The 288,358-nt window shown below is 40.4% G+C and overlaps 15 protein-coding genes and 2 non-coding genes across 25 annotated transcripts; 5 read left to right on the top strand and 12 right to left on the bottom strand.

Moving 5' to 3' along the window:
• Nucleotides 1-17,018: 17,018 nt before the first annotated feature.
• tgfb5 (transforming growth factor, beta 5) lies at nt 17,019-25,691 on the bottom strand. The gene is made up of 7 exons (XM_058650551.1): nt 24,291-25,691; nt 21,950-22,113; nt 21,417-21,549; nt 21,209-21,319; nt 19,311-19,491; nt 18,798-18,951; nt 17,019-17,533 (listed from the first exon to the last, which is right to left on the bottom strand). The coding sequence occupies exons 1-7, from the start codon at nt 24,652-24,654 to the stop codon at nt 17,375-17,377; spliced, it is 1,266 nt and encodes a 421-aa protein (XP_058506534.1). The 5' UTR covers nt 24,655-25,691; the 3' UTR covers nt 17,019-17,374.
• Nucleotides 25,692-27,914: 2,223 nt separating this feature from the next.
• Nucleotides 27,915-30,659, bottom strand: trmt112 (tRNA methyltransferase activator subunit 11-2). Its single transcript, XM_058650091.1, has 4 exons — nt 30,453-30,659; nt 29,945-30,046; nt 29,457-29,549; nt 27,915-28,342 (listed from the first exon to the last, which is right to left on the bottom strand). Exons 1-4 carry the CDS (start codon nt 30,525-30,527, stop codon nt 28,241-28,243), a joined length of 372 nt encoding a protein of 123 aa, XP_058506074.1. The 5' UTR covers nt 30,528-30,659; the 3' UTR covers nt 27,915-28,240.
• A 1,463-nt stretch (nt 30,660-32,122) lies between these two features.
• atg2a (autophagy related 2A) lies at nt 32,123-54,659 on the bottom strand. The gene is made up of 42 exons (XM_058649464.1): nt 54,116-54,659; nt 52,141-52,303; nt 51,304-51,453; nt 50,935-51,037; nt 49,589-49,748; nt 48,871-49,140; nt 48,679-48,778; nt 47,953-48,117; nt 47,541-47,647; nt 47,359-47,437; nt 46,986-47,235; nt 46,227-46,368; nt 45,845-45,943; nt 45,306-45,458; nt 44,675-44,948; nt 44,054-44,126; nt 43,725-43,899; nt 43,480-43,622; nt 43,244-43,365; nt 42,910-43,067; nt 42,595-42,727; nt 42,296-42,480; nt 42,119-42,199; nt 41,267-41,373; nt 41,088-41,180; nt 40,893-40,963; nt 39,654-39,730; nt 39,059-39,229; nt 38,670-38,796; nt 38,099-38,322; nt 37,245-37,474; nt 36,990-37,125; nt 36,484-36,711; nt 36,275-36,376; nt 36,017-36,101; nt 35,710-35,863; nt 35,510-35,579; nt 35,317-35,399; nt 35,120-35,241; nt 34,852-35,006; nt 34,532-34,690; nt 32,123-34,397 (listed from the first exon to the last, which is right to left on the bottom strand). The coding sequence occupies exons 1-42, from the start codon at nt 54,284-54,286 to the stop codon at nt 34,161-34,163; spliced, it is 6,087 nt and encodes a 2,028-aa protein (XP_058505447.1). The 5' UTR covers nt 54,287-54,659; the 3' UTR covers nt 32,123-34,160.
• Nucleotides 54,660-55,332: 673 nt separating this feature from the next.
• Nucleotides 55,333-65,938, bottom strand: nxf1a (nuclear RNA export factor 1a). 2 transcript variants are annotated; one of them, XM_058650250.1, is made up of 22 exons: nt 65,854-65,938; nt 64,715-64,774; nt 63,539-63,749; nt 62,974-63,136; nt 62,801-62,884; nt 62,598-62,702; nt 62,277-62,357; nt 62,023-62,092; nt 61,739-61,827; nt 61,540-61,647; nt 61,338-61,447; nt 58,961-58,997; nt 58,702-58,770; nt 58,473-58,528; nt 57,626-57,733; nt 57,192-57,250; nt 56,742-56,857; nt 56,598-56,640; nt 56,428-56,506; nt 55,939-56,121; nt 55,797-55,857; nt 55,333-55,708 (listed from the first exon to the last, which is right to left on the bottom strand). In XM_058650250.1, exons 1-22 carry the CDS (start codon nt 65,921-65,923, stop codon nt 55,670-55,672), a joined length of 2,001 nt encoding a protein of 666 aa, XP_058506233.1. In that variant the 5' UTR covers nt 65,924-65,938; the 3' UTR covers nt 55,333-55,669. The 2 variants fall into 2 exon arrangements, with proteins under 2 accessions (XP_058506233.1, XP_058506234.1); XM_058650251.1 differs by lacking the exons at nt 64,715-64,774; nt 65,854-65,938 and adding an exon at nt 64,842-65,088.
• An 858-nt stretch (nt 65,939-66,796) lies between these two features.
• LOC131473060 (inositol-trisphosphate 3-kinase B-like) lies at nt 66,797-69,597 on the bottom strand. The gene is made up of 6 exons (XM_058650578.1): nt 69,593-69,597; nt 68,891-69,184; nt 67,997-68,201; nt 67,791-67,892; nt 67,210-67,281; nt 66,797-67,091 (listed from the first exon to the last, which is right to left on the bottom strand). Exons 1-6 carry the CDS (start codon nt 69,595-69,597, stop codon nt 66,837-66,839), a joined length of 933 nt encoding a protein of 310 aa, XP_058506561.1. The 3' UTR covers nt 66,797-66,836.
• Nucleotides 69,598-72,710: 3,113 nt separating this feature from the next.
• On the bottom strand, nt 72,711-79,562 carry LOC131472307 (seipin-like). Of its 3 annotated transcripts, none has more exons than XM_058649335.1 (11): nt 79,298-79,562; nt 78,051-78,140; nt 77,266-77,551; nt 77,067-77,145; nt 75,926-76,069; nt 75,760-75,795; nt 74,296-74,430; nt 74,102-74,199; nt 73,677-73,800; nt 73,437-73,512; nt 72,711-73,327 (listed from the first exon to the last, which is right to left on the bottom strand). In XM_058649335.1, exons 3-11 carry the CDS (start codon nt 77,496-77,498, stop codon nt 73,173-73,175), a joined length of 1,080 nt encoding a protein of 359 aa, XP_058505318.1. In that variant the 5' UTR covers nt 77,499-77,551; nt 78,051-78,140; nt 79,298-79,562; the 3' UTR covers nt 72,711-73,172. The 3 variants fall into 3 exon arrangements, with proteins under 3 accessions (XP_058505318.1, XP_058505317.1, XP_058505316.1); XM_058649334.1 differs by having other exon boundaries at nt 77,266-77,535; XM_058649333.1 differs by lacking the exon at nt 79,298-79,562 and having other exon boundaries at nt 78,051-78,283.
• rnaseh2c (ribonuclease H2, subunit C) lies at nt 79,357-81,202 on the top strand. The gene is made up of 5 exons (XM_058649337.1): nt 79,357-79,387; nt 79,491-79,645; nt 79,732-79,844; nt 80,441-80,560; nt 81,071-81,202. The coding sequence occupies exons 2-5, from the start codon at nt 79,492-79,494 to the stop codon at nt 81,092-81,094; spliced, it is 411 nt and encodes a 136-aa protein (XP_058505320.1). The 5' UTR covers nt 79,357-79,387; nt 79,491; the 3' UTR covers nt 81,095-81,202.
• Nucleotides 81,203-81,252: 50 nt separating this feature from the next.
• zbtb3 (zinc finger and BTB domain containing 3) lies at nt 81,253-87,103 on the bottom strand. Of its 2 annotated transcripts, none has more exons than XM_058649332.1 (3): nt 86,709-87,103; nt 85,004-85,815; nt 81,253-84,328 (listed from the first exon to the last, which is right to left on the bottom strand). In XM_058649332.1, exons 2-3 carry the CDS (start codon nt 85,813-85,815, stop codon nt 83,242-83,244), a joined length of 1,899 nt encoding a protein of 632 aa, XP_058505315.1. In that variant the 5' UTR covers nt 86,709-87,103; the 3' UTR covers nt 81,253-83,241. The 2 variants fall into 2 exon arrangements, with proteins under 2 accessions (XP_058505315.1, XP_058505313.1); XM_058649330.1 differs by having other exon boundaries at nt 81,253-84,331; nt 86,709-87,101.
• A 12-nt stretch (nt 87,104-87,115) lies between these two features.
• trpt1 (tRNA phosphotransferase 1) lies at nt 87,116-92,303 on the top strand. Its single transcript, XM_058649336.1, has 7 exons — nt 87,116-87,392; nt 89,043-89,124; nt 90,104-90,273; nt 90,853-91,030; nt 91,253-91,309; nt 91,412-91,522; nt 91,622-92,303. The coding sequence occupies exons 1-7, from the start codon at nt 87,327-87,329 to the stop codon at nt 91,642-91,644; spliced, it is 687 nt and encodes a 228-aa protein (XP_058505319.1). The 5' UTR covers nt 87,116-87,326; the 3' UTR covers nt 91,645-92,303.
• Nucleotides 91,869-105,167, bottom strand: fermt3b (FERM domain containing kindlin 3b). Its single transcript, XM_058649329.1, has 15 exons — nt 104,977-105,167; nt 102,758-102,882; nt 99,617-99,850; nt 97,977-98,090; nt 97,151-97,319; nt 96,102-96,204; nt 95,861-95,968; nt 95,572-95,706; nt 95,195-95,241; nt 94,993-95,117; nt 94,688-94,794; nt 94,351-94,572; nt 93,978-94,102; nt 93,217-93,358; nt 91,869-93,026 (listed from the first exon to the last, which is right to left on the bottom strand). The coding sequence occupies exons 2-15, from the start codon at nt 102,879-102,881 to the stop codon at nt 92,847-92,849; spliced, it is 1,935 nt and encodes a 644-aa protein (XP_058505312.1). The 5' UTR covers nt 102,882; nt 104,977-105,167; the 3' UTR covers nt 91,869-92,846.
• Nucleotides 100,963-101,034, top strand: trnaw-cca (transfer RNA tryptophan (anticodon CCA)). Its single transcript has one exon. It is a non-coding gene; the product is annotated as a tRNA-Trp (tRNA).
• On the top strand, nt 102,266-102,337 carry trnaw-cca (transfer RNA tryptophan (anticodon CCA)). Its single transcript has one exon. It is a non-coding gene; the product is annotated as a tRNA-Trp (tRNA).
• Nucleotides 105,168-107,247: 2,080 nt separating the features above from the next.
• Nucleotides 107,248-218,588, top strand: macrod1 (mono-ADP ribosylhydrolase 1). Of its 3 annotated transcripts, XR_009242077.1 has the most exons (12): nt 107,248-107,805; nt 109,476-109,574; nt 109,969-110,076; nt 171,564-171,593; nt 184,414-184,530; nt 202,794-202,915; nt 204,645-204,675; nt 207,463-207,536; nt 211,371-211,452; nt 214,839-214,868; nt 217,496-217,588; nt 218,101-218,588. XR_009242077.1 is itself a non-coding variant. In XM_058649237.1 (11 exons), exons 1-10 carry the CDS (start codon nt 107,388-107,390, stop codon nt 214,841-214,843), a joined length of 1,086 nt encoding a protein of 361 aa, XP_058505220.1. In that variant the 5' UTR covers nt 107,248-107,387; the 3' UTR covers nt 214,844-214,868; nt 218,101-218,588. The 3 variants fall into 3 exon arrangements, 2 of the variants coding, with proteins under 2 accessions (XP_058505220.1, XP_058505219.1); XM_058649237.1 differs by lacking the exon at nt 217,496-217,588; XM_058649236.1 differs by lacking the exons at nt 214,839-214,868; nt 217,496-217,588.
• flrt1b (fibronectin leucine rich transmembrane protein 1b) lies at nt 130,312-164,500 on the bottom strand. Of its 3 annotated transcripts, none has more exons than XM_058649234.1 (3): nt 164,374-164,500; nt 138,122-139,203; nt 130,312-135,572 (listed from the first exon to the last, which is right to left on the bottom strand). In XM_058649234.1, exon 3 carries the CDS (start codon nt 135,551-135,553, stop codon nt 133,349-133,351), a length of 2,205 nt encoding a protein of 734 aa, XP_058505217.1. In that variant the 5' UTR covers nt 135,554-135,572; nt 138,122-139,203; nt 164,374-164,500; the 3' UTR covers nt 130,312-133,348. The 3 variants fall into 3 exon arrangements, with proteins under 3 accessions (XP_058505217.1, XP_058505216.1, XP_058505218.1); XM_058649233.1 differs by lacking the exon at nt 164,374-164,500 and adding an exon at nt 159,643-160,072; XM_058649235.1 differs by lacking the exon at nt 164,374-164,500 and adding an exon at nt 149,692-150,004.
• A 13,433-nt stretch (nt 218,589-232,021) lies between the features above and the next one.
• On the bottom strand, nt 232,022-270,946 carry ccdc88b (coiled-coil domain containing 88B). The gene is made up of 28 exons (XM_058650600.1): nt 270,733-270,946; nt 269,520-269,662; nt 267,486-267,594; nt 263,319-263,388; nt 263,102-263,160; nt 262,381-262,464; nt 261,492-261,632; nt 259,602-259,747; nt 259,072-259,153; nt 258,216-258,374; nt 255,569-255,715; nt 254,979-255,171; nt 254,621-254,757; nt 254,241-254,309; nt 252,967-253,659; nt 252,156-252,335; nt 249,366-249,706; nt 249,043-249,202; nt 247,804-248,202; nt 246,436-246,597; nt 245,140-245,417; nt 244,837-244,980; nt 243,441-243,627; nt 241,367-241,512; nt 237,515-237,622; nt 235,686-235,837; nt 233,749-234,081; nt 232,022-232,643 (listed from the first exon to the last, which is right to left on the bottom strand). Exons 1-28 carry the CDS (start codon nt 270,790-270,792, stop codon nt 232,606-232,608), a joined length of 4,920 nt encoding a protein of 1,639 aa, XP_058506583.1. The 5' UTR covers nt 270,793-270,946; the 3' UTR covers nt 232,022-232,605.
• Nucleotides 270,947-272,142: 1,196 nt separating this feature from the next.
• Nucleotides 272,143-277,825, bottom strand: rom1b (retinal outer segment membrane protein 1b). The gene is made up of 5 exons (XM_058649998.1): nt 277,066-277,825; nt 275,334-275,576; nt 274,739-274,926; nt 273,990-274,236; nt 272,143-272,916 (listed from the first exon to the last, which is right to left on the bottom strand). The coding sequence occupies exons 1-5, from the start codon at nt 277,210-277,212 to the stop codon at nt 272,704-272,706; spliced, it is 1,038 nt and encodes a 345-aa protein (XP_058505981.1). The 5' UTR covers nt 277,213-277,825; the 3' UTR covers nt 272,143-272,703.
• Nucleotides 277,826-278,909: 1,084 nt separating this feature from the next.
• On the bottom strand, nt 278,910-287,790 carry si:ch211-276i12.4 (uncharacterized). Its single transcript, XM_058649043.1, has 7 exons — nt 286,333-287,790; nt 284,405-286,025; nt 282,906-282,934; nt 282,628-282,756; nt 281,939-282,005; nt 281,722-281,829; nt 278,910-280,636 (listed from the first exon to the last, which is right to left on the bottom strand). The coding sequence occupies exons 1-7, from the start codon at nt 286,464-286,466 to the stop codon at nt 279,995-279,997; spliced, it is 2,730 nt and encodes a 909-aa protein (XP_058505026.1). The 5' UTR covers nt 286,467-287,790; the 3' UTR covers nt 278,910-279,994.
• Between the last annotated feature and the right edge of the window lie 568 nt (nt 287,791-288,358).

Below are 288,358 nucleotides of genomic sequence, written 5' to 3'. Positions count from 1 at the left end.
TTGTCACAATTTGGACGACATACTTTAGTATGACTTTTTGGTCAAATTTTGGACGACATACTATACAATGACTTTTTATCAAATTTTGGACGACACACTATACAATGACTTTTTTGTCACAATTTGGACGACATACTTTTTTGTCAAATTTGGAACGACTTACTAACCTATGACTTTTTTGTCAATTTTTAGACGACATACTAAAGTATGACTTTTTTGTCACAATTTGGACGACATACTTTTTTGTCAAATTTTGAACGACTTACTAACCTATGACTTTTTTGTCAATTTTTAGACGACATACTAAAGTATGACTTTTTTGTCAAATTCTGAACGACATACTAACCTATGACTTTTTTATCAAATTTTGGACGACATACTAACCTATGACTTTTTTGTCAATTTTTGGACGACATACTAAAGTATGACTTTGTTGTCAAATTTTTGACGACACACTTTAGTATGACTTTATGGTCAAATTTTGGACGACATACTACAAATGTGACTTTTTTGTCGAATTATGGACGACATACTAACCTATGACTTTTTTGTCAATTTTTGGACGACATACTAAAGTATGACTTTTTTGTTAAATTTTGGACAACACTTTAGTATGACTTTATGGTCAAATTTTGAACGACATACAAAAAATATGACTTTTTTGTCGAATTTTGGACGACATACTATAGTATGACTTTTTTGTCAAATTTTGGACAACATACTAAAGTATGACTTTTTTGTCGAATTTGGACAACATACCATAGTCTGACTTTTTTGTCAATTTTTGGACGACATACTGAAGTATGACTTTTTGTCAAATTCTGAATGACATACTGACCTGACTTTTTTATCAAATTTTGAACGACATACTATACTATGACCTTTTTGTCAAATTTTGGACGACATGCTAACCTATGACTTTTTTATCAAATTTTGGACGACATACTATACAATGACTTTTTATCAAATTTTGGACGACATACTAACCTATGACTTTTTTGTCAAATTCTGAACGACATACTTTAGTATGACTTTTTTATCAAATTTTGGACGACACACTTTACAATGACTTTTTTGTCACAATTTGGACGACATACTTTTTTGTCAAATTTGGAACGACTTACTAATCTATGACTTTTTTGTCAAATTTTGGACAACACTTTAGTATGACTTATGGTCAAATTTTGAATGACATACTAACCTATGACTTTTTTATCAAATTTTGGACGACATACTAAAGTATGACTTTGTTGTCAAATTTTGGACGACATACTTTAGTATGACTTTTTTGTCAAATTTGGAAAGACTTACTGACTTTTTTGTCAATTTTTGGACGACATACTAAAGTATGACTTTTCTGTCAAATTTTGAACGACATACTAACCTATGACTTTTTTGTCAATTTTTGGACGACATACTAATATTGACTTTTTTGTCAAATTTTGAACGACATACTAACCGATGACTTTTTTGTCAATTTTTGGACGACATGCTAAAGTATGACTTTTTTTTGTCACAATTTAGACGACATACTAAATGTATGACTTTTTTTTTTAACAACATACTAACCTATGACTTTTATGACTTTTTTGTCAATTTTTGGACGACATACTAAAGTATGACTTTTTTGTCAAATTTTGAACGACATACTAACCTATGACTTTTTTGTCAAATTTTGAACGACATACTAAAGTATGACTTTTTTGTCAAATTTTGAACGACAATACTATAGTATGGCTTTTTGGTCAAATTTCGAACGACATACTAACCTATGACTTTTTTGTCACAATTTAGACGACATACTTTAGTATGACTTTTTTGTCAAATTTTGGACGACATACTTTAGTATGACTTTTTGGTCAAATTTTGGACGACATACTAACCTATGACTTTTTTGTCAAATTTTGAACGACATACTATAGTATGGCTTTTTGGTCAAATTTCGAACGACATACTAACCTATGACTTTTTTATCAAATTTTGGACGACACACTATACAATGACTTTTTTGTCACAATTTGGACGACATACTTTTTTGTCAAATTTGGAACGACTTACTAACCTATGACTTTTTTGACAATTTTTAGACGACATACTAAAGTATGACTTTTTTGTCAATTTTTGGACGACATACTAAAGTATGACTTTGTTGTCAAATTTTTGACAACACACTTTAGTATGACTTTATGGTCAAATTTTGGACGACATACTACAATGTGACTTTTTTGTCGAATTTTGGACGACATACTAACCTATGACTTTTTTGTCAATTTTTGGACGACATACTAAAGTATGACTTTTCTGTCAAATTTTGAACGACACACTTTACAATGACTTTTTTGTCACAATTTGGACGACATACTTTAGTATGACTTTTTGGTCAAATTTTGGACGACATACTATACAATGACTTTTTATCAAATTTTGGACGACATACTAACCTATGACTTTTTTGTCAAATTCTGAACGACATACTAACCTATGACTTTTTTATCAAATTTTGGACAGCACACTATACAATGACTTTTTTGTCACAATTTGGACGACATACTTTTTTGTCAAATTTGGAACGACTTACTAACCTATGACTTTTTGTCAATTTTTAGACGACATACTAAAGTATGACTTTTTTGTCACAATTTGGACGACATACTTTTTTGTCAAATTTGGAACGACTTACTAACCTATGACTTTTTTGTCAATTTTTAGACGACATACTAAAGTATGACTTTTTTGTCAAATTCTGAACGACATACTAACCTATGACTTTTTTATCAAATTTTGGACGACACACTATACAATGACTTTTTTGTCACAATTTGGACGACATACTTTTTTGTCAAATTTGGAACGACTTACTAACCTATGACTTTTTTGACAATTTTTAGACGACATACTAAAGTATGACTTTTTTGTCACAATTTGGACGACATACTTTTTTGTCAAATTTGGAACGACTTACTAACCTATGACTTTTTTGTCAATTTTTAGACGACATACTAAAGTATGACTTTTTTGTCAATTTTTGGACGACATACTAAAGTATGACTTTGTTGTCAAATTTTTGACGACACACTTTAGTATGACTTTATGGTCAAATTTTGGACGACATACTACAATGTGACTTTTTTGTCGAATTTTGGACGACATACTAACCTATGACTTTTTTGTCAATTTTTGGACGACATACTAAAGTATGACTTTTCTGTCAAATTTTGAACGACATACTAACCTATGACTTTTTTGTCAATTTTTGGACGACATACTAAAGTATGACTTTTTTATCAAATTTTGGACGACACACTTTACAATGACTTTTTTGTCACAATTTGGACGACATACTTTAGTATGACTTTTTGGTCAAATTTTGGACGACATACTATACAATGACTTTTTTGTCACAATTTGGACGACATACTTTTTTGTCAAATTTGGAACGACTTACTAACCTATGACTTTTTTGTCAATTTTTAGACGACATACTAAAGTATGACTTTTTTGTCACAATTTGGACGACATACTTTTTTGTCAAATTTTGAACGACTTACTAACCTATGACTTTTTTGTCAATTTTTAGACGACATACTAAAGTATGACTTTTTTGTCAAATTCTGAACGACATACTAACCTATGACTTTTTTATCAAATTTTGGACGACATACTAACCTATGACTTTTTTGTCAATTTTTGGACGACATACTAAAGTATGACTTTGTTGTCAAATTTTTGACGACACACTTTAGTATGACTTTATGGTCAAATTTTGGACGACATACTTTAGTATGACTTTTTGGTCAAATTTTGGACGACATACTAACCTATGACTTTTTTGTCAATTTTTGGACGACATACTAAAGTATGACTTTTTTATCAAATTTTGGACGACACACTTTACAATGACTTTTTTGTCACAATTTGGACGACATACTTTAGTATGACTTTTTGGTCAAATTTTGGACGACATACTATACAATGACTTTTTATCAAATTTTGGACGACACACTATACAATGACTTTTTTGTCACAATTTGGACGACATACTTTTTTGTCAAATTTGGAACGACTTACTAACCTATGACTTTTTTGTCAATTTTTAGACGACATACTAAAGTATGACTTTTTTGTCACAATTTGGACGACATACTTTTTTGTCAAATTTTGAACGACTTACTAACCTATGACTTTTTTGTCAATTTTTAGACGACATACTAAAGTATGACTTTTTTGTCAAATTCTGAACGACATACTAACCTATGACTTTTTTATCAAATTTTGGACGACATACTAACCTATGACTTTTTTGTCAATTTTTGGACGACATACTAAAGTATGACTTTGTTGTCAAATTTTTGACGACACACTTTAGTATGACTTTATGGTCAAATTTTGGACGACATACTACAAATGTGACTTTTTTGTCGAATTATGGACGACATACTATAGTATGACTTTTTTGTCAATTTTTGGACGACATACTAAAGTATGACTTTTTTGTTAAATTTTGGACAACACTTTAGTATGACTTTATGGTCAAATTTTGAACGACATACTAAAAATATGACTTTTTTGTCGAATTTTGGACGACATACTATAGTATGACTTTTTTGTCAAATTTTGGACAACATACTAAAGTATGACTTTTTGTCGAATTTGGACAACATACCATAGTCTGACTTTTTTGTCAATTTTTGGACGACATACTGAAGTATGACTTTTTGTCAAATTCTGAATGACATACTGACCTGACTTTTTTATCAAATTTTGAACGACATACTATACTATGACCTTTTTGTCAAATTTTGGACGACATGCTAACCTATGACTTTTTTATCAAATTTTGGACGACATACTATACAATGACTTTTTATCAAATTTTGGACGACATACTAACCTATGACTTTTTTGTCAAATTCTGAACGACATACTTTAGTATGACTTTTTTATCAAATTTTGGACGACACACTTTACAATGACTTTTTTGTCACAATTTGGACGACATACTTTTTTGTCAAATTTGGAACGACTTACTAATCTATGACTTTTTTGTCAAATTTTGGACAACACTTTAGTATGACTTATGGTCAAATTTTGAATGACATACTAACCTATGACTTTTTTATCAAATTTTGGACGACATACTAACCTATGACTTTTTTGTCAATTTTTGGACGACATACTAAAGTATGACTTTTTTGTCAAATTTGGAAAGACTTACTAACTTATGACTTCTTTGTCAATTTTTGGACGATATACTAAAGTATGACTTTTCTGTCAAATTTTGAACGACATACTAACCTATGACTTTTTTGTCAATTTTTTGACGACATACTAAAGTATGACTTTTTTGTCAAATTTTGGACGACACACTTTACAATGACTTTTTTGTCACAATTTGGACGACATACTTTTTTGTCAAATTTGGAACGACTTACTTATCTATGACTTTTTTGTCCATTTTTAGACGACATACTAAAGTATGACTTTTTTGTCAAATTCTGAACGACATACTAACCTATGACTTTTTTATCAAATTTTGGACGACATACTAACGTATGACTTTTTTGTCAATTTTTGGACGACATACTAAAGTATGACTTTTTTGTCAAATTTTTGACGACAAACTTTAGGATGACTTTTTTGTCAAATTTGGAAAGACTTACTAACTTATGACTTTTTGGACAAATTTTGGACGACATACTATACAATGACTTTTTTATCAAATTTTGGACGACACACTTTACAATGACTTTTTTGTCACAATTTGGACGACATACTTTTTTGTCAAATTTGGAACGACTTACTAACCTATGACTTTTTTGTCAATTTTTAGACGACATACTAAAGTATGACTTTTTTATCAAATTTTGGACGACATACTAACCTATGACTTTTTTGTCAATTTTTGGACGACATACTAAAGTATGACTTTGTTGTCAAATTTTGGACGACATACTTTAGTATGACTTTTTTGTCAAATTTGGAAAGACTTACTAACTGACTTTTTTGTCAATTTTTGGACGACATACTAACCTATGACTTTTTTGTCAAATTTTGAACGACATACTAACCGATGACTTTTTTGTCAATTTTTGGACGACATGCTAAAGTATGACTTTTTTTGTCACAATTTAGACGACATACTAAATGTATGACTTTTTTTTTTTAACAACATACTAACCTATGACTTTTATGACTTTTTTGTCAATTTTTGGACGACATACTAAAGTATGACTTTTTTGTCAAATTTTGAACGACATACTAACCTATGACTTTTTTGTCAAATTTTAAACGACAAACTAAAGTATGACTTTTTTGTCAAATTTTGAACGACAATACTATAGTATGGCTTTTTGGTCAAATTTCGAACGACATACTAACCTATGACTTTTTTGTCACAATTTAGACGACATACTTTAGTATGTCTTTTTTGTCAAATTTTGGACGACATACTTTAGTATGACTTTTTGGTCAAATTTTGGACGACATACTAACCTATGACTTTTTTGTCAAATTTTGAACGACATACTATAGTATGGCTTTTTGGTCAAATTTCGAACGACATACTAACCTATGACTTTTTTATCAAATTTTGGACGACACACTATACAATGACTTTTTTGTCACAATTTGGACGACATACTTTTTTGTCAAATTTGGAACGACTTACTAACCTATGACTTTTTTGTCAATTTTTAGACGACATACTAAAGTATGACTTTTTTATCAAATTTTGGACGACATACTAACCTATGACTTTTTTGTCAATTTTTGGACGACATACTAAAGTATGACTTTGTTGTCAAATTTTGGACGACATACTTTAGTATGACTTTTTTGTCAAATTTGGAAAGACTTACTAACTGACTTTTTTGTCAATTTTTGGACGACATACTTTAGTATGACTTTTTGGTCAAATTTTGGACGACATACTATACAATGACTTTTTATCAAATTTTGGATGACATACTATACAATGACTTTTTATCAAATTTTGGACGACATACTAACCTATGACTTTTTTGTCAATTTTTGGACGACATACTAGTGTATGACTTTTTTGTCAAATTTTGGACAACATACTAAAGTATGACTTTTTTGTCGAATTTGGACAACACTTTAGTATGACTTTATGGTCAAATTTTTAACGACATACTAAAAATATGACTTTTTTGTCGAATTTTGGACGACATACTAAAAATATGACTTTTTTGTCGAATTTTGGACGACATACTAACCTATGACTTTTTTGTCAAATTTTGGACAACATACTAAAGTATGACTTTTTTGTCGAATTTGGACGACATACTATACAATGACTTTTTTTTTATCAAATTTTTGGACGACATACTAACCTATGACTTTTTTGTCAATTTTTGGACGACATACTAAAGTATGACTTTTTTGTCAAATTTTGGACGACACACTTTAGTATGACTTTATGGTCAAATTTTGGACGACATACTAAAAATATGACTTTGTTGTCAAATTTTGGACGACATACTTTAGTATGACTTTTTTGTCAAATTTGGAAAGACTTACTAACTGACTTTTTTGTCAATTTTTGGACGACATACTTTAGTATGACTTTTTTGTCAATTTTTGGACGACATACTAAAGTATGACTTTTTTGTCAAATTTTGGACGACACACTTTAGTATGACTTTATGGTCAAATTTTGGACGACATACTAAAAATATGACTTTTGTCGAATTTTGGACGACATACTATAGTATGACTTTTTGGTCAAATTTTTGACGACATACTAAAGTATGACTTTTTTGTCAAATTTTGAACGACATACTAACCTATGACTTTTTTGTCAAATTTTGAACGACTTACTATGACTCTTTTGTCAAATTTTGGACGACATACTGAAGTATGACTTTTTGTCAAATTCTGAATGACATACTAACCTATGACTTTTTTATCAAATTTTGGACGACATACTAAAGTATGACTTTTTTTTCAAATGTGTAACGACATACTAACCTATGACTTTTTTGTCAAATTTGGAACGACTTACTAACCTATGACTTTTTTGTCAATTTTTAGACGACATACTAAAGTATGACTTTTTTTTCAAATGTGTAACGACATACTAACCTATGACTTTTTTGTCAAATTTTGAACGACATACTAAAGTATGACTTTTTTGTCGAATTTTGGACGACATACTATAGTCTTGACTTTTTTGTCAATTTTTGGACGACATACTGAAGTATGACTTTTTATGTCAAATTCTGAACGACATACTAACCTATGACTTTTTTATCAAATTTTGGACGACACACTATACAATGACTTTTTGTCACAATTTGGACGACATACTTTTTTGTCAAATTTGGAACGACTTACTAACCTATGACTTTTTTGTCAATTTTTAGACGACATACTAAAGTATGACTTTTTTGTCAATTTTTGGACGACATAATAAAGTATGACTTTGTTGTCAAATTTTTGACGACACACTTTAGTATGACTTTATGGTCAAATTTTGGACGACATACTACAATGTGACTTTTTTGTCGAATTTTGGACGACATACTAACCTATGACTTTTTTGTCAATTTTTGGACGACATACTAAAGTATGACTTTTCTGTCAAATTTTGAACGACATACTAACCTATGACTTTTTTGTCAATTTTTGGACGACATACTAAAGTATGACTTTTTTTTCAAATGTGTAACGACATACTAACGTATGACTTTTTTGTCAAATTTTGAACGACATACTAAAGTATGACTTTTTTGTCGAATTTTGGACGACATACTATAGTCTTGACTTTTTTGTCAATTTTTGGACGACATACTGAAGTATGACTTTTTTGTCAAATTCTGAACGACATACTAACCTATGACTTTTTTATCAAATTTTGGACGACACACTATACAATGACCTTTTTGTCACAATTTGGACGACATACTTTTTTGTCAAATTTGGAACGACTTACTAACCTATGACTTTTTTGTCAATTTTTAGACAACATACTAAAGTATGACTTTTTGGTCAAATTTTGGACGACATACTATACAATGACTTTTTTTTTATCAAATTTTTGGACGACATACTAACCTATGACTTTTTGGTCAATTTTTGGACGACATACTAAAGTATGACTTTTTTGTCAAATTTTGGACGACACACTTTAGTATGACTTTATGGTCAAATTTTGGACGACATACTAAAAATATGACTTTTGTCGAATTTTGGACGACATACTATAGTATGACTTTTTGGTCAAATTTTTGACGACATACTAAAGTATGACTTTTTTGTCAAATTTTGAACGACATACTAACCTATGACTTTTTTGTCAAATTTTGAACGACTTACTATGACTCTTTTGTCAAATTTTGGACGACATACTGAAGTATGACTTTTTGTCAAATTCTGAATGACATACTAACCTATGACTTTTTTATCAAATTTTGGACGACATACTAAAGTATGACTTTTTTTTCAAATGTGTAACGACATACTAACCTATGACTTTTTTGTCAAATTTGGAACGACTTACTAACCTATGACTTTTTTGTCAATTTTTAGACGACATACTAAAGTATGACTTTTTTTTCAAATGTGTAACGACATACTAACCTATGACTTTTTTGTCAAATTTTGAACGACATACTAAAGTATGACTTTTTTGTCGAATTTTGGACGACATACTATAGTCTTGACTTTTTTGTCAATTTTTGGACGACATACTGAAGTATGACTTTTTTGTCAAATTCTGAACGACATACTAACCTATGACTTTTTTATCAAATTTTTGGAAGACATACTAACCTATGACTTTTTTGTCAATTTTTGGACGACATACAAAAGTATGACTTTTTTGTCAATTTTTGGACGACATACTAAAGTATGACTTTTTGGTCAAATTTTTGACGACATACTAAAGTATGACTTTTTTGTCAAATTTTGAACGACATACTAACCTATGACTTTTTTGTCAAATTTTGAACGACTTACTATGACTCTTTTGTCAAATTTTGGACGACATACTGAAGTATGACTTTTTGTCAAATTCTGAATGACATACTAACCTATGACTTTTTTATCAAATTTTGGACGACATACTAAAGTATGACTTTTTTTTCAAATGTGTAACGACATACTGACCTATGACTTTTTTGTCAAATTTGGAACGACTTACTAACCTATAACTTTTTTGTCAATTTTTAGACGACATACTAAAGTATGACTTTTTTTTCAAATGTGTAACGACATACTAACCTATGACTTTTTTGTCAAATTTTGAACGACATACTAAAGTATGACTTTTTTGTCGAATTTTGGACGACATACTATAGTCTTGACTTTTTTGTCAATTTTTGGACGACATACTGAAGTATGACTTTTTTGTCAAATTCTGAACGACATACTAACCTATGACTTTTTTATCAAATTTTGGACGACACACTATACAATGACCTTTTGTCACAATTTGGACGACATACTTTTTTGTCAAATTTGGAACGACTTACTAACCTATGACTTTTTTGTCAATTTTTAGACGACATACTAAAGTATGACTTTTTTGTCAATTTTTGGACGACATACTAAAGTATGACTTTGTTGTCAAATTTTTGACGACACACTTTAGTATGACTTTATGGTCAAATTTTGGACGACATACTACAATGTGACTTTTTTGTCGAATTTTGGACGACATACTAACCTATGACTTTTTTGTCAATTTTTGGACGACATACTAAAGTATGACTTTTCTGTCAAATTTTGAACGACATACTAACCTATGACTTTTTTGTCAATTTTTGGACGACATACTAAAGTATGACTTTTTTTTCAAATGTGGAACGACATACTAACGTATGACTTTTTTGTCGAATTTTGGACGACATACTATAGTCTTGACTTTTTTGTCAATTTTTGGACGACATACTGAAGTATGACTTTTTTGTCAAATTCTGAACGACATACTAACCTATGACTTTTTTATCAAATTTTGGACGACACACTATACAATGACCTTTTTGTCACAATTTGGACGACATACTTTTTTGTCAAATTTGGAACGACTTACTAACCTATGACTTTTTTGTCAATTTTTAGACGACATACTAAAGTATGACTTTTTTGTCAAATTCTGAACGACATACTAACCTATGACTTTTTTTATCAAATTTTGGACGACACACTATAGTATGACTTTTTTTTCGAATTTTGGACGACACACTATACAATGACTTTTTTGTCGAATTTTGGACGACATACTATACTATGACTTTTTTGTCAAATTTTGGACAACATACTAAAGTATGACTTTTTTGTCAATTTTTGGACGACATACTTGAAGTATGACTTTTTGTCAAATTCTGAATGACATACTAACCTATGACTTTTTTATCAAATTTTGGACGACACACTATACAATGACTTTTTTGCCACAATTTGGACATACTTTTTTGTCAAATTTGGAACGACTTACTAACCTATGACTTTTTTGTCAATTTTTTAGACGACATACTAAAGTATGACTTTTTTTTCAAACTTGTAACGACATACTAACCTATGACTTTTTTGTCAAATTTTGAACGACATAGTAAAGTATGACTTTTTTGTCGAATTTTGGACGACATACTTTTTTGTCAAATTTGGAACGACTTACTAACCTATGACTTTTTTGTCAATTTTTAGACGACATGCTAAAGTATGACTTTTTTGTCAATTTATGGACGACATACTATAGTATGACTTTTTGGTCAAATTTTGGACAACATACTATACAATGACTTTTTTATCAAATTTTGGACGACATACTAACCTATGACTTTTTTGTCAATTTTTGGACGACATACTAAAGTATGACTTTTTTTTCAAATTTTGGACGACACACTTTAGTATGACTTTATGGTCAAATTTTGGACGACATACTAAAAATATGACTTTTTTGTCGAATTTTGGACGACATGCTAAAGTATGACTTTTTTGTCAATTTATGGACGACATACTATAGTATGACTTTTTGGTCAAATTTTGGACGACATACTATACAATGACTTTTTTATCAAATTTTGGAGGACATACTAACCTATGACTTTTTTGTCAAATTTTGAACGACATACTAACCTATGACTTTTTTATCAAATTTTGAACGACTTACTATGACTCTTTTGTCAAATTTTGGACGACATACTGAAGTATGACTTTTTGTCAAATTCTGAATGACATACTAACCTATGACTTTTTTATCAAATTTTGGACGACATACTAAAGTATGACTTTTTTTTCAAATGTGTAACGACATACTAACCTATGACTTTTTTGTCAAATTTTGAACGACATACTAAAGTATGACTTTTTTGTCGAATTTTGGACGACATACTATAGTCTTGACTTTTTTGTCAATTTTTGGACGACATACTGAAGTATGACTTTTTTGTCAAATTCTGAACGACATACTAACCTATGACTTTTTTATCAAATTTTGGACGACACACTATACAATGACCTTTTTGTCACAATTTGGACGACATGCTTTTTTGTCAAATTTTGGACGACATACTATATTATGACTTTTTCGTCAAATTTTGGACGACATATTAAAGTATGACATTTTTGTCAAATTTTGGACGACATACTAAACTGTGACATTTTTGTCAAATTTTGGATGACATACTAAACTATGACATTTTGGTGTCTTTTTGGTTGACATACTAAACTATTACATTTTGGAGAACATACTAAACTATGAAAATGTTTTCAAATTTTGGACAACATACTAAACTATGACATTTTTGTCAGATTTTGGACAACATACTAAACTATGACATTTTGGTGTCATTTAGGACATTCAAGTAATAAGTAGGGATTAGTAGTTGTCACTATTGTTGTTGTTGTAAAAAAGTGCTGAGTTCGATTCGAGGTCTGGTATCTTGCATGGTATTGTTGTATATTCACAGATAGTGTTTTCCAGCAAATTATAATTTGCACACTAGAATGTTATAGTATAGTACAACATGAAGAAACAATGTTTAGTAAGTCATGGGAGACATACATACATTGACCCCGGGACATTCTTGCAACAGTATCATAGTTAAGACCTACTAACACTACACCACCAAGCCAGTTTATTATTTTGTCCAAAATTTTACAAAAATGTCATAGTTTAGTATGTCTCCCATAAAGTCACTTAAATGTCATAGTTAGACGACATACTAAACTATGACATTTTTGTAAAATTTTGGTGTGGGGCTTTTCTCAAAACTGTGGGAGGAGTTACGTGCCAAACATGTGGGCGGAAGAGGAATAAGAAACGGAATAAACGCAGTAGAATAACAATAGATGCTTCCGCTGTAATTCATTCTAGTGAAGTACTCTTGAAGGAGAATTCTTGCTCAGATATCTTTCCCTCCCCTTGTCGGTCCACTCCCTGTCCCCACATCATATAATCAGAAAACAAATAAATAATAATAATAATAACTACAGGCCGAGTATTATAGGTACGCTTGAAACAGTGGCGTAAAAGATACTGCAGGTAAATGTTATTAAAGGTGCAGTGACTAAGTTTTCACTGAGAGATAAATTATTTGTATTTATATAGCACTTCTCTAAGTCTTGCCAAGGACACTTCACTTGTTGTGTGTTGTTGGGGGATGCTGAGCAGGTCTTTGAAAAATATAACTGTAAGGAAATTCGAGACACATGTGGCTAGCGTTGTTGCCTCAGAGCAAAAAGGTTGCTGGTTTGTGTCCCAGTCCGGGCCTGTGTGTGTGTGTGTTTGAGTAAATGGTTGTTTGTCTCTATGCTGGCCCTGTGACGCGACTCTCATGTGGAGGACAGCGCGGTAGATGGCGATGAGAAGAAATAACTCAAATGTTTTTTTTAAATTGAATGAACCATCCTCACAAATTACATTATGATTTGCATTTAGTTAGAACCATGGGTGACAAACAGATGGCCTGTGGGCTAGAACTGGCGCACCGGAGGGTCTGATCCGGCCCGCAGAATTAATCTGTGAATCTCATCATGATGTGATATAATATATTTTTAATTTCCAGATACCTGTGAAATATTCTGTCCATTTGTAGATCCACTGTGATCTATAAGTTGTTATGCACTTGTGTGAATGGTAAACTTAGGCATAATATTGCTGAAATTGCACTTATTTTTCAAAAGGAATTTCCTGTTGTTTATCATATTGTTTGTAAAAAGATGCTTCATTAAATGTAAAACAAAGGGAAACATTTGGAGATGTTGTTGTTTATAGGTCATTATGCTATTATTTACTAGTCCAGCCCACTTGAGATCAAATTGTGCTGTCTGTGGCCCCTGAACTAAAATGAGTTTGACAACCCTGAGTTAGAACATGTAATTCATGACAACCCTTCATATTTCAGCTCATAATACCATGGGTTTACTATCTTAAAATCTATAACCAGACTGTCATAGTATATTATACAGTATAGAGCATATATAGTGTGTATAGTAAATGCGTATATTGAGATTGTATTTTCGTATGGGAGAAGTGGAGTATACTGTATGTGTTTTTACTTTGCACCAGTTCTGCAACGTGTTCACTAATTAGTTTTACACAAAACTCGCGAGCATTATCGCGTCTTCACCACGACCATGACACACACCACAGGCACAAACAGATGTAAATCCTCAGTGTGTTTGTTGTCAGTTTTCACCAGTGAAGCCTCGCTGCCAACTGTGACTGCACAAGTACGGTTGCTATAGTGACGGGCCATTTAATGGCTTGGTTTAACCAGATTATAAAACTCGGTCTTCTCCGTGTTCCTCACCCTCCGTGGTTAGTTTGAGTCAAACAGTTGGGGTTTTTATACGCCCAGATTTTCAGAGGCAAAATGGGTGAATGGAATTTTGTTTGCTGCATGTACTGCACTGAAAGGTTTAACGACACATCTTTGCAGAAACATTTTCTGAATAATTAGCTCTGACACTTTTGATGAAACGTCGTTGCGACGAGTCTGTAAAATGTAATTATGATGTTAGTTTTCACTGTTGTGAACATTAAGAAACAAAAGTCAGACGTAAAACCTAAACCTCCACTGAATGTGTTACTATTTGTACGACTTTTATATAACTTGTGTTTATAGGCTGGTGGTGACTTAAATGTTTGAGGTGTCCAGTTATTCCCTTATTTTAACCAGCATTTGCCAGCCAAGCAGAAATAAGTATTTACTCTGACCGTGCAATAAAACCACCTGCTGTGTTAAAGATGCAGCAGACAGGAATGATTTTAGCGTTATTGATTAATAATTCCATTCAAAAGCTGTCAGCATATTCCCCTTTCACTTACTCTGTATCAAGGTTATAATAGTTTTGGATTTCTCATTAGTATCATTTTGACTTTTTGATTAAAATGAGTTTGTTTTAATTAGAGTGGGTTTGCTAGATTTAATTTTTTTGTAAATGCTTAGTTTTGTTTTTATTAGTTTTAATGTTCATTTTCTGTAATATGGAGTATTTGCCAGGTGCTTCATGAACCCAAAGGGATAATGTATGAAATTAATTTACAAAGGCACATTTTCACTACAATTTTATTAAGTTTTCGTTAGTTTTGTAAACACACAATTCAGTTTCAGTTTCATATTTTTTTTCTATTTTTATTTCAGTTAACTAAAATGTTTTTTTCAATTTTAGTTTTCGTTCTTTTGTTAGTTTTCATTACTCTAATAACCTTGCTCTGTATACAGGTCCTCTCTGGTTCTGCATTGACAGAAATGACAAAAACATCCTATGCTGCAAAGAAACCTTAAAAAAAGGGGGAATTCATGCAATAAAACACAACTGCAGAGAGTTTCAGGGATGAAGAACCTGCTGCTGAGACAAGTGCGTCTGTGTGTGATCACCTGATGATGGAGAGCTATACGAGTATTTCAGTGACCTGTGGACGAAACTCAACAGTCAACTGTTTTACACTGATCTTGCTTACTGCAGCTTTAATACATCCATAGCCACACAGGTTTGTGCAGCTATACTTAGGACACAGCACTGATTTCCATTAATTTGGACAGCCTAAACCTTAACACATACAAGTACACACAAGCACACACCCTCTCTCTCTCTCAGCAGAACAACTGTCTAAAGATGTTTATCACTCACACAATTGCAATAAAATAGAGGCAATATGTTCTCTTCTATCACGCATGACCTCACTGGCCACACTCACACACACAGAGACAGACACACAAACACAGTACATATACTGTACACACACACACACAGACACAAACCACTGGCATACCAGAGAGCCTATATTTAAAATGAACCCTGGGGATGTTTTTTATTTTCAGCCTTTAGACATTCTATCACAAGTGGTCAATGTGGATACTTGTGTGTGCGTGTGTGCTTGTGCGTGTGTGTGTGCGTGAGTGAACGAGTGAGGCTAATGGTAAACAAAGGTATGAGAATATCACAGCACGAGAATAGTGAGTGAGTCAACAGCTTTTTTACAATATGATAATGAAGGCACATCCAGAAAATGGGCACGAGTGTGTGATCACGGAATTTCTGAGCCAGGCCCAAACAGTTACAAATTTGCTAAGGCTGCAAAATACCACCTTTCTAAACTTGTAGCTGTTCCAAATGCAGCCCTATCATCCCACGTCTCATTTTCAAAGCCTCTCTTTTCTCTGTCTTTCCTCTCACCACAAATCCCAGAACCTCGAGCAACAGAAAAAGAGAGAGGGAGAGAGAGAGAGGGAGAGAGAGAGAGAGAGAGAAATGATGGAAGCATTTAAATGTAGCGTTTCGTGAGTGGTCGGCTCGGTGTCTGGAAACCTTTCACATCCTGTTTACGCCGGGCAGATTTCAGCCCGGGACCACAGAGAGCTGGCAGGGCCTCTGCCTGGACACAGCTCCTCTCTCTTTTCTATCTGCCTCCCTCCATCCCCCGCCTGAAGATCTCAGTCTGCAAACCTCTCTACGATGCCTCCCTCCAATCAACACTTTCAAACATGAAGCACACACACACGCTGCCCACGGCCGTGAAACACAGCTGAGGTGGAACCAAAAACAAACAAAAAAAACACCCTGTTTTTAATATCCAGGTACAGGTTTAATACAGCTATGTGTCGTACTTACAGTGTCTCATCTCTCAGATGGAAAGTTCCAGAGAACAAAGAAAAATGATGTGACATGTTGTTCATGCCTGAAAAGAAAGGAAGCAAAAATCCTGATATTTGAGTCAAGTAATGTTAAAGAAAAAAAACTAGAAAAAAAAAGAGGCTAAAGGCGATCAAACAGCGAAGATTAATGGACACATCCATCCGTCTGTCCTCGTCTTTTATTCCCTCCCCCCCGAGCAAAGCAGTTTTAGTCCTCTCCTCTCTGCTCAAACCACCTCGTCCTCTGAGGTCGCTTAACCCCCCCAAACTCAACGACACTTGCAGGATTTGACGACCATGTTGGAGAGTTGCTCTACGCGCGGTGTGCGGCCGATGAAGTACATGATGGTGAGAGGCTCCAGGTCCTGAGGAACACAGCAGGGCGAGGCGGAGGCCTCAGGGTTCAGCTTGTTGTACAGGGGCAGGATCTGAGCACGGGGGAGAAATAAAAGTGAAGTGTCACGAGTGGTCATCAAGACTAGACACACTTACCATTTAAACTCTTCATAAATAATGTCAGGATAAGGTAAAATGGACACTCTAAATTGACTGTAGGTGTGAGTGTGAATGGTTGTCTTTATATGTGGCCCTGCGATGGACTGGCGAACGCCTATCACTCTATGTCATCTGAGATTGGCACAGCTCCCCCCCGCGACCCTCCTGTGCGGTAGAAAATGGATGGAAGGATGGATAAATGATGTCTGACAGTGAATGATCTAAAGTTTAATAAAAAAGTTGCACAAACCCTTTAGAACGTCTTTAGAAGAAGACTTGTTTCAGAAAATGAAATGAAATTAAATGAAATGGCGAAACATCTTCAATGTTTTCCCCTATTCCATTTCCCATTCTTTGCAAAACAACCAAAAACTATCAAATCTCAGTGACATGCTTTGATGTGTCCTTGAAGCAAAACCTAAAAGAAAGAAGAAAAAGAGTGGAACCAGATGGAAGCGTCTGTGTGACTGGAGGCCAATAAGCTTGTGTTGTGTAATCCTATATGTTCCACAGCAGGCGTCTGCGAGGTGACAGCCCATTTACGACGGTTGGGTTAACCATGGTGTTTTCACGATGACAAACAATGCACATTAAGCTCATTTAAGGGGCAAAACATCACCCGCATTTTCTGTACATTGAAGTCTGGCTGAGAGTTGATTGCAGTTCGGTTCAAACCACAGTGTTTTACAACAGAGGAGCTGCGTAGATTTGTCTGACGTTCAAGAGTTGTTTTTGTTTGGACTGGAGCTTCTATTTGTAACCGAAGAGACCGTCACTGTTTCCATTCACACTACTGAGTTAAATATCATTTTGAAAACGTGTCTTTGCTTGATATAAGTTCAATGTATTCACATATTATTGTGGTGATATTGTTGTAAAAATATCAACTGCTGCCCAAACATCTGAACATAAATTGTGCATGAATATTAAATCGGTGGGAACATAATGGGATATAATGGAGCACTACAAACTGAAACTATTTCTCATCCACACACAGGGGGACAAATGTGATCTACTCTAAGTTTATTTGATCATCTCATCTATAATTCAACCGTGTTTTTTTCTACAAGCTCCTTTAATAAAACATTATAAAAGTTATAAAGTTTTGAGCCAACAGCATACCCATCTCAGACTGCTTTGTGCTGCTTTTATCACTTTTTAATCTCCAGCCATAATCACATACACATGTCCACTCACCATGTTGTAGTGGTTGTTGGCACTCCAGAGGTAAGGACAGTTGCCAGCACAGAAGTTAGCTTTATAACCTTTGGGCTCATGGATCCACTTCCAGTTGAGGTCACGTCTGAAGTCGATGTAGAGCGAGCGCAGGCAGCAGCCCTGGTCTGAGCCGCTGAGACACAGAGAAACAAACACATTTCAATCCTCAATCCCGCTCTCTTCAAGGTCTGGGGCAAGGGCCCAAAGTTGGGTCATGGGAAAATGACAATTGAAGAACCTGCCATTTTTCCCCTGCAGAGTGAGGTAGTCTAAATAAAAAACTGCATGCCTGTTGGCCTGCAGTCTAAACACAGGGCCAGTGTTGTTGGTTTTGCCACACTATAGTCTGTGTGGCAAATGTGAGCTTCTCTGCCTGGAAGAAATAAAATGAACCCCCCCCCACCCTCAACAGCTAGAGTTCAGAATTATAAAAACTACACTTGTCAGTGCTGTGAGTTCGTCCCACATAACCACACACATGTGTCAGCCTACCGGGTACATGTTGAGGTGTCTGTGGCAGCTGCCCTCTTCTTGCGGTTCTTTTTGGTTGGGTTGTCGACTCGGTCACTGGGCAGCAGGGTGAGGATGAGGTGCGGTGTCTTGCTGCTGAAGTCCGTCTGACCTTTAACCTGACCTGGTTTTCTCATCTGACGAAGATGCTCGTCGTCCACACCTATGAAACGTTGTACAAGAGAACAAATCAATATAAAACGATGTCAGTTTTGTAAGTAACGTTTCCATTTATAGGGAAAAGTGACGATAAAGCACAGCAAATGTGAGTGTGATTGACAACTGGTATCATCCAATAAAAGACCAGCAACCAGGCGATACTAAGTGAAAGTAGTCTTGGTTTTCCCAATGTTACCAATAGGGGGCGACTCTGCTAGTTGCAAAAATGATTCCATCTGGAGGTGTGGTGGAAAATGAACCTACTTGTCTCTTGATTTATAACGCCAGAAAACATTTTTTAATGTTGTGAGTTAATAGATCTCCAGCGTCAAGTTTTCTTCAACAGAACATGATGTTTCATTCATTCATTTTCCACCACATGATCCTCTTTAAGAGTTGGCATATGGGGCGAAAGGCAGGTTACACCCAGGGCCAACACAGAGACAAACCACCTTTCACTCTCAATTCAGAGTCTCAAGTTCACCTAAACCGCCAATCTGCATGTCTTTGGACTTGGGCCACATGGTGATACAACAACGGCAAGCACTGTTGCCTCACAGCAACAAAGTCACAGATTTGGATGCTAGTTAAAGCGACAAACACTTTATCACCTGCACCACCTGTAGGTGAAGGTGTGCAACCAGTAGATTCTCCCTGTGTGTGCGTGGGTTCTCTCTGAGTTCACTCCAGCTTCCTCCCACAGTCCAAAGACCATGATGTCAATTTTGTATAGTATCTTCCCATTTAGAGGAATAAAAGACAGATATATACTGTATACATGAACGATAGTGTGATTGACAGCTAGTATCATCCAATCGGTGCAGGTGACGTCTGTCAACACGACGCCTGCCAAAGTGCCAACCGTGTGAGTTCAGATCCTCGTGGGTGACAACAGAATATATTAAGGTCCACTGCTGATTAATATTATTAATACAATAATACCTCCTTTTTTATAGAGGGTGGAATTATTAGTTCATAAGTTGTATACATATATTTAAAAAAATCACAGGACATAAATGGAAACATATTTGTCTCAGAGGCCCTGAATGTCATTTTGAATGATTACAGCTGCTTTCATGGAGTCTTTCTGCGCTACCTAAGACGTGAAGTGCTACACAAGAGCACAAGCGCTGACTTGTCTCACTGCAGTATCAAAGTTTTTTTTTTATATGTGGAAAAAAACCCAGACTTGGCTCAGCTGAGTGTAACTCCTGAAGAAAGTGCCATAATTTGGGGCCTGAACGAAGAAACACCGACAGTCTGGTATTTAGTCGTATCACAGAATATGGAGGACTAGTTTCTCCTGTCAGTCTTTGAGTGATTCAGAATCACTGGAGGCGTCTGTTTAAGAAGAGTCTGCACTCAATGACCACATTTTGTGACCTGCGGGATAATTGCTGTGCCAATAAATCTCCCCCGAGCACTTTCAGTTCCTCTAACACAGCCACTTACAACCAACCTGCTAAAGCTACATTTCTCATCTTTATGGCCACTGTGGTCTCACTTCACTAATACACCGTAGGGTCAGAAAGTGCAGACGTGTTATCACAACAACTCATCTTACATGTTGACCAACGATCTACAAACAGACTAAGCTATTCCCTAAATATCTGTGATATGATGCAACAGGAGGATAAACTCAGTAAACTCACTTTCCTGGAGCTGGAGGCGTGAAAACCTACCCTGAAGTCTCAGGGAAAACAAAAACAAGTGCAACAAACCTGCAAACAGGGCCTCCAGCTCCTCACTCTTGTTAGGAACGATGTTGTTGGTGGACGGGACAAAGGTGCAGCAGGGACAGTGGACGCCCAGTTTCAGGCCAAGATTGTTCTCTGGGGCAGAAAGAAGAGGATGATCATCATCATGAAGATGAACAGATAAAAGTGACGCTGTGTAGATCACCATGCAGTGTTTGGTGCTGAAGCTGACCTGGATCTGACAACCAGTCCTTAATGGTTTCTGTGACGTCCACAGAGATCCAGGATCCCTTTGCCTTGGGCTGAACGGTGCGTGAGTCAATGTACCGTTGAGTGGAGGTGCTTTCTTCATCAGGCTTCAGCAGCTGACGCAAAAACACAAACAAATAAAAAATAAATAAGACGAGTTTATCTTCCTCCACTTTGACATAACATACCCACGGCATAAATCACAACATCAGCATAAAAAACAATTACATTAACTTAAATATTTTTCTCAAAAAGGTGTAAAATGTCTCTTTCACATCACATTTTAAAATCAACTCAACCGATGAGGATTTTGTATCAAAACAGTCTTGTTGTTGGCCTGATGGCCAGACTCATAAAAGGGCAAAGAAATGCATAGATTTTTTTATTTTATCTGTCATTAAGCAGAAACAAGTGAAGACACAACACTCCTAAGTGATTTTTACAGGCGTGATTTAGTGTCTGCTTCATAACGGATGAAAGAATTTGGTTTAATTGCATGTAAAAAAAAAAAAATACCTGATAGATCTCCACTCTCTGCTCGGAGGCCCGGGCCTGCGGGTTGGGAGCTCTGAAGATCCTGAACTCAGCGATGACCAGGGTGCTGTTGGTCAAGTCCACTCCACTGACATCGAAGTGGACGACTCTGTAGTGGGGGTTGGGTGCTACTGGCTGCACTGCATCTGAGTGGGGGAAAAAAGAAAAGCCCCAAACAGCTTAAAAACAGATGACTAATGCTCCAACAACCTCTCAGGTTTTCTTTGACAATGTTCTATGCATTTTTATAAGTGGTTAAAACAGAGCTGTGGCACTGATGCATTGTCTCAGACATAATGGCTGCTGATGAGCGTCTCCAAACTAAATGACAGGTTTGGGCATCGTAAGTAAATGTGTCTGGTCTTAAGTTTAATATATGTGTAATTAGTGCGTTCACACTGTGAAGCATTACTTTCCACACACAGACAGGATCATTTTTGGTAAGTTACTTTCTCCTCCTCGTTCATTTTCACAAACATCACACTGCTCTTTTATGGGCATAAGTGATGCAGCTTAGTTTGCTCAGGTACAAACAGGCAGTTTTTTCAGTTTATGCACTGTGTGTGTATGGAAATACTGTACAGAACTGACGGGTGCTTCATTATTGACTATAGCCCGCGGTTTTTTGAAACCTTGAGATTCATAATGGCGCTTTTCATTCATACCGTTCTAGCACGACTCTGCTTGTTTTTTTTTTTCCTCTTCTATTACAGATAGTACCTGGTGCTTATTTTGATACCTCCTCAGGTTCCAAGTGAGCTGAGCCGATACTAAGATGTGACGTAAATCAAACCAAACGGTGCTGAACTGTAGATCAGTTAAAAAGATTTAAAATCCTAAAAAAATGCATGTTAATCTCCAAGGAAATGTTTAAAATCTCAATATTTAACAGCGACAACACTGCCGAAATCAGGCGATCGTGAGCCGAATCACAGTTTAGTGACTGTGTCAGACGGAGTCTGTGCTCCGGCCATACAGGAAGTACTGTACTAAACTTTTTATTTAACTGATTCTAATGATTCAGTTACACTGAACACAACTGCTTTGCTTTGAGGAGGTACTTTAGTAAAAGAAGATGAGATGTGTGATGCCAAAATGTGCCAAGCCAAGTCGTGCTAGAACTGTTCATTGGAAAAATGCCATTGGTTACATCTCATGGTGAGACTCCAGATTGTGACCTGTTTCTCTGCTCTGGCCAGTTTATCTTTTTGGGCTGTTGCAGGTACGTTGCACATAAAGCAAAGCCCTTGCCTAAAAAGGGTTGATGTAATCTGCCATTAAACACTAAATGTGACCAACTGGACATTAAAATCCATTTCAGAATGAAATATGTTACTGGATGATAATTTAAAATGTTTTTTAAATTATTTTTTAATAGTCAGCGGTACATGCATGATCCAAAGTTGGATTGAATTATGAGAAACTAGGATGAAGTTCTATACAGAAATGTGTTTATATACATTTATCAACGCCTGCGTCTCCTCCCTTGGAATCATAACGGTAGTACAGTGAAATAGTGTTCGTCATCATGTATTTGAATAGGCTTGTTGACATCAGTACTACTACTGTACATTAGTAAAACGGTGCCATAAAAACATTAAAGCTTCTTAAATGTGAATATTTTCTGGGTGTTATGCTCCTTCTAACAAAGAAATCATTAAACCTAAATATTTTTGTGGACAAAACAATGAACGTCATAATTTCCAGGTTTGAGAAACACTGATCATCATTTTTCAACATTTTATCACTGGGGGGGCCAAGAGTGTATGGGAAGAAAAACATTTTAACATATCAAAAAAATCGAAACATCTTTACATATATTCTTAAATCTAAATAGTCTTCATCGTATGTTATTTGGTTTTATTTTGTAGTTGAAGATTGCACATTTAACGTTTTCAAAACCAAGACTGTTAAACTAGGTTTACTAGTTTGCTGAAATTGCAATGTCTGCTTTTTGTTATTTTTCAATTCACGTTCAGTGTCATCATACTGAATATAGTATGAAAGTGCATATTATTATTGTCCATTTTTGTCATTTTAGTGCCCTCTAATGTTTAAAAATGCAAAGGTTGGCACTGGTTTGAGTAAATAACACAGAAATAATGTAATCAATGCAATTCATAGTATTACATTTGTATCAATAATAGTCAAACACAGGTGACTCCTCAGTGGTGGTAGGGCCCCCCAAATCAAATTCACCTTAGGGACCCATAAAGGCTTGTGCCGGCCCTGTGGGTAACGGCGCGGCCCTGGTTGAGGTTCACTTGGATCGGTTCTAGTTCTCCAAGTGAATCTCGGAACACGCATAGTGACAAAGACTCACTTGTGTCGGTGCGGGGGGGCAGCATGTCGATCCTCTGCACCTCTTTCGCGTAGTAGTCCTCCTCGCTGCTCTCGCGCTCGCACGCGGACTCGGCGAGGCGCGCGCGCTCCTTCAGCAGCTCCCGCGTGCTGTTGTATAGCAGCATGACCTCCGGGGCCACCGGGCTCGACGCCGGGTCGTCGTCATCGTCATCGTCCGGCGGGCTGCGGATGCGCAGTTTGCTGAGGATTTGGCCGCGCACGGCTTCGATGCGCCGGGACTTCTGCGCGTCCAGGTTGATGGACTGACACGTGTTGAGTCCGTCCACCTGCGGCACACCGGAGAACCGGAGCAGCAGCAGCAGCGCGAGGCGGGGTAGCCACATTGTCCGTTGAGGAGACTGCGTGGACGGTCACTTAGATAAACCTCCGAGCCTCAAAGCCAAAGCCGTGTGCGTAAAGTCATTTAAAATTTAAAGCCGAGGCTCCATCACAAAAAAAATACAAATATGAAGAAAAGTCCAACATCCAGATTCGACAGGTTATTTAGGTCAAATCAATTTAGCATCAAAAAGACCAAAGACCAACTTTTTCTAAGGTAATTTTTCACATAATTCACACACGCGCCTGTGACACATTAAGGCGCGCTGTCATGTTTTCTTCACAAACATTTAACTAATACATTTAAAGGGAAATGTGATTAAATCAGTTATTAGGAAAGATCATATGTCATTTCACTGATCCACAGCCCCGGTGCGCGCGCGCGTAAAGGTGGAGATATGTGAGTCTGTCGGATTCTTTGGAGTATGTCTTATCCGTCTCCGTCGTCCATCCTCAGATCATTCAACAGCTTTCAGGAGAACAGAGTGTCCACAGGAGCTCAGCCCATGTCGCAGACCCTGCAGACAAAATCCTGATCTGTTCACTTCATATGAAGCCGCAGGTTTCCTGTTCTTTCACTTCCAAAAAGAGCCATCTGTGCAGCTGAGAACTGGCCCATGGCCGCCTCCAGAAAATGTAGTCACGACCTTTTCAAAAACCCAAAAAGATCCTCCCATCCCCCGATATATAGGTAAACAGAAAGCTGCCTGCACCAAACCTAGAAAAAAAACACAACCTGTTGATTTATATCGGACACCCCATACTGGGCCTGTTAATCCCCCTCATATAAACACATGACGAAAAAGAAAAAAAAAAAGTCAGACGACGTAAAAATACATGACGCAGAACACTACATGAAAGAAATCCTTGTGCTGTGGATTTGAGCACAACTTAAGAGTAATTTGTAAAACTCCAGGTTAAATGAGCTCCAGTGCGATGTCTGCTGAAAACACTGAGACCTGCTGTGTGACGTGACTCCATTATTCAGTAGATCCTGTGTGTGTGTGTGTGTGTGTGAGAGAGAGAGAGAAGCACAGAGCTCCAGACAGAGGGAGTCTGGGAAGGAGGGACTGGATGTAGAGAGTGGAGGAGGAGGAGGAGGAGGTGGTGGTGGTGGTGGGGCCGATTGCCACCAAAGGGAGGGGAGTGTGTGATTATGTAGGCATGAGCCATCTACTTCTCTCTCTCACACACACACACACATTTTTTCTCTTCCCTCCACAAAAATGTCTGCATCACCCGCCTCTGCAGGTAAACGTAGGGTTTAAAGGGTTACTTCTCCATTTCACAAACATATTTCTTCATTGTTTTACAGAGGAAACAATGAGAAGACTCTTCCGTACACTCTCTTATTATGATTAAAGTCAGTTTTAAAGTGATAGTTGAGGTTTTTTGGTTTGGTTGTTTACGGTAACCAACACATTTTAAGAATGTGTTTGCCACTTCATCTTGCCATTAGACAGCCTTTCCTGGAAACTAAAGTTTCTAAACCACCAGAAAAAAACCACTGGGACTAATGGTGTTTTTTTCAGTTTAGAGTTCTAGCACGACTCAGCTCGACTTGGTTTTCTTGCTTTTCCATTTGCGAAACAATGGCGAACTGTAGATTAAAAAGATTTAAAACCCCAATATTTAACAGAGGAGTCTGGCGTATTTAGCGATGGCACTGAGAAGACCTGAAACTAACAGTTGAAACCATTTACTTCTCAGGGAAACGTTCAATTGAGACGTAGGCTGGCCGGTGGAATTGCCCCCCAGTGGCTATTCAGTATTCACTTACTACGTGGTTGGCCAAGCCAGAAAACTACTTTTACTTTATTTATACAGTCTGATGACTGGAGCACAGGAGCTTTTGGTTTACTGGTGCCTTGTTCGGCAAGTTTGTGTTTTTTCAACCGTAAAACAACAGAGCTTTGAGCTTACAGTACTATTTTTATACTATAGCAGCCTCTTCTAATATTCCTGAATATTAGCTGGGGGTGGGAACTGTAACATGTGCAGGGCACCCAGGGCAGCTTGGGTCCCACTCCCATCTGGCTCAATGTAAACATCTACTAGTAGCTCGAGTCCCAAATACAATATGTGGGTGTGTTAGTTCAGACTCGATGTCAGTTCGAATAACATATAGTACCATATAGTAAAAAAACAAGTTGGACTTGCACAATGATTCATTCTTTTCTACACTCATGTAAAGGTAGTGAATACAGTGCCCCCTGTGGTCACATGACAGTTCCTGTGTTCAGAAACCTGAGCCAGTGCAGCTTTTTAAACTAGTCCCTCAGACTGATGTACTATACATCGTTACAGTTCTGCTTATGATGTTTTGCAGACAATGGTAAACTAAACATTGGAGAAATGTGATGCATTAACTATTCACTACAATCTCAAAAGGCAGTTTTGTTCAGGTTGTCTGATTTCCAGCTTAAACTCATTCTTGCTGACAGTTCAAGGTTTATCCTAATTCTATTAAATCTCTTCACACAGAGCCCATCCCTATGTTTCTTTATCCTTTCAAGCTTTCAATGTGGCTCTTTTCTTTCCTCCGCTCCTCTTCGGTCTCATTGTTAATTACAGTTCAGGACTTGGAAAGGACTGTTAATCTGTCAGGGGTGGCTTTTATTGCTGCTCTGCTGCCATCCCATTATACCGTTATTATAGTTGCGGGTGCAGGCCTGTAATTGCTGTAAGTAGAAGGGAAAAGGTAGGAGAGACTCAGGCTGCCTTGAGGCTTCTGGTCAGAGCAAACCCCCTCCTTCATCATCTGCCCTGGCAGGGTTTCTAAAAATGATAACACTGCCTGCAAACAAACAGGCTCCCGTTTAGACTTGATGATGCTCTATCATGTCAAAACAACCAGAAATTATTGGAAAGGCAATTTGTCTTTGTGGACCTCAATTTTTTCTTTAGAAAAAACCCTTGAAAGGGCTAAACACACTGCAGGGTATATGTTGGATTGCAGGGGCCCACCCAGGTGGGGTGGGGTTGTGTGTGTGTGTGTGTTATGCGTGGCTTAAAAGAGGAATAAAAAAAGAAAAAGAAAGACTTCCTTAAAAAACAACTTCTAGCTCGCCTGCTTTTTCTGCCTTTTAACTCACAGCCAAATATAGAGAAGCCACTGCCACGTCATCCAGCTCTCAGCACTTTCCTAAACCCAGAGAGAGGGCGAGCTGGGGTTCAGAAGCTCAGCAGACGCAAGTGGGGTTATACATCTGTGTGTGTCTGTAATATAACTAAATCCATATTTTCCACAAAAACCTAAAAAAGATTTTTTTTGCCTGTGCAAATAAGGACAGTTTTATTGAAAAAAGAAAGAGCCTGAACAGTTACAAAAATAAATACAGATAAAACCACTGGGGGTTACACTCTCAGGGAACTTTTCCATTTGTTACTCTTCAGATGGTTTCCCTTCTATTGGCAGCATCACCCACTTAAGATGTCATCATAACAATGAACCAAACAGTTTTTTTTTTTTCTTCATGGCTCCAACTCAAACCAGAGTCCAACCGCTCTCCTCTCTCTCTGAACACCCACAATCCCATTGGAATGACAGTTAGGGGTGAGGTTGTATAATGAGAATTGTTGTGCTTGTGTTTACACCTCGTCCTCGTTCAGCAGCATGTTGGGGATTCCTTTGGTGATGGGGAACTCTCGTCCAGACTCGGGACACTGCAGACAGCCTTCGATCACCTCCACCTGTCGCACAGTCACAAACGGGCAGAAGGTGTGAGTTCACCATTGTAAAAATACACAACACAATCAAGTACATGAACACCTCTGCTGCTGATGATGATCAGGGACTGAATGGAAAAATTTACTCTAAAGGGCCATTCCGGTATTTTTCGACCTGAGCCCTATGTTTATAAATATGGGCGAGCATGTGAATAGTACTTACAAAAAAGCTTGATAATTGGTCTAGTAGATTGCCTTGGGCGGCAGCCATGGCAGGCAGCAACGGCTGCGGTGTAATATTACTGGGCAACAGTGCCATTCTGAGTTATCGCCATAAAAAGTGCTTGTTTTCGCCAATAAAAAATGGCCCGGATTGTTATTGCAAGAGTCTGGCAACATTATCAAGGGGGTAGGTTTGGTTACCAGATTGGTGGGGCACCGCGCGCTGTGTTGTCAGAACAGCATATCTCTCTCGTCACCTCTGTGACTCGCCGCTATGTTCATGCTCGGCTGTGATGCAGCGAGCATTTCACTGCTCTCCTCTCACTTGGGGGATCTTTGTATGTTTGCCAATATTTTTGGTTATTTCAGTTTCAGAGTACACGTTTTTAGGATGCCTCCATATACATCTATCCATTCATCCCATCAGTGTCTACCACTTCATCCTCACTGTTGCTTCTTTTTTGCCCGCTCTGACATGATGAACATCTAAAATAACGCCATCACTGCCTTGATCTTATAGTCGGTACCTAGCTCAGTGTAGTGTGGTGACCCTAGACTTCAATGGACCTCCTGGCAGCCTGATCTAGCAAAGCTGGTTTTCCTCTAAACAGACAGTCACAATGACTCCAAAGCTGTAAAATTAGGGTAAAAATACTGTGTACAGTAGTTCTGCCTTAAAGCCAATATCGATATTTGCCAATTATATACCGCATCCCTACTACACTATTCCAGTGACCCTAAGGTGACTGATGTGCCAGAAAAAAAGAATCACTGTGCTGAAGAAGGCAGTGGAGGAAAAGACAGATTATTTAGTATGAAGCTGGTCATTAATCAGTGTCAAAAACATCTGCAGTGAGAAAAAAAGGTTTGAAACACCTGTGTTAGAGAGTGTGAACAGGGATGACTGAGCTTTTACCTCCAACAGCACTTTGTGCACTTTCTTCAGGAACTCTTCATTTTTCTCGTAGTCTGCCAGAAGCTCAGCAGGCAAGTCTTGACGATGACCAAGCTGAGGAGAAAAGACACACTTACAAAGTGAAATATTGCAACATCACTGATGAATAACAGCCTCTTAAATGGATGTGACGGGCTGAGATTTTTGAAATTGTTTGGGAAATCTGTGATGGAAAAAGTGCTCAGTGTGATCTGAAAAAAATGAGTAGTGATTACTATTTTTTTTTTTTTGGTGCTGTTCTCACAAACACATTTTAGCTTGGCTTTTGTCCACGACAGAGCCGCTTGATTGATTACTTTTTGATGTAACACATTCAAAACAAAACCGGTGTGTGGTTGTGGTTTATTCAAAGACGTCCCTTAGCAAAGGCTGTTTACACAAGGTAAAGTCTGGATCTGAAAGGGCTCATATTCCATCAGTGCTGGATACATCGGTACAGTCAGACTCACCTCCTCTGCAGCCTTGACCAGAGCGCTCCATTCCACTTTGGGAATCATCCTACTCACAAACTGGGGGTTGAACTCCACCTCATTCACCTTCACCTCAGTTGCCTTCACAAACAAAACAAGATATCAAATGGAGTAAGAATCCTCATAAACATGTGAAGTTCCATAGCCCAGTCTAAAGGTTTGTCCCTCTCCTACCGGGGAAACTACAAGAATAAAAACTAAACAGACAGAGAAAGAGGTGCCTTCATGACACACTCCCCCAATCGTTTGTTTTTGAGCTTTAGATCGTATCCGCTACAAGACTATCAGGAAAACACTAGCATTGATTTGACGAGGCGATTCCCACCCCTAGCAACACAAGCAAAAGATACACACTCCGTCCCCGTATTATCTAACTAGTGTCTCTGGAAGCTTCCAAACTATGTTTCTTTGTAAACTTGAGGCACAGTTAAGTCTCCGGTCTCTTAGCGGTGTTAGCAGAAATGCTAACCAGGTGTGAGCACTTTACCTTGATGAGCAGCGGGTATCCTTTAGTGACTCCCTTCACGTGAGACATCAACATGTTGTGCGTTAGAAGCTTCATGTTAAAACCCGACACGCCGCTACGTTTCGAAGTAGAATACAAATAAACACACGAAGCTCAAGTATCTTCATGCAAATCACGTTATATTTGTAGCACTAACATGTGCACCGGAAGAGCATTTGTTACGTCGCAAAATAGATTCCCCCGACGTTTTAGCCTCCCCCAAGTTGGTTCCTGACATGTCTTTTTTTTTTTTTTTTACTTGTCTCTAATGTACTCTAAAAATACAAACAGTGCCACATTTTATACAATAACAGTCTACCAACAACTGCAAGAACAACAAATATTTATGGCGTACTTTTCTAAACCCATGTTACAACGTGCTTCACATAGAAATTATGAATTAAAGCTAAATATTTAAAACGACAGCCCCACATGATGATATGAATAAAGTAAATAAACAAATAAATAAATAATATAACCGACAAGACAATCAGTATACAGTCTGCCGGAAATAATTTTTTGAAGACTAAAAGTCATATATATACTTTCTACAGCGAACAACAGCAACAGCAATCTGCCGAAGCACCAATCTGAACCAAACTTGCTAGGATTGATGATAGTCCAGCCCAGAAGACGTCAGTATGAAAATATTCAATTTTGAAAACAGCGCCCCCTGGTGACGGCAGACAATATGACATTTGGTATTTGAACTAACAACTCCTACAGCTTTGGGGCGATCACCTTCAAACTCGGTGATTTCACTTTGGACAAGTTGATGAGCTCAAGCTGCTGCTTTTTAAAACGTCGCATGGTGTACGAGATAGGGGGCGCCAAAGTTGGCGCAAATTCAAATTTTTCGCAACGACAACAAAACTCTTATAACTTTGCAATGGAAGGTCCGATCCCAACCAAACTTCCTATGATTGATGATGGGTAGTTGCTGAAGACGACTATGTTGCTGAAAATGGTACATTTTTACAACAACGCCTCCTCGTGGTGGCAGAATATACTACAAAAAACAAAATGTTACAACTTTGCCAATCCTGGTCCGATCTGAACCAAACCTGCTAGGATTAATGATAGTCCGGCCCTGAAGACGTATATGAAAATATTCAATTTCACAAACAGCGCCCCCTCGTAACGGCAGACAGAATTACATTTACACTTCTTGATCGTGCTCTAACAGGGATTGTTGTATTCACTTGAAACGTGATATGTGAGAACTCAGACTCGTCCTGAACATGTCTGTAAAAGATGACCACCCTACAGGAAGTAGAATTCCCGAAACAGTAAAGTAAAGTAAAGTCTAACATTGTCCAATCTGCACGAAACTTGATATGTGAGTCAAGGTAACTTCCCTGTACACGTTTAAAGACACGCCTTTCAACCAACAGGAAGTCGGCCATTTTTCGAGCTCGAACCCGTTCAGAACCGCTTGCGTTACTAGTTAGTTATGTATTTATTAAACTAGAATTTTGGAGGATAATGTTTAGAGATTGTGTTGAGAGATACCATTTAGTCTCCTTCTATTGGAACAATGAAGGGAGAAAATTCAACTTTTACCATTAATGTGTTCATATAACCTCTTTCAGTAACAATTTTTTCTCACTGACAGTGTTAATTAGCAGCAACAGTACCAGCCAAAGGAAGTGTTCAGTTTTTGTACTCAAACTTTTTTTTATTTTTGTATTAATTTTGTATAGTCCTTGTCTTTGTATTATACAGGTCATTCATACAGTTTATAACATTGTAAATAATAATTACACGCAAGTGGTGTAACAAACATCAGCCTGTCACGGTCACAGACATGCATCATGCTCACACATAAACACATACACACGCTCACCCACACGCACAGAGGGACACAAATCCCTTACACTAATTAAATGACAACAAAAAAAAGATTAAAAAAAAGTAAAACCCTCCTTAAAATCACAAAATCCCTTAATTACTCTTCCTCCATTGTCATCTGATTCACATCCTTTCAACTCGCATCTTTAAAATGAGTATGACAATACTTTGCTTATGTTTTCATAAAGTAAAAAAACAAAAAAATGAAGAAACATTAAAAAAAATGCAGGAAGGCATCTAAGGAAGTGGGCAAAGTGATTTTGAGGACAGTAAAAGTTGATTAATTCAGTTCCCAGGCCCTGGTCCTGAACTACTCATGGAAACAGAAGCACAAACGAGCTGTAATGCAGAAGAAAAAGCATCAACTGGCATCTCTTTGTAAGACAACTTAAAGTTCAAGTTGACTTTGTGAAGCTATAAAAGAATGCAATATGCTACAGAAGTTCAGTCCTTCATGTGATCCGGTGTTTCTATTCAGTCCGATGTGTACCAACATGAGCGTGTGTTATATTTTTAAAGAGAGGGTAGAGGATTTAGGAAGGCAACACAAACTCATCAAAAAAGACACTCTGCAAGGCTTATGGCACAAGTAACAGCACTGAGAGAAGTGGGTGCATAGAGCGCTGAACTGCTTACACTGGGGTGTTGTGAAGTTCCTTTAAAACGTTATTTTCAGGACTCTACTATGAGCATCACTGGACAATAAGGCTGGGTTCACACTGTGTCTCGCTTTTAACTGATCAGTGTCCATAGAGTCCCTGTAAGACACGCGTCTCTGGTGTGTCTCATGCTTGAGCCGCACGTTTCCTGGTAAAACTGACACTGAAACATATTTTCTTTCACAGTTTCAATGCCTACATCTTTCGCATATGTCATAAAAACACACTCATGGTTCCCTGACTCAATTTTCCAATACAACTTAATTCTGAAACAGACAGATGCACAGCTTCATACTAAAGTCTGGGTGTTAAGTTGAGAACAGAGGAATATTTAAAAGTATATTTATTGATTTTCAAAGGGGAAATCCTATGTAAAACATAGCAGAAGCTCTGCTGTTGACACACGTGTGTGTGAACAGAGCTGTGCGAGACAAAGCATATCAGTGTGAACTCAGCGTCAGCCCAACACTCATTATCTAAAATATCCTGTCAGCACGCACTGCCCCAAAAAGGTGAACTGATATTAAGGTGGATCTGAGATTTCTGCTCTATGTTCACCTGCTTTTAAAAAGTTCACAAATAAAAGACCAAAACTTCACACAGCTTGGTCGTACGGTTGTTCTTAACACTGCTGCTAAAGTGCTTTTGTGATGTCCTTTGACTATTTTCATTCCATTTTAAGAGAAGAAAACAGTTTAAAGCAACAAAATCATAGGGCATGGAGTGCCCACAATCTTTTATCGTTAGCAAAAATGAAAACCTTGAGAGTGAAAGTTCTTCCCGTCTTAGGACGGACTGCAAATCAGTCAGATGAGCGTGGTGAGATATTTGCACACAACATCTAAGGGCTAGCGTATAACTGAGAGCAACATGAGGGGAGCTCTTGCTGAATGTAGAACAAACAAGTTAAATTTGGTACACCCATGTATGTTGGAGCCACATAAAACACTGTGTGTTAGTAACTGCAGTAGTAATTAGTCTTTGCTTTGTTTTTGCATTGGAGCAAACTCTAACTCTCTTTAGATCATACACACATGCAAACACATTCAAACCCTCGACTCACTCCCTTCACTCAGACTTTCCCCAAATTATAATTTCACTAATCTCTCTCGCACTCACTTATACTCTCTCACACACACATTCATTCATTATCTCTCACACAGACAGAAAAAAGTCATTGTCATTCTTGACCCTCTTCAATACGCCACTTCAGGAAGTCCTCCTTGCGGGCATCTGGTTTGATCTGGTTCCTCATGCCACCGAGCAGATTGGAGGTGGCTTCAGAGGCCACTATCAAGGGTCGTACTACAGTGGGTGGAATCTGCCGCAGGACGCCGCCCACAGCACCAGGCAGACCCTTCTGTTCATGGCCACGGGATGCTACATCACACAGAGTCTGAGCTGTGTCAATCACTCCCTGGAAAAGCAGAGACAATGAGCACCATGCACAGGTTAGATACCTTGTTGACAACCAGGAAGCTTCAAGAGAAATCCCTCTGTGGAAATGTGATTTCTCTGAATACTTAAACTAGGTTTAGTTTGTGAACGCACCTCTCTGACAGTGTCGTAGGCTTTGGCAACACCTTCTCGGAGGTCTGCGGGTTGCGCGGCTCTCCGTGGTCGGCTGGTGGGAGCCCGACCCTCAGTGATTGCAAAGCGATTCAGAGGAGGCGTGGGAGAAAGGATGTCGTACACGGTCTCTGCTGTAGCCTTTAAAAATATCAGACAGAAAACGCAGTTTCACTTGTTTTCCTTTTTTGACTGAAGAGTCTTAGGGTTGAACACAACAAACAAGAATTTCTGCATCTTACATCATTGTTTACTTAGACGCTTAAGAGGCTCTTGTTTGAAAATGCAAATCCTCTAAGTACCTGTATGGCCTGCACCAGTCTGTTACTGAGCTCTAGAGCAGCAGATGCTGTTGAGGTGCCAAAGGACGCTGCCCCCCTCTGGAGACCTCGGATAATGCGTCCATCTTTCCTGTACTGCTCTATGGGCAACCAGAACAGATCCCTCACTCCATGGACTGGAAAGGCACAGAGAGATGGGAAAAGAAGAGATAAATAAATAGATAAAACAAACGAAGAACGTGTCGATGTTGCGGTGACTTTGTGTTTAGAGGAAACAGCGTCAACTCACACAGCTGAACAACAGAGTGCATAGGACCAACGCCTCCCAGAATGCCTGGCAGCTGATTCTTCCTGATGTCAGTAAGCCATTCTGTGACAGCGTACTGTATCACTTTGTCAACACCAAGGAGACTAGGAGGTGCAGAAAAATTAAGTAAGACTTACAAACAATCAAAGTGTGTGTTCAGAGGAGGTATGTGTTTCTACCCGTGTCTGCAGCAGAGCCTCTTTAACTTCAGCTCAGAACAGTTTAACTGAGCCAGGCCAATCAGGATCCCTGCAAACGTTCCCTGTGAAACAAAAAGCAGGACAGAGTGTGTGGAGATACAAATGGCCTGGGACATGATTACCTGATCAAATAAGTTTTTACTCAGGCCAGGTGAGAGATGAACTGCCTTACCTGGTCAATGACAACATGTTTGCCCTGATAGTCCAGCCAGATGGGCACTTCGGAGGTGAAACGAAACTCCCTGGGGGAAAAAAACGATATATTTAATATTGAAAACTAAGTTTTTTAAACGTGTGATTTTGTTGAAGAGGAATATCTTTACGACACAGGTTACATCTTCCATGATGTCTGGTGGATTGGTGTCTGCATACCGGAAGTATATTGGCTGGTCAGAGGAGGAAGTGGAGCCAGCAGAGGAAGAGCTCTGCTCACTGTAGGTAGTTTCCACAGAAGCTGTGAGGTCAGGACCCAAACCAGCAGCTGCCTCCGCCTCTTCAGAAGCCTTCTGGGATTGGTCTGCTTTAACTGAAATGGAGAGAAATACATGTATGTACGTATTTACCACAGTGTATCTTAAAATATGCATGTCCAATCAAATGGTATACATTCTAAAAGTGAGTTTGAGTAATCATTTAAATGTTCTGCAGCCATATAAAAACATCATCTGTCATAGCTCACCTTCAGTTGCAGAGTCCACAGGCAGATAAGGGTTAACAGAGGAAGCCAAATTACTGAAAAAGTCCTTGAGGAAGAAAAGTGCATCCTGGACAGGAGATGGATAAAGAGGGGCTGGTTAGACATAAGAGACTTGTCATAATAAGTTGTGCCAACTCACTGAAAAAGGCTTTAAAGACTCAAAGACTTTATTCCGAGACTCGATGCACAAGATTTCAGACTAGCTGTTAGTTTTTAGTTTCAGGTGCCGTGTGACGTTACCTGGTCAATATTAAGTCGTAGTGGCAGCAAGCTGACCCGAAGGCAGCATTCTGGACCACCGAGGCCAGACTCTGGACACAACTGCAGGGCCTTTACTGTCAGCTATGAAAATAAAATCATTATCACATATTGTCCAATCACATAATCAGTACATTGTCCTTGGGAAGTATTCTATGTACTTCCACATCCCTGTCCCTCTGCTCTCTCACCATGTTGGAGTGGGCTCGGCGGGGCATGCTCTCGCTGGTATAGAGGTAGAGGAATTTATTGATCTGTGAGGAGGCCAGTCGGTCTCTGACTTCCAGCTCTTGGACGATGAACACCTGCCTGGAGATTAGCTGCTCACTGCCGGGACCAACTCCGACCACAGGTGCCACTGACCCCTCACCATCCTGCCCTGCTGCTGGCAGTTGGTAAGACTCATGCTGGAAGGACACCTAAACACCAAAAACAGGAGGAATGGGTAAACAGGCACTGTGAAATGATTAGGGGTTATACCATTATTAGGGTATTGTAAAACTGTAAACCTATTTCATTAGTGTAAACTAATGAGAACAATGTAATGTAGACAAATATTTATTGGTAAAGGAAATTGAATCTGTTGAATGGAGACAAAAGTACAATATTTTCCTCTGAAACAGAAACATTACAAAATAAAATACATGTCCTTACAACTATTACACTATGAATGCCTTTGTTTGTTTTAAAACTGCACCTTGGTGAGCTGGATCTCCATCAGCAGCGTGTGCTGACGACCGCTGCCTCCTGCCCACCGCCAGGAGTTCTGTGGACGAGAGGAAGCAGCAGCGCGAGACGGGGATCCACGGACGCCAGCAGGGACTGAACGACCTCTGTATGAAGGAGAAGAAGCGGCAGAAAAAACTGAACAGTGTATGGAAATTGCTGCACCATTTATTTCGTACTTGTATGAAGATAGAAATAAATTGTTGACCCTGTGTGTGTGTGTTACCTGTTTGTCTGCTGAGTGTGTAAGGACATGGTCTTGCCTCCAAAGTCCTTGCCCCCATACAGATGCCAGACCACAGAGATCTCCCGCAGCACCACTCTGCTCTGGGGCACGGGGAAGCGGCTGGGGGCTCGCAGCAGGTCTGAGCTGCCTCTAGGCCTCGAGAAGTGACTGTCCTTCACCTTGATGGGCCCCTGGGACAGGACCGTCACCACGGGCTCCCCGTCCTTTGACTGTAACAAATGTGTGTGGGGATGTAAAGGGACAAATTACAAAAACAAAAATGATGCTTTGGTGCTACCAAGGATGGGAAGGAGAAAAAACGGAATTAATTTCAAAGCAATCCATTGCAATTACATTGTTCTGAAATCCAAATTGCATAAAAATGTATCCTCCCTTTGACTCTTATATAGCAGATGTAAGAGCACAGAGGGGATTCTGGCTCATTCAACTCTGCATAACCTTTGGTCTCCTTTGCATTAATGGTACTCTACTGTATATAACATGACTTTGTTAACCGACCCTGAACATGATAACTCGGCTGTAGTACAAACGTTGAACCTCAATATCCGTGTTGCTTCGTTATGTGGCATTTTGAAATTCTGATTCTGCTTCCCAGTTTGATACGTGTATGACAGAACTGATGGACATTTTGCATCTGGAGAGACTAAGGGCCAGGTCATACTTTCCACATCCAAAAACCTATTTTTCAGTTAGCTCCGCACAGACCCTACACATATAAATCCGCACACAACTCCAGTTTGATTCTGTGCAGACCATAGGCGCCATCTGCACATGCTCCCCGTAGCACAACCAAGATTAGCAGTGACTAGCAATGAGAGACAGAGGAGACTCACAGGAATGCCCATGCCAGGAGCCTCCAGGATGCAGAAGTCATCGTTGTCTGTGGAGCCATCCGAGCCATCTTCCAACATCATATCTGCTTGAGCCTCTGTTGCTGTGGCAACCAATCCATCCAGTTCAGAGTCCTCCTGCTGCAGGACAGAGGAGTTGTGCTTTGAAGCTTCTCCAGGGAAGAGGTAGACAGAGACAGGTGAGCCTCTTTGCGTGGAGGGTGAACCTGAAAAATCCAAGGGTTCAACATTATGCAGTACAGTGTACAGTGTGTGGTAGACGAGACTAGGGGGCCACATTGTGTAACATGGGACTGATTTATAAAACATCATCATTTATTTAAGTCACTATGGGACTTCACAATGGGAATACATTTCCTATAGTATTTGTAAATATATTATGAAAGATTGTATTACCCGAGTCTCATATTACAAGAGCTAATCTTAAATACAATCTGTTGCTGTTGTCATGTGAATAACTCCACAAGTGAAAGCCCATTCCCTCTCATATTACAAAATATTATTGAATCATAACATTAATTTGAAAAAATGATCACATGTGCAAAAACAATACCTGGATCTAAACTTTCTTCTCTGTGGCTCCTCTCTGTGTCAATTAAGGCATCAGCCAGGTCGTACTGGTTGATCTCAGCGGTTTCAGCTGGAGGGCAGGGCAGCACAAAGGCAGGAGTTTCTGACAGCTGACAACAAAGAATATCATTAACTTTCATTTCATAGCATCTTAATTCAACATTAATTCAGCCTTTTTGTTTATTTGTTTTAATGGTAATGACATGTGTCATCAGTGGAACTAGAACTTGACATGACACGCTGCTCTCAGATAGTTAAAATACGTAGCATGAGTAGCAGTTTATGGAGTAGCACCTTCCAATCACAACATATATTTCTATTATTTATTATATTTAATTCTACAGTGCATATATATATATATATATTGCTTACTGGCAATTTCTGCCCGGCAATCTCAGTGGGCGAGGTGTGTCGTGGCGGTGGGTGGAGGTCACCCTGGGAGATCAGGTACTGCAGCAGATTAATGAGGGCGGCACAGGAATCAGCACAAGAGTGGAGGTGGACCACATTGTTGGAGCAACGGAGCTCAAAGAGGGGCTGAGACTGAAGGAGGGAGAAGAGAGTCACATCATGTACATCATGTACATTATATTGCTTCAATATTTTCTCCTATTGCCATGATCAGATGTTGATAAAATCTGTAAATTATTTATCTAATTAAAGTTTGTGCCCAAAAGTCAAAGTTTACAGTATACGTTTCTTGAGAAACTTATTTTTAACAAATGTCATTAGTCAGTGTGTGAGCCAAAGCTACACAATATACAACAAACATAAATAAGGAAATAAGCCTTACATCTTTTATTTCAGGGAAAGTCCATTGTGGTGAAATAAATATTTATGAACACGGCCAACAAACAGGCCTCTGCTTGTTTGTCGTTTATGAAGGAAAACGGGACCAAATTATAATGTGTTGTCTGTCTGCACTCATGACTGCAGCGTGTAATTGAAGGTTGAAGGTGGCACTCACCAGTTTACCCGTTTCACTGCCTTTCCACGTGGTGATGGCGAGCTCCAGCAGGTCGATGTCCAGGACACACATGTAATCTGTGTGACACAAACACAGTAAAGTAAGACAGCAATCCGTGTGCAAAATATGCATACTTCAATTATCTTATTCACTCGTCACAAAAGTTTTATTTAAGCCAGCTCATCAATTAACAACCAAACACAGCACTAAACCGGAACATCTGCAGATGACGTTTCTACAACTACTCTGCAAGTCCTATGTGCTTAAACTGTGGTACTCATCGCAGCAGTGGTATGCGAGTGCTCTCTGGTGGTACTTGGAGGAATATCAGAAATAGCTGTAATGTATACCAGGGCTGTGTGTGAAGTGGACCGGAAGGATTTTGACCATTTAATAGCGTCTGAATCATATGTGAGGAAGAGGGGGAAGAAAGAGCAGCTGCACTGTCACAACTCTAAGCGGAAGTGGTGTCTTCAGGACGCATAGACAATGCCTCCACACAAAGGCCTCTCTGACCTGGTCTGACATCTTCCTCCTCTCTTTCTTTCTTTGTCTGTCTGTGTGTCTCTCTCCCTCTCTCTCTGTCTACACACATTCACACCAACACATTGACAGCAGAAACATCTGTACAGTTAAGACTCATTAAAAGAATCAGGTTGCTCTCCTGAACAGAGAGTGTGGAGTTGAATCCAAATCAGATCTCATGTGATCACAGGAGATGCATCCAAGACACAATATGATTTAAACGTGTGATATTCTGTGGTGAGATTATTGAATTGAAGTTATTCCTTTTTCATCTTGTGTGTACATGGCATCATCAAGTGATTACCATATTATTATCATAGTTATTAAGATATGGATCTTGTGCACACATGACAATTATCTTAAGTTCATTCTCAACATTCTTGTTTCTCTACCTCTTAGACATGGGGGTTGGCGTAAGAATATTCAATGTTCTTGAATCATGTACAGGGTAAAAAAAAAGAAACAAACACTTTGCAGGACTTTGGAGGCTCCATAGATACCATATCTTTACATCAGAAAGAGAAAGGCGCTGCACTCAACAGTGACTGAGTGAGTGGCAATCACATTGATTGGAAACAGTTAACAATAAATTATCTGATAGGGGAATAATTCTGCCTGTTCAATGTCTATACCCACTTTGAGAGCTCAATGTGTTCCCAGAGAGAGCCAGGAAAGTTAACAGAGCAAAACACAAAATGGCAACATGAGTCTTACCTCTCCTCAAGTCAACGGTGTCAGTCTCACATTTGTCAGAGAGGTAGAGAGCAGAGTCATCCAGGATGAACCTGACCACAAAGCCACAAAAACACTTGAAAACTATGAATCACCACTTCATACTGACAGTGACATTTTAAAACGTTTACTGTGGTGATTATCATTTCGACATGTTATATTTAATAGATTCAATACCTGAGGTGGAAGGTGGCAGTGTCTACAATGATATTACTGGACAGAGAGAAGGACTCTGCTGTGAATAACACTCTCAGTGGCAGATATAGAGGTCTGCAAAACAGAAAGACAGCCTTTAATCAGAGAACGGCATTATTTACATTTAAATTTTAATCTAAATCACTTTATCGTGTATATACCTGTAGTCAACCGCACAGGTAGCAAGGTGTGTGTGGAGAACAGTGATGACAACAGGTGCTGTGTATCCCAGAATGGGTTCATCGATAACATCCAGGAAGTCAACCAGCTGGCAGAAGACATAGTAAATATGATTAACATTGTAAAAAAAATCAACCTAATATAATAAACACAACACCTAAATAACTTAACCGGAAAATAAAATGGAACAAATTGGATTTGGTGCAGACAAGCAGGTGCAGGTCTGTCTGGTTTCACATTTTGTTTTATTTAACAATTCTTCAATGGCTACAGTGTTAATAGCCTGTATTTATTACAAGATTATTTTTTTAAATACTGTGAGGTCCTATGAGGGAAAGCAGTATTTCTTTTCTCCAAACCTGCCATATCTACACGATTGATTGATGACACTTTCCTAATCACTTTCAATCTATAACAAGAATCTGAATGACACAGTTTGTGTAGATTGACGATTTTACTATAACTAGACAATGAATTTTTTAGTTTCATACAACAACTGCAACTTTTAAGCTCAGAATATGAAATGGACAATTTGACCTATTCTGCTATACAACTATGAGAGAAATTGGTGTTTCCTTTTAAATCTTTCTGAATTTCACACAGACTCCACATTTATTTTTTGTATAAATGAGAAATGTCAAAAATGGAGTGACTCTAACCAGTAAGATAGCTAAAAAGGCCTTGGAAATTTAAAAAGACACCTGAAACTATTTAGCAGGTAACACAAAATCTCAGAAAAAACCAAGCACAAAACAGTTAATTGTAAGCAGTATTATTTTGATGCACTGAAGACTCTTCAGTCTGTAACACAACATGTTTTGGCTGCTTCTCACCTGCTCATGCCAGCTCTGACTGCTCTGTGTCATGTAATGTCGCATGGTGGCGCCCTGAAGTCGTAGGGCAACTAGGAACTCCTATAATAGGATGCAAAAACATATATATTACATATATATATTATTTTGTTAAAAACATGAAACCACTTTGAAATCAGGTGCATGTTGACAACAAACCTTGACATTCTTCTGGGCGTCCAGTGTGATTTTGATGGCGGTGGATAACATCTGTAGCTCCCCCTCTCTGCCACTCATGCAGCTCACCCCGGCCTCAGTCTGGTAGATGGTAGGGTCCAAGTGTTTTGGGGGAGTGAAGCTTGGCATTTCCAATCGTTGAGGGATGGGGGTGTCCTTTACTCCCGCTGCAGTGACGTGCAAGGACAAATTGTGCTCAGTGAAGAACGTTTTTCCAACATATTAAATCTACTTAAAAACAAAAGAGGGGAATGAACTGCCAACAACTGGACAATAGAAACCTTTGTGGTAGAGCTCCACTCGTTTGCTCTCCAGACACAAGAAATTGAGATTTGGGTCATTCTGGTGTTGCGCTACACTAAATATCTTCCCTCCTTCTAGGTCGAGTACAATCTCCCCATGACTCTCATCCTCCTGAATCAAGAGAATGCAAAAAAAAAAATATGATACAAATTAAATGGATACAAGTATATGAAATACAATGAACAGGTGTTAATTTTTTGTTTAAAGAAAATAAATGACAGTGTTAAATTAATCTGTTCTTTCACTGAATTCAATCTCATTCTCATACTTTAGTCTGCAGGCATGTGGCTCACCTTCCTGTCTGTTCTAGCCTGAAGGCGTCCTTTGCCAATGATCACAGTGAGGGAGAGGAGGCTGAGGTTATGGTTGAAGCTTGGAGCCGACTGTTGTGTCCTTCCAGATGAGTCATTGGCCATGTAGAAATGTGGCTCATCCTCTTCTGAATCAGAGTCTATGTGAGAAAACACACTTAGCCTATGCCCTTTATTTTAACAAATGGAGCAAAAAAAACAAACAACAACAAAACAAATCTTTTTCAAAATATTATACAAAACCAACAAGATTGACAAAAGATATTGAGACAAGCGAGTAGCTTTAATGTCTAATAGCTGTACAGGTCAAACTCACCCAGTCTGAAAGCTGACTTGCAGAGCTGGAACTCATCATGACGATGGAGATTGTGGTTGGGGCTGTGGCCTGAGGGGGGAGGAGGGGGAGGAGGCTCCCACATCAACAGATCATTGTTGATTCTTTTGGAAAAATAGGTAAGAGAAGAAGATAAAAGCAATAATATAAACTAAATATTTGAGAGAAATCCTGGATAATGTGAACTTGGAGGAAAACAATCGTTCTCAAATAAATACCTGTTGTAGATGCTCTGATAGGCTTGTTTGCTGGGCAGGAGGATGTAAGCCAGTGGCAGGGTGATGTCCACAGCACACTGACACTGAGCAACACTCTGTGCCTGAAACTGACGCATCTCCTCTGGGTCAGCTGGAATCACCATCTAAAACACGTGGGTCAGGAAGAGAGGGGGGAGTGATTTAGGTTTGGAGGCATGACAAGATTGTTGGTAAAAGACGAGTCATTATTGTAAGTGTCAGCACACCTCCTCAGTTTCAAACATGGTGCGGTTGGAAGAGAATGGGGAGCTGGTTTTGTCGTTGATTTCACAGTGACTTTCAAAGAAAGCAGCTCCTAGGTCCCTGATGAGGCCCAGGTTCGTCCCACTCAGACCAGCTGCCGGGCACTGAGCCTCACCTCCACGTACATGTACCACTATCCTGATCACACAAACATGAGGACAAGTTGATTTTACAAGATTAAACGTGTTTGTGGTGAAGTACATAATAACAGTAGTTCCCAGTTAATAATAATAATTGTCAGTTTAGAAGCAGAAAAGAAAACACCTTACAATGTATAATCACCACCACTGACCTTGGTAAAGAGTCGCGGTTCTTCTTCACTCTGATACAGGGGAAAGAGCCGCCCTCCCAGCCCTCATATGACCCTGATGAGACATACAACACCAGTTCTCTCCTCTGCATTTCACATGAAAATGTAAGTCACCAGTATACATTAAGCGCTCTAAAGTTGTGTCAGCGCCAAAGTGAATATGATTGATTGCTCTCCACTCAACAGAATACCAGTAACAGAAAAAAAAGCAAAAAATAGAAAATGTTATCAAACACACACACACACACACACACAGAGAGATACACTGCTGCACAGAGTTGCAGGTAAAGAAAGCAACAAATGCATTAAAAACGTAAGATGGATGTTACCTTATCAATGTCCACAAGTAAAAATTGTGGCCTCCTCTGTCCTGTCTGTTATGGCCAGAGCCCAATATGCTCACTCATGGCAGTCATGAGGCTGCAGAACTTACATTTAGCCTCTTTCATGGTTGTTTTTAATTCTGTTGTAGGAGCTTACTGGTTAAGTCATAGATGACAAGCAACAATAGGCAGTATTCTGTGTTTCTGTCTTTGGCTGCTCTTTTCATGTGTCAGAGTAAGTCAAGAATCTAGAGTGATATATGCGAGTGTGTGTTCCCACCGTGCAGGTCAGTAAAGGAAGCCTCCAGCAGCTGGGTAAGGCAGGGAGCAAGTGGCTGTCCTGGGGTGGTCTGGCCACCCTGGAGGTCCGGGGCCTCCTGATGCTTCAACTCCAGCTCCATCAGCTCCAGGACCAAGATCTCCTGTCGCACTGCTCTCTGAGTAGGAGGTCGACGTGTAGGGAGGGGTCCGAGGTCGGGTATGGGGAAACGAAGCCGCAGGACAGCGTTTGGTGAAAGGAGGGTGAAGGAGGAGTAAAGTTCGGTGCTCTGGGTCTAAGATAAAAGAAAGTTCATATCATTAAAGGGATGCTTTTTTAAACAGATGGGCTGATTAAAGTTGAAGACAGTGGGGGGGAGCTTTTTGAAATTCCCTCTACTAGATTTGTTAATTTTTGTGTTGTATAAATACAATTGATCAGATATAATAGGATAACCTTAACAAATTGCCAACTCAAGTCCATTTGGAGGTCACTTCAGTTTGGTTGTCTTTGTGGGGTTTGATTACAAACACATTTTGTGATTTTTTTTGTGATTTTGTGAACACAGATCACAGATCTTTGTTGGTATTAGAAACATCTAATATTCAACATATTTCTTTGATGGTGGTATAAAATGTCTGTGTGGTTCCACCTGTGAAATTCCAAGTCCTGTCTCTGAGGGACGGTGGCTGAAGGCTTTGCTCAGGTTCTGCAGGCGACTAATGAAGTCCAGGTCCAGCTCAGTACTCAGCTCTGCCAGCTCCACCCTCACCACACTGTCCCGACGCAAGACTCGCTGTTTACCCTGGAGACACAAACATGCATTAATGCATTTTAAAGAACTTCTAAATAATTATTAGCATTATCATTTGAGTAAGGAAAAAAAACTTATTTCTAATGCACCAGTTTGGACAGATTAAATCTAGTATGGACTGTAACTATAGTTCGCATTTTCAGGAACAGGAAAACAGGACGTTCACTTAACAGATTCATGCTCAGCTTAAGTATAAGGGTGTCACCACATCCCTGTTTTGATGATAAACATGACATTAAGAATTAGAATCATGTAACGTCCTTACTATAATTAAGAGAAAATGATAAAGACTGCAACAATGAAATGTATTTCACTATGTAAACTTGAGCATGTGCATGAGTGTGTGTGTGTATGTGTGTGTGTGTGTGTGTGTGTACCCTGCGCAGGTGTTTTTCACTGAGGCTGTAGTGTAGTTGGGCACATGGTCTGGCTGCAGTTCCAATTGAGAACAGGCCAGATTTCTGGAACTGAAGCAACTGGAAAAAGAAACAGAGAGACACATACTTTAAAATCTTCCACATTAGCATTAGCAACAAACTACACCATACATTGCTGTATACAACAAACAACAATTTCATTTGTTTCTTCATCATGACATTTATCATCTCTCCAAGCTGGCAGTCAGGCAAGATGTTCTGGTGCAAAAGAAAAATATAGAGCTATATAACTGTGACAGCAGAAGTTACACCTCACTGTGACTTTATGTGATCACTTATTGCTGCTACTGCAAACAAACAAGTACACATACAGATTTACTACCTCGCTATACTGAGGCTTTCCACCTTCCCAGAGACACTCCAACAGCTCCAGTCTGCTGAAGGACAGGTCAGAGGTCACGGCTCTACTGCGGCGTCTCCCACTTCGCATCTCACAAGCAACCTGCACTGCTGCTCCTGTCAATCTGGGAGAGAATGAAATTGGACACATAACTCACTCTCAGTCAGGAGAACAGTGGTAGAAAGTCCAGTATAGGATACCAGTATTAGGAATGGAATTTACAGAATGTTCAGTGTTACATTTTTCAGATATGTACCACATTCTTAAATACACTAAGTCAGGCATGTCCAAAAACCAGCAAGCGGGCCAATCGTGGCCCTTGGTCAGATTTTGTACGGCCCACGGCTTTGTTTCATCATGTATTACTTATGGCCAGGGGCAGACAGAAAATCGTCACATAGTCACTTGTCGTCCACATGAACTCAGCTGGTAAGGAGTTTCACTTTGAAACCAGATTCTAGGGCTGGCAACCCAGCCATGACAGACAGATACATGCATTCACCTCGTTATATATTATTATTATGATATTTGACTCCAGATGTGAAAGACAGACAGAATTTTTTCATTTGTTCACTCCCACGTCGCTTAGATTTGGTTAAATTTACAATTAGAAATGATGACTGTGACAATGAAAATAAAATGATTATAAAACAATGCATTTGTATGCAACTTTTACTATGGAAATATGTGTTCATGTGAATTACGACAGCAAAGATAAAGGACGTGTCTGTGTTTCTCTACCTGATATGAGAGTGTGGACAGGCCTTGGTAAAGCCAGCTCTCAGATGGTGGAAGTCTCTCTCACTGAACATGCCGTCTTTGAAGAAGGCTAACTCCCGAAAAAACACCTGCGACACCTGAGCCAAGGACGAGCCTCTGTCAAGACTACTGGACGGGTCCTCCTGAAGCAGGGTTAGGGTGAGCCCTCCGAGTGTCAGTCGCAACAAAGAGTCAGGCTTTAGCTGCTCTGCCTGACCGCTGTGTGAACGTCCTGCAGGAAAAAGTGTTCAGATTTATTTCAGTATACGTTGAGAAAATACATCAACAGAAAACAGGGAAATAGGTTTAAGAATTACTATAAATCTGACTGTTTTTTACAGATTGCTGACTTTACCTCTGCTCCGACTGCTGGCCTGTGGTAGATTTGAAAGACAACCTGCTACAGGATATCGTCTGGGACAGTTCATCATGCCCTATCACGAGAAATGACAGTAAAAATTTGATTAATTGTGACTACATTTACAAGTGTTGTTTATAAAATACTAGAGAGAGAGCAGCAGGCTGTGTGAGGCTTACAAGACTGTGTGTGGAGGATTCCATATCACTGTCTGACAGCTCGCTGCCCGAGCGCACAGACGTCACGCTGCTGTTCATCCCAGTCGGACCCATAGAAAAGAACATTTCTGCACGCGCACACACACAGACAGAGACATCATGCAAATTTTTAAAAAAAAACAAAGAAACACTAAAGGAAACAGCATCACATACATATTTCAACAAGACTTTTCAGTATAAGGACATAAAAGCTATCTAACATCCATTAAAAAAACTATTTTGTTTCAAAAGTAAATGGTATTTTTGCTTTTTTCAGCTGTCACTTTGGAAAGAACCTCCTCATAATGTCTGTGTGACATGATTAAAGACAACATGGCCTGTTAATGCATTGTATCTCAGAACATTATGAGTGGATCACTGTTGCTCAGTGTACCTCCATTCTCCAGGCCAGTGACAAAAGGCTCCAGGTCAGGCTCTTCATCCCACTCTCTGTCTCTGGGGCTGGAACCCAGCTGCTTACTGAGGTCTTCCTCAATCAGACGAAGGTCGTCTGAGTCTAACGGGCGGCTGTGGACACCACCACACTTAGATTCTGGCTCTAAGGACAGAGAAATGCATTCGTTTGTGTGTGGCTTAGTGTTCATATGGAAGGATATCTGTGACCTTAATGTCTAGTTACTGAGCCACTGAGGAAACAGCACATGCTTATTCAGGCTTACTGTGTCAGTGTTTGTTCACATAGTCTTTATACCTTTAGAAGTTTCACTTTATATAGTGGTTAAGCTCAAGAGGCACACACAGCTAAGAAAATGTGCATTTATGTGTGTTTCCATCCACTGCTAAATTTGCCCACTTTATTCGACATTTCCACAGTTTTTCTAGTACAGCAAAATGCAGAAGTGTAAGGGATGTTTTAGTCACACGATTTCTTATGTGCAATTTCAGAAATGCACATAAAAACATGGTTATGAAAACCCACCTTATGATATAATCTAAGTTACATATTAAACGTGCTATCATGCATAAGAGAGTCAGGTGATGAATCACAGACTCAGATTTAAACCTTCATTAAAATGTTTGATCTGGATTGACAAATATTTACCTAAAAAAAGGAGCAAATGTATGTATGTATGGTTTACCAAAGTGAGCTCAAGTTTACCAGTGTCTATGCAGAGAGCTGCCAGTAAGTCTGTCAGATGGGTTATTTGATCTGGAGTCAGCAGCATGTGGACACAGCCCACTTTCCCATCCAACTCCAACTGATGAACAGAGAGAGAGAAAAGAAATACATCAATATGAGTTGACAGTGGCATTAACTACAACTTCTCTGTTATAATGTATGAACATGCACCTTTGGTCCAGGCAGCATGTCGTTCTGTTTGATCTTGACTGTGGTCTCAATAAAACCGGAGCAGCTTCCTATGAGCAAAGGCTGAGAGGGAGAACAAGGAGAAGCAGCCAAAGGATTAGTCTCTTTCTTCTTCTCCTCCTCCTCTTCCTCATCATCATCATCATCATCATCATCATCATCATCATCATCCTCTTCTTCTTCTTCTTCTTCTTGCTCCTCATCTCCTTCACTTGCAGTGGCTAAATCTGGATGTTTCTCCTCAGGCAGATCCTGAAAATGAAGTCAAATCTTTTAGGATTTCTGGTTATTGATCACTATTACCGATCACTACTACACTAAGAGTTTAACCATGTACCCGATGAAAGTTAATTAACAGAAACACAAGCATGTAATGAATGTTTCTTGTTTTTCACTTTTGCAGTTGTGACATACTAGTTATACTTTGCATTTGCAGACTTTGTCACATTTAAATTGGCATAAAAGAAAAATTATCTAAAATGATCTTGTTTTGGTCATCTCAAGGTCATCAAGGAGGCTGAGTCCATCACATGTTCACAGAATGCTCCAAATCTAGACCTCGCTGCTTTGGTCATCTCCTTCATACTTCAATGGAGTTTTTTTTCTCAATTTTGTGTCAGTTTACTGTTGTTAAGTGGATGTAAGTAGACTAAACACATGTTAAACATTAAGACAATAAGTGTGAAGGAAAAAGACTAACTGTGGTGTCCATCACATGTACTATGCCAGCGCTGTCATAAAACAGCTGCACAGTGCTCAGCTGGAGGATCTTGTGCAGGAAGGCAGGTGGCTGGTGGATGTCGACAGGCGTAGCAGTCTGGCTCACTGGATCTCGCACAGCCTCATCAAAATACTCCAGCCTGCAGGAACACAGTGCACACAAAAACACACATTATTATAAAGATTTAACTCATCACAGGTGGAGATAAATGGCAAATGTTATGAGCTGAGGAAAACAGGCTGCTTTTGGTCGATGCCAACAAAGAAATTTGTATAAAGGTAATGTTTTTGGGCCAGACTGCTAAACTGTTCACGGAAATGATGCCACTATTTTACGATAAATATAACCCCTCACAATGACATACTGGTTTAATAAAAACTACCGCATAAATATGTTTCATGTAACTCAGATCAGTTGCTCTGCTAAAAATCAAACTGCAGCAACAACAGGACCTCATGGCCACTGATCCCAGCTCAACACAACCATCCTGAGAAGCTTTGTCAATAATGCAGCAAAACAAAGAGTTCAATGGTGTCACAGTAAATTGCCAGAAGGTTTGTTTGTACAGGGCCTAAATCTAAGATATTAAAAATAATTTGATTTGCTAAATGATGCACTGACAGACTTTAAATCAATGGCAACTTATTACATTTTTAATTGCATGCTTTTCCAAGAAAGCTTTTCCAAACCAACTGCCAACAAAATTTGATAATTAACAATTATTCTAGTAAACTGCCTTGCTGTCCACTACAAAAATCTATATTATTTCTGTAATCCATCCATGCCATTCACTAGGGGTGGGTCAAAATATTGATTTGGTGATATAGTGCAATATGAGAATCGATGCCACAGCGAATATGGGTATTTTAATTAAAAGGCGTTGAAAAGTAAACGTCCACTGCACTGATATCAAAACAACAGGCAAGCTGTTCACCTCTGTGGGCTGGAATCAATAGCAACTAACATTCTATTTGTTTTGCAGAGGCCCAAAAACATGACAGTAAAAATGTTCATTTGGGAAATATGCCACAGTACAACAAAAGACATTAGGATGAAAGAATTAGAAATTTTAGTTTAATAGTTTCCCCAGAAAGGCTTTCCAACATAAATTGGACATATAGTATAGTATAGAGTATAGTATATTTAATTGAAAAGGATTTTGACTTATCATTGCCAAACGAAGAGCAAAAATGACCTTCGAAGTTGCATTTATGAACCTCCATGATCCAAAAATAAAAACAATAAATAAAAGTCACAACAATGTAGGAGGTGCAATACAGAAGTTTTTCATGGGAGGAGAAAGCTGTCAAAGTGCTCAAACCTACCGTTTAATGTGCACCTCTAAGGCAACGCCTGTTTCCAGGTCCAGGGGCTGATGCTCGATGCGGACAATAGTGTCCAGAAAGGTGACTTTGATACGACGAAGGACTGCACACACACACACACACACACAGAGGAGACATGCAAAGTTTCTTAAGCACATTCCCACTGATATTATCAAACAAAACCACAAAATTCTTTCTGAAAGTTGACTATCCAAAAGCACCTGAATGTTAGTCTTCATCAGGGTTTGACACTCATATTATGTGTTTGAATTGCTTTAAATAAAAGTATAATAAATCCCCACAAATATTCTCAGCATGTGAATTACTATTGTGGGACAATTTGGTTGTTTACAAACAGCTTTGACTCACCCGTCTCAATGGTTTGTGCAAACATCTCTAGCCCCTCTAGTGGGGCAGGCGGCTCCTCAGATGCCTCTGGCGGGTCTTTCAGGCACTCCTGAGCCAGCTGCATGCTGGAGGTCATGCTGGATGACCAGGTCTGAGAATCCCAACCCCCGCCTGGGTGTAAACAAACACATGGGATTAAGTGATGTCTGTAAGTGAAGGCTGCTGTGTAAACGCTGAACATACAAATTCACATTGATGCATGGGCTGTTCACACAGGGGTTTTAGTGACTAATGAGTGTGACAAATTAAAAAAAACATGTAAACATCAAAACATACAGTACTGTACATAGTAAGGCAGAGACCTTAAATTACAGAAAAAACAGTTCACATGAGCAAGCACTTGGCGTCAATGGACAGATGTGACAGAATCATACTTTTTGGTCCTTTTATTTTTACTGAAATTAAAGAATTGATTTGATCAAATGCGGCAAAAATTAAATCAATGTTATTATTATTATTATAGTTATTATAATAATAATAATAATAATAAAAATAAAAGGTGCTTATTTTGACCGTAGATAAACAAAAGTCTCCACAAATGACAAACAGACTTGTAAGGTGATACTGCCTGGATGCTAAGAGCTCTTTACCTACATTGACATATTGATATTTTTGGGTGCAATGCAATATTTGATACTAACATGAATTTAGGAGCTGTACCGGCTTCAAGAAAAAAAAAAAAGGACAAATCATAATATAATTGTGGACTACACTAATGAAAAAAACCTCACTAAAACCATGGCTGACTGGTGTGAGACTAAACCCCACAAGTACTAGTGTTATATGAAGTGAACTTACTGGTCCGGTACTTTGGTCGACATGTTATCTGAAGACCAGAGATTTCTAAGGTGCAGTGGTCAGTCAGGAGAGCTTGCCAGGGGATGGTGATTGCAATGCTGCTCACAAAGCCATCGACTATCTCCAGAGGAGCTCCCAGGGACTCCAAGAAGTCATTGACCGCCTGGAGTAAACCAGAAACAGAGAGTCAGGAGTGGGGACGAAATGAGAAATGAGAATACCTACTTTCATGTTTGTCTCATACTGTAGCCTAATGGAGTAGAGGGAGTGCAAAACTCAAAGGGTTAGTACATTTTATTTTTATTTAATCTTCATTTCATTACGTAGTCACATTAGGATTAACATCTCTTCTACAAAGGTGACTCAGCCAAGACAGGGTCAGTTAGCAGCAGCATCATACAGACTTATTTACAGGGACATGTATTTCAAATTTCAAGTTGGGATGAATATTTCTCCAGGACAAAGGACTGTCGTACAAAAAGCTTGATTTGCTTTGTTCTGAGAGACAGCACTCTTTTAACTGAAGTCAAACTTGAGACCTGAGATTATATCAGAAGCCTTGAAAGAAAAAAAATGCTGAGGAGGAAAGTCAAATAATTGTATAATCTAAATGTCAAAGTTGAAGCCTCAGTAAAGATATGGATGGCCTTCCCACTAAGCTTTACAAAGAGTAGTGATGTGTCCAATTCCTTTCCATAAACTAAATTAATGTTACCATACATAACGTTAGAAAGGCTAAACAACATGAGACTGTGCTGCATGCTGCTCACATCCCTTTATATTTCTATCACTCTGTAGTAGGTTGTTTTACTTCGCTGTTGTTTCCCTTCTGTCTATGGATTGTTAATGAAAATGTAACCAGCAAGCAACCAAACTAAGTCTGTCTGAACTTCCCCTGCTTAGTTTAAGGAGGACAAACTGAGAGGTTTAACCTTCATGTTGTTGGTGATGTACCTCAGGGCTGAGTGACGGACAAAGTCAAATTTGGACAAGGTAGCCAAAAGACCAGAAAAGTAAACATTTCCGTGAAGCCACAGAGACACAGGACTTGAGTCTGAACAGAAAGCCCAACATGAATTTCACCCTCCTTGTTAGGCTAAGTTGGGTTTTTGTCCAGCCAAACTCTCAGGTATTTGTATTTATCAAGAGACTGAACTTAAAACCCATTTAGAGTGGCACCAGCATGGTGTACTGCCAGTGAAATAACTCTGCACTCTTCAAGCTGTATTAAAAAGTCTTGACAACTTGATGCATCTGGTAAAGAGATCACATTAGTCCGGTCCAACATTAGATTTAACAGTGTACGTCATTGTTCCAGCTTATAGAGACATTTGTACTCCTTATAAGAGTACAGTAAATTAGATTCATATACATTCAAATAGGGTAAATCAGTCATTTCCATGGACTGGGTGAGGAGCCACATATTTGTTTCTCATCATTTAAGTTCAGATTTATGTGTAAATGTCTATAATACTGTGCATACAATTCAATTGTGACTACTTCAGCAATCATATCTCTTGTAATGGCTGGTTTATTATTCAAATACTGTGCATTACTGATATGGCAGCTATCAAAAACGTTAGAGCATCCACATATTTGCTATAGTTGTGTTTGACATCTTTCAAAAGTATGGGAAATAATGTTGTATATGAACTTTTATTGTGCCTCTACAGTTTTTTTTTAATGCATTTTTAATCGTGTTGTGTATTGTGTTAGTAGTTATCTTCACTGGATGGTGACTTAGTAGATACAGATAATGAGAGACAGATAATCTGGTGGGCTGCTGATGCGTTTCCCATGAGTGCATTTCCCCGAAGAAATGCGAGCTCGGCTGAGAGTTGGACGCTGGAGTTTGTTGTTGAACTCAAGTGGAGTTGCGAAACAGTCAAAGGTGCACGAGTCCAACAAAAAACACACAGAGAAAGACAGACTGTTGTTGTGTAGGGGGGAACTCTCCCTCGTCTCTTTGACTCACCCACACATCGAGGTTGATTTCCTTGATAACACCGCTGCCGTTGTACAAGTCCAAGCCCAGCTGGTCCAAGCTCAGTCTCTCCTGTAAAAAGTGACCGAGATAGTGCTGCAGCAGGTACCGACAGGCCCGCTTCTTGATTGAGCCTGACCAGGGGAAGAGCCAGCGAGACATAGGGCCAGAGAGAGCGGGGAGAGGGAGCGAAGAGGTGGCAAAGGAGAACAAATGCGACCGCAGTCCTCTGGCAACTGCATAACAGACTTAACACAAAGTGTGCAAATACAAGGAATGAGCCACGGCTAGCTACAAGGGGCTAAGGAAGGGGTGAACCGTAACTCGTACTTCCCCCCTAGGTTTGACACCAAAAACAAGAAAATACTTTGTGTCAGGACGGACGAGGCTCCCGTGCTACTTGTCGAGACGCTACTCCAATGGTGTGAAGCTGTTTCGGTTCATATTTTCGGTACGTTTGCGTTGATTTGGAGCGACAGGTCCCGCTGGTGCGTATCTCTTGTTTCAGGGTTGTTTATTGTTATCGTACGCCAACTGTGCTGAACGGAGCTGCGTCATGCGTCACCGCGACCAAACGCAAACCCCGGAAACGAGACGACATTCAAGCTGGGCGCCATGTTTGTGAGGTCAAAATTGTTTACACTCAAATATAACTTGGTTATTCATTACCAGTCTCCCCAATCACAGATTTAAGGTCCCTTAAAACTCAATATAACGTCCATGGTCCGTGCCCAGATTATTAAACACACAATTGAAGGTCTGAACACTGCTTTTAAGTAAACCCATAACACTGAAATAAAAATATGTGGTCTAGACTGTGATTAAGATCTAATTATCTCAGTAAATTATTCCTAATTATTAGGATCTTAAAACATGTTTTAATATTCTGTACTGTAGAATATTCTGGTATTCTGTACCAATTATCCATAATGTAAACAAATAAGGGCTAAAAGGTTCATTATAAAATGTCAAACATTTAAGATTTTAACATTTAATGTAGGTTTTTGTATTTCATGACTTGAATTGAGAAACATGTCTCATAAGCTAATATATCAATATTACACCTTTTTATGTATAAATGTCTGCTCAGCTATTGAGAAGACAAATACCCGTACTGATGTAGATCAAATCAAAATGTAGATTTTTTTTTTTATAGCTCCTGAATAAACATTCAAGCTCAATGTCTCCTTACAGATAGTGAAATGTGGCAGTTTTGAAAAAAAAACCTTTTTTTATTATTTAACACAATGCAACAGATTCAGATAAACAGATTTGGCCATTTTGTCCTTATTCCTATGCAAACATGTAGATTTCTGATTCCTATACACACACCATCAAAACTATGGTTGTGATGACAGCCAATGATTGCATCACAACAGCAGTTTTGGTCAAATTGTTGACATTGGGCTGCTAAAACAAAGCAACTAATAGTAAACGTGATCTACCTTATTGTTAATAAAACAAGAGGTCAACAGTAAAGGATAAAACAAAAGGCATAAATAAAATGACTGCAAATTTTATTTCACAGAAGCGTGATTCAACTCTTCATTTGATGAACGCCACATCAGGGATCTGGCCTTCAGTCTGAAAACAGAAACAACATATTAGAACCTTGCTATAAAAAGGACACAACTGAGCATAAATTAAAATAACTACTCTAAGTCATTATTACCTTTAATTGAGTGAAGATTTGCGCAGCTCGGTTGAAATCCCATTCATTATCTTGCAAACATCTGGGACAGAGAGCACATGTTAAGATATTTTAAATTAATTAACTCCATAAATCTTTTCTCACACAAAAAAACAAGACTTACTTTTGGGACCATTCCAGGTTCATGCCAGACTTCTGTGAGAAGGCAGTCAGCATCTCCTGCTGTGGTGCAGTGAGAGTGGGTACAGGGCTAGAAGATGGAGTTGGGGCAGGAGCCACAAAGGCACGGCGGATCTCCTCTGTTGTGGCCATGCGGATGAAAATCTGGTCGTTCACGATGCACAAACTGTCAAAAAGAAAACAAAAAAAAAAACAGAAAAACAAATAAGTGTGAAAGTTTAAGGTAATTCAAACAAGAGTGGACCTTCTACCCTTGGCCCATGTGAATGATAATTGAAAAACTAGGTTCAGAAATATATACTAATTTGAAACCAATCTTAAATAACTACTTCTCAATAAATCCTACAATCAAATGGCCAATTTGGTGTTAAAATACTGACTTACAAAACAGACAATACATAAATGAACTGTTGTTAAAACAAGATGGACAACAAGAAGATAAGAGAGACCAGTGGGAGCTCACTAAACTTACCCAGAACCCCCTGCTGGGACTGTGACAAAAACCCGAGAAAAGGCCATGGTGGAGTCTCGGGATTTACCATCAACAGCAACTGTAAAACAGACATGACCTGGATTAGGAATAAAAATCATACGGGAGTAGATGAGAACCACATTTGTATGTATTATGAGCAAAACACTGACCTTCTTTGAAGACACCACTCACTGTGAATGACAGTAGCGTGTTCTGTAAATAAACCGTTTTCAAGAATTAATACAGAGAAGGATTCACATTGAAGGGAAGAGACCAATGACAAGAGATGGCAAACTGAACAAACATGAACTTACTGTGCAGGTGTTTACATCGATAGTAAAGGAGGCGATGTCATGCTGCGTTTTGGGCAACTCGTTGAGGAAAGCCACCACATTCAGTCGTGTGTGCTTCAGCAATCGAAATCTCATCGCTAAATAAGAGGTGAGATTGAGAGGGAAATCACAAAAAATTATTGACTCTCAAATATTCAAATTCCTTGACAGATCAACAACCTGATGGGTGATTAATGTGGCGATACAACAACGAAAATGAGGCCATCACTAGGTAGTAACTAGGATACAGCATCTGTGGGCAGAGCTAAAAAGCCCCTTTTACTCAAATAGTGCGTTTTTTTCTCTCTCCATATATTAAGCCCAGAAACTGATATTAATTCCATACAGATTATGGAAAATTACATCTGCATTTGGATTCTTTATCATTTCTGTGAGTAAAATCTGTGCAGATCAGATGACGGTTAAACTCACTGGTGTCTTTGATCCTTTTCAGGTTTCGAGTGTCTTTGTGATACTCTCCCAGACTGCTCCTAAACAAACAAGAGAAGAGATCTTTAGAGAGAATATAGGGGACTGTGGCTACATCCTTAGACGTGCAGTTTCATTTCAAAAGATGATTGATCTCCAATAAGATGTTGCATACATTCTTCATGTGTACACTGCGGTTATCAGGAAAGGATATACAGTATTTACAGGAGGTTGCATTAAATAATATGAGCAACATAGAGCAATTTTCCAAAAATACCAACAATCAGATGTAACAGTCACTGGAAGCAGAGTTAGGAAGGCAGTGCATTCACTGCTGGTAGTCAAGTCCCACACACAGAGAGTTGGTGGAGTGAAACGGTGATTCACCTGGTAACCTCGCATTCTGATAATCCTGAAAGCAGCTTTAGTGTTCTCACCTGGAGGGGTTCTGGGTAGAGTAAGGCGTTGTAAGGGATAACGATGCTCCGTCATGGTAAGCATCCAGAAGAGGCTGCCTGTCACCAGAGTCATATATACTGTAGTACCTGGAGAACAGTCACATGTTAGTTTTTCTTGTGTTAACTTCTGTGCCCTTGCAATTATAACTTGCCACCAAACCTTTTTACAAAAACTGTTGTTTTAAGGGTTCGGCATTTTAACTCTGGTTCTCATGTGATCAGCATCAACCTTATCAAATCACAACACAAACTTCAGTGCCTAAGTTGTTTACATTAGCTGCCATTTTGTCCACATCATATACAGTGACCAGACACATTTCACTCATGTTTGCTAATGTGTCTGATCAGAATCCACATCACTGGGACAGGGAATCTTAATAAAAAGGACACCTCATGTGCATTTGATTTGAATGTCTATTCAAAAAAAAGATATGATACAAATGCAAATGTGAACATGATATTTAAAATGACTGCATAATAATCATTTACATTGGTTCCCAAACAAATATTACAAAACTGTTTTTACTGTATTATTACATTAATTATTGTTTTAATTGTTACGTTTTATTTGTTATGCAAATTCAAATAATTACTAACAACTTTCAAAAAAAAGACAGTCTTAAATATTGCTGGCATTTTACTGTTTCAGAGATAAGCACTGATTAGAAGATTTAGCATCGACATCAGGTAAAACACAAATGACACCAAACCCTAGTTGGAAAAGCAGTAGTACTGGTTAATACCAACATTAACAGCACACTTACCCGTCAAAAACAGCAACAACCAAGCAAAAAATAAAATAAAATCAACCAATATAGAAACTCACTGTTGCAAGAAGCCAAGAATGGGAGCCTTGATTTCTTCAGATCCAAAACAGCTGCCCTGGATTGTCAAATGGAAAAATGTTTGTCAAGTAATTAAAGAACACAACATAGTTTAAACTCTTACTTGTGAAATAACCTAACAAAATAAACACACTGGAGAAATTACACACAAAATGTCACATGTACCACAGTAAAAATATTTAATCAATCGAATAGAATAAAACAGGGAACCTTGCAAGGAGGAATTGTGGTTGGTGTTTCTACATCAAATCCAATAGGTGGGGGTAGATCTTGACCATCCTAAAAAAAAAGAAAAAAAGAGCACACTTGTGAAAAAACATACAGGTTATGACTTTTGCAATAATGGCCAGATACATGAAGACGGGACATGAATACAAGGTGTTTTATTATGCACTAAAGCTCAGTGTGGTTCCATCACAAACAGATCATGAAAGAAGGCTCAATAAAATAAATAACTGCATGGACTCACCAGTTTCAGAAGCCGGGGAAACCTCTGCCGCACAGCACTGGTACAGGAAGAAAAACCAAGAGCAAGAAAGTTATCATCACAAAAACAAACACACAAAAATAACATTCAAAACATTGATATCATGGTCAGTCACACCTGCGGGCCCACTTATGTCACTTTGTGCATTTCTGTCACAGTAATTCTAAGCCCTTATGTCATGTACAGGCAACATGAACCCAGTTTCACCTTAACCAGTCTCTCAAGGGATTTATTCCTCTTTGATTTCAAGCAAATTAGCAAATGGTCTATCATACCCACTCTTGTCTTCTGTTAATGCTGTGCTCTCTGACAGTTCGCCCACCCCAAAGTGTACTTACCAGCAAGTATACTTACCGTCTTCCCCAGTTAGGAGCTCTACACAGATATGACAATGGGAAGCAACACAAGCACACTTTTCTAGGGACCACACATATTCAAATATGCAGAAACCCACAATTTACCAAACTGTACTGAAAACCAGCAAACACAACCATTTGTAATTTATGAAATAAAGACTTTATGGACTTTATGAAATAAAGACTTTATGGCTGGGAGAAAGGTGGCTGTCAGTCTCGTGTTATTTTCCCGCCAAGATGTCAGGGAGCAGATGAATCTAGGTCACCACAAAACCAAACAGGGTCTGGGTAAAAGAAATATAAAGTAAAACGCACACAGACAATAGCACAAGTAGTTCAACATTAAAAAGAGATGACAATCACTCATCAGTATGTGAGTGAATCAGCCAGAGGGTGCCAATGAATATCAGCGAAGAAAGACAACCTGGGAACGGAACTCAACAAAAGGCAGAGCTGGCCTCACAGTGAGCTGAACCCAGCAGTCCCACCAGTCATCCTTTAGTTTTCTCTGACTGCACAAGCGGAAATTTTGTCAGTATCTCACAGCCACCATACATTTTAAAACATGACTCTTCACGTGTGTAGTAACTGGACACAATGTTATAACTGGTGGTGTGTCATTTTGTTTGTTGGCGTTGAGTCCCACACCTCAGCTTACAGAAGAAGTGGGATATCATTAAGTGCTCAACTAATTAAATTTTATACTCTTCTACGATGAATTCTTCACACCCATCAGAAATGGCAACTGTGTGTTTCCACTTATTTTGACTTTTCTCAGGCCATTTTCAGTTCAGAGCATACGTCCTTTGGTAGTTAGTTATGGATATATTTCAAACTGTCCACTTCATTTGCTGAACAGAAGAGGCCAGTTGTAGGCCAAAAAGATCCAAGTTAGTGAAAGACTGCCATCTCTCTTTGGCTCATCACTGGTCATTGATAAATGCCGTGTATCACCCTCTACATAAGCCCAACACCTCTTCCCGTAAAGTCCCATCTTCTTAATTTCTTCTGGGATTATTCTTAGTGAGCGAGAGCTCATGGGGACTGAGGCTGAGTAATCGTGACTGTGCCTGCCTTAGGTTGTCCCAAGATTTTGAGGTGGGATCTTACCCGTCATGGGCTATCCAGCCTTCCATACTCGCCTGATACAGGGGGCCGAATGGGCAAAAGTGCTATGAGGGGATGGACATGATTGACTGTTGATTTTCTTTGTTTTATCCAAACATTTGTCGAGACAACTGAATTGCCCTCAGTCCAACAACACACTATTATAAATTACAGTCGAGACTGTTTTAATTCATATTTTTTAAATTGAGATTATGCTTGACACGTGTGACGATAATGTTTAAAATGTGTTCCTTGTTAAGAGCTTTATGTATCAGCAACTGTGTGGTGGCATTTTACAGCAGTTCATGAGAAAACTAACCAGGATGTCAGCAGGAGTGCTTGGTCCAGCATCACTACGGACCATAACTGAGAATGTAGAATGTAGAAGGACACTACACAACAAGGCGAAAAACTGTCAGTGAAAACTGAAAGGAAAACAATGTAAAAGTGCATTGCGATTAGGTCCTCACAGCAAGTTTCCTTAAAGAAAATTTTGTTCAAAAAAAAAAAAAAAAAGGGAAACAATCCCCAACCATGAAGAAAAGTGAAACACAAAATTACCGTTAATTTGAACCAATTGCAAATAAACCGCCCCCTGGCCCATACGCACAACATAGACATTATGAGACACTACATACAGAGAAATACAGGGAGTTAGCAGTGAATGTTAGTTGGCTATTCTTGGTCCCCAAGTTCATCCTTGACTGTCAGGGAAATGCTTATGATTATGCAGGCCTCTTGCACACACACTCAATGGTTTGACTGATCCTTTGCATCACACTGCCACTTATTCTTGCTACACAAGATAGACTCATGGACATCCCTAAAGGAACAGTCACCACTGTCTCCCCTTCACAGAAGCTCATGTCCTCATGCCCCAAAAATCACTGACTGACCTGATGTATAAAGCCTGGTCCTTGAAGTAGCTACACAGTGGGTTCCTGTTTAGCCACAGCTCCACCAGTTTCAGGCCTTTCAACTTGTCCAGCTCTCGGTCTGACTTTAGCTAGAGGGTGCCACAAAGCAAGATGGTGTGAGGGGAAGATTTTTTAAAAATGCCTTGTTATTCATCCCAATCAAATGCAGAGCCGGCCTCACCTCATTGTGGGAGAGGTTAAGAACTTTCAGATTAGGCACCTTTGTGACCAATTCAGCAAGTTCCTCCAGTTTGTGAATGCGGTTGTTGCTCAGGTTTAAGCAGGCCAGCTGGAAAAAAAATCAAATGAACAATGATTCATTTAAACCAACAGCACAACAATAGCCAAGAGTTATGTCACTCTTGTCATATTTATATTACCTCTGGAATGTGTCCTGCAATAACCGATATGACAGCTTCCATGTGAGTCTTCCGATTCAAGGTGACTTCAATTTTTTGGGACACCAGGTCTGTTGTGTAAAATAGCAATCAAAATACGTTACAAAATTAATTAAATTAAATAATTTTCTGTCAGTTAAGTAATAAAATTAAGCTCTGCAAAGTTTAGATTTTTAACTCCAGTATATACGAGCCACCTGTCAATAAGTTAACTTACAACATAGAAAGACTAGTTAAGACAAGAGACGAATGAGGAGTATAATTACCTGGGTCTGTCCGGATGTTGTTTAAGTCAAGCGACTGTTGGGAGGCATCAAAGCGTTTTCCCATGCATTGCTGTGGAAGACAACAACAAACAACATGAGCAACCACATGTGAGTCATATTTATTTGAATGTTACCGATCAACATTTAAATTGAAGTGTTAATCAGAGAGACAATTTTGAAATTGTTGAATTTGAAACCATTGTATTTATGCAATTGTAGTCATCATCGCCATGACAGTGCCAACTCTGACTCACCTTTAGGTGCTCCAAATGTTCAGACTTCAAGTCAGATGCAAGGAAGGCTGGTGGAGCATGTGGGTTGACGTGAACCTCCACCTTAACAGAACAAACATCAGGTAACATGAGAAAAATTAGTTAATAGGATAGTAAAACAGATGTGCTTCAGATGGAGTCTTGATTTATGGTGAATTAATTGTTTTTGAAAAATAGTTTTCCTTGCATTGCTCAGAATCAGTAACCATAAAGAGAGGCATATTTTGGCCCATCCTATACCATTCTGAGTCAGTTAAAGAACTTAACTTGTGGTCTGCATGTCACCCTTATCTGACAACATACCTTGTAACCATCCGAGTCTGTGATCTTGTGAGAACATTTACGTAAAGCAATGGCAGCAGGGGCATCATCCAAATAGAAATGAGCCCTATCGTGGTCAACATGGAACTGGATGGTGGAGAGAGAGGGGGGTGGTTTATTGTTGTTTCTATATCATGACTACAACTTAAAAAACAAGGAATATTGATGAGGGTACTGAACCCTACCTGTACAGGTGTAAAGGTAACTGAACAGATGTTCTGAAGAGCTGTCAGTAACCATTTCTTGTCATATTTCCTTCCATGTGGTATCTGTCAAACACAAATATGACAATGTGATCTCTTTTATCAGGTTAAAAAAAGTAACATGTTATTACAAATGTGACTTTAAATATACACACTGTAACTTTAGACCAGCCCGACTGGTTTTTTCCTCCTCCTCCACTGCCGCCCCCTCCACCTCTGTCTCTGAAGCCACCACCTCCTCTTCCACCTCCTCCTTTTCCCGGACGCCTGTCTCTAAATCGCACATCTCCTTTCCGATGAGGTGGGCGATATGGGTGTCTAAAGAAGACAAAAAGGGGGAAAGTATTGAAGGAATCCACCTGAAAGCTTTAGTTGAGGAACCAGATAATTTTCTGAGGCTAAAAAAAGAGGCACAGAAGTTCCTGGTCTGTGTAATGTTTTTTCTTCCCCCAAATGATCAGGGAATACCTGAAGCTGTGTTTATGGTGTAATTTCTAAATGTATATGAAACTAACAAGCCCTAAGTAAATAGTTTGTACATTTTTGATTCTTCAACTACTAAAAGCACAAAAGATTCCCATTTGGGTTTTTTTTATAATATAATGCAAAGTTGACTTGGAAATCTAGAAACTTAAATCTGCATTTTTTTTTAAAAAAGAAAATAAAGCCATAAATACTATATTCCGGAACACACTGGCTGGGTTATTCAGTCACACTCACGATCTGTACTGGGAGCCATCCTGAGTGTTACTATCACTCATCGTTACATCTCCATCATTGTCGTCAAGCCTGGACCGTGGTCCAGGACCACCAAAGTCACTGGAGTGACCTCCTCGCTGGCGGTCTCTGCGAGTGCGGTCATGCATACCACCTCTGTTATAGCTTCTGCCCTTTCGGTTGCGAAACTGTGGTCCGGTTCTGTCATCGTGCTCTGATAGAAAATTTAAAAATGAATCAGACTGTGATATATATGACATAATTAATGTATTTCATCAAATAGAAAACAAATGGTCCAGCCAAATATACACAATCCTGCCAGTACATGAAAGAGGGGCCCATTCAGATCTGGCATAACATCCAGATCCTGTGAGATCCCATCACAATGGGACGTCTCCTTTGACCAATTGAGACTGGATCTTATGTCCAGACGTACACAAAGATCATATCTATGCAAAGTCAAACTTGATTTTAACGGTACAGGTGTCTCCACTACTGATGTGTTTGAGTTCATCTGTGTCCGTTTGGCCATTAGAAAAAATTAATAATGTGACAAACAGCGTTTATGTTGTGGTGTCGGCTATGAAGAAATCAATTTATGAGCCAGAGAAGTGTAAAAATACGGTGCAACACCTGTGAGTCAGAGTACATCAACTAGGGGTTCTCTTTTACCCTTCTTTCTGGGGGACATATTGAATTGATGCATGCAAAATATCTGACCAAATGTTACCAACCACTTCCAAAGTAGTTTTTGAGACACATGGAGTGTATTTAGTCCTGCGCTTAGCACTGTTTCAGTTAATGTTAATGCCAGGTCTGAGCTGGGCCAAATGTCCCTGTATGATTTTTTATTTTTTTTATTTTTTCAAAAACAAACAAAAAAACCTGTATGATTACAGTGTATAAAATCACATAAATGAAATGGTCTTTTCCTCATTTAACGGGATCTTAATAACTGATCACAATATATGTTTTGTTTTTTTTTAAACATAAAATATCAAAAGTATTTTAGACTTGTTAAGGAACAAAATATGCTACACTACTCTAAATCTGCAGTATTAGATTAGTGCTAAATCTGCAGTAACTGTATTTTTGATACACACACGAGTATTTAACTCGAGTTATTTAAATATAACACCTGTTTTAAATGCACACGTTGCCTCGTACTTATAGCTTTACCTCGTGGGACCATGATATCAGTGCTTCTGACATCTCTTCTCGCCATAAAATCTCCTTGGTCTAAATCAGAACAATAGAAGTAGCAGAACATGTAAGGTTACTGGTGTAGAGTACAGGGAGTTCTTACCGTTGTAGTGATGCCCACCATCCGCCATGTCTCGATTATTGTTGGACAAAACAAAAAAACCCACAAACTTCGGTGGTTAATAATGACGTATACTGTCTGTCTTTCATGCGTCACAAGGCAATTATTCAAATGGAACGCAGAACATAACGTAAAGAACAAATGTTAAAAGACAACAACGATCGCGGTCACAGGGGATGGTCTTTAGCAGTTAGCACGGCTGCTTTCTTTAACTGCGTGTGTTGACCGGAAGAGGAAGTACTACTTTCAGCTTCCGTGTCACAAAATGGCTCCACCATTTGAAAATATACAAACTGAATTAAAGTCTAAGATTATCACATTGTTGACAAAAAATACTGATTATGATGATGATAAAAACATTAAAGGAACAGTGATAACTAATTAAATGTTCATTACTTGTTCACAGATTTGCCTATTCTTTTGATTTAGGTTTAATTAAAAGCTTCCAGTTATACATTTTTGTGGAGTATATGTATTCCAGTGCCAAAACTCCAACAAATAAATGGTAGAATATAGGTCTGCAACTAAAAATAATTTTCATTGTTGATTAATCTGGCAAATGTTTCCTTGATAAATGGATTAGTTATTAATAAAACGTGTTGTGTATTTACCTGCTCCCATAATGACGAAAAAAAATGTTTTGATCCTAAACCAAAACTTTTCACTTTACTGTCATGGACAGGGAAACATAGAACACATTCAAATTTAAGAAGCGCAAACGACACCTTTATTTTATATTATAAAACACTGCTAACAAATCTATATCCAAATACTGCCTCTTACTGGTGACCTCTTCACCAGGTGTTAGTAATCCTCTAATTGCTGGACCCTACACACTGCGCATGCTCGGAATTCACTGTTTTTTTTTAAAGGAATTATGACAACCTGACAAAAGGTAGAGCGACGCCGGTACACGTCAACTGTTCCCCCCTGACGTGTAACTAGATTATGTGGCTGACTTACCTGGAGGCAAAAGCTAGTTACCAAGACTCACCGTCATTCACCTTACGTGTCACCACCAGGTTGCGGAAGCATCTCTGGAACCAAATCCCGCGTCTATCCATCCTGCAACCTCCTGTCAGAACTTTTCTGCGCCGTTTATATAAAACACAACACCGATTTATTTTGGGAGAAAAATATTTAACCGTTTAGCACAGTTTCACCTCAGTCAGGTTAGTGGCCAATTGGGGTGAGATAGCATTAGCCAGTAGTTAGCATTACTTTAGTGGCGGGGCAACACTCACAGATATAATACGACAATAGTTACTGATAAATAACTTGTTTTTATCCGTAGTAAAATATTTAAAGATGAGTGTAATATGTGGAGCTTGGGCACCTGTCTGTTGAGTCGGGTCGGGTGACATCCGTTAGTCTGCGTCACTTTTCGTCAGTAATTGGTATGAAATAGAGCATGGCGCCACCTGTTGGACGGGTTTCAACGAAAAGGAGTGAGTGAAATGCTTGGGTCAGGACTGGAGGATGGAAAATTATTTTACTTTTACAGCAGGGGTGGTCGATATAGCCAAAGAATGATCAACATTAATATTTTTTAAAATACAATAGTAATATCTTGATTTTTAGTATATGAAAAATCTCAGAGCCCCATTTTACAGTGCCTCTTATTCCCTTTTTTTGGTTTTGAAGAGTGATAAATAATAAACCGGAGAAACTACCATTTTCAAGGAATACTGTTTTGATATTATTATTTTTAAAATGATTGGAATTTATGGACTTGTAGAGCTGTTACCCATTTATTGGACTAATACAATTACAAGTTACCTTTCAGATTAGGTGGTTAAAAACCAGACGAGATTGTTTTAAAACCCCTGATCCTTCAAGCTTGTGAAGACAGATTTCCCAAGATCAAGCGCTCTTCTGTTTTTTATTCTAGTAAATGAAACAAAGTTGCTTATAGGTGTGTAACAGCATCCTTTGTGTCCACCTAATCTTGAGTGTCAACCACTGCATCCGTCTGCTTCAAGTAACACTCTTCTCCTCTCTACCACTGTCCTCCTGCTCACAGGAGGCCATACTGATACCCTGACTCAGAGACGTGATGAGGGAACTCAGACCAATCAGGTAGCCATCCTCCCTGCTCCCCTCAGTCCATGGAATGTTGTGTCGGAGTTTGAACGTCTCATACACGGGGGTCGTCTTCCCAAAGTCTATCATCCACACATTCGCCTTGCTGCTGCTGTGGTCGTGGACAAAGAGAAGTGAGCTGCCAATCACCTGATCATGTCAAACATAAAAAAAAAAATGTGAACTGAGTATGATACAAAAATAAAGTGAAAAGCGATAAATTAAAGCAGAAATTTGGGGAAAGAGGAAGATATGTCTGTAAGCCTACCTCATGCGTTCTGAAAAATGGAGAATTCATCAGCGTGTCATTCAGGGCCACTAGTCTGGAGTGATATGCTTTCTGAGAGCAGAGACCAAGGGAAAAGCCTGAAACACTTGTAACTTGCAATTTTACCATAGGGTAAAAAACAAAGGCGATAATGACTGCAAGAAATATCTTAGCTGAAATTATGGCAGTAAAGGAGAAACTCACGATTTCCATTATAAAATTTTGTTTAAAATTTAAAACTGATTTTTATTTGACTTTCTTTTGTTTCTACATGTATAGCATTACATTATTCACCATTGCAGTGCTTTTTTGTACATATAAAGTAAATCATAGCACACCCCTCAGGTGTACCTTTCAGTTTTATATATATATATATCTATCTATATATATATATAGATAGATATATATATGTATGTATATATGTATATATATTTATACATATATATACATACACTCTACCCCTGCATTCACCTGTAATTGTGCATGATTTTATTTCTTTTAATCACTATAGTTTGATTATGGGCACATAAAAACATGAGCACTGTAATATAACTAATATTTCTAGAATAGGCAGAACTGACCAGGATGTCCATCTGGCTCCTGGTGAAGTAGAGCAAAGCCTGTGTGACTTGAGCTAAAGTCCGAGTCTTTCTGAGGTCATGTTGGACACTGCCATCCTCCATCTTTTCTCAAATAGACAGAAACACAACAGACACATGTTTATTGAGTAATGGGCAATTCTGGGTCAAAGGAGTTGTACAGAGACTGTACTGGCTTTCACACTTACCATGATGCCCTCAATCCTGAAGCCTAGTGTGGATGTAGAAGTGGTTGTATCCCTCCACTGGAGGTAGCGCCACTTGGTCACACCACTTTGTGCGTGTTCTTCTTCAGACAGAGCGGCCGGGTCTATTTTCACCATTTTCTGGTACATGTCACTTCGCAGGGTGGCTTTAATCTGAGCTTTGACAAGTTCCTCCTCCTGGTATGTCCTGAGAAGGAAATGCCCACATAGTACATTATTTATAGCTACATGAAATAACCTGTATTTACAATGTTTGTACTTACAGTTTTGTGTTAAAGGAGCCATGTGAGAAACATATCAGGTCACCACCACCACCACTTCCAAACAATTATCAGAAAAGATAATGCTCATTAACATTTAATTTAATAAGATAAATGTTAGTTTTTAATTACATTACTAAATCACTGTCATGTACAAAATAATGGTGCATAAAAGTCTCATTTATAATAGTGATGAAACAGTCTTGAAGTGGAAATTAATTGGTTTTCAATGGACACAACATTTAAGGTAACATGAATGACAGATATTCAAAGTACGTAAAGTAAAACAGAAATATTCCATGACAATTATATAAATCAATCTGCTAATGAGATCATACAAAAAAATAGAAAACTTTAGAAAAGCTGCTAAATGGACCTTGTGTGTTCTTGATTTATTTTTAAATCAATAGTGAATGTATTGAAGGTAACTATTTGACCATTCCAGGTGTACACTCAAATATTAATATAAATAGTATAAGACCAAAACAAAAACGTGCATGTTTATTCAGTAGTAAGCACAATATATCGCAAAGTACAGGTCTCTGTAAACCACACAGCGCTTTTCAATCACACTTGCACTCTTCATCTGTGGAGGAAAAGTTGCTCTCAAACCTACCTGACTCCCATCTTGCAGTCCATGATAACAGGCCTCTTCAGACCCTTCAGCAAGTCCTCCAGACGCATGTAGCGCTGCTCCCCCCTGGTGATGATGCCGTGGTACTGCGGGACAAAGGGTCTCAGCGGATCTCTCATCAGGCAGTCCAAGCACTTTGCCTCCCCTTCACTGTACAATTTCAGCACCTCCCCTCTCTCACTCAGCTGGAAGTTGCCTGGTGACACCAGCGTCAAAGGGACGAAGGATAAAATGAATTCATATATTTCCACATCCTTCTGTGAAACAGCACTGTGACTGCAAAACAAAGAACCCCATAACATGGTGACACATGATCTGAATGGTTTAGATCAAGTATATTTATGTGAAAATGAATGAATTAAAAGGGATAAAACCAATATTTAAGCTACTAACAATAGTGTAGAGAAATACACACAGTGCTAATGTGCTGTGCTTGTATCAAGTATGGGGAGCTAACCCATGTAAGATTTGCTCATCAGTGGTAATGGAAAGCATCAGTAACACAAATAGGCCAGTGATGGTTTGACACATACATGTAGTGTTTGAGTGCTAGTGAGTTTTTTACACATATATGTATATATATATATATACATATATATATATATATACATATATAGAATTCTGGTAGCTGACGTCACACAATTCCACCATGCAACACTCTGAACCAAAACAACACAATTTTGCCCCATGCTTCGCTGGTTGTTTTTATATAAAGTAAAGATGGTGGACAGCTGTTGTGCCCCAGGATGACAAAACAGTTGGGTACAAGCAAACAGCCTTTCCTGCTGAAATGGCAGTGTAAACAAGCTGAGTCACGTAGTGTCTGAAGCTCCGTATGAAGCCACATGCCTTGATGTCCAGCCAGCTGGACCCAGGAACTTTGCCGCTGCAGTGACCAGTGCATCATGGTCAGGAAGGTTTTCCAGGAGCGATACTGAGACACAAAAGCACAACAGATAACTTTAAGTCCTCATGCGAAGCAAATACTGAGTTTTGAACACAACAGAAAAAGGTTTACTGCTGTCCCTGTCGACCACTGGAGTCTGAAGTTGTTAAAGTTCAGGATCTATTATGCATTTGTAGTATGGCGTGCTTCTGGTATACAGGTCTAAAGCTTATCCCAGCATGCAGATTGCATTTTTGAAATGTTAAGAAGTACAGCGATATTTGAGCTATAAATAGAAACAGCCTTGCTTGAGGCTTACACTGCTGTGTTTTTACAGCAACCATAAAGGATGTTTGAAGCAGAAGCTTACTATACAAAGAAAGGTAGACACCTCTCTGGTATGTGAAGGCTTCCGTAGGTCCCTCACAATGTTTGGGAAGGGAAAGGGATGAGCAGAAGCGTCTTCCGTTTGTTACAATCTACAATTTCACCATTAGATGTCACTGGACCCTTAAAGTAAACCTAATAAAACCTATCCCCTCACATCCTGATAATATATGTGAGACTGAGCATACTATGCAAGATTAACACCTTCTAGTGTACCAAACAGGTGTTTCACAGTCCATTCTCCACAGCTATGAGTTTTGTATATTCACAAAACACAGGCATGTAGAGGAACCAAACAGAAGAAGTAGTACACTATGACTGAAAAGAACACGTTTGAAGAAAGGGGCTTTGTTTATCATTATATTTTCAGCTTTAGTGCTGATTTCACACACTGAAAAAAAGAGAATTTGCCTAATCCTCTTCCAACTGTCAGCACCCCTCTACCCTTATATTTCTACCAGCAGCAGACGCTGGACATGCAAATAACATTCAAATCTGTTCTGGTCAAAGTCCTCATTCAATCCAATGCAAATGACCAGGACCATATGTGCAAAGAAGAGGTGTAATGCTAAGACTAAAAAATATCATTGTTTGTTAATCTCAGTCGTTCTCACCTTCCTGAATGTCTCCCTCCTTTTGCCAACATCCTCTCCCTCACTGAAGACCTCATCACTCTCTGCTGAGGAGAAGTTGACCGAGGAGCAGGAGGAGGTGGAGGTGGAAGTGGAGGAGGAGGAGTGTAAAAGCCTGGAGAGGAATGGATGTTTGGATGACTTCTGATGTGTTGTGAAGCCCCCTCTCACTGGCAGCAGCTCCATAGCCTCCTCTTCATCATTCTCCCCCTCCTCCACTGAAACAGGAGATCTCTTGCTCTCTTCGCCTCCCTTTTCCTTCATCTCTGTTTCAAAACTTGAGTTTCTACTTCTCCAGTGTTTCCACTCACTGTTTGTGCCTCCTTCCCTTTCATCATTGCCATCATGGCCCCTTTCTCCATCAGTCTCCTTCACTCCTCGCTTCCCAATCCACCGTCCTTGCTCCAATCTGTCTGTGTTAGCTTCATAGCTCCCACCTAATCTCTCCTTCCTCCTCATCCTCCACTTTGCTCTCCTTTCATCCCTTACACACCTTGTACTCAATGCTGCATCTCCTTTTCTTTCTGTACTTTGGGCAACCTCATTACTGTCTACCATTGTCTCAGCAGGTCTGAGATGCTGCTGGTCGGGGATGCTTGTTCCTGACTCAAGTCCACCTATACACTGACTGTAAGGGGGGAAGCTCTTCGTCCACTGGAGTTTGGGTCTGGATCTCGCTCTGCCACCCCTATGGCTGCTGGAAAGACCTTCACTGGAAGTGACAGGTTGGTGCATGTCCTCCAATAATCCATCAGAAGAGTCGTGAGCCATTGTTTGTTCCTTCTCTTTATCTGTTTCCATTCTGCTCTCATCAGTCACGTCCATCTTTGCGTCCACTGAAGAGGCCCGATGGAGAATCTAGTCCCACAGTCCAACATGTGCTTGTACACGGCAGACAGGAAATGTTGTTGAGAGACAGTTTTGAATACATTTGAGGAAATGTGTTTACAAGTTACTAAACATCCCTCTGACATCAGTGACATCACATACGGATCAATATTTATGAGCTCTCTTAACTAACACGCAAGGTCATGAGTGTAAGTCACCTTACCTCACCTGCTGTGTCCTCGTCATGCTAGTTTTCAGTGATAAAAGCTCTGCCACTGTCCGTCAAATACATCTCTCCCTCTCTCTCTCTCTTGTTCTCTCTGTTGGTGCTATGTTTTGCATGCAGTGACATTTATACATTTCCAAAGCTGTCAGCTGAGCCTCAGTCTGTGTGGACATCCAGGAATGACGCTGGTCTGCATCAGATAGCAACATGGAACTAGGGTTTGCTGTTTTCTGTTTGAACAAATAACCTGAAATATTTGAAACAGTTTGTTTCTGTATTATAGCAGGCAACCAAGATGCATGATTTCAACCAGCATGATCGTCAGTGATAGTAAGACTTCAAAAACAAAACAGCGGAATACTAAATCAGCCACTTAGAATTAAGTATTCACATGCATAAAAATAAAGTAGAAGGCTCATTACAAAGGCATCCTGCTTCTCAGAGCAATAAGACTTTATTGATGAAATTCCTTTTACATTTAAAACTTATTTTGAAAAGGTGTCCCACTTGAAGACAAACACTGTAACAGACCAAATTTAGATCAACAACTTGTCACATAACCGACTCTGCCTCGTTTGATTAGACTCGCAAAGACTGTGCTGACAAGTGATCTTATGAATAAAAAGGTCGATATGAAAATAGGAACTTAAAAATAAAATGTGTGGGTTTTGATTAATGTGCTAATTTATTTCAGGAATATTATTGGTTCTTAAGAGTAAACATCAGGTCAGAGGTATTAAACTTTGTATTGGCAAACCACTTTTATCTCTCATGATTGTTATGACTATTTTAATGTCTTGCTTTTATTCTATGATTTTCTCATAGAATAAGTAGAATATGTATTTCTATGCCCTTGTAAAGCACTTTGAGTTGCCCAGTGTATGAATAGTGCCTTAAAGGTGCAGTGTGTCAGAGTTCATGATATCTAATGGTGAGAGTGCAGATTGTAAGATAGTGAGCACATCAGGGAACTACGGTGGCCTTCAAATACCAGAAAGGATGTAATTATTTTCATTTGCAGAAAAAAAACACCACTTCAAAATACAAAATGCACACTCTAACTGCTTTGCGTGTAGAAACATGGCAATTCAAAAACATAGCCACTATAAAGCAAGGCATTTGCCTAAAGTACATACAGTATACATGACTTATTCTTATTTTCTGCAATAAACCCTCCTAAATGGTATACACACTGGACCTTTAAGCAATGGCAAGGAGCCGATCATAAGATATTTGTATTAAGTGATGAGGTGTCAAGCTCATATATCTGTGTCAAGCTGTTACTGTCTCCATATGTGTGTGTGATTAATGTCCTGGAGCTGCCTCTAATCCGTTTGTTTCAGCCTGACCAAATCTGACTCTGTTCTGCTGCACTGTGCTGTCACCAAAGTGCAAATGGGGCCTCCTCCGGCTCACATTTGTGGGGGTTGTCTGATGGGGACCCACCAGCTCTGCAGGACCTGTCAAAGAATGTGTTTCTGCAGTCAATCACTCGCTTTGTGGCTGAGGCTAAAAGCTCAAATAACTGTAATAATAAAATATCTGTATGTTAGTATAATTTCTTTGTACCCGCAGCAACATTGTCCTCCTGCTGGTTGTTGTCCATGTTGTTTTCCCTCTCTGACACAGGACCGTCTGTCCTGAGCTGTAAACAACAAAGAAAACAAGTACTCAGAGGCAGTGGAGTCATAAATACAACACCGCAGAGGATTTTGGCAATAGTTCACAAAACTAAAAGTCATGAAGTCAGTCTGGAAACTGTGTGTAGTAAGTTCAGTGTTGCCTGCAGTGCCTGTCCCCTTCCCTTGCCTGCTCAGGTTTCACACTCATCTGCAGCCTCATGTAGCTGACAATGAAGAGGACGCTGAGGAAGAGGAAGTTACTGGAGACTCCCACCAGGGCTGATGTGACAGGGAAGTAGAACATCCAGTATCTGTCGAAAGCCGACAGTTTTGTCAGAACATATACATATACATAATAAAAAGACTGTCATAGTTGGTGATGGTAATTCATTTCAGACCATTATCCATGGCAGATGGGAAACAACAAACTCTAGACTCTGACGACTGCTCTTTCAGCTTTAGTGACCCGATTTCAGATCAGGTCAATAATATGAATTTTCCTTATAATGTTTAATCAACAGTGAAATCTAACTGTTAGATCTATAATCAGTCTTTAAGTTTCATGTTAAGAGATCCATGCTATGACTCCACTATATGAAATGAGTGACTCACCTTATGCCAGTGAAATGAGCATGAATGAAGAGCTGAGATGAGTAGATCTGCACCTTGTTGGACAGGATCTCTATGACGGCAGTGGCCGTGGGGTCATACTGAAAGAGAAGGAAAACATATCGTGCTTCAAACTTCAACAAAATACTTGGTCCAAGCACCCACGCACCCACAGAGGAGTACACACACATACTCACAGGGTCATCCATGTAGTCGGAGAAGAGCTCCACCTCAAGCACTTGCTTCTGCTCAATAGCTCCCGTGAGGAAGGCCGGGAGGAACAGCAGCGTTCCCACAGTTCTCAGCAGGCCTGAGCGATATCGAAGCATGCTCTGACCACAACACAACAACACCGTCACCCTGACGAGATATACTAGCACAAATGACTGTGTTCAATCATCTAACGATGACATGGACACAGACGATTTATGTTGAATATGACTTAGCGACTGAGTTGTCAGTTTAATGACTGCTGACATTAATGAGACGAAATAACTGATCATGAGCAGCACTTACTGACAACCCCTAATCATTACAGGGCACCTCGTTTGAAAAGACTAGACATTTACCTCAATCTCACTGTTATCACACATTATGTTTTCAACATTGTTATGAAGAGGCTATACCTCCTTAGAAAAGAGTCTGGTTGGGTGGTCTGGACACTTTGAGGTCAAATTTAAAGCCAATCTGGTGCAGCGAGCAAAATCATTGGGAAAAACACAGATGCAGCGAAGTGACAGGTACATGCCTAGTATCAGAAAGAAAAGTTAACAATAATAAGAATGTAGGCGGCTCAAAATGTGTCACTCTGTTGGTTCAAAGGTTGATTCTCCTCCAGTGGAAGTGTCCCCACTCCCACGAGCTGGACACAGTGGACGCAGGATGTGATGCACCATCTCAGTCTTGAGAAACTGAGACTTACAATGCAAGGCTCCTTGGCCACATTTGCAAAGGTTTTGGCAGCCAGTCAGACAACATCAAAGATAAGCTCCTAACTCCCTCACCTCATCCTTGTTTGAATGTATGTGCAACAGTTAACTGCTTCTGACCCTGAAATTATTAATTTCTATTTTTTTCTTCTTTAATCCCACCTCAAGTATACATTTGATATGTAACTTCGTTCGTGAAGGTCCTTTCTGCACTTTCATTTGGCAGGAATTAAAAGGTCAAATAAATGTACATCACCTGTAGTATGATTCGTTGATTTCATTACCCCAGAATGAGTCTTTCATATTTATATATTTTATATCAGAGACAGGTCAGCTCGAAACGAGGCTGCTATTTTGGACCGCCATGTTTTTACAGTAACTGACAATGGACATAGTCTGTCCGACATACTTACAAGGGAAGGTTGAGAAGGTGATAGATATTCATCTGCAACATTCACCAATAAATGTACATTGTATACACTGTACCTTCAAATAGTATGACTAATTTTGTACATGGTTTGCAATTGAGGTGAAGGATTTAAAATGCTACGGGGTAAAATAAACTGACTCAACAAAAGTTTCTCTCATGATCATGATCAGTCGTCATTTCACACATTCATCTTTTCATTCAGCTGAACACCGTACAGCATTATAACAGGCATAAGCAGCTCTAATCTGGCTTTGACCAGGTTGTGTGATTACAAGGTTATTGTGTGCTAGTGCTGTACTCACAAAGCGAGAGCTGGAGGCAGACAACACTTGTTTCACCTGAGAAACACACAGCAAATGCAACAGTGAGTCGTTGATTGCAGGAACCAGTAACAAAGCTCTATTTGGATTGTGCGTGCGTACACATGAAGCCACACATGGAGCTGAACAAAATGTCAGAGTAACTCACAGAGCGAGCAGAGGACGTGACATGACCTCCATCCTTAGAGAAACAGGTCGCCCTGATCATGAACATCCCCAGCTCCTGATTGGCTGGAGACTCGGGCATCTCCAGCTGCAGAGAGATCTGATAGGCCTGGCCAAATGTCAGCACCTGAATGCACATTTAACAAAACATGACACACTTCAATGAATAGACTTCATGTGTATATCGAAAAAATACATACATGGATCATCAGATGCTGGGTTTTTTTATGATTCAAAAGTAGCCCACAAAACCAGTGGAACAACTGCTTTTAGCTGCTGTGCTTAAAACAGTAACTGCCTGGTCAGCTACATCAGACGTGTAAAAAAAACCTTTATTCAGGAAAAACATTTGGGTGATACAGGATCATTTTATTCATCTCCTTTCTGTAAATTGGAAGTGGGAGGGGCTAAAAAATGACCCCAAAAACTTCTATTAGGTCATCTGGTACCAGGTTTAACGTACATGACCGTGTGTTTATTAGGTTTTGGTGAATTAGCACCAATGGTATTTGAACGAACTTGTCCTAGTCCTTGTCCTAATACTTTTTTTTTTCAAATGTTGTACAATTTATGTTTATTGTCACACAGAGTGTGCGCCATTGAGTTAAGTTTCGTTATGATGTCATAAACAAATGGTATTGTGGGTTAGAGCATCATGGTGGCAGAGGAAGCACTGCGTCTTTTTTTTTACGTCTGCACTTGGTACCTTTGTAATGACAAAATAATTACACTACTTTTGAAGATGTAATCATTTACTTCTTTGTACATCTGCCTTTGAGAGTCAGAGATGTACAGTTTTATTTTATAGTTTTCACGGTGTCCAAAGAGTGCAAAACATGTGATGAACATAAAAGAGAAATAAACTACTGAAGACATCAGTATGAAGCGTGGTCATTGTTGAATCAGTGTAGCTACATCCTCTGTGGGCTGAGTGTGTACCAGACCTCAACTGTAGAGCAGAATGTCACTGTAATTCTAACTGACATGATGTTTGCCAGCTGATACATGTTGGTCTTGAGAAATACATTCTTACTTTAACTTCACACAAAGGCAGCGTACCTCCTTTTTCTCCCTGCATGGTTGTCTGCAGTATCAACATCTAGATTCTGTTTTTAAATACATACATGTTTCCTATTCCTCATCAGAGAGATGTTGGCCAGTGGATAAGAGCACAAAAAGGAGGCTGAAGATTCACAGTCTGTCCTGCACACAGATACGAGAATGACGAAGTGAAAGAAAGAGCAAAACAGGGGGGATAAAACACACAGTCATGACAACAATGTTCTCATGGTGCAGCTGGGACTCAGTACTTCACATACGCACCTGTAGTAATAATGCACCGGTGTTGAAAAAGCCGCCGTGGGCATGTATGAGAAGTAGAAGCTCCCGTATAAAAAGGATGCAAGGCAGAGGAGCAGCACAACGGCAAAGAACACAACAAAGCCCTGAGTCGCTTTCCGACGGGCATTTGACATTGACGTGATGACAACATCTCGCAGCCTGTGGACTGACTGTTGTTCTTCAGCTCCTGAACTCAAGGGACTATTTTGATCCATAATATCTGAGAATCCAAGAGACAATGACGATATGGTCCTGAAACACAGAGGTTCTACATAAACACACACACACAATGTCAAAGCATAAACATAACCTAGAAATGTCACATCACAGGCACATCTTAAGAGGTGATTTACTAGTTAGTTAAGAGTTACATGTGCTGACTGTCGTTTACCTGACCCACATATTGCCTCACAGATACGTACACTGAGTATTGTATGGTCACAAAAACAAACTGTAATGCTGCTGACGCCATGAGCTAGAAAACACAAGTGATAACATTCATGACTGAAAAACGGAAAAACCACTGAATCTAATCTTAGTCAGAAGCAGCTGCATTTTACATCACATGACTGTAAACTGTGTCACTGGCCATCTGACAACTGATACCCTCACTTTACATATCAAATGATGACTAAATCAATATAAGAACGATACTTAAGCATATCACAATACACATAAACACCAAAACAAATCGTGAATCTCTTCAGTACTAGTCCAATACTTGCCTGCGACAGGAACTGTTCTCCTCTGTGTACATGAAGACTCACCTCTGGTTTCAGTTGGCCAAAGCTGAGCTGTTTGGAAATCACTTCTCTTTTTCCTGCAGTGTCTTTCTCCACAGCATGACAGTCTTATTACTGAAATGTTAAGAAATAAAGAAAAAAACAGATCATTTATCAGCTCTTTCAAAGCTGACATTGGACAGAGTTTAGTTCATCCCACATGAAATGTTGCAGCTGACTGAAACAGAGATGCCAGAGTTCCTCTTCTGACCACAGACACAAGGCTGGATGTCTTGTGTTTATACTTTTACAATATTCGCCTGTAGTTGGCAGCAAAATTATACAATGTCCCATTTGAACATTGTGGAGACACCACAAACATGCAGGAGGCGCATCTAAAGGGGCTTTGTGTCCCAAAGGCAAAAGGGACCTGATATTAAAGTTTCTTGTTTAGACTCCCTGAAGCATAAGAATGCATTCTCTTAAAACTGTAGTGTGTAAGTTTTAAATGTAAACAAATGTCTGTCACATTCAAACCAAATTAGTTGACACAATGAGGACTAAGCCGATCAGCTCTGTACGACCCTCTCTGTTATTCTCAGGTTGCACACAGGAAGTGTTGTTGTATATGAAGTCAGATGGAGGCAACAGTGACGTTGTGCTAATAAACGAGGTGGCTGCAAACAGGGAATGAGTGAAAAACCATGTCATTTGGCAGTTTCACTGGATAAACTCAAATATGTTCATCTCTGTTCACAAAGAGTAAACAGGAGGCAGAATAATGAATCACCATACATTACACATTATAAGTGATGGTATAGTAACAATATCTATTCATAAAATGATAAATTGATAAATAAACTACATAAAACTACATTACAAGGTAATTCATTTTGTATTATATTTTATCGGGCAATTAAAATAAATATTTTCAGGGAAAGCTAAACTTCTCAGTAACATTAGCTTTATGTTAGTAAAGTAGTAAAGTAAATGTTAGAATGTTAGTAGTAGCTTTTTTTGGCATTAACAAAAAAACATATAATATAAAATTCATATGGAATTAATCACATTAAAAGGAAAAATGCATCTCAGTTTCTCATGTTCGTTTGTTTGTTTCGGCCTGTCATCACTAACGTATTTCTTCAGGATTCATATTCTTCATATTCTCTATCTAAAGTCAAATAATACTTTTAGTTATGTTGCAGGAAACCAAGGCTACGGGTGAGAAATAATAACACAACACTAGTAAAACTAGTTAAGCATTAGCGGTAAAATAGTCGTAAATCGCTCACCGAAAGGGGGCGTGGTTTCCTTGTCAAACACGAGAAAAACGGCCGGAACGACATCCGGCGTAGAAGAAGAAACACTTCCTGTTACAAAAAGTGAGTGGCGGTAAACACGTACTTGAAAAAGGAATATCTTGGTTCTTATTAGTGGTTATTTGACCCGAAATTTTAAACCCAGAAAACTGTCCTCTGCCTACAGAATGTCCTGCAACGCCAGTGTTATTCGGGTCCATGTGCCACCAGAGGGACAGCTACAGCGGGCTCCTGTCCACCTTCTTCCCTGTGAGATTGAACACAGTGGATCGGCCCAGGTCTCACAATACTTCACTGCGACCACAAAAGACCACAAATTTGGTATAAAACTTTTTTTTTTCTACCATTGTACTTAAGTACATTCGTACAGGAGAGTTTTATCATCTGTTGCATTTCTACCACCACAGAGAAAACAGTGTCATTCAGAGGACGTGAGCTGAAAGGACAGGAGATCAGCTGTCCTCAGGGATACACTGGCCTGGTGCTGAAAGAGACCAACAAGCCCGGCTCTGACCAAGAGGTAAACACATCTACAAGTCATTCAGAATGCAGTTACAACACTCTTAAGTCCTCAAAACACTCGCATGTTCTCCCCATTCATAAAACTTAACACTAGCTTCCTGTCCAACATAGAATAAAATATAAGAGCCTAACATAGCCAGGCACCTCCGAATAGCAGAGGCATTACAGTTTACATTACAAACAGGACTTTGAGGTCCTCTGATCAGGGCTTGTTAGCTGTTATCAGCCTGCAGGGTCAAGACAGAAATGTTGCTTTTGAGGTTGTAGCTTTTGATTTCCTCTTCATTGGGACTTAAGGTTTTATCTAATTCTTTCAGGCCTGACATTATTTAACCGCATCTTTTTTGCTGTGTTTTCCCTTCCCTTTGTGAAGCACATTGTGACGGTATATAAATAAACATGCTATTATTATTGTTGTTGTTGCGAGTGATAAATAAGTAGAAGTTAGAGCAAGAATAGAAAGTGTATCTGCATCGGTAAAACAGTGAATAATAATTTCAAGAAACACTCACTTTCATTTTTCGCTGTAAGCTACAGGGGTTGTGCAGCTGCCCAAACCATTGCATACTACTAAATGTGTGTCTGTCTGTCCAGGACCGAACAGTGAAGGTATCCTCTGTGTTCGATAAGCTGACGTACTGGAACCTGGAGACTCCTCCCAATTCTGATGACATGATTGTGATGGCAATGGATTGGCCAGAGCTTGCTGACGCAGTGAGTTTTTGTTTTCCATCCAATAGTTGCACATTATATTAATATTATATTTAAGCAGCAGCCCAGATTTGAGGACTCCATATTTTACTGAGCACATTTGTAGTTTCTTGTTGTACTTTTTTGTCACAGCCCTGTTAAACTAATGGATAATAATCAGTGAGTCATATCATCGCCTCACATTTATTATGACATTTTTAGATATTGATTTAAGTATCATCCAGCCCTGTTCTCTCACACAAGCATCAGAGCTGTTATTATTACAACCTGAAAACAACTTTGTCTTCCAGTCAGTATATTGGTAACCACATTTTGACTAAGAATTCATTTCTGGCTGTCAGATTTTCTGCAGTAGTACGATCACCTTCTATTTGTTTGTCCGCATTTTAACAAATATTGACAAAAAGTAATGTACCAGAAAAGTATTTCATTAGAAATTCAGTTAAGAGGAAATACAAGGACACAGAGGCATACAGCTTTGTTGTTTGGTGCTGATATTTCTTCTTTTAACAGATCCATGGGCCAGTAGAAGACTGAAGAGACAAAACCACCACGTTAGCAGTGAGGTGTACAGTGTAGTAACATGTGTAATGTTCATATATTTTTATAGTTTATTTTGTAGTGAATTAAAAAGTGTCAAATGACCTCCCTGTGCATGGTGTGATTCACTGAAACATAATATAACCACATTAGTATTTAAAGTCTGAACAGTTTTTAATCCACAAGGTAACATTTAGACTAAAAATACTTGCGACCATGAAACCCTAAACAACCAACCACTCAACTGTCACAAATGAGTTTCCACTTCAAAACTGTCAAGTTACTATAGTAACACCAATACTGATCACATATCATGAGTTCAGCTGCCACCCACACACATGAAATGATGCAGAGGAACAAATTCAGTCATTGAGGAACATTTACAATGGCAGAATGTCCACACATGCCAAAGTGTGTTTAAAGAGAATATGCAGTTATCTATTACAGAGAGAATAAAACAGAATGAGCAAATCCAAACATGAGGTGGCACCAAGAAGTTATTCACTCTTCCCTCACCTCCACTGATGTACCAGAGAGAACACAAACTTATATTCCCACTACTTTTTAAGTGGTGTATTACAAAATGTCGAGGAGAAAAAACACATGGCTGGACATCATAAGGCATGGTGAAAAATAGATGCATGGAACAGCACTCTTCATTCTGGGTGTATCTTTACTGCTACCAGAGTGGGTCATTTTCCAACTGGAAAATTGAGGGTCCGATCCCAATGCCAATTTGTCTCTAGGCAAGGCACTTAACCACAAATTGCTCCTGGTTGTTGTGCTGTGCTGACAGCATGTGAATGGGTGTAATTGGGTGACTGGCAAAACTGTACAGTAAAGTGGGTTGAGTGGTGAGAAAAGTGTTAAATAAATACAGACCATTTATTGACTGAAATTCCTGATGAATTTGCCTTATTTAGGAATTTCCTAATCAAAGACTCAACTGCTGCCATTTTCCTCCTGTGACTAAAACTACTCATGTTTATGCTACTACATCAGGCAATATTTTCTGGCACAGACTCACAATGGAAAAAAGCATTTTACTAAATTACCTGATACACTCAAAAAAGTTACTTGAAATACTTGTGACATACAGAAACTCTTACTATAAGAGTTTCTGTAAGTCACAAGTATTTCCATACACCTCCGGTATCGTCCCACCTGACAGTTTTATTCCCAATCATATTTAAAAATAAAAAGATTAAATATATTTAGGCTGCAAAAACACATCTTAAATTTTACAAAGATTTACAACAGCAGGGGACGCATCAGATTAGTTGTACGGTTCTGTCCAGACCATGGTCATATGTTATAAAGGTGAGTTGTATGAATTAAGGCTCATGTTTACTTTCACTCTGCTGGTGTTTTTGTGATTATGAAATGTCCTCATTTGAATAAGCAGCCAAAGTGTCTGCAGGGTGTTTGCAAATGTGATATTATCTGACATGAATAAACTGAGCAGGATGGATACGTGCCGAGAATGGCCGTTTGTCTCCATGTGGCCCTGCGATGGACTGGCAAAGTGTCCAGGGTGTACCCTGTCAATCACCCTATATCAGCTGGGATTGGCACTAGCAGCCCTGCGACCCTCATGTGGAGGATAAAGCGTGAGACAATGGATGGATTTATTGATGATTTGTTGGTGGTTGTGAGACAGCACTGCTTGTGGCAATTGTGCAAATGTCTACTTAAATTAAAACAAATGGCAAAAACTACTCGTTAAGCAACAACCTTGTATACTGTAGAGTAATTCTGGCTGTTTGTGAGAAATTTTTTCAAAAATACGACATGCCTTGTCCTGTGAGGCTGGTATCTGCAAATAAATGAAAGATTAATAAATGCTTTATTGTAACCAGAATATGCTTATGCTTCCAAAAAAAAAAAAAAAAATTTGATTGTGAAGCACTTCTCTAGAAATATTGACATTATGTAGTTTTTTGCTACTTAATGAACCTCAATAATACAGCTGAAAAAAACTAGAGAAAGCACTCTAATTATTACTTCCTTGGGCCATAACCTACATCCTCAGAAAATATCATTAAAATCTGTTGTTAACTTTTTGCTCACAAACAGACAAACGCTAGGAAAAACATAACCTTGATGGAGGTAATTATTTTGATTATCGAGTGTTACAAAATGTTTTAACTATTGGCTGGAAAAAATGAGACATTTGAAGAAGCCAATTTGGGTTTTGGGAAATTGTGATGGACATTTTCACCATTTTCTGGTGGATGTGGAGGCAGGGACGGATCCACATCTGCCTTGCTGCGTTTGGCCGGCAGTGTGTGGTCATGAGCTTTGCGAATGTGTCTGTACAGGTCGCCCGATTGGGTGTAGCTCCGATAACAGTAGCGGCACTCGTAAGGGCGCTCACGTGTGTGCACAATGGCGTGACGCCTCAGTGTATAGGTGCATGAGAATGTTTTCCCACAGACGCCACATGTGGGGATTTCTTCCATAAAGTTCCCCATGGAGTCCTGGAAGTAGGCAGGAGGGTCTGAATGCTGCTGGTGTGTGGACAGAGGAACGAGGGAGGTGGCAAAGGAGGAGGTTTCTTGGGATGAAGGCCCAGCACCTGAGGAGGAGGAGGATGGAGAGAGAGGGAAGGAGTAGTCATTTGAATGAGAAGTCATGTGCAAGAGGGCCTGTGAGTGAGACTGAAGAAACTGAGGACTGTTCAGCTCCTCTTCCTGGATGTCATCTTCAAACTCATCGTTCACTTCCATCACTGGTTCCCTCTCTCTCATTTCATCTTTCTCCTCCTCCAGCTCTTCATCAGATATAACGATGGCCTCCACTTTAACTTTCACATTATCTTCATCACTGTTGTCTATTTTCACTCTCCCCACATTTTCCTCAGGTGCCCTCAGAGCTTGTGTCTGAGGATGAGTGTGAAAGTGGGAGCTTTGGCCCTGCAGTGACAAAGTGTTCTGGATTCTGAGTTGGGGAGGTGCACGCTGAATTGGCGAGCATATCGGACTGTTTTGCATGTGCGAGATGAGTGCTGATGCTTGGAGTGACACAACAGTCTGCTGTCCTCCATCTGACGCACCTCTGCGGTCAGTGTCTGAGGGTTTTCTGACAGAGTCAAGGTCACAACGTAGTAGTGGTGTGTCCTGATGTGAGCTGGGGGAGACACAGGTTTCTGAGAGTGTGAGCACTGAACGACCACCAGCCAGACTCACTGGGACGAGAAAGGAAGAGGAGGAGGAAGAGGGCTGCTGGTTGCTGCTGAAAGAGAGAAAAAAAGAGACTATAAAAAAAGAGACTATAGTTTATGTTGACACTATTGTGTTGTGTGATTGCCCCACACTAGAGGATTTTCAAATCTGATTTGATTTTAAAAATGTGGGAGACCACAGACACAATGAACTTTGTAAGCAGTTTTAATACTGAGAAAGCACAGACTAGAACATAGGGTTTTGATCTTAACTGAAGGCTACATGATTTCTCCAACACTTTGAAAGAAAGCTTGAGGTGGTGAGGGATATTCAGGTGCAACATGCAACTTTATGAATAAATGTTGCTAAAATGTAAGCGCTATTCCTTTATAATAAAAATTGCTGCTAACAAATCTAATATTTAGCACTCTTGCCTTTGCAGCAAGAAGACCCGGGTTTGCAACCCAGTCAGAACAAGGGCCTTTCTGCATGGAGTTTGCACGTTCTCTCCATATGTGCGTGGGTTTTCTCTGGGTTCTCCAGCTTCCTCCTACAGTCCAAAAACATGCAATATGGTGTACCCCACCTTTCCCCCACCACACTCATATGGAGGATAAAGCACTAGAAGATGGATGTAAATCTAACATTTAGTGAACATCACAAAGTGAATTATGAATGTCTTTCTGTTTTTATATGTCCCTCTTATAGCATATCATTTTATATCATATAATATAATCAATACCTGTATGTCTCTGTGGTGCTGCAAGGACTGCAGAGGACCGAGCCTTGCCCCTGACCTCCAACCCCCAACCTGGTGTGACTTCCAGATGCAGGGACAGACTGCACCAGCTCAGCTGGAGGCAGGGGGGCATCCATGCCCGGCTGGGTGGTGTCAGCAAGATCAGGGCTTAGAGAAGTGTGAACCCGAGCCTCTGATGGTCGCTCACCAGTCCTCTGCTCAGACTTCACAGACTCCACCTGCCTCCTCTCCACCACTATGGGACATGATGAGATTGGCACTACCATGGCGCCTGTATTTAAATGATCTCCTGCCATGGCCAACACAGGCTGAGCTCCACTGTCACCCCTGCTCTCTCTTCTAGTCTCCACTGCCCTCCTCACACCAGCACTCTCTTCTGAGCGAGTGCTGTCTGCCTCAGCTAGCGGTCCTCGTCTCTGCAGTCGTTTCTTGCACACTCTCACAACTTCGTTCATGTGCAGAAAGCTCGCCGCTGCCAAAATGTCCTCCACTGGTGGAGACTCCTCAAGCTGCAGTACACCCTCATAGACAAAGTCCAATAGCAAGCCAAATGCAGCAGCTGTGACAATGTCGCTGTCGAGTGTGACGGGGCTGTTGATGCCGCTTCCACCGCTGCCTCCCGGGGAATCGGAGTAAAACATGTGGAAGAAAGGTGAGCAGGAGGCCAAGACAGCTCGGTGAGCCAGGAAACAGGATGATCCCACCTGGACAGTGCAGTCACAGAGGAAGCCTCGCTGACGCTGTGAACGCAGAGCTGACAGCAGCTGCTGGGAATGCAGTGGGAACTCCATCATCTAAACAACAGCAATGAGAAAAATGAGAAAAAGGGGAGACGCTGCTGCTGCCAACGAAAAATAAATAATTACACTCTGTCTCTACAGAAAACATTTTTAGTAATTCTGATTATTTCTTTGATAATGACATGGTTAGTGCAGGGATTAGGTAAATTGGACACTCTAAATTGACCATAGGTGTGAATGTGTGAGTGAATGGTTGTTAGTCTCTATGTGGCCCTGTGATGGACTGGTGACCTGTCCAGTGTGTACCCCGCCTATCGCCCTATGTCAGCTGATATTGGCACAGCTCACACGACCCTTAAGTCGAGGATAAAGAGGTAGAAGATGGATGAATAGATAATAATAACCTCCTACTGGGATCAACAGGTTGAGCAACTTTCATATAGCTATTGAAATAGGTTATATTATGATATACACATATAACTGCACATAATTTGATTTTACAATCAAGGCCAGACAATCACTGCACATCAGAATGAGGAGGAAATGTGATTTAAGTCACTTTGAACATAATGTGATTGCTGATGCAAAATGAGCTGGTCTGAGTATTTCACAAAATACTGATATACTGGGATTTTGGTGAGTGTATTGATATTGAATTATTGCCCACTCCTAATTACAGATGATAAAATGCACTATGATTACAAAGAACATGAAGTTACTGACTTTACAGTACAGATATTTCAATAGTAGTACTAGGGTGAAGAAACTTTCCACACTGACTAGTAGTAATGTTATTTTCAATTTTCTGCTTTAGGTGACCTAGCTAGGACTAGCCAGTCCTTTACATTAGCCAAATTAAGACAAAATAGAGAGTACATCAACATGTTACAACTAAATAAAACACAGATTTTAGGACACAAGGGGTAATATTTCCAGTAGATACTCACTGAAGGCACTGCCTGTTTGTGTCTTTTAGCAGTTATCGACAGCCGAGTCTTCTGAGGACTGTCTTCCTATTTAACGTTTCCATAGTGATCTGTTTGGACTCTTCATATCTTGACATGAAGCGCTACACACACACACACGCAACAGACACTGGGACAGACGTGAGGAAGAAGCACGTCAACGCTAACACTAGATAGCCGAGTTAGCTCAACCTTTGTATGCGTAAGTGGGGGTCCAGAGGCCGGAGCTTCCTGTTAGCACCTGTCGGTTGTAGTTTCTCTGAAACAGTGCGAAACGCAGCTCAGCTCGGCTACTACATAATTGTTTATTAGAAATGACGACTACGTTCTCCACGGTTAACCGAGCTGTGTCCAGTGTTTTCCTCTCAGGTTAAACAAGCGCAGCCTTTTCTTCTGTGGTGGCATCAAAGACACCACAGCTGCACTCCACGCGCCACACTGCCACCTACAGGCGGACAGGGAGACCAGTCAGGAAGTGGAGAGGACTTCAGTACGTTTGTTTACTGAACACAGCATGATAGTGTCACCTGTCTCTTGTTTTGTTTCGATTGATTGAAATTCACCGCACTATAAATGGTAAAATAGTGAATTGATGTGAAAATGGACAGAGACAAGAGAGGAAGAGGAGGAGGAGGAAGAGGGATGAGAAGAAAACATGGTGGAGAGGTGAGGGAATTCTGTTGCCATATTACAGTATGTGATTTAATAAAAAAATGCTCTCTGACCATTAACACGTCTGTGACTGAACATTTAAAAGCGGCAGGGTGAACTGTTAACTATGGTAAAGTCTGGGACTTATTTTTAAACTAAAGCTATAATTAGAACTCTCTCTCTCTCTCTCTCTCCCTCCCTCTCTCTCTCTCTGTCTCTGTCTCTCTCTTTCTCTACTTGTATTTGTCTTGTACTTGTATTTTAGAGTGGTAATCCTCATGGAGACCAAATCCTTGTCCTAATGAGGCAGAACCTCATTTCTGAGATTTGAATTAAGGTTAGTGTTAAAGCAAAAGCAGTGTGTCCTAAGAAGACTTGTATATGTATATTTTAGTTAGGTCCAAAAAAGTAAGTGGGGACATTTTGTCTGAGTCCCCCCACAACCTTAAACGGCTTTCTCAGGGTTAAGACTTGGGTTTAGGGTTAGAATAGGGTTAAGATTAGGCACACGTGATGGTGATGGTGATAGTTAAAGTTATTGTAAGGGGCTTGGGAATGCATTATGTCTATGAACTGTCCTCACTAAGATATAAAAACAAGTGTGTGTGTGAGAGAGAGAATCAGGGAGGATGTTTTGGTTAGACCAGTGTCCAATTAAAATAGCTTTTTATCTCAAATCACACATTTATTTAAAAAGACAAGTTTGTCCTAAATCGACAGTTTTTTTTTGCAATGAGGTATTGACACATTATCAACCCTGAGCCTGCTGTTGATTTCCAGCTGTATCTGTGAACCAGCCTGTGATCCTTACACTGGCTCCCACACTGATAATGGTGCCACCAGTTGGGGCAGAATGAAAAGCACACGTTGGCCTTTTAACAAACGGCAAAATAAAACCTATATCTTCTGAAGTCTACAAATAAGAATGTGAAGAGTAAGTTCGCTGCCTTTGCTGACCCATTCGATTTTACAGCTGGAAACTGAAGCTCACTCCCCACATTATTGTTTTGCTCTTTTGACTTTGCTGCATGAGAGTAAGCAGTTGTGTCATGGTCAGTAGCCATGTTATCATTGAGAGCAAGCATCAGGGTCACAGGTTAGTTCACTGTGGTGGAATGTTCAGCAGTGTCTGTGTTGATGATATAATCAATACCTCAAACAGCCACACTTCAGAAAAACTGAACAATCCATTGAACGGCTTTTACTTGCATTAGACCTCAGAAATAATGTGTGTGTTGACCTGTCTTTCAGTGTTGTGTGTAAGTGCAATAGGGCTTCAGCGAATGATTATTTTTGTAATCGATTCATCTATCGATTACTTTCTCAATTAGTTCTTGCTCGGCTACTGGTCAAAATCACTGGATCGGATATCGGACCGATAAAAAAGTACAATCCGATACAGACCAAAAATCCTGTATACCGCATGCTTCACTACTCACAGACTGTAAACATGTAAATAAGAATCAGCATTTTAGCTGAGTCATGCTTGGGCTGTTCATAAATGGTCTAAAATGACTGTATCGAAATAATATTGAGTTTTGCAGTGCAGTGCAGTGCAGTGCAGTGGTGTGTGTACGTGTGTGTACACATGCAGCCAGCCAAACTCATGTCCTGTTTCTGTTGTTGTTTAATCAGCTCCTCACCATTTGTGTCACTCCTCATTAGGACAGAGATGTCCGCCTGTCTAAATCCATGTCCTATGCTCTTCGCCATGGAGCCAACAAGATGGGTCTTCACATGGGAACAGGTGAGCTGTCTGTTTTAATAAGCTCCTTCTTATTTTCCCACTTTACATTTACATTGAAGCATTTAGCAGACGCTTTTATCCAAAGCGACTTACAAGAGAGGAATAAGCTATATAGCAGAAGTCTTGGAAAGAACGCCACTCGATAGGAACAGTGGACTGATAGAGGGTGAGAGTGCTGAGGTGGATGCAAGTGCAGAAGGAGATGCAGGGGAGGGGGGAGGGGTAGGGTAAGTGCTAGGACAGAAGATGCTCTTGGAAGAGCTGGGTTTTCAAGAGCTTCTTGAAGATAGCCTTTAATATACACACTCATTTTACATTTGAGGAAATCCCAGTAAAATATTGGAAAATATTGTATAAGGCATACATACAGTTATCTGATAAAACCAGGGTGATATTATTGTACAGGTTTCTAAATGTAACATGATTTTTGACCTATTAAACTTTGTTGCTATTTGGTACGGTAACGACATGACGACATCTGTTCTCTCAGTTTCACAGGATGCATGCACACTAGGGGTTGAACGATTTTCAATAAATATCTAATTGCGGTTACTTTTTACTCAAATTGCAATTGATTGCGATATGATTTGCGATATGACAGGTAATTGTAATTTTTACATACATAATTATTCTCATTTTCATTTCACTGACATTTAAAATAATTACTGTCTGATGTTAGTGCAGATCTGTGAGAAACAATGTTTCCTTCAGCCTGGAGAATATGATGTGTATAGATCAATAGCGTATATACAATATTTAATTTAAAATGGTAATTTAACACACATTTTGGCTTTAATACATATTGTGCCTCCTTATGCGCCAACGTATTGCGATTTCGATTACATTTCGATTCATTATTCAGCCCTAATGCACACCTTTTAAATGTAGTCTAGTGCAGTGTGCAGTGCAAAGAACTGAGTCCAAGAGGAAAATGGAAACATGATTACAGCTCTCACAGCTCTCACTCTCATCCTCACAGATGGCTTTTTATTTGTGGAAGAACTCCTGGCTCATCCACAGTTCCACCCGTACTCGGTGGAAGACGTCGAGAAAGTCGTGACCACAAATGACAAGCAGCGCTTCAAACTACGCTCCCACCCAGAAGACGGACGCCTGCAGATTCGAGCCAATCAAGGCCATTCAGTGCAGGTACTTTCAGTCTTCTCTCCCGTATTCCTTTATAAGACACATGTGAACAGAAACACGTGAGGGGACAAGAAGAAGAAGAAGTCAGCAAACCAACTTACTTACTTTTGTGTCACTTTTATGCTATTATGTTTTAATGAGAAAAGATTTCCTCTTTGTGGACTTATTAGCATGATATATCCACATATTTGATAATACGACTGCAACTATTGAACTGATGAACTGATTATCCGTTACTAAACTATTTTCATAATCGATTATTCGGTTTTACAGGTTGTTGTTTTTTTGATAATTCAAACAAGCTTTTTGATTTTTCATCATCTTAAGTGTGAATATCGTCCGGTTTCACTGCTCCATTAGACAAATAAATCATCAAAACTGAAACGCTTTGGTTTGTTTTGAGGTTTGGGAAACACACATCAACATTTTTGCCAACATTAATTGATGATTAATGATTAATTGAGAAAATAACCGACAGATATTTACTAGTTATAGTTACATACAGTATATATTCTCAGTGTATGGATTCTAATCTGGTGCAGAAAAATCAACCACGACTGTATCCCCTATCTTAAATGTCAGGTGGGGGATTTGGAGCTGAAACCAGTCCTGACTGGTTCTCCCGATTGTCCTGCTGAAGCCGCTCATGGCTCCTACCTCAGCAAATGGAGCTCAATCCAGCATCAGGGCCTAAGCCGCATGAAGAGGACACACATCCACCTGGCATCAGGTCTCCCGGGGGAGGACGGCGTCATCAGTGGTAAGAATTCACAAGCATGTCCCTTCAAAATAAATGTCACTGTGGGCACGTATCAAAGAAAAGAATGAAGATATTTCTTGACAGGGGAAACTAAGGTTGGGAAGCACAATTTTTCAAAAATACTAGTAATACAAAGCTAAATGCAAATCGGTGAAGTATTCCTTTAAGGTAATTGTTAAAATGATTGTTGTTATTATTAGAGTTATTTCTATTTCCTCTCAGGCATGAGAAAAGACTGTGATCTTGCCGTGTTTATCGATGTCCCGAAGGCTCTCGCTGGTAATTCCAACTACTTCAATGTTGCATAGTGCTCTCAATAATAAGCTCTTCATGTAAAGCAACCTCTCTTTTGTGTTTTGTGTTTTCTATATTTGTGAACAGATGGAATTGAGTTCTTCAGGTCAGAGAACGATGTGTTGCTGACTGCAGGTGATGCAGAGGGAAAACTTCTCCCAAAATACTTTAGCAGAGCCTTGAGACTGAGACCCACACGTAAGAAAAACGATGAAATTGAGTGAATTTCATTTGTTTTTTTTTTGTTTTAAAACAAGGATTGACTTGTTCACCGAGGCCACTCTTGTTCACTTTCAGAGAGCATCCTGCCACTGCAGTAGCAGCAAGAGATACTGATTTTGTCATTGGTCGCAGGAAGGATCACCTGACTGTCCCAGCATCCCGTGGTTGGTTGATGCTTATCCCGGTTCCCTTGGTAACACTGTGTGTGTGAATCACTATGAGGTGATTTTGGTCAGGAACAGCAGAGTTCACCCAGACTTTATTCAAAATGGGACTAAATCGAAAAAATCCAATTCATGTGTAATTATTGAAAGACTCAGAATGTCTGTGGGGAAGCACCTTTATTGTTATTAGCCAGTCAACGTCGGGTGGCGAGTACAGAGACTTTGTTTTCCTCTGCTGCACAAACAGATTACAACACAATTTCACCAAACACAGTGCCTGCTGGCAACAACAAGCCAAGCTTTCAAACACAGAGACACTGTTGAAGACGTTGCACGTGTGGTTTAGTTATGTGACTATGGGATGTCAGAGGATGCAAAAACTGTGGTTTTACTCGACAGTGTTTCTGTAAGATATGGACACACTCGCAGCATGTGAGAGGAGATAATTGGTCCGAAGCTTTATGTGTAACAAACAACAGACGTCGCTACCATATGTCACGGCTATAGGGAGTGAAGACAACAACAAGACAATCGAGTGTTTATTTTTAATAAATGTGTGTTTATTTTTGTGTGATAAACATTATGTGTTGGCATTCGTTGTACGCGCTTTGTTTCCTCAATTGGCTCCAATAATAATAATGTGGCAGCAGTCATGCACCATTTACCTGTGTGATAATAGTAAAGCTTTGAATCCTAAGTAACACTGATAATGAGTCTGGATACTCTGAAGTGAAAGAGTGAAGTTGCTGCAGGTTTATCCAAACGCTCCTTTTACATCTCTTAGAGTATTTTGTCCTGCTGATGTTGAACCAGATGACCAGTGGTTTGGTTGACCGGTCGTCCATCCTGAGGGAAAGTGGGAGCCATCATGAGGACCACTGAGTCTTCACCTGTGTGGACATGTCACATTGTCCATTCTCTGATGCAGCTAACAGTGTGTGTGTGTGTGTGTGTGTGTGTGTGTGTGTGTGAGAAACAAAGGCTTGAAAATAACCCAAGTGGACAGACCAGTTGTCCCGGGGTTTACACATGAACAGACATACTGTTGTTATCTGTGGTTGGCTGAATGCAACATAAAGTCCCAGGATGTTTTGCAGAAGGTGTGGCGGCCTTTGTCGTGTTTGTGCGTCTCAGCATTATAGAGCCTCGTGGCCGCCGGTCAGCTTGTGAAAGAGTTCCTCGTTGAGCGTGTCACTCTTCTGACGACTGCGAGTCGACATGAAAATGTAGCCTCCGATGAACTCGTGAACGATTTTGCAGTCGGCGGTCACGCAGCTAAAAGCTATGTTGATGTTGCCTTCGAACTCTATGGCCATCTGGAGAGGTCAGAAACACAGAGAAGTGCTTTTTATAAGCCATTATTTGAAAAGAGTTCATAATTTCTTCCTTTTTAAAGAACTAGAACTCTCCTGATTTTACTGGTAGTGTTTATGAGGTCACTTCTCATCCCATGTTTTTCTGTAAGCATGGTGTTGGAGTAGGAAGTAGTAGAAGTAGGAGTCTGACCTGTCGTATGTCCCAGTTGACGTTCCACTGCTTCATGTTGTTGTAGCGCCAGGTCTTGACCACATCACCCACCCCCAGGTCGATGCGGATCAGGCGGTTGGGGGCGATGCCCAGTACCTCGTCTTTTCGGCTGCCTTTGAACCTATTAGTCAAAAATGCCGTTCAGCTTCCTGTGTTTCAAAATTTCCCTCTGATCAACACTTGGCTTTATATCTATAGAACGGACTAACTGTAAGTGTGTGATATGCTCTTTTTTGAAAATACGCTGCTCCAAAAATCAAGGGAACACCTAAACCACACATAGAAACTTGAATGAAATATTTCGGCTGACAATCTTTGCTAAAATTGCATAATTCTTTGACAAACTCTGGATGGTTGTTTGTCCTGATGTGGCCCTGTGATGGACCCCGCCTATTGCCCTATGTCAGCCAGGATTGGCACCAGCAACTTCCACTTTACCCTCATGTGGAGGATAAGGTGGTAGAAGATGAATGAAGGATGAAGGTCACAAACCCTCTGAGGGCGAGATTTAAAATCACAGAAAATGAAAGACTGTGATGATCCAGTGTTCCCATAATTGTTTTGAGCAGTGTGCTTTATCAAATTCATTTTTATGTGCACAAATAAATGTTACATTACTATACTTAGACTGAATGTACACTAAACTGTAACACTGATAGTTCTAGTTCTTCATGTCAAGGCAAAATTGGCTTAAAAATAGACTGTAATAAATAAAAAAATAAATGGAGGGTAAACTCAACCTGACGACAACATATGAGAGGCCAAAGTCAGGCAGGGCCTGCCAGATCTGCAGGAAACGCGTCACTGCGTCAGTCAGCGAGAGCTGAGCCACGTTCTGGTAAGCGTCCAGGATGCGAGGGGTCAGCTGGAGGAACAGGCACAGGGTGAAGAGTTTATGGAGTGTGTTTGCTGATATGAGCACAAAGGTAGAGGTTTCAGTTTGCTCAAAATTGCTAAATGTAATGCTGTCCACAAAAAGAAGTTGCAGTTTGGTAATTTAACCAGTGGTAACACGTCATACACGGTTTATAGTCTCAAAATTTTACATTCATTATCAGTGATGAACTCTACTGTAGAAAACTCCAAACTCCACTCCTTTTGTGTCTCTTGTACCTGTTTGGCTTTGTATTTCTTATGGTAGCGTGGTGACACCAGGCTGTGGGTATTGATGCTCTCGTCGTTGGCTGGTGCGTTGCCGTGGGAACCAGTGTTGGTCTTCTGCATTGCCAGGAAAGTGTGGATGCTCTGTATTTCACTCTGGAAGCTGCTGTCTGCGAGGCTCTTGCCTTTGGACGCCAGCCGACACGCAGCCATCCACTGAGCGTACTGCTGCTCCTGGAGGACGAGAGACAAAGCGGAGGAATTGACAGATTGTTAGCTACAGACATGAGGAAAGACAAGTGTGTGTGTGTGTGTGTGTGTGTGTGTGTGTGTGTGTGTGAGACCTCACGTTTTCACACCGCAGATAGACCTCGTTCATACCCTCAGGTGCTGGTATAAGGAGTCTGATGAGGAACCTGTGTGCAGCCATGTTAACGTCAGGAGCCACTTCACATCCTGTTGGACGCGCAGGATGAATATCAAATCAATATGTCACATTTGAGGGTTAGACATAGAGGGAACAGGCAGAAAAGTGCTCTCTTAGTGTTGCTTTCTCTCATTGAAAACACATTCAGATGTAACTGAGTGCAGTGTTAGAGCAGAAAAAGATTAATAATATACAGTAATATAAAGTATGACGACAAAACCATTAACCTTTGAGGTGTATCTGTTGAATGGGTTCTCCGATGCTCTCCTCTTTGCTCTTGAAGTAAGCGATGGATGTGTCCTGGAACTTGCACCAGTACTGTTTGTATCCCTTCAGAGTCAACCTCTTAGGTCTGAAACATACAGTCACATAGAGCCGTTATCCAGAATGTAACCTTCTTCTGGACTGTGGTAGGAAATTTAATCTCACCTGAATATTTTCAAATAGTCATTGAGTTCTGGTGCAGTCATGTTTTCCTGAGGGAAGAAGATTGTTTTTTATTGGATAAATGAATTGCCTTTTTACTCATTATTACAAATGATTATATGAAATCTCTATCTGAGCTTACATAAGACCTGAGAATGTGAACTCTGCGATTATAATTCTAAATGATCACAGTAAACAAGCTGTTTTTAAACGTTTGAAACACCATCAACAAAACCAGCTCCTGTTATAGCTTTGACCTCAATCTTGTGTGTGTGTGTGTGTGTGTGTGTGTGTGTGTGGCATGAACCACTTCAACAAAGATAAAGTGCCTAACTGTGTCCAGCTCTTAAATACAGATAGATAAATCCAATATATCTAACCAGCAACTCGGATGCAGAGCTGCCCTCTCCCTCCATCTTGACCTCCAGGGACTGCAGTGCTGAATCCAGGTCGTCCATGGCTGCACTGCAGCTCATCAGTTGGGGCTCGGACTGAGACACCTTACTGATGTGGTACTACATGAGATGGAAGATAAGAGATGAGAGAGAGAGACACACACTTGTGGAAAGTGGAACCTTTGAATTCCTGAAACTGGGATACTTCAGTGTGTCAACAATGTTTCCCACATGTGTTGACACACTGTCCCCCCCAACCCCCCCCGTGTTCTACCTGCAGAGCTCCAAACAGCATCATCTCCTCCTCAGTGCAGTCGATGTCCTCCAGCAGGATGGCCCAGCGAGCCTGTTCGTAAAGCTGCGTCAGACGGACGACGTCGTACTGCAAGGCCACAGAGGAGATGAGTGAATGAATGAATGAATGAATGAATTAATTAATTAATAAATGAGGAGGTGGAGGTCAAAGATGAAGTGATGAGCTGCCACCACGATGTACACAGAAAAACTGTATATACCTTGGGCTCTATGTCATAGAAAGCATAGTATTTGAACCGGAGCCAGAGTCTGTCATTTTGCTGGACGCCCTGCTGCATGAGAGAACGGGATGAGTCCAACCATCTGGGAAAAAAAGTTTTATTAGCTTTCTATATATGAAATGATGTATAAATGGAATAAAACAATGACAGAAACACACAAGTTAAAGAAAAGTATCTCGATGCTTGATGTTATACAACATGTATTATACAAACCCCATTAAAAAAATACGGAAAAACGAAATGAGCACATAGCCCTGTATGTGCAGCTGTCTTATTAGAAAGATAGACATGTATGAGCTCTCACTCAGGCAGTAATGATTCACAAAGTACAACTTTGCTCTCGGTGTGACAGACACATGATGGAGGGAACATGATGTATTATGCATGGTATTAGACAGTTTTTGCGTGAATGTTTTCTTCTGGAGACTCTTTGACGGATCACGGCAGGAGAAAAGCACTGGTGTGAATAATGAAATGTGGTCGTTTGGTGTCGACGCTGGCTCACCGGTAATGAGACCTTATTATTAACATCTGTACTTTTCCCGCCGTGCAAGTCAAAATGCGTGCTGTGAGAAAAAGACCTGTAGCAGCGAACAACTGTGGCAGCACACTCTCACACTCTTAGCGCTGTGATTCGAGATTCAATCATGTAGATAGGACGCGGTCTAATATGTGAATCAATAATTAAAAACTATAAACTAGTCTCCAATCACAGCTGTTCCTCACACCAATCCTGTGTCCTTATGAGGAGTTCTGCACTCGTATGAAACTGTGTTCTTGTTCTTGCCACTTCGAGAAAACTAACTTAACAGAGTATGTAGTGTACAGGCCTTCAGTCAGACACCTTCCCAACCTGCTTATTACTACATCACACTGTTGCCACTGGCAAAGCTTTGCACGCACCACACACGCTTCCATCTGTCTACATCAGAGTCTAACGTACTCCGAAGTTTAAAAATGTTATTCATGATGATGAATTGATGAGTGATATCTTTTTTTATTTACTGTTGTAAACATGTACCATGTACCTGCCATTGATGTGGGCCTTGTCCACCACACTGGCTGGACGGTACTGCTTGGCTATGACCTCTGGGGCAGGGGGAGGCTGCGTGACTGACAGCATCTTGTAGATGGCCTCCATCTGAGGCGAGTCAGCGAAGTGAGCGGGCATTCCGTTGTACAGACAAGGCCGCGACACTGCAGGTGAAGAGGGAGCAGGTGAGGTTAGAGATACTTTTTGAAACAGATGCCCCAGGTTGCAGGAAAAAGGAAATCCTGGCATTTCATTAATAGAGGAGTCAGTTTTTGCTATGAAATGCAGTTTTTCTTTTTTTTTTTTTAATCTGTCAGATGAAAACTGCTGTTGGGTCTAATTTAGATGTCATGATGAAACTTCTTTAATTTACTTACTTAAAGCCTTTTGAGAAATAAATACAGTATCTCCCAAATTATCAGCCCAAATATTCAAATCATCTCATTTGGGCTAAAGTGACTGAAGAAAAGAAAGGTTTTATTTATTTATTTATATATATATATATATATGTATATATGTATATATATATATATATATATATATATATATATATATATATATATATATTATATTATTCATTCATCCATTCATTCATTCATTCATTCATTCATTCATTCATTGCCTACCACTTCCACATGAATTTAGAGTGTCCAGTTAATGCATGCAGGCAAGAACATGTAAACTCCACTGTGAGGCAACACTGCTCACTACACTATTTCTGGCCCCAATTCTTTTTTTTTTATCAGTTACAGAGAAAGTTTTGAGATTTGATGCTGTTACATTGTTATTTGTAGAGAGTAAAAGAAGTGTGAGAGTTGTACCTGAGGAGAGGGGCACCTCAGTCAGGTCATAGATTTCCTCTGCTGAATCTTTCTTCTTCTTCTTCTTCTCCTCGAGAGGCCGAAGGAGGGAAATCTCCTCGGGATGACGGATGTCTGTGGACGTGACAAAGCAAATGGATGCAAATGAAGTTTGTCACATGAGACAGGATACATCTTTACTGTCCTCAAGAGGCCATTTTGATTGCAACATACTGTAAGTCACCAAAATGCGCAATACACTTGTAGCACATAAATAAAACATAATGATGCAGTGTCTGACTTTAGAGGTATAACATAACAAATCCACCCTTAGTGAGGAAACAATCAATCGAATCAAAATGAACTGAATTATCAAAGTACTTTGTATCATCTAACACATCTAACCTGACAATTCTCAAAATTAAAGTACAACAAATGACCTCCCTGACTAACAGAGAAAACTGAGTCAAAAATAATTGACTACACATCCCTACAAAGTCCAGAGAGTCCAGTGCTCCATCTTGCATCATAGAACCAAACCAATCAGCAAGCAGGACACCTGACGCATCACATCACCCACTACCTACTACCTACGATCACATTCAGACTTTAATTTAGATGATTGTGTGTTTATATAACATGAGCATCACAATTTCTGCTTTGGTAATATCGATTTATTGTTACTAAATCACGTAACATGTATTATGTTATAACAAGATACCAGCGGTATCAGTATTGAGCTTTCTGTTTGGCTAAAAACATACACAGAACTGCTGTAAATAATAGGCTAATGGAAATGGAAAACAGTTTTGTTTTGCTGTTGTATTTTTTTCTGCTCTCCCCTTGACATGCTTCCTTTGTTTTGGTTTTTAACCCACAGAGGGATTTAATAGAGCTTTATTTCTGTCTGTTCCTGCTCGTGGTGTTTGAACTACCTGCTGCATGCCATATTTGATACAAATCTCCCCCTAAGCTGCTTTTCTGCAGGCATATTTTTATTATTTCTCACCCTGTCTGTCTGTCTGCTGCTTTTCAAAACCCTTCCCGTCTGTTGTCACCCCCCTGGGGTTTTCTTGGTGAAGAATTGCCAGAATTAGACAAAATGAAAGTGTGAAGCAGATGGGGAAAGGCTTGTTTTTTTGGCAATGGTGTGTGTGTGTGTGTGTGTGTGTGCTTGCATCTCATTAGACTGCAACATGCAAATGTGACACTTTAACACATTGCAAATATTTGTGAACTATCACTGTATGAATGTGTACAATCAGCAAGACAGAGGAGGAGAGGCATAAAATGTTGTTAACCCTTTCGAACCTAAGTCTCAAAATGTGTGCCTGAACTTTTTTTGCGTGTGCTTATTTTAACCATAAAAGGGCCCTGTGACACATATATAACAGTATAAAACATATTTAAAATGACATTTGTTTGTTTAAATGTCCAAAAACAGGCCAACAAAATGGAAACTATGTACAACTATGTGCTTTTCCAACTTTCTCCTCCCTGGTGACAAAGACGCTGAAGAAATAAAGAAATAAAGAAAGAAAGAAAGAAAGAAAGAAAGAAAAAAAGAAAGAAAGAAAGAAAGAAACAAACAAATAAACAAATAAACAAAGACAGAAACAAAGACCGAAAAAAAGAAAGAAAGAAAGAAAGAAAAGACTCACTGAGCATTCTGCAGATGCCCATCACAGTCCGAAAGACGGGGCCGGAGAAGCAGGCATGGAGCCTCAGGGTGATGCCGTTGGGCAGACCCAGCTTCAGTGGCTTGTGCTGGGGCATGAAGACCAGCCGGGCATCAGCATGGATGCCATATTTCTCCAGAGTCCAGGATGTTCTCAGCAGCCACTGCTGCTTCTGCTCCCACCACACTGCGTGGTCTGACCAGTCGCGCTGAATCTCTGCAGAGGACACACACACAAAATCCGTAAATCTTTCTTCCCCCCAAAAAGTGACAATGGAATGACTGAAAAACATGAAAAGTGGCTGCATGTCAAGGCATGGAATATATGTTTTAGTCTGGTAATCACATATACTAGTGCAGTAAACCATACCTGTTCCCTTGCATTTCTTATCCAAACAACATTGAAACTGACCTCTTAGTACAGTGGTCTCAAACTCAAATGACCTGGGGGCCATTGAGTACGGAGTCTGGTCAGGAAGGGTCAAGGGGTCAAGCGAAAGAAAAAAATAAAGTCTGGCTGGGAAAAAAACAGTGACTGCTGTATAGCCATTGGCCATCCCCCCTCCTTCTCTCCCCCCTTTTTTACTCCCTATTTCCTCATCTATTCATTTGATTTTATTAATCTGAGTTTTTTTAAGGAAGTGGACAAACGGCAGGGACAATTCGGGTAGCTTTATGGTCATTTTTATTTTTATTTTTTGTCCACAATTCAAATTCGCCATGGACAATATTACAGATAACAAAATATTCTGTATGGAACGACTGTTGTCATGTCGTTTTTTCTTTGTTTTCTCTATGCTGTACTGAGCACTAGTGTGTGTGTGTGTGTGTGTGTGTGTGTGTGTGTGTGTCTATGTTTATAAAATAGTGGTTAAAAACTCAATAAAAATGTTTGAATAATAATAAATAATTTTTTGGGGGGAAAAACAACTATTAAGGTGGACGACATGACCTTAAAATTATATGGAAATATACCATTATGACATCATAGTAACAATATTTCACTTATTTCAAAATAAGAGTGTTTGTGTTGACACGGAACGATATATTGTTCACAATAAACTTGTTTATATGATGCATAATGAATCTTTTCATTCAAAAAAAAACCCCATACATAAATACTTAATTATTACTCAATACTAAGTGGCAGGCCACATGAAATGACTTGGACCTGGAAGTTTGAGACCTCGGCTTCAGTAAGTCACCTGCAAGTGAACCATTAGACAGTTACAGAGAAAAAGCTGCCAGTGCCGCATTCAGTCCTAACTGTTTCGTCAGCATATTTTCTCATGTGAGAGCTTTAGAGTGAAGGATTATTCCTGTCTGCCAGACTCTGTGGCGTAACGGTAGCGCGTCTGACTCCAGATCAGAAGGTTGCGTGTTCAAATCACGTCAGGGTCAGACACTTTGGTCTCCAACAGTCCTTCTTTGACATAATCCTCAACACTACAATTACCATTGTGATGAAATTAGATTGTCAAAAAACACCTTATGCTTTTAGACTTCAGACAGTTTACTACAGGAACGCTCATCCTTAACTTTAGGTCAAAAGCTCACTTAAGCTCCTTTTCCACCTATGGCCCCAGCTTGCCTCGACCCACCTCGGCACGGTTTACATTGGTTTTCCACTACAAAATAGTACCTACTCAACGTGAGTGTAGTCATGAAACTTTACATGCGATACACACAAACGAGGGACTTGTAAAGCGGTTGTTTTCAGTGTAACTGAATCATTAGAATCCGTTAATTAAAACTATTAGTTCAGTACTTCCTCCATGACCGGAGCACAGACTCCTTCTGACACACTCACTAAATACAGAAATACAGCGGCAGGGTTTGTGCAGCAGTGCACCAGGAGAGTCGAGCCGGTGGAAACGCGCTATTATTAGTTTGTTAATGATCTACTTTTGGCTTCTTTAGGGGTCAGATCATCTACCTCCATCTTGCCCTATGCCTTGTGTTCTCTTCTGTTACACCAACTGTCCTCATGAGTTTGTTAATTAATAAAGTGATAAATGTTATATTGGAACACAATAGAATAATTGATATCTATTACTACAGAAATGCAATTGCAAATGCATTCAAATCAACTACAAAGCCTTTAATCGGCGACTTACTGATATTGAGTAAAGTCACTTATTTATGGCTAGTCATGGTAGCTCTCCTTCACAGCAGCCGTTGTTGAATGAAATAACAGTTAAAATAACTCAGGTGTTAATAATGAAGTTCGATCCAAAGGCTTCATTAATATCATTAGTCACACCTGTGTGTTTAACGGCTGCTGTGAAAAAAGCTCAGTTATATCAGGGCTGTGGGAACTGTTTATTCAAGATATGTTTTCAAATGAGAATCAAAAACCTATGTGTTCTCAACTTTTACTTTGTACAACTTATACTTTTCTCTTTCAAAAAATTACAATTGTGTCGATATCCTGTCAAATGATGAGAAAAAGCTTAACCTTCCTGTCGGTCAATGGTTTATTTAGCAGTGTGGTTTATTCTTATGGTGTTTGTTACTCAGTCTGTGTCACACGCTTGATGCAATTTCATTAGTAACATAATAATAAAGCTCAGTTATATTCTCAACTGTGAACTGTCTTCACTGCATCTATTTTTAAAATGAGCCAGTGTAAGACTCTGTGGCGCAACGGTAGCGCGTCTGACTCCAGATCAGAAGGTTGCGTGTTCAAATCACGTCAGGGTCAAATTCTTGCACGGGGTATGTACGTGTTGATTTGTTGCCATATAACACAAATAGCAGGAATTCAAACTGTGTTAGAAATAAGCCTGTTGAAAAAGTGTCAGCGGTGCCATGATGAGCTGTGTTTGCTTCTCTTAATAATAACTCCATTCATTATTTTAAATGTCAGCAAATTAGCTGGAATCTAGTTACATGACCATTAACGGTGAGTAAAAGAACAGCATGACAAAAAAAAAAGGTTACACATTGATTCATGTGTTAATTAACGTATGTCATGTTCAGCTTAAGCTTGTAATCATGTTGAGATTTATCTATACGATACACTTCATAAAAACTATTCAAATATTATAATTCTAACACTTTTTATTTTCTATGCACTGTTTCTCAGAGAACGATGACCAGAAGTGGACACAGGGTGACTTACGTGTCTTTTCCACCAACTTAACAATGACCCCTCCGACGTGGAGTTCAGAGGTCACGCTGAGGGTGACAGGCGGGGCATCAGGCCCCAGGTCTTCCACTGTGACGGACAGGTCCCATACTGCCATACTGGGAGAAAGAGAGGTAGAAAAATTAAGGGAGAGAGAGAGAGAGAGAGAGAGAGAGAGCGTGCACAGGTCTGGCAGAGCAGATACCAAGAGAGGAGGGAAAGCTAGACAAAATTAAGAGAAGGAAATAATTACAGATTTAGAGAAAACGTGTTGACTGGTCAGGGAAAGATCTTTTTAAATGATCTGTGACAAATGGAATCTGTTTGTGACTTGTGGAATTATAATGTAAACACACTTTATGGTCTCTTATGTACAGTTTACATTGAATTACACCGACTGTATATATATATACTGTGTAACTTTTCAACATAATCAAATGTCTGTTACTTTTAAACCGGTTCACACAATGCTGATTAAGCCTATGAGCTCCAAACAACTCTCTCTGTGTTTTGTTTCGTGTCTGTGGAGACACCGAGAGAGATACGTTTTACATCACGACTAAAAGGGAGGGAGGGAGGGAAGGCTGAACCGCTACGATAGTAAAGCTATCCACAGTTGGCCAGAGTCTTCACCAGTCAGCACTAGTCAGGGACAATTGGCATGGCTAGTTAGCACAGAAATTGGCAAGTGTGTGAGGGTTTGCAAACTCGACTCCAGTTGCACTTTTTTGAGCCGACTCTCCACGCAATCGGGTCGTGTGTGCTGATTATAACCCAGCTGCAAACACATGTTGCCAACAGCCAATGATAAATAGTGGGTGGGACACAGGAAATAGTGTCAGTGTGAACTCCAAGTCTTTAAAAAAAAAGATTCTCTGAAACTCAAGTGAGGAAATGAGTTACAAAAATAAATGTTGAAAGAGAATGAGTATGAACCTAGAGTTGTCCTTTCAGAGAACTGTACAGGCTCAGTTGAGGGGCGGGGCATGTCAGGGGGAGTAGCGACACTAGTAGTGCTTTGGTAACAGAAGTAACACACCAGAGCTTTAAGTTACACGTAACTATTTTCTTTTGCTGTGCGCCTGTGATCTGATTTTATGTAACAGGTTGTTTTTTTCCTACAGAATACGATATGTTTATGTTTAATTGTGTGTCTCTTATTTCCTGCAATTTGAATAATTCTCCTTAATCTCATTGAATATACATATACATATACATATACATATACGTATATGTATATATATGTGTACATGTACATATATATATATAGGGGGTGGAGTGGCTCAGTGGTTAAGACCGGTACCCAGTGTGCAAAAGACATCATGGTCGCAATGGTCGCAAGTTTGTCTCCACCCCTGGCTGATTGTACTCAATTCCATTGTAAGTTGCTTTGGATAAAAGTGTCTGCTAAATTACATGACATGTAATGTAATGTAATATATACATGTATATATATTATTACTGACATGTAAATATGCAAACTTGAAAAACGAATAAAAAACGCAACGTTCTAAACATATGAAATATACCATTTTAGTTCAGTACATGTTAATGTATTCCGTATTAAAATGACAAACACATGCATTTCAATTCATTTTCAATGAGACATAAGTTGATGGATGTGATAAAGAAATAAAACCTGCTTTGTTCTTTCTGGACAGTTAAAATATTAAAGAAGAGACCAAAAATAACGTGTCAATCATGTTACCGGGTTCAGTGTCACATGATACTGAATAACACAGCCAGACACATTTTATTTTGACATTTCCAGCTTTGGGAGGACTTCCCCTTTCTGCTCTGAACTATCACCATGGATGCACACTTCCGCTCTCTGTGTGATGATCGCCAGAAACTGTTTTTTTACTCTTTAATGTTGTGTGTGCTATCAAAATGAAAACGATTAAAACATGTGTTTGTGTCCAAATGTAACTGTATATTCTTCAAAGACTAGAATCACAAATAACAGCATACCAACAATATATATGACGGTCGTGCACCTTTTAGAGGCCTACCCTCTCTCGTCTTTACCTTCATCTACTCTACTTAATACTTATTTTATACTGAGTCATAGAATGATGTGACCTAACAACAGACCCCAGATCTGCATGTCTACTGTAAGGCTTCACACCCTGTCCTAACTTTCTCTCTAGCCTTATCCTCCGTCCCACGCTGTCATAAACACACACACACACACACAGTTGTAAAGACAATACCTTTAGTCTCCTCTGAACAAGGTTTTGAGAAATGCAACCTGGAAAGGGAACCTGGGCGACCCCACTGCCTCTGTCAGCTCTCTGAAGAAGTTTCCCACGTTTTCTGTGAAACGTTTTCGCCTCTCTTGGGCTCCGTGGGTTGTGGTCTGTGCAGATAGCTGTGCCGCCTTTGTCAAGAAAGGCTTGTTCCTTTTTTGTCAGTTTCCGTCAGGCGGAAATGTGAAAAGGGCTCAATTTTTTTGACTGACATGCAGTGTGGGTTTCTCATATGAGGCAATGTGTGTGTGTGTGTGTGTGTGTTAGAGCGAGAGCAAAATGTGGAAGAGATATGAAATGACAGACGCTATGCATTATCACTACCCTCCAATTGTTTTCCTTAAAATAGCAAACACACAACTCATGCTAGATTAGTCACATTTGTGCTTTGCAGGAGCAGCTTTGTGCAGTTTTAAGGTGTGTGTTATTGACTGTAATTTAGTTTTTCTAGAGTAATTAGCAAAGACAAGTAAAGACTGATGAGGCTCAGTGTAAAGACTGGCAATTTTTGTTTTAGGTTGTCTTGGGTATATTTCCTAATCAACTAACTTGATTGGAGTTCACTGGTTGGGGCAATAATCTTATATTCAATGATTTAACCGTCCTTCAGCAAACATAGACTTCACTAATACTCACTCATGCAAACCTCTAGGGGTCACAAAATGGTTTGACAGGCGGAGGGGGAGCGGAAATAATGTTGAGTTTATGTTCACACATCAAATAACATTGCACATCATATGTGAAGCAGATCATCCTGTTCCAATACACACCCTCTATTTATATAAAGTGCATATGACCTCTTCACCTTTTCTCTAGTCACCATTCATGAACATCCCACAACTTTGAAAATATCCTTTTATAAGAAACGACAACCACTTTTTGTAAACTAATCTTAAAAGCACTAGAGCAATATCAAAGCAATATTCCACATCTGTCATGGCCCGCTTTGTCTCCACCTGCGCCTCCTGCCGCGCTTCCTCACTCCTGTTTTTCTCTCTGCGTGGCGTGCAATCAAGTCACCTGTGTCAGGAGCACACCTGCTCCCAATCTTCTCATCGAGAGCAGCCTTCTTATTCCCTGGATCTGCAGTCACTCGTCGCCAGATGGTTACAGTCTACTCAGTGGTAATATCACGGCTCTCTGAAGATTTACTGCTCTAGTGTCTATGCGTTGTTTGTGCCTTTTCTAGTTTAACCAACTCCTGTGCTCCACTTTTGTCGTCGCCATCACCGACATCTTACTGCACTATTCCATTGTTCTTTGGTTGTTAATAAATAGTCAACACTGCTACATGTGTGCTCTTGGATCCTGAACGGTCCCGTCACCACATCTGTCCAGATAAATTTAACATGAATACATTTATAGAATAAGTGTATGTTTGTTTCCGTTGCAAAGGTTCAACACAAATTTTGGTATTTTTAAGAATGTGGTTTATTCACTTCACTTACTTCACTCACTTTCAGTGGCACACACAGACATTTGAAAGGGCAGGGGTGAAAATTAAAAGGGCACCTGCTGTGCCACTAGTACGGTTAAGGTAGACATGTCCAAAGTGATGGTAAGAATTATGTATACACAGGTTCAGCAATTGGTTGGTTGGTTTTCTGTGTTTTCTTGGCAGTTGGCATCTGTAAAGTTGCATGTTTTCCTCTCTTGTTATTTCTTATATATGTTCAGGAATTGTTCACATCACTTTTTGATCCATCTTTACATGTTTGTATATATATGTATACATTTGAATTAAGATTGGAAAAAAATACATACATTTTGGAGCACAAGTCTTACATTTTCTATTGCAAGAGGTAGTTACTGTTTAAATGTAGGACTACAGGTACAAAAAAAGGGTTTCATTATTATTTATGAATATAAACCTTGGCCTGCAATATGATGAGATAAGAAAGAAGAAAACAAAGTACAAAAGCATCATAAATACAGTCCAGTTCCATCTTCTGTGTCCTCGTGTGTCCGCCGTCAGTGGAGGCGTCACAACGTCTCCTCCATGTCATCCGAGCCAGGGTTTATTTTCAGTGCGAAATTCGAAAAAACAAAAAAATTAAAAAGCAGTACTGGTGACACGTTCAGTCTCTTTTTACAATCAACAATATGAATGCGTAATTACAAACATCACACGTCACTTGAACACATATTCACACATTTCAATGTACGTGACAGTCATCGGACACCCCCCCGTAAATGGTACAGTCCACATCCAAAACAAATATGGCATATGAGCGGTAAATGTCAGGCGAGCAGCTTTGAGGGAGGTGTGTCTTGTCTTTCAGGCCGAAAACGAAACCTAACCTCGGCGTGTGCGACTTTAATCCCTGGAAAAGCTTCGGTAACACGAAACGCGAGTGTTGCAGTGACCCTCAGGCATGGCGGTGCAAATATCAACTCTATATTCATATGTCAGAGCCCTCCCTGTGACCGCCGGCCCCCTGTGCCGTGTGCGGGCTGACTTCCAGAGAGCCAGTGTCAGGTTCAATCTCACTGTCGCCACTGGACGCTCCCACCTGGGGGGACAGCCAGCAACAGGTCCCCTCCGCGGCCATATTAAGAAGTTGTCAACATCACAAGCAACAACAGCAGAAGCTATTCAGAAGTCCAGTCAGGGGAACGGTGCCTCCTCACGACGGTGGAGGAGAGGCTGGCTGCTGGGTAAGGTGACCCTCGGTGCGGTCATCGGAGTGAGCTCAGCCGCCCTAGTCCAGTCTCTCCACACCGGGACCGTGGCCGCCATGGCCCGTAAAGTTAACCTGACCTCCGCTGATGGAAACTGGAAGGACACCAAGGGTGAGACAGACCCTTCCCAAACGAGAGGAGGTTTAGATTTTAACACAGGATGTTCTGGCCAAACACCTGTTCATCTTTCACTGTCTGATAGATGCTTATAGTGAGTGTATACAGTAACATAATGCCAGTTAAATTCAAACTATGTTCAAAAAAGTCTATGAAGTCTGTCAGCTCCACACATTTGAGTTTTCTCAGTGTAGCTCTGTTCAGATCTTGTGACGTCCGGTGACATTGTGATTTGTTTTATGTCAAGTCAGATGGAGGCAACTGCAACATTGCTTTAGTAAAGCTGCAACCAGTTTGGAGTATGACTGATAACTGAAAGAAGCGGAAGATGTGACAAACGCTTCTTGGCCCCCGTCAGCCCCTGCTTTCCTGCTGTAGACACACAAACACTCCCTAAGTCAGCTCTGTTACGGCATGTTTCCACCGAGTAGAATGTGTTTCCTTTAGCAATAATTTCTGGCTCCCATCTGTTCCATTTTTGGGGAGCCTTCCCTTGGGGTGCCAGTGCAATTGTACAGTACGGGTGGAGCTAGGCCCACAACAGTCAGCTGATTGGGGCGACAGAAAAGTGTCACTCCCTTGCGAGCAGTGTTTCTTCGAGGCCTGCCGTCTATTTTCATACAAAGCTTGATTTCTTGTTGCCAAACAGCCACAAACCGAGCAGAAAAAAAATAGCTGCTCCGTTGTTGTCTGTTGTGTTGTGTTCCATTTAGTTATTTGTTGTCGGCACATCTGTAAAACATCACACTACATATCTCACTGACACGGCCATCAGGCACAGCGCACACTCTAACAAGTAAAAGTATTACTTTTTTGTTTTTGCTTGTTTATGACGACAAAACAGGCAGAATAAGAACATCACCAAAAATTACACGCTGCAGCTTTAAACTGGCAACCACTGCATTTAAGAAAAACTGATTCTATTGATGATACAAAAATGATTACATCATTGAGGTTGGTTCACACAAAAGATGAGAACTGAATGAGTAAAATAATTCTAATTTTGTGTCTATTTTACTGTGTCAGATCAAAGTACTAGTCAAGATAATTTACCATGTCCTCAGATTTGTAAAAAAAAAAGTGCTAGTTTGGCTGCAGGTTAAAAGAATAACACACTTCAATATATCCACTACCAATGACTGTGATGTTTGTGACATACTGTGCCGTGTTATACTGTAGTAAATATTGGGTGATATGGCCAAGGAGGTAATTATGACAGAAATGGTCAAAATCAAGCAAAATGTATTTCAATAAATGTCAGATAATTATTGATTTTTCTGCTCCTCGGTGAGTTGGAGAAACCGTTCAATTGTGGTTTTCATTGTCATCAGAGACAGAAGACATTAAAAAGTGAAACACTTTGTTAATCACAATGTGTTGACATGTGACATGAACTTTAGTTGTGAATGAATGCAGTTTGGCAACTGAATTGAAGTTTGTTTTTGTGTTTTTGTTTTGAATATTGCTTTTATAGAGAATTATGTTAATATATGCAAGCAGTTTGAGTTATTATATGACAAATACAACAGAAGTTAAATCACTTGTTTTGTCCCATTCATCGCCAGGCTCCTAAAGATATATAAAGAGTAGAGTAAAGATATATATTATTGTTTTTCTGACATATAATTTCCTGTCTTGTCTGTTTTCCCTCTTGTCTCCTGCAGACTTCCTGCTGTCTCTGTCAGTCAAGGACAGGCGTCAGTACTACAGGACAACCGACTTTGTGCCACTGGACGACATTCCAGTGTGGACTCCCTCTGCAGGTCAGACATCCTGACCCAAAACAGTCAAAGTCACTGTGGTGTTCACTCGGGATGTAAAGACATGTACACTAGTGTTATCGAGGCACTTATAAAATTATACACCAAGAGCAACTCCAATTTATGAGTAACAAAAATATTTTGATGCACTTTGTATGGATAATGGGATATACAGTATATATATATGTATATATATGTATATATGTATATATATATATATATATATATACATATGTTAGTTGGAGACACAAAACATTTATATAGACCATCAGGTATGTTGTTGTTTTAGTCAGTACAGTAATCCAAATTTGGATTCAGTTACATTTTGTGTCATGCCATTGAATCTCTTGATTTTTATAGTCTGGATTACCAAAATTCTGGTGTGTGTCATTATCAGATGGTCCTAAGCCAGGCCTCTACCCAAGAAATGAAAAGTTGGATCAGAAGATTTCCCTCTACACTGGCGACATCACCAAGCTGGAGATTGATGCTATTGTTAATGCAGGTATGTGTGTGTGTGTGTGTGTGTGTGTGTGTGTAAATAAGCAGGTTAGTCACTGAAGATCTTTTTTCACAGTAATTACATACAACAATGGCAACATTTCTTTTTTCCATCTTAAGTCGTGTGTATAGCAAATGCACACGTTACACACATTCACACATTATATATGTTAGGAAGAAGTGGCTGAGAACATGTGAAAACACATTTCAGTTGTGTAGTAAATAAAGACTGAAGACAGTTTCTCCTTGGTGTTCTGGTTAGGATTTTTTTAGGTACGTCTAAAGTGTGGCTTGAGCCATACACCCCCCTAAAATGCTGTACCGATATAAAAACACAAAGTTGACTTTATCAGTTCGTGTACAGTATAGTGTTAAACTGCGACCCAAAAGTATGAAAATGTTGCTTCTCTACAGTTTGTTTGATCGTGGAGTGGGTGAACGTTGCTTCTCTACATGTTTGTTGATCGTTAGGTTGGATACCAGAGTGTATACATTAATATTCTGTACAAACAATGCAGATACACCCCCGCAGTCTCAGAGCAGAGAATGTGGGCTAATTTTACACAATTTAAAACAGAATTTATGAACACTTTTTCAATAAATAAAATTTGGCAACACATTTTCTCGTGGGGAGGCAAAGTGAGAGGAGATAGTTTTTATCACTTTACACAAGGGCTGAACGATTTTGACTAAATATCTAATCGCGATTATTTTGACTGAAATTGCGATGTGATTCGCGATATGAGAGAGAAAGTTAATTATTCAAATTTTCATTTGAATAACATAGTTTCAATGATAACTGTGTGATATTTGTGCAGATCGGTGAGAAACAAAGATGTTTTCTTCAGTCTGTAGAACAGTCAGGAGGACAATATTTTATCTAAAATGGTCATTTGACACATAATTTATTTTGAAGAAAGATTGCCCCTCCTGCGATTTAAAATTGCAGTAGGCCGTATAGCGATTTTGATAAAATTTCAACTTAATTGTTCAGCCCTACTTTACACATATGTTAATTTCAACAAAAGTAAATAACACTCAACGAAAGGGGAAGAAAGCCACCTTGTTGGAAACACAGTATGAGAAAGGATTAGGGTTCTAAGTCCCTTTGTGCAGTGATGTGCATTCACTGTATATAAATATAGCACCAAAACACCTGTGAGGGCTGTGATTATGGGTTTGCTGCTTTCTCAGTGTGTGGGGGAACAACTGCAAGCTTTTATGTGGTTACCAACATAGTGGGAAGATTTAGTGTTCATAAAGCCTAGAATAATAAAACAACGGCAGAATGGCTGAGAATCAAAAGGACTGGTGACAAACTCCCTGGAAAAATCAAAAGCAGGCAAAGCACAGCTGTAACGTTTATAAGAACTCTAAGTGCTAAAAGGATTCGGGACTGAATTCTTTGGATTGAAATAGTGTTTTAGTGGCATTTCGACTAAGTCAGTATGGACAATATGCACACATATACCTTATATAACCACACTTCAAAATACTTATATATTTAATAATATATATATATATATATATATATATATATATATATATATATATATATATATTTAAATGCGTATCACAAAAATGTTTTTTGTGTGAAGGCAAAATCAAGTATCAGTTTATGCAGTGGATTGTTTCATTTGGAGACCACATCATGGTTAAATTACTATTCTGTGAAGGCATAAATGAAACAGTTTGAATGAATGCACAGTAGTACATAGATTCACAAAAAGATCAAACCTCAAAGTTTGGGTTTGATGATCATCATTTTCTTATACTGACTAATTTTCTGTCAAGTGATTGAGTTACATTCTTGTTTACAAATTTTTTGGTTTGTTTTTGAGCCAATTCTGAAACAAAAATGCTGACATTGCAATGAATTGCATTGAAACGACAAAGTTATTATTATTTTAGATCTACAGACAAAACCAATGTTAAACAGACGAGTTAAATAGTAGCAGATGTACAAAGACCAACAAAGTTGACCATTAGATGGAGCCACAAACCAGTTAATTTACTGAAGACCTTTTCACACAACTGGAGTAAATGTAATCGGCGTCTTGGCTTAGATGCAGCTCCAGAGGAGAGTGAAGCAGGCCATCACACCTAAATGATGCGTGATGATGAGACTATAGCAGTAAACGATAGCTTTTCACTGGCAGTTAACTGTCAGCAGGTGTATGCTATTACAGAAACCAGTGAATATGTTTATTGTTTCATTTGTGACATTAATGCTTGTGTGTGTGTGTGTGTGTGCTGGTGAGCATTAATTCCTGCATTCTGCTCGCAGTAATTATGTGTACACGAGCAGTAGCCAATTGTAATTTGCCTCTGTGTGGCTATAGAGGGGACTTTGCCTCGTGTTTTACAAGAGCTTTTACAGAGTCGCACGCCGCAAAGTGGCATGGAATTAACAAGAGGAAACAGCCAGTAAAGTGTCGTGTAGCCGAGAGGACGAGGCAAGGTGATGGAGGGAGCATGAAAAACACTTGGGCGCCTGAGGAAACATGACTGAGAGAGAGTCAGCACGCTGGCGGACAAAAAGTGTGGAGAGTGAAAAGAAGATAAAAGAGAGGTGGGATGAGGACAAAGGCTAGTATTTAAATCTCTGACTGCATTGCCATAGCAACAAGCGGGTACGGGGTATCCACAACAGATTTTCTGGCAGCAGAGTTGTATCGTCCGTCTATGACTGATTGGGCGACAAGCTGACTGTCTTTGTGGTGATTTAGTTGACTAAGTGGCTGACCTTTTCATTTGATGACCAACTGAAGCTACTAAATGACTAAAAGACTTTGAGAGTCACACGAAAAAAAGACAGAATATCAGAGGAAAAAAACAATTAGTAAAGTATGGGCAGTTTAAACTCATTCAATAATGACACCCAACGGCATTCTCCTGTTTCAGATCTAACAGCAAAGCTCCAGGCCACATACAGTAGCACCTGTGGTTTCTGAGGGAGGGGGAGTGTTGTGGATTTTTTGGGGGCTTTTCTGAAAGTCCTTGAAGTATCATTTAGCCCCCAAGGCTGCAAACACTCAATTGTAGCCAACTGTGGCCAGTTATACACTGTACTGGCAGACTGGTTCACAGTGTGATTGTGTGCGTATGTGCTTGTATGTACACGTTTGTGAGGACCAAAGATGTATACACCACTGACAGTGAGTTTGGTTTTTGCCTCATCCTCACATTTAAAAGGGCTTTTTCAAGGTTAAGACCTCGTTTTAGGGTTTAGGCCGGGGTAGGGCTGCTCGATTATGGGGAAAATGTAATCACAATTATTTGGATCAAAATTGAAATCAAGATTAGTTCAAATGATTATTCATTGACTTGAACTTGAAATTAAAGGAAACTAAAGTGGCTTTAAACATGAAATTTTAAATGAGCCTTTTGAATTTACCTTAAAATATCTATAAATTATTGTATACTTCTTCCACTGAATTAATGTGTGTTCTATTTTTGCCTGGTGAACTAGCGGGACAGAAAGTCAGACACAGTTACAACATTAAAAGCGTTATTTTCAGAATAAAAGCCCCCGTTTTTGTAATTATTGTTTTGTTTTCGAAATCTTTTTGGGGCCATAATCGTAATTGAAACACAAGTTTCGATTAATTGCACAGCTCTAGGTCAGCATTAGAGTAGTTAAACCATGGTTTATCCTTGTAGATATCCAAGTACAGAAGCACCAGAGGATATGGTGGATTAACAAATTGAAACTTATTTTCTGCTCCCGTCTGTTTAACTTTTCTTTCAGGACCAGTTGCATACTTTGTGCTTAGAACAGGGTACAAATAAGAAAAAAAGTAAAATATGTCTGTATGTATGGCTAGCATACAAGCAATCGAAAATAGGGATCAGTAAGAGCCAGAATCAGAATCTGAATAAAATACGACACGCGAACCTATTCCTTAGTCAGTATTCATTGATCAGGTAAGCCGGGCGTTGCAGGGAGGCTGGGCCGGTGCTGTTTGTCGAATCTTTCGCTCTCAATAAAGATTGGATTTACAGTAACTCTCCACTCCTCCCCCTATCCTCCACTCCTCCCCCTTATCCTCCACTCCGCCCCCGCTCTCCCCCCTCGCCATCCCACCACACTTTTACAGCCCCTGGCTCCTGCCCACTCCTATAAAACACTATAAACGTAAAAACCCACAAGCACTTAAGAGCCGTCCTGGTGAGGAGGAGGTGGGAAGGGGGGAGTGTAGGGGGAGGAGCAGAAACATCCTCCTCTTTACACCCCTCAATCACTCCGCCCAGAGAAGGAGAGGGAGATGGAGGGGAGGATATATTGTCTCTGATGGGCTAGCTGATTAAGATGGATCGCACAATGAAATGTCGTCGGATTGATGAGATCCTGGAGCGTGTGTGTGTGTGTGTGTGTGTGTGTGTGTGTGTGTGCGCGTGTACGGCGTCTCAGCAACTAACTTTGCATTAAAACCTTCTTCCAAATTGATTAAATGCAAATTTGCTTAGCTCTACTGAGCTGCATTTTCATTTGCAAAAGTTTTATTTCTCATTTCCATTCCCACACTTACTGTACTTTCAGCCGGCGTGTTGTTTATTGTGTTTGACATTAAAGACCATTTATTCTGGCCTTACTTTTTCCTCCGCATAGATCTTAAATATAATTGAAAAATATATTTAAAAAAAACCCAAGACTGATAAATCCACCTCATATTTTTGTGTAATGTGCTTTTTTTTCAGTGGAACTAACTCTGAGTGTGAGGATAGGCTGATAAATCTTTGAGGCTAGACTATAAAAAATAAAAAATAAAGAAGGCTGCACAATTTTCATTTTGCTGAGAGTCTGTGTGTGTGTGTGACATACGATTACATGGACCACTGCGTTTATGCCCCACCTGTGCACATGTGTCGAGACCTATTAACAGATCACATACATGTACATCTGCATGTGTACAACTGTGCACAGCTGCATCTGCGTGTCCCAGAAACAGACAGCACTCATAATTCTGGCTCATTAAATGTTTGTCTGCACTAGGGTTGAACATCGATCCATTTATCCTCCACATGAGGGCCGCGGGGGGTGCTGTAGCTGACATAGGGCGATAGGCGAGGTACACCGGGCCACATAGAGACAAACAAACATCCACTCACATGTTTTTTTCTGGGCTGTGGGAGGAAACCGGAGAACCCGGAGAAAACCCACGCACACACGGGGAGAAGTGCAAACACCGTGCAGAAAAGGCCCTTAATCCCGGGTCTTCTTGTTGCAAAGGTAAGCGTGCTAACAACACTTTAGATTAAATATTGTCCGGATCTATACACATCATATTCTACAGACTGAAGAAAACAAATATCACACAGTAATCATTTTGAATATGCTATTGAGATGAAAATGTGAGTAATTCTGTAAAAATTACCATTCCTTCTCATATCGCAATTTAAATAAAAAATAATAATCGCAATTAGATATTTATTCCAAGTCGTTCAGCCCTAGTGTGCACCATGATGTCTAACGAGGCGGCGCGCGAGTGTGCCGTGTGTCTTTTGTGCGCGTCTTGTGTGCACTGCGCAGGTGTTCTATTGTGTGTTTGTGCATGAGGTAGGGTCTCCCAAGTTTTCATCTGCAGGTCAGAGATAAAGCTGCTGGTTGGCACTGGAAACACACTCACTGTGGCAACAGCTCAGAGATACAAGATTAGAGCCAACAGACATGATAGGCAGGTGGAGAGAGAGAGAGAGAGAGAGAGAGAGACCGTGAGAGAAAGTGTGTCTGAGAGAGAGAGAGAGAGAGTGGACAGACTGTACTGTAACTTCACAGATAAGAAACCTAGAAGGAAAGCACTGATGGATGGACGAGGGAATGGATATAGCAAAGATGTGACAGAGAGAGGAGGGACAAGGTCAGAAAGCAGGTGAAGGGCAACAACACTCAATATCTCGTCTGCAAACTTGACAGAAAAAAGAACGTTTTCAGAAAGAGGAACACGGTCGGCCAGAAAGACGAGCATTTATTCAGAAGAGTCTGTAAATTGCAAGCGCAAAACAAGTCTGTTATGACGAATGGCAGATTATTATGAGTATGGAATAGAAAAAAAAGTATGAATGTGTCTGATACAAAGGTCAGAAGGAGAACATGCAAACTCCGTTGATCTTCTTGCTGTGAGGCAGCAACGGTATCCACTGCATCACCATGTGCCCCACCCCACAAGTTTTAATCATCCTTATTCTTTGAATTGATTTATTTTATAGAGATGCAACAAGTAGTTAATCGAGCTGAAATTCACCTGCAGACCGTGTGTCAATGCTTCTTCTGTTTTAGGCATAAATGTGAAAAATTTTCTGGTTCCGTTTCTTTATGACTTGAGTGAAGGTGCACTGTCCCTTTACGTGAGGGCGGTCGCTTCCTTCATTCTACAGCTCTGTGGGGAAGCCTGATGTGCTTCTTCTGACATTGCAATACTGTAGCTCAAACAGTGTAAAATATTAAAATAAAATGATCTCAAACAAGTGAATTATTAAAAACCTTCCTACTTTGAAAAATGTGTCACCTTGAATCGAAATACATCTGTGCAGTAGAAACTTTCCAGTATCAGCTTAATTTTTCATTATTACAATGTTCTGTATGTGAGGATGGATGCATGGGGCCGTCATCAATAATTGAACATCATTGTTTTTTTTTGAGCTTGGATGTTTCCAACGGGTGCAATGTGAATTCGCCCCAGCGGTGAAGCATCTTTTATTGATTCTAGTGAAGTCCAGAGCTGATGATAGCATATAGCTGTAGTGGGGCAGGTTGTGGGGCTCGGGGGGGGTTACAGATGATGAAGATGTGCTTGGAAGACATGGATGACTGGACTCCAGGCAGACATACTGCAGGACATCGACTAGGACAGCTGGAGCAGAAAGGTTAGAGGGTTGCGGTCGGGGATTTTGCTGAGTGATTTCAAGAGGATAAAATAGGCAAAACCCTTGGTTCTGCTGCTATCGGGCTCCTCACAAGAACTTAGCCTAACAGTGGCACGGCATCATAATCTTCCTGTAAGGCTTTACCGATTCTCAGCTGGCTTTGTCAGTGGGGCTTAGCACCATGCTCTGCGCCAAAATCAGTCTGGCAAACATCCCCGCTTTTGCCATGCTGCTAAAATGTCTATGGCAGATTGTCAGGCCTGACTTGTTGTTCTAAATTGCTTCATAGTGAGTAAAATTATTTTTCAGATTGTATTTGAGCAACATTTTTCTCATTTGAATGGGACATACAGCAATATTATTTGGTTGCTTTAGCACTTTAGAAAGGATTTTGTAAAATCAAGACAGGGATTAAGTTGCCCCCCCAGGAACATTTGCTTTGAATACAACCACCAACACTGTATCTTTTACAGTCTCTAGTGCTTGTTGTATAAACATCATTTAACAGTAACATTTTAATACCTTTTGTCAGTAATATATTTTTCCACATGAATGTTTTCAAAGCACCATTTCTTCTGTAAGTGAATAAGTGAATGCGAATAATTGGACTGCTCCGTACCACAGTCATTTGGCGACTTAAAATATTCAGCCTAGAAGCGCATCAGACCACCTAAAGTAACCGTGGTCCAGCAGAAAACACTGTGTGAAAAGTTGATTCTTGTGACTGAAATAAACATGAAAGAACATGCCACAGTAATCCACATAGTTTGGAATCCTTTGTTTTTTGATTTCCAGTCCTCCCACTGGATAAGAACAACAAGCATTCGGTCTTTGCAAACAGAGATGTGCACGTGTTTGGAGTGAGGGATTAGATCTGCTCGTTAATGACCACTTGAGATGCACGAGGAGATGCTCTCCAATGTCATGTGTGAACTGATGTACTCAGAGCTGTCCATTTATGATTAGATCACCCAAGACTTGTATTAATATCAGGTACGAGCAGGGCCTCTGTCACCGAGTCACTAATCTAAGTTGTTAATCAGGGCAGGCGAGTTGTTGTGATGTACGCGCCCTCCCCAGTCTCGTACCAGGAGTCTGAGGTGGTGATGAAAAGCCCAGAGCAGAGACTTGCCGTGCTGCTGTGAGCTCCCACAGCCTCCACACTTTGTGCTCTCTATCTCTCCCTCTGTTGCAGCTACCATACATCTCCCCCTGAGCTCTTGTCAGCTCCTCTTAGGACAGGCTCATATTACAAGATGCAAAATGTCACACCAAGTTTCAGTCGCAGACAAATATTTAAAAAAGTGTGTGTGTGGGTGTGTGTGTTTTAAGAAAGATACTAGAAATGGGCCTTGATATATTTTATGCGCATGTGTTTTGCAGTGTGCCTAAATTAAAAAGAGATAAAACTAAATCCTTTTTCCCTCACAGTCTACCTTTCAACATGAGTAAAAATTAATAAGCTGGATTTGTATTGTTTACTCAAACATATTATGTTTATTATGAGATGTTATACATGCTGCTATAAAGCTGAACAGCTTACCGATCCCTCATGAACTGCACTCTTTCTCCCTCCCTTAGTAACTCTACTCACCTCCTTAGCACTAGTTCCTATAGGAGTATCCCCACTGAGCAGACTTTGTGTTTGGGAAGCAGCAGTGCAAATGGACACGCTCTCAACTGTTGGTACACTCGAGCACTTACAGAGGCTGCTTGCATTTCAGACTAAGCAAGTTGTGCTGTCAAAACTTTGTCCTACTCCATCTACTGTACCAGCCACTAACCCAGGAACAAAACAACTGTGTTGGGCATCAAGTGGGGCTTCCTTAAATGGAGACATACAGCAGGTCTTGCTGCCCGACGTGAGTTCTCCTGGCACAATGGCGACAGAGTTTGTGCGTCACAACTTAAAATCTTTAATAACAGACTGCACACATATGAAAAAAACTTAAACAGTCAGTTCTGGTGTGTGTGTGTGTGTGTGTGTTTATCGTAGTGTATCACACAGTATTCTTAAAACTATCTTGGTAAATATTCTGTTTTGTTGAATTGCTGTTTTTTTAGTGATTTAAATAAGCTCTTAACATTATTTATTATTGATTTGGTTGCCAAGTACCATAATAATTAATTGATGATTCCTTGAGTTTATAAATTGTCAGAAAATGGTAGGGGAAAGAAAAATATTTTGACACTTTTTCACATTTGAGCCAAGAACTCAGAACCAGAACCCAGAGGCAATTTCATTTTTTAAAATCTTAAACCAGCCAGCATGTTCAAACATGAAAAGTTGGTTCTCAGCTGGGACGAAAAAAAGTAACATCATCAGTGGGTGTGTCATATTCTGGGGTTGTGAAGACTGGCGGATAGTAGAGGAAGTATGGAGATTTTGCTGGTGTTGTGTTTACTTCTGCATGAGTAACGTCCCTCCACCTTGGTTCCTCTTAAACTGGTGTGAACGTGGGCTGGTTTGCCAGAAAGCACCAAGGTTCTGAGGCTCCACAACGAACCAGAACTGTGCCCGTCTTAAAGCACTACCAGATTAAATGTTGAGCTTTCTCCACTTTTGCCAAGAGCTCATCAAACTTTTTCATTGTGGGAACTGTTGGACGTCTCTATTATAATTGTAAGGTCTTGAGTAAGGTCTATGTAAGTGCTTTATGTATGTTATGAATTGGCACTAGTATACAAATAAAATTGAATTGAGAACATCCAGGTGGCATTGGACTAGAGTAGAGGCAGACGTATTCAGTTAAAACTAACTTCTATTTGTCAAAGGGGAAAAGTAGACTATATTGGATGGTAAACAGTCGTAAAAGATTTTTACTATTACCATTTCTTTAAATTTTTGTCTCAAATATTCAGTCAAATATTCAAGTCATCATCATCTGACAAAGACAAGCAGCAAAACCTTCAGATTTCAAAGCATGGGAGCAGCAAACATTTTGCTATTTTTGTTTGATTACTTATTATCACGATTAATTATCAACATTCCTGCTGATTCGTTTTCAGTCAGTCAAGTAAAAAGCAAATTATTTCATTAACACATGCTAAATATGTTTGAGCCCGTAGTCACTCGTAACAACACACTGCTGGATGGATGTTTTAGCATTAGTGCAGAACCACTGGGTGCCATATTTGATTCACAGCCACCGTGAGCAGTGACAAACACATCTGTGCACCCTTTAAATTACTGGATTAAAATGTGTAAACACAGCTGCTACAGTCTCAAAGACAAATGTTGTGCAGTATAATGTATATTTTTTTCCTCAGAAAGGTGAAGACTAGAGCAGTGGTTCTCAAACGTTTTGTACCAAGTACCACCTGAGAAAATATTGAGCTAACACCATTATCACCACTGTTAAAATACAGTGGTGTAAATAGATCGAGAAAAATCGTCTATAGACTTTTCACACAAGGCAGATTTATTCCCGATAAGATCATTTGCTCTCTCATCATCCTCCTCTTCCTCACACATACTTCACACACTGGTATACCGAAAATGAGATGGAGGGAGAGATAAGGTGACTCTAACTATTATTATTTGTTTCATTTATTAAGCACTCTGGTCAAAATTCCTTAGCTCCACTCCGATCACATACCCTCGTATACACAGTAGAACAGTATTTTCCAGTATAGCTCAGTATAGCTCGTCAGTGACGAAACTTAGTTTGTGGTCCCTGTACGGTAATACTGCCTCTGCAGGGAGCGATTGTTTGAGCTGTAGTAGTATCTCTATGTGTTTTTTTAAACTCTCATATGAATAGGAAATTAACATACCCAGCCGAAGTGGCTCATTTCTGATGGTACATTAAATTAAAGGCCGTAGGCGTATTTCATTTCTTTCGGGCTTTGGAGAAATCTGAGCCCCACCAGTGTGAGGAATCAGTGTTTAAAAGCTACTTTTAAAGTGAATTTGAAGCATTTAAACTGTGTTTGTGAGTAATGACAGATTCCCGCCTGTCTTTTCTCCCTGAATTTATTATATATACATAATATTTTGTCACATGCAAGCTTCAGACCCACGTTCTTATCTCAGACTTTTCACCACAGTGCTAATATTGTATCGTTAATTCCATTTTGTCGCTTTGTCTCTGTGTTTTTGCTTGAGTTGCATGAATAGAAATGCATGAATTTAGACATTGCTGCTGCTCTAGTTTTCTTGTCCAGATCTGTCCGATTTAATTACGGCAGAACCGTCAGAGTGACCATTTTACTGATCACTCGGGCAGCGTTGTAATGGCCTCTGTGGAATGAATTTTTTTTTTAGCTTTCAAGGTTCACTGCCCAAAGTTTTACGCAGTTTTGATCTGATGTCTAGTTTGTGTCTCAATTTGAGTGGGAAGACGGAAGAAATGCTGGGGTTTTTTTTGCGTCTCCAGTTTTTCCCTCTTCCCTCCCCCCTTTTCATTTCCGTCCATTTAGACATCACTGCAGAACTGTGACCTAAGAGAAGCAAGACACTGGCCTTAGACAAACGGACCTCAGTTTACAGCTTCAGATTGATTTACACCCTGACATCGAGAAGTTAACATACCCTTGGAGAGTTAATCCCTAATGTTGCTTGAGACAGTAAATAAATGGGAAAAGAAAATACAAAGTGAAGGAGTTTGCAGAAAAGCTCATTCGTGCTAATTATTTTTCTCCCACCCCTCCCTTGTTAAAAGCTTTCCCACCCCTCCAATCAATCGCCACTTTAGCAAGCAGGAGGGGATGCAGGAAGTGTAAGCCTCATTAGTCTGATTGGGCCGATGTGGAAGATGGAAAGAGATGGAGTGAATGAGGGAGTAAAAGAGAAAAGGAGTCAGCTTGGTCATCAGCACTTGGCCCATCAGAGTGTCTGACATCAAGGCAAATGCTATGGTCACATGCGGTGGTTTGTCGGGTAGAGTTGTGACTCCTGGTGGTCTTGAAGATGAGCCTCTTGTGTACCTGGTATGGAGCAAAGCCATTGGTGGAGGTAGTTTTGTTAAATTCAAGTAAAAAATATTTTTGCACAAATGAATAATGACATCATTTAGATTGGTTCAATAAAATCCTTGCTTTCATCAAGCAGCAACTTTTTCTTCTACCAGACACAAAAGAAACACGGAGGCTCATTTTTATGGCACAAAGGAAGTGTGTGTGTGTGTGTGTGCGTGTGCGTGTGTGTCACTGTGCAACATCAACAGAACGAGGGGAGGGCTTTTGTTTTCTGCAGTATCTGTAGTTTTCCCCAGGTGAAGGAAATGGCGGGCAGTGGACTTACTGAAACCGTACCTGGCAAAAGGAAAAAAAAGACCTCTGTTGTTGCAGGAGGCAAAAAAAACAAAAGGCAACGGCTGACAGTAACTGAAACTGAGGCAAAATGGAATAGGACCAGACTTTTAGGGCTTTCATTTGATGGAGAGAGCTGTACTGTGCAGCTGACCACATCTAATGGCCACACTCAATGACATCCCCCTCCCTGATATCTGGCCAAAATGTTGTTCTACAAATTTGCACCACAGCTTTCAGTTTAGTTTTGTTGAGGCCACGGAGAAGAGTGTTTAAATCATTTACTGTGATTCAAAAGTATTACTCAAACTACTTATACAATTATATTATCCTCTTTATGACATCTTTCATAATTATTGATGCATTAGCGGGAAATAAACCAATTTAAATTCAAGTTTTATACAGACACCACTAATTGTACATTATTTGTGTCAATATTAGCTCATTGCTTCATTTTTGCTTACATTTTCTGAAAACATACATACATGTCTGAAAAGATAGAGCATTTCCTCCTGCCACACAGACGGGTGCATGGCCACAGTAAATCTAGCAGAATATATAATCAACCTGTGTGAATGTGTATACTTCTCTTATTTACGTGATCCTCCCATAAATGCATAAGAAATGAGGGGATCTGAGCATCTTGCAAACACTTTTTTTCCCCTCTGTCTTTGTAATGAATGCATCACATCTGTCCCCTCGTCTGATTTTTTTTTTTCACAAAAAAACACAAAGTGTCGTAAGTGTCGACACTTTGGGACGGTCCACTTTGTGATGGAAAAAAAAGTGATGGATGTAGCGATGAGAAAGAGAAAAACAAACAAACAAGAAAACGCTAATCACAATTACATGAAAACATCATGTTTGTCAAAGTAATGTACCTTATGTAATGTACTTTATTTCTAAAGCTCTTTACAGGTGGCGATAAATAATTCATGAAACATAAATAAAAGAATGAAAATATCAATTGAAAACACTAACTAACCAAAAGAATTAAGTAGAATTGAAACTGTCACCGTACTACTGGGTATTAAAAGTTTGGATTTAAAAAGGCCAAGGTCAGTGATAACACAAATTTCAGGTGGGAGGGGCTTATTGCTGAGTTTGGGGGCAGCAGCTGAAAAGGCCCGGTCACCCCACTGTTTATTTTTAGACCTGGGCACGTCGAGCATAAGCTGGTTGGATTGGATGACTGCAAATCTCTACTGTGCTTGCGAGCAGTTAAGGCCATTAAGGGCTTTAAAAACAAACATTAAAAGTTTGAAATCAACTCTAAAACGCACAGGTAGCCAGTGGAGAGAATAAAGTATTAGAGTGATGTTCTCTCGTCTAAGTTGAGTTTGTTAAAAGCAGAGCAGCCGCATTTTGCAGTAATTGGAGGCGGCTGAGAGAAGACTGAGCGACACCAACATAAAGGGCATTACAATTGTCCAGTCTTGAACTAATGAAGGCATGTATGGCTACCTCCAGGTTGTGGCTTGTTAGAAATGGCTTTGCTTTAGCCAGTATACGCAACATTGTCTATTTGTTTGTTAAAATTCAACTTACTGTCAAGGAAAAGACACCAAGGTTTCTAACAGTTGAGCAGAGCTGTGAAGACGGGGCAAAGGTAAATAAATCTGAACATCGTCAGCATACCAATGAAACGACAAGTTATGGCTGGATATGATTGAAAGCAAGTGGCAGAAGTGAGGGATTTAAGCAATCAGAGTTTCAGACGTTGCTGGATGAGCTGACAAGAAGTTGTGATGGAGGATTTAAAATGGCTGACCAAATGTGACCAGGGCTATTGATATTGCATAAAGCCCTTGGCGGTTCTGCCAGTATGACAATAATGTGGAATTTGTGAAGCAGCCAGCTGTCGAACTTGCATGTCTTTCCTTTGCATGCTCACTTAATGCACTGCTTAATACACTTGTAATCCTTTGCATCCTCAGTTTTTTTTATTTTTTATTTTTTTTACGACGATAATAGTGTGACACCTGCCCTTATTTTCACATATTGGTTTTAGTGCCAGACAAGTAATCAGTCTAGCATCAAGGCTTTGGCTCGGCATCCAACGTCCTCATCTCCTTGGCTCTTCAGGTTGAATTCTTGTGCCATTAAAAAAAAAACCCACACGCACATAAAATATATCCACAACTCATAAAAAGCTTTTTTTTTTTTTTAAATGAGTTTATCCTCCTTTTGATTATTGATGTTTCTCATTTCGATTTTTGACATTTGAATTTAACCCAGTTTCACGGATTCAGCCGCGCAAGTAGTTTTGTCGAGAACTGGGACACAGACGGAGTAAGAAAAAAAAAATTGGATATGGAAATTAAAAGCACATTGGGGAAGATTATTCCCATTGTTGGCTGCTTTATTTGAATAGTAAAGTATAATGCCGGCTGATAATAAGCCTCCATTTTCTCTCATCTGTGTAATCACAGCTTAGTGAACAAAGTACAAAGGATGTATCATTGTAACCCCTAAAATGGGCTTCAAGTGAACCCCTTTCCCACTCTCCACCAGTAAATACATGGGATCCTCATTGTCTGCTCACATGGCCTCATCGCAGACGGTGCCTTTGTCACATAATCACACGCGGACACACAGAGAGTACACGGAGTACACTGTGCACACACTGTTAACAATTACAATCTTGTAATTATCTATCAGGCGTTGTTGTGAAGTGGTGCCCGATGTGCATCCTGTCAGCCGTGCTGCATTATCAGAGCTTAGGAAATGATAAGGCTATTTATAGAGGCTGTTCATTCACTTATCCTGTTGTTGCCAATGTCCATGGGTGGAAATGGGAACCTCAGAGCTGGACTGACAGAAAGGTCGATCATTCACTGCGTCGACCTGTATTGTATGATGTCAAAGCCGAACATATGATGATTTAATACAAGTTGGTTACAGCGAGTTTTCCCGTACTGAAGTGGCAGTTTTAGAAAACTTTCATTTTTCTCCTCTGGAAGAAAATAGGTTTATCTAATTATGAAAAAAAACCCATTATTTTGTCTAATATTTTTTGTAATGTACGTATGTTCTTCTCCAGCTTGATGGTCTGTTTCTCTGAATAAACCCATTTAGACACAAAAATAAAAACCATCCATCCATCCAGCCATGGTGGTTATGTGATCAGTGAACACGGAGTTACATTTTTTTTTGCCTATAGTATTAAGAGTGTGTAGCTGTTTACATTTATTAAATCAAAACACAACGTTTTTCTTACGAGCCCAAGAAATACATTCAGTCTGAGCAGATGTTCGTCTGTGGTAGATTCCAGTGTTTAAAATGAAATACTACACCCATAATTGGCATTTCACCCTGTACTTACTTTGTCTTCTGTGGGACTGACATATGTATTTGCATCGTTGTAGAATGATCTCTTATTTATTTATTTTGAACAAGACCGAAACACAATTGGAACAGGTTTTCAGGATGTTTTGGTGGACATATTATTTAACCTTAATTTCCTAATGTGTCATTATTTTAACTCAAATATTCACTGATCCAAATGGATCCTTATTTGTATTTATGTTCAGTTTTTTCACTTAATTACCAGATGAAGAGGATTCACTGCTTCAGTGAACAAATAGTTATCAATTAATCTATTTGTCTAGATTGGTTTTGGTTTTTAGAGCTGCAGCTAGTGATTATTTTCTGGATCATTTGAGTCATCGTTTGGTCCATAAAATGTAAGGAAACGTTAAAAAACGTTGATCAATTGTTTACCAAACCTGGAAATGATAATGTTCTCGAATGTCTTGTTTTTGTCAACAAACCGAAATGATTCACTTTTAATGATTTCTTTGTTACATGGAGCAAAGAAATGAAGACAATCTTCACATTTAAGAAGCTGAAACAATGAGAAATCTTGTTTTAATCATGAAAAAAGCTTCAAACCGATTAATCGATTATCAAAATAGTAATAATCATTTTTCTATGTAGATTAAAAAAAGAAAAAAGTTCTGAAATATTTGCTGACACTTTTTCCACGTTTGATTTTTTTTTCTTTCTTCTTACCTGAACCAGACTGTTACCTTTGAGTGAATGAAATGTCCGGCAGCACGTTGTGTGAACTGGACTTCTGGTATGATCGTGATCCACTCAGTGGCATTTTCAACCGAGTAATGAATAATTTACTGTGCTCCTGGAGTTGATTTATGTATTTTTTTTCTTGGCTGTGATGGATCTGCCTGTGCTGAAGAACGGCTCAGAGTCAGTACTCTGGAGAAATCACAAGTTGCCATAACTACAAGTGCCGAGGTCCAGAGTGTTGCCCCAGAGAGGTGGGCTGTAATCCGACCATGAGTGAAGGCTGAGAGCTCTGGAAGACCATGTCCAGCAGGAGCCTTCTGCCTGAAGCGCAGCTCAGCCAGTTGTTTCTCCTCAGTTTTCTTATGCCGGCAGCACAAGAAACTGAATGCTTGATGGTTTATTATATGAAGAAACAGAATCCATCAATTATTCACTTAATGTCAGTCCAGGGCAGATGATGAGAGGAGTCGGCACAAAGAACATAATAAAATTATTATTAGAAATTATATTATAAATGTCTCTTTCATTGACTTCATTCGAGATGCTCCTTTTCCTGACAGCAACATTAGAAAACTCTATTGGTATACATGCTCATAATTAGGCAAATTTAAAGATAAAAGGCTCGGAAACTGAATGGAGGAAAATTGCAGTATAAAGGCAATTTAGTTATCTTTTACTCCACGCTTTCATTGTGGTTAAGGCACAAGTTAATTTGGAAGGTTTCTTTTCTTCTTCTTTTCCTTCTCACTAGAGGCATCTTGCAGTAGCACCCAAGTGTCTCTCCCTCTCTTTCTCTCTCTCGCTGATAGACAGCCTAATTCATACAGTTGGTATTGTTATAATCCCCCCGTGGCTGTCTCAGTGTTCTCTCTCTGCCTTGTTTATTCCACTGACGTCCTCTCCATCCATTGCTACAAAGGAAGCCTGTTGTTGTTGTTGGATCACATCATACCTCTGAGGAAAAGCCGCCGGTTTCTTGCAGTACAACTCTGTGAGGAGAAAAGTGTCGGCGCTTGTTATTCAGCTCTGTCGGAAGTCCTTCGGGACCCCGAGTCCCTTGAAACACAAAGGTACACAGCTGTGTCTCAAACAATGACTTGTTAAATTAATTTTTGAAATTCATGGGTGAGTTTGATTTACAGCTGAAAGTGAGGTTCGGGGGCCACAGGTTTTGTAAATGATAATATTGGAGAAAAAAATTGAGGTGTGCATGTGTTTGAACATTTCCGATGCTTACATGTTGATGTTTATCTGCTGTCTACCTTATTTTGTTTACATTCAAATGAGTGAGTCACTGACACACACCTGACAATGCCCGCGACACGTAAACAGTTTTTTTCCTGCACACCCCAACATGGAAACACACTTACTTTCTCAACATCTTGGTGATCGGTGAGGTATCAGCTGATAACCCATTTCATGACACTAATCCATTCATTTCGCACATGACTACACACAAACACTGATAGAATACACTCATCTCCTCGCCCCGCAAATTTTTCCTTCCCCCTAGAAACATGAGCCCCATAGAACTGCCTTTTTTTATTGCCTGATTGCGGTGGGGGAAAGTGACTGGTTCATATCATTTCCTCTATTTTGAAATGAAGTATTTGCATTGCAATAATTATTCAATTCTGGCCGTAGAATGATTTTATAAAATGAAAATGAAAAACTGAAATCAGTTTGTATGCGGCAAACTGTACTGTATGTGCTTGACGCCACTTATTGGTGTCGTTGGATGTTGCAGCTGAATGTCCCTCAGTGTGTTGAAAAATCTATGTTGCTTTCAGTTGACATCAATACTCAAAAGATGTTTACTTTGACAATTGTTGGAGATGTAGAAATGTGGTGTTTCCAAGTGGTGGCCTCTGTAGGGCTGAGATAAATACTATAAAAGGCTTGCATGGGGGTAGGGCATGAAATTAGCACCCAACCACACGGCAAATGCGAGTACATTTTCCGATTGGCAGGTGAAAATGTCAATGTACCAAACATGTAGCAAACAAGTACTGAGTAACTTTTGTGTTGTTGACATATCCGCTATGTGTGTGGCTCTTTTAACTTATGAGGGTAACTCAACAAGCAAATCCGACATTTAAGATGAAAATTGCTGGGCTTGTTAGTGGTCAGGTGTGTGTAAATAAATGATACCATTAGTGAGATGGATGCCTGTTTCTGTTATTTTCTATTAACTAGGCCTAGTCATTAATTATTTTAAGTTGGTAAATAACTCAACAGCACTTTAATTTGTATCCTGAAAAAGGTCAAGAACCATGCTTTCTGTGACGTTCAAGGTCGTAAATAAAGGTGTTAAAAAGCCTTTTTTGTGGCCACAAAAGTTAACTTCAGGCCCTGTTTGGGGGTAATGGGAAAAAAAAACATTCTTAAATTAAGGTGCTTGTACAGAAAAAGATTTATTTATTTTTATTGATGCACCTCCTCTACACATTGTTTGTAGTCTATGCAAATCTTGTAGCCATCACAGGAGGCTTTGATCAATCATAGTGAAGTTCAGAGAGAGAGGGTGCGCACTCTCCTTGGCTGTTCCACTACAGCTGCTCCTCTGCATACAGGTCAATTTGGTAGACAGATTACAATTCCAGCACCAGCGATTCTCCTGCGAAGCTACCAAAAACGAAAAGAGTCTTTAAAAAGAGCTCAGGATTTCAAATGCAATAGAATGTGTGTCAATATTGGCAGAGTTTCAAAGATTGAGAGATTGCCTCAGGTTGTCTGGTGCATATGAACCAAGTGCCTATGTTTGTATTCTAAGAACCAGCAGATGAACCTCTGCAATCAACCGTCTTTCCAGCAATCCTGGCTGCTGCAGCTTTAAAGGAAGCAGAGCTGAATAATCCCCTTCGGTCACATCTGTTACTGAGCAGAAATAAGATTCTGAGTTGGTTGCAGGGCTGAATGATTTGGGGGGGAATTATCTAATTGCAATTTTTCACACCGATTTTAATTTCATCTGCAATTTTTCCCAGTCCAGTATTCATTTTGTAATGGATTTAAAATATGATGTAAGCATTACCATATGAGATATCATCAGAATGAGAACATAAAGATAGGAATCCTTGAAACCATAAACAGTTTGTGTAAACTCTGGATCAGTTATGTTGCATAACATGTGCATCCTAAATCGAAGCACAATTTATTGTTCAGGCTGATACTTGGTATATGTGTAAATTTCTATTCATCTTTCTGTGGGTGTGGAGTGATAAATAAAATGAATATGGAAGTCTTGAGGCTAAATGATGGACTGTGACAGTGAAAGGCCTTTGCAGTGAGTGAGAGACGTGGAGATACACACACATGCTGGTTTCCATGACTTCAGAGGACATTGCATTGATTTACATTTCCTTACTTACTTTAACCTTAACCATAATTAGTACTGGCCTTATTAACCCAACCCTGACCTCAGCCTAACTTTAAAACGTGTCTTCACCTTGAAATTTTGTAATTTAGGTTATGGGGACTTGAGTTTTGTCCCCATAGTGTGAGATTTAGGTCCCCACAACATAAGGAATACCAGTTGCACAGTTACACACAGACACACAAAAAGTTTGTTTTTGCCATAGACAGCACTCACTACACTGATCCATGTTTATCTACAGTACATACAGTATATTTCTTCCCCCTTAACAACCTTCCATCACAAGCAGTTACTTCTGGATGGACACTTATACACTCCCCCGTTCGTTATATTGATCCATGCTTACACAAGCATTAGCACTCACTTAGAATAAGAGGCATGTCTTCACTCAAACACAGCGGCAAAGACAATAAACACTTCCGTGCAAACGAACACACAAATGTCTCGGGATCAAGAAAACATGCGTCTACTTTTTGGCTAGCAGATTTTTTTTTTCCAAAATTAAACAAAGTGTGTAGCAGCTAATGTATTCATCCAGTGTGTGTGATTTAATGAGGACCACTTCATCTAGTCATAAATCATGATAATAATCCCATTGATTTCCATTTTTTTTTTAAGTCACCCCAGTGTATTACTTGATGTCTCGAGCCATAGTTTTTTTGATTTAATAAACCCCACACACACAGACACACACACACAGAGAAGTCATCAAAGCTGCTTTTCCTTAAGTCTTTATTCTTCTGCATAGAAAAAAGACACCAGACCAATAAATGGAATTGCATTTTGCACCCATTTCTATGTTTATACATAAGAGTGTTTTCATTGTCACATCGGAGGGTGATAATTTTAAAGGAAAAATGACTTTTTCACAAAGTGAAAGGGATCGTCAGTGCTCTTTAAAAAAGGGAAACCAAAAAACAAATGCAGACATGAGAAATTAAAAACTCACACCGGAGCTCGTCCAATATTACTGGTGCACAGTAACACAGGCTGGAAAAAGAAGAGAGCTACTAAAAGTAAGACTTGGTTTCGACACTCAACGCTCTATTTAAATTGTGTCTCCCCTGTGTCTCCCCCCCATCCTCCCCTTTACAGATTTACTCTTTATTTTTCCTGTTCTCTCCTCTTCCTCTTCTAATCTCTGACAGCACTTTTCCTTTGAAGTTCCTCTCCTCCAGTAAGTACTTTTGTTGTTTCACTGAACGGCAGACAGAGAGCAGGTGTCTTGGGGTTGTGTTGTGTGTTTACATTGAACTGCACAGTGTAGTGGTCAGGCTGTGATCCTTGTTAATAAAACTGTATGCTGTGTTGAGGCCTATCAGAGTCGCTTTATGTACTTTATCTCCCAGAATGCATCACAATGTTGTTTTAAATAAAGTTGACTTCAACTTAAAATACTAAAAATGATTTTAGGGTCCGATAGGTTGAGTGGATACTGTTTTGGAATTAAAATTCTGTCAAGTTTTCTGCTGTACTCTTTATATTGTGGAAGGTCTCCCTTTACTATCTACAGGATGTAAACGTTACATTTATTAAGCCATTTTTGCTACAAATAAACATGTGCAACTACTTTACATCAACGGCGGAATTGTATTTGACCATAGTGTGACAATATGTCCATATTCAGTAATGCAAAAACATCTCAAAAGCGATAATCACAATGCATAGTACTGTGCAAAAGTCTCAGGCTACCATTAGATTTGCTAGGGTTTAGCAACACTATAATGACCATACATACAGTGTAATCATTTCTCAATCACTTCACTGGAACATGGGAATCATGCATGCAGTTTTAAAAATAGTGTGACCTACCCTGACACTTGAACAATAGCACGGCCCTGGCTCTCTTAAACCTAATTAATGTTACTGGTAAAAACTTTGTTTGTCCTCCTATTTTATGTTATAAAAAGAAAATATCTGCTGTAAGAAAAATGAATCTATTACTCCAGGTTTATTCCAGACATGCTTGAGCATTACATACACTTAATATATGTTAATGTATAATAAGACCAACTTTAGTCCCATCATTCCAGTCCAAATGCCAATCATCACAGAATTTGACAGACATGAAAACAACAACGCTGGTGGTGCTGTAACCTTTACACAGTACTGCATATGTGATTGATACTGCCCAGTGGTGCCCTCTTGTAATTTCCGAGCTTTTTTTAAAACTGAAAACATATTATGGTCATGAGGGAACTTGAGCTTACAGACACAGAATCTCTGATTTCTACCAAAATGTTTTATATACAATTTTTATATAAACGGAAAAACTGTCACCGGGCTAAGATAATGGCTTACTATTACAAGATATGATTAGATTTCTCTTCTTTTTTTTTTTTCATTTGAGAAGTTAATTAAAAAAAATGAGACCAGTCCACAATAGAAACTTTGTACATGCGTTTCTTTTTCTAAATTTTCTAGCTGTTGTGTTGACATCATATTATATTCATATTAATGTCTATCTACCTCTCTGAAGTCGTGATAGTTGGCTTATAAAGGTGAAAGCTGCCCAATATATATTATTTTAAGTGTTTGACTTATTTTGGTAATGATTCCAGACCAAGTGCATCTTCAGTCTTTGAAGAAAGCATGTAGCCTGCTATCACACAGTCATTTGTTGAGTGCAATAGTGGATCCACAGAGTACAACTTGAGACATTTTTTGGATGATGACATTGTCACCCCATTTTTCCATACCCTATACTCACTCTTCTTGATTCCCCATCTTGTTTTGCTTTTGTGTGTGTTTTTTCACTTCCTGCTGCATTTGTCACATGCCATGCTTTTTACTTGTCTTCCTTTTAACTCAATTTTTCTGTCCTTGCTCTCTGCCTTGAGCCAACACACCTTTTTCAGTGCCTCTGTGCCCCAAATGACACTCTTCTTTCTCCCCTATGTCTTCTTTCATGTTCTACCCCTTCATCCATCCATCTATCTATTGCCCTCCACTCTCCTCCTCTCCCTCTCATTAGTCTCCCCATGCTGTGGTTTGTGTCTCCTGTCTCTGTCAGGAGTGTTATCACTGCTGTCAGCTCCCTTGGCGAGAACAAAGTCGTCCTCTGCTAACGGCACCACAAAAGACATGAGAGAAATAAAAGGAAAGAGCCTCAGCCAAAATAAAAAAAGAGGCGGAAAGGAGAGAAAAAAAAGCAGAGGAGTAAACCAGGGAAAATAGGGGGCTAGGAACACATCTTTTCATGTCAATCATGATGCATTGTCATCTGTGTGTTATAACAACCATTGATTTCTCCCTCTGTCATCCCTTTCATCTATACAGCACCAAGCTTACAGTCGGTAGGAAGATATGAGCGCTATCTCTATACACATCAAGTGCCTTTCCCTCATATTATAAATATATCTCCTGCTAAATCAGCTAAGCCTAGTATATCAACCTCAAATAAGTTACTGTGTATTATGAGCTCAGAAGAAGAGTAGATTTCAAAGACACTGAGTTATCAAAAGAGAAAACGTAACAATTTATAACTATAAGTAGAGCTGAAAGAAGGTCCTACTGTATCATGTAGTATACAGTAGCAGAGAATAGTAGGACTGTTACTTCAGTCACTCAGTAGCAATGTCCAATAACATAGCTGAAATCAGGCTTTTCTACTTAACAAACCTTTTCAATTGAACCAGCAGAGGCACAGAGGGTACTTTGGAAACCAAGGACAAAATGGCCACAAGGTCAGGGTCATCATCCTGAATGGTGCCCCTGGCATTTGTGGCTTAGGGAGTATGTCCCTGCATCATCACGTATACGCATAATCTATGTCGGGGATACCACCATCTCTGTAGCCACGGTTGGTACCATAAGTGACATGATGGTGGCTGGCTTGGCTGAGGATGGTGCCGTTGAGGCTGCCAGCTCCGTGGCTGCTGCGGTACGTCCCGTTAGCTTGGGAGGGAGAGGAAGAGGAGGGGAAAATGGTGTGGATATAGGTGACATCCTCCAGCTTTGGCTGCAGTGGCTGGTGGGCCATAGCTGTCATCTGAAACCCTGCAGGAGGAGCCCTGATCTCCAAAATGGAAGTGTCTTTCTTCGTGCCTGACTCTACATAGTCATCATAATGTTTTCCTCCCCGCCCCCTGTTGTATGAGCCTGAGTCTCCAGACATGTAACCTGCCCTCTGTCCATACCAACAGAAGATGCCAAATATTAACAGCAGGCTTACCAATGCTGTGGCACCCCCAATGATCCCAGCTAATGGCAGGACTGTTAGCTCAGAGTCCTGTCCCTCTTTTTCTGACCCCTCTCCACCTGAGCTAACCGGAGCCTCTCCAGTCTCTATTCGAGCACAGGTTGGGGTTGAGTCTCTACTCTCAGTGTCCATGCCTGTACTGCCAGCTCGAGATGAACTCATACTAGACCCTCCAAAGGGATGTTCCTGTCGCAGTGGCAGCAGACAGATGAGGTAATGTGAGCGTGGGGTGAGCTGGTTAAGGAGGTACTGTGTCCTCTCTCCAGGAACCAAAGTCTCTGTAATTGAACCAAGAGCTGCACTGCTACCTAGCCTAAGCCACGACAAGCGGAAAGAGGGTGCTGGCTTTGGGCAAAGCCAACTGACCAGTACACTGTCCGAAGAGAGAGGCTTTACAGTCAGCTCCAAGGCCTCTCCAGATACCCGCCCCCCTTCACTGGGAGGAAGAGGCATAACAAGGTCTGGCCACTTGGCTCGCAGGGTAAAGAGAGAACCTTGTGTGGGGACCAACAGAGAAGTAGTGGTGGTGCTACCATGTGGGCCTGAAGCCACCACTTGGCCCTGTCCAATACCGTCTTCACCTCCTCCATCTTTTTCAGCTGGGTTCATCCCGACCCCAGTGCTGGGACCAGCAGGAGGACTTTCACACTGCTCCATCAGGGAGGTAAGGTCTTTCAGGATCAGGCCTCTTACTTGTTCAGGCCCTTGACAAGTCAGACCTCTGACTGTCACTGCTGAACCCCTGCCATGCAGCCATGCATGAAGCCAGCGAAGGTTGCAGCCACAGTACCAGGGATTTCCTCGCAACAGTAGCATCTCCAGGCTTTCTGTGTCCTTTAGAAGTCCTCTGGGGAGACTGGTCAGATTGTTTCCTGACAGGTCCAACTTTTGTAGTCGTCGCATCCCATCCAGCGTTCCCCTTGGTATGTGGGTCATTCCATTGTCTTGCAAATGGAGTCGTACCAGATGAGCTGATGGCAATTTGACAGGAGGTGACTGCAGGGCATTCCTGACCAATGACAGCTCAGTCAGGTTGGAGAGACGAGAAAAGGTGTCATCTGCAATGCGTGTGTTGGCCAACAGGTTCCCATCCAGGACTAAGCGTCGCAGTGAGGAGAGCCCCCGGAAAGCATGAGTGGGGATGGTGCTGATTCGGTTGTCATCGAGTCGCAATTCTTCCAAGGAAGCTGGCAAACCAGCAGGGATGCTTGACAGGTGGTTTCGAGACAGGAAAAGCAGTCGAAGCCGTGGAGTCCCAGAAAAAGCTCTCTCCTGGATGCTAACTGTGGATATGGAGTTATCATCCAGGTGTAAACGTTCTAGTAATGGTAACTTGGCCAAAGCTGACCGCGGTAACGTTCGTATATTATTATCCTGCAAATGAAGCTCCCGTAATGAAGGCGGAAGGTGTATAGGGAATTCATCTAACTGGTTGGCATACAGATATATCACTCGTATGGAAGAGCTGCGTTCCAGTGAGGGAGGCAGCCCGGCATTGCTCAGCCGGTTGCTCTGCAAGTAGAGGATGGCAGCTGTTAATGGTAGTGGAGGAATTAAGCTGAGGCCACGGTCATTGCAGTAGACAAAACCCTCATCACAGCGGCACACTGAGGGACAAACAATGCCCTCATCTCCCTCGCCTGTCTCCATGGCAATTGCTGCTGCCGCCAGTTCTAGCACCTCAGCCAGTAAGGTGAGGCACAGGAGGAGCAGGAAGAGCCAATCACGTAGCTCGGCAAGACTCTCAGTAGCCATGTTGGTACAAAGCTCCTGACTGAAAGAGAAGAATTAAAAAACTGGATTAAAACAAGAACAAAGGCTGTAAATAACTAATTGTAAAATCAAAGGAGATGTAACTCATTATATTCAAAAGAGAGAGTAGAACGTTGCAAAATAGACAGTTTTATAAATGCAGTGCAGAACAAACACAGTTAACCAATTTTTTAAAACTTCTTCTTGACTTAAGTGCTGTTTTCAAACCATTGCCATTAAAAGTAAAGATATTTTTATCTCTAAAGTCTAGAAATTGAAAAGCCAGATGTAATTTATAAGGCCTGTCCACTATTATATGGGTCAGTGTGGTCGAGCACAAGTAAAATGGACATTTAGAGGCTGAGAGAGAAATGAGGGGTTGAGTGAGTGGACAAGAAAGGTGGCAAGACTCGGAGAAGACAGACAGACAACAGAGATGGTGAAAATTGAACAGTTGCTAGGAGCGAAAATAAGAGATGAAGACTTTTCTTCCACAGAGATTAACTGAAATTGAGTGATTGACATAAAACTAAAAAAGGAGAGGTTGAGAAGGATGAACTGCCTACAGGGCTGTTGATCGATTTAGAGACAACTGAAGTATTAAACCTCTTGACTGCACTTAAGCTAATCCTGAACAGTTCACAGAGTAAAAGAGTAATAAGAGAGTACTTATTTTGTGGCACTTAATAATCTTAAAATGTGTTAAATAAAATGTATGAATGAGAACACTTGTTAAATATACTGACCAACCGTGTATATATGATTATGATCAAAGCACACACATACACACGGATAAGTAAGTGTACAGAGCACAAAGCTTTCAGAACAGTCTCACTACAGGCTAACATGTATAATGCATGTTTTCTCTTGGTTGTTATTGTTGGTGAAATTTCTATAAATTATTCAGTAAAGTGGTCCTGAAATCCCCAGAAATGTTTTAGTGAGATGTTTTACAGCTAAGCATTTTTCTGCAACATTAATACGTTCCTCAGTCGATGTTTTGTGACTTGTCTCCAAGCGAATCCCTGACACCGACATCAATAACATAAATTTACAATTGAGATAAAATGATCTCCGTGCACTTACATTCAATGAACATTATTTATAGAACATGAATAATATACACTAGTGAAAGTTGTGGAAATTGCATTGTTGCACACTCTTGTTTGAATCCTTTTTTTTTTTTGAGTAGCCTGAGGCTGGAAAATGTGCCCTGGCATAAAATGCCTGCCATGATTTGACAGCACATTTGATAAACAAATCCTTTGAAGACAAGTGGGTTTCTTTCCCTTCTGTACATGCACGTATGTGTCTGTGTGTGTCTGTGTATCCATATGTGAACTCAGTGCTAGATGCAAAATTGCCCCTTGACTACAGTCAAAATCCATGCAAAGCAAAATAAGAGATGGCAACAATAGAAAGATGGAGAGATGAGGGGGAAGGCGAGGAGACAGATGGAGAGTTGGCCAGTCCGTCAGAGAAGGAAAGGGGAAATGAGTTCCTGGCAATGATGGCTGAAGTCATATCAGATGACTTTGTTGCAAAAAAAAGGAGAATGGTTTCAAAGATTGGTTGTGTGTTGCATTTCCCAGTGAGACAGGTGTAAACCCCCCCCCCCCCAACATGCTTGTGTGTGCATCATGTGTGTGAAATAAGATCTGTATCAAAAGTCCTGTCTTGGCTTGACACAGGCAGTATTTGATGTGGGAGAATGTGTGCCGCTCAATTTAGCATGGACCCAGAATATTTTCTCTTTTCTTAATGGTATTTTCAAGCTATTTTTAAGCATTACCAGTGTTGGAGAAATAGAATAAGTAAGGGGGAGGAACATATGCACACATGAGGGAGTGACAGCATATGAGCTGAAACCATATTGGGAAATGCTCTGTGAATACCAACTAGCATATGTTCATGGTGCCACTCTGTCCCTGGTTTCCTTTCATAAATATCCTCTTGGCACAAATCTTCCCCTGTGTTTTTGCCTACATGCCAAGATTTCCTATCAACACACCCTCATTATGAACCTGAAATTTTCTGTCTTCTCCCCTTCCTGGCTCCTTCTCTCTTTCCAACTGTCACTCTCTCTTATGCCACTCTCCACGCTGCGTCTATATTTTTTCCGACCATCTACCTCTCCCATACACCCACCACCTCTTTCTCTTGATAATCTTATTTTTTTTTAACTTTATCTTTTTTATATCCACTCTCAGGTTTGCTTACAGAAGTGTCCATGCATGCAGTCACTCTCCTCCTCACCTCTTCTGTCTCAACCTCTTTTTTTAACCCTATGATTTCACCTCTGGTCGTTCAGTGACTCCTACACAATGAGCTCAGTCTCAGTTCACCTCTCCTCCTCCTCTCTCTTTCTCGCACTCCTCAGCTTTCCTGCCTCTTTATTTGCCTCTTATTTTTTCTCTGTGTATTTATCTCTCTGAAAAAAGTCTGTTTGACTTTGCGTATATTTTTTCCATAATGTAACACAGCAAAATAAGGCAGTGTGGTGTTCTTCGTTGCACTGAATGAATGAAAGAAGTTTGTGTGTTTGTGTGTGATTGTCGAGGGCTTGCTAACCTGCTCAGTCTTTGTGCCTTTTCACGTCAGCTGCAGCTTGGTTTTTTATTTTCTCCGAGTCAAGGATATGTGGAGAGTCGTATCACTGTGTCTCTACGTGCGATTGAGGATGTCGCTGTGGATCCCTGTGTGTAAGCCCAGACTCCCAGTCTCCTTTGAAATGCTCAGAAGTGTAGAGTTGTTCCTTGGGGCCGGTGAATCTTCTTCAGCTTGCGTGAATGATGATAGGGATGATGATAGCCTGTACTCCAGGGATCCACAAACAACAACACCAGCATGGCTCACAGCCGCCTCGGCACCCACATTTGTGTGTTGTGTGTCCTGCTGCCAAGCTCCCTTTCTCTCTCTCTCTCACTGGGTAGGTTTTATTTTGGTATGAGGGGTTTTAGGCCTGGCAACTCATGTCATCTTCAATGAGTGTCCAGAGGCCTAATTCTGAAACAACTCCTCCACACCCAAATGTGACAGTTTGGCAGACAGTCAGAAGATGGTCTTGGGCTCAAGGGTTCTTCTTGGAAGTCAAAAGAAATCCTGGATATTCATGCAATCAGTGGGTCATGCAAAAATAGTACAGTTGCTCTGAATTGCCAGGCCGCGGTCTTAATTAATGCACTGTCTGATCGGAGTATGTGGGATTTCCACCTTTCAGAAAACGGCAGCAAACGGACGTCAAGGAAATTTGATCTGTTATTATTGTTTGTGTTATGACAATTTTGACAAAATCAATTTCACACTTCAGTACTGGTAATGAGCATGTGTGGAGGCTGTGATGGACAGGTGGACCCGATGCTGAATACAGACTGTAAGAGCTGGGCTCCCTCTCAATTTCAGCCTTTCTCTCGTTAAATGTTTGATTGCTTCTTTTTCAGTTCACACAGATCATCTTCAGAGGCAGCAAAGCCAGGGGAGAGTGCACACTGTATGTAGTCCACACTAAGGTCGCTGTGACAGCCAGTGTGAAAAGTTCACCTGCAGTTTTGGCGAAATGGACTTTCTGAAATGCACCGTCTGTTATCCTAAAGGAAGCTGTCAGTGGTGTTTGCTTCAGCAGGAGAGCTGGGTGGATTTTACTGAGCCCCAACCTGGAAAAACAGAGAATAGACAAACACAGTTTTAGAATTTTCATTTGGGATTTGTAAAACATTGAAATATAGAGTAAATACAAAAACACAGTGTAGATTTATGGAGCTGTGTTGTAAACCAACAGGAACTTATGGAACAACAATGAATGGATTTGTGTTGTGGACCATGGAATCAGTAAAGACACAAACTGCTCAACCAAACAGTCCATTTCAAAGAAGGGTCTGAAGTTATCGCCTGAGTATTACGTTAGAAAAGGCATCCCTTTGTAGTTCAGTAGTCACAGTAATCCGTGTTTGCGTGACTGCATTTTCTAGCAGAAAATGTGTTTTCTGCTAAAATATGAAATTTAAAATTCCTCAGTTACAGGTCTACACAAATGAAGCACTATTTTGTCTTAGCAGCTTTTCTTTAAATGGCACCAAGATGTAATGTTACCCTTCAACGTTAGCACAATATGGAATACTAAAAGGCGCAGGCTTAATAATTATCCCCATCAGAATAGTTATGCCGCTTAGAATTAAGTGCCTTGTGAAAATATTCCTGAAGGTCAGTGCTGCTGCTGCATATGTGCACCACGATGCTCCCAACAGACACAAACCTCCCATTAAGGTGACTCCATGTTTTATATCTGTGTTTTTTATTCACACAAAGCTTCGGAGCTTTCATTAACCACCACGCGCTAAGTGCCTGTGTCTCGTTGCAGATTGAAACCCCCCAGTGAACACTGGCTTTAGAAATGTAAGGTTTTCATCAGGCATCCGGAGTGTACAGAGACAGATTCATCAAGGCCATTAACTGCTCTGCTGCTCACATTCGTCTGTTCACTTTATCCCAGAGTAAGTAGACTTCATTGCCAACTGGGAAATTATCATGTAGTTTTCTTAAACACAAATAGAGACAAATAAAGCTGTCCTCATTTTCATTTTCAACTTGGTCAACGGGCTGAGGTGTGTGGAGGGTATTTAAAAAAAAAAAAGGGTCACATCCTGAACACAGCGTAAAGTGTGTCTGTGTTTTAAATGGTGCCACAGACGGAGAGAACTCCGTGTTTAACTGGGTGTGCAGTTTAGTGGGGAAGTCATTTGCTTGCTTTGGGATTGACGCTGGACCTTTTATAAAAACAAGCTCCAGACTGATATCCAGTTAGTGGCATAGTGAACCGATTTATATGCGCATGCATAGTGCAGCTAACATATGCAATGAAAACGGCTTGACATGGGAGAGAATGGTAAACGGGTCAACTTTGTGATTGGCATTAGAGGAGAAATTAGATGACTGTCTACTCAAGGACAGTGACGATGTGTACAGCGCTTCATGTTTGGTGCAGTGTGAACATCTTTAAGGGGCTGCAACGATTATTAATCAATTACTAAATGAACTCCCCTACTATTCTGATTATCAATTAATCAGTTTCGGTGTTTTGTGTCGGATTTTTCAGATTCTTAAATGTGAATATTTTCTGGTTTCTTTGCTGCGTTTAACAAACAAAATCATTACATTTTTAGATTTTTGGTATGTGGACAAAAAGACATTAGAGAACATCATCATTTAGGCCTTTTCTGACATTTTAAGGACCAGACAAGTACCCGGTTAATTGAGAAAATAATCGTCAGATTCATTGATTATGAAAATAATTGTAAGTTGCAGCCTTAAACATTATAATATGCTATATTGTTCTCCATAGATTGATTTCTAATACATGAGCTTTTGAGTGGTTTAACAGTGAAATCATAATTCACATGAAGGTTTTTAATTGGTCACCATTAGCCGTGTGTTAATATTATTTGCAACCTTTGATCTAAAAAAAAAATCTTCTGTTATTTTAAACCACGTCCCCTTAATTGGCTAAAATGTCTGGTCCAAAGCTGCCTGTACACCATGCACTAATCTTTCAATACCGCAGGCAAAATGTCTGCCCGGGTAGGACAAGCTGAGAATATTGAACATCAGGAGCATTTCCTCAGCTCACTGCCATTGCCCATTAGACATCAGTATGTGAAGCTCTATCTGTACAGTGTCACGGCTGTCCTTAAAACTTTTAGTGATGGATTTTCAGAGGCAAGCCTGGCTGACGGGGGTGTGGTGGGGGGTAGGTGAAGGAGGGGAGTAAAAAAGGGAGCATTAGGGAGCATGCATCAGAGCAGGGATTTGGGAGGCAAAAGCTAGACTCTATAGTCATTTAGGAGAAGGTATTACCTGAAAATGATGTTTGTCACGGGTTTACAGAAGGTTAGAGAGTGGCGCTGGTTTTCATGGCCATCCCTGTATTTCATTTCACCATGTTACCACTTTTCAAAGGAAACTTATCTCCCATATTTATCCACCATCCAAATGTACCTATTTTGTATCCTTGATTTTTAGCATTCATACATTTCCTTTAATGGCGACCACAGTCAAATGAGTAGTAAAATACAATATATCCCAGTATTTTCTAGGGATGACACGATACCACTTTTTTTGTGTCCGATATCGAACTCGTGTATCGACCGATAACGGCATCTGATACAGTCATTTTCTAACCATTTATGAACTATGAAGCTGTTAACAACACATTTATACTGAGTCATTTCAAAGGCATCATTCTCCAACAAATAGTGTTAAAAAGAAGAAATAAACAGCCTAAACATGACTCAGCTAAAATGCTTTTGCTGATTTTTATTTACATTTTTACAGTCTGTGCATAGGGCAGAATGCGATAGGACTTTTGGATAGTATTGGATTTTAGCCGATCCGGGGATTTTGATACCGATACTGACTGATGCTGATTCCCATCCCTAGTGTTTACCTTACAACTGGTATTCACTCATAAAGCACACTGTCAATGAAGAGTAGAAGCAGTAATAAAGAGATCAGTTCTTACACTGACCCATACAGTGTTGAGGTTAGGAATATTTCTGAGTGACCCTCTGCTGTGTGTCTTTTCTGTACCGTTGTTTTTCCTGTATAGCAGAGAGCACAGAGAACATCTCATTCCTCAAGGGAAAGACATCACTCTGTTCTTGTGAGCCAGTCAATGACAACAGTGTATCCTACAGGCACGTTGTTGTCAAGATGCTTTTACTGTTCTATTTTTCTCTGTCCGTTGTACATTGTCACAACATTGCTACAGATATAAGCTCTTGTGAGACCAGGAGAGAAGACTGAATAAAGTGTGAAAACCAGCACAGATATCTACAAATGGAAACATGTACATACGTCTGCGATCAGGGCTACTGGACACTGCAGTATGAAAATCATTTTTTTGATCTGGACACTCTGCAGAGATGTGCAAAAGTGTATGCTGTGAGTGATTCGTGTTCACGGATGCAGGGAGCATAGGTGCATTTTCATTTTTTTTTTCATTACAGGAAAAAATAATTAAATCTTTTGTTGTTGTTTTTTCCAAAATTCTCCTACAGATGACCTTTTATCTACATTCTCACAAATATGAAACCCTGTCGTGGGTGATGGCAGGACATTGACAAATTTCCATTGCCATCCACCTCTTTGCTCCCTCAGCCTGTTCAGAATAATTCACAAAATGGAAAGCAAAGAAAAGTGACAGCTGTGATATTTGGCCGTGTGCTCAGTCTGTGCACTGTAGGGACCTAGGAGCTAGGAAGTAAGGGAATAGGAGCTAGGGATTAACAGTTACAGGGCTGGGGACCAAAGTCTGAGTACTTTGTAATCATGTGGCTGCCTAACCCCAGTGTTAGTGAGGTTGATGAGCATGCGTCCCTGCTGACACACACACTCTCTCCACATCCACTCTGCTGAATATTAATATGGAGGAGAGAATTCCTCCGAGCCCCATTGTCAGACGACCCTATTGTTCTCTGCTGGCCTCTGCCTCAGCGCGCGTGTACGTGTGTGTTTAGTATTAATGCGCAAGTTGCTCTTCATTGTGTGCTTATGCATATTATGCCCATGTCTTCATCGCATGTGTGTGTGTCGGCTGCAGCAGAGCAGCAGTTAAAGCGGCGGTGAGGGAGCTGAGGGGTGTGTTTTGCAGCCCGCCATGGGCCATAAAGACAACTGGCCTGAGAACACTTGGACCAGCCATCAGGGCCAAACACTGGCAATTATTTCACCTAGAGGCACTATCTGTAAAATGAACACTCTCATTAAAATCGCAAGATTGTGCGAGAGTATGCGTGTATGCGTGTGTGTGTGTGTGTATGGCATACCTACACCCACACGAGTCAATTTAGAGTCAAGGCAGCACAAACGTTTGTCTCTCAATCAAAGCATAATGTGCTCTTTATGATGTTTGACTTTGAATGTGTGCTTTTTGTACGTGTGTACATTTCTTTTTTGGACTGTATGTGGGCATATCTGTGGACCGTGTGTGTGTGTGTGCACATCCGTTTTTTTTTAACGTGGGTGTGCATACAAGCATCTGTATGGATTTATGTGTGTGTGTGTGTCTGAGTGTGACTGTTTAACTACCCCACACACGTAACCTCACCATCTCTGCCTCCCTGTTTCTCATTTACTGAGCTGGCGCCAGAGAGAAGGAGCGTGGAGAAACAAGAAAACGGTGATAGGAGGAGGAGAGAAAGAGAGATGGTAAAATAGAGGAAGGCATGGAGGGAGGAAGATAGAGGTTTATACAGGAAAAAAATGAGGCAAGGCTGGAATAAAAAGGGGAGAGAGGAAGAGAGGGTGTATGGCAGAGAAGAGGGAAAGATAGAGGAGCAGAGGAAGGAAGATGGAGGGGGGCAGAAAGAGGCGGAGGAGGAGGCAGCAGATTTATGAAGCCATTGGAATGTAATTTGGAGGCAGAAATTACTGTCAGACTGAGCAAGGTTTAAAGTCAGTGAAGCCTGAATCCAGGGCCTGCTCTGCCTCTGCGTGCGTGTTTTGTGTCTGTGTGGCAACTATCACAGACAAATGGACAGCAAATGTGATGCGGGATAATACCACAGAAGCTCTGCAGTCACACACGCTAAACACTGTGTGTGTGTGTGTGTGTAATGTGCATGCACATTTTTACTACTCTCCAGTGCATGAGTGACATGCGTACATGGCATTAGAACATAACACGGCATTCATATTTAACAGCTCATATTTCATCTATGCTTGAACACACACACACACACACATGCAGGTTTGCGCTGCTATTCTCTTTGGACACTGCATTGACTTACATTTACTTGAACGGCCTAAACAAAGTGTTATCTCTAACCTTAACCATGACAAAAATTCAAATCTTAGTCCTAGACTTAACCTGTTCCTCAGAAATCAGGTTCTGCCTCAATTAAAACCAGGTTTTGGTCTCCATGAGGACTACCGATCCTCACAAGGTCAGTGCTTGTGCCATAAAAGGTCCTGAAGAGATACACACACATACACACGGGTGCAGGCACTGAAAGCTTGTCAGGCTCTGAAGGCCATGACTCCGGGAGAATCAGTCGCGGGTGTTGGCGCGGACATAGCGAAGGATGAAGGGGTAGAGCAGGAGAGAGAAAAAAAAAGACAGAGAGCAAGAGAAAAAGAGAGAGAGCCAAGGATAGACGGGGAGAAAGGTAGAGGTGGGAAATGAAAAAGAGGGGGAGAGACTCTAAGAGGGGCTAAAAAGAAGATTGAGAGGGATGTGACTAGCTTTCCAACACAGCAACACACTGCTTCCATTTAGCATGAGAGGGAGGTGCAGGGAAGAGGAGAGGAGAGATGAGGAAAGTGACTGAGCAGGGATAATCAGCAAAGATCTGAAGGGAGGGAAAGGCTCAATACACTGTTTTTTTCAATCACTTCTCGCATCACTTTAACACTTGGCTGTAACACACACGTGAACACACACTGGGGTTTGGCTTTGCTGGTAATTTCTACTCGGATTCCTCTCACATGACTGAGGGGATTTATTTTTTTTTTTCCATCTTTCTTTTTTATAGTCAATAAATTCCAAACCAACAATCTGGCGTGTTGGTGAGTCTCGGTACTTTTCTGACCTTCCTAACCCATCTGCGGCTGTCGAATTAAAGCTCATTTGTCAGTTTGATTAAAAAAATAATTAAAAAAAGTCCTAAAACACCTGGGTACTGTAGATTTTAGCCCACATTAAACCGTGGATTTGTTGGGGGACTGTTTTCTGCGAGAGATTAAAACACATTTAGTGCACGGGTGAGAATTTACGACAGCAGGATGTGCACGTGGCACTGACTCAAAGTAAACTACAGTGTCCATGTTTATTGTAATGAAAAACATGTCAACCAGGCAGGGGCCACAAAATTAATTTCCAATTTCCAGCGAGTGAATAAATGACCCGCCCCGGATTCTGACATCTGACCATTACTTTAACCAAACAACAAACAATAGCCAATCAAATGGTCAGCAGGGGTGGCTGTAAGAGGCTGCAGCTACAATAAAAATGTGGAGGTTATGGTGATGAGTTGCTCTGTGCGTCGCCCCTAATGCCAAACTGAAAAAAACACCAACGTTTTCGGACTTATTCCTGCAGCTCGGCAATAGCTTCCTCTGCAAACGGTAGTGCAGTGTTATGAGTCCACGACATCCTGTCTCAACTAGAGCTGCTTACCGCATCATCAAGATTTGCTGCCAAAAAAAAAAAAACAACCAAAGAAAAAAAAAAACACCATGCATTAACAACACCACTTCAGTAAGTTGAGCATTAATCTGCCCCTGACTCACTCTCTCACTCAATAATGGAACAAATGTACTAAGAGAAATGCAAATGCACGGATTCAGCTTAGCAGTAATGTTGCTTTTAAAGTCACAGTGTAGTAATGTTCTTATCACTTTTATCCCACATGTGATCTATGTGATGTGACAAAAACCTTGTTTTATTGTGCTGGCAGAATGTAATCAACAGTAAAATGCTTCTTCTTTTTTTTTTTTTGCCTTTTAAAGCTACACAATTAAATCTGGGGGTGTAACAGATAACATATATTCATGATTATGTAATTAGATTACAAAAAAATATGTACTATAATAGAGTGTAATTATAATTAAGGGTAAATTATTAATTATTTTCAATTGAAAATTGTTCGATTTTGCCCTATTTGTTCTATGTTATTTTCCAGTTTGAAGAATGAATGTTAGATACAATTCAAATATTTAAGTCTTCTCATCATTGCAATAGAGTTTAATTCATATTTTGATTGTATCTTGTAGTGATAATGCTCCATCTTGTGTTGAATCTATGACACAGTAAACACCGACCCCAAGCAAATCGCTGACATAAAAATAGCACTTAAATATTTTACCCAAATTGTTAAGCCCTAATTGTGATAATCAATTACATTCTTATTAAAGGCTTTTCCACATCAACAGTGAATCAAAATGCGAATAACTTAGAGGTGAATTTTGACTCACCATAACTATTCACATAAACGTGTGACATGATGAATTATAAGGACCTCAAAAGCGTAACTGGAAGACGCACATGGAATCAATATTTAACGAATGTGAGCTGGTATTTATTTTACATAACAGAAAGAAAAAGAAAAACTTAATATGCAAAAATAATTACTTAAAAATAATTAGCATGAAGGCCAGGGGCTGAATTTGTGTGAGGAATCTATTGTTTTCCTTCAGATTTTCTCTTGAATTTGCACAGAGGTCAGCTCTGGTTTTCTTTTATTTTGTATCATGTTTCAGTATTATTTTAGTAATCTAAAATGAATCCAAAGCTATTGATACAAATTCCATTTCTGTAATTCAGCCCACAATAACTACAGAATGTTTTGCTGTTGCAAACAGGGAGTAGAGGAAAAACTCTTAGCCTTTAATCAGCATCAGAAATGCTTTATTGATGCCCGGGGGAAATGGCTTTCATTACAGCAACTCCAGTCAGGAGCAGAAAATAACAGAGATTCACGGTCATGTGTCACTTCAGTGGGCAGCTATTTTAAAGCTGCGTTCTGATATATGAATGTCTTTTGATGGTACAGGTGCACATGAGCCCACATGGTGAAAGCTAGTGTGTCATCCCATCTAACATCACCTATTGGCCAATCACTGTAAGTGCAAACCCAAGATAGCTGACAGCTGGCGAGAATATCTTGACAAACACAATTTGGTAATTTGTTAACGACCAACACAATTGTTTAAATCTTCATGAAGAAAATAGTAATTATTAAATGTGTCCACTAAATTGGACATTGTGCGTTGCCGTTAGATTGTCACTTGCAGTATTTTTATTTTTTTTAAAGTTCTGCAATTATGCGAGTAGCTCCATATGTTGTAGAGTCGGAGTGCAGTGTGTGATGGGAGTTCAGTGAGAATGATTCTAGTGACAGTGATGATGAATGGCTGCCAGGAAAAGAAGGATTAACAAAACCGTACCAGCAGAGATGATGGAGCTAAAAATGCTGAGGAAGCTGAGGATGTGCCACCTGACAGAGCTCAAGGACAGAGAGCAGAGATGACTGGAAGGACAAATGGCGCTTTTCCACTAGCGTGACACGACACGACACGACTCGCCTCGGCACGGCACGGTTATTTTGCTTTCCCATTAGCGATTGTACCTGGTACCTGGTTCTTTTTTTAGTTCCTGCTCTGGCGAGGTTACAAATGAGCTGAGTAGGTACTGCGCGTGACGTCGTCAGACTGCCGTCCTCTGATTGGTCTTCACAGGAAGAGGCATGAGCACGACGTGCGACACAAAGATCAAGCCGGACTGTAGATCAGTTGAAAAGACTTAAAAATCCTGAAAACGTGCTTTAATCTCCAACATTTAGCAAGGAAATGTCTAAAATCTCAATATTTTACAGAGGAGTCTGGTTTATTTAGCAACAGCGCTGCCGAAAGCCTGCGATCAACCTCAGTTCAGTGACTGTGTCAGACGGAGTCTGTGCTCTGGTCATGGAGGAAGTACTGAACAAGTCTTTTTTATTAACTGATTCTAATGATTCAGTGCATCGAAAATAACCACTTTACAAGTCACTATAAAATTAACTAAGTCGCGTATAAAATTAACTCATATGACCGGCTGGGATGACTCCGCCTCCGTTTGAGTCGTGTTGAGTTGAGTCGAGGCGGTACTATATAGTGGAAAAGCGCCAAACGACAACCAGTCTGAAGGAGACTTGTGTCCCTTTTTTAAGGGTTAGGGAAACCCATCAAAAAGGAAATGTGGTATTAAAAAAAACAAGGAATATATATATTATATATATTGCCTGAACAATTTTGAATATCTAATTTTTATTATTTTTGACAGGAATTGTGATTACGATCTGATTTGCAATATCAGAGGGAATGGTAATTTTTCTCATTTTCATTCAAACATATTTAAAATGATTACTATGTGATATTTGTGCAGATCTGTGAAGAACAAATATGTTCTCTTCAGTCCAATCTAAAATGATATTTTGACACCCTTTTTTTCGCTTCATCTTGCGATTTGAAAATTGCACTACGCTGTATTGCAATTTCGAATAAAATTCGGATTCGTTTTTCAGCCCTAACCCACAACTATCCAAGTTAAAAGATGTATTCGTCTGGACCTGATCACAAATGCCATGCCAGTGAATATAAATAAATATACAGTTCAACAGGGAGAGACAGAGAGGAGCTGAGTGAGGGAAGGAGAATGAGTCATTTTTGAATCTGTTAATATGTGAGTGCACAAGTTCACAAAAATACATAATATTTCACGGTTTTCTCACAAGATATAATTATGTCCAATGTTTGTTTTTTAAATGCATGTTTCCTTGGTCAAAAACTCATCAGCACATATTCAGCCAGAGTGGACATGAGAAATACCCACTGACTGAGGTTTTCATAATTCCTACATGAAAGAGTTAACACATCAGTAACGGTGTACGCAGATCTGTGCCTGCGTGGTTTGTGCTCCTCCAGCCTCGATCAGCAGCTGCTTCTCTAAAATGGATGCCTCTCACACACAAATGCACACACATGCAAAAGTTCCTCAGATCATTTTTTGTGCACAGAAGTAAACACGGGCCACGTCTCATCTTTGTCGTCTGAGCGCTCGCACACTTCGTAGGACATGTGACCTGTGAACTTGCAGTGACTTCCTCTCTCTCTTTCTTACTGACAAACGCACACACACACACATACACACACACACACGCACAAACGCACTAGTTCTCTGTTCTTTCTGCCAGTGATAATGATAGCAACACCATTATGCACTGTGACAACACTACCTCCCACACACACTGCTACAGTCTCTGCTTCTGTCTCTCTCAGCTCGCTCAGAAGAGTGTTGAGGTCAATTATCTCTGAATTTACTTATAGAGTCAGCTGTCACTGTCCAACACAGGCATCTTTATTTTATTTTATTTTATTTACCTACTTTTTAAAATACCTAAGCAAAGAGGCATTTATCTTTAAATAAACCGTTAACCTTTAAAAAGAAATACCCCAGAAGGCCATTCAGAAAATTGTAAAAATGTATTTAAAATGAATTATTTGGTTGAAATGATTGTGGGATTAGAAGTAAAAAGGCGGGGACAGCAGACCACAGTTCTCCTGTTTGTGGAGTTTGTGGAGTGCATGCACTCAATTCAGGTCACATTCACCTTCGGGTGATTTTTGTTTTTACTTCCAGTCTTTGTTCAAGCAGGTTTTCAGCGGTGCTTTGAGTCAGAGTTGAATCAAAGTCAGATGTGTCCACTCCACTCCGCAGTCGTGTTGTCTGTCCACAGCAGCTCTTTAAGCTTCTGCAACTCTCGTTTCTGTGTCGACTTTGAAACGGCGTCCTCAAACACAGCAGTCGTCTCCCTCATGCGACCAATGTGTGTCTTTGATGAGACTGTGAACGAAGACGATGCAACTGTATATCAAAGCTCCTAATTGACTCTTTGTGCAAATGTTCTATTGCTGTCAGGGTTAATGTGATTGTATCTCCATCATCAGACGGGCCTACGCTTCACATATGGGCTCAGTTTGTCAGAGTTCACTGCGATTGGTGGAAAACTTGGCAAAGCAAGAAAATCATAGCTAAGCTTTTTTTTTTTTTGCATTAAACCCTTTTCTGCTGCTTTGTCTACAGTATGTGTGTTCAGTGGGAGTGTTCTTACGTCCCTTTCCTTTCTTTCCCTCTATGTCCTCCGAGCACTAAAGCCGAGACTCCAGCGGTGATAAGATGAGAGCAAGCTACCAAGAGACTCACAGTACAAATGGGAAATTTCTACAGATGGGTCCTGAAACCTATTGTCAGGCGAAAAGGGGAAAAAAAAATGTGGTGAAAGAGACAGGATAAAGACGAAAGATGGAAGGAGGGAAGTATAGATGGAGGCGGACAGGGAGACAAAGTGAGCAGCAGAGTTTTTGCCCTGGAGGAAGCTGCTTTCCAAAGAGGAAGTGAAGAGCAGAGGAACAAGGGAGTCAACGAGACTGAGAGAGAGGAAAACAGAGCAGGAGAGGAGGTGGTGTTCGGGTTGGGACAGACTTAAGCGTGGAGGTGAGGAGGTGAAAAGGGAGGACAGAGAGAGAGAGAGAGGGGAGAGGTAGTGATGAGAAGAGGAGAAAAACAGGCGGACAAGGCAGAGACACACACACACACACACACACGCACACACACAACACCCAAAGCGAACATGCAGAAGTACTGTGCGAATAATGAAAATGCTGGCGGCTTTATTTTAACCACAGCTGCTCATAATTAAAAAAGTCAGATCTCACACAGCGGGGCTACAGAAAGAGCTCGCAGATTTGTATGCATAAGCGGTAAATAAACTGTATCATCTCTGAGGGCCGCAGCCTTGGCTGCTGACAGTAAATCCACAGCACTGTGAGCTCAAGCACGAGTCCAGCTACAACCACCGGCCTCACATCCGGTCGTGTCGAGTGTTCACGTTTGAATGTCTTTCAATCTCAATCTTAACACTTTAATAATGGCAAACAGGAACTCGCATTTCAAATCATTCAGTGTATTTTCTACCGGCATGTTTTTCTTGACAGGAGAGAAAAAACCCTCTGCAATGGCAATCAGACCATGGGACACCGAAAAGCAAAGTGAGACCCTCACAGATGAAAGCTTTTAGGTGGGTTGGCAGCTCTTTAAAAGCGGGGCGAAGCTGGGTTTCACTTTAGGTTTTACACACTGTCACCTCAGACGCTGTGAGCGAAATCCTCCTACACCATCACAGCAGCAGCAGCAGCAGCAGCAATGATTTCTCTACTTGGGAAAATAATATTTATAAAGGCAAAATAACAGCGCAGCATCCGTCCCATCAGCCGACGATGTGAATCAAACATAAACAGCTCTAATGTTGTTGTTTTGGAGGAACACTGGAGGAATTCATTAAATTTATCGGCACAGAAGCGGCGACACAATCACGGCCTGCGATATTATGTGCCTGGAGATACTATGATATAGGCCGTCTCTCAGCGCACACACACAGCCCAGCATGCATACACATTGTCTCATGACGGTATGTGGATAAATAATCCCATTAAATATGATGGAAGGGTTTTCCGGCTCAAAGCATTTGCACTCTCTCCATCTCTTTTCTCTCGCCGTCTCGCTCAGAATGAGGTATACACAGGAAGTATCTACAGACAATTTACGGGCCGGACACCCTCACACACTTATACACACAGACTCTCTCTCTCACACACACACACACACACACACACACACACACTCCACCAGAAGACTGTCTTAGATAGGACACAGTAACTAGGTTGAACAGCTTTTGTGTTCTGTGTGTGTGTGTGTGTCTCATATTGACAAACACGTTATCTTAAATCTAATAAGATATGAAGTTCATGTGGCCTCCTGTTGGTAGACTCTGTGCGGCACCTTGGAGGAGGTTCAAATCCAGCAGACAAGCTTGTTACCCCTCACCCGACAACTCTTTATCTGTATTATTTCCTGTCACTCTCTATTTCATTATCATTATTACCGCAGCTAGAATGAAAGAAATTTCACAGGGAGCTAGTTATCATTTTTTTGACAAGAATGAAGTATTTCTGTGTGAAATGTGCTGGTTTGCAAAGAAAAAAGTGAGTGAACTTTGGTTCCTTGTTTCTCATTTCACGGAGACAATGAGTTCACTTCGGATGATTATCAAAGCGCATTCAGCCACAGAGTCAGGCACCGTCCCTGCATACACTATGTGATCTATTACAATTCAATACATGAGGTCAAACACACATTGGTTCCCATTCGCCCTCACAATGAAGAACGACGTTGTCCTTGGAGCGAGAGGGAGTCGTACTTTCTAAACATGGCCCGATAATTAGCTTTTGTATGTTTTCTTTATTCCCGGCTGGTGTGGCACTGTTTGCTTTTCATCATGCAGTGTGATGATATATTCTGTGATCATTTGGTGCTTGGTGGTTGTACATAGGTCCACAATTTGGTCCAAATTTAGAGATTTTAGTTCCTTGCATGCAGGTCGATAGTCTGCAGCTTGTGGAACATTAATCATCCAAACCGACTTTAAATGGCCCTGCGAAAAGGGACGTTTTCATTATTTTCCTCCCCCATTGTTGATGAGTTACAGTACAGTAGTTGTTCGAAGAAATAAACAAATCTTTATACTCCACAAAAAATGTAAATGTTCATGCTGTAAATCAGAAATTGAATGCCTCTAAAATCCTTAAAATAATCACTAACCTCTGGCCACAGGTGCCTTAACACTTAATTACTGGTTCTGATTAGTTTTCTCAACCTTTGATCCAAGAAGAATCAAAAAGAAATAATAGTTTCCCTCAAATGGACTCCTCTTACAAACATTTACATCTTTGGTCTATGTTTCCTTCTAACTGAGGGTGTATTTATATTAGGTCACGATTATTTAGGTCAAAATTTAAATCCTTTGCACGTAAAGAAAGTGGCTTTTGAATTGATATTAATAAATGATTGTATATTGTACATATCTTTAACCCAAGCTCTTCCACTAGAGCTGAAACAATTACTTGATTGATCGATTATTAATTGATTACTAAATTAATCGTCAACTATTTTGATAATCAGTTCATTGGGTTGAAGCTTTTTCCATGATTAAAATAGGATTTCAGATTGTTTCACCTTCTTAAATGTGAATATTTTCTGTTTTCTTAGCACCATATGACAAAGAAATCATTAAAACTGAACTTTTTTAATGTTTTCTGACATTTTATGGACCCAACGATTACTTGATGAATCGAGAAAATAATCGACAGATTTAAGCCATTATGAAAATAATCCTTAGTTGCAGCTCTAGATTCCACTGAATGCCTGTGTTCTATTTTTGGGATAGGAAGTCAAACAATACAGTTACAACATTAAAAAGCACTATTTTCCAAGGCCCCTGTTTTGTAGTAATCGCTTTGTTTTGATTATTTTGTTTTTCGTAAAATCATTTGGGGCCATAATCGTAATTGAAGCACAAGTGTCGATTAATTGCACAGCACTAATTTCCCTGTACCGCATTTTAGTCTCCGATGACAAGGGTTGTGATCATGTTTGTTTGCCTGATTAAATTCTTGAATATTATGCCAATACTGAGCCTGTGTTTTAGACTCATTGAAATACACACAGTTGTTCACTGTTCCCAAAACTACGACGTCTAGTTAGATTCATTCTCTTGAAATGATGTGAATAAAAGTTCATTTTGGAAAATGCCATCACAGTGTGATGTCACACACTGTTGGGCTCATGTGTCAAAAAAAAAAGTGCAGACACGCTCACACAGAGTGGCCGCTCTGCTCTCACAAACCACCTCTGACAGCACAGTGTTGTGCAGTGAGCACAAACTGACAACAGTCAAGTTTAATTTAGACGCATCATCGAGTTAATTAGTCAAAGCTGATGCAACAAACCACCGGCGAGCTTGTTACTTTAACCGGTGACAGTGACACTCAGCAGCAGGTTAATAAAGAGATCATTAGTAATTATTTCTCATTAACCCCTAGCAGTAAAAGCTTAATGTCACCATTGAATTTCTTGGCTGTGAGACCTGACGTTTCTATAAGGAATTAAAACTGACAAGAGTGTATTACTCGTGGAGTTGTAATAGTTAGTTGGGCAATGAATTAGTCGATTAAAAATGATTAGCATGTGCACGGATCTGCTGCTGTATTTGTTATATACTGTAAAAGACCATGATAAGCTCTGGATGATTTTTATGGGCACATTTATCTTATCTCTGGAAAACTGTAGATGAGAACATTTTGTGATTTTTTTGGCTGATTAATCAACAATGAATTCCCCCACATTACTGTCATGGCCATAATAATTATTATAAGTGTGTATCTCATCACAGAAGACTTGGTGTTGAACAGCTTCTCTGTGTCGTTCAACCTTAAGGGTAAATTTGTGTCAAGTCATGCCAGTTCTGCATCACAGTCTCTTCTCAGTAATAATTAGACTTTAGAACTAATTTCTTGTTTTGTTTTTTTCACAGTTTTTGTCATCTGTGGATTGTTTTTTTTTACTATTATCATTATTTTAAAGTTTGGTAAGGGAAGAAAGTGAGCACTATGAAGTTGTCTCTGAAAGCTCAGCCCAAAATACCCATAATGCAATATATTTAATAACTCAGCCTAATGCAACGCCGTAGTGTTGTTGTTATTGTGTTTGAGTGTACATATATATATATATATATATATCTGTGAGTAAAAAGGAGAGCCTTCTAAATTGTTAAAACCTCCCCTTGTATAATGCATCTCTCTTATCTAGCATGTGGCACACGGATATATACACGGATGTTCCAGGTTTTTGATGATGTCATTTTGGGAAGGTCTCAGCCAAAACATGGCATAACCTCAATTATATAAAAGCCGCCTGTTTCAGCATCCTGCGCCTCCTACAATAGATTGCATAAGAAATAATCTAAGACAGCAACTATAGGCCTCCACAGGATCCATTTTGTGGAGTTGACTGAATTCATCCGTTGGTTTCATCTCTTTTCTCAGACTTCACAAATTGTTGACTTTTTTAAACTAAGGGGGGAAAAAAATAGAGAAAACATGTGTGTGTTAATGTTAGTATGTATTTAAATATAATGACTGGGAGATTAAACAATCACAATTATTAGAGTACATATTCATAATATAATTTACTTTGGATGTTTGTTGACTTCTGTTCATACACATGTTTTAAGACAAAAATCAGTCTGCAGCGTAATAATAATCACCAGTTGATGTCTGACTTGTGTTGTGTGTTTTTATTGTTTTGTTGGTGATTATTAAGTGTATCTGTTTTTCTATTATTGATGATATAATAAAATAGTTTTAGTCTTAACCAACGCTTAAGGGGAATTCTCCACTATGCTCACCAGCCATTTGGTGCTGAGCAGATCATTTGCGTGAACCACAAATTGAGTGATGAGATTCTGTATATATACATTAATACAAACATTTCCTTAGCTAATATCATTTCCTGCAGTGCTATCCATAACAAAACTATTGATTAGTTGATGTCCCTCTCTGTGGCTTTGCTTTCATTTGTTTTGCTGTTTGTTGACAATTTCATCAGCCGAGTCAAAGTGATCTCCATAATCAGATCCAATTACAAAGTGAAGACAACAGAGATAATGAGCACATTTATTAATACCAGGTGTGAAAGCAGTGGCATATTGGCTGCGTGTCTTCGTATCGACGTGGATCACGTGACGGTAACAGGTGTTAATGGGACCTCTGTCATTTAGCGGGTCTTTCTGTTCTCTGTTTGCAGATGGGAAATGTTTCTTTCACATACTTTCAATTAATTTTTTTCAATTGATTCTAGTGAAGAGAAACAGAGCCGAGAGATGAAAAAGGTTCAAATCCATCACGTTTCCCCATCAGCACAGGAGTGTGTGTGTAGCCCAACCTGCAGACCCAGCATTTATAGATCGACCTTTTTCCGATTGTATAAAAGATAGGTCTGCGCTCACTTGTCTGAGAGTGGGACAGTGCAAGATTTCCCTTTACACATGAGCCTGGTGTGATAGAAACAAAATAAGTTTAGACTAAATTGCATTAATTCAATAAATTGTACAGAGCCCCTCTGGTGACATAGGTGAAAAAAATATTAATGCATGGCCAGGCGTTACTTATGTCGTGGCCACGTGTTACTAAGGCGAGTGGATGTGGTTATGACATCACAATCATCTTGGAGGCAAAAGGTTAAAGTGAAGTGTTTCCCACACAGACTTTAATAGGCTGTGGTGCCAGGAACCATTATTGTGCAGGTGTATTTGTACGCCTCTCCTACTCCTGTTCATTTGATTTGTATAAGGATGGAAAACAAGATTATTTTTAAGCCACTTGATAATCTTCACTTAGACTTAGTCCGTTTCTTCTGCAACATGTTTTTTCTTTTTTTATTCTTTTGATGTATGCCATTATGATGACAATCACATTTTTTCTCCTGCTTTCTTTCCTAATTAAAAAGCCGTGGAAAGGACACACGGTGGTCTAGGGTAGCAGGGACATCATCCACTTACCATTAGATATTGATTCAGATGAGTAACAGTTCCAGTATTGAATCTTTCATGAAAGGAAAGATTAAGAGCATGCCAAAGTTGACATGCAACAACATGCTTAGTAACAGTCCAGCCCTGGCTTGAGACTGCTCAATTATTTACATTTAGCAGTGAAATATCAATTCTGAACGTCGTGACTATAGGCATGAACATAAACATCCTACCACAATCCGTGTTTTCAAAAGGAAACGAAAAATGAAAAAAAAACGAACTGTGATTTGATGAAATGAAAAATGAAAACAGATAACGAGCGTTTCCCGTTTTGTTTTGATTTTTCAGTTGAGAAAATAGGAGAATATTCACAGATTTGAACTTTTGTGAAACATTGTTGAAACACCTGCAAGACATATTTTGAATCATGGAAGCAACGAGCTACAACGTCACGTTTTCACCACGTTTTCAAAAAAGAGCTGGAGAAACTACATTGATCTGTACGTGCAGGGACCGTCTACAAAGTGCAACTTTTTCAAGATATTGAAAAATATTGAATAACTTCCCCATGACACACTGTAGTGTGTAGTGCGCAGTATCTTTTCCTTTCCTTTTGAAAAATGGAATACTTTTAATATATAGAAGTCACAGTAACAGGTTGTAAAGAAAATGAAGGTCATTTGTGAAAGAGTGAGGTGATAGATGAACAGAAGCAGAAATAATTCAGGTACATAATAAGGTAAACTGGCCTGAGGGCAGCAGACACACCACTTAGACACATGAAGCACAGAGAGTCATCTCTTCCTCTTGACACCTGCTCTTTCTGCCACAGGGCGCTGACCCAGAGTCTTGAATACCACTCACCACTGAACAAACCGCCACCAGGGAAAACTGCCCTCACTACTGACTACTGGAAGCAAACCAAAAGAAAATGATCACATGACTCTGCAGTTCCCGTCAGCTATATGGAGTGTTTTATGACCCACGACCAATATTTTCAGCAAAAAAAGGCAATGATAAACTCCCAGACGGACAAAATACAACAAAGTGGTGAACATAGTGGAGCATTTTCCAAGGGACTATGCTGTATTTACCTTAGTTAGTAGAAACCAACATAGAGCTAAAAATAGAGTGCATAATTTAACAAAAGGCTACAAACAAATTCATTGTAAAATAATAGGTCAGTGTTTCCAAATATATACGTCAATGCAAGCTAGTCATCAGGATATGATGGAAGACAAGTACATATTAGATTAAGTGTTTCCCTGCAAATGTCATCCGATTCATCCGTCCATGCCACATTTCGGTGTGAGCACTGATTCACTCTAAGCAACATTAACAAAGTCAACATATCGGTTTTCCTCCCACAGAGCAGCAGCAGCAGCAGCAGCAGCAAGTGTAGCTGCCGTTCCCTCACTGTATCTAATGCCTCGTTTGACATTTTGAAAATGTGCAGAAAATCAGGCTCATCGTCTCATATCATTATCGTATTCACACCACCATCTGAAATCTACGTCATCCAACAGTCCAAACACAAAACGACTGACAAGGTGTCGTCATTTAGGCCAGCATCAAGGCCAGCATCACACAGGTGCATTTCAACCATGCCCTCCCCATCATCTACGGCTGAACGGTTTTTCAGTAAATATCCAATTGCGATTACTGCGGCTGCGAGACGATTCACAACATCATTATTCTCATTTTCAGTTTGAAAAACACATTCATAAATGATGACTGTGTGACATTTGTGCACATCTGTGAGACACACAGACATTCTCTTCTGTCTGTGGAATAAGACGTGTGTGGATCAACACAGTAATTCATCTAATTAATTAACAAATACTTGGAAATTGCAGTAGGCTGTATTGCGATTTCAATATTCTACATATATATTCACATATTTGGTTTTAATGACATTATTTGGTCAATTTTACACATTTTTTTGTTGCATTTTTCAAACCATTTGGAGTTATGTAAACAGCCCTCCTCTAATTCCGTTGGACGGGAGAATAAGAGGAGATACAGAAAGAGTGTCTGCTGCTTTTCTTTATTCACGCCACATTCTGCCAATGAGCTGTTCCCTCTAACTGCATGACTTGCCCTGGATTTACTCTTTCTCTCTGCCTCTCGAGGACATTACACTTTAATCTCATGTTCTTTGCTGCTCTCTCTCTCTCCCTCTTTCTCTCTCTTCATCGTTCACCCTCTCCCCTTGTTTGCTGTCCATCATTTCATCCATCTCTCTGCCTTCCTTCTGTAATCCCGTGTTCTGTGCAGCTCTGACCCTGGGAATCTCGTTCTAATCTGCTCTGTCTCTCAATATGTAGACCTTGTATGACTGCTAATCCCGCGCTTGTATAAAAGAGTGCGTTCGTAAGTGTGTTTGTTTACATCCAGTGGGAGATGTTAGGCAGTTTTGCTGAGACAAGTATGACGCAATGTTGTGTTTGTATGTTTTTCTGGTGTCCTACACTGACTGCAGGCACAGAGCATCATCACAGGGACAGGCCTGTGAGTTTAGGTGGAGGATGCAAATGCTGTCACGGAAGAAGAAGAAGAAGGCCATGTCCACTGAGAGCCAGTGTTAGCCCTTCTGACAAATGCAAATAACACATTTAAAAAGAAATAAGAACAACACACACACACACACACACACACACACACACACACACATACACACAAGCTGTGAAAAACACACACTAATGCACACAAGGGGATGGGAGAAAAGAGAGTAAACATGCAATGGGAATTCTATCTCTTTACAAAGTATAATCTCTCACTTTAATCTCCCTCCGCCTGTAGCTCTCTGGGTCCCTTACTGCGTGGTCCAGCACAGGTAGATGCTGTACACACACACACACGCACGCACACACGCACGCACCTTTTCCCCCAAACAGCCTGTTCATGTCATCATGCCACGACCGTGCGCTGAAAACAAACCTTTTCCTTTGTTTTATGCATTTTCTGCACGTCTGCTGTTCGTTCTCCTAACAGCAATCTTATTTAAACCATCCTGTGAACTTCACACATGAGGGTCCGGTCAACGGACTGAACCTGAACAAGGGATGTAGGCGCCGCGGAGACACGGTCTGTCCGCACCGGTGTGTGTTAAAGATAGAGGATGAATGAGAGACTAACCTCGGATAAAGTGCTCTTTTCTCTCCCTCTCCCTTTCTGTCTGTCTGTGTGTTTTCTCTCTGTCTCTCGGTCACTCAGCTCCCGTCAGTCGACATCTCACCCCGCGTCAACTTCGCTGTACTTCAACTCCAAAATGTGTTTTCGTGGCGCAAACGCCACACACTCCCACTTCTTCTCCTCATGGGCTCTCCGCGTCTTTTCCCCCCCTGAGTGCACAGCAGCGGCGGAAGGTGCGACCAGCCTCTATTTCCACCTCGGTTAATCCCCCCGGGTCTCCAGGGCGTCACGGTCTCTTTTTAAAGGAACAAACGGTTGTTTACTGGCGGTTTGACAAGTGTCGCCTCCAGCGTACGCTCCGTCCTCCGTCCTCCTTCTCCTCCTGTTCTTGTTCTTCGTATCGCGCCAGAGCTGCGCGCAGAGCTGCGCTCTCTCCCCTCTCTCTCTCTCTCTCTCTCTCTCTCTCTCTCTCTCCTTCCTTCTCTCTATCTGTGCGCGTGCGTGCGTGTGTGTATGTGCGCGCGCTTTACATTGGATCTTTGAGCTCTGTTACAGGGGTTCAGCAGGTCGCCACGGTCCAGCAATTACCGACAACTCACCGAGAATTAGACTGACAGGCGCACAGGGACACGCGCGCGCGCGCACTCACACACTGGTTTCCATGACTTCAGAGGACATTACATTGACTTACATTCATACCGTCCCCACTACTGTCCTAACCTTGACCCTCACCTTAGCCTCAGCCTAACTTTAAAACATGTCTTCACCTTAAAATGTAGTCATTTAGACAAGTCCCCATCATGTGTAAACAGATTTAGGTCCCCACAACACAAGGAATACCAGCTACACACGCACACACACACACAGTTTTGCATAGTGGTTCTTATTAGGACTCTGAACTCACTTCCATTCATTTTCGCAGCATAACCAAATCCTCATCCACATCTTTAAGCCTTTAACCATCACCAGTTAATGTCTAACAGCCAAACCACAAGTCGCCATTTAATCCTAACTTTAGTCAGAGCCTTAAATATAATTGCCTTTTTAGTCTCCATGAAAATGTCAGACACACACACACACACACACACACTTTTGTACAGTATTCTTAGTGAGGACACTCACAGACATAATGCTTCCTTACCCTAAACGTAACCATCACATCTAAATGCCTGATCCTCATATAACATTCTTACACCTCAAAAAGCTCTTTAATGTTGTGAGGACAAAAATTGTCCTTGTGGCCTACAACAGGCACACACACACACACACACACACACACACACACACACCAACAGTCACTGTGTGTGTGTCCACTTTGAGGCCCTTCAGCTGGTGAGTGAGTGGGGTAGAGTTCTCCAGGGAAGGATGGAGAAAGGTTTCTCACAGCTTGGTTCTGGTTTATATGTCAGACAGACCCGGTCTGAGTTTTAATTAAAACATACACCCTTCAGCCACAACTTTAAAGCCACTAACTGGTTTCAGTGTTGGAGCTGATTTGTGTTTTTTTTTTTTTTTTTTGTTGATTTGGCCAAGCCATGAAACTACAGAAAATATTTTTTAATAAATACCTTTTTAAGTCACATTATTAATAGGGCTGAACAATTAATTACATTTGTGTATATATGTATATATATATATATATGTATATATATATATATATATATACATACTTAACATTTCTATTGGTAATATTTTAAATCAGTTCAATATTGATAGCAATAGAGTTGAGATCTGATGGAGCATTGACACACAACGTCATCATAATATGACGACCCAGAGTTTGAGTCCATGATTCTCAACTGGAATGTGGAACACTGGAATTGCAGCCCTCATTAATAACGTCCCAATAATGACTCATTAGAACCAGTTACCAGTTTTAATGTTTAATAATTGGGAGACTACGCAGTTTAAATTGATATTGATGTGTTTTAATCCACTCTCTGTGACCAATGAGTTTTATTTGCCTCAGAGGCATATCCCCCCACAATTAATTTGCATTTATTACCTTTGGGCTGTTCTGTCACAAAAGACTGGCCTCAGTTCAGCCCTCTGGGTGCTGGGTGTATTTGCAGTGTAGTAACTTTGTTGCTCATGCTCTCACGTGCAGGTTCTCAGCACACTCAGCAGCGTCTGTAGTGGGCCTGTGTGGGGGGCCACTCGGGGCCGTGGGTGCGGGCGTTGCCGCTCCACCAGCACCCTCTGGCGCTCTTCCAGAGATGGCTTACCAAGATTGAGTCATTTATTCAATTCAAGTGACTCACAAAGTCAAACTGTCATAGACAGAATGAGTCCACATAACTGCCAAGAGTAGAAACTAGAAACTGGCTGAGAATTAATTTTAGACTCCAGGACTGATGTCAGTACTCGGGAATTAAACTGGATAAAGTGCAGCGTTCATTTAAATAACTCAAATAAACATCTGTGGGTTGTGTGACTCGTGACCAAGATAGGAGTGGCTAATTATAATGTGTTTTAAAAGTTTTAAACCAACTCAGACTTGCAGTGTCTCTACTGCAACTATATGGTATAAAAATAGTGATGTGGTGCAATATGGAGTAATACTGGTTAATTTATCATTGGGTTTTTAAAAAGATGTTGAAGGAAATCCTACAGTATTGAACACCTGAACAATAAATTATACAACACATCATACACAAACACAATGCAAACTAATATTCCAGCCTTTTTTTGTACATTAGGAGAGGATTATTTAACCGTCTGTACAAGGTTTTTCTTTTTCATTTGGTTTTCTGTCATGAAAAATAGTCGTCATAGTCCTGCAGGAACTATTAGTGCATATGCAGTAAATGACTGTAATTTATCGTCTGCTTATTCCTCGTGGTATCAGTTAAATAGCTCTGTGCAGGCAATTGTTGCTGTAAGTAGGTTAAACAATTTGAGCTGTCCGATCCCTTTAAATGATACTTTATGAAGAAATGTCTAGTGGAAAAGAAACAAGCTGTTTCATGATTTGGACTCATCACATAATGTATGGGTGTGGATTCTCATCATTGTTTTACTATTAGCATGTTGTTCCTAATATGATATAATATAAAGCTTTTATCTCTAATCTGACATCATCCTCAGTTTAGATCCTCTGAAACCTTCCTCTGTCACACATTTTTGCAAAAAAAACAATAGTCTTCGATCCTCTTCTAATGCTGTACTGACATGTGAATATAGGTGAATTAATACAGAATCTGAAACTATTCAATAAAACCATTACAGTGTATATATATATATTTCCTTTGTTCGCAGGTGAAGGGGTGGAGCTTTGAGTATGTTGTGCTTGCAAAGACTCCACCCTTTAACACCACAGAGCTGCAGCAGTTACAGTGTTAACTCTGTGAAGGCTGACTGAAAATCATAGGTGATTATTGTTGATAATCATTTATATATTTTTTTATATATATATAGTACATTTTTGAAACACCTCACATTGGGAGCCAAGATTATCAACCGCCTCATTGTTTCCCTCACAGACTGAGGTGTTTGGTGTCAGTTTTTATCTGTGGATGAAGTGCAAACTGTAGCCAGACGGTGTTTATAGCAGCCGACAGGCCACTTCTCCAGTGCATCGCTGCTCATTTGCTTGTCAAACTCTGGTCAACTTTCTTCTGTGTCTAATTTGTTTAAAGATCTCTGTGCCCTTGTAACTCCTTGTTGAAATGAGTACAGACATCTAATTCCACACCAGAGCAGAATACAGGAAGTTTAGCGAGAGCAGCATCAAAAACATTGAACTGTGATAAGGAGGCAAACCCTGTCATAGAGTCACAACCACGATGTGAAATAGATAGACATTTTGCAATTAACATTTAATTATAAAGCACTGTATGAGCGTACAGCTGCACTGTTTGTTTTGCTGCACAGGGTGGGGCAGCAATTAGTGCATCGTAACACTATGTGATTATAAAGTATTGTTTGTTTGTTTTTTGGTTGAAAGAAAATGCCTTTATCTTAGTATTTTCTTCATAGTTAATCCTTTACAATTTCTCAGCATGTATTATTTATGATCCGCTTTTTTCTATAATCTTCTTTATTTTAAAATGTCGGACAGAGGCGCAGTAACTCTGTCTGAGTCCTGTGTCTCATCAGGAGCTTTGCTTTGTTTTCCATCAGGACACCAGGAACATTGATTGGCGTTCTCAAGTGGTGCTGCTAAATCATAGCTAGAAATTAAATGACTGAAAGAGGTATAATGGTGGTTAGGACGAGTGGGCAGAGGAGAGAGGGAGAGGGAGAGATGGAGCGGGAAGCAGGACGGGGAGGAATACACAAACAGGTTGCACTGGGGCCTGGGGAATAGGGGGGGGGGGAGAGAGAGAGAGAGCGGAGTGAAGAAGGAAAGAAAAATAAGATGGAGGGCCACAGAGAGCAAGACTGGTTAAAGTCTGAGCTTCACGGAAACGAGGTTTGCACCTGTTTTCGTCATCATCATCATCACCATCATCATCGTCATCATCATTACTTCTCTCCAACATAATGCTACACACAGATGGACTCATTCTCACACAGGTGGTTAAATTATTACTATTTTAGTCAAACAGCAGCTGATTGCTTCTCACACACACACACACACACATATTCTCTCTCTGTCACAGTCAACTTGGTCTCTGGTTGGTCAGGTTTTTTTTTTTTTTTGGAGCTTTTAGCTCTTGTCCTTCACTGATGCATCAGTCTTTCCAGCTCTCCATCCTTACCCCTCTCTCCCCCCTCAGTGTGAGTACTTACCTCCCGTGGAAGAAGTAGTACACTCCATCTTGTTGTTTTATGTTCCAAGCAAATTTAGTCCTGCGTCTCTCTTCTCCACCCTTAACTCTCTTTCACTTCGTCTCTGTCTCCCTCACTCACTCACTCACTCTCCGTCACCCCTCCCTCCTTTGCCTCTCCATTGCTCTCTCCCCCTCCCTGAGCCCTTCCCCGTGTCCCCCGACACCTAGCACTCTCCTCCCCTTCCTCCCTATCAAACCTACCCTCCCTCCCTCCCTCCCGCTCCCTCTCACCCAGTGTGTAGTTGTATAACTTATCACCCTGATCCCTCCTTCACTCAGATAATTGGTGTGTCTCGGCAGCAGATGCTAGCCGGCTTTATTTAGCTTTGCGGTATTAGCTATTACAATTAGTCTAATCTGATGCCAATGAGAAAAAGAAACTGTGAGCTTCCATCATGTATGCAGCTCCATGGGAGAGGCGACTTGTGTTTGTTTTTGCCCAAACTGCAAGTGTGGCCAGTGTGTGTGTGTGTGTGTGTGTGACTTTTACAAACACACTGTTGCACTCAATTCACACTTGACCGAGTAGTGGATACATGTGGGTTTTAACAGATGGTGAAACATCTTCCCTTGAGTATCAACATTATTCTCTCTCTCTCGCTCTCTCTCTCTCTCTCTCTCTCTCTCTCTCTAATTAAATAGGTTTCAGTAACAAACCTTTGGGCCTTGCCGTCTCCATGGAAACCCAAACACCAAAACACCACCATCCGCATTTGCATCAGTGTCTATGTGTGACTGTTGCAGCTACCGTGTATGTACGTGCATCTCGCCCTCTTTCTTTCTCTCGTGTGTGTGTGTGTGTGTGTGTGTGTGTGTGTGTGTGTGTGTGTGTGTGTGTGTGTGTGTGTGTGTGTGTGTGTGTGTGTGTGTGTCTGTGTGTGTGTGTGTGTGTGTGTGTGTGTGTGTGTCCATCTCTGCAAGTGCGTGATAGTGCATACACATGAGTATTTTAGGTTGCTTTGATGCCTTTGTTTCCCTGCAGGGCTCACGGCCTGGTCCTGTTTCAAGCACCTACACACAGAGAAGAACAGTGTTGTTACATGGGAGACATTTGAAAATGTATTCCAAATCTATTGCACGTCACATGAGACAATCCTAATAACCGTATCATCCCTCGAATATAGAACACAAGCAACAGGATTTTTGTTTTTAATGTTTTTGGTTTCGGTTAATTACATGCACTTGCCACGAGGAAGCTGAACCTGAATTTGAACACGGTGCACCTTTTCTGGATGTAGGCTTAGGCAATAATTCAATAATATATTTAAGGGCATAATGTTCATGCACTGTGCAAACACACTTAGAGACACAGCTTATAATACAAAACCTAAATTAACTGGAGAAAATTGCGTCTTTATTGTGATAAATATAGATATTGACATTTATGGCCATATCATCCAGCCCTCGCCTCAGACTCAGGCAACACACTCGCAAAACTCAACAGGCAAGTTATGTGTCAAAGGTCGGACGCATAAATAAACAAACACATTAAAAAAATAAATAAACAAACACAAGTCTTCTGACCACTGTGTGTGTGTTCAGCAGCTACAAAAGACAGTTGAATGAGTGAAGGACCGGGAGTCACGGTTTGTTTTTGAATGGGGAAAATTATAAATCTACTCAGAAGGCATCACATGAACATGGTCAGGATAATTTACAAAAGGCTGTAGGTTGTAAAAATGCCTTTTATGTCGCCCGGGCAGCCAGCTGTGCATCAAACAGTCAATCAATCAATTAATCAATCAATCAACCAGACTTCATTTATATAGCAGCTTTCATACAAATCGATGCAACTCAAAGTGCTTCAGAGGATAAAAATGCAACTCCATCAGCCCGCCCATCACTCATCAACCATCCCAACAACACATAAAATGATCAGATATTAAACTTAAGATGGAGATGAGGGAACGCCAAAGACTGAACAACCAGAACCCGGCAAGAATATATAAAGAATATAGATATAATAAAGAAATATGTTGATATTGATATTGATATGTCAATAAAACAAATGCAAATGAAATGGATAAATACAGTAAGAATAGACCGGTAATACTGATATCGTGTAGTGAAACAGTATTTATCTAATAAGGCTAATGAAAAGGGTATGCTGATGAGGTGAAAGATAAACTCTCTGACCAAGTTCAGTTAAGGCCAGGTTAAAAAAGTAAGTTTGCTTTTTAAAAAAATACTTATTCAATCTCTGCTGCCCTCAGGTCTTCAGGCTCCATAGATGAGGACCGCAATAGTAAGGACGCCTCACTGTAGGTTCTTGTCTTGACTTTGCTGATTATAAAGTCTGCCCACTCGTCCTCACCACATTATCCGTCATTTCATTTCTGCTTCCTGAGGACCAAATGTGCATGAACTGGTTCAGTATCTGCAAAACAAACCAGGAGCCGACACCTGTTGTCTCACCGAGCCTAAAGGTTGAAATGTTGACATGTGTTTAGAACCCTGACACACAGAAGTCTCCCTGATCTCTCTCCAAGAACAAAGTGTCCGGTGAGCAGGGGCAGAGTGTACTCAGGGTTTTAGACACAGACCCTCCAAGTCCACGTCAGAAAGGCCGCGTTGAGCGTAACGTCAGTCCTGAGTTAAAGAAACATTTCCCCTTTATTAAATCTGAAAGAGATACTGAGGCTCTGGCAAAATATTTGAGTCTGGTTCAACATTTTCTACGTCACGTAACAAGGAAGGTGCTGCAGTTTTTTTTTGTGGGAACGGATACCAGTCTGAATAGTCAGTGAGAAATCTTTAATTTTTAAGCAAAAATCATTATGATAGACGTTAATATAGAAATACTCACACCTGTGAACATTTAAAGTGTATTGTTTTTCTGATTTCTGACGAAAGCTGTCCAGATTCCTGGCAGCTTGCACTGAGACAATGCCAGCTGCAGTGGAGTGTGACTGAAGAAGAAAGAAAGTCCACCGTCTAAAACACTAGCTACCACCAGATTTTGATGTGTGATGCCTCAGAAGAAAAGAAAGCCACTTCTCTTTATACACCGTTTCGCAGCAGATGTTCATCAGTTTTAATAAGGGGGAAAAAATCCATTGCCGTTGATCCTGAGATACAAACTTCTACTCTGATGCCGGCTTTTTAAATCCAGAAGGTGATGTAACCTTCTGAAGAGAGCCTGTTTCTCTTTCTTCATATTTGTAAGAAACTGGTTCTGCCTCTTTTTTATTTTTTATTTTTTGTTAACAATAATATTTTGGGAAATTAAGTGTAGATGTAGATACGAAAGGAAGGTACACTGGAGGGTGAATTTGAACACATGCTTCACTCGATAAGTCATGAAATGAATTACACGTCATAAATTGACACATAACAGTAAAAGCATCAGGGGGTTGACTTTTCCTTTAAAGTGCAGAAAAGGTAAAAGCCTGTGTGCTATTTTTCAGATATCCTGGACAGGATTTATCCACATGGTGCAGATAAGCTCCAACAGCCTAAAGCAACGTCTGGTTCCATGTGATTTCTGCAAAAATTATTCCATTACAAAGTTACCACCTGCTTTACAGTGTAATAACAACATACAATTATAGTGTGTCAAAATTGAAATTGCTATGGTATTAAGAGGAGTTTTGTTGTTCATGGGTGCCCCCGTGGCCAAGTGGAAAGGGAACTTGGCTTGTAACCGGAAGTGCTGGTTCAAGTCCCCACCAGGTCAAAAGGGCTGGGGTACCCCTGAGCAAGGTATCTAACCCCCATTGCTCCCCGGGCGCTACGCAGTGTGGCAGCCCACTGCTCCTAATTCTAGGATGGGTCAAATGCAGAGAAATCATTTCCCTAAGGGGATTAATAAAGTATATCTTATTATCTATTCTATTCTTGATTAAAACCACAGTAACTACTTTGTTTCTAACTAAATATTTACACTCAGTAGGCAACCTAGTTACATTAGTTTAAGTTTGATCAAAATGATCTTTAATAAAAACCTAAATCTCCTTAAGTTATTTCAGCTCCATGCAAAACACCCTTCCATTAATATGAATAATATTAATTCAGTGGATTTATAGTGAGCTTTGATTCACTATTCTCTAACCACTAATTCACTAATATTCCTAAAATATTTTGGGACATTACCCTAATTAATCATATGTCCACGTAGTAATGACCAAGTCTCATTTAGTAGCTTGGCACATAGTCAACCGGACTGAAAAGTTAAGAACAAAATGGAGGTGTATAGAATTAATCTTAGCCGCAGCAGCTCTCGTGGTGCATATGAGTAGATCATCGTAAATCCAGTCCAGTGAATCCAGTTAAACTGTCGTTAACGCTCATTGTCACGTTTCTAAGTAGTTTGACATTGTTAGCAGAAAAAAGGCTAAGTGTGATCCCTGATGTCTCGTGTGACGCTGTACAAGTGCAAAGTGAATGTAAACGTATATACAGTTTTGAGTTTGCATTCACTGAGGAAAAGAATTCCTGTCTCTGATTTAAACCTAAATTCAAGCCTGTGCCTCCTTGAAAATGTACAGCACATGACAACTTTGTGATGATCAGTGTTTGGGGTTTTATGTTGCTACAGAAGACCAACATTTCTAGACCTTTCTAATTATCATTAATTATTTCACACTGGACTAGAGCTGCAAATAACAATTATTTTCATAATCGATTTATGTGTTGCTTATTTTCTCGATTAATCGTTTGGTCCAATAAATGTCAGAAAACCTTAAAAAAATGTTGATCGTTGTTCGTCAAACCTGGAAATGACGTTGTTCTCAAATGTCTTGTCTCAAATGATTTCTTTGTTATCCAGAGCAAAGAAAAGAAGAAAATACTCACATTTAAGAAGCTTAAACAATCGGAAATCTTGTTTTAATCATAAAAAAAGCTTTGAACCGATTAATCGATGATCTAAATAGTTGTCGATTTATTTAGTAATCAATTAATAATCAGTTAATCGATTAGACAAGTATGTGACATTACGCGATGTTCAGCCCGCGGGTACAGTAATCAGCAAAGGGGCGAATTGGAGGCTTCATACAATGGAGCCATTTTATTTTTTTCTGCACTTTTACACCTGAGCAAGTTTTATTTCAGTTCATCATAACATCTATCAGCTCTCAAACAAGCTGTGGACCCCGAAATAGGCTCACACTGTCACATTAAATAAGCCTCCTTTTTTTTTCTAATTCACACTGCATGGAACTGCACATTTTCAAACGGGAGAGTGGAGATATTCACTTTAGGAGATGTTAATGAAGCTGCAGCGTACAAATATGGAGACGTATAGTGTCTTTAAAGGCTGGAATTAAATGAGATTTACCATTAATGAGACAATGGGGGGTTGTGAAGTGTTGAGAGGAGGATTCGAGAAGAGAGAGAGAGAGAGAGAGAGAGAGAGAGAGACAGCGGTGGGATTCAGTTTCTTTTTCTCCTTCTCTTAAACCAACTTACTCAATTTGAGTGAGCTCCCAATTGGCAAATTGCCTGCCGACAAAAAGTAACTAAAATAGGAGATATCCTCTGCATGTTCTGACGTAATATTGTCACTGTCCTATGCAGAGAAATGATGTATTCATCAGGATTTTTTTAACACAGTCTCAGCTACCAACATTTTGCAGAGAAAGAAGAGAATCATATATTTTTTTTTTTTATATATATATATATAAATGTGTGGTGAGCTTTCAGTTTTCCGGACATGCTGTGTATGTCCTTTGTCCAGCTGTCAATTCCACATGCTAATGAATATATGGGAGAGAAAAGCACTTTGCAGGGTCACACGGTGGTGCAGTGGCTAGCATTGTTGCCTCACAGCTAGAGCTAGAGGGTCACCAGTATGGATCGAGGGCCTTTCTTTTCTCCCCCATGTGCGTGGGTTTCTTCGTGTTTCACCCTATGCCAGCTGGGATTGGCTCCACCCCCCCAAAGCATGTTAAAAGTCGGATTTTAGCCAGACTAAGACAATAATTTGTGTAACACGACTAAAATTGAGCTAGTTTTAGTCGGACTAACATACCTAAATAATGTGATCCATAGTCCGATTCCACCATGTGCCATGGCTTAGTTCAAACTGGGAAGTTATAATGATTATGTACACACCAGCCAGGCTGTAAACATTAATTCCATTGTTTTTCTTTGTCTCGCAAAAGCGCTCATGATATTACATTTATTTAAGCTTCAGTCACCTGCTTGTTGTCCAGGTCGAACATTGCAGAATGATTGACATTTTCCATGACCAGATAGACAAATTAATCAGTGCCTTCCTTACCAGTTTTTCTTATCACAGTGTTGTTTATTTTCCTTTGGACCGGAGTCTAAGCATGAATTCATTCATTAACTCTGCCAGCAGTGAATCTATTCGTCCTCATTGTGCAGAGCTCATCATTCCCCTGTGAAGGGACTCGGAGACTGCTGGTTCCAATTCTGTCCATCTAATCAGGGACTAAGTTACACCTGCAATGCCAGGTGAATGCAATAAACTCGCTGGTTGGCAGAACCAGTAGTGCCGTGAGTACAGAGGACTTGGATTGAGAACTGGTCTTGTCGGGAAATGCTGACACCAATAATAAATTATGTTGTCAAGGACAAATGTAGACCATGTTTATCCCCCAGTAAGTAGAAGTAAGCAAAAGCAAGGTGTTATTTCCTAACCAGCAACAACCCCCCCCCATATGCACAGCAGTGCAAATATAGAAAAGGTCTGATAGTAGTGGTGGCGTGTTGTGATGTACAGTATTTCAGTGGTGAAAGATTAAGGTTAAACTATACAAGAAGTGAATTCTATTAAAACACAGCTCTGTTCATCACCATTCATGGGATTTAATATGTTCTCACTGAAGCTAATGTAAATGTCTTTAACTGACTGCCTGGTGGCTTATGATTGAACAAAAATCACTGGGGTCTTTGAGACATGGATATGTCTGATAAATGCAAGTAATGAATGCCGTAATCTGGTTTGAACAGAAAACCAAGAAAGACTCTTGTTGCATTTCTACCACATTTGCTCTGTAATCTGTTTGCACCACTCTGTCGTTGTGTGATCTTCAGAGATGAAGCATTGTACTCTTCAACCATTTCATTCAACAACAACAACAACAACAACAAATGTTCTGTTTATCCACCAGGTCATTTTGGCTCGGAATGTTTTAGACATTCTTTTTCATCCGTGTTTCCTCTGTCTCGTTTTTCTTTTAGCCAACAACACCCTGCTTGGTGGAGGTGGAGGTAAGTCACAACCTGTCTCATCTGTTGTGTGTGTGCGACTGTGGCCTTGGCTTCTTGGCTGGCTTTTCTTTTCATCTTTGTGGTGCAAATACTCCACTCTGGACACAAAGTAACTGCAAGTGTTGTGCTTCTTTTAATCCAGTGATGCAATGCAATTTGTGAGACAAAGGGCGCGCGCGCGTGTGTGTGTGTGCTGTATATTCTATGCGTGACATGGCTGTCTGGATCTTCCTTTGTGTTTGGTGGCAGGTAGCTCTTTGTTATGGCAGGTGTTCAAAGTGTGTGTGTGCACGCTCCTCGGTGTGTCTGCCGGCCCGTGTCTGTGTCTGTGTCTGCGCGTTAGTGTGCGCGTGCAGGTGCAAAGTCGATAGTTGATAATTTATGGGTGTAGAGTGCTCTGGACATAAACAGTCATTTTTCAGTGTATTGTTGACTCAGTGCTTTGCTGTGTGCGTGTGACGTTGGACGTCTACGGTTAATCAATACTTGTAATAAATCTGTACTACTAATGCGGCTGCCACATTCGCTCCAACCTGTACACACACACACACGCGCGCGCGCTTACGAGCACCCATACACTCAACTTGTGTTTGTTAATGGTGGCAAATCTAAGTGCTGCTACTTTTGTCTGTGCTTGTTTACTTTCCTAATTTGGACAAACAGCTTTTGTCTTTCACAGTACAATTGCACCCTGAGTTTTAACCCTCGTGTGTGTGTGTACTTGTATGTACTGTATATCTTTGTGAGGTCCAAAAAAACCTATCTTTGTGGAGACATTATGTCTGAGCCTCACAACTTTAAATGGCTTTTTCAGGGTTAAGACCTGGTTTTAGGGTTAGGGTTAGAATTGGGTTTAGGTCAGGTTATGGTTAGGCCCTTAAAGTTAGGGTATACATTATTTGTCAATGATGTGTCCTCACTAAGATATAAAAAGATATGTGTGTATGTGTGTGTGTGTTTAGACAAATGCAGAATTAGTCCTCTCCAGTCTCCATGGTGATGTATCAAATTTTTGTAGGGTATACTTAACCCAAATGTTATATTCTTTCATATGCCGTCAGTTCTTAGCATCGTTTGACTCTAGTGCTCTGTTTAAGATATTAACCCTTTAACACCTAAGCCTTTCTTTTTTGCTCATTGTAACCGTGTAATTACAGTCATGCAAAGTGCACTTGCGCGAACGTGTCGTCTGCGATGCGCTCGGTGTTAAAGGGTTAAGTCCTTACCATGCACAGCCACACACACACACACACACACACACACACACACACACACATGCAAAATGAGCTCCACCCTTACTTACACCAACTGAGCTTCAAGCCTTACAAATGGACTGTGCACACACTAACCATCTCATGCTCTGCAGCGTGATTTGATGTGTGTCCTGAAGTGAAGTCTGATGGTTCCTCACAGGCAGGCCATGAATGTGTGTTTTCATCACACTCAAGTAAAAAATGTTATGTCGCTGGTTTGTTTTAGTCATTTTTATGTTTTTCTCCATTAATTTTTATTCAGTTTAATTTTATGATGACATCTGTTTCAAACTAAAAAAAAAAAGTCCACCGAATGACTAGAGGAGGCAATATTTCCAACAATCACCATCTGCTTTGGTCCTTTCACATGTTTCTGTACCACTTGTTGAAAATGTGCGTCTTGCTCTGCTGACTTCCTTCGTCTCTTATTGGATTTGCTTCCTTCATTTCTTCCCTCGCTCTCTTTCCAGCTCCATCCTTGGGGGTTTTGTTAAGTCAGAGCCTACAGTAGGTGTTAATTAGAGAGAGGGGGTAAGGGTAGAGGCAGGAGATGGATAGAACAAACAGACGACAGGACGAGGGAAAGAAAGCAACGATGGCCTGATAGTGTTTGAAGGCAGCCGCTGGGGATAAGAAAAAAGTGGAGAGAAATACACAAAAATCATTGCGCTTACGTCATACTGCATTGAATAAACAGTGTTCATTCAGCTTTAATGCGTTTTTCATCAGAGGATCAGCAACAAAAGGTCTTTACAGTGCTTTACCACTCAGTCTCAAGGGTACCTGGGAAAATGTCATTCAGATAGATCAAACGCACACCTGCTGACATTGTTTTCTCACTTCAATCTCGACGAGGACTGGGCTCAAGCAGCGCATCAGCAACAAATTCAAGGGCAGGAAATTAACCTTTTTTGATTTTCACTGGCTGCTAATATATTTCAGAGCTCATCTTTCATCTGGCTGTTTACCACTCTGATTGATTTTCCAAATGGAAAAGAAAGCCCATATGATGGCTGGAGGTCAGCCATCATATGAATGTTACCACAAGCTTTACCCTGAGATCACTTGTCAAGATACTTCATTACAATTGTTTATGTTGCACTACTTGAGCAGTAAAAAGTACTAAATCATCACAGATGAAAATATCAGATACGATCTTGCAAAATGTAGTTATTTATTTAGAAATGGGGACAGTGCACGTTAAGGATCATCATGGTGTAAACAAGCCGGTGGCTTATTTGCATCCACTGTCCCGAGCCAGGTTGGCGGTGCAGGACAAATTGCACCAATACATCCAAAAGACAACCAAGAGGGCGAAAAAAGCCAGTTAACAAAAACAGACAATCTGCGATGCAGCAAGGTAAAGCAGGAAATAGGACATTTTTCATTTAATTGCACATAGATTTGTAAAGGGCCTTTTTGCATAAAGTTTCAATATTTGATGCTGACAGAAGTATCCAAGTGTGGATACTTGGACACATACTTATTTGGGTTTGTGTTGGAGGCTTTTTAGTTTATATTTATATGTGTGTTGACACGTCATTTACTCTGCATATGTCTGTAAGCAGGTGGTTATTTGCTTTGTGCTTTAATTGGATGTCAAAGACTGGGGAGTTTGCACATCAAATGTACCTGGTTTGGGTTTGGACACACACAAAAAAAAACCAGAATGCCTGTTGGGTTTGTTGGGCTCGGTTAGTTTTAGAAAGAAAAACAGTCTTCCTTTTACTTCAGTGACATCATGCACATAAGCCGGCAGGGAGTGGAGGTACTGATGACACTTGTCTTACCAGCTTTATTTGACAATTGTCTTACAATGTCTTATACAGTCCTTTCAAGAGTGGCTCTCTGGTAGTTCTTGGAAAACCTTGAGGTGTATTTGAAGCCATTATCCAGCTACAGTATAAATCCTCCTCTGTAGAAATGCAAACCATGGGCTTTAGTATGTCTTCAAAGAAGAAGAGTGGTACATCTGCTTGGTCGGTGTGTCCAGCTCCAGAGGAGGTAAAACACCTCCAGACTTTCCTTGGATTCATCAGGTGTTTGTCCACAGAGAAATGCTGGTTTTTGCCCTCCAGGTAAATTCTACTTTTTATCCTCTGAGATCTCCTCAAGACACTGTCTTTTCACAGTTGTTACGCCGATTGAATTTTATTAGACATAACAAATTCTGTATGTATTCTATCTCTTAGGGAAATTTCTGATTTTCATTTTTGAAAGCAGTGCACACACACTCTCTAAAATATATATTAAAAATATGGATTTTTAATATGTATGGAAGTAGTAGTAGTAGAGTATTTGTTTTCGATCTAAGAACCTGCTTCCTTTAAGGTAAGGTTACAGTGCTAGCCACTGCTCTCTGTGTCACCTCTATTGCCACTTGTCTCAAAACCCTAATAGAAGATTATCGCAGCGTGAAATGCATATTTGTGTGTATTCATTCACCATTAGAGCGGCGAATGCAGCTAGAAGCAGTGGAGATTGCTTTGTGAGATGGGTGTTACTTAGTTTTCCAACTTCTTTATCCTCACTGTCTCTGACAGTAATTACCAAAACAACCCCTGAATGTCCAGTTTTTATAAAGCAGGGGAAAACACTTCTGGAGCTTTTTGTCGGTGCGTATTTGCATCTTCAGCCATACTCCAACTATTTGCCATTATCTATACATACATATATATGTGTATATATATATATATATATATATATATACATGTATATATATATATATATATATATATATACATATATATATATCTTGATTGAAGAGGGTGTCGCATGTAGCATTGTGAAAACTCATTTGGCACTGGCTTGAATGTAAAAGAATAAGCCACATGTTTTGGACAGGTGGAATGGATAACGCGTCACTTTAACTACCGTATTATGATTAAGATTAAAAAGCCAGAAGTTATCCTTGAACGACTGTCACGGCTTCCCATCTGAAGTCATATTTGCGGCGAATGGAATCATCTATTCAAAGCCTTCACCTGCTGTGATGTGCTGAAATTGAATCGTAACAGGTTTGTGATCAAACAGGGACACGTAGTTAAAAACAGGCAGAAACAGGCAGCTGGTATTATAGAGATGTGGCTCTGGGTCTGTGGGGACAGAGTGCACAGGATGTAAACCAGCCATACACATTTGACTGGTTTAGGTGTTGCACGACATCTGACCCAGATAGATGAGCACAATCCCAATTAAAATTTCATTCACCTCCCCTTTTTTATTTGGGGGAGATAAAAAAAGAACAAAATCCTTTTGCACTGGATTTCTTGACGAGCTAAAAAAAGAAGAAAAAAAAAACAGGGTGAATTTGTGTGCACTGACATCTATAATCAATCCTCCAGAGCAGGGCTGGGGTTTGATACCCTGCACTCGCTCAGCTGTGGTCCTAGTGTGTCTGCACCTCTCTCTTTCTCTCAAATTGTCTGGATGAGGAGAAAAATGCAGGCACAAGATAGGCTTGTCTCTTTGCCTTTCAGACTAAATGAACAAGAGGGCATGTATTGTGAATGAAAGGGAGGGAGGATAAGATTGGTTTTGGGAGAGCAAAGATGAGACGAGCAGCAAAGAACACTTAGTGTCCCTTCCACATGCAGACAATAGGAAAGTGTCTCAGCTGCATGCCTACATTCTGTTTCACCACTGTGTGTGTGTGTGTGTGTGTGTGTGTGTGTGTGTGTGTGTGTGCGTGCGTGCGTGCGTGCGTGCGTGCGTTAGTGAGAGAGAAAGGAGAGTTAAATGAATAGTTAGCGTTAAACACAACAATGCACGTTCAGGTGCATAAAAGTGTGTCTGCGTCTACAGCTCAGTGTGAGGAAGTGTGCAAGTGTGTACATACACCACCAGACCCATCCTAAATGTTGCCTTGGCAACAAGCTGGCTGAAGTAAATGAGTGTCCTGACTCTGCTGAGGGATTGTGGGAAAGCAATATGCCAGTGTTCCGCCCCATTAGTTTGACGGACAGTGTGTTTGGCCTATAAGAGGTCAGCTGGCAAGGGCAGCCATATTAGTATTCCATAGGAGAGACTTTCGGGATTGGTTTTACTCTAATGTCAATTTACCTGTATATGTGTGTGTGTGTGTGTGTGTGGGGGGTTGGTTTTTAGTAAGGAGTTAAAGCTTGTCCTGGCATATAAGGTTGCAGGCAGGCGTGTGCATCTGTTTGTGTTTGTGAGGCCTGCTGGGGGTTGCAGGCTCTTTGCCAGGTAAGCATATCGCCAATTATCACCTCCCAGTCCCCCATTTCTCTGGCTGCCTCCCTCCCACTTTACCCAAGAGTCAGTCAATATAGAGCCTGCGAGGGAGTCATGATAATACCTAAACTGGTCAGCTGCCTGCTTTGCTGGCTGGTGACTTGTCTAAAGGAGCCAAAACACTCATTTATACTCCCAGTTCTGCAACAATCCATCCATCCTGCATCCTTTGTATCCTTTCTCCTCTCTGAACCCCTGCTTAACATTCATCTCATCCCCTTTTATCTAGCGCCTCCCTCCCACTCTTGTCCTCTTCAATCCCCTGTCTGGTTATTCTTTATGTTCTTACACATTCGTCGCATCTTTTGGTCTTATCATACTATTTTGTATGGTAATGAAGGCCAGATAATTTGAATATGGAAATGGTATGGACACTAAAATATTTTTAGTGTCCAGCAAAGTAAATGAAATCCATGACTTCTCCTTCTTTTAATCTGTTAATGTGTCTCAGCATCATTAGGTGTCGTCAATTATGGGTAATCGTTGAGTAGTTAGCATGCGACAGAGTCAATGGAGTATGAACAACAAGTATCCTTTGACACTGCAGTGGGCTTCTGCTCTCTCCACGGTCTGAACCGGGATGATGTCACTCCTGATATATGGCGCAGCGTTGTTGAGTTGATGTATGAAGCGGAGTTTTGACCTTATTATCAAACTAAGGGGAATTGATTTGCACAGGTGAATGTACATTGCAAGCAAATCTGACAAACAGAATAGCCACCGAGGGATGAGTCTGCTGGTTTCAAAAAGGGACTCTGTTTGAAGTCAATGGGGAACTGAACCTACTTCTCAGTTGATTTATAAAGTCAATAAACATTTGCCTGAGGAGTTAATAGTCTCAATCACTCGTTTGGAGTCTTCTTCAATAGACCTCTCAGTTTGCTCACACTGCTATGTTGGCAGGAAAAGCCTCTGAAAAATGAATGGCACCAGTGCCTATTTCAAACTTAAGAGAGATCAGACAGAGATCGTTAAGAGGTCCGACTTTGTCCAATAAAGGGTTTATAAATGTCATAGTGGATCTCAAAATACAGTAAGGCTTTACATTTTAGTCTAGTAAGTGCTGCCACGTCTATGGATGTGAACATCGCCGCTTCCTGCCAAAATGGCATTGTTTTGGTGTTGGGATTGTGTGATGCCAGCTACCGACACTCTATAACACATGGTGTCAGTTTTGTAAATGATGTTCCCATTTACAGTAAAAATATATGATTAGGTGAAGCACATATTCAGTTCCATTCAATACAGTTTAGCTTTATTTGTACCAAGGGGGCAATTCAGGGTCTCTTAGAGCCTCTGAACGTCCATTTGTAAAGTGTCAACATTGCCAAATCGGGATTCTGGAGACTTGAAACTGGGACATTTTTTGATGGGTGACGTCACGAATGGTTGACACTTGTAATAACATGCACACAATGTTCCCCATCTTAATTAAGCATGTTAGCACTCAAAAAGCTAATTAAACACCAAATCTCCACTACAGCTAGAATGTGTGACATTACAGTCTTCAATGCAGAGAAATTAAATTCCCCCTTTTTAAAAATTAATTTCAAGAAGATAAATATTTAATGAGGAATAAAAAATGCAGTCATTTCACCCTTGGCAGCGTGACCAGATGGACTCTGATATTGTGCAGCAGACATAGTAATAATAATATTGATACATTCATGCACTGAGGAAGTACTGCTGGTGCAGCTTTCACTTGCACTCCCCTCTGCCTGTGAATTCCCCCTTCATATTTTGGACTGTGGTGAGGTGACAGAATAGTGTCTGAATCGGCTCAGTTGTGTGTGGCACTCACGCTGGGCTATTACACCGGCTCCCACAGAGTCAGAAGTTACTACATACTGAAGGAAAGCGAACACAGGCTGTCCTCACTGAATGTAGATGGAGGGACAGCTCGCTACACGAGAGAAGTGGGAGTCACTGAGAGGCTGAATAAATGCATGTATATTTATTAGCCTTGCTCAGCTGGTTCCAAAGAGAGAGGGATGGAGTGAGGTCGCTCTCACACCTAATTGTCTGCTAGACTCAGTACGATTGTTCGGTTCAGTTGGGAGTTGCAATATTCAGCCGGTCACACTTCACCTTAGTGAAACGAACCGAACCTTTAGAATAACATATTCCCTTCCTCGTCTGAGGTGGCGCTGCATCAAATCCTGTTTTTATGCGAACATACTACACATGTACGCTGGAACAATGGGCTCAGCCATTTCTCTTGGCTATCGTTCTACACGCGTGTATGATTTGGTTGTGTTTTCCCACAGTGCCCTGCGTTGTAATCCACTTCCTGCATTTGGTTCACTTGAAGCGAACCGAGACCTACGTTTTTAGGCGGACTAGAGTTCAGTTGCACATTCACACCACTCCAAACGAGCCGGACTTTCCAAGCAAATGAACTAGGGTTTAAGAAGGGCTGGTGTGAATGCACCATGAAATAGAGAGGGACCTATACTGTCTCTCCTCCTCTCCTCTCCATTTGACAGGGAGTAATCTTATGTAAACAGAAGAACATCAAAAGATTAATCTGAATGTGCAAAGAGCGATTCAAGCGGAGCTAAAAGGACACAACGTGTTGACTTTAACCATTACCTTTTCCCGTTTAAAAAAAGAAAGTTGCCGTATTGTGTTCATGCATCCCCGGAAATGAATGACATGGTGATAATGACGGCAGAAATTAGTTAGTGGGCCAATTTAGAGTGTGAGTGTGACAACAAACCCCCAGAAGGCAGTCAGCCATGGGCCACACCAACGTCCCTCCCTCATCATAGTTCTATCTGTGGACTACCAGAGACACAAAACCTAACAAAAGGAAAGAGAAAAATCTGTTTCCAAGGGGGTGCGGACATGGTAAGTGCTTACCAAAAGATACTCAGGGCCCTTCTGTGTATGCGTGTGCCGTGTCCTCAGAGTGTTGCTACACATTTCCATGTACAAAGCTGCTGTTCACGTCATACTGAAACGAGAATCCGCGTTAGTCTAGCATTCCATGCACATGTACTCCATCTGGCATTCCATTCCAGGAGCGGTAATTTGTTTCCCCGTGTGTTTGTCATTGTGTTCCTTGAGCGCTGGGTTGTACTGGAGTGGGCGGGTAGCAACAGATCTCCTCACATAAATGCTGCGGCTATTGTCGTCTTCTTTGTTTGTCTGTACTGGAAAATGTTGTAGTACATGGAGCACACGTTCACAAGATGTTGGGTTACCTATGTAGGTTCACAGAGTACAAGTACAAGTATTATTATAATTATGATAACCATTGTTTTTCCAGAACAGCCTCACTGAAATGAAAACCCTTAGTAACAATAGCGTCCCAGCCAAGACAGGCATTCAACAAGGTTTCAGACAGTAAAATTAACACAAGAAATGCAGAATGATAAAATATGAAAACACACACAATATACGCAGCCAGATTTGCTCGACTTCATGTTATTTAAAGCCAATTTAAAGACATTATGAGAGCAGCTGTTTAAGATGTAGCTGCTTTTGTAAATGATTCCAAACTGATGGAGCGGCGTAATGCAGAGCTGAGCGATTTTTGATAAAAATGAGTCCTGCAAATGTTGGCCATAGTTTTCCACCACTTTTAAGAATGATGCAGAGCCTTAAATAAGGAGAAAATAGGCTGTCATTATAACAATTTGAGAAGCATGAAAGCCAATTGGGTTTCTTGTCATTTATCATGCTTTTGTTGCGGTTGTTTACTCACTTTTTCTGCTGGGTTTTGTGGCTATTTAGCATCACTTTGCAATCATTTGCATGTTTGTTTAGATCTCTTTGTTCAACACTTCATCACTTTGTAGTGATTTCTTCACTTCATGCAAAGGCTCTGATCCAGGCGTCTGCGTCTTTACCCATGTAGGTCTGTTCTGTAATCCATCAATGATGCTAATAAGCCAACCTATCACCTTGGCACCAAGGGTGGCCAGTCAGACTCTGGTTCCCTACCAGTGTCGCAGTAAATTACAGTAAATAAACAATACGTTAATCAAGGTTATGGTAATTACTGTTTTGACATTTTTATGGTCATGTGCCTTTACTGATTTCATTAAACTCATAAATTAACTCCCGACTTTTTTTTCTTCTTTTTATTTTTTGCTTGGACTAATTACCTAATCAGGGTGTTTGTTGAGTTTTCTGTATGTGCTCACATGCATATTTGTACTGTGTGTGTAAATGAGACACATTGCATTTGCAAAACAGGCATTTTGTGAGGGACTGTCAGGCCAGTAAGCATCACTGTATCTCTGTGCTGTCCTTTCATTTTTACTGTAGGAAATGTTAAGGTTTTATTATTTACACACGCAAACACACACACAGTTATGCACCTTTTCATAACTGCGATGATAACAACAACAGATACAATTCAATTGTGTTTTGTGTTGGTTGGTTGTTTCAGCTCAGTTTCCATCCCTGTTAGTGATGCTGTTTCCATATCTACCTTCAGGCTCCCCCTCTTTCCATCCCCTCCTCCTTTTTCCATCTCTCCGTCCTATCACTTCCATCTATTTCAGAGTGAGACTCTTTTAAACTCACTGTGTGCTCTGTGTGCTCTGTGTGTGTGTGTGTGTGTGTGTGTGCACACCTGTATCTTTGTGAGAAGTTGAACTAGTCAGAGGCATAGACCTGACAGTGCACTCACACATTGTGGATATTATATAAAAATTCCAGCACAGGTGCAATCTAATCATATGCATGCAATCTTTTTTATTTTTTTTAAAGCTTAATACTACACAATCCTAACAGAGCTCTCTGTCAAGGACATTTCCCCCCATTATCTGTGTTGTTGTCAGACAACAACTCTGGACATCATGTCACCTTTGTTTTAGCCACATTAGTAAATCTGGCTATGAAGTTGGCCTCGACAGACACTGCTCTGCTAAGAAGCAGGTATCTGGTCATAATACTTCAAGGAATACTTCAACCATTTGCATTTAGCTTTGTATAACTAGAATAGGGGTAGTATTTTTGAAAAAGTGTGCTTCCCAACCTCAGTTTCCCCTGAGTTAAGAAATATCTTCATTCTTTTCTTTGTTACGTGCCCACCAGTGACACTTGGTCCTGTTAGCGTAACTGTTAGCAAAGATGGCGGACACTGTTTACATTCTGGGAATGAGGTCCCGTCCACTACGAGTGGGTCTAAAAAGTGTGGAATCAGCGTTGCCGTTTCAATCCTCGGACCAAGGCTGAACTGAACTTTTGCAGCCCTAAGCATGTAGCATGTAGCTTGTAGCGCTCAGAGCTCGCCTCTCACATACTCACACGTATGTTGAGCTCACAGTGCAACCCAGTTCCTCGTCGCACAGCATGACACGGCGCACGACAGCTCAGCACCGCACGTGATGCGCCGACTTAACACAATAGTGTTCACGTCACACCGGACCTCTTTGTGTAGCTCCTTATTTTGGCGAAAAAAACAAGCCGCTGTAACAGCTGGTCTGCGTATACAGTCACAAGTAAGAGCCACAGGCCGACGCACTGAGCTGTGACATATGGACGGGTGTTATTATACTATTTGTACCAAGTGCTGTCAAGGCTCTCAGTGCTGTGACAAACTCACTCCTGACAGAGGTGTTTTAGTCTGGGTTAATTATAGTGTTTGCACCAGACTAAATTGACTTTAGTGTTCTTCCATAACAAAAAGCACTGGCGTGTCGGGCTTTTTTTTTTTAAATCTATAAGCTTTCACCTTTTCTCTTGGAGAAATGACATTAATACTGTAATATATGCAAATTTATTTTGCTCATGACATTTGGAGGGGAAAATAAGTGTTGATTGGTAACGTTGTTTTCAAAGGTAGGAAGCACTAAGTTGTGAGGAGATTCAACAGTGGATGTGCTGTATATGCACAACACTGACGACTATGTCGCCAGAACCTCGTGTTTGGTTCAGGCAAACAAACTGTGCAGTGGTTTAGTCTAAGGTCAGATTGATTTTGATGAAATATTAATTAAGTGAACACATCCATCCTCTGTAGTGCTTCTGTCCGCAACATGAGGATCATCTTTTCTTAATCAAGTGCTGTGAGTGATAACAGAACATGGAATGCAAGTGTAATATTATTATTTACAGTTATTATGCTGTTTTGTCACTCATCACACATGTTTGTCTTTATCCAACAACTGTAGTGTCTAGATTGATTTGGATATTACACATGGTCATACTTTGAGTTCACTTGGATTAATTGTGCAGCCCTAGTGAAAACCGTATAAAAGCAACCATTATTAAACTGTCACTGATGTTGTGTTGCAAGGCGGATATTATATTATTGAAGAATCAAATGAAATGTGTTTTCAGTGTACAAACATCGCCCATGTTTTGCGGGTTACATTAAAAACACACCCTCTTTGTTATGTGTAATTTCCTGTGTCTTGTTTGTTTATTTAATCTTTTTTTAAATGATAATATCTAGTCTTTTATAATTTTATATCAATATAGAGCGTTTTTTCACTTACACTGCCCGGATGATCACTCAAACTTAACGAATTAAAATGTAACACAAAGAGAGTGAACAGCTGCACATTCATAATCCTCATTTCCCTTTATATACTGTAAGTCATCACAGTATCCCGTTGTAGTGGGAGTGATTTGTTTATTGTGGTCGCGCGGCTCTCGTACAGTGTCTATTTTTGTTTCGAGCAGGATTTACTTTAAGTCAGATTCGTCCTTCTTTGCTCCATTACACGGAGAATCATAATATTAAAGCTGTTAAAATCAGGATTGTTTGAAAATTAACTCTGAGGAAATGTGTTGACTGCAGTGGGGGGAGGGGAGGGTAAATATTCTGACTGAACTATAATTGGCACAGCTGTAAAATTGCTTTTCCTGCATCACTAGCCTCCCGGAAATGAACTCAGTCACAGTTTTTAGATGTGGTGTGAATCAAAGATTGATACACATTTTTCAAAATATTATGTAGATTTATGAAAATGTAATTAATAGAGACTAATTGACCAAAAAGTCAGAGTCAGCCGAGCCCTTAATACATTAAATCGAGCAATTAACTATTGCACTACCCTTAAAAACCCATCAAATTGACTGATGTACAGAGAGATAGAAGCTTTGACTTGTAAAAAAAAACCATTGGGATGAAAGGTTTTCAACATGCTGAAGACAGGAAATGGAACTGTCCAGCAATAATACCAAGCCGTTGTCTGAATCTTCCAGACATAATCTTCTGTATAATCTTAATCTATACATGCGTCACCTTGACTTCATACAACATTTTGACTCCATTTTAAGAAGTTAGAGTGCAGGGATTTCATAAAAGTAGGCCAACTCTTTGAATCTCCTGTCTTCTCTCCTCTCTCCAGTGGATGGAGCGATCCATCGCGCTGCAGGTCCCGTGCTAAAAAAGGAGTGCGCTTCCCTCCACGGGTGTGAGACTGGAGAGGCCAAGATCACCTGCGGCTACGGTCTGCCAGCAAAGTGTAAGTACACCGTGTGCGTGTGTGTGTTTTTTTTAACGTGACTTTCTGTGAATCCAGTGAGGCTGTTCTGTGCGCTTGTACTGGACTGCCTGCAGGTGTGAATGTGTGGGGAAAGTTTGACAGCGATGCAAAGAACTGCTGAAAAAGAGCAAAGATCCACACTTGAGTTTCCTCCAAGTAGATTTATTTATTTATTTATTTATTTTTTTTACACCAGACGAAACTCAACCACCAGCAGAAACTCATCTAGGAGTCGACAATATTGTGACTTAGTGTGCTCTTTTTATAGCAAAGTGGATTGCACTCAGTTATTAAGTGGCACTCCTTGCGCAGCTGTGCGCTGTGGCAAAACCGAAGATTTAACAGGGCAGATAAGGCTTTCTCGAGGTGTTTTAGTGAGGTAACAGTAAATAAATAAATAAATAGATAAATAAATAGATGAAATAGAATCCGGTTTATCTGCAACACAGCATGTAAGTCTGGGTCGAGGGCTAGGGTTAGGTTATATCATCACTTGACATAGACGTTAAGGGTTAAGGAGAGAAACTGAACAGCAGTAACCTTTTGAGTCAGAAAGGTCATAACAGACAGGAGGTTAAAGTTTAAAATACCAATTCAAGTGCAGTCTCTTCCTGAGTCTGGGTCAGTTTGATATTGTCTTCCATTTTGCTTTTGCTGTCTAAAATACCACATCATCACAGACGTCCTGTCACTGCTTTATTTATAGAAAGTTCTCATCGGCTCGCCTCTGCTGGGAATTAACAGCCGAGTTTGCTTGATTCAAGGGGAAATTCCACTATTACACACTGAATTCTATCTATTAATTTATTCGTTGTCTATTTTATGTTTTCAAAAAAATATGTAAATAAAAACCCTTTGTGGCATCAGTGGCAGTTATTTTTAAATAGTGTAAATTATTAACTTATAAAGTTAAGATTGAAAAAGTAATGTTATTACATTATCAGCATGTGTAATACAGTGCAACAATGTGCTATCATATTTTACTTATTTATTTCAGCCACCAAGGAATTAAGGTTTTTTTCACCTTTTTGTTCAAATAGCAGAAAGACATTTTACAATGTTTACATACATATTTGTCTACATTTATCACAAGTCATATCGTCATAGCAATATGCAACGATGTTATCATAAATCGCATGTTTCCCTCAAGTTATGCAGCCCCTAATTAAACGGCTCGATATCTTTAAAATGTGTTCAATTTAAATTCTGGCTTAACATGAAAGATTGTCTATCATGCAAAGACTTTAAATCAGTGACTCCCAGTGTTCATTATCTCATGCTGCATGTAAATTGTTGTACACAGTTCAAAGCCTTCTCTTTGCCTCTGCGTGGAAGTTCAAACTTGATTTTTGTCAGGATACAAGGCCAGTTGTAATAACTTGTTAGGTTATATAATATAAACCACTCCACCTAGGTGTGTGTGTGTGTGTATGTGTGTCTTCCTGCATGCGCACATTTGTGTTAGACAGATATTAAAGGGGGAACTGAGTCTGTGATATCAGCTTATGGTACCACTGAGAGTTTGAGTTCACAGAAGACGAGAGGAGCAATAACAAAGGCAAGCTCAATGCAGGAGGAGGGGAGGAGAAGAGAGGGATAATGAAGGAGTGGGATAATGGTTAAAAAGAATAAAAATAAGATATAATAATGAGAGGCGTCGGGGAGCGGTCAGATATGATGGGAGCAGGAGACAGGGGGGAATTAGAAGGAGATGAGTTCTCACATTGTCTGTTCTCCTTTGTTGGTTCACTTGTTTAACTTTGAAGATCGCAGATGTAATTTATTCATGTGAATGGACACTGCTGCTTGTCACAGTGTGTATATAAACACATTGTGTGTGTGTGTGTGTGTGTATTTCTCTGTCGCTGACACAGTATGATGCCATGTACACTGGGCTGTGGTTACACCTGTTTGTGTTGCATTGAATGAAGGGTGTCAGTGACTACAGTTCAGTCTGTCAGGTCCTATCACTCTCTTACCTGTAACTATCCGTCAGCGTGATATCTGTGTGACTGAGTGCCTTTCTGAGTCACTGACTGACTTAACTGCATCTGAGTGTGTGTGCATGTGAATGTGTTTGCCTCCCTGTTTTTAGTATTCTGCTTTCACCCAGTATGTAGTTGGGGACTGGATCGCTTCTCCCAAGACGAAATATTAAGTCCCAAGAATAAGTCAACTCACGTCTGTTCCAATGCTTAAACACTCGCAACAGGACTTGATTACCTCCCAGCAGGAGGTAGAGGAAGGCGAGACAGCAAAAACAGAGGGAAAGCAAAAGAAAAGATAAATAAACAGTCGGAGGACTATGCGGGAACATAACGTTGATAAGCAACACTTGAAAATAAACCTCAAAAACAAAAGCGGAGGGGCTGAAAGACGGGTCCGGTGTCCAAGCCAACTCTTTGATCTTGTTTTGTACGGGCTTGCCACCAGATGTGGGATTTCGAGAGCGCCTGACTCACAAATTAGCAAACGGTCCAGAGGACCTGCTGTCTACCCTCCATGCAGAGTGTCCGTCGATGATCCCGCGGCCACTTAGCCAGCAGCATTCCACAACTGTAACCTAGCAACACGCAGCGCACATGGCACACTACTGCTGCTGTTTAGCAAGAGTCACATGCAATTTGTGATGTTGGCAAATGACAGCTGGAAATTTTCAAGCCGGTCCCTGCATAAATTCACATATTAAGTGAAACTTAAAGCTAGTTAAATCAGCAATCTGTCAGCTCTGGAATGAATGAGCCGGTGTAAATGAGGGTCTGATTAGGAGTGGTGCAGTTTGAAATCAGCCTGTTAGAGTGTTGCTCATTTGCGAGGCACATGCTTGCTGTAAAGATCCAGACTCGTGTAGGTGTGTGTGTGTGTTTGCGTGTGTTTTTCAGTTGCCAGACAAGGGATCGTGAGCCGTATGTGTTGTCCGGACAACACAGCGCCCAGAGCTCACCTGTGTACCGATAAACACAGATACACCCCTGCTAACCCGTTCCCCAGTCACCCCTCGCTCCCCAGCCAAACACACTAGAATACAACATAGCGAAACACTGGGGAGGTAAGGAGAGATGGGTGAGTCTATTAACGTCCTGTAAAAGACGCACTGTGCTTTAGTGACGTCAAAAGCTTACTCGCACCATTGAGCCTTACTTTGTTGATCAGGTGATACACTGTACAGTTATCACAGGAGTACGTGAAAAATGCCAAAAAACCAACGATGATTGTGCAACAGGCGGTCTATTGTCACATTTGAATAGTACTGCACGGACATTTTTTGGAGTGCTGCAGTTTAGTACACATGCAGAAGGAATAAATGGGCACTGGCTTATTTTACGTCATTCAAGTGTCATGCACGTTGGTCAGTATAAGTAAATCTATGGTAAAACTATCAGCGATTCTAGATATTATGTGCTCACTTTGAGTTTTACCAATCTGTATTTATTCATTTCAATTTAACCGTTATTCCACAAGAGAGTGCCACTGAAATTAGAATCTTTTATATAAGTGAGACCTGGCCAAGACAGGGTCACTTAGCAGCGTCATACACTTGGGCAGCCGTGTTACCAGCAAATAACATCAGATGAAAAACACATTTCAAGGCAGAAATAAATAGACTTTTATTTATCACTGACAGCTCACAGTAACCTCTCTGTTATTTTAATAAAGGGCTAGATCATTTGGTCTAATGTCCAGCTCGTGTGAAACCCCTGTTATTTTGACAGTGTTCATAGACTTCTACAGTTCTTGAATATAACATAAAACTGCTATTTTAAACCAACGCAATGTAGGATTTTGACCTTCAAACAATGTTGAGATTGTTTTGACTGACAACAGGGGGAAAGCCTCAGCAGGTCTGCATCACCTGCATTGGCACCATGTAATTATACATGAGCAAAATGAAAGGACAAAGACGCCATGGCAGAGGTAGCACAAAAACCGCAGAGGGTTAACCTTTGCTCCTCGAGCAGAGGGATACTTTGTTAGCTTGTCGTCTACATCTATTGTGTTTGAGCTGGCGTTGAGTCCAGCGTCGGATCGGACTCTTTGAATTCTCCACGGCGCTGATCAGTAAGTCACAGCCCTGTTTGTCGGCAGGTTGATAAAACTATGGTCGCAATAAGAGCTGGAACCTTGTTGTTTGCCGTCTCTTTTGCCAAATACCTCATAGTTAGTTTTCAGTGGTTCTGCATTTAGGCAGTGTTGGAATAACACAATCAGAGGTTCAAAAAGAGGGAGGGAATACAAGAAGCTGAAAAGAAGTGCTGAAGAAAATAAAGCAGTACAAAGCAACAGAGATATCACTCAAAGTGTCAAAATGTGGCTGCTGTGCCCCCCTCTCTTCCCGCACTGCCTCACATCTCCCAGTTTCAGTTCCCTCAGTGGCCAATTACCGCTAATTAAAATCCTGACTGTACTCCCCTGGACTCCCCCCTTTTCTCTCCTCCACGAGCCCCCATCTCTCTGCTTCGCCTGTCACCCTGACACTCTCTCTTGTCTGTTTCTCTCTTCTGAAGATGTGGTGTTTCTTCCTGTTGCGATCACCAGCTTTCACTGCTTGTTTCCCTCCTGTTCACCTTTATCCACTTGCGCGCCTCTCCACCCCCCCAACCTCCTCTCTTGTTTTTCTAATTCCTCACTTCAAACGTTTGGTTTCATCCTTTCTTCATTTGTTTCTTGACTGCCCTTCCACTACCACTCGTTCCCCCTCTGTTCCTATCATCAGCAGCGAGGTTTCTCTCGTGGTGCCAAGAGAATCGACCAGGCTCTGGGCTAAAGACTGTAGCTTTCAGACCTTGCTAAAAAAAAAAAAAAATTTGACAAGGTTGTCGACATATTTGCATCTTCCTGCCTCGGCGTCAGCAGTGTGATCCTACTAGGTGTTAAAAAGCTTCATCAAAGCTGCTGCTGTTGATGAGGAGGAACGTGATGATGATGATCATAGCAGCACCAGCCTTGGTGTTAATTCATTCAGTTAATTCATTTGCCTTGAAGGAGAAAATAGGGATGAAGAAAAAAAAAAAGCACCAGTGTTGCTTGGCTCAGGGAAAAAAGAGTTGGAGAGCTGGAGTGAGAGGGAGTAAAGAATGTCTTTGCTGTTCTCGAAATAAGGAGAATTATGTCCGCTCTTTTTAGCGGCCCCTTCTCTGTCGTCTGTTGTCCTCCTCTTTAGAGTAACTGCCCTTCTGTCTTTCTCAGAGAAAGGTGGAAAGAGATAGGGTGAGCCATAGGGGCCTTTACAAGACCCGAGCATTCCTTTTGTGCCAAAGCCCAAGCCTGGATTTAAGAGCTGTGTTCGCTTGGTTGAGCACAAACTGTGGCTTACAAAGGACCAGCTAGCCTTTTTCCTGCCTTCTGCTTTAAAGGCAGATAAAGAAAAGAGAGGGACAGATGGAAGTTTGAGAAGAGATGGAGAAAGGGGAGGAGAGAGGACTGATGGACGAATGGAGAACTGTTAAATATGGAAAGCGGGAGCAGCGACTCGTAGCCTCCCAGGTAAAAATGGTGAGAGACCGAGGAGGGAAGAAAGGCAAGAATGGTTGAACCAAGCGAAAAAACGATTGTGGTTATGACAATGAGCAGGAAAAAAAAGCTGGAAGTGCAGACAAAAAGAAAAAATACTGGGTGGGTGTCACCGGATGGCACTCCGTCAAGTTCTCTTAAGGCACAAGCCAGCGTGACGCCTACTCATGAACACAGGTTTTTCACCGCTGTTCTTCTTAGGAAACTGCATTGACTTCTATAGCCTAACAAAAACGTTACTCCTGACCTTAACCATAACCAGTTAGTGCTTAACACTAAACCTAACCAGTTCCTGGTCCTAATGAGGTTCTGGCTCAGGTTTTGGCCCTCATGAGGACCACTGGTCCTGACAATCTCAGTCAGTGTTTATGCCTGGAAAAGCTCCTAAAGCAGTTACAAATAAAAGTACACACAATTTTTATCATCAGGTTCATGTTTCAAATTCTCATCCTTATTATAAGTCATGCTGAAGCTTGTTGTAATAGCATTTTCAAGAGTTGTGGTTTTATTCTATTGTCTTGTTCAGTCACCCAGACATTAATTTATAAATAAATAAATAAATAAATAAATAAATTAATTAATATAAATTTTCATTGTCACATGTGATAAAAGGTTTACAGGAAACAATTACAAAACACAGTAGCCTTGCTTTCTACTGGGTTTTGCTGCCCAGTTTGTCACAGTACCGATCCCTGGTCCAGGACTTGGAGGCCCCTTTACCAATCCTTTATGCCAAACCCACATTATGTATGCAGTTGTGAAGTGTAGTGGTAAAAATACCAGTGTTTTGTCTTATCAATTGTGAATTGAAATGTAAAGCACAGAGGAATGTGAAGAAGAATGTGTCACTCAACTTTTCTCACTTCAGATCAAGGACTGCGATGTGTGGTACTCAGACTCAAACGTGGTCCTTGAGAGGTTGTACTTCATAAGGATGCAGATATGGGTCAACAACATGTGGTATGAATGCAACAGGCACATGTCCTTTCTCAGAGTCATGATTGTGTCCTTCACAACAGACAGTAGCTGGTGATCAAGGCTTATGAATTCCAACATTTTGGCTGATATTTATTTTGGCTTCTTGCTGTCCTTGTACTAAGGTTGCTGTCATTGTTACCAGCAGCTGAGTGTGTAGTGAGCTGCTGAATGGCCCTGCCCACTCGGCGTTGGTGCTATGTAATTTTGAAAAGGCAGTCTTATTGCTGTCATATTTCTGTATGTGACCTTTCCAAATTTTAGAGCACAACTCATTCATTGTCTTTTTCATTGCTGAGTTGAGTGGCTCTTCTGATTTGGCCCATATAGTGCCAACCAATGAAACTACTCAGAACAAATAATGGTCAGTGGCGGATTGATTGAAGCACCCATAGATCTGAGGGCCATCTGTCACAGCCGCTGTGTTATGATTATGAGTGAAATTGCAGTGATGTGTGTTTTGTACATTTTGATGAAAGGACTTACAACAACTTAATCTTATAAGCACTACAGTGTTTTTATTTGGGAAAAAAAAACATGGGAAATGGGAAGCCTTGTTCACCCTGTCCAATACTTTTTTTTTCCATTCATTCAACCATTAGATGTTGTTGTTGCATAGCAATGCTATAATGACCATACAGTATAATTATATCTCAATCACTTTATTGGACCCCATCTAGAAAATGGCAGCTTTATTTGAATAGCACATTTTATACACAAGGGTACTTTACCTAAAAACTAAATAACATTTAGTCTTCAGAATCTGGCAGGAGGTGTTGCCTAGAACGAATCCGTAAACAAAACAAGAGGATCATGTACATTACATTAGGCCACAGTCGATCATTGCACAGAACATCGTATTGTGGTTTGATGAGGCTTGTGATGAAAACAGTCTTCAGGGTAATATTCAAAAGGCCTCACATCTGTTTACCCACAGAAAACGGTTCCTTCCTCTATTTGAAAGTTCAACCTTTTCAGCTCCACAGAAGCAAAGATACAAAGCCTCACTAAAATGCAGTCACAGGCTAATGGCAGCCATTAATTCATATTGCACTCTAATGTTCGTCTGCAGGCAGTTTGAAACATCTTTTCTGCACAACATAAAAACTAACGTGTTCCGCGCTCAACATGAGCACATGTTAATGTAATGACGATTTGCAAATATTAACCTCTAGCAGGATGATAAAATATGGCCATTACATGCATATTTTTGCACCGTATGCAACTACCACAATGGTAACTGCTGTTAGGTGGAAAATTGCTTGTTGGGGAAAAAAAACGCTAGTGCACAATCAGCATGAACAAACTGGTCTGATGAGTTTCTCCCTCATTAATCAACAAACATGAACTGAAAAACTCCTTGGGAAAAGGCCATACTTTTTTGTTTTTTATTTGATTTGATGACATAAATGCTGTTACATTGGTGGAGTCCATCAGTTTTTTACATCTACTTCACACTTGGTGGATCATATGCTTAGCATACTGGAAAGTGCAGTGTCAACAGTTTGTAGTAAATCAATTAAGGGATGGGTTCTCCAGAACCATAATGTCATTGTTGTTGATACTGCCATTTCCAAGATTTTCAGAGATAAACCTACCAATTTTGAAGTTGATAGACGTCCATCATTTTCTACATTTCATTCGTTGAATACCTGTACATTCAGTGTCTTATCTTTGAAAAAATGCACAAAAGGCTTAGCATCCATGGCGATCTTTAGGGCTAGATTGAGACAAGGTTGCATCCTCAATTTATTCCGGCAATTTGAAGAATCCACCAATGGTATAGTTGACCCCCGTGACTTGTGTCAATTTATAGTGCCCAATTAACAATGAGCAATGGGGTTTGGCTACCTTGCTCAGGGATACCTCAGCCCTTGACCTGGCAGGGACTCGGAAGGACAACCCTCTTTTTACAATCCAAGTTCTCTTTCAGCTTGGCCATGGAGTGCCAAAAGATGCACATCGATATATCCAAAAATCGAAGTGAGTTTGTGGAGACCTTTTTTGGAGACTATTTACAGAAGAAAAACGTAGATCCTAAGAATTGTCCTGAGACTGAATCCTGCAGGTAAAAGAAAACCCTGATGGAGAACTGTGATGGATGTGTTAGTAAAGATGAATTTAAGAGGCTTAATATGTTGCCAAGGACAGAGAATAACGGAGCAAGTGCAATGTGGCCTTTTTCCCTCCAGGAAATAAGAACAGCATTAAGGGACATATTTTACAGAGCAAGTTCTCAAGTGTGTGATGAAGGTTTTTTTTTAGTTCTAACCCAGCACTGGTCCTATGCACAAAGCCACATCTGACGTTTGTTCAATAATGGCACTCAGCTCGGCTCGGCATGGCTCGACTCTACTTCAGTTTGGTATCTACTTGTTTTCCATTACTATAGTACCACCTCAACATGGGTGGAGTCATCATATCACGGCTGCATAAAACTCCTGTGACATTGTTTTATATGCGACACAAACACACAAACTAATGACTTGTAAAGCGTTTATAATCAGTATACTGAATCACTAGAATCAGTTAATTAAAAAGATTAGCTCAGTACTTCCTGCATGACCAGAGCACAGACCTGGTCTGACACAGTCACTAAACTGAAACGCGGCTGAACGGGTTGTGATGCAGCTTGCCACTCGCGATCGCCAGCTTTCGGCAGTGTGTTCGTTAAATACACATTTCTAAAATATTGAGATTTTAGAAATTTGCTTGCTGAACGTTGGAAATTAACACATGTTTTAGGATTTTTAAGTCTTTTCAACGGATCTACAGTTCGGCATTGTTCAGTTTGATTCTTGTGTCAGACATCGCACTCATGACTCGACCAGTGACGACACTCTCTGACCAATCAGTGGCCAGCAGTCTGTCAACAACCTCGCCAGAGCAGGTACGAAAAAAGTAGAGTCGAGCCGAACCAAACTTTCATATACTCACAGGCTACTTTATTAAGGACACATGATGCCAGGCCATGTGTGTACATGGTCACAGTTCCATTCATACTAACATGAGGGTCCACACCAGTGTAGCATTCCACACATGCTTATTCAATCTCACATTCCATTCCAGTAGTGGCAATTTCTCTCCAGGCGTTTGACCTCATGTGTATGTCCTTGTATTCTTCAAGTGCTGGCAGACCTCCTCACATAATCTCAAGCAAGCACCCATGGTTACTGTCTTCTTCTTTGTCTCATTTGACCAAAAAACAATAGTACATCATTAACTGGACTGGAAAGTGTTGTTACCTGGATACGGTCCGTGCAGACTCTAACTGTAGGTCTGCTCCTCCTCTGCTCCTCCAAATTGGCAGAAGAAGAAATATACATTACATGGACCACACAGCAGTGTACCGGCTGATACTGTTGCCTCACAGCAAGAAAGTTCAAATTCGAGACTTGGTCAAAACATGCAGAGGTTAATTGGACACTTTGAATTAATTGACAGTAGGTGTGAGTGTGAGAGCTGGGCCTAAAGTGGCAGGAGTTGCATGGTGTGGTCTTCTGCTGCTGTTGCCCACATCCTTCAAGGTTTGACGTCTTGTATGTTCAGAGATGATCTTCTGCATACCTTGATTTTAACAAGTAGAGTTACCGTCATCCTCTATTGTCTTGAACAAGTCTGGTCATACCTGGATATTTTCTCAACTTCCGACCATTTTCTGTAAACCCCTGAGATTGTTGTGCATGAAAATCCCAGTAGATTTCTGAAACGCACAGATCAGCTTGTCAGGCGCCAACAACATGACACGTTTACAGTCACTTTTTTTCTGGCGCTCGGTTTGAACTTCAGCGAGTCGTCTTGTCCATGTGTACATGTGTGTGTATGTTTTCAGTGCTACACACACACACTGTCAGTCACACACACTTTCACAAGTCACTTGTCGGCTTTATCCCGTTAACACTACTGCTCACACACATGCACTATAACACATTATCCACAACAACCTCCTTCACACATAAATTCCTCATACATCCCAACATGCTCCACTAGCTTTCCATCTCCCTGTCGAGCCCCCACCCCCTCTGTGTTTCAGAGTAATATGAGCCAGCAGCCGTAACATTGTGGTGGGGAGGAGGGGGGGGGGTGTTGATGTATGGTGGAACTAAAGCAACCCTGCCGATCGATAATGTAAACAGGAGCAAAGAGACGCGGTAAATAAGGCCGACTCCTGACAGAACTGTCTACCTCAGGTGACAGAGAGAGAGAGAGGGAGAGGAGAGGGGGGGAGAGAAATGTCTAATGGGGGAATGGCGGGAGGGAGGGCGAGGATGCAGGGGTAAGATTATAGTGGGATGAGAGGGACAAAGTAGAAGTGATGGGAATAAATAAGGTAGAAGGCTAAAGAAAGGAGAGGGAGGGATGTGTAAATGAAAGAAGGGATGGAGAGGAGGTGACGGAGAGATGGAGGAGATGTAATGGGGTGAGAGGAAAGGTGGGATGACTGGATGAGGTAATGTGATGGAGGGAGAGAGGAGAGTGGTGACAAAGGACAGAGAGAGAGAGAGAGAGAGAAACATTGGGTGAGTGGAAGGAATAGATGGAGAAATAGGAAAGAGGAGATGGAGAAAAATATGGTGGAATGTGGAAAAGGGTGAAATGGCTCTGGTAAACAAAGAGGTCAGAAAAACACACAAGTGGGTTAGCAAGGAGGAAAAATCACCATATAGATTACAGTTGAATTTTAGCAGAAATACATTATATATGTGTGTGTGTGTGTGTGTGTGTGTGTGTGTGTGTGTGTGTGTGTGTGTTATAGATTTGTGAGGTCCAAAAAATGCGAAAAACCCATCTTTGTGGGGACATTTTGTCTGGGCCCCACAACTTAAAAGGGCTTTGTCATGGTAAAACCTGGTTTTAGGGTTAGGGTTAGAATTGGGTTTAGGTTAAGATTAGAGGAAGGGTTAAGGTTAGGCACTTAGTTGTGATGGTTAAGTTTAGGGTAAGGGGCCAGGGAATGCATTATGTCAGTGATGTGTCCTCACTAAGGGATAAAAACAAGCGTGTGTGTATGTTTATGTAGCAGTGACATTTAGCAGATGACATGCAGATGAATGACCACCAAGTGACCCACTGTTGAACCGAACCCAGCACAAGACATGCTGCGCTACACATACACACACACACACACACACACACACACACAGAACAAATACTCACCCTTAGTTTCTTGACTTTTGGTGTAGTTGTGAGGTAAATGCACACAAGGAGATGTAAACAATCACACAAAAATACACCAAAGGTTATTGTCATGACTGCAATGTTCTCTGTTTTTGGTTCCTTTATGGTTGACTGCACGTCTGACCATGGCATAATTAAACTCTGATGTCCATGACTGTTTTATCTGCTCCGTTAAAAAAAAATAATGACAATAAATTGTCATTTATTTCATTATGTTGCCCGTGGACAAGAGGAAAGGAATTGGGCTTGTAACTGCAGGGTTGTATACAAATCCTGGAACTGGTCAATAAGGGCCGGGGTTCTTTGAGCAACGGGTACCCAATCCCCCACTGCTGCACCTGTGTCTGGCTTGTGTGTGTGTGTGTGTGTGTGTGTGTGTGTGTGTTCACTGCTGGTGTGTAATAAGGATGGGTTAAATGCAAAGGTCAAATTCACTATCACTAATTGGTGTATGTGCAAAAAAAGAACTCATTTTAATAAATGTCTCTGCTGCGTTTGCTGCTCACCAAGTGATGAATCACAATGGTGGTTCTACTGAAGCTCTTAAGTTAGCATTTCTCTACCACTGTATTCTTTCTGATGTGACAGAATATGTCTGTGTTTTCCATCATTGTGTCGCTGCAGTGTTGTGTTTTAAGGTATTTTTAGATAGACTGATGTGGTTATGAATATCTGTACCTTATCACCTTTATGTTTCAGTCTTTCAGGGCATTGTTGTGTGGAGTTTGCATGTTCTCTCGCATGTGTGCGTCTCCAGTTACTCCAGTGAGAGTGAAAGGTTGTTTGTGTGTTGGCTCTGTGATGGACTGGCGACCTGTCCAGGGTGTATCCCGCCTTTTCCTGATTGACCTCAGGTTCCTCCACAACCCTTTAAAGGATAAAGTGGTTAGAAATGATGAGAATTATCGATGTGATGTTGTATTTAGATATTTTTTGATTTGCAGCCAAACAATATTATCTAATTATATTACAAATTGCTGGTGTCCAAATTAATTTTGCGCAAGCTGTTCTTTAAAGAGAAGAACTAAGATCAGTTTGATGAAGAAAATTACAGAAATGACTGTGAATAGTACATGTGACTGTAAATGAATCAGACTTAAGGTCAGCTGAACAAAGCATCATTAAAAATGTTCCACCTCCCATTCCATACCATATGAAAGACATGACCTTTGATAACCCATACAATAGGAGAATATTGGTGTATAATAGGCATGTCAATGCCTAATCAGCTTTGATTGGAGCACTTATTATTCTTTCAGTGGGAGTTTATGCTCCCAGACTAAGTGATTTCTCAGGGACTGCACCCTCCTTCATCAGCAAACATGTCATTGATGTGTTGTCACATCTTTATTCAGACAAAGTTTCTCCAAGTTCATGATTCCACTTTAAGCAGAACTGCTGCAGCACTCTGTGGTATAGACTTCGAACCCCACACTTCTGGTCTTAGCAGGATCACTGAAACATCATCTGATGAAGTTTACTGTTTTAAAATACCCACACAACACTACTTAGAAGTTCTCCAATTAGTGTCCTCAGTGGCGGCCAAAGAGTCTGGACTGTGTATAACGGTAACCACACACACACATACACACAAACACACATACTGTGTGTTTACTTGAAGTCTGCAGACATCACTGTTCAGTGTTTGTACAGAACATGGATGTTAACTCACTTCCTGTTCGACAGACATGTGGAGGAGGGACGTTCACCTACTTTCTCCGCATCTACAGTGTGTGTGAGAGTTCTGCCCTGCACTGCTACACACACATTATTGGTGTTTGTACAGCATTTGTTCGGAATGTTAAGGTAAAAGTGCCGGAACTAAAACCACTTGTTTAGTGTTAACAAGGACAGAAGTTACATTTTGCCCTCTTCCTCTCTATCAGCCGTACCTGCAGCCTCACAACAACTGGAAATAAAGAGCTTTTGTGTGGGTTCTTGCATTGAGGTAAGACAAATCTACTTCTGAGCAAACCAAAGGCAGAAATGTAGGAGCAGTTACAATTATTCACGAGTAAAAGGGTTATTTTTATTTTAAGTTATGCTAACTTTGGCTCCCGTGCGTCAACACGCCTAAAAATCAGCGGAGAAACTGTTTACTCCATAATTGTTTACTCCATCCATCCATCCATTTTCTTCAGTTGTATTTTTTTTCACGTGTGAAGAGGGGAATCTTTTATTTAATGACTATATTTCTTGATGTAAAAAGAACTATTTATTCTTACCATACTCAGATTCAATGTTACTTTAGTGAAAAGTTGTTGTTTCAATTAAACCTGTGATACAGCCTAAACTAAGTTTCCTTTTCCACAGTCGTTAACTCTGTTTCAGGTTTGTATCTGAAATACTTTGTTCTAAAGAAAAAAACAATGTGGAATAGTTTTCTGGCAGCAGCAGCTCTGGTCCACTGGCTGGCTGTAATGAGCAAATCCTGCATCACTAACCAAATATCCTCCATTGATTGTGGTTAGTTGGCACAATTTCCTTTGTCAGTGGCTCCAGCTATAACAATTTCTTACAACAAGCCTTTGGAGAAATCTCAGGACGTGGTTTGCGAGAGCACATTTCAGGCTTTTGTTATGAATTTCTGGTTGTGAAAATGGGATAGCAGGTTTTGAAGCATTAAATCTTTCTGCTGAATGTACTCCAGTCCTCTGCGGTTTGGATTTAGCAGCTTTCTACTGTGCAATCGGCAGCTTGCAGCTTTAAGTAATGTAGTGATAGCGTCTGCGTCTGGTTCACTGCAAGCAAGAACAGCTAATAGTTAATTCAGAATTAATTAGAGCACTTTGCCAACATGCAAACATATGTAGACTAAACGACTGGGGTTGGGAATTTAGAATGCCCTAAAATGTCAAGCACTGCAATTCAAACCTATACCTTAATCTGTTTATACTTTATGTTTTTACACGCAACGCCTATCTTTCTACATTGAGTAAAATCCATTATTATTATTATAAGAATAACAATAACAATGTCATTGGAGAGATGATCAATGGCGACTATCGTGAGTGTTTGGCTCATCTCTGTTTATTGTGGCTTTCATAGACTACAGATAAATTCGAAAGCCATTGCATTTCCGTCAATGTGGTCCACCTCTTTTTCTCCATGGATATTGTTTATCTGTGAGCAACGAACGCCCGCTCAAACATGATTGGTAAAACTACGAAGGAAACCCAAAAGTTTTTTACGTTTTTTTGCATATATACATGCAGAATGTGTTTGTTGCATAAAAAAGGCGTTACTAAATGAAGGTTTGGCAAAGCAAGCTTTGGTTAGGTCGCGTGATGTCAAAGCTATCAATGGTGCAGATCGGTCCAGCTGCGACACTTGATTTAAAACTGAAGTGTCAAGATTGATCTGTTAAGGAAAAATCTGAGATCATCACACCGTGGAATGCTGTTCGGGAAAAGTCTCAACACGAGATTTAATGCATTGCTCGAATTTTTCTGTGTGTGTATAGAGTCAGCAGTCCAACTAGGTCTTATCTCAGCAGTGGGATTCACACTGTGAGCAACATGCTGAGACTCATCAGAATGTGTGCTGGTGTTGGCTTGTAGAGGTTGCTTAAACTCCACTGTAGCTCTCTCATCCTCGCTCAGCTTCTGTTTCTTAGGCGTTCTGTTTTCCTCTCTTTTCATGCCTTCACTTCCCTAAAAACAGTCCTTTCACTATTTATATAATCACAGTAAAGTAGTGTTTCCAACAACAAAAAAAACAAGCTGTCATTAACTTGACAGAGAAACACGCCATGAATGCGTTAAGTGTTTGAGGGAAAACAGTGTAATAACGTTCAAAGCAAATAGAGACTGTAGAAGACATATTTTGCTGTGAACCTGCTGAGAGAAACAAAGAAAACTTTTTTTCACTTTGGATTGTGCCAGACACACTCTAGGTGAGGCTTTTTCTATTTGATTAACGTAGAGAAAGCTTCTTTGGTGTCATGTTACATCCTCCGGCAGCCATGAAGGAGGTCATCAGGCTAATTGGCTCGTAGCTCCAAGCAGCTCACTCAAATCTACTTTTTCCAGACAGTTGGCTTTTATAATTATAGACAATACATCCGTGACATTTGAAGGTTTACAGCCCATTTATATATTTTAAATTATTATTTGCATGTAGCATGTAAAAGAGTGTCAGCGGTGCATTAATGTTAAACTAAATTGTTAGGTGATCACACACCTGTAGAGTTTTTCCTTTACATCTTTATTTTATGGTTATTAACAAGCACAATAATAATGGTTTAGAATGAACGACTAGATCTCAGACATGTGACCAAACTAACAGTAAGTAAGTTCACGCACTTTGACGCACATTTAACTGTGTTGTGGATCAGTTTATAAAGATTTTGTGGTCAAAGCCCTTGGCTCTGGAACTCCCTGCTTGATCTTTGAGGCAAACTGAATCAATGACATCTTTCAAGTAATCTTTGAAAACCCTTTTACTAAAGCCTTAGCACATGTTCTCATTGCAAGCGTGTCTTAATTGTTTGTATTGCATCGTTATTTTAATATTATTTTACTTACTTTATTTTAGGGATTTAATTGCCTGCTTTATTGTCTCCTCTGTGTAAAGTTATGTGTAGCCTTGATGTGAAAAGTCCTACAGATATTATATGAGTTTATTATATTATAATTATCTATTTATCCCTTTAACACCTAAGCGTCAAAATATCTGTCTGGATTTTTCATAAAAGGGCCAGAAAAGGTATGTGAGTAAGTGTTTTTGCCCATTTTTGCAGAATAATTTTCAGTATCTGACAGTTATTTACAATTTACTGCATGTTAAAATAGTGTATTAAATGAAGAAAAACATGAACATGAAACAGTGGCATGTGTAATCACTGCAGACAACAAGATGTCAGAATCGTCCTTATTCTAGTGTAATTTGGCTACTACAATGGGACCTGATGCAATTTCAAGTTTATAATTGTGTATCTTCAATTTGATGTTACAATTTCATCTACAATTTTACATAACATTACATATTTCCCATTCTTTAGACAGTTGTCCGAGGTGAAAGATGGTGTTGGGGCTGTTTTGTCAGTTATCAGTCAGTCCTCAACAGAGTCTCAATCCTCTAATAGTGCCGTAACAGCCGTCACAGTTTGTGAAAACATTTACAGTGAGTGAACTCACATGACATAAACTCTGTCTCTGTATTGTTCTGCCTGTAGTAGAAATAATACTTTCTAATATGTATTGAATGTAAACTGCGGCTAAACCCCAGTATGCTGCTGTTCTTCAATTCATGCAAGTTATGGAGTAACGTCAACACTAGTGTTTTTTTCCGGTCTCGGTCTTGTCTCGACTTGGTCGGTCTTGTCTTGGTCTCTATACCCTCTGGTCTTGGTATTGTCTTGGTCTCGGTTTAGGCGGTCTTGACTACCTTAATAATAGCTTTGAACCAACAGCATTGCTTCCCAGGTTTTCACCCAAACTGAGTAACCAGGCAAGAAGTGCCAAACATTATTCTAACAGAGAGAAATGACAGCCTGGTCTTCTCCAGTACTTCATCAGTCTTTAAGCCACTACAAGTAAAAGGTTTATGAGTGTCTTTTCCCTTGGAGTTTGCACACAACATTTCAAGGACTTGTAGGACATTAGGGAAAAGATGCTTTGGTGTGAACTGTATGGTCTGGCCTTGATGAACAGGGCTGAGAGGAAAAACATCAGGGGGAAAAAAAAACAGTCCCTCCAATGACTGTAATTGTTCTGACAGATATTTTCTAAGCGATCGATCACCTGACTAAACCTGGCCTCTCTTTATAGTGAGGCATGACAGTTGCAGCATAATGCTGTGGGAGTGCTTCTCAATGTCTTCCTCCGTTGTTTTGTTTGTTGTGTTTTTCCATTCTTCATGATTGAGCGTGGCCTTGGCCTGGTGTGTGTGAAATGAATGTGTTTGTGGTATGTATTGAAGTTTGTGTGTATGGGGGGTGTTGTACAGTTGATGTTAATGAAAGGTGCTATACAGTTACACATTGACAGAGATGCGCGAGATTGAGGAGATGTTTGAATAAAACCCTCTCTCTAGAGTTCAGACCCATCTGACATGGGTAACGGTTCAGGTTTCAGCGGTAACAAGAAACGTACAGCCAAGAAGATGATTCTGAGTGGATTCTTGACAATTCTCAGACTGTACTTAAGTGGCTTAGCCAAAGCTTAGTCCTAAACCCCATAATACATCGGTGGAGAGACCTGAAAATGGCAGTTCAGACACTTCTCATTCATTGTGACAGAGCTGGAGATGATCTGGCTGGAAGAATGCGATGACATGTCCAAATCCAGGCACAGCATGTGTAGAGCTGAAGCCTGCTGCTGAACTGTTTTTTATAAAAATACCAGATTAAGGTCTGAATATAAATGACACCACCGGCATTGTTACTACATATGTATAGTATAACAATACCTTCAATTTAACACATTACAATTATTTCAGTTGTGAGGCTACATTAATTAATACCGTTTTTTAAGTGATTTGTTAAAAGTGGGACAAAATGGAACATGTACATGTGCATAATGAGCATATTTTACTCTTTTTTCTCACTTTGCTTCATCATCTCATCCTGCTTGCAGATGTGATCCACACTGTGGGGCCAATTGCTCAGGGAGGAGTTGGAGAGGAGCAGCGGAAAGCTCTGAGGTCCTGCTACGACAACAGCCTGAAAACAGCCACGGAAAATTCTGCACGATCTGTGGTGAGAACAGACGGATGGAGGGATGGTGGAAGCCGAGATCAAAAGGAAGCGATAAACCTAAAGAATAATGACAACAAAAACCCGAGAGATCAATGTGATTAAGGTTGAAAAAAAAAAAAGGTTCAGATGTGCAAAGGCATTAAAGTAATGTAGTTAAAATAAAAATGTGAGGTAAAGACGTGAGGATTTATCAAAGGAATCCAAATTCAAACTGAGATAGATGGAGGACAAGAAAAAAGGAGCCGCAAGTTGGAGTGTGGAAACATGAAGAAAGGCTTTATGAAACACACCAGGCAGGAGGTTTCGCAACAAATTGAAGTGTTAAAGTCAAAGAAAGACAAGAACATAATGTCACAGGTACGGTGTAAAAATAAAAAAAAGACCCAAGGATGGAAGCTTGAGAACAGCTTCTGTTCTCAAGCTTTTTACTAATTGCAAACTTCATGTATTTTTAACTGTAGTTAGTTAGATTTACAATTTACACTTCTTTATTGCTAAACATTGTAGTCGTGTTCTCTTGCAATCGTAACGTAACGTGACTCACACCACTTTGGTATTGGCATTATCAATATAGATGAATTTGAAAAAAGATGTTATTGTTTGAAATCAGGTGTCTGCACGAGCCTTACTGCAGCTGTATGTAGGGTTGGGTACCGGTTCATAATTGAACCGGTATCTGTATCTGGAATTCAGTACTGGTACCGACACGTAGCTCTCACATTCTCGCGTGCTCTCCCAGATATTTCAAGTACCGAAATTTGGCACCGATTCATTAAAAGTGAACCTATACTCGGGAGTACCCACGCGAACCGGTACCCAACCCTAGAAGTATGACAAAAAAAATGTCTTTAAATCTGCTGATCAGCCACAGCTTTTTTTGTTTTACCCGGTGTGGTAAGTTTCTTTTTTTACTGTAACTGGTTCACTTCCATCAATTTCTACCTTACCTTTCATCTCGGGGAACATGTGAGTCATGTCTGTTCTGACTCATGCTTGCCAGCTCCACAGCCTGGTTAAATGACTAGTTCTGGAGGCTCAGGGAGCTTCCTGACATCTGCTCGCACTTCTTTGTTTGACAGCAGGTTGAGAATCTGCCAGATTTTATCTGTTTTGAAGTTTGCTGGCTGCCTGGCTCAATTTAGAACCAAGATTATGGCGTCAACCTGCTTAATATGGATTTCATCGACCTAAAGTTGTCCTTATTGCCATTTTTATCATTGACATTGTTAATCCAGTTCATCTATCTCTAACATGCTTAACATTTCCTGACAAGGTTTTAAATATAAGCCCGCTCACAGGTAATAAGGCATGCATATACTTAAATGTTAAGTGATAATAGACTCCTTATCTTCCAACATGAGACATGTCTTAACTTAGTGCTTGAGCCTGAAGGATAAAGTCATGGTAGAGATTATAGATTGATGTTTTTTTGTTACAAAATATGTACAGTATACATAAAAGTGATTTGCTCAGTGATTACCACCCTGCGCTCCATTTGAATGACCACAATAATCCCTGTTTATTGCTGCTCTAATATAATAATGTAATTCAGGAGGAGAAGAAAGTGGCTACTAGTTAGGAGGAGACCATCAAGATCCAGCAGAGTGTTATTTTTCCGCATGTATACGTGTGTGTGTGTGTGTGTGTGTGTGTGTGTATGTGTATAACCAGGCTGTTATATGATCAGCAACAGACTCTAACCACTTTGTGTGCCATCTTTTCTCTGCAGGCTTTCCCCTGCATCTCCACTGGAATCTATGGTCAGTGAGTGTGTGTGTGTGTGTTGGATTATAATCTTTTTTTTATTCAAATTGCTCAGGGCTTTAAAGTCCAACCATTTTTGTTGAGTTCCAGAGAAATCCATTTTTATTTTACAACAACAAATGCTGTGTTTTCCATCAAGGGCTTGTTTCGGTCTCTGTGTTCAACCAGAGTGCTGAGGCACCCAGTGCCTCCTGTCACATTATCTCCTGCAGCCCAGAGGTGGTTCTCGATTAAGGCCTTAGATTAAGACTGGCAGATTAAGATAGATTAGACCAGAGACAGTGTTAGATTGATGGTAATCCCCTTCACACTGGCAGGACAAAGAGTTAAGGATGGTGTTTAAACACTCCCCAGGGTGGGCTGGTTGTTGACTCACTCTCCCCCGTTGCTAGAAGGAGAAAAAAGGCCAGAGTTCTGATTGAGTGAGTTTATCCATGTCCTCCTCTCTATTGAGGAAGTTCAGAGTGTAACACAAGGTTCTAATTCTCCCGTATACAAGCAACTCTGCAGCTAGAGTTTGTTGAAAAAATAAAAAGGGGGATTTTTCTATAAGAATTGTTTCAGACAACGTCTCAGTAAATGATGTTTAAAAAAAACATCAACCACTTCTTGTTTTTCATCTCTGCTCATTTTGACAAATAGAAAGAAACACATTCTCTGGGGTTTGTAGGTAGCGCTGTACTCGGATGTGATGGAAGTGAAAAATAAGGTAGAATGACTAATACATTGGTAGTTTTTTGAATAATGCTCCCGTCGAGTGGATTGACAGAAGTTGGAGTTGAAGGTCTGACAATCAAACGGCTTTTCAAGGAATTGAGTAACTTTGCGTAGATAACTGCTGCCTTGATTACTTTCAGTACAAAACCAGTCCAGAAAAAGGACCAGACCATTCATCATAAAAATTGCTGGTCCACTCACAACCATCTACCATGTGTCACATTTGATTGATGACTGATAGAGGAGCAGTCAGAGAGAGAATTTTCATTATTAACCAGGATTTCTGTACAGTATTAAACGACCTGAAGTGAATTTTTTGTATCTAACAATGACCCACTGTTAGAAAGTGTTAAACCCTCAGTCCGGATAATCGAGCAGGGGTCCTAATTCTGAGAACCATGTAGCGTTTTCAGATAATCAAACTGAGAGCTGCAGTGGAAGCAGGAAGCTAAACAATCTGGCAAGGGACTGATGAAAATGGATTGTGTGTAAAAGCTGAGGGAGTTAGGTGGGGAACAACAGGTGAAGGAAGTTTGATGATTGACTGACAAGGACGAGGGGCAGGATCTGAAATGACAGGATAGTTATTAAAGCTGGGGACGCACGACAAGAATGTTTGCCCGATTTTACCCACGATTCACACTTGGGCCAAGTCTGCACCGGTCAGCAGTAGTTGGCGACAGTCGGCATGGCTGGTTGGCACAGAAATCTGTTAGTGTGTAAGGGTAACATACCCGACCCGACCTCAGTCGCACTCGATCAGACATGTTTGAATTTTTGGAGCCGACTCCGGACGCAATCAGGTCGTGCGTCCTGATAACCGACCCAACTGCAAACCTGTGTTGCCAATGAAGAAGAGTAGGCAGGACACAGGAAATAGTGCCAGAAGACGAAAATGACAGGAAGTAGCGGGAACATCAGAACATCAATGGATGTCGATGTTTGTTTACCCTTTAAACTGTCGCTCTCACGATCATGTGGTCTGTGATCCCTCATCAGGCGCAGTCGTTGTATGTGTGATCCCCAGTCTTTTTAGACTCTGCTGTTTATAAAATCTGCTACCGGTCGGCGTAATGTGTACTCCAGGTCGGTGACGACTATGAAAGTTGTGTCGTGTGTCCCCAGTTTCAGCAAGAAACAACTGAGCTGAAAGCTCTGAAAACAGAAAGAATACTGATTACTCATGACATAGAGGAGTCAGGTCACATTTCCATACAACTTTTATGTTTGGGCAGTGGGGTCGGTTGTAGGTCGTCCTGTGGCCGTTCAAATGATCAGTAGTATTCCAGAACCTTTAACAAATGTGAGCCAGTTTTCTAATGCCAAGCTCAGACATGTTTGCATATGTCATAGCAGATTACAAACGGCAGGATATTGACCATCATGTTTGGTGAAAGAAAATGATCTTTCCTCCCTGAACATAAGACACACGCACAAAGTGCTGTAACTGCCAGTTTTGAATATTGTCGCATAATAATTGAAATAAGACAAGGTTAACATTATTCATTCAATTCATTTCCTTTTGGGATTAGTGTATGATTGTACTGTTGTAAACAGAGACCAGACCACTTCATTTTGATAATAATAATAATAATAAACATGTTTTTGAAAACCATATTTGGCCACTTAGACACAATATCACACTGCAAATGCTTCTTTTGATTCTGCATTGTCAGAGTACATCGCTCAGGACAAGTCTGTGCCCCATAGTGTGTTCCTCTGTGTTCTGATATTAAACCTTTATTGATGAATAAAATAATTACTTTGCAGAGTCACACCGTTTGTTTAATCGCAACAATTTGGCCAGAAGATGAATTTTCAGTACCTAGTTTGCATCACTGGGGAGAAACACTGTAGGGTATTTTATGTCTGCATAGTAGGCGAGTCAGGATGTGAAGAAGTGATAGAATAGATAGAATAGCCTTTGATAGAACAGTGTAAAGAAGAACAGATACCTGTGGAGGAAATAACATTGCGTTCTGAATGAAAACACAGAGATCTGTCACTGTGTCTGTTCCTGCAAATTGTTTGTATAATGTTGATGTTGTGTGTGTATGTTTGTGCAGGATATCCACCTGAAAAGGCTGTGCATGAGGCGTTGGCAACTGTGAGGGAGTATCTAGACGAACATCATGACAAGGTAAGTGTGCGTGCGTGTGTGTGAGTGAGAGAGAGAGAGATTGTCAATTTTTTTCCCTACCATTTCCTCTAGGTATTATTCCTTTCACAGCTGTTGTTTTTGTTTTCTGGTGAGAGCAAGGAGAAGGGCGAAATGAGGAAAACACACACAAACACACACATGCGCACGCTCCCCCACACACACACACACACACACACACACACACACAATAACATACATTCAAACACACACTCCCAAGTTCTGACTCCCGTGCTCATGGCAAAGTCTGTGTTTTAATTAGCTCCTTACGGGACTAAGGCCGACTAACACAAACACACATGCGGCACACTTTCCCTCCGGAGAAACAGTGAGCAGAGAAAAGAAAGACCAAATGATGGAATAGATGACTGGAGGGGAGAGACGGAGGGGGGGGGGGGGGGGGGGGGGGGGGAGGGGAGGGGCGATGGGTGATTGAAACAAAGAAGAAACTTTCCAATCAGTCGTTTACATGCTCTAAACTCTCCTCCCCACTCCCTCGTTCACTTCAGAGGTCTCCTCCCACTCCTCTTTTTAATCTTTCTCTCTCTGTAAGCACCGGGCTGCATCACCTCCCAGTGAGGGTGTTGACGATGTTATTGTTAGCACTGGTGTCTCTAGAGTCTCTGCAGCAATACCGGTCGACTGATGCAACCCGCCGCCGCCGCCGCGCCAAGCTTAATAAGCAAACATTAAACATTACATGATTTAGCACGGCAGACAGCAGTCAACAAGCTTTAAATGGCTGAAAATAAGAAAGAAAAAGAAAGCCAAACCAATGAGGCATTTATTTACGTTCTGCTGAGAGGAACGTGTGTGTGGTATTTTTTTGTGGGCGAAAAAAGGTTCATTGTAAACAAATGAGATTGTGAGATGAGGTTCATTTGCATGTATATAAAGTAAGAATGTTCCCCAGAGGAAATTGAGTTTACTCTTGATTTGAACTGCTTCAATTTAACATGTTTTTATTTTTTTTTTTTTTTACTGTTTGTTTTGTTGGGCTCGCTCTGGCTTGGAGAGCTGTAATGTAGAAAATGAAATAGAAAATTGCCGACACATTGAGGCACAAAATGGACTCAAGAAAGGGCAACGTGCCAACATACTGCATCAAGTGAAATAATCAAAAAATGTAATCATGAATTCATGAAACACTAACAAAGCTGTTGAGAAAGTCATAAACAAGGGTTACATTTTCTTTACACTGGTGTCAAAGTTGACCCCAAATATTCAACCCACAATAATTGTATCACATTTTCAACAGTTGCGTCACTGACTGGCTCTCTCAGGGATTTTAATCACATCACATGATCTTTATCTCAGCCTTGGGGGTAATACTCATTTACGACCACAGTTAGACCGGTAGTTAGCCGTACATGCTTTTTTTTCCCGGCTCACATAATGTTAGTGTGGCTAAACACACTGTTGCGTTAAACATCATAAGCAAGCCATTCCTTACACTCTTGTCCTTGTGACTGTGGTTATTTTGGAAACTCAAAAAAATGACACCACCATCAAAGCTGTTTTGCAAATGTTCAAACTGGGTTTGACCTTTAAAACTCATTGCAGTGAGCAGGAATGCAGGGGAAAAAATAGCCGAGGTTATTAAAATACTCGTGTTTTTGGATCACAGCTCTGTGTCCAGAGCCTCTTTCCTCAGAAGAGCACAAAGAGACGCTTTCGTTTCTCATGCGACAGTTGACTCCAGGCAATCTCTGTCTCTGAAACCCTCTGCTGATATTGGCACTTTTTATTGTTTTTCATTGTATGACATTTTTTTTTATGTTTCTTTGTGGCGTAGGAAGTTTTAGAACGGCCAGTAGGAACAACTGCCCACTCTCTCCCTAAATGTCCCTGTGATTCATCAAAATCTTCATCAAAGTTTTTCTGTGAACTATCCTAATCTGATCGCTCAAAGCCTCCCTGAACATCTGCTTCTACCTCACACACAGCGGGACAGTGAAAGTAGCTGCAGACAGACTTTCAGTTTGAAGAGGATATAAATATAAGCTTGAAGAGATCCCTGAAAGATGGGCAGTTTGAAAAGAGCTTTGGATGTTATTATTTGCTTTATCATCTCCTGGGTCCATGTTGAAATAGTATCAAAATGAGCTTTTGGCTGATCATATCTTCTGGAGGCCATTTTGCACCTCCCTTATTGCAAATGTGTGAGGCTGCAAAATGGAATCAAGTGGATGAAACGTGTAGAGGTCAGAGATTTCCATATCTGCTCTTTTGACCTCCTTTCAAATGCTGGCAAGGGATAGTAGTTGTGCAACAAGCCGGGACTGAAAACCATGAGCTGCAGACTAGCGGGCTGCTGAAATGTCTTTGTAAGCAACGAGACTTAAACTCCAGGCATAAAGTCAAAGAAGTCACAGCTTGACTGTAAAATATACCACCTTCTTGCCCAGAAGAGAAGAATCGAAACTTTTGTAGCAACATCATAATGGTTCTAATATATTTGTTACAATCTGAGAAAGAAGAACACATGGTTTACGTTTATAAAAGCTTTTTTTTTTTTTTTTTTACTGTAGCCATCATAACTTTGAATCATCAGGCATATAGTGTTATGTATTGTGCTGCACTGTATGTCCAAATATACACATCATAGTGTAGATATTACAGTGTACAGAGCCGGCACCTAAGAACACAAGAGCGCAGAGCATAAAGATGGTTTATTGTCATAAAGTAGCTGCACTTACTCGACCGGTGTCTTAACAATATTTGAAAGTTATTATCTTTATGGCCGTGTGTGTGTGTGTGTGTGTGTGTGAGTGTGTACTTGTGAACCAGGAGAACAGGGGACTTTGGTGTCATTATACACTCACGAAGAGGGGACTCCACGTTGAACAGGGGACATTTTTCAGGTCCCCTGTTTGTCATGCTTTAAATCAAGCTAAATAACCTGACATAAAGCATTATTTGTAACCCTTACTATAACTAGTTCATTCCTAAGCCTAACCTGAACCTAACCACAACTGGAATCATAGCTCTAGACTTAACCAATTCCTCAGAAATTAAGTTATGTCTCATTAGGACTTCATAATTCCCTCTCTTTTTCTCATTTCGATTTGCACTTAAATATGCGAATAAGTGCAGTGGTAAGAGTTTTATCAAATGACGATGACGATTTTCGGTGTATATGTGATTGAAACATCACTCCAGCTTCTGCATTTCACTGCACTGGATGAATAGTGAAAACAGCCAGAGAGGAGGCCCGTGTGGAGTGATGAGGAAACCACAATAATCCTTGACTTAGTGCAAGAAGCAAATATTAACACTCTCATAGATAGTAAGCAACAACAAAATGCTTTTTGATCACACACTCCAGGATCTCGCTTGACGCTCTTTATAGACATCATTAAGTTGTGCCTTCTCATCCGTCTGTGGTGACTTCTGTGCCACCCACTGCTTCTCTGGAAACTCACTCCTAATATTCGTGTAGCAGCGGTGGATCGGAAACACACATGAATGCTTAAAAAATGTAGGGAAAAAGTGCCGGGAATCCACATTTTAATGGAAGCCAAGCTTCTTTCACACACACACACACACACACACACACACACCAGCACTCACTCTTGTAGGCACTGTGTTGTAGCATGAATATAATAGGAAGCTAATAGCAGAGTAATGGACTGATGCATTAGCTGCTTCCTCCTGATATTCAATTCAATTTTATTTGTACAGTGCCAAATCACAACATACATTATCTCTTTTACATTGTTGCTTTCCTGTAATAAAGGTCTCTCTCTCTCCCTCCCCCTGTGTGTGTGTGTGTGTGTGTGTGTGTGTGCGTGTGCGCGTGCGTGTGTGTGTCAGCTGGACAGAGTCATCTTCTGTGTGTTCTTGCCCACGGATAAGGAGCTGTACATGCAGAATCTCCCGCTCTACTTCCCTGCTGGTGAGTTGACTTTCCCACTTTCCCTCTCTCTCACGCACACATACACGTGTGCACACACACACACACACACACAACTGTATACAGTGAGGACAACTCAGCTCCAACGCAATTGAGCTACAAGCACTAATGGAGACACACAGTGATGTCATTCCCTGCAAGCTATTTGTACATACAATACAATACACAAGGCCAGAATACTGTGTGTGTGTTAAATGTGTAAAAATGAAAAATCTACATTCCAAATAAGAAACGTACACTTTTCAAACGACTAATGCATTATTGAATGATTTCAGTGCGCGAAACGATTTCACCAGAGCTTTGAACTCATTCAATGTACCAAGGGCTTGAGTTTGAAGTTCAGATAGTAATTTGTTCTATGTATTAGGTGCTGAAAATGAATCATTAGGAGTGAGCACTAAAAATGCACCTAATACGTCCTGGGATGATCAACATGGTCGCCCTCTAATATTTTATTCTTACCAGTTCAGGTAGTTCTCAGTCTCAGAAAGCTTGGTGACACCTGATATATGCACACATGCACACACAGGTATTTAAATTACCGCTACTACCATTAAACTAACACTTTCCATATTTATTCCCCCATTCATGCATTATCTTTAGGTTAATAACTATTAAACTAACAATTTAAACTACCACTACTTCTACTACTAAACTACCTCTTTCTGTATTTTTTCACCTCTTCATGCATTATCTTTAGGTTTATAACTATTAAACTAACTATTAAATGCACAATGGCATACTGTAGGTCAGGGGTCTGCAACCTGTGGCTCTTCAGCACCTCTGCAGTGGCTCCCTGTAGATTTGAAAGAAAACCAAATATTTGATATGCACGTTTGTCTTTCAGAGTAAACACCTCTTATTTAGAGATTAAGGCGATAAATAAAAGTGTTTTAATACAAAGTGTTTGACAATGTTACATATTATGTGTCATATCGTCTATGTCTCCGTCAGATGCAATATTTAAAAACCTCCTCAAACTCAACCGACCTGTGTTTGAAATATGGAAAGCCATTCCCAACACTTTAGTGGGTCACTTTTTATTTGATCAATTTTCCACCAATAATGGAAGGGCACAAGTAGGTCTACATAGTTGTAGTTATAGTTAGGCCAACAGTGTTTTTTGTGTGTTTTCCTATGAAATGTCAACAGTTTTCTTTTTTGTAGTTCTTAAATTTCACAAATGCAACAAACTTTAGTTATTATATTTATATATAAAACTTTATACATGAGGGTTTTGCGGCTCCAGATTAATTATATTTGTGTGCAGAGGGGTCAAAAATAATGGCTCGTCTGATACTAGAGGTTGCAGACCCCTGGCATAGGTACACAGGTGTGTTTTACACACACACAGACCTACCTACCGTACATGTTGAAGCTGTGAAAAACACTTTATTATTAGTTTATTTGTTCAGTCAAGTGAATTCATCAGAACACAAATTCCAGTGATGAATGTCATACAATAATTGAGTCAGACATTCGACTTAAGTCTCTGTGACAAATAGTGCAACGAGTGATCTGTGTTACACATAGGCGGTGTTGTGTTATGGGGTGGAATATTTCACTGAGAGACATCGAGATGTAATCCACTAAATCTACATTTATTTATTTTTTTGAGTTATTGGACTACTAAAAATCCGACAGATTTACTCTTCTAACATATATTGAAACAGACACTTACAAATGTTGGGGAGTGCAGGAAAGTACCATACATCCACATTACTGGTTTCAGGGATACAGATAAGATAATACAAAAAAGAAAGACTATCATTGGGAATTACACCTTTGCTTTGACAGCAACATCATGATGTGTTCATTACAGAGCTGGACAGTCTCTGAATAAACATCTACAAACTATATTATCTTTCAGCACCTTTTAAAGCTCATTAATTAACATCTCATTTATTTTTAATGTGTTTACAAACACTACCATGCACAACAACTTTATTCTTGGCCCCTGTGTAAAAATGTGTTACATGCACATGTGAGAAAAAGAGAGAGAGAGAGTGTCATGGTTGCGTCTTGTTGTCAAATCATAAGTTATTCATGCACTGAAGATGTTTAGTTGTTAATGCAAAAACTGGATTACCACCTCACGCTAGACTAGCGGTGGGTCAAAATATATATATATCGTCGTCCTTCCTCGTGCAATGCGATAATCCATTCGCCAGTTTAATAAACAAATGAAGGCACTTTAAAGCAAGCAGTCCCTGCCAGTTTCACTCGCGAGGTGTAGAAGTAATCTCGAGTTTACAGCAGGATAATGGAGGAGAAAGCTACGTTAAGAGATGCTCCATCCACGTTCAATACGTAGACTTTATGCACTTTGTTCTTTATGTTGTGTATAAATAGAGAAATTCTGCACTTATAACTTTTCACACAGACTTTAGTTCAGTCTTTAGTTAGACAGATTGGTGTATCGCTATATGATTGTCTTGCAATATATTGTTATCACAGAATCGTTGTATCGTGATATTATTATTATTACCCTGTGATTCCCAATCATGTTACATATTTTGTTGTGTGTGGTAAAAAAAAAAAGGCAAGAAAATGTGCTTTATATCACAGTGTTGGAACAATCATAAAAGTATGTAAGTAAGAAACACGTTCCACCTTCTCTATTTAGTTTGCTCGCTGCTTTCTCTCTCAAAAAGTCAAATTCAAAGGGCTTTATTGGCAAACAGTAGGGAAGAACAAAAAAAAATGTGTAGTGACAAAATGAAAACAAGATCAGGCATGCAAAAAAATAATTAAAAAATTGCACGTGTGGAAGTTGTTGTTATAGAAGCTGTGTAACGGAACAACAAACACTTGCTCTGTTGCCATGTGTCGAGACAAAATGAGAACAAAAGGCATGCAAAAAAATATGTATAAATATATATATATAGAGAGAGAGAGGACAAAAAATTATATAAAAAAAAATGCTGTCAGAATAAAAATAAAAATTCTATTGCATGACATATAATATATAATAACAGAGATGTGCAGGGGTGAACATCAGGAGGAGGAAGACCCGGGGCCGGGTTCTCACTCCTGCATCAGAAGTCCTTTTCACAAAATCTTGCTGCTGCTGCTGCTGTGTTTGCACATTGTTGCACTTCACCCAGCAGCTATGGAAGTTTGAATTAGTAAAGTGAGGGAAGCTACAAACAATCACTACAATGAACTATACTTGCCATCATCTCTCTCTCAGGACAAAAGTATTTCCCAAAGTGCTTAATTGCTCTTTATTCTTCAGATATTGTTGAAAAGTGTGTGCTGCCAAAAATGTGCTGAAAATATTTCACCGCTTTTTGTTCCCTGTTGAAAAGTTGATTCTTCCTCATTCACTTCTGTTTTACCTTGATTTTTCATGCCCACCACTTTAGCCTGACCAGTGACAGCAGCTTATTGTTCAGGTAACAAACCCAGTGTGTGACATCATGTGTTGTTGGCCCCTTTTAAGAGGAATAACTGCAATTAAATCTGTGCCATAAACGGGTAGCCTTAACCTTAACCCCTGTGTGAAAAGTAAATAATGTGTCATAGAGGAGAAACACTCACTTTTACTGCAACCAGGACTTCCATTTCGCTCTCCAGTTAAATGGAAATGACTTCTTGCATTTGGTGAATGGGCAGCGTTGGTCTCATTTAAAGTGTTGTTTTTCTGCCTTTGTGAATGTGACAAGTGTCTGGTTCCAATGGAAGGAGCCACGGTTTAAGCCTCTCACGGTCGTTCTGTGCATGTGCGACTCACGTCTCACCTACTTTTCAAAGGAGGCTAAAGCGAATGTAGTGCGCCATCATTGCAGATTGATCTGTGTGGTTAAATGAAGTTTGGTAAATACGTACATTTGATGTTGGCTTGAGCCGTGACATGATGACTTCCCCCATTTGTTTTGATTACGCCCATGATTGATAGAGTTATAATGCCAAGCAGTCTGGGCTCCCTAGGAATGATCAGTCATTCACTCAATTATTCAAATTAAGCATCGGTATTACAACTGCAGCCATAACCTCTAATGTCTCACTTTACCAGCGCTATAAATCAAACTCACCCCTCATCTCCGAAACATTTTGAGACAGAGGTCTCCGCCATCGTGCTTCCTGCATTCGTACAAGTTATTTTTAGCGTTGCTACAGCAACAAACACAAAACCAAGCAAAACTATTTGGAAGTAGTTGCTCCACATAGTTTTTTCATGGCCACACAGTCCTGGCAATGGTTTGGTCACAGTTTTGGATTTACCTGAGTAGGTCACTCATACTTTCATTTCATTCATTTCATTCATTCATTCATTCATTCATTCATCTTCTACCGCTTTATCCTCCACATGAGGGGCGTTCAATCCCAGCTGACATACACCCTGGAAAGGTCATCACAAGGCCTCATTCACATTTTCTGGCTTATTTATTTCCAAATAAATGAAATAAATGACACATTAAAATATCTGCACAGTGCAGCACGGTTGAAACTTAAACTTAAGAAGAATTAATTTTAAATGAGGAGAGAGATGTTATGCTCTCAGCGGCAGTAAAGTCAACAGAGAGAGATGCTGGTGGCTTTGGATATCACTCACTATTACATTAATATGCATGCTGCTCAACAGATATGTATACACTACATGTATATACAGGAGCGGGATGGGAAAAAAAAAACAGCAGCAGACACAAGATGAAAAAACATCTTAAGCTAAGGATTTAAAGCACTTAAATTATATGTGACAGACAAGGAGTTTTAGAAGAGTCAAAGGGGGAGAAAAAAACCCATTTTATTCAAAATAAAAGCTGAATCAAACCATTGTTGCTGCCGGTTAAAGCTTTAAACCTAGACGCCGTGGTGAGAGTCTTAGTTTTTTGATCTTTTCTGCAGACAGAATTGGTCGATACCAGAAGGGATTTCTCACATATTTCAAAGCAGGCCTAAGGGAAGATCAGTTGCTAAAAATAATGGGATCCCGAACTGTGATTTCCCTCGCTCTCCCTGCTTTAAACATAAAATAGAAATTCAGTATGTAGGGAGTGTTCTGTCGACACCAATGTAACAACGACTGAGGGAAATGATCAACTCACAGTAGCGCGCTGTACAAATGTGAGTTCATTCCAGCGGTTTGTAATAAGTTCCTTTCACCACACGGAACAAAAGAATGTGTACAAAGTGGGACTTCACATTTATACTCCAGTAAATAATAGAAGTGAAACAGTGGCTGATTCCGGAGCACAACGTCTGACTCACTGCCTCGCTCATATTTCGGAGAACCAGGGATAGTTAACCTAAAGTTTGCGCCGCACCCGCTTTACTAGAACAGCTGTTCTGCTTCTGGGTCGGGGGTTAGGCCTTCCCTCATCAGTCGTGATGTAAGAACACATCACTCTGTCACCACACACACAAAAACAAAACACCGCTATAGTGAGGAACACAAGTTATATAAGTGTATAATTGCTTTATAATAGCCTTAGAATTAGTTTGGTATATGAACTTTAGGCAAGGGTCTGGTTTTACGTAGGCTGCTATCTTGTGCCGCCAAGTCTTTCACAGTCCACTGTAGTTACTAAGTTACACAGTTTGGAAAGGGAGCACTTGCAAACTTAAAGGACACACATTTTTTCCTCCAGACATGAGACAAATACACATTTAAGCTCAAACAAGCTCTCGGTTGCTTGACGCTACATTAACATGCAACTCACAAATAATTACAATTATGTTAAGTGCAGATCAAATAACTATGTATAACATGAAAAGTGTCATTTGTAGTGACAAATGCAATTATCACCCGCGCCACAGAGTGTTTAACATCTTTCAACTGTGATTTTTTTTAACCTGGTAGTTGTTTTTAGCAAAGGGGGGAAAAAAAAACTCTGATACTGATACTGTACGCAGACTTTTTTATAACCAGGGTTAAAACAGCAGCAGCGAGTTTATGGGGGTCTTAATACACTAAGTTGCGTTACTGTGTGTTCACTTAATACAGCTTTACATGGAGCGATGGAATCATTATTTTTACGCCATCTGTTTTCTGACCTTTGTCATGCGTGCAAATCCTCAGCCTGTGAAACTCAACACGTGAAAGCCCTTTGAAATCAGCACTTTCACATCTCCACACTGGGTCAGCTGAATAAGCAGCGGTTGTTCTCCAAAGGTACACGTGTCCCTGAAAGAAAAAAAAACACAAAGTCAGTGGTAGCTGTTGGTGTTTTTCCCCCTCCTCTAATGGATGTGCAGCAGATTTTGTAGCAGCAGTGAGCAAGCAGTAGCGGTGCTTGGCTGGTAGATGGAGTGGAACTGTCTGTCTGTGTCTGTGTGTGTGTGTGTGTGTGTGTGTGTGTGTGTGTTTATGTGTGTTTGTGTGTGCGTGTGTGTGACACAGCGGCTGCAGGCAGTCCTCCAAGTCTCCACGATAAACCTTATGTGTCTCTAACACCTGGCACTTCCCACACTGGCTGTCTGTTTGATGTGTATGTGCATCGGTTTGCATGCTATGAATGTGTCTGCGTCCATGTTGGACTCGGGATGACTAATCCTCACTAACGGATCCCTCTGCAGCAGCCAGGTGCTCCAATCACCAAAATGCTATTCTTTGTTGCATGAAGTTAAAATGGTCACCTTCCCCATATGTCACTGTTTCTCTCTCTCTCTCTCTCTCTCCGTCAGCCTCCCCAGAATCCACTGTCAGGAGTAAACTCTGAGAGTGGATCTGTCAGATTGTGTTGCCGTGGCTACACTCTTGTCTCAGCATCCAGACTCTTCCTCCTCCTCCTCCCCCTCCTCTTCGCTGTTGACGTGTATCCAGACCTTCTTCAGGTGGAAGATGTGATTGCTTTTTCTTTCCTCCTGAAGGTTAAGGTTGTTTTGTTTTGAGGCGCACACACTGGTGCTTCCGCAGATGTCGATTACGCTCTCTGTTTTCTCCCACTAATGGTTTCAGGTTGTGAAAGTTTTCAAAGTGTGCAATGACAGCGACGGTGTCTCTTTCCGCACAAGTTCCCGTCGTCAGAAAGGATTTCATCTCACCGTCGTTATTAGCGTCTACAACATTTGTGGGTTCTAGTGTTGAATCTGAGCCACAGTGTGTGAGATTCCACTGTGTGCGCATGTGTGTGAGACAATGATCAAAGCTTATTAAAGGGAATCGCACAGGCTTCTTGTGTGCGTCGGTGTGAATTGATTATTTCTCGAGATGCAATATGAGTCAGTGAGCTGAGCACCACAAGGGAACACTTGACATGAATATTTCCTCCCTTGTTTTCTCTTGTCTGAAAGTGATGGAGACAGAATGAGGGATTCTTCTGTCCCTGCAATTTGACGATGAACGATAAATAGTTTATCTCTGAGACTGAGATTTTATTTTTTTTCTCCACACAGAAACATGCTGCTTGTGAAATGAGCTTGTTGTAGAGCATATGTGCGGCGTATAGAAGAATACCCCGCGCAGAAGCATCAGTAGGGAGTAAGTCGAGATCAATATGATATTATTGTTAGTGCTTTCCCAATAACAGTGGCTCACTATTCAGCAAATGCAAGGTAATGAGCAACATTAGATAAAAACTCTTGGCCCGTGTAAATCTACGACTTCAGCTCCTCTATTTGATCATGTGTAATTACATTTTAGAATGAAAATAAAAATCTGTTTGTATTATTGCGATACCACTGAAGGTGAGCAGTAATACAGTATTGAATTATCATTGAGCCCTTGTCGTCCCTAAATACCAATATTAAAAGTGATTTATCGCAAATATGTACAACAGAAACCTTTGGTATTAAACAGGGCGCGAGGACATGTTTTCCCAAAAATATGAATATGAGATATAACTGTTATATACACACATTCAAAAACTTGTTATTATGGTATTGTTATTTATTTGGCAAATAACAAACTGAATTCACATTTTTCATACCGAAATGTGAGCCGGCTCACTGGGCTTCTTCTCTGAGAAGGAATCAAGCATAAACATTCAACCACTACAGCAAAGAATGCAAGGAAATAACTATAATTTGTCGTCTTAATTAAGAAATAATAATGTGCTTTTATGTTAATAACTACTATTAATCAAGGGGAAAAAAAGAAAATACAGTTCAGTCCAAGTCTAGAAATTGTTGTAGTACTGACAATATAATGTGCACATGCTTTAAATTTGAACGAAAATGATCCGTTGTGTTTATTTATAGATGGATATCAATAAAGAATTTGAAGGATTTCAATGAATAATGTAAAAAAAGTGTTTTAGAAACAACTTATAGGCTTTAGCCTACACTGATTTAAAATTATATTGTTTCTTATTATTAATTTCTTTGTTTCCATTTTGTTCTGTTTTTATTGTATCCTCTTGTATGTAGCACTTTTTTTAAAATCTTGTCTAGCTATTATTATTATTATTATTCTAATAATAATTATTATGAATAGCATACTGTAGCACCTGCAACATTACAGTTCTTCAATGATGGCTCTGTTTCCAGCCTCCACCGGGTCTTAAGGGAAATATTTGTGTTTTAAGCTGCTAAATGCTTCAGTATGTTCACCAGCTGGTCACGATCCGTCTGCTGCTCCGTCCTGAGCAGGCTGTGTGCGGCGTGTGTTTAGAGCCTCCTGCAGCTTATGCAGAGATATAATGAGAGTGAACCAACACAGTGCATTTGTGTGCGGACGGACTGAGATGACAAGTGACTGCAGTTAAACTAGATGAGCTGCAGATTCAGCTGATAATTCTCCTGTGACAAAAAATATTGTTATTATCTGTTATTATCTTTTTTCCTGATTAATGACAAAGGCAAAAAAATGCAAGTCAAATATTGTGGTTTTGAGTGTCAGAATACTTCTTTTACAAGCAACATTTTACAGTTTTACACTCTCAGAGCTTCTTCTTCTTTCTTTGTTTGAGTGACTGCAGCACCTGTTCATTTTTAACAACCATCATCAATCCTCTCCTCTTCTCTCTGTTTATGTCCTCTTTTTTGCTCCATGCTGTCCAAATCCCATCTCCTGGAGTAGCCTGTCTGCTTGTCACGACACACCATATGTGTATTTATGCCCGTGCTATCACGCCTCTCCCCACAGCGCATCTGTATGACTTTTTAATTGTTTGTTGCAGGATGTAGCCGTCACATGTCGGCGGGATGCAGGCCGTGATTTGTGTGAAGCGAAATGAGTGTTTAGCGAGCCACTGTCCCGCCCCGCGACTTTCATCTGCCAACAACCGTCTTTATTGATTCCAAACAATCTGCCACAGTGGTGGAGACGCACGGGGGGGGAGGAGGGGGAGGAGTGTTGGGTCGCAGGAAGCAAAAACAAACTACAAAGAATAAAAACAGGAAATTGGGAGAAGCATATTTTGTATTAATGCTTCATCTCGCACAAAAGGGGATTGTCTTTTCCACCCCTGAGCTCTTTGATTCTCTCCATCTCTGGGCCCTCGTCTGCTTCTTCTCTCTCTCCCTCTCTCGTCTTCTGCATTCTCCTCTCTCCCCTCATATCTCATTCTCGCTGTTTTACTCTACAGGATGGTGGAAAAAAAATAAACAGATGGAGGAGGGAGGGCTAGAGAGATGGAGGGAGGAAGGATGTTGGAGTTCAAACTGAGAGAGAGAGGGGGAAAGAGAAAATGGTGCGGATGAGAGGATGTGGAGCTGACGGGAGGGAAAGAGGAATTGGGAGACTGATGAACTCATCTAGAGCCACTCTGGGTTTTTAATAAGCAGCAGACTGTGAAGATACTCTCTGACTAGTCACTCTGAATAATGAAAGAGAGACAGAGGATGAGAGGATGAACAGACAATGAGACTCATTATCCTCCAACCAGTTTTCATCACTGTCCCATCAGTAATCTCTCCCTCCCTCGTTCTTTCTGTCTCACTTGTCCTCAGACCGTCCACGGCCCTGTTTGAGATGACAGATGAAGACCAATTACGCTAACTGCTTCGTTAACTTGAAGGCTGATTCCCTGCCATCTTCCTGAGCATACACTGATAATCCTGGAAATTGCTGGCTGCTCGCAGCCTGGAAACACACCCACACGTACGAGTGTGTGCGTATACTCTTGATGCCTTCACTGGCACAGAGAAAATTGTGTGCCAAAGTCTGTGGAAGTGAATGTTACGGAGCATGTGTGTGTGTGTGTGTGTGGGATGTCAACTGCTTGTTCAGTTAACAGCATCACGAGGCAGTGAACTCTTGTTGAAGAATTTATCACAGGTCGATGCTGTTGCTGACTTTGTTCATTGCAGTCAAATAGGTTACTGCACTGTCAACATTTCCCTGGCACTTAAACTCATTTGTTGCTGTTGAGTTTCTTCCAGCAAGAGAAAAAAAAAATCCAGAGTAAATTTTAAATTATTCGCCTTGTCTGTATGTTTAATGCTTCTTCTTTTTTTTCCGTCATGTCGTTAAGTGGCTATTATTTAGAGATCTCTGGTTTAGCCATTTTGGGCTGAAAAGGTTTATCTTCTGGTAAAAACTCTGCGGCTGTGGTTGTAATTCACAAATCTTTGCATGTGGTTGGTAAAAAAAGAAAGATTATTATAATATATAGATATAACACCTGTAAAATGGGTTAGGGTTCGTTTACCTCTTAGCTCAGTTAAAATGATCAGGGAGAAAAAGTCTTCTTTTTGCCCTTACCTTTCACATTTTGCCCTGTTATGGGCTAAATCACTTTGTGCTCTGTTTTCAGCGTTTTATTAGTGTCCAACTGTAAAACATGCGCTCCGCAGTGTCCTAAAAACTCCCCACAGTTAAATGAAACAAATGGTTTTTCCCGCTGTCGCAGAGTTTATATGGTATATATTATTCCACTTGCCATAAAGTCGTGCTTTATATCCGTGGGTAAGTGTGGCTCTAGGGCGCCCTCTAGGCCGCAGGTAAATGCCACAGGTGCCTTAGGGCATTGCCAATTATATGAGAGAGTTGCCCGAGGTGAGCCACGGAGCCACACCTCTGTGTACAAATATTGTGTATTAATGTGTGTTAACGTCAGGTGTGTTAACAACGCCGGGGCTCAACGCCAACTTGTCCTGATAATTAAATAATGAACTCAGTTAGACTGAAACTGTGTAATTTTCTTTTTCCCCTCACCTGAGCTGTACCCTCCTGTCCTTTGTCTCTCAATGTTGTCCCTGTGATGGTCTGGTGATCTGTCCAGCAGGTGTAACTATTGCTCTATATAGTTATTATTATCTGTAATAGATGTTATTATGATGATGATGATCTTCAGGCGGTGTATGGAGCATGCGCAGTTTGTCATCAAAGCGCTGTTTGTTTAACTTTTATTTCAGTTCATTTAACTGATCGTTAGAACCCGTGCGCTCTGTCGGTTTACAACCTACTAACTAGTGTGTGTGTGCAATAAAACTTCATAAAGACACTCGAGTTGTTCCCGCCGTTCATGTTCTGATTACCCTTTCCAGAGGGGAGTTTATTTAGCTGTAGTAAGCAGTTTAGTTCAAGTCTGGACGGTTGTAAACCGCTGTCGGAGCCTTGCCACGGAGTACACGGTGGCAGCGGGGATTGGCACCAGCAGCCCCAAATGTGTGAGCCATGTGAGACTAACCTGTACACATTCTGTTCCTGCATCGTTAATAGCTTTCATAAAAACACACACAGCAGAATGAGTTGCACTGTGCAAAACTCAGCCACGTGACTCTATAGCTGTCAGCGACAATGATGGAAAGTCCAATATACAGGAGGCCGGATTGTAGGTTTTAAAGTGTGCGGCACCCTTCACTTTTATTAAACCTCTTCAGTTGAAGTAAAAAACTGTTCCACTTAAAAAGACACATCCGAGACAGGGGTCAAACGGGGCAAGGGCATTTTTTTTTTTTTAATCAGCAGAATGAACTTAATGCACTGTTAGTGACCGGACTGAGCTGAGTTTGTTCAGTGAGCGTCGGCAGCCTTGTTATACTCTGACAGGTTTGTTGTCCCTCCTTAGTAACACAGTGTGGACAAGAAAGTGTCACTTTGTGGAGCGACAGCCACCAAAGACTGAGACACACAGGGTGTCACATGAGTGAGCACAGACAGACGCCACATTCATCTTGTATTGTTCACTCCAGAGGTACAAAAACAAAAACAACCTCCATGTCACTCACTGAGCATTAAAAAAAAATCCTGATATCTACAAGAACTAAAAAGCGTCAACAATCCCATCGCCAGTTACCGGACATCTCAACAAAATCCAGTGTTGACACAATTCATTTGATGAATTCAGCTGATTGAAATCACCCGTGTAGAAGTAACAAACCACTCGGAATAATGTGGGCTAATTACACAGTGACAGGCGTTCACATTCTTCCTATTCACACATGAATGTAGAAATACTGTAGAATACACAGAGAAGCTCCTTCATACCAAAGCACTCCATTCAGGTTGTCACTCATTTCAGGTGCTTATCCGAGACAAGGACTGCTTTATAGATAAAGTGTCATTCCAGCTACATTTATTTGAGTAAAGTGCACGATGGCACAAAACATTATTAATGACACTTACTCACACACTTAATCACAATCATTAACACTGTTACAAAGGAATAGCTCATGTTAGACTAAATGCCACTGAGTTCTATCAGCGGCATGAACAGAACAGAGCGTCGGATTGTTACGCTCGCATGTCACAAAACAAAAGACAAGTGTTTCTGTTACTTTGTTGGTCTGATGTATGATGGCAGTCAAAGGGATTAAACCAATTATTTCCTTCCTAACTGTGATATTTCGTCAGGGTTTGCCCCCGGAGGTAATAGCAGAAATCAGTAAACTGTTAAACCCAAATGAATGAAACATTTGTATATTGAATATAAATATGGATTTTTTTTTTTTATGGATTTAAAGAGAATTAGTCTTGTTGTTTTTGGAGGTTTTAATGCAGAAATGTTACATATTATAGCATTAATGACAAAGTGCACATAATATCATATGATCTTTATTTCTTTATTTTATTATCTATCTTTTTTTGTATATTTTGCCTTTGATTGGATGGAGAAGGAAACTGGCAGACAGTGACACAGACCATGGTCTAGTCCAGTGTTTCCCAGTCCTGGTCTTCAGGGATCCCTGTCTTGCTCCAACACACCTGATTCAAATGAATGGCTAGTTATCAGGCTTCTGCAGCGCTTGCTGATTCTCAGTCCTGATCCTGGGGATCCACTGCACTGCATGTTTTAGATGTCTCCCTGCTCCGACACACCTGATTCAAATCAGTCAGCTCATCAGCAATCTCTACAAAAGCCTTGTTCAAAGCAGGCGCGCTGGGGAAGGGAAGCACATAAATGATGCAGGGCTGAGAAACACCGCTTTATAATCTAGTGTGAACGTACCAGTTCTCAGATAAGCGACAGTATACAACACATTCTATTTAAGTGTTATAACAAATTGATGGATGTTGACTCTGTACTTAAGTAGACTCTATGTGAAACAAGTCCTAACTTTAAGGGGGATTTTATTTACATCCTGTGTGGCAAACCAGGTGAAACAGTCTCCGACTCAGGTTGGGGGAGGTGTTAGAGGGAGTGTTTTACCCAGTGCAGTGCAGCCACCATAGGCTCATGTGGTTGGACTCACCTGCAGCCCATCAGTTCAATCAACAGGGAGTCACTCACTCAGTATAGTGGGAGAGAATGGAAAGCAAAGGTGATCACAAAGACTCACGACTGAGTCCCTTTAGCACCAACTGAAACCTTTTTATCTTCCTCAAAGTTTATCCTCACCCCCCCCCCCCCAAAAAATGTGATTAAAGATATTGCATTTTGGCACATGTCCTGTCTCAGAATCACCTGTTGTACTGTGCGTAAGTGATGGAGACACAAATAATGTCACTTCTATCGCTGGTAGTTGAAAGTTGTCCAACATGCGTCTTTGTTATAGACGTGTTTCTGAAACCATGTTACAATTACGTGTTAAAAACAATGTAATGTTGTTGATGAATTTAGGTTATCAACGTGTGTGTGTGTGTGTGTGTGTGTGTGTGTGTGTATTCCTTTTTTAAGAAAATTGAGAGCGAAAAGCGGGAAGAGAATAGTGGCCGTCCGGCACTCAGAGAAGATGAGGATCTGGCAGTTAGGTGAGATGGGTGATGTGTATGGATGAGGCCATGATGGAGAGAGCGAGAGAAGAGGGAGGAGGGTGATGTTTACGGGGTGGGGCGGGGTGCTGTGGGGGGGGGCAGTAAACTGCTTGTGAAATGAAAATGGCTCTTTAGCAGAATCCAGGACACTTGTGCTCTGCGCTGGATCAATGTCTCTGATTTACTGTCTGAAAGCCTGTCAGAGGGAAAGAGAGGCAGACGGGGGGGAGATGAAGACCGGTGGTGGGGGTGGGGGTGTGGTGGTGGCTGGACCAAGAGAAGTTTCAGCTTAGAGGTAGGAGAGCCCTTTAATGGAAGGAGACAGAGGAGAGACGGGGAGGGGTAAGGATGAAGAGGCAAATTGTCCGTCAGAGTGACAGTGCAAAGAGGCAGAATCACAGGGATTGCCCCTCAAGTCCTCACAGCGAAGATACAAAATCCATTTAAGAAGGCAATGGGGAATGGCAGTCTTGTTTTGTGCAGGGAATTCGGAGCCATTTTAGATCAAATCAATAGGGAACACATGGTGTTTCTCAAATCCTTACTATCCCACAGAGGCAGGCTGCATCGGCTGCTGACGAGAGAGAGAATGTCAGCAGAAAACAAATCCTTAACTCTTGACTAGAATCAGAAATTGAGGCAAAAAGATATCCATCCAAAAAAACTACAATAAAGCAGAGTATTCATTGCTGATATTAGATCATAAACCAATTAGCAAAAAACAAAAATATTCCACTGAATGAGTGAAAGCTTTGAGCTTTGAGAGGTTTGTTTTTTTTGAAATATGAATGAATGATGTCTAGAAGCCCACACCATTTGCATGGCTGGGAATTAAAGATAAAAAAAAATACCCTTTAAAGAATTCTTCAAAACTCAGTGACTCAGTTAAAACCTGAAATCAAATCAAATCAAATCAGCACAGCCTCACTTTAAGAATACTTTAGTTTTCTGCTGATCACTGCTGTGTGTTTGTTGTTCACACCCCTACCATATCGTCTGTTTATGATGCTGTGTTTGTCTCAGACGTAGGTGTAAAGATATAAGCTTGTGTTCCGGTGAGGATTTCTGTGACACACACACACACACACAGGTGCAGCAGTGGAGCTCAGGGCGACAGGCCCGACGTCATGTGTTTTCACGGGGAGTCTGGGTGGGTGGGGCTTTTTTATTTTTATTTTGAGTGTTTAATGTATTAAAAGGGGCTGGGGTAATGAATTATAATCTTTAATGCAGAAACCGATCGATACCACCCAGAGAATAAATCAGCTTTTACTGAGAGCGTCAAAGCCCCTTAATACACTAGGGGAGAGAAAGGGAGTGCATGAGAGAGGTGGAGGAGGTGTGAAGGGAGCTGCAGGGACAAACTGTTATGAGACGAACGGTCCTGAATGAAGCAAAGAGAAAAGAGAATGACGAAACAGACGAGGGGGGGGGGGGGGGGGGGGGGGGGTGTGGAGGAAAAGAAGAAAAGGGAGGAGAGATGGATGGAGGCTTGGGAGGGAGGTTACAGATGAACACGCTCACCTTTGGGCTAACCTCATTGAGTAAAAGCCTGGTAAAAGCACCGAGAGTTTGACAGTTTTGTGAGGAGGTGAGGTCACGGGGTCAGCTGAGCGCACACATGCACTCCTGCCTGCCTGTTATTTTTCTACCTCGTTGCATTGTGTTCCCTCACAATGAATCCCCCTCCCCGATTCTGTGGCCCGGAGTAAAATATAGTTAATTGAATTACACTACCACGCCACTTCCTAGTCTCAGTGTCCAGTGGGTGGTGGTGGTGGGGTGGGGTTTGAGGGGGGGCAGTACTCTGCTGGGAGAAAATGTGTGTCCCAAAAACAATCCACGGATTTGCAGTTTTCCATTCGTCCAAAATGAAGTTTCAGTGGTGTTCTGTGCTGATTTAGATTCAGGTGGTAGTTACATGGTACTGGTTCGCACTCTTGTCTTTGCAGCATGAAGACTCGGGTTTGAGACCTGGTCAGAACAAGGGCCTTTCTGCATGGAGGCTGCATGTTCTCCTCAGGTGTGAGTGGGCTTTCTCCAGGTTCTCCGGCTTCCTCCCACTGTCCAAAAACATGCAATATGGGGTTAAGGCAAATTGGACACTATAACTGACCCATAGGTGTGAGTGTGAGAGTGTGTCCCTGTGATGGACTGGAGACCTGTCCAGGGTTTGACCCCATATTTCACCCTATGTCAGCTGAGACTGGCACAGCTCCTCCCCGCGACCCTCATGTGGAGGATGATGCGGTAGAAGATGGATGGATGGATGGATGGATGGAGGGTCGTTGCATGTTTTCATCTCGTGTGCGAGCCTCAAAACTCAAACTCCGGTACACCTCTAAGTATTTAGGTGTCCTTCCTCTTCAGTTAGTGGACTAAGTGGTTTAAGTGAGGTTTTTAGTCGCCGGGGACATTTTAGGAAGACAGTCATTAATATTTGATAGCCCAGGCAAGGAGTGGAGGTAAAGGGGCTGAGTGGCTGTGGAGGGAGGGAGAGAGAGAGAGAGTCTTGGTGGGAAAGTGCAGGGGAAACCTTTACTGAGACACAGGAAGAGACCAAAGACCTCCGAGAGAAGAGGACAGTCGTGGAAGGCCACAGACCGTGTAAATAAAGGAGATTTTCACAGCTGATCAATAACTAAGCAGCTAAGCAGACTCTAAGACAACCCAACCATTATGTCATCTGAGGCAGCCATCCATCATTCATCGCTCCTGGAATCAGGAGTGGAGATGGCACTTAATCACTCAGTTTGTGCAAAGACTTTTTTTTTTCCTCCAACGTTTTTTTGTTCTTTTTTTTTTTGTTCTGCACTGATTTTGTTCCTGCTGCTTATTATGCTCGCGGGGACGACGCCATCCTTCAAAATACAGTGAGGGATTGTGCTGAATAAACAAGGGTCATTTTGCAATCACACAGTCCTGCTTCTTTATTCATCCCTCTTTTTAAGTGGTGCAATAGCTTGTGAATGTGCTCATCTGCCGAGAATTTAAAGCCTTCCCCTCCGCTGTTTGTCTGTGGGGGCTGTTCTGTCTGTGTGCCAGAGGGCTTGTGATTGTTGCGTCGCACTCATAATAAGCCTCTGAGTGACTGGCAGAACCAATATCTTGCTATCGCTGTGCCCTGCGCTCACTCAGGCGGCTCGGTGTGCAGTCCCCATCATGCATCTCAATTCCACATACACAGTGTTCGGGGCGAGAGAGAAGGGCCGGCGTTTTGATTAATGTCACCATGACAACTATATAATTCATGAATTGTATTAGCGATCCATTTGTCTTTTGCAAATCATAATTCGGGGTGTGTGTTTGGGGAGGGCCGGCTGCAGAGAATGAGCTACGGCCTGTGTTTATCCTTTTGTGTTGTCTTCTGCGATCCCACGTTCAAAAACGACTCGGCCCCTCATTTGAGGCGGAGGCTCTTCAGAAGCTGTCTTGTCTCACGAGTGGGCCCTTTCAGCATCACGATAACCTCTCAGGTCTGCTCTTTTGGGACGCTGCATGCTAATTATGCCTCCTCTTCATCCATCTGCCTGTCTCTTGGTTGACGGGGGCCTGGCCAGCGCTACAATGACACCATTTGGTGCAACAGTGATAAGAGTTAAGGAGGGTTCTCATTAAAGCACAGCTCCCTTTTCTATTAGATAAGTGCCTGGTTTTAAACAAGGACCCTGAAGTGGAAGAGGTTTTTCAACCATATGTCAGTCACAGAAATTTGACATTCTATGTTATGTCTGCTGATTGAAAATCCTTAGGTCCCTATGTCTGTGTTTTAGGGATGTAATATATTGGCATTATGTTATAATTTGATTTAGAATGTATTTGTATACATCTGTTTTTTTCTGGCATGAACACATGCCAGATGGCTGCGGTTCCTTTACGCTTCTCCCACTGATCAGATCCGGGGGTTTATCCTTACACTAATGCATTTATTTAGCTTTCTGTGCAAATCCAAGTGTGAGAGAGATGATCTCAAAAATGGCCTGGAATTGTGTCTTAAATAGACAATTCCAGGAGTCATCAAGGAAATCATCATGCTCTGCATTTCCTCACTTACCTGCTTCATATCAACTTTTACTTTGAAGCAAGTCTCACAAAACTTTTTTATTTTTTGACTTTGAGTGAGCCAACTCAAAGAAGCCCCGATCAGAGGGAACAGCAGGGACAGCCAACATTTTAGCTTAATCCTCCAAAGGTTTATGGAAGCGGCGCTGCACTGGCAACCTGTCCAAGGTTTACCACCCCCCCCCCCCCCCCCCCATGACCCTCTAGTGGAGGATAAAAATGGACGGTTTATGAAAGGCAAGACGAGGCACTTTGATGCCGAAGTAAAAATTTACATGTGAGGGTGTCGTCTTGTTCTTCTGCCTGCTCTGCTCCGCGCGCTCGTCTCTTCCAGCTGAACTGCGTTCACATTCAGCCGTTTGTCACACGCTTTTATCCAAAGTAACTTACTACTGAGAAAAAACACTCAAGCTCAGGGTAAGCAATAAGTGCAGAACCTGTTCAGTAAGACAAAGTATAGGAGATCAGGTAAAGAGCTGTGCTCAAAGTGCAACATAAGTGCTGGTTAGGTGTGTTTGAGTGTGTGAGCGAGAGGAGATGCTCGGTGAGGTCGTCATTGAAATTCTCGCAGATAAAAGACTGAAAACTCTGATAGAGTCTGACTGTCAGGTGTGCAGGGACAGCAAACCCTGAGAGAAACTGATTTTGGTGGCCATAGGTGAGCAGTGGAAGTTTAACCGTGGCGTAAAACAGTTCTTTTACAGCTCGTCCTAGTCCAGCGTGACTGAAAGAAAGGTGCTACATGGTCAGAATGTAGACTGTATATAAGGCTGCTTTCTGCTCTACAGAAGCTTGTTGTTCTGAAACCAGGAGGTTTTTCTCCCCTAGATCCCAGAGACCGCCTTGCATTCGCTCCACGGTGTGGTTCGTTTGCAGCGAGAGCACAATTTATGAGTCGTATCTAACTGCATTTACCCACAAACCGGTGTAACCAACAGTAACACGGCCAGAAACAACATCTGTAGCCAGTTCGAGCTGCACGTTGAAAAGTGTCTAGGCCTATAAATAGGCTATATCACCTAGCAGCTTATTTGATGCTTCTTTGGAACACAAACTGTCCGATGAATAGGTCATTATATTCTAATAGGAGGTTTCTGGATGCAGCAGCAGCAGCGTGTTCTCTTACTGGAAATGTTCATATACCGAACGCTTGTATATAACCATCCAGAGAGAAGCAAACAACAACTTTCTGAGGGCATGTCGAGTCTAGACTGCAGTGGGAAAACGAATTAAACTGAGGTTCAGTGCAACACTGTGACATATTACTGCCTGAATCAGAATGGAATACAGGATGGATGTTTGAAAAAAAGAAGCGCAGGAAGTAGGATGGGGTAGTAGCAGTTTTTTATTTTTTTTATTTTTTTTTAAAGAAAAAACTGTTTTAATGTCTCTTTGGGAAAATGGCCTCACTTCTTTTCGCTTCATTATATCTAAACATAAAAAGTTGGTTTAAGGTCTTAGAAGAGAACATGATGTGACTTTTTATAAATGATGTTCTCATTTTAGAGGAAAAAAAACCACCAGTGTTATTGACAGCTGGTATCTGGTCACAGGTGATGTCTGTAAGTGCTGGTGAAAAATCCAACGATTTCACAACGGGGGTTTATATACACATCTTTTTTTATATCTTTATACACAGTCTATGTTTGTCAGATGCCCAGATCACCTGCAAACTTGTTCGGAAAGGTAAACCCTCAGCTAGCCTGGCTTTTCCACCATGTGTAGTGTGTAGTGTCGGCTGAATGACGAGAGCTGCGACCGCTACATAAACGGCCTGACCTCATCGTACCTGCCCGTCACAGTGTAGCCCGATAAATACGACAAAGAGAATGAACATGACACGTCTCAATACACAGTTGATTTTATTCCGTTCCTGTTGTGGTCTGGAAGTGCCCACAATGTGTTTATCTCGGTACCCCAGCACTAAGAACCTCACAAGCTTTGACAAAACGCGGATAATTATGTAACAGAACAGAACATACGGGGCCAATCTGACTTCAGAGACGTCCTCTTGAAGGCGGCTGTTCCTTGTTTGTGTGCATATGACTGATAGATAACCTCAGGCCTATTTCCAACACCCCGGGGTTTCCTGGCGGTAACGACAGGTATCATTGACTTAGCGGCGATACGACGAGCCGCGTGAGCAGATAATTGGACCCAAGTATGTCGCGCACATCACAAAGTAGTGCCTTGGGCTCTCCCCGCAGAGAGGAAATGAAATAAATGTGTTTGTCCTTGTGATGACACATTGTAGTGAGGGGGGAAAAAGGATGCAGTTAGAGAGGAGACACAGCGGGACGTACAGGAGAGGAACTTCATGTAGAGTATGCTGCATACACGGTATGATGCTGAGCGTGTGTGATAGTGTTTGTCCTTTAAATTTGACTAAATATAAGGTGGAGTCAAAAACGCAACAGGATTATATCAATAAATATATTTTTTTTTTTACTTTTTCTTTGGCATCTTAACAGGTGACATTTACTTGAAGATGATAAACAGCGTCTTTACAGCAGTAATACATAATACAGTGTGTGGATAGTTAACATAATAATATAATAATACAAAAGCTATACAACTGTTATCAGCACGAATAAAAGCCTGACTGATGCTTTTTGACAACTTTAATGATGTTGCCAACAAAGTTCCAAGTTTTTTTTTCTGCCACATCTACAGTACAGTTAAAGTACAGTTAAGTCAAGGGAAAAGAAATATAGATAGAAATAAGATAATGACTTAGACCAAAATCACAGTTGTTAAGGTGACTAGATTGTGACTAAAAATAAATGTGCTGAGAACAAAAAAAGAAAAGAGAAGTAAAAGTAAGTTTACGATCATTTCAGGACTTCATTAATTCATCAACAAATTTGTGGCGAAAGCAAAATAAAAACTCCGATTATTTATTAACGACACTTCGATTCGAGGCTCCACACTTGGTGGTTAATTGATTCACAACAAAGTGACGTGCGTGCTCTTTGATTTATTCACTCTCATGCTTAACAATAGTCAGACATGCAAAAATGAGTCTTTTACGCTACAGTACGTTGTTGTCAGGTTGTCGCAGTGTCATCGCTGGAGAGTTGTTTGTCTGTAAAGAACAGAGAGAAGACCACAGTGTTTATAAGCAGGTTTTAAATGTAACTGTTAACACACATTTATTATACATAAAATGTATCCATCCATCCACACAAGTCATTTAAATAGAGCTGAAATAATTAATTGATTACTAAATTAATCAACAACTATTTTAATAATTGATTAATAAGTTTGAAGCTTTTTTCATGATGAAAACAAGATTTTTTTAAGTTTAAGCTTCTTAAATGTGAATATTTTCTTCATTTGCATTGCTCTGGATAACAAATCATAAGAAATCATTAAAAGTGAATCATTTGTGGACAAAAAAAGACATTTGAGAAGATCATCATATCCAGGTTTGACAAACACCGATCAACATTTTAGGGTTTTCTGATAAATCAAGAAACTAATCGACAGATTCATCGATTATGAAAATAATCTACATTAAAAACATCAGTGGACGACCTCTCGCACAGATATAACACTAATCTGTCCCCGTCAGTAACAGTAACAGTGATAATCACAGAGATATTGCGTTCAGTTTGACTTTATTTTTCCCTTTCTGGGTTTGTTCATATTGCACTACTGGTTTTTTAACCCTCAGCGCTCACGGGGCACAGATCAGTGCCGCTGGTGCACCCGTGGTAAATTGCCGTGGGAGTAATACACAACTCCTTATATGCACATCCTGGGGGTGTGTCACATAGGTCACATCTTCAGGCTTTACAAAAGTCTTTGTTGTGTTGTTGAGTCAAAATTATGATTCATCTTATAAATGTATATTAGATTTGGAGTACTTTTTGTTTAGGTGTGTTAACATAGTTGGTGAAAATGAAAATAATAATGAATTTGATCAGAGAGAAAAAAGGACATTAGACAGTGTTGTAGCCTCTGTATTTATGTTTTAACATCGTAATGCAAAGTGTTCTCGGGGTTAATGATGTTTTCCTTCTACATTCACATGTCTGCTCTGGCGTTGTTTGTCAGTGGCTCCACAGCCTTGTTGAACTCTTGCGTCCGTCTCGTGATGTGATTGGCCGAGTGGGCTCAGGGTTCAACGTGTTTTAAGTGCCTCAACAGAGAGAGCCATCTTCATCACTGTGCGCTCTCTTCCTCACCTTTTCCTTCATCCTCCTCGACACTCTCCTGATTGGTCAGAGGTGTGTCTGCAGCCCGGGGTGCGTTTGTCTCGCCCTTCTCTTTCTCCCAGAGGACAGTGGAGGTGTTTTGACTGGAGCGCAGCCTTTGGCGGGGAGGTGTTTTTTTGTCACCAGGACTGAAGGATTGGGAAACTGCGGCGCCTCCTCTGGCTAAGCCCAGCCCCCAGCCATGACGGGATCCCAACTTACGACGGGAGCCACAATGCAAGGCTGGAGTCCCGGGAACTGAAATGTCTGTCTGGGACGGAGCTTTTCTCAGGGCAGCGGGAGAGACTGGAGCGCTGCGAGGATCTGAAACAGTCAGAGGTTGAGGAAAGGTTATTGTTATTTCAATACCGTGTCTATGCAAATGCAGCAATGTTATATTGTAGATGATGTTGCCATTTTGACCCTGGTGTTAATCATCTGTGATCTCATACTTAGATATGAGTATAACCTGCTTGACTTCTCTACTTTTCTCTAGAAGTTTTCTTGCTGCGCTAACACATTTTCAGCAAGTCTCACAATGGCAGGTGCAGAAATTAATTAAGGAAATGTGTGTGACTGTGGCTCAGACGGTGGAGCTCATGGCCATTAATCATAGAGCTAGTGGTTTTAGTCCTGGCTCCTCCTGACCACATGTCAAAACATCTTTTGAGCAACACATTAGAACCTGAAAACTGCCCCTGACGACCAAGCAGCTCCACCAGCGAGAGAGAAACATTATCAAGCACTTAAATCCTTCACTTTAAAGATAACAGAGTGGAAACACTCTTCAGATACTTCAGCTGTGCTGTATTTGTTATTTATTTGTAAAGTATTCATGGTCTGGGTAAATAACGTGTTTCAAAATTGCACGTCTCCTTCAAAGATGCCCTTTATTTTACCTGGAAATATATTTAAAATGACCCTGGAAAAGAGAATCCTTCACAGATTATTAGTGTGTGTGTTTAAATTGAACCACTGAGTAGGTTTATATTTAAATGCAGAAGTACAAACGGAGAACATTTATTTTAATTTAACTATAATAACCTATTTAACAGCAAATTACAGCGAAATGAAAAACATTAATGGCAATTAATGTGTTTCATTTAATGAGAATTAAACTAAAATAAATAAATAAATAAAAAAAAAATAAACCAAAGCTTGCAGTCTTAGTTCAATGAGATGGAAAATTGCTGTATTATAACACTTGTTCTATATTCTGATTAAACCAAAACTGACCAGAGACCAGCGTAAACGTGACAAATCAGGTCAGTCTCAGGCGTAAATGCAGGTGTCACAGGAAAAGACTTTGTCTTCTTTCTTTAGGGTTTGAATTATTTTCACTTTATTTATTGTGTTGTTACGTAATGAATCAATTTAAAAATAATAATAAAATAGATTTTATGTCTCCTCTACTTGAGAGACAATTCAGAGATTGAATGTCCCTCTGGGACACAGCGCTAATAAAAACCTCCAGCAACCAAAAGTGCCCGGGGAAAGCAGGGGTGGTGTGTGTGTGTGTGTGTGTGTGTGTGTGTGTGTGTGTGTGTGTGTGTGTGTGGGGGGTCAATGAAAAGGAAAAATAAAATGTCACTGTGCACACTAATAGTATGTCAGAAAGAGAGATAGGGTTTAAATCTTGGCTTTGAGAGCATCTCTGTCTCTGTCTCTCTGACTCTTTGTTTCCAACATGTGGTTAGCAGACAAGTCCAGACTCGGTAAAGTCTCTGCAGCGCGAGATCCAAGGAGACGAGCGCCGCTATCAACGCCGAGCGCACTTGGTAGTCATGAGATGATTTGTATGCATGGCCGTAGCCTTGCTTGGTGGTTTGAGCATGCGAGCATATCTGTGTGAAAACCATCGGGCTTGTGTTTGTGAGAGAAGGAGAGAAAGTGAAAGACCGTGTGTGTGTGTGTGTGTGAGGTCTCACCAGGCTGAGGTGAGTGTGTGTCTGATGTAAATTCACTGCTGTCAGCAAGGTTTTCCACACTGCCCAAGGCGGTGAAGAGGGCGCGTCCCTCTCTTCCTCCTCCACGGGGTTTGATTAGCTTCTTCATCCTGTCTGCAATCCAGTTAGATTTCCTGGGAGGACACAGTGGACAGGGACCATTTACAAAGACGGGTTAGACAAGAGAGTGTGTGTCATTGTTTGTGTGTGTGTGTGTGTGAGCCCCGATGTTTGAGAGAACACCACGGAGATAACCAAGTATCACTCGTTTCCTGTATGTTGTTTAAAATATGCAGAGCTGAAACAATTACTGAAGCTTTTTTCCTGATTATAACGAGGTTTCTGATTGTTCCAGCTTCTCAAATGTGAATATTTTCTTCATTTCTTTGCTCCATAAAACAAAGAATTTATCATTTTCTGTCTGTGGACGTTTTCTGACATTTTATGGACCAAACGATTACTCGATTAATCGCGGAAATAATCGACAGATTCATCGATCTGTGAAAGGGAATCGACAGTTGCCGCTCTAAAAATAGGTTTCTTTTCATTTACATTTATTTTGTTCTTCTCTCTTCTTTACAGCATCGAGGTACGGAAACAGCTTTTATAATTCTGCCGTATTTGTGCAATGACAATTCTATCATTTATTATAATAGAATAATAATTCTATAGCGTGCTGTCAAGATAATCCATTTTAAATATGTCATGAGTGTAATGTTATTGCAGCATCGGGTCCATAAGGCACGTTTAGAACACTGCAATACAAACGATTAGACAGGACACAGACCAGCGTCCACCCAGTGAACTGGACTTTCGGTTAAAGTTGCAGATACATACAGTATGAGCGTATGAGCGATCACAATAAAGTCTCAAGGCTGTGACTTCATTAATGTTTTATTCTCCCGTTCTGAGTCGTTTCTACAAAGGAGTCTTTGTGAGAGGATTGTACTTGAGATTTCAGTCTAAATCTCAGTCTTGCATCGAAGAATCCATTATTTTCAAGGTGTGATGTGAGAGGAAAATCATCACCTTATGTGGAGAATATGGTCGTCACATTAGTAACCGTTCACGCGATAGACTCACAGTAACTCTGTGAAACGACAACATTCAACGTGTTATTGTAACAGTATATCTAACAGTGACGTGTGGACCCGATCGCATTCAGACAACAGCGTACATTTGAGCCAGTCCATTACCAGATACAAACAATACTATCATGTCTCTGAGAGTCTGGAAGCAAAGCCGACGTAACAATGAACAGGAGCCAAAACCTTCAGTAAACCTCAGCTCTTTTTCTCAGAGCGGATATTTGTTCCAGCTCAACAAAACATGAGGACGAGTGAGAAGAAGAATAAAAAGCTACGGTGATGGTCAGAAGTGCAGCTTCTCACTTTATGGCTGCTTCACATCAGGATGTACAATTGAAACTGTTTTTCTTGTTGTTGTAGTTGGTTATTTGTTTGGCTCTTGTTGTTTATCTCAGTGCTTGTGTGTAATTGTAAAAGTAATTTCCTCACTTCAACGTACAAAATTGGGTCATTTAAAGATTTTAAGGCACAGTGTGGTGTTCCTGGTTTTAGGCGTAGCGTTCTAAACTTCTAGTCACACATTTAAAATCTAAAATGACACAGATAATGTGCCCAAATGTGACTACAACGTACAATATTTCACTTCACTCCTCAACATCAAAACATCCTTTATAAATACTGTGTACTACGATCACAGTTATTATTATATTACTGTTATAATTCTTTACTTAATTGAAGTAGCATTTAAAACTACTACGTATGTATAAAATATGTGTATAGTACTTAGTCTTGGTGGGTGTGGGAAGCATGCTCGGCTCAAGGACTCGATATTGATCCATAATCTTCTCCACCAACTTCTGCTTCTCCCGACGAAGCTCGCTCAGCTTCTCCCTGAAAGAAAAGAAACAGAAGATAAAGCATGAGAATAAAAACAGGATGAATCTGCAAAGGAGATTTGATTCATTCACTTCCTGCATTCAGTATGTCTCAGGATCAGAAAATCACTGTGTGTGGATGTGGATGTTAAAGGGTTCAAGGTTTCAGTCAGAGAATAACAATCCCAGTTGGTTACTGGTTAGAGTGGTGGGTGGAGAAGATCTCTGATGTCTGTGAATCTGACAATACGATGATACCAGCTGTCAGTCACTCTGGTGCTTTATCGTCTATTTTCCTCTAATTTACAATTACAAAATTGACATTTTCCCAAACACGTGTTATGTAGGGTCTCTGGTGCAGAGAGCAAAGGTCAGTGATGGGAAATGAAACATTTTATTGGAGTATTGGCTTAATATAAAGAGCCTCTGTACATTTTCAGCTTCACAGCCTCACAAAGCCGCTCTCATCACTGCAGAGCGCATTTTCAGAAGTGATCTGATTGCAGTGGATCGGTATCAAACTTATGAAATGACACTGATGTCAGACTTTGATGAGCCTCCAGGGCCAGTTCCATTTATGTTATGAATGCTAACGCCGTCCTCTAAAGACTTCCCCACATTTTCTCCAGCGCTAGATTAGAGAAGCAAACGCACTTCATCATTTCAAGTGCAAAAGTCATTTTTATATTTTTGATAAACAAAAAAAAATGATGTTTATATGCCTCTGACCAGACTCAAATATGTAAGGAGGCCCTGTGATGGCCCCGTGACCCTCATGTGGAGGATAAGGAGGTAAAAAATGGACGGACTTAAAGGAATTTAATAAAAGGTACTACTGTAAGTGTATTTGGCGTTATATATTTGGCTGCATTTGTCCGGCTGTGAGCAGCATAACTCGAAAACTAAAGGATGGATTTTGATTCAATTTTCTGAGGACGTAGGTTAAGGTCCAAGGAAGAAATGATTAGATTGCGGTGGTGACCTGGAAAGGTATCATCACTAGAATGTATTGACAAATTGGGGAACTGAGCAGTCTTGGCGGAGGTTTGAGCTTGTGCTTCCTTTTAAAAACATATCAAGAGTGGAGACCACGAGAAGCTCATCCATGCTTTCATCTCCAGTCGGTTTGACTATTGTAATGATCTTCTGAGAGGACTCAATAAAGAGCATTTAACAGCTGCAGGTCATTCAGAACGCTGTAACTCAAGAGCATTATACTGACTCCACTCCAGCCTCTGAGATCTACTGAATCAGGTCAGGTAGTCGATCAGTCCAAATATGTGTGATGAAGCAGCATTTGGCTGTTGTTGCTGCATTGCACACAACTGGAACAGGCTACCACTCACTCACTCACTCACTCACTCACTCACTCACTCACTCACTCACTCACTCATTTTCTACCGCTTTGTCCTCCACATGAGGGTCGTGGGGGTCGCTGGTGCCAATCTCAGCTGACATAGGGTGAAAAGCTGGGGTCAAACCATGGACAGTTCGCCAATCTATCACAGGGACACTTAGAGACAAACAACCATCCACTCTCACACTCACACCTACAGTCGATGTAGAGTGTCCAACCCCAAAACTGCATGTTTTTGGACTGTGGGAGGAAAGTGGAGAACCGGGAGAAAGCCCACGCACACACGGGGGGGAACATGCAAACTCCTAATAGAAATAATTTTCCAAGTTGAAAACATTTCTATTCTCATATGCTTATGATTTAAATTGTAACCATTTACTGCACTGTGCACTCTTTACATAATTTAATGTAAACCATTTTATTTCTCTCTATTTTTCCTTTTTTTTTGGGGGGGGGGGGGTTGTTCAAATTGTGGGTTTTAATGTTTCTCATCTTTAACCGTACAAACGGAGCTGCCTTGCCTCGAATTTCCTTCTCTATGCTTGAGTTTCAGCCAAAAACATGATTTATGAAGTCACAAATACGCTGACCTTTTACACCTAAACTGCCAGAAACTCTAACTGGTTCATCTCTGAATTAACGTGAACGCTTGTGCCAAATTTAAAGAAACTCCCTCGGGGCGTTCCCGAGACATCACGCCCGCGAGAGTGGGGCAGACAGATGGACAACCAGTAAACACAGTGCCTCTGGACACAGCTGTCACCAGTGCAGAGGCCTGAAAATATAAGACTGTCTGAAACTGCTGAGTGTGTGGAAGTCTTTAAATCTGCTTCAACTAAATAAAGTGTTTACGAGGCATCTTTATCTTAAATATACACTTACAACTATAAGCTATTAAAAAAAATCTGAACCAGATTGAAAATGTAATATTTGATGGAGTTTTGTGATTAATGTGAGTAATTTTATCTTCCCATAATGCACTTGTCTTTGCACACATAAATATCAGCCTCAGCCCAGACCTCTGATTTGCCCTGACTTCCCTCTTTGGACTGGTGTTAGTTTGGATCCTGAACTGTACACCCATGATTCTGATCTCCAGGCGCTGGGATGATAATAACATATGCAATAATATTCCAGAGGGAAAATAAGTGGCTTGGTTAGAAGCTTTTCAAACAGTGCATGAAACACTTGTGTGTTTTGCTTCCTATTTTTACTCTGAATACAAGAATTTTTCATGCTGTAATGTTCAAAAATGTGTATTATTTGTCTCATATGTTGCTGCTCTGACTCTTTTCATTGAGGCTTTTATATCAAAACAAAACTGACATCTCTTGTGAATATATTTAGTAATAATTACATAACTGCAACCGTGCATAAAGTATTTTCTATTATATTTTTTTTTCCAAACGTTTCATTAATCACACACACACATCACCCTCGTGTGTTCTCCCTCGACTTGTTCTTTGAAATGATATTAAAGTATGACATTAAGATGCACAATATTGGACTTTTTGCCGATATCCGATATATGTCCATTTTTCCCAACTGCAGAGGCAATTTATTCTCTCCTGTGGTGAAGTGAACATAATCCTTTTCATATTGTCGCAGCAGATGGATGTAAATAGTCTCCATTGAGAAATATGAATAAACAGGAAAAATAATAATAGTTGTAGAGGTCACCAGCATAGAAGTCAAGGTGGTAGCAGCCTATTTAGCCTCCTGGTGTAGTCATTAGTCATATCCACAGATGATCTTGGTGAGTTTTTCCGATATCCGATAATCCATTTTCAAGCCAATATCTGCCAATAATAACATTGTGCGTCCCAACATAACATCTGACCTTTAATTGAATCTTTCTGCATCCTTCAGCCGTCTGTGTTCTAATATCACAACATGCACTGGGCAAAGAGAAGGATCCCCCTGTGGTCAAGTCATTCCAAAACAAATAAGATGCAGCCTTGAAGGAACAAATAAAAGTGTTTGTAAAGAAAAACTTCCTGCGTGTGCCGAGGTGAGACAGGCTACACAGAACACTGAAATGAGTGATATTTAAATCTGTAATTCGAGGAGGGGGGCAGATTAAATGTCCCTTTTCCAAGAATTTAAGATTAAAATGTAAAGCTATTAAAAGATTGACTCATTACTTGAAGGGTGAGGCCGGCTCTGCATGTTCACCTCTATTTCTGGATTTATTCGCTACGAGACTTTTTAGTAATTGAAAAAGGACGAATGCTGAGTGCTCTACCACTGTGAAAACTGTTATCTTCACAGTATAAAACCCTTAAACAAGCATCATATTATTTCCTTCCTGATTGAAGCCACTTTCCCCCTTTTAACCCTGCTTTTGTTTGTCACACCAGAAACTCTCTGCTAAACAAATCATCTGGTTGCATGTGTACTGACTGGTACTCCTTCTCCTGTGAATAGTGCTGGTCACGGTGCTCCAGGCTCTGCTCCAGTAAGGAGCGGTTCCCCTTTAGCAGACTCTGGTTCTGCTCCACTAAGTGTCGGTTCTCCTCCTCCATGTTCCCCTTCAGCTGCGTCAACAGCTGTGAATACAAGACCACAAAAATGTCAGTCAGTCAAAATGAACAGCCCGCTTAGATCAATACATGCCTGTGAATGAATAGTGAGTGTGTGTGTTTTCCAGGTATGACTCATGTTGTGGGGACAAAAAGCAAGTCCTCATAATGTAAATGATTACATTTTAAAGTGAAGATGATCACAGAAAACAGAAGAAGCAATTCAAAGCTCACATTGAGAACTCAACGGGGAAAAAAGAAAGATTAATCGAAGTGAATAGCAGTTACAAAAGCGCTCGGTTTTGAAAAGGTCTCAAAACCCCGAGACTTCATAATGTGCTCAGCCACAACCTCCACTAACAACAGACAAACAGAATTTAAGGGCCACAGAGCTCGAGCTAGTATCGACATGACCTGGGTGTTCGTCACAAACACCTTTTGTCTTTTTAAGAGGCTTGAGTTCAGCAACGTTCACCGACAAGCACAAAACTAAGGCCTCGCAAATGGCCGCATGATCCATTCAGCTGCGCTCTGAACAAAAGCGAGCGCATTAAAAGGTTTATAACTCTGCTTTTTAACAGACAAGGACACATGATTGGGTGCATGACTAGTCAGTGAATACACAGTAAGAAATGGCTGAAAAATAAGTTTCTACAGTTTAATAAGAAGCCTGTGTGTGTGATATCTTCACTAGAGCAATGTCAATGATGTTTTTGAGTAAAGTCTTGTGAAAACCGCATCCCATTCTCTGGTAAATTTGAGTCTGTCTGAAGGAACTCTAAAGTAGGACTGAGGCAATAACCCTTTTGTCATGTTTTGATTAAACCATGATACTTGAGTGCAAGTGCGGTAAGAAAATAATAGAACATTCTGGGTCCGAATGAATCGAGCCTCTCAAAACAGGACACAGCACAAATCAGCACAATTCAGATTACCATGCAGATAATACTGAAAAACACGATTATTGTTCTTATTTGACAACTGCCAGTTAGAGCTGTTTCAGTTAATCAAGCGTGAAGAAATATCCCAGTTATGGGGGAGAAAACATTATTCTTTTAAATGTATTTTTTAAATTAAAACACATCATCATTCAGTTGTTTTTTTATCTAAATCTCTCACACGTTTGTTCTTCTTTAATCCAAACTAAACTGAAGTGTAAAAATGTGATGCGTGTTGTTATTTATGGTCGTGAGCTGAACTATTTCTTGGCCAGGTGCAGTAACTTGATGATGTCTCTGCTGGTTGCCATGCAACAGCTCCCTGACAAAACACACACACACACACACACATACAGTTAGTGTGATGGAGGTGCAGGGAGGTGGATTTTGTCACCTGTGCCTAACCTGGCTCCAGCCACACAGACGTATGTGACTGTTCTTGAGAGATAAAATCAAAAGAGCCTGATCTGCACTTGTCTTGAGTTCTACACACACACGAGCAGTTGAATTGTGCATCACCGGATCAGGAGAGTGAGCAGTGGTTTCATGAGATAAAGAACAAAACATCCCCTTCTGGTTCTTGAACTTTTTAAACAGACTGGAGAGTCTATAGTCAGTGCTTGACTGACAGATGACTAACTTCTCCCCTAGAGGCAAGAGATGTCCATGTGCCTTATTGGCTACTTTATATTCATTTTCCGTTTGGACCAGTACATCATTTGTTGACGTGTCCGAGTGAAACTTGCATTTATAACAACTGTTAAATTTATTATTTTGTTTGTGTAAAATATGCTCTATATAAATCCAATGCAATGAAATCCTAATTTTAAATAACCATTTCAACCATTTAAACACGTAGTTTTTAAGAGGGAAGAAGAGTATGCAAATGTTTCCACTGCAAAGCAGTAAATATTGAAACTGCGGCATGAATACAAAACACCTGTGTGTGTGTGCGTGTGCATGCGTGTGCGTGTGCGTGTGCGTGTGCGTGTGCATGTGTGTGTGTGTGGTTAATACCTGGTACTGGCTGGTGAGGCGGGCGTTGCTGAGGTCCAGGCTCTGGTTGGTTTCCCTCAGTGCGCTGAGCTCCCCCTCCAGTCGAGTCCGTTCCAGCTGGGAGGCGCTCAGCTCCCCCCTCAGCACCAAGCCCTGAGCCAACAGCTCCGTCTGCAGTGCCAGCCACTCCTTCTGGTGGGCCTGAAGCCTGTGACACCCACATGCAAAGGCTTTTGCTCACCACTGTCTCTGTTATGGTAAACGGACTGCATTCATGGAGCACTTCTGTGTCACTCAAACATCAAACGCGGACGGCAGTGAGTGAGCGTGCGGTGTGTTGTTCAAGGACACTTCAGAATGCAGACGGTCGGAGCCGAGGATCAAACAGCCCGACATTCGGCTCAGTGAACAGCCCGCTCTGCTTTATGAGCCAAACAATAAACAATGGATACATCCAACATCAAATCAGGCAAAAATGGTTTAGAAAGACTGCGGCACGTCATTGTCACTCTGTGGTTTCAGGCTATTGCTTACAAATGAGTCCCATTTTTTTGAAGTAAGCAATCATCTTTGTCTTATTTTGTAATTAGGACTGTAATGAGATGAGATGAAACTCGTAATGATCACTGAGGGGGGAAAATGTGCTAATATTCAGCAGCAATAAATATCCTTTAATTTTCCCAGCGAGGAATCAAAGTGTTTTGGAATAAAACTTTTTACTATGAGTTCAAATGATGAGGACAAATAATGAGTCTTTGTTTATTACACCAGAAACTGTCTATCTATCATTATATGCGGCGTTTTAATATTATATTCCTTAACAATTTATCCAGAAAAATGATTTTAAGCATTTAGCGTAGACATGTCGGACAGTCCTAAATAACAAGCTTACAATTAGAGACGACCGGAGCTAGTAATTGCTCACATTTGAGGAGCTGGAGCAAGAAATTTCAAGGGCAGTTAAAAGAGGCTGTAAACTTAACTCCAACATGAACGGATCTATCCTGATTTATGTTGTTTGGAAAGATTCTTATGAAACCTGGATATCTGATAAAGGCAAGACAATAAAATCACTCTCTTGTATCTTTTACTTTTTGGTTTTTCTAAGGCCTCTTAGCCGACGTCGTACAGGAAACTCCTCTTAAATGAATGGACTTGAATGCAGATGCAGAATATTTTTCCAATATACGCTTTGAAAAGTTTCAAGAAAAGTTCCGTGCGCTGTGGCTTCCCTGCATCGAGCGCTTCTGTACATTCCCACCCGAACATTTGCTTTCAAACGGATGCCTGTGTGTTGCTCATCATAATTCATATGTAGTCGACAGGTTAATGCTGCTGTTCGCTGTATTCAGATCAACACGCCGGCAGCGAGAGGAGAGCGCGTAAATGTGACGCTGAGGACGAGGGGAATCTTTACCTCTCGTTGTCTTCTTTCAGCCTCTCCAGCGCTCGTTCTCTCTCCAGCGTCTTCTGGGCCTCTGCCTCCATTTCCTCTCTCTGCACCTTCATCTCCCGCTCCCTCTCCTCCATCTGGGTTTTCTCATTGAGAAGCTCCTTGTACCTTGAGATTGCAAAGATAACATTCACCCTCAACAAAAAAACAACAACACTGTGTTTGTTGGTTTTGTGTTTTATTTGTATACGTATTTCTGTGCTTAGGTCCTCACAAAGACATATAAAAAAGTCTTGACTGTGATGATTTGATGAGTGAGTGTTGTACCTGGCCTCCAGCTCCCTGTACTGGGCCTCCAGGCTACGGTTATTGCTCCTCAGCTCAGAGTGCTTGTCCAGCAGCTCCTCCAGCTCCGCCTCCTGCTGCTGCTGCAGCGTTGTCATCCGCTCGTGGTCCCGCCTCAGAGCCGCCACCCTCGCCGCGGACTCCTCCCGCTCCCGCACCCACACTTTAGACTCGGCCTCTAGAGTCGCACAACGAGCCTCGCACTGGCTGCAGCGCGCCACCGCCGCTGAATGCTGGGAGCTCAGTGATGCTTGGTCCATCTTTTTTACGGAGCATATATGAGAATATAGAATAGAAAAGAATTGTATTATTCCCCCAATGGGCAATTTGTTGAGCAGTATTCACACAACAAAAACAACAAAGGATAAAAAAAAAAAAACATGAAAACACACTACAATTCAAACAGGCAAATTGAATAAAATACTTAAATAAAGCAGTATGATCCTTATTAGAATAAAACACTCAATTTGGGGAGAAAAGCCAATAAAAGAACAATGATGAAATCACATGGAATTATTTAAGAAGCCAGTGGCAGTGGGAATAAAAGACATGCGGTAAATCCTTTTCAATTTAAACTGCTCTTTTTTTTTGACGTAATATTGTCTGTAAGGCAAGGCAGGTTTATTTGTATAGCGCTGTTCATACACGGGGCATCTCATAGTGCTTTACAAAGGCAGAGAAATACATTCAAATTAAAATGGACGTTAAAATCATAAGAGACAAAAGTGGGATTTGCCAATAATAATTTGAGAATTTAGGAAAAAGCTGCAGTAAACAATAATGTTTTGGGGCCTGATTTAAATGAGCGGACAGCCTGAGCACAAGTTTGTCTGCCCTTAGTTTGTGTCTGATTTTCAAAGATTTAAAGCTGTAGTGTGTAACGTTTCAGTATAAATGAAAGTCTGTTACATTTAAACCACTGTCAACTGAGTTCTACATGATTATCTCTATGTTCCTCAGTATAGTATCGTATAGTTTTGTGTCAGTGGTGACACAGAGTGATGGATTTTACATCACGACTGAAACAGCCCATATCCTTGAAGTTCCACTTCATGTTTATTTATTATCTTTAATATCTACTGTTATACAGTATAGAATAAAATGCTTTGTGCTCCTGAATTTACCATGCAGACATAAGAGTGGCACTGATATAAGAACATTAAATAAGCCATTTTCCCCAATTTACAAAACACATCATCCCCATTCTTTAGATACGATGTAGATCATGTGAAGGGAAACTCTCAAGTGTGTCGCGTTACATAATCCTGCTGTGGTCACCTGCAGCTGGGTGTTGAGCGTCTGCAGTCGAGTGCAGGAGTCCTGCAGGCTGAGGGAGTGTCGATGCAGCGCCTCCAGCTGCTCTTTCAGGTGCTCACTCATCTCCTGGGACTGAGACAAACGGGACAGCAGCGCCTCCTGTCCTGCAACCGCCACTGCTTTCTGCAGAAACATTCACAGCCATGTTCAGCAACAGCTGCCACATGACAACGTTGTCGCTGTACAACGACAGTGCTGTGAGGCAGGTTTCTGTCTCAAAAAACGTATCCACAGAGATGAAATCGATTGCCTGTAGGCGAATATGAAGAAATATAAAAATCTAATGAAGATTAGAAATGATGGGGGGGGGGGGGGGAAGGGTACTTTATAAATCAGCTGAAGGTGTTTTATCTTAAATTAAAATGGCCTCGCAGCACAGCGCAACTCTGCTTTCCTCTGTTCATACATTGTGAACTTATATGAATATTTTTAGTAAATGGCAGTGTGACAACACATTTCACAACATCGTCGGGAGGGTTTTGTGGCTCGGCTCAGGTGTGTGATCGCGCTGCCTTTGAATTCCTTCACATGTTTGCCGAGCACCTGGACAAATCCCGCTGCTTCGCGGGGGATTTTCACTTTTTTTTCAGTATTTCACCAGTTTTTTCCCAGCTTATGGCGTGGTGTAAATTTGAAATGGTAATGCTTTAGTATTTCCATTTGGTGCTACTAAAAACAACGGATTCAGACATTTAAAAAGAAAAAGAGTCTGGATGCCACTGGGGATTTCTTGATTAACAGCTCAAAGCCAAAAGTAATATAATATAACATTTATTTATTCATGTCTAAAAAGATAATTAGAATTTGAGTGTGGCACTGGAGGAATCGAAGCGTAAAGGTGACAGTCGTCTTATGTCATCAATCCTAATCTAAAACTTTAAATCCTGACAGCGTTAATGCAGACTCATACTGAGGAATTCTTGACCTTGGCAGTGCTGGAGCCGCCCCTTACATTCTGACGCAAGACACACGACATAATGTGTGCGCGCGTGTGTGTGAGAGAGAAAAAGAATAAGAGCTGAAGCACAAGAGCAGCCGTGGAGATAAGGAAGATTAACAGTAGCCGAGGTGACATTATAAAAACTGATGAGCAGAGATAAAGCAGTAGCTTTAGAAATAAAGTGCTGCACTTGTGGGAGTCGACTGTGGGCTTATAGTCGTCAAACATCCCCGGAGCAAGGATTTCAACATACTACAGATCATCTCGCTCTCACAGACGTCACACGGAACGACACAGACATACTGGAGATGGGACTTTAAAGTCTTGAGACGAGCACATACGTCTTATTCACATAAATGCACAGTATGCATTGAAATACAGCTACACACCTCTTTTTCCAGCTCTGTCAACCTCTCACTCAGTTGCTTCTCTGTCTCTTTTGTGGCATAATCATGACTCATGGGAAGGTCATGACCTTTGCTGGCTTCAGGGCATTCATCCAGAGGCGACATGTCCTGCTTGTGTGTCTGATGAATGTGCGTTTTGTTTGACACGTCTGAATTGAAATCTGACACGGTGTCCACATCGGTGCTTCTTCTTCGCTTTTCCAACAGGAGGAGAGACTCGCTCTCCTTCAGGCAGCGGGAGAGCGACTCCGTCCTCTCCTGTGCTTGGCTGAGGGACTCTGTGGCTACATTTCGTTCAGCTTCAGCTTTTTGTAGCTTCTTGCTCAGGCGTTTTACTTCAGCGGAGAGTTCCTGAGAATGTGCACGCTCACTGGAAAGGTCCTGATAAGAGATATCGGGTGAAATACAGTGTTTAGGGATTTAACTCCTGTGGAGGAACGTAAAACACAAATCTAAACACCACATTATAGTTATGACCCGGTTCCACACTGCATATTAATGATATACTATACTGATATAACTGAACAGCAGTGTTCAGTTAGATTAGTGGTTGTTAGTGTGTATGGACTAGAAATGAATGTATGCAAACAATAAATTATTCACTGACTTGACTGGTATGCAAAATTACAATATAGTGTTTTCAGCAGCAGCATCATTTTGTGTCGTCACTGAAATGTTCATGCAGTTTGGAATTGTTAGTAGAAAACATTTGTTTGATAAAGTTCACACTAAGAATTCAAACACTTTATTTTTCCACCTCTGAGCAGAACTTTATTCCCCATGTGCTCTGCGTTGTGGAACGGTGCTGTTCTTACTTTTCCAGTGTGAACAACATACTAAAGGCGTAATAATACGGGAAAATAGAAAAATGCCCTAACATGCTGTTTTTGTGACTTTATGTCATAGAAATGTCAGTTTTCTAAAAGTTCCAGTGTGTAAGAATTAGTAACATCGAATGGTGAGACTGTAATTTGTCACAAAGTGTTTGGAGGAACTACGTTGGCCCTCACATAACAGACAGGATGTCATTCTTCTTTGTTTGCCTAGTAAGCTTCTGCAAACTAAGAATATCACGCACGATTGGAGCTGCTGTAATATCATGACAGTGCAAGATGGTGGCAGCCTCTGTAAAGCAAGGCCCTTGCCTTAAGTATTCTACATCTAGATTGTGATTACTGTCAGTGACTTCACTACCAAACACACGTGCACAACCGTGCTCACCTGGGACAGTGAGATCATCTTGGCCTGAGCGTCTGTGTGCTGCTCCTCCAGCTGCTGTTTACCCTCCTCCATGCTGGTTAATCGAGTGCCGAGTTCTTTCTCCAGGTCGTGCAGCTGAGTGCAGAGCTCCTTAGACTCACACAGCTGCTGACACACACGTCTGCACACCAGGGGGCAACATACCGAGGGTTGAAATGAAGACAGAATTGACATTGCAGATAAATGCATGATGCAGCACAGAGCACTCCCTCGTGCCTTGTGAACTTAACCGTGCCCTCCCCTCTTGATTAAGGTTAAGTGTGTCTACAGGAATGTGTGTGTACCTGTGCTCAGCGTCCAGAGCACAAGCTCTTTGGTTGCTGTGCTCCAGGGCCAGGGTCGTGCTCTCCAGCTGCTGCCTCAGCCTCGCCACCTCCCGCTCTCTCTGCCTCCCCTCCTTCCGTTGGCCATCCAGCTCCAGCTGACACGCATCTTTCTCCTGCTCCAGCCTCGTGGCCTCCAGCAGTGCCTGGTCTCGCGCTCTGGCCAGTGATTCGGCCTCCAGGTTCACCTCACGGAGCTCTGCCTCCAGCACTTCCTCCTGACGGCGGGAAGTGTCCAAACTGCGCCCGTGGCGTTGTAGCTCTGCTTTGAGAGTCTGGATGGTGTGCTCCAACTGGTCACTCTGGTCAAGGGGGAAAGATGGATAATTAGGTTTTTTTTTTTTACCCTCAGTTTAAAATAGACACACATACTATTGGAAACCAGTAGGGTTGTGATATGTAAGAATTCATTTGTTGTTTGATTTTCTTTTACTATTTTTGTTTTCCTTACCCCGGGTTTTCAGTTCTCTGTGTCTGGTTTTATTTTGAAGTTGTTCCTTGTGTGTACTTTGTCGAGTTTTGCTTCCTGTCCTGTCTTTCCTTTTGATTGTCTTTCCTGCCATAATGTGCTTCACCTGTGTCTTATTATCCCTGCCTCCCTCGTGTATTTAGTCTCTTGTGCTCCCCAGTGACTTTGATTCAGTTCAGTTTGTTGCTGCAGTTTTTCCATGTGTTTCCTGGTCTTGTTGCCTGTGTTTCTACTCCCTGTGTTTTGAGGTTTGTGTTTTACCTTCTGCCCTTTTTGTTATTTATTTATTTTTTGCAACCTGCATTTAGGTCCTACATTTTTTGCTGTCAATATTTGATTTGATTTGATTGTCAATATTGTCATAGTAAATAATACTATATCCATAACATATAGTTCCATATATAACCAACGTATCGTTTTCTTTCTCTAGCGAGAGGAGTGGAAGTCAAATGGCTATAAACATAGCTGCCAACTAGCGGTTGAATATTTAAATACAACACAAAACCACAGTCAAAAATATTTCCTTGTGGATACAGAGAATCACAGAACTGATATAGTATCATACCATGAAATATCACAACACTTTCTTCCACCCCTACCCTATGCACAGGTAAAAATAATGAATTAGACACAAAACAGACACAATGTGAAGAACGATAGATTAAAACAAAAAGTAGCACACACGCGATAAAAATATTTCGAGGAACAAACTTTTTCACTTATTCTATTATTATTGCTATATTTCCAAATCATCACAGCGACGTGTCTGGGTTTGGTAGTTTGGGAAAGCTAAACAACAAGGAAACAAAGGTGAGAAAGAGGATACAATGTTATATGTTTGTGTTTCAGCCAAAGCAAAGTTTACTCCATGTTTTCTGACTCTACGTCTTCGTCCTCGTGCTCAGAATTTTCAAATCTGAGAGAAATATTACAGGACGCTGGTTTATTTATGAACATTTCTGCTCGGCTATGCTGATGAACACCTTACTGTAGGAAGCACATGACAACAGAGTGTTGACTGGACAGACAGACAGATGGATGTGTGTATTCAGTCTCTGTGGTGCCAGTCGTCTTTGTCAGTTTGTTCATGTCGTTGGTTTTGCTCGTGCTCGAGTTTGTCTGAGTTTTGTTCAGCAGTGTTTCTGTTATGTTTGTCTACTTCAGTTCCCCCTGTTCCACCCCTGGTTATATCCCCTTGTCTCTACTTTGTTCTGGCCTTCCTGTGTGCCTGTCAGCCTGCCTATGCCAACCTGAGACTGTAAGCCTGTTTATTTATGAAATATTCCTTACTACACATGGACCTGCCTTGTCCAGACAGCCCTGTAAACCATAAAGGATAGAGGATAAAGGATAGACCAGCTCTATTTGATGAAACCAATTTGACATCACTATCTTTGATTGTTGCACTTCTTTTCAACTACATGTATTAAACACAGTTCCTCTTTGGATCCGATCCTGTTTTATTTTAATAATGATTGTGAGTATGAATAGAAAGATTCTGGGAGTATTAAAAATATATTTACGGTGAATTACGAGCGAGGGTTTGGGTACGTAGTCATGCAGTGTGAATACAATGTCCACAATAACGGTGGAAAGCACAGTAGCATTGGCGGCTGGGTTATGTACGACTCACTTGCAGTGGAGATATTCATGAAAACCTTTTATGCTATTTATTTAATGCTGACTTAGCGCTATTCTTCTCCTTAGCTTGCAATTTCTGTTGTATGTCTCACGCTCTTACTGTAACGAGCACATTAAACACAGTATTTCCCAAAGACCTGCAGTGGAGTGTTATGGTTAGATTTTTACTGAAACTACATTTGGAAAAATACACTAAATAAATTGCATCATGTTCTCAGGCTGCGATGTCTCCTCTGAGTGTGGAAGTGGATCAATATGTAAATAGTGAAGTTTCAAAACAGACTTGTTTAGTCCACACGGGGCTGTGTAAAGACAAGAAGCTGAACAGTACCTCTCTGTGGTGTCAGTGGTTTAAAGAGAAATTTATTCGTCAAATCCCCATCTAATGCAAGGTAGTGTGTTTTAGGGTTTTTTTTCCAGAAAAAGTAACATTATGCTCTGTTTTGCAGAATTATTGAGTCAAGTTTTCCCTTAAAAAAATGTCTTCCCACGTTTTTTTCTGAATTAAAGGGATACTAAGAAGCTTATTCCCTTCTGGAGCGCTTGGTTTTCTGGTACTCTACTTTGTTTTGGGTTAGAGAACGTGGAAAATGCTTCACTCTAATGTACTAAATGTAATTGAGTTTTGTGGACTGGCCAACCTTGCGCTGGGTGGTGCGCAGTGTGTCCACCGTGCTGCGCAGCGTCTCCTTGTCTCTCTCCAGTGCTGCGCGCTCTCCCTCCAGAGTGGCAATGACCGTGGTCTGGATCCTGTGGAGCTCTGCTTGGCTCCGCAGGCGGCACAGCTCCTCCTCCATGGTCAGACCCTCAGACTGAAGAACCTGAGAAACAAACAAGTGAGTTGATGTGTCCACAACACACACATCTGTACATACACACAGTTATCACTTATTCGGTGCTGCCACTTTGTTGTGCTGCTGAACCGTATTGCGTCATACAGACGCAAGATTATGTGTGTACTTAAGCAAAATAACTGACACTAATAATCTGTGAACACTGTAAAACACTGTGCAGCATAGTGAGGCTGTACCGTTCTAAACGATAATATCCTGCAGGTATAAGCTAACCACCATGGAGCGTGTTTAAAATCCTTGTATGAAACACATTCATGTCTTACTGTATGAATATACAATTTTCCCTCTATAATGACACTTGAAATGATATGCTCCTGGGAGAGTGGTGAAATGAGTCCATGCAGTGGCAACCTGCGTAATTTCTCATATCAGCTCAAAACATTTCCAAAAACCGTGTTGAGAACGTGTTATTTAACTTGATGAGCGATCACAGATGAGAGACATTTCTTGGCTCCCTCAAAGCATGCTGGGTGTTTTCTGTTGAAAAACTAACTGCTGCATGCACCAGGTCTTTGATTCATCCATCACACCAGCCAAACATCCACAACCTTCATTTCTGTATTAGCATTTAATAAAAATGATGTCCATCCATCCATACCTCTATTTGCCTGCGGGCCTCTGCCAGATTGTCAGCAGCTTTCCTGAGGCGCTGCAGCTCAGCCTCCAGCACCACCAGCCTCTGCTCAGCCTCCCACGTTTTCTTGCTCTGCTCTCCCAGCTTGGACTGCAGGTCCTGGGCCACAGTTGCCTGCCTGTCAGCCTCCTCCTGGGCCTTGCTGAGCTGTGTCACCAGAAGCTCCACATCAGGAGCAGGCAAGTGGCATGCAGCCTGGTCTTCAGCTTCCGTCTCTGTGTTCTCCTCCACACTTGGTGAATGCTTTGGGGACTCCGAGCTTGTTGTGAGTGCGAGCTGGTCTTCCTCTTGCTTGCTTTCTTTCCCCTGTCTCTCCCTTTCTTTATGTCCTCCCTCTGCCTCTTCCCTTCTTTTGGGCTTGAGCTCTCCATCACTTATTTCATCCTGAATGCAGAGGATTTCCTCACCAACACCAGCCTCCCTCTGTGTACCAATGATTTCCCCTCTCCTCTCCCTCCTCTCTGTCACCTTCACCCTGCCTTCCCCCTCTCCCCGGCAGGACTCAGAGCCTTGGACTCCTCTCTCCTCCCTCTCCTCCTCCTTTCTGTCTACCTTCATAACTTCGTCGTTTGTCTTGTCTTCTGAGTGCTGCAGTTTGGTCTCAAATTGTTCAAGGTTCCGTTTCAAAGTGGCATTTTCATTCTTCAAGTTGTAGAACTGAAAAGTATAATGGAGAGACATTTAAATTATTTTTTAAATCTTTTAATAACAACATTTTTTGAAGAAAACAAAACTTGAAGGCCAAACCTTCCCTTTTTCTTTCTCAAAAATAATACAACAATACAAAGAAGAAGAAAAAATATGAAAAAGCAAATTATTAATTGATTTCAATTGTTTTAAATTGGTCAATTATAAAGAACATAAGGTTGCAGCGCTCACTTTTCCAGTAAACGTGTCCCTCGTTCTAATTTGAGGTTTGAAGACGTTGCTGGTGTTGGAATGTTTGATTTGATTTTGTGTTTATTTGATGATGTTCTTTAATTTAAAGCAAAAAGTGATTCGATTAAGGACACTAAGCGGGTCTAAGAAAAACATTCCACTCTGATAATAACATTACTAGTAACTGTTTAAAGTAACTAGTCACTGACGTAATCCTTTCAAGATTAGATGTCTACTATCACACTGCTTCATGGCTTTTATGATTACTCAATATTTTTGTTTTGATGATATACTTTTTTTTATTTTGAAGGTTTCTTAGCAAGTAGCATAATGAACACCATGTCCTACAAACGGCCCACCTCTGTGAGTATGTTCTGATGCTCCATCTCCAACCAAGCCAGCTCATCCTTAGCATCTGGTGAACCCGCCTGCATTGACAGGAGATTTACATTTAATTCCAACTGCATCTCAAACAGCTGAGGCAGACTGATGAATGTCATATACTAGTATCTTCATTAAACACACTGAAAGAATATATATATATATATATATATATATATATATATATATGTATATGTTCTGTTCTAGCCTAACAGTAGATGTTCCGTTCAGTTGAACATTCTTCTCCAAAAGTCTCTCTTCTGTCTTCTTCCTGTATCGCTATTTATATTCTGCTTTGACCTCAAACCCGTAGCAAGCGAGAGATAAGCGGTTATAGATTTTTTTTGAGAGTCACGACCTTCAACGGCTGATCCTTGACCTCCTGCAGTGCCTGAAGCTCCTCCAGTTGCCGCCTCAGTTCCGCGTTCTCCTGCTCTGCTCCGAGCAGCCTCAGCGTTGACGCCTCACCCACTTCCACACTCAGTGGCTGTTGATCTGAGACAAGGCAAGGAGTAAAAGAAATGCAAAAAGAATAAGAGTGAAGAGGGGAGAAGGCAGAGAGATGGGGGAAAAGAAAGAGAAATGAATACGTTAAGGGATTCACTTGATTATTGATAAGTGATCACCCGAGGGCCAGTAAAACCTCAGCACATTTTCTCTTATCAGTTAATTAAAATGTCTTAAATGGCAGTGTGCAGAGAGGCAGGTGCTCTGACCAATCAATCCGCTCAGCTCCTCGTCAGAGTCCAGGTCTGATTGGAAGAAAATCCGGTGAACTGCAGCGGCAGGGGCATGAGCGCTGCCACCAGCGCCGCCACCACCGCCGCTGCTGCAGAGCCTCAGGTCTGCCTCCAGGCTCATGTTCAGCTCCAGCAGTTCATCAACCCGCTGCCTCTCGGTGTCGCGCTCCTACACACACACACACACACACAGTTATCACAGGAAAAACAACTCTCACAACATTTATACAAGGGCTAGGATCATTTTGAACAGCCACTTATATGGGAGAAGTACATTCTTATAAACTGTGCAATACAATTACCAATAAGATTAAATCTGCCCAATCTTTAAACTGCTTCAAAAGCCAACTAAAATTGGCCGCAGACTATTGTGTATTGATATTTTTTGTAAGCTGTATTTTAATGTATCAGATACAATAAATCAGTGAATCAAAACACGGTAACATCCTTATATACTTATCTATTACTGTAATCACTCGTCTACATACACACTGCGCCATATACACCATAAACCAATAAGACAAGCAAATAAATATTCTACACATGTGAATGCAGTGCATACTCACCGCTTCCACGTCCATGATTTTCTGACGCAAGAAAAGATTGTCCCTCTCCAGCTCCCTTACAGACGAGCAACGTGCCCGCGCTCCGGCCAGCTGTTCTTCCAGGAGAGCTTTGGTCTCCTGCAGTGCTGCGCACAGCTGCTGCTGCTCCTGCAGGGGGCGCAGGGGCACAGGGAGAGGAAACGTGACATTAGCAAAGTGATGGCTTCCCTCAGGCTGAACAATCGCAAAACAGCCCACTGCGATAATATTTGTTAAAGCCAAAATGTGTGTCAAAATATCATTTTAGATGAATAATTGTCTTGACCTTTACACGTCTTATTCCACAGACTGAAAAGAACATGTTTGTCACACAGATTTGCACAAATAATAAATATATATCCCTCTGATATCGCAATTCCTGTCCAAATAATCGCAATTAGACATTTATTCAAAATTGTTCATTATGTTTGCATACGTTATACAAAAGGGCTGCAACAATGAAACGATTATTAATCCATTAGTAACTTAATGGTCAACCAATAATCGATGAAAGATTTTTCTGGTTTCTTTGCTCCATGTAACAAATGCCGTGTTTCCACCAGCTGAACTCGCCTCGGCACGGCACGGTGAAATTGCGTTTCCACTAGCATAGTTGTTACGTGCCAGGGTGCTGTGTGAGACATCCTTTTTCCTGTGTGTGCTTTGTGGCTCCACCCATTCTGCTTGTTCTGATTGTTGTTATTGGTTGTTTTTTTTCTTCTGTGTGGCTTGGGATGCTGCGTGTGTACTCCATTCAACCATTTTTCTTATTACCAACAGTACGTGTGTTGCTTTCTCCAGTGGAGAAAGGGTTTATTTTTACTTTAGTGGTTTAAGTTTGGCCAATCAGCTACTTTTGGAGCAGCTCGTTTTAAGTTTACATGATGCTTATTCATTGTAAATTAACTTTTTTATATACGTTACGTCCAGTTTGTGTGTGTGTGCGTGTGCGTGTGTGTCCTTGTCTCCGCTCATGTAAAGTACTATTTTTGTAGTGTGCTGTGATCTAAAAACACAACAATAAACACAAGCAATCAGACGGTAAACAAGTTAACTGTTTCCCCTGATCTTTTTAAGTGCTTAATTTTCTTTTAATAATAATAAAAGAGCACACCAAAGACTATAAATGTCAATGTGTGCGAATGATTGCATCTAATAATTACCGGAACTATTAAAAAAAAGACTTAAATGTCATGATCTGGAGTTTTCATCTGCATATTAAGACGTAATGTTGTCTCTTCTGCAAAACTTTACTGTGAGTTTGTCAAAATGAATTATGAATCCAAAGACAACAGAAATTCCACCTGCCTTAAAAGTCTGGCTGTCACAGGGACACAAAATAAATCATAAAAGACGGAGAAGGTGACAAAGAGGACACTGAGGAGTTTTACAAGAATATGAGCACATTTCCCCCCTCAGAAGAGTTATACTGCCACAGAATAAATCTCATTTGAGTGTAAAAGTTCCAATAACTGAAGCCATACTCCTGCTGTTTGTCAGCGAAGCCACTCCAGGCTGTAAATCCTGATGACATCACTCAATATAATCTCATTCTGCGACTTTGATCATAAACTCACTCTGGACTGAAATGCTCACGGCCGTGACGTGGAATGTGCAGCTTTTCAGATTAAGTGGTGCTACTTTTACAAAAGTGGAAAAAACTGACAGACACCGCACACAACAGCATATACTTTTGCATGAAACCTGAAGGAGTGAAGCAACTGCAAAGGTTTTCTTTTCAGCACGTACACTGCTCAAAATACACAGGTCTGCTGTGTTTTACAGTACAGTGTGTTCCTGCCTTTCTTCCGCATTGACAATGAAGACATTATATTTACAGCATGAAAATGCGGAAAATATGTCCAAAACTTACAGCGTTGGTGTCTCTGTACTCTGATGATGAATTAGAAATGTAAAAAGTCTTTGGATTTGGATTTAGTGCAGTTGGCAGTGGAAAGATGAATAAATTGGTGTTTGGAAGCAAAAGCTTTAGGGATTTAAAACGTTTTTTTGGTTTAGTGATGTACAGTCTGCAGTTTGTGTAAATATATATATATATGTATATAAATGTATATATATATATATTCCACATATATATACGATATATTACGCATATATATTTATAATTTTTTGTATTATCATTATTATTATTATTACTTAAGGAAAGGGACGATGCGTATTGATAAACATTAAAATGTCAATATGCCAGGTTGTAGCCTGAGGCTAATTTCTGCCCGTAGTCCCTCGGCCAGTTGATGTTACAAGGCATAAAAATGAAAATACATTCAGGGAAACAAAAACATTTGACACTGTTCCATAAAGCTCTAAACCTTTGAATGAGAGGACATTTTAATAAAAAGATGTCCGTCTAAAATCCACACAATGATGATAAGAAATGCAGTTTTTGAGTGTGTGGAACTTTTTTCAGGTACATGTCTTTTTGCAAAAGTGAGAACTGTAGTTGGGTTTGTCTGTTTCTGTATAGGCAGTGTGAAGTGAGGTTTTGCGCCGTATAGATTTCCATATGCAACACACTGCCAACGCAGTTTGAATGTACATTATTTTGTGGTATAAATCGTGCCTTGTTAGCTGTGTGCTTGAATGTGTGTGTGTGTGTGTGTGTGTGTACCTTCAGCTGAGTGCGCGTGAGCTCCAGGCTGCGCAATCTGTGCTTACAACTCTGAAGCTCAGTCTGGAGCTGCTCGGCCCGCGTAGCTCGCTCACGTGCGCAGTCCAGCTCATCCCGCAGTGCACGCATGCCCCTCACCTCGCCCTGCAGAGAGCGGTTCTGCACGCACACACACACACACACACACATTCAGCAGTGGGGATGAGGTCAATACAAGGTTGTACACAGATCTGGGATACAGAGCAGAGCAAATGTTGACAAAGTCTGATATAGAACGATTGAATGTGTGTGTGTGTGGGGTGTGTGTGTGTGTGTGTGTGTGTGTACAGTAGCAGAATGAAAACAAAGAGAGAAGTCTTCCACCAAATTTATTTAGTACTTTTCTGTTATTTCTAATGAGAATTTAACATTACTTATGGCTTTCTTCATCCACCTCCACCTTGTCAATTGTTGTATAATTTGTTTTACAGTAATTGACAAAATATTATTATATTATAGAAAAGAAAATGCGTAGTATTAAATTATTTCCTCATTTGTACATTTTATAACCATGACTATTCATGGCTGTTCTGCTCTGGATTATAAGTGTTCATACTGTCAGGTTTAAAAAAAAAAAACACACCAAAAAAACCAAAGGACAAAACTATTTTTTTCTGTTTAATACATTAGAGGAATTAACTAATTGGCTGTTAGTTATACGTGTGTTTTGTGACGTTCACTGTGCCTCATCATTTTTAAGCCTAAATTACAGAGAATTTCTATATGCGACAAATCTTCTCTGCTATAACAAAAGATGAGCATTTTAAATGTGAAGTCTGGCTCAGCTGAGACGAGGTCACGCCTCAGGTGTCTGTACCTCTTTTTGAAGTTTCTTGAGCTGTTCCTCCATGGTTTGGATCTCCTGCTTGTAATCCAATATCTGATCACCTTTATCTTGCCTAAAACAGTCAAACATAAAACTGTCATAATTAAAAACAACAACAAAGAAACACACAATTAAACAAAGCAGTGTTCAGATAAGTTGTTGTTCTATTATGTATTTATTTATTTTTTAATTGAGCTGATAAGACTGAAGTTTGCTAGAATTGTTAATTAAAAATAAAACACATTTGTATTTTTATAAAATTATAATTGGCCAACACTGATCTTTGTGATACAGACAACACTGAACACACTGAGTGAACTGGATCATTTTTAGTGAGTACCTGATTTGTGTCTCACTGGGTTTTTTTCCTATTATTAAGTGTGACAGAATCATTTGCACATTTTCCATGGTGACCTTTACCACACCTTTTTTGAAGGTTCTCTTGAGTTCTTCCATCACACACCTGTACACACACACACACAAACACACACACAAACACACACACACACACACACACTTACAGTTGCTGTTTGAGGCGGCGGAGTTTGGCCTTGCTATCGGCCAGCTGGAGTGCCAGACCTTGGGGTGGCTCCATGCTGCGACCACCCAGGGACTCGGTGGTTGAGTCAGCCTGGGCCTCCCGCTCCCGACACAGCTCTGCTGTCCTCTGGGACACAGAGGGAGTCAGAGATTCGTCAGTGGACATGGCAAGGGGACAAAGAGGACAGAGGAAAGACAGATCTGAGAGAGAGTGAGACATGGAATGATTCAGTGAGGGAGACTTTCAGGAGCGAGATTGGAAGAAAGGTTGCTATGAATACAAATGATTGTTCATTTTGAACTGACTGTAGGCACATTTTAGTGTTTATGGGTTTTAAACCGTTAATTGTTCCACAAAACGAATAGAAAATAGCTTCTCTCTTTTTGTAATTGCCCCTTTGATGACTATTTGACATGTTGCATGACATTAGTGATGGCAGATACAAAATGAAATTGTGTTTTCATGCCTTACTGGATTCAATTAAGACAGCAAGGTGAGTCTTTCTCATCAGGGCTTATTTGACTCGCTGGAGAGGATTTATTTATTATGCATGATTATTTATTAGAAGTTTTACTTCTTGCTTTGCTGCTCTTATATTGAGCTAATAATAATGTGCTTTTACTTCAGCGAAAAAACTACAACTATTGCATGACATACAACTACTACTTTATTGTCAGGTTAGTCAGACTGTCCTTTCACATTTGCAGTTAGTTATTACTACCATGTGGTTAGCACTGTTGCCTCACAGCAAAAAGGTCGCTGGTTTGAATCCTGGTCTGACCGAGGGTCTTTCTGAGAGGAGTTTGCATGTTCTCCTTGTGTGCCCGTGGGTTTTCTCTGCTTTCCTCTCACAGTCCAAAAACATGCAGAGTGTAAGTGGCCTCTCTAAACTCACTGTAGGTGTGAGAGAGAATGACGTTGGCCCTTTGATGGACTGGTGATCTGGGTGTACCTCGCCTGATTGGCTCCAGGTCACTGTGAATCTCATGTGGAGGATAAATCGGAGGAAGATGAATGAACATAACAAGCTCCACTAGCTCTCTGTGCATTTTAAAAATCATTTTATTCTCTCATTTACACTGAGTGGTCTCACCCCACTCTACTACTGCTGCTCCTGGTTGTCCCGGAAACAAGGCTGAAGCTCCCAAAATATTGAATGTGGTCCCAGGTTTCTTCACTTGCTGTTTATGAATCTCTTCTTAAATGCACCTCTTTTCTTTGGCCTTTAACACAATGTTTTTTTACTGGCGTCTTTTTGCTTTTTATGCATATTCCTTCCGTCTTTTATATGCTTTAACATCAATCTTTTATTATCTTCGGATATCGGATTTTAATGTGACCAACCATGCTGCCTTTGTGTATTTTTTTTTTTAAATATATCTCTATCTTCATGGTATATCTCATACAATTTTAATGTAGTCTGTTTTTAACTCAGTGGAAGAGAGCGAGCACCTCTAGTCCATTTCTAATCTGTCCAACCAACTAACCATCTGAAAGATCATTCTAATATCAGCTCCTGCTGCCTGCAAGGCAGAATTATAACAGTTCAGTGGTAAATAATAGCTACAGAGTAAATGTAATATCCAAGAGGTTACAGATATGAAATGTTCATCAATGTGGCCCAATGAATCTTTAATGAAACGATTGCTGTAGTTGTGCATATTTTACTTTTATGTCCATCGGATTTTATAACTTCATAAAAGGAGACGTGCATGTTCTCATACTGATGTGACGGAAAACATTGCACACGTCTCAGAAGGAGAAATATCCAAAATAAAACTCTGTGAGGGTGGCATCAACCTTCTCACCTAACTCTAACTCTAAGATCATTTTTTTAAAGATCAAATGTCAATGTGCACACATCCAGTACCTCCAGGTGTGTGTCTCTCTGTGCCAGCAGGCTTTGGATCTGTTTGGCCATGGAGCCGAACACCAGCTGTAAGTCTGCACCTTCCACCTCCACCAGCTCCTCCCACTGCAGCGGCAGCACCACCCGAGGATCCTGTGTCACCTGCACCAAGGACAGAGTCTCAAATATTCTGTGATAACCTGACACAAAATGGCAGCTCTGCAGCCAAATTATCCAGACGGTTTGAAGGTTGTGTGAATACCAAGCAGAAATGTGATTTAAGTACAAAGTAAAAAAGAAAAAAAAAATCTTATAATTTCTATGTGGGAAGTGTGACCACAAATGCCAGACTAATGCATGCAAAACTAATAATCATGTAAAGAAGCTTGAAATATCCTCGGGTAAAAAAGCATATTAACAGCACACAGGAGGTGCACAGGAAGAGCACCTCTCACCTCATGATTTATTAGGCCGAGAAGCCTGGCACAAAAAAACGATGGAGGGGAAACATGCTGTTACTGTAATTCAGACATGCTGGGTTGCAACATGCTGTTTTTGTAATACTGGCAATTATCCACAGGGGGTACTTTCAAAAGAGTACAATTTGGCATTCATGCCTTATTGGAAAAGACAGAGGAGGATGACTGAAACAAATGAGAGAGACAGGATGGTGAGACAGAGGGGGACAGAAGCGGACACCCAGACATCCTAAATAAAAACTAAAGCCCAGCCCACTGTCAGGCAACATGCCAGACAGTGAGGAAATTCTCTGCTAAATCATAGTTAGGGATTAAAAATAGTTTTTCCCTTGGTGTCTCCCCTTGGACATGATCTACTCACACAGACGATCGGCGGAATTCATTTTTATACTTAGGTTTATTCATTGGATTAATTCTCCAGTTGAACGCACCTCCTGAATGCAGCTGGCAAGGGCTGCCTGGGTCTCAATGTCCAGAGACTGGATCTGCTGAATGAAGGTCTCTTTCCTCTCACACTGCAGACACCGTGAGATAAGAAAAAAAAATGATTGTCGTGTGTGTGTGTGTGTGTGTAGTTCATATACTTTTTATACACACTGACTGTTAAACGTCTCGTTTTTTGGGCAGCAACAATTAGTTGAATAATCATTTATGAAATGAATAGCCAGCTAGTTTGATCATTCATAAATCACATTTTTTTAATTAAAACTAATTTCAGCCCTGAAATGTGAGTATTTTCTGGTTTATTTGGTCCTCTACTAAAAAAAAATTCAACATTTGACGATGTAATCTTTCGAGGTTTGGTTTTTGACATTAATTTTAAAGATGCTAAGCAAGCAGATATCCTGTCATGAGGTGTACGGCAATTCTGGGCCTTTGATTGATCCAGTGTTCGTTCTTTCGGAAACCAGGGAATTCTTTCTGTGTCACATTTCATTGTTGTCCATTCAGCAAATATTTTTTTTACTGGAAAGCAACTCTTTGAGCCAAAATAGATCCGACTGATTACAACACAAGGCCAGCAGTGACAACAATGAAAAATACTGAGTAAAAATACAAAATATAGGCTCCCCACAGGCTCAGTAAAATAACATTATTGTCATTATTACATTTAAAAAAAACAGTGTGGTCGTCATGTGAGCGTATCATCACCTGCACGGCACATCCTAGTAAGAGGAGCAGCAGTCGCCTGAGCTCTTCCACAGCTGCCTCTGAGGACACAGAAATAACTCATCATCATCACCATCATCAACATCATCCCCAGCCCCCGCCACCATCCTCCCTATGAGAACTCTGTAAATGTGTTTCACAGATAGCAGCGAAATCATAATGACTTCCTCAGCACTGATAGGATCATGTGATCCTGTACCTGTTAGGGGGTCCTGCCCCAGGATGGCAACATTCGGGAGAGACATCATTATCAACTGTTGCAAGTCTTCCTGAAGAAAAGAAGACATGGAGGACGGGTTATGTAAAAGAAAAACTGCACAGTGATCAGCTGGACAATTTCACCCGGTCTGCCTACAGTGACGAAATAGACGAGACAAAAATAAACAGACGGCAACATTTTCCACCAGCCGGCTGCAGTTTGTGGTCTAAACAAAGAGCCGATATCTGATAAGTGTGCGTTTAGTCTTTCAGGGTCAAAGTAGATTTCGGCTGATTATATTCTTCAGTGTCAGTTATTGTGAGGATTATCTAAAAGTTGTAAAAGCAGCGGGAAAGGCCTGATTAATGGAGAACAGTCCTCCCACGTCTGCACTCGCAGTGTTTATTGTTGTCCGTACTCTTTAAAGACGTGGGTAATGTAGGCAATGCAGATAATGTAAATGATCCGTAAGCACAGACGTCACACAGCAGCAGAACCCTTGACTAACAACAAACCAAAAATAGCTACCACTTACAAGCTACTTACAACTGGTATAGTATCACATTACAGGCTGAATTCATTTAGTAACTTTAGATTAAACGGCATCTATAAGGAAACGAGAGATAAATGATGACAGGCTTTGAAGATGCTGATTTAACTCTTCTTTTTATACACGTGACAAACGTGTTTTTAAGTGAACTGTTTGATCAGAGACCCAAATACAAAGAGACAAATATAGAGAAAAGCTATTTTTGATTTCAAACACAAAATGTTAAAAGAAAAACTATTCAATTATTAACAAAAGCTACTGAGTCTTAAAGATGAGAAGGCACATCCTCCCTCAGGTTAAATGCTTTGATTGAATTGGTCCTCTGTCCTCGGGGACAGGCACGATAAGCTTGTGAAACTGGATGTAGAAAGTATTTAGAATGTGTGAAAGACACAGTGGCCAGGTTGTTCCAACAACTTGTAATTTCTGCTTTCTGATGTTGGACAACTTTTCACAGGGTCTAAAGGGCGTGAAGTCAAGCAGACAGCAGATGCCTCTGACTAGCTTGCTCTGTTCAGAAAACAATTTTCTCCTGGCAACAAAAACAAACTCTCCATCATGTGGGGCCTGCAGCGCTATTTAGTGTAACACCAGTGTAACAGGTCATCAGCCTGTTACTTAAATGCTCTATTTTCATTAGTCTTAAACTAAGAAAACATCCTTGCAGCCCCCCCCCCCCCTTCATTAAAAATGCTTCTGTCGACGCACTGCACACTGAATTTGGCAAGCTCCTTTCCCAACTGCCATGAAAGCCTGTCCACATTCTCCACTCACAGAACTACCTCACACTTACAGTCTCTCTGTCTCTCTGCGGCCTGCTGTCATTTACAAACCACACAATGAGAACGACGGTGCACCGAGAGACAGGCGCGCTCCCTTTAGCGAGTCTGGCATCACAGGCATGTACAGCCACAATGAAGTTTCAGATCCTTCAGGGAATGTAGGGCATTATCTGCTGCAGCTTTGTGTTGGTCAGCGTTCAGCCATTGGTTCATGGTGCCAAATAGACTTCTGCAGGAGATTAACCAGACTGGAAATTATATCGTAGCTGCTGGTTGGTGTTGGCAGGCAAACAATTAATTCCTTCTCCAGCAGAAGGAAGGCCACCATAGTTCCCTGACATACTTGGGAATGGGAGGAGTGAGCGGAGTCCTCAATTTGTTACAATCCGTGGCAGTCTCACCATTAGATGTCACTAATTCTCACATGCTGAGTATGAGATTAGCAATATGAGTAATAAACAGTGCAGTTTCTCACATGTCAATTGTGGTGCCTAGAAGAAACGAGAAGAGAACTTGCTGGATGGCAAAATAACTCTACCGTATGCAAACCAGATGTCACCTGTAGTTTTATGCTCTTGTAACTCACAACGATTTACTAGACGGACACAAACAGCTCAGTCACTGGGCCGCAGGCTGTGCTGCTTCGAGTCTTCACATGTGTGTCAGTGGTTCACTGAGAGTAAGGAAGTGAAACCTTATTTTGTGTGACGTGCTGAGCAGTGCACAGTCAGTCCACTCGAGTGGGAGTTGATCTTTGTCGAGAACAGAAGCCTTGCCTCTGCTGAGGGAAGAATAGTCATTTCCTCAAATGTCACAGGCACCTACAATGCACATTATATGAAATGCATGATACTCTGCGCTGTTTGATTTACTTTTCCTCAACCCCCATAACCATAAATGATTCTGGTGGTCACTCCACCATTTGGCTGATAATAAGCGGTGAGACATCTACTGAGGGTGGAAATGTTCTGTGTTTCATCTTCTTATCACCCCCTGCATTCACCTTTAACTTTCTATAATATGCTGAGACTGATGCCTGAGCTTCACCACGTCCTGTGTCTTTACTACCTGACTGTGAGTTTCCTGCTGCTCCAGCCTCTCTCTCTCGCCGATGCCATTTGGTTATGATTTAGAGGGATATTTCATCAGTTTCAATAAAAGCCTATCTATAATAAATGCATCTACAAAACACCTTTATAGCAGTGTTTTTGGGAGCACCAGTGGCTGGATAATGCTTAATAAAGTGAACAAGGCTGTGTCTGTGCTAAAATGCACCAGACAAACTCAATCCACACATTAAAATTGTTTCCAAATGATTAGTCTGTGTGACTGTATCACAGGTTTGCCTCACCATTACCTCTCTGTGGTCAAAAGACAATGTGTCAAAATGAATAGTTCAGATATACACAGAAATACAACCACAAAAAACACATGACTCAAGTGTATGGTGTCATAGTTTTTTGGCAGCATGGGGGTGTTGTATTCTTCAAGCAAAAGTTAAAATAAGTGTAATCATATGTGTAAAGTAAATTTGAGCTAACACTGTCAACCAATGAGCCTGTCAGCACCTCTAAAAACTCACTAATCAACACTTATTACAGCTTGTCTTTCTAATCTAAATTAAAAAAGAAACGTGGAAAAAAATAATCACAAGTTGTGGTTTAACATGAGGAAACTACAGTATGTGGCAACAGACCTTTTTAAAAAACAACACTATAGAATATTTTGCTCATTATAGTGGACTGAAGTCATTTAAAAATCAAAGTTCTATCTAAAGAGAAATATCATTGTAATATTCCTCAAATATTGACTTTGTAAAAGCAAAACATTAAAATAATTCCGCCACAAATCACATTTCCATGTGACAACACTTTGTTTTCTCAGTAAATAAGTTCTATTAATCATCACATTGGAAACTGCTGGCCCCGCCCCCCCTAAACAAACAAATGGTTTTGTGGTTTGCGTGCAGACCAAGATAAACCAACAGTGTCATTTTTCATAGGAGATATAAACTGAGGAACTGCCAACCACTTCAAAAAGAAAGTATTGCTGTTTTTTTATCTAAAGAATAATTTGTCAAAAGCGGTGGATATTATGAAGAAATTAGAAATACTTGACAATTGACTATGATTAATTTTAGGAAGGAGAATAATCTTGTCCTCACATCTGAGACACAGCGGTCCAGTAATAACAAAACAAAAACCATATCAGAAACATTTTTGAAACTTACTTTTATACAAATACATGTGATGTCAATATTTATAGGCAACGTTGTGAGATGTTTCATTAGACGTTGCTCTCTATTCTACCGTGAAATAAAATGAGGCAGTCAGACCACAGCATAAGACCAGGTCACTGCTGTGTCATCCTGCTGTGTCTGTTTTAAAACACTGTAATTACGGATTTTATGATGTTATGAGAATATGATCCTCGTGTTTTAACCTTACGACATATTGCGTTTTTAATGGAGAGCATGAGGATGGACAGCGGAAAAAAACGTGATCTTTTTGTGGTGGTTTTGTGCCCTAAATTTTCAGGAAATGGTTATCAGCCCTTGGTCCTGTGATTTTGGTCCAGAAATGAGCTCACAAACTTGTGATCCTGGCAACTGCTGCAATACATAGTTTGACACAAATTTCTACGTCAACATCTTACCTTGGAAATCATTTATAAATTCAAAGTATCCACCTTTTTCAGAGCTTAGACAAGTACAAGAACATGAGATACAGATACAGGTTGGAGAGTTTGTATTCAGTTGATTCTCAGCAAATCACTCCTGATGACCTGACCTAACCTCTCGACCATACCCTGCTCCCTCCTTTGACCCTCCCCTACCTGGTAGAAGGCTCTCAGGTGTCGGTTTAAGATGGAAAAGTTCTGCACTCTCAGCATGTGGTCATCTCTCCCACTGTCGTAAAGCCGCTCCATTTTGGGGTTTGGGTCTCTGAGAGGAACACAGAAAAGACAAGGCCGTGTATTTACTATAGTTTCATCCAACAGCCCCACATCATTTCATCTCCAGACAAGAAATTCTTATGCAACTGTGCATTTCAGCAGAGAGTGAATAAAATTTTTACGAGCCTGTGAAGCAGGCAGCAAAAATCCTCATGTAGTTATTTGTTGAAATGGCGAGGCTGAGGTCAGGCCACATTAATCAGCTGTTTGGCAAATACTGACAAGAACATGGTCTTTCCATTTCAGAGAGAAAAGGTTTTATTCTGCTGAAATTTGAATAGGGATATAAGACATTTATCAGAGCCTCATTTTAAGATTCTGGCAAATATGCACGGGTCATGCTTTTATACCATTCTTTATACAGGATCCACAACAAAGTTTATTTCAAAGTGCAAGTGAAAAAAGGGGGTGAGAGCATGCAAGCAGATATGTGAGGTGATGTTGTGTGGTGTCTCATTTGAAGTTGCTTTCTATTCTACTGTGAATTTCTTGAGGCAAAATTCTCACAGAGAGGTGCGTACATGAGAGAGAGAGATGCTGTTATTGTTTCATTTTTTTAACTGATCGTTATGAGAACATGATCCTATGACTCACTGTGTGTCTAATGGAGAGGATGCTGATGCAATGAGGAAAGACCATGATCTTTTTATGACCAGGTGGTTTTTATGCTTAAATGTAACCACTCACTTCACCTCACCCATGGTTAAAATCAGGAAACAGTTATCATCACTTGGTCCAGAAATGAACTCACAAACATGGCAAAAATGGCAACATGTGATCCGACAAACATAGTTTAACACAAATTTCCCGGCAACTTTGCACCACAGGGAGAAATATGTCAACATCTTGCCTTGGAAATAATTTATAACTTCAAAGTATCCACCTCTTTCTATCAATTTCTTAATATTTGGTTGGTTTGTGGTCAGAATGCTCAATGCGATTTTAAGTTGTAATGTAGGTCTCACATGAGCCTAGAAGATTATGTTTTTGACCATGTTTGTCTGACTGGGACCAGCAAATCTCAAAAAGTAAACGATGGATTTAAGTAAAGTTGTCTGGGGATGTAGGTTATGGCTCAAGGAAGAATTTGTTCGATTTTGTTTATACCACTTTAGTGTATTGACACAGTGGAAAACTGAGTGACCTACTCATGCTCTTCTGTTTCTCAGAACATAACTCCTAATTTCCATCCTGGTGACCTGACCTAACTTCTCGACCTTACCTTAAAAATAGGGTAAAGAATAGGGTGAGTGCATGCTAGCAGGTATGTACTGAGCTAGCGTGCTGATGTGCTAACAATAGCAATGCTAATGAGATGACGCTAAATAGGTTTAAAAAACCGAGTAAAATAAAAATATAATAGAGTCAGTGATAGCAAAGATGTAGACTGTAATAAAATGTTAAAGAGGTTAAGCCACTAATGTTTCACATCATTTTTGGTCACAATCTCCACGCTCCATGCTAATATTAGCAAAAACAAAAACATCTAATGACACTGATAATGTCATTAGTTTTGCAGGTATGTGGACATGAAATAAATAACTTGACAAATATAAACAATGACCCTGTGATAGTACTAAATTAAATTTGAGGGAAACACCAAAATAATTATATTTCATCTTTAGATACATGAATTGTTCTGTTTTTCTGCTGTGACCAGTTTTTGTAACTAACTGCAAGGTTATAGTAGCTTTTTTATTTTTTCCTCCCATGAATTTCCCCACAAATGCTTTAAAAATTAGCTCTTTGGACTTGTTTCTAATTTAAAATGTAAGTGCTCATCTAATATTGAAGACTCACTTGAGAATGTCCCCATATCAGGATCATATTTTCCCATTGTCTAATGATAATTTTTATTGTGGCCATTGTGAAGCAATGAAAAGTGTGTAGCAAGAAAATTCAAATGAACCTTACATGACCCTCATGACCTCATTGAGGAAAATCCCGTTGGTTAGCCTCAGGTAGCGATCCTGGGTACTCTGGGAAATTGAGTTCACTTCCATATACTGACTGTAGCTGCCGTTCTCGCTCTCAACCATCTTCTCAAACAGCTGAACCTGTGAGAAATGTGTGGAGAAAGGTGCGAGAGTGTATCAGGGGGGTGGACAAAACAAGGAAGACAGAGACAGGTGCAGGAAATAGGTCCACAGAGAGAGAGGGAGACACAAAGAGATGGAGAGGTGCAAATGTTTTCACACAGGAAGCCACTTGAGTCGGTGCACCTGTCTATACAGGTGGGACATGTGCCTTCCCACTGGGAAGCACTTCACAGTGACAGGCAGCCAAGCAGGATCGCAGCCAAGGTCCCTCTCTCTTTGCTCCAAAAAAAAGCTGTGCCAATGCAAACTGCAATATAATGAGGTTTATTCCCACCTGCACCTTCTAAAAACTGCACTGTGGGTAAACATGGACTGGGGTGATGCAGAGAAGCTGGTGACCCTCGTCTGCGACAGAGTGGCACAGCATTGGCTGTGGATGTCCTTCAACATATGTGACAACTTGTGTTGTACTCAAGTGCCCTTGAGCAAATACTGCTCTCCTGCCAGCTGCAGGGATCCTGCAGAATGACCCCCCTTCTTTGGAGGCAGGCAGTCGTTAAACAGAATATCTTAATAACAAGATTAAACACAGGTACAGGTACACATAAATATTGTTCAATGACCAGAAGGAGAACACATTCCCTGGGGCTGATTGGTTTCCCACATGGAAACCCCTGCTAGCACAACGTCTCAATTGATTTCACTGAGACTATTTTCTGTTGAACACACTGTACTTAACTTTGTATTATTCTCTAATGAGAACCTGCCCATGGACACGGAAGTATCAAGGCTGGTAGAGGGACAAAAAGGGTTATTAACAGGCAAAGGAAGCTGCTAAAAGGAGAAGTTAAGTTGTTGCCGTGCACAAAAGCAAAAACACAGTAACTAGGCTGCTCACTTATTATTCACCACCTATAATAATTATATATTTATTTTGGAGCTGGAAGGCAGGCTGCTGTAAAAGACACAGTGAAATAATACTAATTCACCTGGTTTCTAATCAGACCCTGCGTTTCATTTCATTCTTTTTGCCTCCAGAAATGATGACATTTTCTCTAACTGGAAGTGATGAATGATAAAGGACGTACCCATTGCGCCAACGCACTTTCCATGAATTCTTCTATTATCTCCATAATGTTGGAGTCCATTGTTGCGTTGGGAGAGCTGTGAAACCTTACAGAATATAGCTAATTAAAAAACACACATTATAAATGAATAATGAATCATTGAAAGAGGATCCATCTCGCGTCAAGTGGAGTAGTTTGACATTTGTGCGGCCCTCCCTTCCTCCTCCTTCCTCTCAGTGTGATTCTGTTCCGTTGCAAAACCACACCGGAATTTTCAAAACTCACATGTTGCGTTTTTTCCTCTTCCTCTCACGACACACGACAAGAGACCCACCCACATAATCAAACAATAACATCAACAACAATATAAAATCACAAATCTATACAAAAAAAATAAATAAATAATACAGCAATAAAAAAATAAAAAATAAAAAAATAAAATATATAACAGTAAAACATGAGCAAGGGGGTCACCAGGGGAAAAAAATTATTTAAATTAGATTTAGGTAAAAATCCGCAAATGCAGAATGGTAAAATCACGTTTAAAGTACAAATATACAGATATGAGGACATTTGCTTTCATGTATATGAAACTCAAACAAGTTGTCACTGGGCCACCGTATCCATGTCAACCCACGAGCGACTCATTCAAACACTGTGCAGTGGCGACCTCTGCTGGTTGAAAGTCAGACTCCCCTTTGCTTTTTTTGTATAATACTGAGATGCTTAACTGTTTAATTAATGTTTAATGTAATTTACGTTTGAAAGTTGTTTGAAAGATCTCAATCTAAATGCCTTTACTGTAATTTTACTTTGAACATTTCCTGGCTTTACCATTTTCTCTTAAATGTAAAATTCATTTGACTGCTGCAGGTCAGGGACTTTGTAATTTGTAATTATTCAAGAAACATTTGACTGAATAAATAATATTTCTCTCCTTTTTCAATCAAACTCTCATCCTCACCTCATCCTCCTGCATCGACCTCTGCTTGTGGTACATAATGGAAGATATTTTGTCTTGTTTTGCTATGAATACAATAAAACATTCACTTATTCTGTTGTAGAGGTTTATTTGATAAGAATAGAGAGAGAGACACATGATATGTTCTTTGTCGATGAAAAAACACTAAAAACTCTTTTGATTCATGAATCCCCCTTCATTGTGTTTTATCAGTGTGTGCCTCTGTGTGGCAGAGTGTTTGTGTGTGTTCCTGTGTGATACCGCTTGTGCAGCAGTTCTGGGATTAACTTTACCAGGATTATCAGATTGTTTCAGAGCTGCCAGAATAGACAAGATGATAGCTTCATATGGGACACCACACACACATACACACAAACACACACTTAATCCAACTCTCCTTGCTGAACTCCGATAACCCAGAGTCAGTTAATACAACCTATAATATTACAAAAGGAAGCCAACACTTCAAAGCAGTTAAAAACGTCTACCTTTAATGTGTAATTCAGGTGCATTTTCAAATTCCTAAGCATGTTATTGCACTTTAGTACAAACTCGTGCACATGGGATGAATTTCAAAACCACAAATTTGAGTCGTAGTTTTGAAAATGTGTCTCTGTGCTTATACGCTACATCCATATGAACTGAATGTATACTCTTTTCTAGATACAATAAAAAGTCACTACACATCTCCCGAGCAGATTCTCTGATGTTTACTCATTCATGAGCTCCTGCACAGAGGAGATGTTTGTTTTGGTGTCTGTGCAGGAACACCCCCGTGTGATGCCTTGTTTTGGCTGTGTGTGTGTGTGTGTGTGTGTGAGGGAGCTGCAGCTGCTGCATCAGTGGAGTATATAACAAAACATGTCAAAGCCAAACAGGTGCTCTACCTGCCACCAGCCAACTCACATAACCAAGAACCGTTGACATCACATCGCCTTCCCCCATCCCCTCCTCCGCATCCATTCCGCAAACATCTCATCTGTGATTTTGTTTTTCTGCTTCTAGCTTGCAGGAGTAGAGGAGGCAGCTTTCTAGGCATCTGCTGCCTCTGGGGACTCCCCGTCGGTAGTGGGGTCGACCTGCGTAAACTTTAGCATGGTGAGGACATTGGCTTTGACGTCCTCCAAGGTTTCTTTCACTCCCTTCTGCAGGAGATAACCCTCACTGTCGCCCTCTGGGTCCTCCAGTGCCATGGCTCCTTCCACAGCCGTCTGCAGGTAACGCAGGCTCAGGAGCACCGACATCTACACAGAAAGATGGAACAGAGAGGCTCTAAAAACTCCATCATTTGGTAATATTTGTCTCACCAAATGAGATCATAGGCTGACAAAAACTTTGGGGAAAATTCCCTTCTTCAAAATCATATAATGGAAAGTCATTAGTCATTGTTTAGGTTTATTCATGCTGCATACATAAGATTTTAATTATGTTTTTATTTCATAATGTGAGTCACTTCAGTATTATAGCATATCATATCATATCATATCATAAATCTAAATATATATAGGTCAATGTTAACTTTCAGGTTAGGGTACCTATTTGTCTTATGTTGACATGTAATAATGTATTAATACATATAGACTGCAAAGCCCTTGAGGCCAAATTGTGTAATGTTGGGCTATATAAGTGAAATTGAATTGAATTGAATTGGTTTCAAAGCAGGTTTGAGTTGAAAATCAAACATCTTCAGACCTTTGTCTGCTTCTGCTAAAGCTTTGTAAATCCGGGCCTCAGGTTGAACCCCCGTTGTCCACCACATCCAGCTAACTCCTGCCTCACCTGCCTTCAGTCCTGAGCCTCCACCAGCTCACCCTCTGCCAACTTTTTTAAGTTTGTTCAATAAATAACCTTGAAACATTGAATGTTTCTGAGTCACTGCACTTACTTTGGGTCCATAAAACACAAACTGCCTTCAATAACAACCAGCCCGAGGTTGTGTTTGTTATGTAAGCCGAGTAAGCTATCAATACTTGGCAAACTAAGAATGCGTGTTTGATTAAGACAGAAATCAATGCGTGTCAGTCGTTTGTTGGTCATCTTGGCTCTCTGTGTGTGTGTGTGTGTGTGTGTGGGTGTGTGTGTGTGTGAGTGTGTGTGAGTGAGAGAGAGAGCAGGGACCCCTTAATTGAAATTATGTTGTCAAGGTAATTCCCTTTTTGTGGGGATCTGTTTACTGTACATTGTTACATAATGTGGATGGTTATGACTATGTTTCTCTGAGAAATGAATGTGGTGGAGCAGAGATTACAGCAAATACTCCCAAAATCAGTGAACTGTTCTTACTCTAGCAATGTTGAGTGTTGTTCATGTCACCCACCTGTATTAAGATGACTGACAGCACGCCAGGACCGGTTGAATTCATTAGGCCCATGTAATAGTCGATCAGCGCCTGCCTACAGCCCCGGCTGTACAGGTTGAGCTCCTCTGACTGGAAGTCATAGTTGTAGTGGGCAGTGTTGTCTGTCAGGTGGTTCTGCAGGCAGGGGCGAGGGGAGGCAGGGTTACAGCAGCTGAAAGGAACGCCGTCCAGCAGGTAACGTCCATCCACATTACTCCGGATACGGCTGGAGACGGAGGGGGACAGGAGAGTAAATGAAGACACAAGGAGATATACGTCTAAGTAGGCATTGTAAATGTCAACTTAGCTCAATAAACACTTAACATTAGTGAGAAGCGGGCAGTGTCTCTGAGTAAGTGTCACCGTGTTGTATCCTTTCTGCTTACTCATTCCTTTCCACGTGTTTAATCTTTCTCTGCTCGCTTCACAAACCAAACTTTCCACCCATCTCTGCCCTTTGTTTCAAAACTAAAGGCCAGGTCTATATTTAATCCACTCCTCCTCTGCCATCCCATATTTATTTCCCTATCTGCCCCCCGTCATCTTTCCTTGTTTCTGGATGTGATCTCTACTTATCCGTCCCTCGTTTGAACTTCCATTTCCACCTTATTTAATTTGCCGCTCTTTCCCGTACATCCCTTATCAGTCCATTTCCTTTTATCTCTAGTTCATCATTCCACCTCCCTGCGTCTCGTGATTTTCTCATTGCGACACTGTGGTACACTCACTCCTTCACATCTTTAGAGGTGAAGTCCAGGTATCTGCCGCTGACCCACTGAACCTCAAACCAGTCCCTGAAATTGTTGTTTCCACAACAGCGAAACTCCATCTGCAGATGATCGATGGTCTCTTTCTGGAAACAGCGGCCTGGTACATCTGTGTCCTTGTAGAAACGAATACCATTCCTGAGGCCAATCTGACCGAAAAGTAAGAGAAAGACAATGGGCATCAGATTTTATAAGATTTTCAACTGTAATTTCAGTCTGTTGACAGACAACACCTGCGTTCGTATGAAACAACATATCAAGAAGACAGACACTTTCTATACTCTGTTTTGACATAATATTTAAACAAGGGCAAGAGTGCCATCTTTCAGAAAACGGATACTTGAAAAATTTAAATGCTAATAAATGCATAATGTAATTTTATTTAATATCTGCAACCATTCTTCGATTTGCAGGATATGGAATTGCTGTCTTCTTCCGAGCCCAAAACCCAGTCAGCCAGCTACTAGTCTTTGCTAGTCTCAGCAAAGACTAGAAAACATATAGGGCCATTCTCTGTTATGCTGAAATCTTTTACCCTGCCCAGTGACCCCCCCACCTTCAGTGACTCCTCCAGGCGTCCCTGCAGGGCATAGCTGAGCACCACCACGGAGATGAGCAGGCAACAGAGCATTGCAGCAACAGCAAACCAGGCCAACAGGAGAACCTTCCAACGGGGGAAGCGGCTGGCATCCAGGGAGTCCTGACACACACGAGTAGCAGCCCAGTTGGTGCCAATGGAGGCCAGACCCACCATCATTAGGATGTTGGGCACCACATGGATCTCTGTGTTGTCCATCACCTCAAGTAAGGAAGAACAGAGTCAAAGGTCACCAAAAGATTCTGTTATCTGCTGATATGCCGGATACAAAGACTTCAATAGTAATATGGTCACACATTTAATTTTTAGCCCTGGTTACAAAAAAAGTAATTTATGGGTTTATTAGATTCCTAGGCGAGTTTGCAGGAAGCTGCCAGTTGTGTAAGGTCCATTACTAAAATCTTGACCTGGCACTGTTGCATTCCTCAAATTAATTGCACATGTTCATGTACACACATTACTTTCTGAAGCTCTGTGAAGAATAATCTATTTTTATAAATGATCTGTACATGGAGTAAAGTGCTACATGCACACCATCTGAATATGTATATGTTTCTGAATAACAAGTAAAATTACATTAGTAACAGCTCTTTTAAATCATTCCGAAAAGCTTCTTTCCCTTCCTGACATCATTACGCTGGCCACAATGCAAGTGTTTCTTGTAATACACCCATTCGCTTCCTCTCAGCACCAGTGTCAATTAGTTCTTGGCTAAACAGAAAGGATAATTAAAAATCGGATTCTCTCATCAAAGATCAATACATAGCTGAAGAAAGGCTTTCTTGAGCAGCCAAATGGATATCAATGCTTCCAACCTCAATTAGCGACAGTGCTATAAACCTTGATCCGCCATTCTCATTCTACATACAATAAACACTGACTTGGGTTTTAAACAATTTTGAAAACAGAACGTTTTGACATGCTACATAATCCATCTGGTTTAACATGCACTGGTGTGCTTGTTTGTATTTGTATATTTAACTAAGAGCTCATTTTACATAAAAAAACACAGACGAGTGGCAGCAGACTCAGTAAACAACCACAAGCAAAGGACAAAAGCTCGAGCTCATAGACGCATATTTGTATAACCTTGACAAAAATCATCGCAGTGTTCAGCGTCAGCACCACTTAGCTTTTCAGCCTATGTCTAAAAGGTGATGTTGCATTATTAAATGGACTAAATTAGGTTCCAATTAACTCGATTCCATTCAATTCAATTTTATTAGTAGCGCCAAATCATAACACACGTTATCTCAAGTGATCAAGTGCTTTACATAGTGCTTTTCTAGTCACACCCACAAGCACTACACTATTTACACACACATTCATACATAACTCCACATGTCTATGTGTGTGCACATGAGCTCCTCATGAGGCAGTCTAAAGCTAAGATATGAATTGTGCTATGGTTAATGTTAAGGTCATGCATAAGATTAGGGATAACGCTTTGTTTAAGCTGCCCAAATGAATGGAAGTCAATGCAGTGTCCTAAGAAGAATAGCTAGACAAACCTCTGTGTGTGTACTTGTATTTATATCTTTGTGAGATCCAAAAAACTTTGAACAGTTTGTCTGGGCCCCACAACTTTAAAGGGCTTTTTCAGAATTAAGACTTGGTTTTAGGGTAAGGGTAAGAACTGGGTTTAGGTAAGGGTGTGTGTGTGTGTGTGTGTGTGTGTCCTCTTCTCTACCTCATTCCTACGGAGCAGCTCTATCTTGAGGAAAACCCCCAGACAGAAGATAAAGGCCCCGCACATCACTGCCAGCCACGACAGCAGCCACAGTCCCTGGGCCAGACGCACCCGCCTCTGCTGGTTGAACTTCATTTTCAGCAGCATCTTCAAGGGCTCACCACTATGCACCAATCCAAACGAAGACAGGAGAAACGAGTAAGAGAAGGAGAACGGGGGAGAAGAGGACGGAGCTCAGTGAATTTGGATCAAAAACGGTCTCATTTCAAAGATGGCAAACTGCAAGTAAAAAAAGAGCAGGCATGCAGTTGTCAGTGCAGGATTTGCACTTGTTTGATCAGTTATTAGCAGGTTGAGCTCATCTAAGTTGTTCCAAGTGGAGAGGATAAGTAGGCAGATCCCTTAGATGGTAAACGGCAGAGTTGACCTTCGAGGATAATCCAAACGCTTTCACCTGAAGGCAAAAATTGTCGCCAAAAGATTGTTTATGATCCAATTCAGTGTAGTAGGACCTTGAGAAAATGTGAGAAAATTAGTTATCGAAGAAGTATGGAGCAAGAGATATTCCGTTTACGTGAGATTACAAGTTTCACCCCCAAAGTTGATAGGTCACTCTGGTGTCGCCCCCCTCTTCAAGCTGAAACCAACGATTCTGACCTAGTGTGGTGACGTCTTTTGTTGGTACCCCTCTGGGACTGTGCGTGAGCGGCACCCCCCTAAACCGCTGTGCCCATGGGTGCAGGACACTGAGACTGACCAAAGTTGAGAGTTTGGAGCTCTAATCCTCCAACCGAGTCCTTGGGATCCTATTAAAGTGCAGGGGCCAATGGGAAAGCAGGCCAGTGTCTGATCAGCAAACTTATTCTGATGGACATGCAGTAACCTATTGGATGTCTGTTATGACAGGTGGACTGACCTGAAACCAGCATAGCCTGCAGCGCCATGGAGGCCTCACACAAACAGAAAACACAGTGTCACGACTGTTAACAGAGGTTTTCGGAAAATCACATATAAACTGCACTAAACACATTTCAATACCAATTTTTGTATTGTAATGATTCAATTTTGTTTTGTATTTTAAATATCTCTGCTTTGCTTTAACCTGCATGTGAGGATTTCTCCTTTAATGCAGGCCACATATGAACTGATTGTTGTCTTAAAGAATATGAGGTGAGTGTTGTCCCCAACATGATCTCAAGGACACTGGTTAAAGTGAAATATGACAATGTGAGGGAGAGTTCTGCTCTTGTGGGATTATGTATAAAGAGGGTGGGAGGTTGGTGGGGCCGGATCAATAGGATTATTATAAGTACTTGTGACGGCTTGAGTGAGAGTTGCAGCCAGGTTGAAGCCAGTCTCAAGTTAAGTGTATTTACAACACAACAAAAGCTCACATTTACAGGACCTTACCTTACCTTGATAATTATCTACATCTAAATGACATCATGTCTGCTGAGCAAGCACTATAAACTTTAAAAGAAAAGAAAAATCAGCTTTACTGCAATGAGATTTAAAGCTGCAGTGTGTAACTTTTAGTGGTTTGTTGTTGGTTTTATTACTCCACCATCAACAGAAATGATTAGTATGCTGTTTCCTAGAGAGTTGTGTGGAGCATTGTGTGAACTCATTTGACCATGGTTTGAGTCTAACAGGCACGTTTGTATTTTAAAGTTACACACTACAGCTTTAATAGCAGATTAAATATAACTGATTTTGGAGAAACATTTAAGCCCTAACGTTTGGAACAAATTACTTTTTGCTGCCATTGTAAAGTTACATCGCGAATGGTAATATTGTGGTTAATGGGACAAAAAAAACAACCAATAACAATATAAACAATGAAAATAAGTCAAATACGTTTTTATTGGTGGAACAGCTGCAATGACACACTTACAAATTCAATCAAGGAAGACTAACAGGAGTCACAGGTGCATAGATCAGAGGGTCTTACACATTGAAATAATATTAATACGCTGCTGTTAAACCTTAGTTAATCTACATTATCACATCAAATTTACAGAAATGCAACACTGAATCTGAAATGTACATTTGTGCTCTGCCTAACCTTTAACCCCTGAACATCCTACTATTTCAAAAGTCTAACATTTAAACATTTTTATACTTGTGTATTATATACAGAAACATGGGGTAAATAAATTATATCTACACAGAAAATGTAGTAATTTCACACCAACTTAAAATTATATTCAATGCAAGATTTGAACTTTTAAAGAAAATGTTGGTTTGGTATGTCCTGAAAATATTTTAACACTCTGCTTTGTGTAGTTCAAAAGTTATTCCATTCATTAAAAACTAACAATTACAAAGAAAAAAAAACATTTATTATTAGATAATTTTAACACTAATTTCTATGTAGTGTGAGTGAGTCTCTCAACATAGTTCTATACTTGAAAAGTCTAGCCGGTATTAGTGTTAATAATATTGAATCAATTGATACACACAGCTGAATTGCATAAAATCTAAAATCTACCATGGCAACAGGAGTTAACATAATCATATTTATCATATATATCAATATAGTCTACGATCATCTGCAGCTAAGGAGCTCAGTACTGTACCCCGTATCGTTAAACTCTCTTTGAAACATAATCATTAAACACAGAATATTGCATTAAATCTTTAATATTATTAAAGACAGAAACCAATTCTCACTATTGTTGTGTGTATATCATAGGTAATATATAATATGATTAACATACGCTCTGTAAATATGGGAGAGAATGACAGTTTTAGAGGGAACTGTTCTTAAATACCTGATTGAAATTAAACTATATTTCTATATTGGTTGTTCAGTGTGTTAAAGTGTTACACAAACTGGGCTCTTTGCATCTTACTTTTCTTGTTACAAAAGATGTAGGTTTTTTTTAATGAATATATAATCCTTCAGCCACGTTGTTGGCTGAAATTTTCAATCTGCCATTTTGCCTGTTTGTTTCGCTCCTCCCACCCACTCCTGCTTGACATGTGGCCCTGTTCCCCCACCCACGTCCTTATGGACCTGCAGCTGCTCCATGAAATCATTCAAGATCTGCTGGGCTGTCATGGAGGTCACATCTACAATGTCATGCTCTAAAAGTGTTACCTTCACTCCTCCCTCTCCGCCCCAAAATTCACCACCCACATTGGTTGGCTGAAGGTTTGGAGGGGTGTCACATTGGTAAGTGCCCACAAGAGGCTGCTGCTGCTGCTGAATTTGGGGATAAAGAGGTTTTGGTCTCGCTGCATAACCAGCAGCCATTTTCTTATATATAGCAGTGCTGATGTCAGGTTGGCTGTGGGTGGACTCATGTTGATTTGAGAGACTGGCCTCAGCTGTTGTTTTTGGCACCCCGTGTTTAAATGGCATGAAAGCAGTGACTCTCTGAGGACCTGTCTCTGGGCTTGTCAGCCGATCATGTGACTCTTCATCCCCTTTTGTTGTGTGGGATCGGCCGTCTCCTTGTGGAGAGGTGGCAGAACAGCTGATTGGAGCAGAGGCTCTCACAAACTTCTGTATGGACTCCGCTGAGGAAAAGTGCTTCTCTAATAAATCTTTTATCAAGCACGGCACCTGAGGTGGAGACACCAAACACAGACATTAACTCCAAATTCAATACACTTCAGGTTAGTGTGACATTTGCAGTACATAAGATACTGTTTGGGTCTTTTAAAAAAAAAGTTCCTGGCACAGAAGATCGTGGCGATGTGATACTATGGAGTACACGCAGTACAACACAAAACTAAAAACATGTAATATAGATTACATTTAGTTAAAGCAGATCTATTCTAGAAAACATATTGTATTTGAATCTAGGGTTGGACTTTGTTATAAAGGTGTTCTATGCAATTCAAGTACAGAGATAAGTCTGATTTAGGATCAGCAGATTTTCAATATCAAAGAACTATAAGAAAAAAAAATGTAATATCCATAAATGTTAAACACACTCACTACAAACACTCATACTGCTTATGAGCAGGTTTTAGTGCAGTTATATGAATGAACAAAGTAAAGTATCCTAAAAGTAGACACCGGGCATAAGAATCAAAGTTTACTTGATCTTAAGAAATAAGAAATCTTTAAAAACAAATAAATAAATAAGTAAAAATTGTCCATCACACACATTGTATAACTTTCTGAAATGATCATTTCCACATGATGGCCACTACAAAGTGGATTATCATGATTAATATTCAATGCATTTTGTATGAAATTATGCCAAAGGTGGCACAGTGTCTGGGCCACACGGTTGGTGCAGTGGTTAGCACCCAGGATTGCGACCCGGTCAGAACAAGGGCCTTTCTGCATGGAGTTTGCATGTTGTCCCCGCATGTGTGTGGGTGTTCTCCAATCTCCAGGTTCTCCAGTTTCCGCCCACAGTACAAAAACATGCAGATTCAGGCATTCAGCAAAGTGGACACTATAAATTGACTGTAGGTGGGAGTGAGAGAGTGGGTTTGTTTGTCTCTATGTGTCCCTGTGATGGACTGGTGACCTGTCCCCACATGTCAGCTGGGGACAAAGTGGTAGTAATTGAGAGTGAGTGGCACAGTTTCTGACCTGAGGCCCCTGGGTCTGAATCCAGTAGTTTGCTGTAGTGTGCTGTATGTGGAATGTGGAAGTGTGCATAAGTGTCCATTAGATGGCAGTGTGCTCACATTGATGTTCTCTAGGGCAGCGATGGTCCTGTGAGAAGCCTCCAACTCTGAACTCAGCTGGGACACGCGATTTAACAGGAGCTTCCTCTCACTGTTCAGACTCTCTGACTACACACACACACACACATACACACACACAGAAGGTGGCAGAAGGTCAGATATAGGATTCCATGTAAGTCATTCTGTCCATATAAGCTCCATACACTAGTTTTCTCACCGCTATGTGAAGGTGTTCACCCAGCAGGTCATTGGCCTGCTTGGTTCCACTGTGCGTCTCCAGAAGACTATAACAACACAGAAAGAAGCAAAAAAACACTTATTATGAGCCTCTATATTATTGTTAAAGTCAGATGGGGATACAGGGAAAAGAGACAGCTGTTTTCTCCAGGACAAGTGGTGACCACAAGTGGTGAGTGTGTAACAACTGACACCAAACTGTGAGAAGACATTCACTGCTGCAGTTGCTCCAGTCTGTTGCAGCAAGTGTGGTATGTGAAACAGGCCTGACAAGACCCAGATCACAACAAGGCTCTCAGTGGTGAGTGTGAATTGAAAGGACAGAGTATGTCCAGTCTCTGTTGCTTGTGGAAAATACATCACTGCCTAACCTAAACACGCAGAGAATTGCACATGTGTGACCTGTGCTGTCCGTGCAGTATGTTCCATTCGTAAATTAATCTATAGAAACTCTTACGTAAAGCCATATATTGAGTTTTATTGATTACCAATGGCTCTGGTGTCCTCATACATGATAGCACAACCCCTCTCATAAAGATCCTGCCTCACTCTACACGTGGAAAGGTTTTCCACTGTAATGTTCTGTGTTTTTATGCACACAAGCTTCAGGGTATAATCAGTGTTAGCCAATCATACGGGTTGAAATTTGTTCTGTTCACTGTTCCAGACCTTTTATATTTCTCCTTGACGTGACTGAGCTCATCCCTGGTTCTCTGCAACTCCGCCTCCAGGCTCTCAATGCAAACAACTGTCTGCAGCAGGTTCTGCTGAAGATCTGCATTCTCTTCCTGCAACACCCTAAACACAGAGGGGGGAGGGATGAAAAGGCAAAGGCAGAGGTTTTTTTATGAACACAAAAATGGCAGAGAACAAAATTAGTCAGAGAAATGAATGAAAAGCTGACAGTATATGATAACAGACAGACAGAAAGTATAAATGATACATACTGGAGATGATTGGCCTCACACAGTGTGTCCTGGGAGGGAGGGGGCAACAATAAAAAGGACAGAAAAATGAATAACACTCATAATATACAGGATCTGACTTTGACAGTATTCCAGCACACTGAAATGAAAGTGTTCATATGCACATTACAGTAACAGTAATGAGATGTAGGAATTAAAATTTTTTTCATTTGAATTACAGTGGGTTGGATGAGGTTCACAGTCACAAAGAGAAGCCATTTAAAAGAAATGGGAAACCATTCAATGAAAATGCTGCAGTGAAAAGCAACACGAGAGTTCCAGGTTTAGTGCTATATGTACAAAAATAATAATAATAAGCACACATATATAGAATACAACAAACAGTAAGAAGAAGCACATCACGTTTATCTCATCATTTATGGTAGTTTTGTTCTTGTGAGAGATGGGCTCTGGTCCAGCTTAGATTGTGTAAAAAGCAAATTACACACACAATGAGGGGGAATGAGGACATGATGGATTTTTATAAACTATTGACTAGCCCGGAAATGGAATTTACCAGAATCAATTCATTCTTTGAATGGAAACTGTAGCCAGAGTGTGTGTGTGTGTGTGTGTGTGTGCGTGTGTGTCCCTAAACATTTACTTGACCAGGACAAAATGAGCAGACATCTCTTCACAGCCACAGCATGGAAAAAGGCCATGTTATGTAATATTTAGTGTTTATTTGTACACAAGTGTTAAAGCCAGAACACACACCTAAGCTCAACATGACAAATTTCACAGCTCTTATTTAACTGATATACTCCCACTTTTTCTCTCAGCTAACATGGCCAAACCATAGCTCTGAGCAGCACTTTGAACAAACAAAATGACACCATTAAAACTAATAACTCAGGTAGCCTCAAATAGAATTCCCCCTAAAAGCACAGAACTGTTCTCTGCTGCATTGCTGATGAATGACTCAGCTTGCACTGCGCAGTTTGACACAGCCCACACAGACTGTGACTCAGCTGTGACTCAGCTGCCTCTGCAAGAGAAGAGCAGCCCTCCATTTATAATGCTCATCCTGTTCTTTCTCCAGTGACACTGTTCCTCCAGTACAGCACTTAGCACAAAACGAGCCACTGACTCATCTTGTCTCAAGATGCATTTCATGATTTCATTAAAAAAAAAACAAAAAAAAAAAAAACAACTTAATTGACTTCAACCAAAACTTGATTTCATGTCTCCTTATTTTTCTAAACTGAAGTAAGGTATGTGTGAGTGTGAGAGTTGAGCTGTTTGTGGCCCTGTGATGGACTAGCGACCTGTCAAGGGTGTACCCCGCTTTTCTCCCTATGTCAGCTGAGATTGGCACCAGTGCCCCCGCGACCCTCATGTGGAGGATAAAGCGGCAGAAGATGAGTATGTGACTGAAATAAGGTATATGCGCTGAACTGGTCTATGATCTGACGGATGAAACTTCCCTTCACCCCTGTCTCTTCACAAAATATTTTTAAAAACTATTCACGTAAACTCACCCTGCATTGTTTAGAGTGGCCCATGCCCATGTGTGAGTGGTGTCTGCCATTCTTCTCTGAACTGTGACTGGTGGCCGTGGAAGCCGTATCTCTGGCCCTGGATGAATCCGATTTAGTAGACGAAGACTCAGACCCATGGCCTGCTCCTGCACACTGGGCTGAGGATGATGAGGCGCTGGCAGGTCTTTGGTGTCCAGAATCTGGGTACACATGCTGAGGTGGGGTCTGGTGGAAATGTTGAGTGTGTGGAAGGTGGGAGGCAGTGGGATGCTTTTGGCGGTGGTGGCGTTGTTGGGGTTGGCTGGGCTCAGGGCTGTTGCTGGTGCCATCAGTAAAGTGAGATCCAGATCTACCAAACCTGTCTCTTTGCACAGAACCTCCAGTGGGCGATGGCTTCCTGTTTTTATGCCTGCTTCCATGGTGAGCGTTATGGTTGGTGGAATAAGGCAGGGTATGAGGGGGTGGGCTACCATCATGGCTTCTAGCTGAATAAGAGATTAGTTTATCAGGACTGGAGAAGTCTAGTTGATTCTGAGTGCCAGTGCAAGCCAATTTTTCCTGTCTGTTTTGATGTTTCGGATGCTGCTCCCTCTCATCTCCTGAGCTCTCTCTGTGCTTCTTGGGTGGGAGCTGAGGTTTGATTGGACTATCTGTCTGAAGTCCTGGAGCAAGTGACTTCCTTGCTGATTTGCTTTTGTTCACACCCAATATGGTGAGGTCTGATGGACTTATAACCTGTTTTGTTATCTCATCTAGAAATGCAGAGAACTGCAACTTTCCTTGGACAAAATTGGACCTGGCTTGCTCTATCTCAGCTTGAGTGACCCCTTTATCCTTCTGTCCTTTCAGATCTTGTGTTTTGGAAACTCTTGGCGACAGCACCTCCATCGACTTTGCCTTGCGAATGTCAGTAGGACGTTCCCTGTTCTTGAGGATCCCCTTGCTGGGTAGCTGACTGGACGACACTGCTTTTTTGGGGCCTCTGGAGACCCCAAGCAAAATGTCCTCCTCACTGAAAGCCAGACTTCGGTTTAGACTAGCTGTCTTGTACAACGGCCCGTTCATGTGTGATGACCTGGAGTATTCTCCCTCAAGATCACACTCTTTATTTATTTCATTTAGAGGGCCTTCTTCACTTCTGCTGTGACCTCGGTCAAGAGAAGAATAAACATGCCTTTGTTGAGAGCTTCCATGAATCTCATGAGAAACACTGCCCTTTGTGCCATGTTTAATGGAGGCAAAGACAACAGGCTCACTGCTGTCATCTTCCTGAAAACCTCTGCGGACATCTAAGATGTTGGAGCAAGATAGGGAATGCTGTGGCCGCGCAGCATGGAGTACAGAGAAAGGATTATTTGCACTTGCCTCTGTGTACCAGGAAGAAGAGGAGGTGGAGGAAGGAGATGAAGAAAGGGAAGAGGATGAGGACCTAGAGAGGGTTACTGGGGTGTGGTGGTTGTAATGTATCTCATCCTCTTCACTGTGGGGAAGTTGGTGTGTGTGATGACGACGGTGAGCCTCGTGGTGAGGGCTGTCGTGGAGATGGTGACCATGATGATGGTGGTGGGAGTGCTCATGTCTTTCATTTGCACTTTTGTCTGTATCATCCAACAGTGTGTACCTACAGCAAATAAAAAGAAAATGAGGAAAGGGGCAAAGTGACAGGGGAAAACTTAAACTGAGTAACTGAAACCATAAGTGTACATTAAACCATACTGTATTAACATTATTTGTGCATATGTTTGAATTTATAGCAACTGCCAGCACATGTATATTTGATTATCAAAGGTTATTGAAGATGATGATATAAAACATTACATATGAATTAAGGTATGAGGCTTTTTATATATTACTATTATAAAACAGCCCCATACCTTAACTCACAATCTCTTCTCAATGCAAATTTCAGAATATAAAGTAATACAAACCTAGCAGACGGGGATGACCCATCCGACCTGTGTGACTGTGAGTCATGGTGATACTGGTGATGGTGGTGGTGCCTCCTTGGCTTGATCTCATCCAGGGTAGAAGGGCTGTGAACGGGCTTAAAAAACATCTCCATCACCTGTCTCTTTCCTGATGGTATGCTGTGAATGCTGTACTGGTTGGTGTACAGGAAGCAGTGATATTGGTCCGTGTTGGTACTCAGCTGTTTTCCCCTCTCTGAGGCTCTTCCCTTTTTTTCTAACAATATGTTTCTCTGCAACGTTGCCACTTATCTGTAGATGTGAGCTGTAAAGTCCATCACTTCAGACCTGGCAATAATCTGTCATTCTGAATACACTAAGGTAGTGTTGTAAGTTAGTTCCTGTCTCTAAAAGTATCAACTAAATATAAATTTCCACGCATTTTAGCAAAGACTCTACTTGTTGGATTGTTTGTATATCTACCACGAACACGTTTGTCTCCCTCAGTGTCTGGCTACAGAATAATGGCATCATGGCTCATGAGCAGGATTGTATGACTGACTGCAGGGTGGTTTGATTTTGCATTATGCCTGATTTAACAGCTGCATGCTCACTGAACCAGGGAAAAAAGCGGGGCCTATGTCCTCACACAGGAGGCAATCGAACCAAGCCCTCTGGACAGAATCTATAGAGGGGTTCATTTAACCCACTGGTATAACCTGTAGTCAATTTGAATTTGCTCACGTGTTTGTTACACCTCATTCTTCAACTTCATGTACAGTATATATAAATGTATGTATATTTAATACAGTTCATTTAGTTTAAACCATTAAAAGAGAAAATGCATGTATGCCAATGAACTGCCTTGTGTATAACCATTGATTTACAAAGGGTTTCCTGTGATCATTCAGCTAAGGCCTTCATAATTAGATTTAGGGCATGCAATAATCTAATCAAATAATTTCTACTGTGTCTACTATCCATTGTGATGTTTTAATATCTCCCTTTAATATTGCAAGTTGTATAAAAATAATTGTAAAGTACAATGTCATAAAGGACTGATACTGTATTTCAACAAACTTTCAGTTAGTAACAATAACATTACCACTTATCTGTAGACAGTCAGTGGGTCATTCAGTGTAAATTAAACACAGTCCCCTCCTTGAATCACACCACAGTATTGATCATTCTGTTGAGGTAAAGGCATCATAATTAACACATGAAACAATATGGCTTTCTCAGAGACACTCCAAGTGGACTCCATGAAAGAGATCAATTCATCTAATCTTGGGACGAGCTGAAACTCACCCTGAGGAGCACCAGGGTGGCGCTGCTGATCAATTGGTAAAGTTATAACAATAGGTATGTTAATACATCTCCCAGACTTGTCCAAATCACAGTTACCAAAGTTGAAAAACAGCTTTGCAAATGAAAACAAAGGGGATGGGCAGCATGTACTCAAAGACGTGACAAACGGCATGTAACTATACTGCACCCCCTGCTGGTGAACACAAAAAGTACTGGTAAATTTCCACTGTCCCCTACCACATGGAACTAGATGTTTCTGGATATTTCTAGTTGTATCATGTACACCATTCACCCAGCTCTGAGAAATAATGTTGGTTTGGATGGGCCATTGCGGTTCACAGCAATATTATAAAGGCTTGTGCATTGTTTTAATAACTAAATGACATACCATGACACATTAACTGAGAAAATATTGAAAGCACCAGCGGCTTCAATAACCACATCTAATAGCGTCATTTAAAACGGGGGTATCAAAGGGAAAAGCCATTACTTGACTGTCCCCTTTTGCTGGCTTATTATTATTGTCACAAACAACACGTCACTGCAGTACTTGAAACGTAGATCCGACGCAGTACTTTCCAGTTTGATCCGGTTTGTGGGGCCGCGTTACACACAAGTAGGGATTCATCCGCGAAGTTACGTCAGCTGTTTTGACCTTACAGTATCTAAACGCTGTCGATTTGAAATGTGTATTTATTTAAATCAGTCGTAATTTTCGAATGCATATACAACTGATTCA

This window comes from Solea solea, chromosome 14, assembly GCF_958295425.1.
Source record: "Solea solea chromosome 14, fSolSol10.1, whole genome shotgun sequence".
NCBI classification, from domain to species: domain Eukaryota; kingdom Metazoa; phylum Chordata; class Actinopteri; order Pleuronectiformes; family Soleidae; genus Solea; species Solea solea.
This window is presented reverse-complemented; position numbering and strand designations above follow the sequence as displayed.

Bases quoted from the DNA above. Each gene is read 5' to 3' on its own strand.
- tgfb5 (XM_058650551.1), bottom strand. From the start codon at position 24,654: ATGTGGCTACCCCGCCTCGCGCTGCTGCTGCTGCTCCGGTTCTCCGGT. The intron at 22,114-24,290 runs GTGAGTCTTTGT...TCCCCCACTCAG, and splicing joins GCCCCCCCGCACCGACACAA to ATGCAGTGCAGCCAGTAGCA. The intron at 17,534-18,797 runs GTGAGTGGACAT...CCCCGTGCTCAG, and splicing joins CCAACAACCACTACAACATG to ATCCTGCCCCTGTACAACAA.
- trmt112 (XM_058650091.1), bottom strand. From the start codon at position 30,527: ATGAAGCTTCTAACGCACAACATGTTGATGTCTCACGTGAAGGGAGTC. The intron at 29,550-29,944 runs GTGAGTCTGACT...TTTTCTCCTCAG, and splicing joins TGGTCAAGGCTGCAGAGGAG to CTTGGTCATCGTCAAGACTT. The intron at 28,343-29,456 runs GTAAAAGCTCAG...ACTGTGCGACAG, and splicing joins TGCACAAAGTGCTGTTGGAG to GTGGAGGTGATCGAAGGCTG.
- atg2a (XM_058649464.1), bottom strand. From the start codon at position 54,286: ATGTCTCGCTGGCTCTTCCCCTGGTCAGGCTCAATCAAGAAGCGGGCC. The intron at 42,481-42,594 runs GTTTCTATTGTC...ACGTCACTGCAG, and splicing joins AGTGGAGCTCTACCACAAAG to CGGGAGTAAAGGACACCCCC. The intron at 38,797-39,058 runs GTAAGCAATATA...CTTTGTTGTCAG, and splicing joins TTGCCGGGCAGAAATTGCCA to CTGTCAGAAACTCCTGCCTT.
- nxf1a (XM_058650250.1), bottom strand. From the start codon at position 65,923: ATGGATAGACGCGGGATTTGGTTCCAGAGATGCTTCCGCAACCTGGTG. The intron at 56,641-56,741 runs GTAAGTTCATGT...GTTTATTTACAG, and splicing joins TCGATGTAAACACCTGCACA to AACACGCTACTGTCATTCAC. The intron at 56,122-56,427 runs GTAAGTTTAGTG...TCTTTTTGACAG, and splicing joins GTCCCAGCAGGGGGTTCTGG to TTTGTGCATCGTGAACGACC.
- LOC131473060 (XM_058650578.1), bottom strand. The intron at 68,202-68,890 runs GTAGGTTTGAGA...TTTCCTTCTCAG, and splicing joins GACTGCAAGATGGGAGTCAG to GACATACCAGGAGGAGGAAC. The intron at 67,282-67,790 runs GTCAGTTCTGCC...CTCTGCTCTCAG, and splicing joins GGAGCCAGATGGACATCCTG to AAAGCATATCACTCCAGACT.
- LOC131472307 (XM_058649333.1), bottom strand. From the start codon at position 78,201: ATGTCAGCTTTGAAAGAGCTGATAAATGATCTGTTTTTTTCTTTATTT. The intron at 74,431-75,759 runs GTGAGTACAGCA...TGTTGTGGTCAG, and splicing joins CTGCCTCCAGCTCTCGCTTT to AGCATGCTTCGATATCGCTC. The intron at 73,328-73,436 runs GTACAAAGAAAT...ATTCTTTGACAG, and splicing joins GGAGGACAATGTTGCTGCGG to GTCCTGCAGAGCTGGTGGGT.
- rnaseh2c (XM_058649337.1), top strand. From the start codon at position 79,492: ATGTCCTGCAACGCCAGTGTTATTCGGGTCCATGTGCCACCAGAGGGA. The intron at 79,646-79,731 runs GTATAAAACTTT...CTACCACCACAG, and splicing joins CACAAAAGACCACAAATTTG to AGAAAACAGTGTCATTCAGA. The intron at 80,561-81,070 runs GTGAGTTTTTGT...TTCTTTTAACAG, and splicing joins GGCCAGAGCTTGCTGACGCA to ATCCATGGGCCAGTAGAAGA.
- zbtb3 (XM_058649330.1), bottom strand. From the start codon at position 85,815: ATGATGGAGTTCCCACTGCATTCCCAGCAGCTGCTGTCAGCTCTGCGT. The intron at 84,332-85,003 runs GTATTGATTATA...TCTCTCTTTCAG, and splicing joins AGCACCACAGAGACATACAG to CAGCAACCAGCAGCCCTCTT.
- trpt1 (XM_058649336.1), top strand. From the start codon at position 87,327: ATGGACAGAGACAAGAGAGGAAGAGGAGGAGGAGGAAGAGGGATGAGA. The intron at 89,125-90,103 runs GTGAGCTGTCTG...TCATCCTCACAG, and splicing joins GGGTCTTCACATGGGAACAG to ATGGCTTTTTATTTGTGGAA. The intron at 90,274-90,852 runs GTACTTTCAGTC...CTTAAATGTCAG, and splicing joins ATCAAGGCCATTCAGTGCAG to GTGGGGGATTTGGAGCTGAA.
- fermt3b (XM_058649329.1), bottom strand. From the start codon at position 102,881: ATGGCAGTATGGGACCTGTCCGTCACAGTGGAAGACCTGGGGCCTGAT. The intron at 96,205-97,150 runs GTACATGGTACA...TTTTTTTCCCAG, and splicing joins AAGGCCCACATCAATGGCAG to ATGGTTGGACTCATCCCGTT. The intron at 93,027-93,216 runs GTCAGACTCCTA...TGACCTCTCCAG, and splicing joins TCAACTGGGACATACGACAG to ATGGCCATAGAGTTCGAAGG.
- macrod1 (XM_058649236.1), top strand. From the start codon at position 107,388: ATGGCGGTGCAAATATCAACTCTATATTCATATGTCAGAGCCCTCCCT. The intron at 110,077-171,563 runs GTATGTGTGTGT...TTTTTCTTTTAG, and splicing joins TGATGCTATTGTTAATGCAG to CCAACAACACCCTGCTTGGT. The intron at 171,594-184,413 runs GTAAGTCACAAC...TCCTCTCTCCAG, and splicing joins CCTGCTTGGTGGAGGTGGAG to TGGATGGAGCGATCCATCGC.
- flrt1b (XM_058649234.1), bottom strand. From the start codon at position 135,553: ATGGCTACTGAGAGTCTTGCCGAGCTACGTGATTGGCTCTTCCTGCTC.
- ccdc88b (XM_058650600.1), bottom strand. From the start codon at position 270,792: ATGGACTCCAACATTATGGAGATAATAGAAGAATTCATGGAAAGTGCG. The intron at 258,375-259,071 runs GTACAGACACCT...GTGTGCGTGCAG, and splicing joins TCAAGAAACTTCAAAAAGAG to AACCGCTCTCTGCAGGGCGA. The intron at 234,082-235,685 runs GTGAGACCTCAC...TGACTGTTTCAG, and splicing joins CACACACTCACCTCAGCCTG to ATCCTCGCAGCGCTCCAGTC.
- rom1b (XM_058649998.1), bottom strand. From the start codon at position 277,212: ATGCTGCTGAAAATGAAGTTCAACCAGCAGAGGCGGGTGCGTCTGGCC. The intron at 275,577-277,065 runs GTAGAGAAGAGG...TCCTTACTTGAG, and splicing joins AGCTGCTCCGTAGGAATGAG to GTGATGGACAACACAGAGAT. The intron at 272,917-273,989 runs GTGGGTGACATG...CTTTCTGTGTAG, and splicing joins TGTCAGTCATCTTAATACAG to ATGTCGGTGCTCCTGAGCCT.
- si:ch211-276i12.4 (XM_058649043.1), bottom strand. From the start codon at position 286,466: ATGGAGATGTTTTTTAAGCCCGTTCACAGCCCTTCTACCCTGGATGAG. The intron at 282,757-282,905 runs GTATGTATCATT...CTCTGTGTTTAG, and splicing joins TGTGAGGCCAATCATCTCCA to GGTGTTGCAGGAAGAGAATG. The intron at 280,637-281,721 runs GTGAGCACACTG...TCTCCACCTCAG, and splicing joins CTGCCCTAGAGAACATCAAT to GTGCCGTGCTTGATAAAAGA.